The following is a 288,358-nucleotide window of genomic DNA, read 5'->3' as shown; positions in this document are numbered from 1 at the left end:
ACCATCAAAGAAAATGTAATTAAATAAGAGCAGTGGACATGGTGGGAAAGGATGCCAAGGGATATAAGCAAGATCCAGACTGAACAAGGCATTTTTGTCCTTCAGTATTTGACTCTTATTCTTAGAAACAAAATAGAAAGAGGCGGGGCATGACTGCATTTACACTTTATGAAGCTCAGTCTTTCCACAGCGGTGCTGTCTGACAGGGATAGAACTATCAAGAGTCATAAATATGAGCAACAAATTTAATTGTAAATATTCTAGTAGCCACATTAAAAAAGTGAAAAGAATCAGGTAATTTAATTTTAATACTATAGTTAATACAACTCAATATATTGAGAATCTTTTATTTTAACATGTAATCAATGTAAATAATTATTTATTCAATTGATTGTTCATCAACTTCAACTCTACCACACTAATCCAGAAAATTAAGGTGAAATATTAAAAACTACAATGCAAAATAAAAGGTTTAATTATTTTTTTACAATTTTATGAAAAACAACTTGAGAAGTTTTATTTTCTTCTAAAAAGTTTCTGATTCTAAACATTTTTAATTTCTATTAATATATTTTCTTACTGATCAACTCCTGGATAACTAGGAGATAATGTATACTTCATGTGGAGAAGAGATATTCTAATCATTACTTATCGAATCATCTTCACTGAACAACAACAAAAACAACAACTGAATTCAATAATACAATATTTTACCTATTAGTTCGTACCCTCCCCACAAAAAGCAAAGCACAATGGAACCTTCTTTTTAAACACCTTAACTGATCAAAGCTAGAACTAGACTTTATTTAAGGTGCCTTATTTCTTATAAAAGTGTTTTTTTTAATGTGAACGGCCAAAAGACTGAAATAGTTGAATTCCTCCAAATTCAAACACAATTCCCTGCTTTTGTTGATTCAACCAGTGTCTGAAAACATATCCTGTAGCTACTATTCAGTGGACTTCTCCCTGGTCACCCTTACAGTGGAGAACTTAGATATCCAAGAAGAAGCAAAGGACAGAGAAGCAATTGTATTAAAAGTACCTTCCTTACGGCCGTGGCCTGTGTCTCAATGCTTCTGATGCCTCAGAAAGTGGCCTGGCACCTGTTAGGTGCCAAATAAATTTTTATTGACAATAATCATAGCTAACATGTATATATCACTTAAGATGTAACAATTTTCTGAGTGCTTTACATATTTTAAAACATTCCATCTTAAAACCAATCTTATGAGTACATACTATAATTAGCCCATTTTATAGATGAGGGAACTGGATGAAAAATATACTTTTAGTAAGACTCTAATATTATCTTGAATATGGAGTTGACCCTTGAACAACACAAGTTTGAACAGCACAGGTCCACTTATATGTGAATTTTTTTCCCAATAAATATACAGCCCACCCTCCTTACACCTGGGTTTCCCATGCATGGATTCAACAAACAGTAGTTCTGACCCACAGGAGAGAAACTGAGGGTGTGGAAAGCCAACTGTGCACACCGTCTGTGCTGTATCACATAAGGGACTTGAGCATCAGCAGATTTCAGAAGGGGGCCCTGGAACCAATCCCCAGCAGATACAAAGGCTGACTTCAGGTTTTGGTGAGTCAAAAGTTATATGTAGAATTTTGACTGCATGAGATCAGTGCCCCTAACTCCCCAGATGTTTCAAGGTCAACTGTACTTACAAACTGAATCCTTATAAAAGCTATGAGATCCCCTCTATGAGGTACACAAAATAAAAATTCACACACATCCCTCTTGCTGACATATTAATAGTGCCCACACTTTAAAGCTTGACACTTCATGCACAGTCATTCAACTTTTCTTCATGTATAGACACCACGCCTTGTTGTCAATAAATAATTCCACTTTAATGGCAAAGTAATAATTTAGACAGGTACAGGGTGCACATTAGCAAAAAAATATATGCAAGCTGGCTTACGAGCTAAAGGAACAATAAACCAATAGAAAATACATCATCCAGTTAAGTCCATTGACACCAGTACTTATTGCTGGGGCTTTACAAAGACTACAAAACTTTTCAGATGATTTATTTCACTGTTTCTGCCTATTTACATGATATGTTACATCAAAAATGTACAAAATATAAAATGTATACAGACAAATGTTTCACAAACTAGTTTAAGTTGTAAACTAGGTGGACCTACTGGGATGTATTGCAGGAAGTTGTTTATGATCACGTCTGGACTGTGTTTCTCAAAATGGCAGGGAGAGATTAGCAGTTTTCTCAGGTCACATATTATACAAGGGTAACTAGTCACTCATCCAGCTACATACATTGATGTTTCACAACAGATTTGATCCACGTCTGAGGCTTCAAAGTCACGGTGACAATTCTATGCGCATAAATTCAGTTCAGATTTCCCTTAGGGCAATAGCACCATGTGGAACCTAGAGACCTAGTGATGCTCTGAAAACTGCACGGACGTTATGCGTTGTTATTGTTCTAGAGCAACTGATCCACGGTGGTCACAGAGAGTAGCACCAATTACGCGTCATGAAAGCAATGCATTTTCACATGCATAGAACAAATCCACAACATGGCCTAGCCCTTGGATTTCATAAACTTAAAACTTGTCCTCTATGTGTGGTGGTAACTTCTCTGATGACTCCTATCCATTTTCATGCACTCTCTTTAAAGTCTGCCATGACAGATGCACTTTGGGACATTTTTAATTTTCCAAAAATGTCCTGGCTTCATGTACAGTTTTGAAGCATGCTCACTCTAGCACTGACAGCTCCTGCATCGTCATAACAACTGGAAATACAGGACAAACATACCAGGTAATAACAGCTTTGACGGTTTGCATTCTGTATTTGTTTGCAACGTACAGGAAATCTCAGCAAGTGAAACACTTCTTAACACCAACAGGATAACATACAACTTTTTTGTGTTTGTTTTGATTTGTGCAAGTTTTTTAAATTATTATTTACAATACCTACCCAGTAGACTGTGCAAATCTAACCTTCTTTTACAGTATAAATGCTTCCTCTTCCACAGCGGCGTCACTGCTTCCGTGTTCGATAATGCTGAATTTCTCATGTACAGCAATAGCAATCAAAACAACATGCTCAAAACTAATTAAAAAAAATAAAAGAATAGGGGAGGAAAGCCAAATCGTTGTGCTCATGCTGCATCTAGTGCTTCCAGCTATGATGAATAAGAATTAAAAATCTCCCGCCTTCTGAAACTCTTTCACCTGGACCTGAGTGGAATTTAGCCACATGTCTTAGCTTTTTAAGTGACGGTCAAAGAGGTTTTCTGGGTCACATGGAGATTTTGGAGGATAGGCAAAGCAAACTATTCACAAGGCAAAAATACTGATCTTTCTCCTATCCATTTCCTAAAAAAAAAAAAAAAAATCTAGAGAGATGAGGCTGCTGTGTTAACTCGTGTTGCATGGTTGTAAAGGAAAAGGCAGTGGAAATTACCAATGGTTTAGGACTTCAACTGACTACTAACCTGTTGTAGAAATTTAAGGCAGTGAGACAGCACCAGAGGAAGTGCTCCTTCTTTCACTGAAAAGGCTCAAACAAATAAAGCCCTGAAAAAGCCTTTTGTCAGTATTGACTAATAACTGGTATAAAACTCTTGTTAAGGGAGTGGGCAGGCCTCTTAAAAAGACCATGGTGGTAAAAACAACCTTATAAAACCTGTGATTCAGATACTAGACAGTTGGTGGAGCACATCATGTGAACATGGCAGTTGAGAACTACGTTGGCACTTCTCCAGCTCGCCACAGTAGCGTGTTCTGGCGGTTGCACAATTCCACTTGTGCTTATGGAGGGCTGGCCGCTTGGCGGCATTTTGGAATGGGGGGAACGCACAACACAAACACTACTGGAGCCCTGTGACCAGCACCATGTGGCACAACGGAGGTTGGACGGATCAGAAGAATGGACCCTGCCCTGGGAGAACAGCTTGTCAGAGGAAACGAAATGAAGGGACAAAAAAGGGTCTCTATTGTAAACTTTTAAAGAGGAAAAAAATAAAGTCCAGTTTGGCTATCCCATGTGCAATCTCTTCAGTTGCCTATCGTTAGGGTCCTTTCCAGTGGAGGAATGGGGCCTTCTATCACTCCACAGATATAAAAATGCCTAGAACTAAAATAAAGTTAAGCTTCTATTTCAATGTAGCACTTGGCGGTTCAGACTTAGTTCTGCTGCCTCCTTGGAGACCACGACTCTGGGTCTGGACCCTTGATAGGTGCTTTCATACTGGCAGTGGTTTCGTGAAAATACCTTACATTTAAACATTTTTTTTTAACTTTATTTTTTGTTATTCAATTACAGTTGTCCCATTTTTCCCCCATTGCTCCCCCCTCCCAGCCCATCCCTTCTCCCACAATCATATCCCTCCCCGTTGTCCATGTCTATGAGTCATTCATATACGTTCCTTGACCTGACCCTTCCCTTACTTATCCCCCTTCTCTCGCTCCCCCCTCCCCCCTACTGTCTACTATTCTAGTCTTTGCCTATTTAGTTCATTTGTATGTGTTGCTCTTTAGTTTCCTGTATTGGGTGATATCATATGGTATTTTGCTTTCTTTGCCTGGCTTATTTCACTAAGCATAATTCTCTCTAATTCCATCCATGTTGTCGCAAATGGCAGGAGTTCCTTCTTTCTTTCTGCTACATAGCATTCCATTGTGTAAATGTACCACTGTTTTTTGATCCACTCATCCACAGATGGGCACCTAGGCTGTTTCCAGCACTTAGCTATTGAAAACAGTGCTGCTATGAACATAGGGGTGCATAAGTTCTCTTGAATTAGGGTTTCAGGATTTTTCGGGTATAATCCTAGCAGTGGAATCACTGGTTCAAATGGCAGTTCCATTTTTAGTTTTTTGAGGTAATTCCATACTGTTTTCCATAGTGGCTGCACCAGTCTGCATTCCCACCAACAGTGCAGTAGGGTTCCCGTTTCTCCACATCCTCGCCAGCACTTGTTGTTTGTTGATTTGTTGATGATGGCAATTCTGACAGGTGTAAGGTGGTAGGTATCTCATTGTTGTTTTTAGTTGCATCTCTCTGATGGCCAATGATGTTGAGCATTTTTTCATGTGTCTATGGACCTTCTGTATGTCCTCTTCGGAGAAGTGTTTGTTCAGGTCCTTTGCCCATTTTTCAATTGGGTTGTTTGTTTTCTTGATGTTGAGTCGTACAAGCTCTATATATATTTTGGAGATCAGTCCCCTGTCTGTGATATCATGGGCAAATATGTTTTCCCATATGGTTGGTTTCCTTTTCATCTTGCTGATGTTTTCTTTTGATGAGCAGAAACTTTTTAGTTTGATGTAGTCCCATTTGTTTATTTTTTCCTTTATTTCTCTTGCCTTGGGAGATGTATCCGTGAAGATATTGTTACGTGTGATATCTGAAATTTTCCTGCCTATGTTTTCCTCTAGGACTTTCATGGTATCACGGCTTACATTTAAGTCTTTAATCCATCTTGAGTTTATTCTCGTGTGTGGTGTAAGCTGGTGGTCTAGTTTCATTTTTGTGCACGTCCCTGTCCAGTTCTCCCAGCACCATTTGTTAAAGAGGCTCTTCTCACTCCATTTTATGTTCTTTCCTCCTTTATCAAAGATTAGTTGACCATAGAGGCCCGGGTTTATTTCTGGGCTTTCAATTCTGTTCCACTGATCTGTATGTCTGTTCTTATGCCAGTACCAGACTGTTTTGATCACAGTGGCTTTGTAGTCTTGTTTGATGTCTGGTATCGTGATTCCTCCTGCTGTGTTCTTCTGTTTCAAGATTGCTTTTGCTATTCGAGGTCTTTTTTGGTTCCATATGAATTTTTGGAGGATTTGTTCTAGGTCAGTGAAATACGTCATTAGTATTTTAATAGAGATTGCATTGAATTGGTAAAATGCTTTGGGTAGTATGGCCATTTTGATGATGTTGATTCTTCCCATCCAAGAACATGGTATTTGCCTCCATTTATTTGTATCTTCCTTAATTTCTTTCTTCAATGTTGCCTAATTTTCAGTGTACAGGTCTTTTATCTCTTTGGTTAAGTTTATTCCTAGGTACTTTATTTTTCTTGTTGCTATAGTAAATGGTATTTTCTTTTTTGCTTCTGTCTCTGAGACTTTATTGTTGGTGTACAGAAATGCCTTAGATTTCTGTATATTTATTTTGTACCCTGCTATTTTGCCAAATTCACTTATTATATCAAGTAGTCTTTTAGTGGAGTTTATAGGGTTTTCTAGGTATACTATCATGTCGTCTGCAAATAGTGATAGTTTTACTTCTTCTTTCCCAATTTGGATGCCTTTTATTTCTTTGTCTTGTCTGATTGCTGTGGCTAGGACTTCCAACACTATGTTGAATAGAAGTGGGGAGAGTGGACACCCTTGCCTAGTTCCTGATTTCAGGGGGAATGCTTTCAGTTTTTGTCCATTGAGTATGATGTTGGCTTCAGGCTTCTCATATATAGCCTTAATGATGTTAAGATATGCTCCCTCTATTCCCATTTTGCTGAGTGTTTTCAACATAAATGAGTCTTGTACTTTATCAAATGCTTTTTCTGCATCTATAGATATGATCATGTGATTTTTGTCTTTCATTTTGTTTAGGTGATGTATTATATTTATTGATTTGCGAATATTAAACCATCCTTGCATCCCTGGGATGAATCCCACTTGATCATGGTGTATGATCTTTTTGATGTATTGTTGGATCCTGTTTACCAAAATTTTATTGAGGATTTTTGCATCTATGTTCATCAGTGATATTGGCCTGTAGTTTTCTTTCTTTGCTGTGTCCTGACCTGGTTTTGGGATGAGGGTAATACTGGCTTCATAGGAAGAGTTTGGGATTTTTCCTTCTTCTTGGATTTTCTGGAATAGTTTGAGAAGGGTAGGAGTTAGTTCTTCCCTAAATGTTTTGTAAAATTCACCTGTGAAGCCATCCGGTCCAGGGCTTTTGTGTGCAGGGAGATTTTGGATTACTGTTTCAATTTCCTTCTTTGTTATTGGTCTGTTGAGACTTTCTACTTGTTCTTGATTCAGTTTGGGAAGGTTATATGTTTCTAGAAATCTGTCCATTTCTACTAGGTTGTCAAATTTCTTGCCATATTGTTGTTTGTAGTAATTTCTTATAATTGTTTGTATTTCTGAGGTATCAGTCGTGATTTCTCCTCTTTCATTTCTGATTTTGTTTATTTGGGTCTTCTCTCTTTTTTTCTTAATGAGCCTGGCTAGAGGCTTGTCAATTTTGTTTATTTTTTCAAAGAACCAGCTCCTAGTTTTGTTGATTTTTTGGATTGTTCGTTTCGTTTCTATGTCGTTTAATTCTGCTTTGATCTTGATGATTTCCTTTCTTCTTTTTGCCCTAGGCTTTGTTTGTTGTTGCTGTTCTAGTTCTTGTAGCTTTATGGTTAGGTTTTTTATTGGAGATTCTTCTAGCCTTTTCAGATATGCCTGTATTGCTACGAACTTCTCTCTTAGGACTACTTTTGCTGTGTCCCATAGGTTTTGGGCTCTTGTGTGTTCATTGTCATTAGTTTCTAGAAATTTCTTGATTTACTCTTTGATGTCATTGTTAACCCATTCATTATTTAAGAGCATGTTATTCATTCTCCATGAGTTTGGGTGTCTTTGGTTTATTTCCCTGAGGTTGATTTTTAGTTTCAAGGCATTGTGGTCTGAAAAGATGCTTGATATGATTTCAATTTTCTTGAATTTGTTGAGGCTTGTTTTGTGTCCTATCATGTGGTCTATCTTTGAAAATGTCCCATGTGCCTTTGAAAAGAATGTATATTTTGCTTCTTTGGGGTGAAAAGTTCTATATATATCAGTTAAGTCCATGTGGTTTAGTGTGTTGTTCAATGCCTGTATATCCTTGGTGTTTCTTTGCTTGGATGATCTGTCTATTGTTGATAATGGAGTGTTGAAGTCCCCTACTATGAGTGTGTTGTAGTTAATATCCTTCTTGTGGTCTTTTAGTATTTGCTTTATGTATTTGGGTGCTCCTATGTGGGTGCATATATGTTTATCAGTGTTATATCTTTTTGATGAATCGTTCCTTTAAGTACTATGAAATGTGCTTCTTTGTCTCTTTTTATTGCCCTTGCTTTGAAATCCATTTTGTCTGATATGAGGACTGCTACCCCAGCTTTTTTTTCAGGTCCATTTGCTTGGAATATTTTTTTATATCCCTTTACTTTCAGTCTATGTAAATCTTTTGTTTTGAGGTGTGTTTCTTGTAGACAGCAAATATGTGGGTCCTGTTTTCTTACCCATTCCGTTACCCTATGTCTTTTAATGGGAGCATTTAATCCATTTACATTTAACGTTATTATTGACATGTATTTATTCATTTCCCTTTTGTATCTCTGTTCCTCTACTCTTTTTTTATTTTTTCTTTTCCTTTTTTCTTAGAATATCCCCTTTAGCGTCTCTTGCAATGCTGGTTTTGTGGAGATGTATTCTTTTAGTCTTCCTTTGTCTGAGAAACTCCTTATTTCACCTTCTATTTTGAATGAGAGCCTTGCTGGGTAGAGTGTTCTTGGTTGTAGGCCTTTGTTTTTCATTGCTTGAAATATTTTTGACCATTCCCTTCTGGCTTGTAATGTTTCTGTTGAGAAATTGGTCGATAGCCTTATGGGAGCTCCCTTGTTATTTGCTGTTTTTCTCTTGCTGCTTTTAGGATTCTCTCTTTGTCTTGAAATGTGGCCATTTGAACTATGATGTGCCTTGGAGTGGGTTTTGGGGGGTTCCTCTTGATTGGAACTCTCAGTGCTTCTTGGACTTGCATAGCTTTTTCTCTCATCAGGTTTGGAAAATTTTCTGTCACTATTTCTCCTATCAGATTTTCAATTCCATGCTCCTTTTCTACTCCCTCTCGTATTCCGATGATCCTTAAATTAGTTTTTTTCATGCTATCCTCTAATTCCCTTACATCTTGTTCATATTTTTTCAATCTCTTTTCATTTTGCTGTATCATTTGAGAATTATTACCTACATTATCCTCTAACTCACTAATCCGATCCTCTGCTTCGTTTAGTCTGCTTTTGACTGATTGTACTGTGTTTTTCAGTTCAGAGATTGCATTCTTCATTTCTTCCTGGTTCTTGTTGATAGTTTCTATGTCTTTTTTTATGCTGGTGTAGTTCTCTGCAAGTTCCCTGTAATTTTCTTGGAGCTGTTGGTAACTTCCTTGGAGGTTGTCATAGTTGTTTTTGAGGTTTTCGAGCATATTGAGCTTCTTCACCACCATAGTTTTGAATTCCATGTCTGACACTTGGGCTATGTCTATTCCATCTACCTCTCTTTCTGGGGATTCCTCTTTTCTTTTCATTGAGAGGGTGTTTCTGCGTATTACCATGCTGGATTCTTCTTGTTTGTTTTTGTTATTTGGATTTGTCTGCTTTGCCTTCCCACCTTTGTGGTATGAGATTTTTTATGGTAGATCTGGGGGGATTCAGTGGTGCAGTCTCTTTGATCTCCTGAGCCTGATGTTCTTGGGGTACCTTTTATATCGTTTGTTTATGCTGCTTGGTTATATTTCAGTTTTTTTTTTGTTGTTGTTAAGATATTCCTTCTGGCTTGCTGATTGGGAGTCACTCTATCCACTTTATCTCGAATTCTTTTGTGGAGATGTCAGTTCAGCCTTCTTGTGTCGTCTTCTTTTTCTGCGTCCTATTCCTTGCAGCAGTGGTGTGCGCGAGGTGGCCGGCAAGGCGCAATGCAAGGCAGCCAAGAGCCACCTCAGGTCTGCCACGCCGCTCTCCAGGAAAGCAGGCCACGCCGCATTTTGGGGAAGCTGGCAAGGTGTTTTTTTTTTTTTTTTCACTCAAGCATCAGTGCGTGTCCAAGGCAGCTGGGGAACTAAGCTCAGGCCTGCCTCGCCGCGCTCCCAGAAAGCAGGCCGCGCCAAGCTCCAGGAAAGTCCTCCAGGTGTTTTTTTGGCTCGAACACCGGTTTAGGGCCCAAGGCGGCTGGGGAACTAAGCTCAGGCCTGCCCTGCCGTGCTCCTAGAAAGCTGGCTGCGGCTGCGCTCCCAGAAAGCCGGCCGAGCTGCGCTCCGGGAAAGCCCTTGAGGTGTTTTTTGGCTCGAGTGCAGGTGTGCACCCAAGCGGCTAGGGAGCTAGCGTCAGGCCTGCAGCGCCGTGTTCTGGGCGTCGGTCTTTCACCTCTTAGGGCAGGGTTGCAGACACTTGTGCTCAGTAGAAGTGAGTGTCTGTGAGTCCTGCTGCCCACCGTTCCCGCGCCTCCTGAGCGGGCACGCGCAGAGCCTGGGCAAGTGCTCTGCGCTCCGGATTCCGGCCTGGTACTTCGGCCTGGCGCCCACTGGGCTGGGCAGGGGCGATTGCGCACAGTCTTCTGCATGTCCAGTGGGCCCTCCCTGCGCCCGTTGGGTCACTGATTTTATGTCTGTTGGCGTGTGTCCGAGGGGCACCTGGACGCACAGCCCTGCGCACCTGGGCCAGTGAATAAGGGCACTTCCCTATGCGCGCCCCCGCGACCCAAGGGGAGGGTTGCGGGGTGGATGAGCGCACCACTGCGCCTGCGCTCCTCATGAATGGCCTACCACCCCCAAACTTTCCTCCCCTCTCCACCATCCACTAGAGAAAAATATAAAGGATAATTATGTTCTCACTTGCCCGGCAGCACGCTGTCTCCTGTCCTTCAGCGCCAATGCCACTTGGTCGAGTTCGGTCTCTGCCAACGGGCAGAGATCCGCTCTCCTCCCAGCTCCTCTCCCGGGGCAGCCTGTGGTCCCCAAAAATCCTTTGTGTCCTTCCAGCCGCAGCTCCGGCAGCCGCCCCAGTCAGGAATCCTGTTTCGTCCCCTTTTTCTCCGCTATCCTCCCTAAACAGGTTGTTCCCAGATGGATTTTCTCTAATCCAGCAGCGCCTTGGCTCGCCTCCTGCCAGTGTCCAGCTGCTCACTAAGATGTTCTGTCTGCAGTTAGCCCAAACTGCAGAAGGGTCCTAAACATTTTTAAAAAGCATAGTCTTTCCCCCAAACTGTTTTTCACCCTCTAGAGAGTAGATTCAAGAGATGAATCCAAAATGTCTTCATGGTGACTAGTGCTATCACTGTTGCAGCTCTGTGTGCCCGAGTAATTGGCTGCTTCTTGGAGCTTCATTAGCATATTCATCTGAAGAAAGAAAGAGAGACATCGGATGCAGGCAGTGATGCACGAAGGACGCCAGCCCATCAATTAGGAGGCCCTGAGCCATCCTGAGGAACCGTCTCCCTCCAGCCAAGTGAAATGGGAGAACAATTTCAGATTTGTACTAGTTGCCCCTGGTTCCTACATTATTTCTCCCAAATATGACTACAACACCACACCATAAGGACAAAATAAAGCCTCTAGGTCATGCTTTTATTGGGGGCCATAAATGAATACTGCTCTGGCAGGGAGATGAGAAGGTAACTATATCACGGCTGGACATCTGGGCTCGTGGCTGCAGAGGATGCCAAGCTTTCCAGCTTTCTGGCTGGAGAAGCAGAAAGCACTGAATGGCAACTGAGAGTCGTGAGCGTTCACACACCCAGGCGCACACCCAGGCTCCCACACACAGTCCCCGGGGGAAGAGGGAGGAGGGAGTGTAACGGAGCCAGCTGCTGCACACAAGGACACCATCTGCTGCTTAGGGCCCGACCTCCAGGGGAGGTGACTGAAGGAAGCAGACCCTGAGTGTTTGAAGAGGGAGAGAGAAACAATCGCTGTCAAGTTTCTGTTGAATTTCTGGCGAAAATATGATTGATATATCACTGACAATAAAAACCACCACCTGGAACAACAGTGGCTGTGTCAGCTTTCCCAGCATTATAGGACAATTGGCAGTATTTGTTTCAGTGAAAGGACATATGCATCAAAGCGCCTGGGGAGAGGGACAGCTAGCATTTCCATGTATTACAAAATAAAAGACAGCCGCCTTGCTTGGATTTCAATAGATCTGCAGATCCTCCGTAGGAGAGGGAAGTAAAAACAAAGATTGTTTAAAAGTGAATTGTAGACAAGTGGTTCAACAAAGCGCAGGATAATCAGCATATTTTTTCACGAGATAGTGGGCCTGTTTTCTTATCAAGAGTGTCAATAAACTGTACTAATCTTTATATTTTTCAATGCTTACTAATTTTATCAATTTATAAAATAATCAAAGTTTTTTTTTTATTTTTACATAGAGAAATAAGTAATCTGATCCCATAGAAAGGGCAAATCTGAAAAGGAACTTTTCATTTATACATCAGGTTACGCATGTCTGTGTATTCAGTGTAAAATGTGTGTTCAAACAATGCTTGTGACATAATTGATAAAACGGTTGTCATCAATTTCAGGAACAATGCCTTTCTGACAAAGAGGCTACAATTATAGCATATTTTAATATTCTTCAGGAAAATAGTTTTCAATACAATATTTGGTCTCACTCTCTGAATTTTTTTAAATCAGCTACATAAGAATGTGAAATAAACGTAGTTGATGATAACCTCTTAAACTCAGTAAGCCATAAAGCCAAAACGTCTCCATCAACAAAGTTTTCCACTCTTCCTCTCTCTCTGTCTCCTTCCCTGTCTCTTGCTCACACTCACCGTGACCTTCATGTGCAATCATACTCCCTTCCCTGATTTCTTTTGTCAATGCCTCCCTCCTTAGTTGTTGGCCTCCTATATGGTCAAGCATCTGGGTGAACATCATTTATAAAACAGATCTCTGTTTCAAAGATCCACCCGATTTACTAAGAACAGAAACAGTGAATGGAGTCTGTTTAAAGGGTTATGATTCTATCTTAGTCACAAATGTTTGAAATTACTTGAATGCTGAATGTTGTAAAAGTTTTATGTTGTAATAACTGTGTTGTTAAAGTCTTAATTTTTGAAAATGGTGCCATATTGTAAATACGTTCCATTAGAATAAGTTCCAAGTTTCAGATTCATTGTAAATGTATAGAAGAGATTCACTTTGCCTTCTCATAGTGCTGCTCTGTGCATTGAAGTCAAAGGGATTATAAGACAAAAGTACGGTTACATATGATTCAATACTCACTGGAATAAATAATTATACTCTACAAAAGTATTTTCCTTCTCCTCCCCTTCTTCTTCCCCATACCAAGAGTCATAAATATAATGCCTATCATTTGTAGTATCTTGGTCATGTCCTTATCATCCATGGTATTTGAAAATCTGCTAGTCCCCCAGCATCCATCTCCTTTCCTTTAACATTTCCTCTATTCTATCACCAAAGCGATCCTTATAAACTGCAAAAATCTCGGTATGCCCCCTGCTCAGAAACTTTTGGTGTCTCCCCATTCCCTGTATGATCAAGTTTGAACTTTCTACAAAGCTAAACATCTAGCAATTGTGGACTTCTATAACTTTACTTCCTTCTGCCCCCTTTGTTCTAATCCCACTAATCTGTATATATATAGTTCTCTAAACTCATCATTTTTATTATAGCGTCCAAAAATGTTTCACCTGCTATGTCCTTAATTTTGAATGTCCTTTGTCCAACCACATGAAGAACATCTATTCATTAGACCCAGCTCAAGCATCTCCTCTGTGAAACCTACAACTTCCTCAGTGGACTTCATTTAGCATGCACCTCTATCATTATTTTACTGTAATTTAGATAGGTAGATGTCTCTGTCCACTACGGGACTGTCAGCTTTTTGAGATAAAAAATTATATCTAATTCATTTCCTGATCACGGAGTCTTAGCCCTGAGTACATACTTACGCCATATTAACAATTGTAGAATGAATTACTGAATCTGTTGATCACCAATATACATTTTAAAAATACTGTGAGATATACTGAAAACCTGCATCTTTGCTTGTGTTAAAAAACATATTTCTGACATTAAATAGTGGATTTTCCCTATTAGTTTATTTAGATTGGACTACAAGTATATTTTTACTGTACATTAGTAATTGCAGAAATACAGAGAAATAAAAATATAGAGAATATTTACTTTCCTACCAGAATGTGACTGATCCAGAGTTATTTTTGGATGACAAGTCTTTTAGCATATCATATACCATAACCCCTTGTTTCTTCAGATGTTTAGCAGATTAAGAATTAGGGACTTTTAAAGAAGATTTTATTTACTTATATTTAGAGAGAGGGGATGGGAGGGAGAAAGAAAGGGAGAGAAATATCAATGTGTGGTTGCTGCCCACTCGCCTCAACTGGGGACTTGGTCTGCAACCCAGGCATGTGCCCTGACTGGGAATTGAACAAGCAGCCCTTTGGTTCTCAGGCTGGCACTCAATCCGCTGAGCCACACCAGCCAGGGTTCAGAATTAGAGATTTTTTTATCCCAATTTTCACTCAGAATGGGAGACTCTGATCTTTTTTCCATACTAGAAGATAAGAGCATTCAGAGCCAGCGAGAGGAGTATTTACTGGGGTTAGCCAACCAAGACTGTGGAAACTGGGGAAGCTGAGGGCACTCTAGTATCTGAGTGGTGAGAACATCCTCATAGTATCTGTCATGTTTGTTAAGTTTCAGGGCTGGGGGGTGGGTGGTCAGTGGAGGTAGAGAAGGCCAGCAGGCAAATGCTGAACCAGATGGTTTACTGAGTATGTGACGTGGCAGGCTGGGGTCTTGGACTCAGATGCCAGCCACTAGGGTCCGGACGAGTGACTTTTTAAGAAGTCCTGAGGCTTGGAATATGTAAGCAGTGCAAGAAATGCTAAGCTGCGCCTTTTACAGCCAGCAGGTTGGAGATTGGACAGTTGCTATCTCCTGATAAGGGTGGGGGGGGGAAGGCGTGCTGCCTCGTGGTGGGCTTTTAGTTTGGAATGGCGGGCTGTTGGATGGCTTTTGTTTGGAATGGCTGGCTTCTACCTCACAATGTTCATCAGAGCCACCATGAGAGTTGTAAATACAGCCCTGCCATGCTTGTTTGGGGAGCAGAACATGGTGATAAAAAAGGAAGCAAAAGGGAAGAAAAACAGATAACCAAATCTTTGGATAGTAAAATAAAGACAACACAGTATTGGAGATGACAAAATACGAAAAGCTAAGTCATAATTCTAGTAGCAGTTGTAATTACAAGAAATAATTATTCCTACACAAAAACTGCCTAAACCTTGGCTGAGTTATTGAAAAGATTGGATTCTTCTATAAGTCAGGTAATTATATGACACAAACTTTAACATTTCAACCTTGAGTTTTATAATTTACAATTTTATGAAATTTCTACTCCAGTGAAAAAGGGATAATATGTTTTGTTGAAGAAACATCGTTTTCTTATTAGTAACATGTTTTGACTTTTTAGTTAAGAGTAAAGAGAAGGGCTAATTGTAGAGCCTTGGGAAAAAGATAGCAGAGATGCTGCTAAACCAACCTGTCATAGAACAGCCTACGACTTGAGAGCGCTCTCTCAAAAATAGTAAAAAACCTTGCAAGTGATGTTAAAGGTCTTCAAACAATAAAACATACTGAAAATAAGGAACCAATAAACAAAAACTACTTGTTGCCATGATTGAAGAAATGATCAAAGCTCAGGTAAACACTATTGTCTTACAAGATGTGGAGCTCTGCTTTTAATGGGTTACTTAATAAGAACAGTCTGTGTAAACATCCATGGCAATGAATTTGGCCATAAATGTGTAGTTATTGAAATAACCAGCCTTTCTCTTTTTCCTAAATATTTATTCTCAAAACAGGAAAAAGTGTTGAATACTAATTGTTCTTTAAAAGTTTGCCATTATATTTACATAGCTCATACCTTTAGTTTTCTGCATCAATACCCAGAGAAATGAATGTTTTTGCTTTTAATTATGTTTTTAAAACAGTAAATAAAATTGAGTACTATACCTGAAGACCTTCTCTTACTGCCTCCAGAATGTAAGGGACCAAAGAATAGTTCCAGAGATCCATGAACCACACTCTAGAACCTTCTACATCCATGGGGCAAGGAAGGAAAAGTTGGGGACCTGAGAAGAAACAAATAACAAAATATTTTTGAGAACAGTTATATTTAACAATCTAAACACTTTTAGACATGATATGGGGGAAAGTAATATATTTCTTGCAAAATTCTTAGAAAACTTCTCCTTTGGGTCTCCTCTCTTTTCACAATGAAATCTTAATAAAAAACATAACATATTATAGTTAGGAGAAACCATAAAGGTCATAATCTAGTCAACCTGTCCCATTTTACAAATGTTAAAATTTGTGCTGAAATGAATTGCCAAATATAAAGTATGTCATTTATCTTTCTAACCTACACTGTGTCCTTAGCAAGTATGCCTTTATGATTCATACAATGGGAAAAAGGCTTTTATACATTCAACTTAAGAAGTATTTTTTAAAAACCTCTTTTATGCCAAGTAAAGAGAAATAATTTAATTCTGTCTTCATGACAAATATAAAATGTATTAATCACCTATAAAACACCTAAATTATCTCTAAAATCTTCCTTCATAGCTATATTTGATAAGAGCCATTAGCTAAAACTTGTTTTCAGCACAAAAAGTTAGTCTAAACAGATACAATTTATTTCAAATAATTATCTGATTTTTAGATATCTGTCTATATTAAACCCGTTTGATCTCAGTAATCTCAGTAAGCCATAATTGTCAGACAAATTGGAGCTCGAAAGCTTAGAAGAAGGCAAGATCTCGGAAGGGAAAATCAAAAGAAGAAAGAAAACAAATCTTTGGAAGCTTGAGAAACATAAGCTTCACTTGTTCTTTTCTACCATCCAATCTGGCCATCTTTACCATGTACTCTTAGTTCCTGCAAAATGGCATACTGCAATTTTGGAACTCATCAATGGTCACATCAGAAGAACTGTGTGTTTCCAAAAAAATGTTGAAGATACCTGCCTAAAAAACTTTTCACTGGTTCTGTGTGGTTTGAACATAGTACTCTCCTACAAAAAGAAAAGAAAAAAAATCAGAAGTCTTTACATAATTAAATTTTAAGTCCATAATAATTCTCTTTCCAATATGAAGTTCCTATTCAATTTGTGGCCACATTTTAATGATCAAAGGGGTGAAGAGGTCTCCTAGCATTAGAGCTATTATGTAACTAACTTATCTTTTTGAGTGAAAGAGAAGCACGTGTGCATCAGAAGTGAGTGGGAGTATACACGCTGAGCACTCCTCTGCAGGAGAATAACAAATCCTGAAATGGGAACTCTCGTCACATGCCTCACACTTAGAAGAAAAGTGCTCTACTTTAGCTAGTGACATAGTGAGCAGGAAAAAATTTCTTTTCTTAAAGAAACACTTCTGATTACAGGTTGAGGATCACAAAATATCTATCTGCTTGAGAAAGTGTCCTAAGAAGTGAGAATTATTTTCCCACCACAGGTCACTACAGGAGAGATTTGTCAATGGACAAAATGGAAAACAATCAAAAGCAAACAGAAAAATACAGTGCACAAAAATCCTCCAAAAAACAAAAAACAAAGCATTTGCTTTATCTTTACCTGAAATTGTGATGCAGCTCTACATTTGGTGATGAAGAAACCCCCTGATTCATTGTTCCAATAATATATGGACTGGAAAAAAAAAAACATTAACATATTAAATTCTCTTAGAAAACAATTTAGATAAATATGATATTCCATTTTATAATTAGGCTTTAAAAGGGTAATTTGGTAATGTAAGTTTGCAAAGTGATAAATATCATTGAACTAGAAACTAGGATTTGGTGTTTTAATTTCAGCTTTCAAATTCTAGGGGAATCATTTTCCCTCTAGGAGCCTATGTTTACTCATCCATAAAATAAAAAGATTAGACAGAATAATCACAGTGGTCTCATTCCACTGTAACATCTTATGATCCTCATGCTTATAATCAAATTCATTAATTTTTCATTTTTATTATTTCATAGTTATTTTAAAGATTCCTAATAGCATAAAAGAATGTGTGTTCTTATTTCAATGTTTACTTTATGCTGATCTATATTAAAAGCATTTAAAAATCTCTAGCAGTGACTAATTAATTGGAATACTTGCACCATTAGAACTAATGTTTATGTTATTGCACTTATATGTCTTTTTTAGAGGCCATGCTACAGTGAGTCTGTAAGTGGGCTTTCAGGTTTTTTATACCCTATTTTAACCTTTTAAACAAAACCTTAATAGTTAAACATTTAGAGTCACTAATGGAGAGAGGTATATCTGAATCTATTAAATTTGTCTCTATAGGAAGGTTAAATTTAAACTTTGATATGGGCTAAGAATGAAACCAAAGCTCTAAAGTCTCATTCTAGTTTTTAATTTTCCTGATTCAAACATTCTATCATCAATATGGGCCAGACCTCCTGCAGCATCTATTGAAGTTAAGTCACCCAGTAAATCATGTTTCCATAAACATGCCTGGGACATAGTTGTTGAAGAAATGAATAGAGTTTCTAAGAAATATATAGAGATTCTTTGGAAATAATGATATCTGTCACAGGCCTTAGAAGTTATAAAGGCATAAGAAGGCACGTTTGATCAAAATTTTTTTGTTTCATCACTCAAAATATTTTATAAGCATACCATTTGTTGTATTTACAGTTGAGGAAACCATTGAAGATATCACTCAAAGAGCCCACATGATGAAGATTGTCAGGAATTATGACAGCCGGGAGCTCGGCACCATTATTGTCCGCACTGCACTGTTCAGCCAGGCTAGCTAGACACTGTTGCAATTCCTTTACAAAAGTACAGAAAACAAACACATCAATGATAAGTTTATATCATTGGCGAGAAATTTGTATTTCAAGAGTAGCATACATTGTCTTCCATCCAGTATTTTTGATTCAAAGTCACAGATTCTTCTACTGATTTCAAACCTTATTCTACAAAGCCAGAGCAGAACACCCACAACAAATACACAACTGTGAACACCAAGGCATATTCCTCCGTTGTCTTCTCCCCTGATGCAAAGTAAAAACGAGAGCTCCAGATATGAGTATGATAAACTACAAATACTGAGACTTCCTTCTTGTTTTTGAAATTTCAGTGATAAAAGTGGATGTCAGCAAACCTTATGATTTTACAAGTATAGAGTTAATCCAAAATGGCACCCTTAAATTCCCACGTATATTTTAAACATTTTAATTCCAATTCATTTCAATGGGGTGCATCTGAAAGTGCAGCTCTGAGACTCAGATAAAAATGTGGTTATTCATTCATTCATTCATTCATTCATTTCTAATCCGCATGCAACTACTATAATTTTAAATAAAGAAAAACTTGTTATAGTTTACTGGGTCAATGGACATTAGCATTTAGCATTTCTTGAGTTTCTCGGTTCTTTTACATGCATTATTCTTTTCTAATAGCTTATAATCTAAGTAGGATAACAAGTTCATTTATTGACTTCTCTCGCAGCTGGGTAGGCCAAGAACACAATTAGGTTTCTTAGAATTATCCTAATCAGTAAGAACATTTCCATAATATTTGCATACTCACAATGATATTTGCAATTTGCAAGTCCTATCCAGGGTTAAAAACAATTCCATGATCCCTATTTCTGGCAGCCAGGTAAATATGTGAACTGCTCGACCTAGGTGAACCTTCCTTTCTCTGTAATACCAATTTTAAAACTAAAAGTAGCAAAGGATAAAAGACAATGACCATAGTTTTGAGGTATTTAGTAATATACTAAAGTTCAAATACACAATTTATTAAAGAACTAATACACTAATTATCTTACATTGAGCCAATCACATAGAATAAATACTGGCTAAATCAGAGATTACAGAAAAAGACATTTAAACTGGTGAAGAGTTTGAAGAATTTCATATACTTTATTTATATCAATAATTAGCTATATTGAGTCATTCACTCAATTATAAAATATTCATTGTCTATTATGTTCAAACCTTGGGGTGTACAAAAATAATGAAGCATTGTGCAAGGAAGTTTAACATTTATTATGAACTGAATGAAGTACTGTTCTAGACCCAGAGGTTAAAAAAAGTAATCAGGCGCTCTTCTCACATAGACTTTAAGAATTGTCACATTAGGGACTGAAATTTAAATATGATAAATCTCTTGATGTCACAGTGTATTAGGAGCTATGAGAGATCGGGGGAGGAGATTTTGCCTAGTTGGTGGGTGTCAAGGAAAGCTTTCCGGAGGAGGTAATGCCAGAGGTTGGGAGAGTGGTAGAAACAAACTAACTAATGAGCTTGCAAATGCAACATGAGACATTCCGTGTAGAGGTTAAAGAAGAATTAATTTCAACTAAGTGGTCTTGATGGACTTCACTGAGAGGTGAACTTTTACATGGATCTTGAGTAATCAGTAGAATTCCCAATGACAAGTATGCAGCTATTCATCCCTTCAACACACCTTTAGCAAGTATTTACTATGTACCAAGTACTCTGGCACCAAGGATTCAGAGGATGTTTCTCTATTTGATTAACTTAAGAGTTGATAAACAGAAAGGCAGGCCCACAAATAAATCATGATACAGTGGGATAAGTGAATTGTACAGAATGCTATAGGGAAATTTAATAGGAGCATCTAACTCAATAGGCTTAAGGTTTAGAGAACAACAGGGTAAAGTGGGAAAAACTGTTAAAGTTTAAAGAATAAAAAGAGTGAACGCTGGTAGGTATGAGTATGTTGATATGTTTGGGGCAATAAGTGCTGTGTTGTTGCAAAAGAAATGATACAAGGTAGTGGCGGTCACTTGAAAGAGAAAATAGAAAAGGCTTTGAATTCATTCAGAGAACTTCGGGTTTTACTATATAAACAACTGTAAACTTGATTTGTTTCAATAGGAAAAAGCAATTTATTTATCAAACGAAACATAAATGTGAATAATCTGATGATTGCGTATAAATGGAAAGGCATTCAAGAAGAATATTGCCCAGAAAAGTAGGATAGGCTTGTGTATATGTATATAACTATAACTCACAGTAAAATGCAATACATTACCTCTAAAAAGTATAAACCAAAGATTTTGTTCAGAGCAGGTAAAAATCACATGTAGCTGTTGAGAAAGACTTCCTGGTGGCAATTAACCCTTTACTTTTAAGATTGGACTATGTTTTGGTGCTTAAAAATAAAAGAGCTTTCCAAATAGAGGGAGAACAATCAAAGACAGAAACACAGAACTATGATCCCATATTGGAAAGAACTAGTTGCATATGTATTGTGAATATAAATAGTAGTAATTAACTGGAAAGAAAAGCGGGCAACCTTGAATGATTAGTAAGGTTACTGGAAGTTTCCTATTGGCAAAGACAAGACACTGAATGCTGTGGGAACCTGGGTAATGTAGTCAAAGTCATAATTTTAAAGTTAAAAGAATACTGAATTTGTTGAACCCAAAACACACTATGGGGCTCAATACAGATAAAAGCATGGGAAGATTTTTGATCTAGTGCAGAAAGCAATAGGGAAAATGCAGAATTTTAATGTGGCTAGATTTTAATTATGAAAAGATACTCTATTTTGCATGAGGTGAAAAGACAAACACATAAGTTTCAATCAAATAGTTAGAAAACAGTTACAGTAATCCAAATGATAAAGAGTATTAATTTGTGTGGGACATGGATGGAAGATGAATTTATGATATTTTTTCAGCTGAGATTGGCATTTCTAAATATGTATATTGAGTATGCAAATATAAACCTATTTGTAAGTTAATAGAAAGGCCTACTATTTGGGAGAGAGAGGATGGCTGAGAGTGGAGTCAACACAACTGAAACCAAGGCAGTCATCCAGATGAGAACAGATGTGGGAGAGAACAGGATGTGTAGGAATAGTTCTACTCACTGGTAGGTGAAAGAAGAGTAATCAGTAAAAGAGACTAAGAAGGAGATTTCTATACAGTAGGAAGGAAACAAGAAAAAAATGAAAATCAGAAGAATTTCTAGAAAGGAGAGGTGAACTAGAGCAATTTGCTATACCTAAACAGAGAGAGATAGGAAGAAGAAAGAGGAGGAGGAGAAGGAGAAAAAAAGAGGAAGAGGAAGAGGAGAAGGAGAGGAGAAAAGAAGAGAAAGAGGAAGAGGAGAAGGAGAAGGAGCAGCAGCAAAGGGCATTGCATTTGGTAATTAAGAAATCACTGGGTGACTTTGGGAAAAGTGGGATCATTAGATTCTGTTACAATTCTCTCTCATTTGGACAAGGGTAGTCGTCGTCGTCGTCGGCAGCCGTCCGTCTCGAGAGACGATGGTGTAGCTTCCCAAGAGTCCATCTGCACCGCCGAGAATGGCTGTGCAGTCCGACCCGGGAGTGACACGGTATCTGTCTCCTCCCGTGTTGAAGCTACAGAGCCTGGGCAGGGTGATATGGAGGGTCCGCTGTTGCCCATGCAGCAGACCCCCCCTCTCTTCGCAGCTGAAGGGTCCAAGGGAAAGACGGAGTCAATACAGCTTGGCTTCAGGTGCGCCGCAGGAGTTGCCGGTGTTGACTACAACGTCAAACCGCCTTAGGGACTCCGGCTCCGGATTTTCTGTCGGGGTTTACTCCCTTAGCCTTTCCCCTGAAGAGGTATGCCGCAAGGCAGCGGAGGTTTTTTGGAGTCAGAGTTTTCCTTCTCTGATGTGCCCTGACTGGAAGATCGAACCAGCGACACTTAGCTCGCAGGCCGACGCTCAATCCACTGAGCTAAACCAGCCAGGGCCATGTATCTATTACATGTTGTATATCTAAACATACATAACACATATATCATACGTGCGTGTTTGTGTTCTTGGACCTCTAATCTACAGAAAGAGCCGTGTACAGCAGGAGGCGGGGACAAAGCTGCACACTTCCCAGTAACAGTGGGCGGGACAAGGGAGCACGGAGAGGACACCAGGTGGCAATTTGAATTCACAGAAAGAAAGAAAACAAAATTCTTAAATAAAGGGATTAATACAACAAACTCCATAAAAGTACTCGCTCTTCTCTATTCTCTCAGCTTCACTAAAATACACAGAACTATAAAAAGTCATAATTATAACAATGTACTGATGGGCATGGGCATGCAGCATAAACATTATACATCTACATATACATGTAACAACAGCACAAAACACAGTGAGTAGGGACTAGAATTGTACAGGTGCAACATTTCTACATTTTGCTGGAACTGAGATACTATAAATCTGAAGTAGAGTCTGGTAAAATCTATAATGGAGACCTAGAGAAGCTACTAAGAAGCTGTCTCAAAAAATATCCTCTGTTAGGTTCATTATATATTTATAATGGTTATATCTTCTTGTTGGATTGACCTTTTCATTATAATAAGTTCCATTATAATGTGTAGCACTTTGCTTTAAAGTATGTTTGTTATTAGTACAGCCGTTGCCGTGCTCTTGTGGTTGCTCTTTGCGCGGTATCTTTACAAGGGTAGTAGATTAGTAGATACCCCTGGGGAGCTAATAAAAGCTATGGATCAGTTGAAAGTAGAAATCAGCATACACAAAAAACTTTGTCATATAACTTGAGTTTTTCAGACCTTTCAGAAATCACTTCATGATTTCCACCCTAGCTTAATTGGGACAAAATCTTAGATTGAAGTATTGACGCCTTAGCATTAAATGTCTCTTGTCCAAGAGCAAATCAGGCAGCATAAAATGCATATATCTACCAGATGGACATCAATATGAGATTAACTGAATCCCATGCTTTGAAAATATACACAGAAATCAGCAGTTACATGAAAACTGTTTGTCATTGTTTTTCTGGTTTTGGTTCTAGGCACACTAAAAATCAACCTGCCAAGACCAGTTTTCTGATCTTTCTCTACCTAACTTTCCAAGTGGCTTCCGATGGCCACATATTCTTTATTAAATCCATCTCTAGTCTTCTGGGCCCACTATCAAATGTCACTAAGTATAATTATTTACGTGTACCACTCTCAATCAAAATATCCCAGCTGGCAGGCTGAAGGAGGGCGTGAAGAGTGGGAAGAGGGACAGAATGTAAACTGCAGACATAACAAAAGCAAGAAAAGATTTTTCTTTTCTTTTGATGGTCTACTGTTCCATATTTTTGAATAATTGTGTTTTGGTTTCATCTCTTCAGTGCTAGCTACTGCACAGTGTAAAGCACATCAATTACAAAGCTCCATTTTTCAAGGGAAGGATTTATTGTTTTATGTCTTACTCACACTTGACTTAATAAATCTACCCTGTTAGCAGCTCTCTCTCACAATGCCACTTTGTCATCTCTATTCCTTTATTACTACTCTAACTTACCACCCCCACAAAAACAAAACAAAACAAAAAACAAAACACCAGTGTAGATTCTCTAACAATTTGTCAACAATTGTCCAAATTCTCTGGCAACAATTCTGTATCCAGCATACTGATAGCTCATTCATGTCTTACAAACACAGAGGAAAAATAAACATTCATTAGTTGTATTTTGAGCTTTCTTGGTGCTGAATGCCACAGGATTTGTCCACATATTTTTCCTATTACTGCTTCCCAGCATTGTTAGTCATATTCAAACATTCTTTGCAAAGCATTATTTTTCACTATTGATAGAACAAAAATTAAACTGACCTAAAAATGGTACAAATTATTCTATTATGGAATAGTAGAAAATAAGTGTTGGAAATACTAAATTAAAAAATATTAAAGGACACATATAATACCAATAAGAACAGCCCAAACACTAAACATTTTTTAAATTGAAATTAAAAGAATTTACATATAACAGTGAATTTGACTGTAAGGCAAATTTTATACTTAATGTAAATTAACCTGCTTTGTTTTAGCAAAATAGAACTACATGCAAATGAAGCCCAAATAAATCTGATTTAAAACTTGATTTTAAGTGATATCCAACTTTATCAAAATGCTTTGGTTTCTTGTAATAAATGTATTTTTCTACTTCCTAACCATTTGTTTTCTCGTAAAGGAACTTTTAAAGAGTTCTATCACATCAACATTCAGGGAATAACAAAAATCACAATGAGGTTGACTAAGAAATGTCGATCTCTTTATCATTTTGGCTGAAAAGAACAAAAATCTTTTAAAAGACTTTTAAATAGAGATACAAGGAGACCCAGGATTCACAGTTGACATTAAACAATGTTGGCTGAAGACAAAAAACAATTTTGCTCTTTCTAGTCCTTAGTAAAGACTCAGCTATTCTGCCTCAGGTTCATTCCTTTCCTTAGTTGTAATGAGTATGGGTGATTCAACCACAATTTGAACAGTGCTGATCCCCAAGGAAATATTTGGAACACATGTCGTATATTTATTCAACTTTAAGAGATCCCATCGTGCTTTGCGACATCATTGTTCTTCTTGAGAAATACATATCCGACAATTTTGAACAAAAGGCTGTGTACGTGTTGTGGGGGGTGGTGTCTGTATGGATCTGTGCGTATTTACAAAAACCTTCATTGGGAGGCAAGGGCAATAACTAATAACTACAGGCAATACTTACACTGCACTTGGTACTTGCACTGTTCTCTCTCTCTCTCACACACACCGTATATATATATGTAAAACAATTTCTTGATTCCTTCATCTATCAATGGACACAGGTTATTGCCATGTCTTGGCTACTGTAAATAATGCTGCTATGAACACAGGGGTGCAGATATCTTTTGGAGTGTTTTTCTTTCCTTTGAATATATTCTCAGAAATGAAATTTCTGGAACAGATGGTAGTTCTTTTTTGAATTTTTTGAGGATCCTCTCTACTGTCTTCCATATCAGTTGTACCAATTTACAGTCCCACCAGCACTGCACAAAAGGGTTCCCTTTTCTCCACCTCCAAGCCTGCATTTGCTATCTCTTATCTTTTTGACGATGGCCAGTCTAACAGTCATGAGGTGATATTGCACTGTGGCTCTGATTTGCATTTCCTTAATGACTAGTTACGTTGAGCATCTTCATGTACCTGTTGGCCTTTCTTATATCTTCTTTGGAGAAATGCCCATTCAAAGCCTTTGCCTATTTTATAAATTTATTTGTTTTTTTTTGCTTTTTTTGCTATTGAGTTCTATGAGTTCTTGATATATTTTGAATATTAACCCCTCATCAAATATATAGTTTGCAAACTTTTTTTTTCCATTTCATAGGTTTTTTATTAATTTTTTTGTTGTTGTTGGGTTTTTTTTTTTTTTTTGCTGTTCACAATGCAGAAGCTTTTTAATTTGATGTAGTCAAACTTGTTTATTTTTTATTTCATTGCTTGTGCTTTAAGTACCACATCCAAAAAAATCATTGCCAAGACCCATGGCAAGAACCTTTAGTCCTGTGTTTCTTCTAAGAGTTTCATGGTTTTGGGTCTTACATTTAAGTCTTTAATCCATTTCAAGTTAATTTTTGTCAGTACTATAGGATATGGGTCCAGTTTCATTTTATGACATGTGACTATCCAGTTATCCCAGTACCATTTATTGAAGGGGCTGTCTTTAATATATTCAATATTAGCTAACTTTATTTTCTTGGGTTTATTTAGCTTTGTAGTATAGCTTGAAATCAGGAAGTGTGATGCCTCTTGCTTTATTCTTCTTTCTCAGAATTTCTTTGGCTATTTGAGATCTTTCAAGGTTCCATATAAATTTTAGGTATGTTTCTTATACTTCTATAAAAAATACCTTTGGAATCTTGGCAGGGATTGCATTGACTCATGATGGCTTTTGGTAATATTGACACTTTAACAATATTAATTCTTCCAGTCCATAAACACTTATTTGTATCTTCTTTGATTTCTTTTATCATTGTCTTGTAGTTTGCAGAGTAGAAATCCTTCATCTTCTTATGTGAATGTATTTCTAAGTATTTTATTGGTTTCCTTTTCTTTTCTTTTTTCTGGGGGTGGTGGTGGTGGTAGTGGTTATAACAACAGAAATGTATTGGTTCATAGTTCTGGAAGCTACCATGCTCCCTCTGAAACATGTAAAAGAGTCTTTCTCGACCCCTTTCTAACCTCTGAAAATACTTCCTAGTGTTTTGCCCAGAATCTTCAGCATTGCTTGGCTTGCAGCTGGATAATTCCAGTCCTGGCCCCGATCTTCACATTGCATTCTTCCTTTGCATCTCTGTTCTTTAAATGGCCGCATTCTTTTTAAATTAAAAAAAATTTTAATTACAATTTCCTTTAAATATTGTTTTATATTGATTGCAGGTGTACAGAATAGAGTATTTTATGGTTTTTGATGCTGTTATAAATGGGATTGATGTCTTTATTTCCTTTTTAGAAAACCTCATTGTTAGTGTATCACAGTGCTACAATTTTCTGCATGATAATTTTGTATCCTGCAAATTACTAAATTTATTGATTAGATCTAACAGTATTTTTGGTTGAGTCTTTAAGATTCTCTCTTTAAAATATCATCATCTGTAAATAGAGGAAAGTTTACTACTTCATTTATAATACTAATACATTTTATTTCTTTTTCTTGCCTGATTTCTCTAGCTACCATGTCCAGTACCATGTTGAATAGCAGTGGTGAGAGTGGACGCCCTTGTCTTATTCTTGATTTTAGAGGGAAAACTCAACCTTTCATCACTACGTATGACGTTAGCTGTGGCCTTTATTTTGTTGAGGTATGTTCCTTAGATGCCTGACATATGAAAAACTTTTATCATGTCTATGTATTTTCTGCTTCTACTGAAATGATCATATTTTTCTTTTGTTTTATTCTGTTAGTGTGTTGTACCACATGATTTATTTTCATATGTCGAACTATTCTTGAATCCCAGGGATAAATAAACTCCACTTCATCATGTATAAGATCTGGTTAATGTGCTGCCGAATTCAGTTTGTTTTCTAGTAGTGTCTTTTTCTGGTTTTGGTATCAGAATAATGTTGGGTTCATAAAATGATTTGGGGGATGTTTCTTCTTTTTCATTTTTAAAGAGTTTGAGAAGGATTGTTGTTAATATGTCTTTAAATGTTTGGTATAACTCATCAGTAAAGTCATCTGAAGATCCTAGGCTTTTCTTCATTTGGAGACTTTTGATTACTTATTCAATCTTACTAGTAGTTGATCTACTCAGATTTTATAATTTGTCCTGATTCATTCTTGGCAAGTTGTATGTTTCTAAGATTTTTGCCATTTCTTCTAAGTTGTCGGATTTTTTAGCATATAAGCTGTCCATACAATTAAGAACTTTCGGTCTACTAAGCTACATGTACGGTTTTTTTCAAAAATCCAATGGGTTCTAGATGCCTTGGAGATCATGTTTATTTCTGAAAATGTTCAGGCCTGAGGTTTCTGAGAAATTGAGTCAGTTTAGATCAGCTAACCAGGTTACCTTTAGAAAAATAACATGACCCAGGTTCATGTTCCTAACACATGCAGTTTCCTAAGAGAAACTGAGGTTCAATTAATTGAGAATGCAATGAATAACTATAGGTAAAATCTACTTTTAGGCATAAGCAATTTCCTTTTTAGGATTTCTTATTTTACTCAGAATATATGAAAGAACTAGCTAGTTTTTACAACCTCCCATGCCTATTTAAAATCTGGGAGTGTTCAAGCTGACTATTACAGTACATGAAATTTTAGTTGGTATTAAAAGGGATACTATTTAATATCCAAAGGGTCCTAAGCACAAATCCTATAGAAATATGATGTAAGCAATTGCTGTTTCCAGAATATCTGCCTGAAATATTCTAATTATACCCAAATCCCCCTTACTACCAATATCAGTTAATTCCCACGACTTATTTATTAGGGTCAGATCAAGTATTGACTTTTTATAAAGCTATAATTCCTCCAGGAATTGTTGTTTTCCCCTCTTGCATCTATAGCACTTTGCATGGACCTCTTTCTACTCTAATACTTCCTAACAGAAACCGGGTAAGGACTCTGTCATTTCCTTCCCAATGCTTGTGATAACTGAATGGTATTGAATAGCAATCTTGTTCAAATTCATGAAGCAGGCTTTAGTCATGTATCAGATAATAGTTTAAGTCAAAAAGATGGATACATTTCCATGTACAATATAGTAAAGTTTTACACAATCTTCATGCTTAATCACTTAAGACACTTGGATAAATAGCAGCAGTCCTCACAGGAATCTGTGACTTGCCTTACTGGACTTGTGGTCCACGTTGAAAGTGGCAATTGCATCCTCTGTTTTTTTCCTCCCAGATTTGGTTATTACATACTCAGCAAGTTTGTTTGCTAAATAGGTCTTTCCAGTACCACTAGGTCCTGAGAGTAGAATTCTGTGATGCTCCAACAACAAGTTAAAGTACCTTTGGATAATTGGTTTAGGAATCAGCGTATCAAAAACACAACTGTCCAAACTGTTTTATTCTAACCCTGAAATAAGAAACAGAGGGAACAGCAGGCCTTGTTATTCTACACAAGCCAGAATTTAAAATATAGCATCAACTGACAACAAAGCTTTGTTATTCATAGGAATGCGTCCTTGCAAAATACTCTCTTTGATAATTCTATCCCATACACATAAGCTTCTTCTCCTTTTTATTGAATTTATTGCCATTTTGAAGACAGAACACCAGTAGTAAGGTAGGGTAAACATCACACAAAAGCAAGCCATTTCCTTTGTTCAGGCTTCCTTCCACTGTCCACTTCATGTTTACCTCTTAAATGTCCAAAGATAAATGGAAGCATCATTATACAATCTTATTCCCTTTGAAGGTGGTAGTTTTGTTAACCACATGATCTCACTAATATGTGGGGTCTAAGGAATAAAATAAACTGATGAACAAAACAGAAACAGAGGCACGGATACATGGAAGAACAGACTGACAGTGTCAGAAGGGAGGGGGCTGGAGGACTGGATGAAAGAAGGGGAAGGAATTAGCCAAAGCACATACATGTGAGACCCATAGACACAGACACAGTGTACCAGAGAGAAGGGGGGCAGGGGCTGGGTGGAGGCAGGCAAAGGGGGGAAATGAGGACAGCTGTCATAGTGTACACATTAAAAATACAGTTAAGAACTAATAAATGTAAAGAATTAACATCAAACACATATGTGTGTGCTTATAGTCTTGCCTTTTTCTTCTGGTTTCTCCTCTGTATTTCCATTTAGCTCTCATTACACATCCCAGCTGTATGACCACTTAAGCTTTTGAAGAATACAAACTGTGATATTTGGTAAGAAATTAGAAAGGAGAGAAACAGTATCTCCTTTTACTTACTCAATTAGCTTAATCATAAAATCAAATATTGACACAGTCCTCTATTAATTCATAGTTTATATAACTGTGTTCTGATTCTTTAACATGTGTGAACAAGGAATTATGGAGACAGTTATAATTTAGATATTCTATTTGCCTACAACTAATCACATCACCCAAAACAAAGAAAATAGAATTTTTCACTCTTGATTCTGAATTTCAATTCTCTCTCCACAGTGGATATTTAATGGGTATACATATTTTTAAATAAAAATTATGGTGATGAATACATTACTTTGGAATATACAATAAATTTTTTGAATCCTCCCTACATGAAAGATGATAGTGCAAGAGACTTTAGAAACTTGAAATTCCCTAAATCACATCCTTTTTTAGTAAGTCCTAGAGAATTTTCAAAATTACATTCTGAGTTTCACATCCTCAAATCCAAAGAATTTCATTTACTTGGGTTTTAGTGTCTTAAGTAGGATTTCTCTGTTTAAAATATAAAGATGGATCATTTCATACCCAAACTATCAAAGTAGTTAACATCATTTTCAAATGTCAAATACAGAGAAAAACTGCAAAAAAATAATTTTTTGGGGTTAAAAAACACAATATGCTGACCTTTTCATTTTTGTTTTTACCTCTCAGGTTCACAGTGATGATGTTATTATCTCCAACAAGGTAGCCACAAGGCAGCAGCTCAGGCACTTCTAGGCTATGGGCTCTAATTAAACCTCTTACGCAGTAGCTAGCAATGCAGTCGGCGCTCAGACCAAGGCTAGAGGATGTATCAATGCAATACACATATTCCTAAAGGGAACACATGAAAAAAGAAAGTCAAAACAGGTTCAACTCATCTACAAAAAAATACAAAACTCATGGGGATATGAAGCTAGCTGTCAAGAATTTTAGAAATGGGTAATATAAGGATTATTAATATCAAACAGCATAAAGATAGAAAGCTTTTCTTGATATCTGGAATGAGGGAGAGCAAAAGCAATTATGTCTATGCTATTAAAGCTAAGAGAAATATCCAAAATGAAACATATCTGAACATTAATATCTGGATATCTTGCTCAACTTACCTTAAGGAGACGTCTAATTACACCATCTAAGACATCCCACTTGGTTTTCCCACTAACACCGATGGATCCTATCAAATATGCCTGAGGCTTCTGATCCTAAATAAGAACAAAATAAAACAAGGTAAAAACCCAACTGTGTGCCTTGTCTCATTACTACATTTTCTACTAAAATGTATTAATGTAGTGATGAGTAAGACTAAAATATTTATTAAGCCTATAGGTTTTATAGTAACAGATACACACAGTGGATTATATAAAATAAAATACACCCCAACAAACTAACCAACCAACCAACCAACCAAAGAAAAATAGAGCAATGGCAACAAAACAAGAAAGAAGGAGATTGGATGAAATGGTATGGTCAAGGAAAACTGATTCATGACCTATTCAGTAGAAGGGTAAGGGCCGGGAGAGACCAGTCTTCCATTTTAATGCAGTGGGTCCATTCCTGAAGACAAGCACCTGGTAGGAAGGAAATGGTGACAGAGATGGAATAGAACTATATCATATGAGTCCTAGATCTTCATCTTACGATTTATGTGATGTTATCTTTTTTAAGTCTTTTTTTCATTTATTAACTTAGAATCTCTCTCAAATCTTATCCAGCTTTAAAAATAAGTTATCCATGGGAGTATGACATTCATGTTTATAAAACAGGTCCCATTTTGAGTTTACCAAAAAAATGCACAATTTAAAAGGACTTGCTAGGTAATGTATGGGACTCATTTTAGCAAGCAAAGAATCTCTTTACAATACAAACACCGGTCCCAAATTTATCTTTTTTGTGGGATTATCACCATTACTTAGATATAGCCTGCTAAGTAGCCAGTACATTTAACATAAAAAGTGGAGAAGTTGACAGCAAAACCATTGTGATTTTTTTTACTACTATTATAGAATAAATGTGGGTGTCCCCTCCCCAACACAAAAAAATCATGTTCAAGCCATAACCCCCAATGTGATGGTATTTGGAAACAGAAACAGTAGGAGTTCATTAGAATTAGACTAGGCCATTGAAGTGGGCCTTTCATAATGGGATTAGTGGCCTCACACATAGGGACAGAGAAAGGTCCCTCTCCTCTAACACACACATTGAGGAAAGGCCTTGCCAGGACGTGGTGAGGAGGTGGAGGTCTGCAACTCCAGGAGATAGCCCACCCACATCAGCAATCAGATCGCTGGCACCTTGGTTTGGGACTGCAGTACTGTGAGGACATAAATAAATGTCTGCTGTTGACGCCACCTAGTCTGTGGTATTTTGTTATGGCAGCCCAAGAAGACCAAGACAACTACTTTCAATGTTCAAAGACACTGCCTTTTAGAATAATTCTTTTAGAATTATTTTGAGAATAAAGAAAACTTGTTTTCCAGTGTTATTGTAACAAATTCAAAATGAACACTCACACAATGCTTTACAAGCAGCTACTTTTAAATTAGGGACAGTTTTCAGCTTCACTGAGACCATAATGTCTTTCACATAAAGACCCACTTCAGGAATTCAAGTACAGATCTGAAGCTAAAGCAGAAAGTTTATGGCATGGGGATTCTTGGAATATTTGCTAGTGTAAAAATTCCTAAGTGCCTTCTCACTTTTTTTCAAACTTAAGTACTTCAATTATTTTAAAATTCTGAAGCATTTTTTTTCTGTTTTAAAAAAAGAAAACTTATAAATTTGTATTCCTGGCCACTAAATTACAGATTCAGCTTGAAATGTTATTTTTAGTTTTAAGAAAGAGCTAGAATCAGAATGACATTGTCAATTTGAAGGCAATATTTGATTCCAGAAAAAACAAAATCCTTGCCTATTCAGCTCATACCTTGCTTAAAAATGATACATACAAGTAGCATCAACGGAATTTATCATAATGAGTTCAGTAGAATGTCTTTCCAGTGTCTAGAATATTTATTTATATAGCTTATAGTGTTTTCTTTGTACGAAGACATAATTGACAGCTGTAGAAACATGTTACTGCACATCATAAATACCACCTGTATTCTACAAGTGAAACACAAAGAATATTTTAGAAAAGATATTTATGTCAAAGACAGCACTGTGTTTTCCTTAAGTTCTAGAAATTAGGGTGGCTGGCAATCAACATCGTATTCAGTGAATGAACACAATGTACCGAGACACAGTTCTAACTACTTGACGATGTCATTTCTTTCTGGCCCCTTTTGTGCCTCTATGATATATTAAGGTAAAGCCAAGACACACACTTCTGATACTATGTTTATCAGGACAAATATTCAAATATAAAATACATTTGATTCATGGTCATACTCAGCCTTTAGTAATAAAGAACTTAAGGCTAAAGAAGTACCTTCGCTCGACCGTAGCCCTTGCATATGGAGACTATAATCTTCACACTGCGTCCATCTTTGTGTCCATCTGCAACACCAGCATCATCTAGCAAAATAGCTACCAATTTAAAAAGAAAAACACACATAGCAGAGTCACGGGAGCTCAGGTTTGTTCACTGTCATGGATTTCTCCCTCAGAGTTAGTTTTATAACTGTCAATAGAAATATTCAGCCTTTCTACTTCCCATTCCAGCCTAATTGGGTTAAAAATCCTTAGCCTTCAAGATGAATTACTGTGGTTGGGTTAAAGTTTTCAGTCCAAGATTTTATTTCCGCTTCCAAAGATCTTCCCCCAAGTTCCAGGCCACTGTCTTCAGATGAAGAAGTAAGGGGTGCCCTTTTCTATTACACACCGGTCTGAGCAATACCTGAGTAATATTCGGCTACAAGATGAAAAGCAATCTGATTTTTCAGTCCTATCTAAAATATCCACGTTCAACTCTCAGGTGCCGAAATTGACTGTCAACTGAAATTATTTTCAAGCATTTGGCATCCATCCAGGTATATCACTGCTTACCTTATATTTATAAGTACTATAGTGTTATTGAATTTCAGCCGTAGCATAGAAATACTTTTTTCCAGAAATATATTGACATCACTCTCCTGTACTCTTTATGCTTATAGTTTCAAAACTGGAATTGTATTACCAGTAATCAGCTAAGAGTTACAGAAGCATGATAAAGCTAGCTAACCTTGAAAGTACCAGTCTTTAAATGTGATAAACGATAAATTTCAAAATGTATTATATGAGACTACTGTCCAAATTGGAGAATTATTAAGGCAAACTATCCCAAATATATGTTTTCCTTTGACAATGGTATTTTTATTGAGCCATATTTAATATGAAGATAGTTTTGTGGACAAAGGAAACTGGGCTATGTGCTGAAGAGCACGTGTGCCTGGTGACAGGAAGACAGAGCTGCTCTACCTGTAATTTTATAGAAACAAGGGCTGTGATTGTAACATCAAAGAAACAACAATTTAATCAAATGGCTTCTAAAAATGAAATTGTGCTGTTATCTTAATAAGTAGGAATATGCACTGTCACAAAGGAAGGAGTAAAACAACATTTAGAATTTGAGGAATATGAAGATTTTTGCTGGAAATTTTTTAATCATCAAAGACAATCTCCCTTACTGGAATTTATTTTACCACATTAACATCCTCACAGTCTCTCACCTTTTAGCCTATGCAACTAAAAAATAAAGTACTTCCTTCAGTGCCATCTTAATTCTCTTTCTTCTTTTCTCAGAAGTTTATAGTGGATTACTGGTAGCAGTTCACACCCAAATTTCTAACAGTTCATGACCAAATTAACTTTTTACTACTTTGCTAAATTATTCATAAATGTTGATAAGTACTCAAAAGTATTTATTACACACAAAACATATTTGAAACTATTCTGGGGATTGGAAATAAATACTAAGGTGAAAAGGAAAGCGAGTTTTCTACTCTTTTGTAATATACATTCTCAACAAGATAATTTCATAATGTGTTAAGTGCAAGAAATAAAGGGCATGGGTCAGTGAAATAGAATAAGTGAAGAAAGCCTGCTCTCGACAGGTAGGTTATCTTGGAGGGCTGCCTGGAGGACGTGGTGTTTGAAAGACAAGGAGGTTCAGAAGTGCTATGCAAATGAAGACCTACAAAAAGATGTCCAGTCAACACAAACAAGTACAAAAGTCATGATGAAAGAGCTGGGTGTGTTCATGGAACAGACAGATGTTTACAACGGCAGTAGCATGGAGATTAAGGGGAGAATGGGGAGTATGAAATGATGTTGAAGTAAGGTCCAGATCATACATGACCTAGTAGTCCATAATAAGGAATTTAACTTCATTTCCGATCCACTTGTCTGCTCAAGTTTGCCTTAGAAGATGTTATTCATTTTATGCTTAAAAACTATGCTTAAAATATGACATGCATCTTGACAGCAATATGATAAATATTTACCAACAAAGACTGACTGTCTTTGGCTCTCACGTATGTGACTACTTAAAGCAAGATGAATATAGGAGTTAAAAGTTCAGGCGCTTGATCCATCCAGACGTGGGTTCAGATATTAGCTCTGCCACTTACTAATTGCATGGTCTTCAACAAATTATTGTAATCACTTTCCTAAGTCTTGATTTCCTCATCTGTACAATAGGGCTCAAGTAGTATCTGCTCCATAGGGTTACTGAGAGCATAAATAGGGTTCTGACAGGGGTCTCCCCTGCCCCCGCCCCTTGCAGACCAGTAACTGTCCAGTCTGTGGCCTGTTAGGAACTGGGCTGCACAACAGGAGGTGAGTGGCAGCAGACCTTCCCTGGCATTACCTCCTGCCTGAGCTCTGCCTCCTCTCCTCCCCACAAACCCCTACTCTGTCGGTGGAAAAACTGTCTTCCATGACACCGGTCCTTGGTGCCTAAAATGTTGGTGTCCACTGGAAGAGATAATGCTTTGAAAGCACTTTCTTCCGGTGTTTGGTGTTTAAGAAATATAGCTGTTCTAACTATTATTCCTTTTCTCCACTTGTTTCTTCCATTTCCATTCACAGTGGGAGGTGCACATCGTGACTCACCCTGGGTCTTCCCCTGTTCGCAGTATATGACAGGCTGATCACCCCAAGAAATAACTCAAGGGAAAATAGAAACAGCAATTTTGAGTTAAGGGTCCTCTGAGGTTTGTTATGAAAAATTAGTTACCACTTTCAAGGGAAGAACAAAGAGACCTCTCATTTTGGTTACAATATAATTTTGACAAAAATAAACCCGACTTTTCAAACTTATACCTTTACTGGATGTATGGAGCCTGCAGTTATGTTTCAGCAACTGGACATTTGTAAATTATCCTCTCTCCAACCTACCTCTTTCTTAAAAAAAAAAAAAAAAAAAAAGTAATCATGAACCTAAGAAAGTGTTTCTATTAAAATTCCCTAGTATGGATGCCTCTCTGATTTTCAATTTTGAACTCACTAAGCAAGAACGAAGGCAATACCAAAGTACGCAAAAACTGTGAATTTGATTAATTTTATATTTAATCTTTATGGGTTCTAGTCTTTCCTAGACATGCATTTTAGTTTCATTTTTACATGGCTGTTCTTTCTCAATTACCTTCAATACTAACCTTGCCTTGTTCAACCTCACTGGATTTCCCTAGGAGAAAACAAAATCACGAAGCGGGCAGTGGAGTCCTGCCATTACACCACCCGTAAGGCACCAGCCGTCGTCGCTCCTCAGGAGGGAAGCCCAGGCCGCAGACAGGCACTTGCTGCCTGTGGTGTGGATCCTACTGCACTTGCCTGTCAGGTTCCTCACCAAGTCAACATAAGGCCATTTCTCAGGAACCTCTTATTCTATGTATTGGAAGCTTTTGTTCTTTCTTTTTAAGCACCTTTCAAAGAGTGTGGATGGACCTTAGAGATAATTCATACATTCAAGTTCTTACCATATTTCCATAGTTTTATTTTCCTACTGATTTGTGAGTTCATTTACTAAGGCTTCTCTCTGTGTTTGTCTTGGCTGCTAGTATTTGTTTTACATGGTGCTTAGTCTCAGGATTAGTTTCTCTCCCCTGTCCCCACCAAATGCTATAAATGTTTTCCTGATTTTTCAGGGAGTTTCTAATTGCCTTTTATAAGAAGAGAGCAAGTATACATTTAGACCATTCATTTTACATTATGAAGGGCAGATCTAATAGTAGAATTTTTAAAAAGCAAGAGATGTGATTGATTTAAAATGTCACCTATATTATTAGCATGCTGTGTCTCTGGTTCTCTTCTTTATTTTCATCACCATCTTCTATATTTTAGTGTAATTTAAGGCAACCCGTCGTGTCTCAGTTCTATAATGGAATCCTAAGTTACCCAGGAACATGCAGATTACTGATTGTCAAGCGTCATCTGGTGGCTGTGCTTTGTAATTACCACAGATACACATGTAACTCTCCTACACTAAATCTTATGTGCATAAAATGGCTCAAAGTCATAGGAGCAGTTATACTTTTAATTGACTTGTTCATCAGATATCGACAACATCATGTCATATGATTCAGTCTGCAATTGAATCAGCCTGAACCCTTGTTCCATCATCAATACCACTGGATACAATAGCAGAATACAGTGTGTTCTTTTTGTTTGTTTGTTGAAAAGTTAATAAATCTTCAGACTAAGTGATTAGCATCATTATGTTCTCTCTCAGCAACATTATGCAGCTTCATCTAATCAAATTTCTGAATTAGTCCTCATACACTTGCCACTGGGCTCTGTACACTTAAAACACCACCAAACTGCATGGGCTTATTAGTATTGTATTCATGAGTACCAATGATCATCAAGTTTCTTTATCCTATTGTAATCATGGAGAAAATATTTCTCAAAAAGTGATATAAAAACCATACCTCTAAGTCTTTCACTCTTCCCCAGGAATGTGCTTTAAAAATTACAATGATGTAGAATAAATTTACAAAATAGAAACAGGACTATTTCTGAGAATTAGAGTGTTTACATTTTAAGAGGGTATGAGTGAGAAGAGTTGTGGGTAACGTTCTCCAAATTCCAGTATCTGCACCCACACCCTTCCCACACCCCGTTAAGTCATAGGCATGCTTTCATTCAGGCAGCTGTGTTACCTGAGGTAACAGACTCTGTGATGTTCAGATTGTTCAGGAAAGTCCCAGTGATTGCCGTGAGGACGAGGAGGAAGTGCTACTTGAGGACTGTGAGGGTGGCCGAGCGGGCTTAGCTGTGTTACCAGTTTCTGCCTTCAACCGGTCATTTCCAGCCTTCAGTATTTCAATTTCATTCTTTCGTGAAGATGGGAAACATGAAAAAAATTGAACAGGTTTGATTGAGAAAATGGCGTCACTTCTTTTATCAGAGTTAGTTTGTTTACTAAGTAAAGCATATGGTGATATGATAAATAAATAAATATAAATTATACAGATTTCCTCCCAAAGAAGGAAAAGTAATATTTTATCTCTCTCTCCCATACATATATTCATGTATTCACAAATACAGACACACTGAGCATTAGGATTTTAATATTATTTCTTGAATATATCATATATTTGAGGAGTCTTCCAGGATATGGTTTCATTCGAATTAAGAATACTATAATTGAAGGCTTCAGAACATTTCTCATTTTAAAAGTATTGTTAAAATCTCACAGCAAATAATGACATTTTTAATACTCTAAATATAAGGAGAGTTGAAACTCAGGGCAGAACAATGCAAATAAAGCAATTTCAAATTGCTTCAGAATCCTAGCTAACATCTGAAAAAGTTTTTGTTCCTTCAAAATGGGGCACTAGGCTCTTTAATACAACAAAAGCCTTTTGATGAATATAAACAATGGCAGATGAATCTGCTCAGCAATGAGCTTTTTCTTACTTCAGTCATCTGCAGCACCAAGTGATTACTGGTTTACAATAATAAAATGAAAACTTAGCCTGAGAACAGACTGGTTCTGAATTTAGCCTTCAGATGCTTCAAAAAAGAAAAAAAAGCTTTACTTTTACATATGGCATTCTATATTACTTTTACTTTCATTTGGGAAGGCTTGAGTTATATTTCCATAGCTTTCTCATTACTTTGGTTTTTCAGTAGAAAATAGGTAAAGGTATTTGAAAGTCAGATTTCAAAACAACAACAACAACAAACCAACATAAAGGTAAATCATGGAAAAGTGAAGAAGCAAGGATCGTAGTGGCCTCGCTAAGAACAGCTGTCAGAGGAATCCAACTGCAAGTACAAGTGTCTTGAACGGTCTGTGTGCAATTGGCCAGCTTGCACTCCGACTTCCAACACCTGAGATTTCTCTGTCTGGTGTTAAGAAACAAGTTGCAAAGACAGAATAAAGAGAGTACATTTCCAAAAAAGGCTGACAGTGAGATTTATTTTTTGTAATAACTAAATGAATAAAATGAGCAGTGTTTTAATCTCTCCAGGTGCTCCTAGAGGGTGCGTGAGCCCTGACCTGCATGCGGTTCATGGCTCCCCTGGTCTGATTCAGGTGATGAGCTGAGCTGAGGGCCTCCAGCCGCATATCCGTTAATTTTCATTCCTTTTCTCTGAGCTCACCCTTCGGCTGCAGAATTATCTCTGCCTCAGCCTCCGTGCATTTGCAGATCCTAAAAAACGGGAACAAGCACAACTTCAGTGGTTGGGGGAAGCCAGAGCTTTAGGAAAAGTAATGCTTCTTTGAAAGGCTGAACAGTAATATTACCTAGCAGGTACAGAAATTGTTCACTGCTGGCAAAATCCAGAGTAAAGAAGAAAGAGTTGTTTTTTGTTTGTTTTTTTTTCTCATTAAACTTTGTTTTAATGGGTCTCAAAAGTTCTGTGACAGATTTTGGTCAAGTTGTTTCCATTAAAAAGTACTGATTTTAAAAACTAATAACTTAACTGCCACACACACACAAAAAAACCAAATGGTCCACAAAATTCTCCTTTCCTTCTGAAGGTTTTATGATGCATTATAATCATTAACCAGTCCTTTACTATTAAACTTAAATGGCCAATTGAGACAAACAGTTCTGAGACCGTTCTTCCACCACTGATGAAGACTGGGGTGGCAGGTGTTGGGGATAATATTCATTTAGCCTTCTGAGCTTTCTGGGCAGACTTAGTGACTTTGCCAGCTCCAGCTGCCTTCTTGTCCACTGCTTTGATGACACCCACAGCAACTGTCTGTCTCATGTCACGAACAGCAAAATGGCCCAGAGGAGGAGAGTCAGAGAAGCTCTCAACACACATGGCCTTGCCAGGAACCATATCAACGATGGCAGCATCACCAGATTGCAAAAACTTTGGGCCATCTTCCAGCTTTTTCCCAGAACGACGATCAATCTTCTCCTTCAGCTCAGCAAATTTGCAAGCAATATGGGCTGTGTGACAATCCAGAGCAGGAGCATATCCAGCACTGATTTGGCCTGGATGGTTCAGCATAATCACCTGAGCTGTGAAGCCAGCTGCTTCCATTGGTGGGTCATTTTTGCTGTCACCAGCCACATTGCCACGACGAACATCTTCGACAGACACGTTCTTGACATTGAAGTCCACATTGTCCCCAGGAAGAGCTTCACTCAAAGCTTCATGGTGCATTTCAACAGACTTTACTTCAGTTGTAACATTGACTGGAGCAAAGGTGACCACCATGCCGGGTTTGAGAACACCAGTCTCCACTCGACCCACAGGGACAGTACCAATACCACCAATTTTATAGACATCCTGGAGGGGCAGACGCAGACGCTTGTCAGTTGGACGAGTTGGTGGCAGGATGCAATCCAGAGCTTCAAGCAGTGTGGTTCCACTGGCGTTGCCATCTTTACGGGTGACTTTCCATCCCTTGAACCAAGGCATGTTAGCACTTGGCTCCAGCATGTTGTCGCCATTCCAACCAGAAATTGGCACGAATGCTACTGTGTCAGGGTTGTAGCCAATTTTCTTACTGTAGGTGCTGACTTCTTTAATAATTTCCTCATATCTCTTCTGGCTGTAGGGTGGCTCAGTGGAATGCATTTTGTTAACACCGACAAATAGCTGTTTCACACCCAGTGTGTAAGCCAGAAGGGCATGCTCACGGGTCTGCCCATTCTTGGAGATGCCTGCTGCAAATTCACCAACACCAGCAGCAACAGTCAGGACAGCACAGTCAGCCTGAGATGTGCCTGTAGTCACGTGTTTGATAAAGTCTCTGTGTCCTGGGGCATCGATGATGGTCACATAGTACTTGCTGGTCTCAAATTTCCACAGGGAGATATCAATGGTGATACCACGCTCACGTTCAGCTTTAAGTTTATCCAAGACCCAGGCATACTTGAAGGAGCCCTTGCCCATCTCAGCGGCCTCCTTCTCAAATTTTTCAATGGTTCTTTTGTCGATCCCACCACATTTATAGATCAGATGACCAGTAGTGGTAGACTTGCCGGAATCTACGTGTCCAATGACCACAATGTTGATGTGAGTCTTTTCCTTTCCCGTTTTGGCTTTGATTTAGTACTGGTGGTTTTCGCGACACCTGTGTTCTGGCGGCAAACCCGCTGCGAAAAAAACAAAAGCAAGAAAGAGTTTTACCAGCAGTAATACATTCACAGGCTCAAAACTGGAAATAGTAACTATCATTTCCTTTAATCTTTTCTTCCTATTTCCTGAAGTATGAAACAGGCTGTTATTACTCTATATAGTGATCCTCAAAATTCCCTTGTCACTGATACTTATGGGGCTGAAGAGTCATAGTGATGTTACATTTAATGCTACCATTTTCCAAGGGACTTAAATCTCTATTTGCAGCATCTGAAATATTCTTTTTCAAAGCAAATTTATTATCTCCTTAAAACTTTGTTTCCTGTTTTATAAAACTATGCAAAGAATAACTTTATTTGCCACGATACCAGCTTCAAGTTACCATGAAAATTCAATAAAAATATTGTAGAAAATAAATCAGAGATTAGTTTTGAACATTTAAATAATGGATGAGTGTTATATAATTTTCCTGCTAGGCTCAGCTGATTAAAGGGATCACAGTTAATGAAGCTAAATCACAGATTTCAATCCATAAAAGCAGCCTAAGTGAGGGCTGCTTGAAGGTCAGATATACTACAGCCTTCCTGCTTTGTTTGTGGTGGTTGTTGTTCTGTGGACAGCTGTGTTAGGAAATAGGTCAAAAGAATATGTTTTATGACTAATGTCATTTCCATTTAAAATGTGAGGACTAGGTTGCTGGTCACAAGACGTTAGAGCTATGTTCTTCCTTCCTGTGTAAGTTATGAAATTTCACAGGATGTCCAAGCATCTTAAATGGTCTTTAGTGGCCCTGTTCAATATGACAGTTCTAGGCTCGTCACTGTCATAGGCATACAAGGAAATCTGATTTAAATAGTATATAACACAAAGAGACTCATCAGAGCACATGTTTCTACATTCTCAATGTTGTATTCTTTCTTATAACCTCAAAGAGAGGGCGGTGGTAAAAATGCTATGCTGCAATATCTCACACAGTTAACGAAAATGGATTGTGGTTTGGCTTTAGGAAACTAAGTTTTGCTTCAAAAACAGAAGGAGAGAGGAGGTGTTTATGGCTGAAATGCATGCGAGTGATTTTAGAAAAAGCAAAAGCGAACACTGCCTGGGTTAGAACCTGGATCTTTGCAGCTTTCATGCATCACACTCCATTTTACCGGGATCTATGCTTGTAGATCACAGGGCCATTGTGCCGTTTCTTTGGTGGCTAGACAAGTGGTGACCTGCATTTAATGTACGGTTAGACGGATACATAGACAAGTGCAAGTGAAAAGAAGTGAGGGTAATAACATAGAAAAGTGGAGAATGAGATCAAGAAACACTCAAATTCTAATATATGAAAAAAGGAACACAAATGGTGACATTCTAAGAAGATCTGCCAATGACTGGCGTGGAGACCCTTTGGCAGTACGACCTGATGACATTTAGAACACAAGGACAGGCTTGGCCTGAGGCTGTCTTTTAAAAACGCATCAGCGTTCTGCAGAGGGAGCGACTTACACTGAGGCCGACTGTGAGGGCTTCAGGGACGCTGACCCACAGTGGCCAGCGTTATGGGGCAACTTGGGGGAGGCTGGAAGGGATGAGTCCATGAGTTCTTCAATGTCCGAATGCGAGGAAGGAGGCTTGGTGGACTTCTTCCCAAAGGCTTGTTTGAATGAGCTTCTCAGCTGAGAAAAGGACAGAAATTACCTGTCCCATCTATTTGCACTTGGTGGATTTTGCTTTGGGGCGTTAGTTTGCAGGTGCCATCCTAGCCACTGCCTGGGGTCAGTATGTTTAATCGGAGTATTAACAGTGGCAGCACAGTATCTCTAAAAAAATGATACCGTGTTTTGTGTTTTTGTTTTATTCTTGTATCAATCCAGTGCAGCACACATACAAATAGGGAGGCTTTTAAATAGTGCAGGGTGAAGGGCATGGCTGTCAGTGCACTCATTTAAACTTAGTACCTTGAAGGGATTTTATTTCCAATGCTTCTATCTTCAAGGTAATTTGTTTTAAATGGCCACTATAGCACTACAATCAAGTCATGTCCTGCTGACAGTATCAACTTAAAAAGCAAAATTAAATCAAATTCACCTAACACTTCATTAACTGTGGTTTTCTATTCAAAATTTCAATCCCCATATGATTCAAAAAGCAGACTTAGTAACCCCTACAGCTTTGTTCAGAAAACGGTTTTACTTCTTTTTAAAATTTGAGATTAAAATGAAAAGACACAAAGAAAAGACATACAAGGTAATCTTCTTTTAAAAAGGTATGAAAGCCTACTTCCAAAATAAATAGCATTCATGCCAAGGTAGGGTGTTTTCTATAGATGCATGCCAAATTGTCCACGGTTTATATTCACCTCACTTCCTCTAGAGTTCACCTTGCAGAAACATGAAAGAGTGCAATTACAAATCAAGGGAATGAAGGCTGGTCAGTATTTTAAAATATTACCTGCATAAACATTTTTTTAAATAAAAAAGATATTTCTTTCATTTTTTAGAGAAGGCACTCCAGTAAAATCTTCTGATAGTTATGCTTTGGATTTTATTAGCAGTTGTATTTACTTAAAATCTACCTTTGTTTCACAGTATTAAAGGAAATTCTTCATTGTTTTTAAACATTTTTGCATCTTCCCTTCAGTTTTTTAGCAATTGCATATCATCATAAATAATATTTCTAGCAAACAAAGTATAGTTCTGTTAAAGTGTATTTCTATAGTCTTGATATATTCTCTTAGTAAAGAAAAATAAAGCAGACATTAATGTAGTTGATTTCTTTTGAGGTGAAGCTTTATTCACACAATAAGCCCTGTTGATGTCAGGGGTGGGGAGAGTCAAGGTCTCTTTTTTCCCTTTTACCAACTCCATTTCTTTTTTTCCTCTTTCATCATCATAATCATCACTATCACCTCCTCACCCATCATCAACAACATGTCATCATCTTCACCAGCATTATCAACATCACCATCATCATCATTAGGATCAGTCATCATCTTTCATCAGCAAAATATAATCCCTACTCTAAGTCATCTACTTAACAGATGTTATTTTCCTTTACAACAACTCTATAAAGTTAGTATTGATTATCTTCTTTTCACAGATGAAGAAATTTAGGTTTTGCAAAAGTTGAAGTAATCAACCCAAATCCAAGTCCTAAGTGGCAGATCAGGGATTCAAACCCAAGTTTAGCCCCAATGCTAAAGCATACTCTTCAGCACCAAGCCTCCCTGATCTGGGCGAGGAACACAGCATCTGTGGTTTAGTCCCTTGACTGAGACTCTTTGCAAACTGCTGCACATCTCTGAAGCCCCGCAGGAAAAAGCCTGACTCACTGTGCAGTGATGAGCTCCAGAAGCACATGAATGAGGATGGCTTACCCAGTTTTTCTTTTCCTTTACTTGGAGTCAGCATCATTACCACTGCCAATGCTGGAATGGCTGGTGGCACTGTTGATACTAGAAACGCTTTCTGAAGAATGCTGCCTTCTGATGAGGAGATCTAGCAACAGATTGAGAGGATCACATTTGCTCATAAAGGCTGTAATTCTGAACAAATAAAAACATAGCTATTCTGAGAGGCAGCCTAATAAAAGTCAACATGACTTTTAATTAAGATCATCTCAATGTAGTTTGGTTTTGTAACTTTAATAGAGGACAACCAGATTAGTGTTACTTAACTGGGTTATCTGCATTAAGAGTCAATGGGGGACACCATCTGGGGACTTCGGGCCAAGATGGAAGCTTAGACAGACACGTTGCGTCTTCCTCCACAACTAAGAAGGAGTAGAACAACTATCTCAAAACTAGAAACAACCACAAGTTCCAGAAAATCGACTGCATGGAAGTCCAGCAAACAAAGGTATAAAGAAGAAATACTCATCCAGACAGCTAGAAGGGGTGGAGCTGGGGCGGAGAAGATGAGGTGTGGTGGTGGCATCAGCGGCAGCAGGTCACACATTTTAAAAAGTCAGGAGGGACACCTGGGGAGCATTCCAAGCTCCTCGGGGGACCTCACAGCTCACGGTCCCAGCAAAAGGGAAAATCAAGCCTCATTGCTTCTGAGTGTGCAGACCAGTGGGGGATGGGGTGGAGGCAGAAACTGCCAGTCTCTCAGAAGAGTCCACTTGTTTAAAGGGCCCCCACGATCCTAGAATATTCGCAGACCCACCCACTCTTGGAACACGGCCAGGGCAGCAGCTAGAGGGGTGCCAGTCTGGTGCAGAAGTGGGAGAGGTGCCTGGAAAAGGGGAGAGTGCTGGGCAGGGGGCATTGTTCCCTCTCAGGCCCCTCTCCCACATATAGCGCCACAACGTGGTGAAATGGGTCACCCTGTACTGACGAATCCCTAAGGCTCTGCCCCTTACAAGGTAACAGGTGTGACAGCTCTACCTGAGACACAGAGGCAAACAAACCCAAGAGCCGGTCAGAATGATAAGAGAGAGAAGTATGGCCCAAAAGGGGGAACAGATCAAGGTTTCAGTGGGAAAACTAAGCAATGAGGAGATAGCCAACCTAACAGATAAGGAGATAGACAACCTAACAGATGCAGAATTCAAAACAGTGATGATAAAGATGCTCACAGGCTCAACAGATATGCTTGAGTACAGCAAACACATAAGAGAAGAAGTGAAGGCGATGCTAAGTGAAACGATGGAAAATCTACACAAAACCAATGGTGAAGGGAAGAAAACCGGGGTTCAGATCAATGATTTGGAACATAAGGAAGAAAAAAACAGTCAACCAGTGCAGAACGAGGAAGCAGGAATTGAAAAAAATGAGGAAAACTTCCCAAATTTTGTGAAGGAGATGGACATACAGGTCCAGGAAGCACAGAGGGTCCCAGGCGAGCTGGACCCAGAGGGGGACCACACAATGACACACCACGATTGAGATGCCAAAGGTGAAAGATAAAGACAGAGTCCTGGGGGCAGCAAGAGAGAGGCAGAGAGTTGCCTACAGGGGGGTGCCTATAGGACTATCAGCTGATTTCTCAGAGGACACTTTGCAGGCAGGAAGGGACTGGCAAGATGTATTCAATCTGATGAAAAGCAACCTACAACCAAGATTACTCTATCCAGCAACGCTATCATTTGGGATGGAAGAGCAGATGAAGTGCTTCCCAGACAAGGTGAACTAAAGGAGTTCATCATCACCAAGCCATTATTATATGAAATGTCAAAGGGACTTACTTAAGAAAAAGATCAAAACTATGAACACTAAAATGACAACAAACTCACAACTATCAACAACTAAATCTAAAAAACAAAAATTAAATCCAACTAAGCAAACCAGAATAGGAATAGAGTCCTGGGTATGGGGATCACTTGGATGGTTATCAGCTGGGAGGGAGGAGGGGAAGAAATGGGGAAATGGTTCAGGGACTAAGAAGCATAATTGCTTGGTACAAATAGACAGGGGTGTGTTAAGGATAGTATAGGAAAGGGTGAAGCCAAAGAACTTGTATGCATGACCCATGGACATGAACTAAGGGGGGGGGGGTGAGACTGCTGGAGGGAAGGGGGATACTGGGCAGAGGGGAGCAAAGGGCAAAAATGGAACTACTGTGACAACATAATCAATCAAATATACTTAAAAAAAAAGATTCAATGGGAATCTCATATAAGACTGCAGCACTGGTGATTTAATGAGTTCTGAGTTTTGTCCAAAAATAAAATGCTATGTTACTAATTCTACTGACTGCCTGGATTAAACTGTACTTCCAAAATGATTTATTTAAAAAATGATTAGTTCCATGGAGGAAATGGAAATTCATAATAGCATGGGAATTAATTGTCTTTTTAATATTTTTGATTTAAATAAAGTTATTGAAGCCAAATATATTAACTTTCCATTTCATAGAATCATACGACGTTAGAGCCAAAAGAAGCACTTCATCTCACAGATGAGGAACTGAAGTGCAGAGAGGTTAACTAACTTTATCAAGGTCGAAGAAGCAAGAGGGGAAGAGCCTTAAGAGAGAGAGACTATGGGAAGACTGCGTTTGTGAATTAAACAGAAAACAGTCCATCATACCCCTAATTCCTGTCGATGACTTGAAACAGTAATAACAGTGAGAATAACAACAGGCAATAATAAAGCTATTTTTACTCTATGCTTACTCTACCCTGGAACATATCATTTTAATATTTAAGTAAACCGCTGAAATGAATTTAATCACTAAATATGATTTTCCCACAGTCCCTTAGCTGAAAACCAGTGACACCAACCAGGGACTGGACTGATTCCAACGTCCGCTACACTGACAGCCATGTACACACCTCTCTCTGTTTCTAAAAAGCATGTGGTGCTTCTCTAGTTACATATTTTGAAGAGGAGAGCATTTTATATTTAATCACCTTTTGAAGACACTTACTTACCTCATATGATCAGCCTATACATTTTATTTATAGTTATTAAAAATAAAACTGAAATTAAAATTTTATTACAGTGAACTGATTAAGTGTTAGTGGAGACGCTAAGAGTTTACAAAATTATTTTTTAGGTCAAATCTGCTTTTAGGCTATTTCTATTACTATATTTAATTGGCATTAATGAACACTAGTTAAGCAAAAATCACATTGGAACTTGAAAATTAATATATGGCTTTCAAAATGCCTCCATAGAAATAATGGGATAAAATCAAAGCTTTTCAGCTGACTGATTTATTCACCAGTAAAATAACCTATGTCAAGGAACTCTAACTGGTTATTTTTAAAACATACTGTATTCCCTCACTTATCACAGGTATTACATTCTAGAACCCCCGCGATAGGTGAAAATCTGCGAAGTAGGAACCTTACATTTATTTTAGTATTTATATATATTTTGAGGCTTTATAAACCCTTTCCACACACTTATAAACCATTCCCAGTCCCTTATTAACCTTTCTCACTCCCTTATTAACGTTTCCACACTTTTATAAACACTACTTATGTTCCTAAACCTATTCTACACTCTTAAACCTACATAACGTTAACAACATACATATACAGTACCGCAAAATCCTGCGATATAGCGAAAAATCTGCGATAAATAATTAAATATAATATTTTTTTATATCCCACAATACAGTGAAACCGCGATAAGTGAACCGCGATGTAGAGAGGGACTACTGCATAATAAATGAGTTTCCATGAAGGTATAAAATATATGTATACATCTTTCTATCATTACACTATCATTACACTATCATTGTTGGTATATATGTATATACCAATAAGTATTTTAATTTTTCCATTAAGATAGTAACATGCTGACAAATTTTAAAGGAGGGGAAAACTAGAGCTATTTTTCGGAATCCTTGAGAGTTTGGTTTCTTAAAACTATTATTAAAAATAGTGATAACAGCCCTGGCCAGTGCAGCTCAGTTGGCTGGGCATCATCGTGCAAACTGAAAGGTCACCTGTTCGATTCCTGGTCAGGGCACATGTCTGGGTTGAGGGTTTGGTATCCAGTTGGAATATGTGCAAAAGACAACTGATCAATGTTTCTCTCTCACATTAATGTTTTTCTCCCTCTCTTTTTCCCTTCCTTCCCCCTCTCTAATATCAATAAAAGAAAAAAATGATAACATTCATTGTTGTTACATTGCAAAAATATTATCAATGCAAAAGGCTAAATCAAAGTATATATGTGTGCTATTTTGATTCAACAATATGAACATAGTATCTCTTAATCAACTAATATGGAGGTTATATTAATAATCAATAGAAAAATGTGTGTAGGTATTTATTTGTGTTGTAAATTTATGCTATGGCTGGTGATAAGCTTTTCTGAACAAGATGTAGTTTTGCTAGTTTTTCCCTAATAACTGACTTTCACAAATAGAGCAGATGTATTAAACATTAACGTAGTCCAGATTTTTTTATTGCATCCAGATAATAAATTGTATCTGAATTGGATTAATCCCCAATTTTTAAAAAATAGGTAAAATCTTGTAATCGTAGGTCAAAAGTAGTCTTTGGAGGTATTATGTTCAACTATGACTCTGTTTCCAATAAAGATTGGCAAAGGCATAATCTCAACAATATCAAGAATGAAGGCAATGCATTTTACTCTTCTCTAACATTCCTTTCTTGTGCTTTAAGTATTTGATTCAGTACATGGAACATCACAGAGCCAGGTAAAGGATGGTTGACCAAACAAAGACAAGAATCTGAGTAAGTGGATATTTCAGTTGTAAGTTTATTCCTGAATTCATTTTCCACTTCCCATTCTTGGTACCACCACTGTCCCAGTTCAAACTACCCCCTCACTCACCTGCTCTACAGCCACGAGAGGTGTCCAACGTACTCACCTCAAACCGTTCTACCAACAGTAGCTAGAAAACCTTTTTAAAAGAAAAACTTCATAATCCCTCTCTTGCTGAAGACTTTTCAATAAATTTCCATTTTAATAGAAACAAAAACCAGTTCAACTCCTAAATATACCTTAAGTGCCCCCTCAGTAATCTAATCTGGTCAGTACTTATCTCTCCCACCTGGTTCTATTTATTTTACCTCCGCTCATTACCTTCCTCGTGTAAGTTTCACAAAGTTGCTAATCTATTTTCTGTCTCAAGACCCTCTCAATATTTATTGTACAATATCACTTGGTTCAATTCTCACTCCTTGGATCTCCCCTTAAGGGTTGCTATCCTGGAAAGGCCTTCCTGACAATGCCACCTCTAGCGGGTTCCTTGACTCTTATTCTAGTCTATTTTAGAACTTGTAACTATTTGGGTTTGTACATTCACCTACACCAATGATCATGACAATTGTTTATGTTTTGGTCTCCTAGAGACTAAAAATTGATGGAGACAAAGACTGTGTTTATTTTGTTTATCATTTTATAATGAGTGTATCGCATGTGGTAGGTGATCAATAAGTATTTGTTGAATAAATTTATTTTTATTAGTCATTCAACACAACTATGTTTGCCAAACACTCCTAAAAAGTATTTATTATTGCCCATGATTTAATACATGTTTTGTCAAATTGTACTTGATATATCTTAAGAAAAAACTATTCCATGTTTATGCACAGAAGCAGTAATTTAAAAAGCAAGTTAATTTCAAAAATATATAAATAAAAATTGTCATTGTCTTAACCTTTCAGCCTTATAGCAATTATTATTTTTTAAAGTCATAATTCTTAGATGTACAGTATTCCCTCACTTATCGTGGGTATTACATTCTAGATCTCCCTGCGATAAGTGAAAATCCACGAAGTAGGAACCTTACATTTATTTTAGTATTTATACATATTTTAAGGCTTTATAAACCCTTCCCACACACTTACAAATCGTTCCCACTCCCTTATTAACCTTTTCCACACTTTTATAAACACTACTTATGTTCTTAAACATATTCTACACTCTTAAACCTATGTAACTTTAACAACATATGTATACAGTACCACGAAATCCCGGGATATAGCGAAAAATCCGCGATAAATAATTAAATATAATATTTTTAAAAATCCTGTGATACAGTGAGGCTGTGATAAGTGAACCATGATACAGAGAGGGACTACTGTAATATACATACATTATCTTTGATAAAGTGGATTGTGAGCCCTCTAGTATACAGACTCTCTTTTTTTGTATATTTGTATCCCAAGATCAAATAGGGTGCTTAATACATAGCATATGCTCAAATAATGTTTGTGAATAAATAAATTTATTCTATTATAGAATTTTTATCAGGGTTTGTAAATAAATGTGATGCACAAATACAGAGAAAATATAAAGTTAACATAACTTTATAATTGCTATGTAATTTTGCCATAGTTTGATCTGTCTGTAAAAGTACTGCCTCATTCCAAATACTTATCTTAAGACTCTAGGTTAAAAATGTACCTGACATAAAGTTTTAAAGGTCTCAAAATCCTAATTTCAACATTGCTTAAAAATACAATTTATAGCTTATATAATCACCTTCATAACCCAAGGAAAGACATAATAAATCTAATTGATTGTTAGTTTCTCAATGCTATCTCAGTGCTCAATAGAGTAAGCAATAGTTTGTGTTCATTGACTTAAATATTGACTTTTAATAGTACAGAAACACAATCAACCCTTTATAGTTATTTGTTTTTGTTAGTTTTACATCCTAAAACTTATTTTTTAATCTTTCTTGTTCAATTTGTAAATTAACTGTTATCATTTTGTTTACTTTAGGCACCCCTCCCACATTTTTGAACAAAAAAATTTCTATTTTTTAATTCCAGTAGATACATCAAGCTACCTGTTGCCTGAGATAAAAGGAAATCTCCCAGAAAGTTTTACTGGCACTGTGTTAAAGAAAGGACGAAGCCTTTTTAAATCCCTTCTGGACCTATTTATGGCAGAAAGATTTAGAACATACGCTGCTTTACTACAGCTCTAAGATAAGCTTTCAATATGCAGTAATTTTCCATGCAGCAGATAAGTCAACTCCCCCACATGGAAACTTGCTAAATTCTTAACAGAAGTAGCCCCTAGAGAACTAGTTTGTCTTTCAATTTAAGTATGTCTCACTTTATATAACTGTTTTCCTAAAACTTAAAATATTTTAAATCATATCATTGTTTTCTATGAACTTTGAATAAGCCCCTTTTATAGGCAACACATTGTCATAGCCACTAGGATTATCAAACAAAGCACCCTCCCATAGCTCAGCAAAGGCAGAATATTAAATAAATTAAGACACAGAGGTATAATGCAAATTTTGATAAGGAAGTGCAGTTATTTCCAGAAAGATGTCACAAGAATATCTCATCCAGTTAAGGGTCAAGGAGGCATATTTAGGCTGATTCTTGCAAGGCCTCAAAAAGTTTTTATGCTGAACAAACAGGATAGAAAGTTCCAAGCAGAATAAACAGGATATATAAAAAATTTTCAATGAATTGGAAGCCGTTCAGGGTAGCCGAAATGTAAAATATGCAATGTGAAAAAATAAGATATAAGGTGTAGTAGAATGTCTAGCACATAACTAGTAAGCAATATATATTTGTTGAATAAATGAAGCCCACGTAGAGATTATGTTAGGTTAAGGAGTCTGTATTCATCCTAGAGGCAACATGGGATAGCTGTATATATGAGTTGTTGGATGATTGTTCTATTCTCAGTGTGAAGAAGGAAGTAAAGTGGTGTAAGATGAGGAGCAGGATGGCTTTAGGGGTTTCTGGTCACGGCTCAGGGAAGACGAGAGATGTTTACAGTAGGATCAAAGAAAAGGGAACAGATCCAACTGATATTTAAGGGATAGAATCAACGGAACTTGGCAATTTATTGCGTGAGGAGAGAGGATTTATAAACGACATATAGATTTCTGGCTATAAGAAAGGTGCCATTTACTGAGGCAAGGGACACTGAAGGCTCAGCAGATCTGAAGAGGTAGATCGACAGTTGTCAACACACAGAAGATACCTAAAGCTAGAAGAGTAGATGAGTTTGTATAAAATGTTAAATAACATGAAGAGAATCATAACGTAAAATATCTTAATGGAAGAGAGCCTAGGACTGAGTCCTGAGAAATATCAACACTTAACAAATGAATACAAATGACTGAGTCTACAAAAGAAACTTTGAAAGAGATTTAAAGAAGCAGAAGAAAAACTAACAATGTGGGTGTCATGATCATTAGGGAAAAATGAGTGTTTCAAGTAGAAAGGAATGGGCATTAGTATCAAATGATGTTAACAAGTGAAACACAATAAGAATTTGAAATGTTTTACTGGATTTAATGTTGTATAAGTCATTATTGATCCTGAAGGAAACAGTTATGGTGGAGTGGTGGGAAGAAAAGCAACGCTCCAGTGGTCTGGAGTGTGATTGGCTGCTGAAGACATTGAAAAACTCCGTAAAAACTTCCCAGAAGTCATCTGGAAATGGGAAGAGAGGTGACAGTCATTCAGAATTTAGGAAAGCATGTTTAAAGTGGTAAAGAAGTAAGCATATTGAATGTTAGTGAAATGAGTTAGAACGTGAATAAGTAGAACTTATGTAAAGAAAAAAACCAAGACATTAATATAAAGCATTTTCTTCAGTGGAAAACTAAGCGGGGGGGGGGGGGCAGCAAAATTGTTTTATCATTGTTTAGAATTGTTAAGGCATAGTAATGATGAAGAGCAGACCAACTTTTGGTCCATTTCTCACTGTTTTAAAAATCCTGTACAAGAAGTGCACCTTTTTACTGCTGTCACCCCCAGGATGAATTGCTCCTCGTACCCCTTACTTTGTATTTTGATTTCTGACTATATTTTTTATATAGACCTAGATTTTTATGCTCCTTACTGAGTTTGTTTTTTGCTTGATATCAGATATGAATGTATTAACCAACCACTCATCCCACCTTCACCAAATTAAGTGAAGAGAAATGTGTATATAATTATAGAAGCAAATTCCCTAAGGGCAATTTAAAAATTATTTGATAATGAAAGCAACTGTTCTTAAATTCTGAGATTCTAACTACATTAATACAAATTACTCATCACTAAGTAAAAGCATCTCTTCTCCAATTAGTAAATAAAATAGATGACTACTATATTGGATGCAAAATGACAATATTTCTAAATATACCTTTGGGAGGGTGATCGGGACCATTCAGCGCTCCCTGAATGGCCGCCTGTGCAGCCGAGTTCTGGGCCTTCACCATTTCAATGGTTTCTTTTAGTTCTATGAGTTCAGAATCCTGTGAAACAAACAAGTTAGAAGCTTTAATACCTAGAGAGAAAAGTAAACCATCCCTGTTGTTCAAAACTCACTATCAAATGGGTTTGATTTTATGTAGTGCTAACATCCTGGGAGATTTGGAGATTTGGCTGACCTTGTCCAATTGTATCTAACAACTTCTTACTTAGTCAAATGTAAAGGAGAATTAAACAATTTGTTTTCTTGGTTATTTTCATATATGATGTGAATAATTCTTATTCTTTTCAAAGGGTGACACCCAGAGCTGACCAGTACAATATAAAGCATGATATCACATTGCTTATTTTATACTAAACTTACTAATACTACCTGTGGTCCCATCACATAATTTGATATCAGTAAGCACTGTGCACCATATTGCATTTACCGTCAACTGGAGACCCTGAGTTTATGTCAAATAAGTGATTTCAGATTTTGTCTCATGTATTTTGCACTTGGGGAATGGACTGTTTACATTCGAGTATAAAATCTGGAACTCATCCATAACTCACTCCTATTAAATGTCACTTTATTAAATTCTGCTGGCATATCAAGGTAATCTTAGATTCTGATATTTTTCATTCAATAAAATTTCCAGTATAGAGACCCAGTTTCACCAGGCCAAAGCCACACAGGATTTTTTTTTAAGTGAATAGAAATAGATGTGATATATAGTCCTTAATAGTTAAATTACAAAAAAGGTTTAAAAATCAAATTTTTATAAACCATCTCATTTCTGAATTTAGGTAATTTTAAGATATGTTCCAAGGAAAATCTCTGTACCAGAAATGACTCACCATGAGAAAGATAACAAAGCAGAAAAGAACAAGAGTGTTTTTTCAGCAGAGGCAGTATTTCCACCAGGGGTTCAAGAACAAGAAGTGATGGCAATTCTAAATATTAGAAGCCCTCTAAGCCTCTTAGAGGGAGAATTCCTTGGTAATGTATTTGTCATTCATAACTTTTTCTCTCATCTCTGGAAGAAAGCAAAAGTTTCAGGCTTGGGTTCTTCATTCCATGGTAAATAGTTTAACCCTACTCCAGGCCTCCCAGACTATACAAAAAAAAGTAGGACTATAACTACTGCCTTTGTAGGAAATTGCTACATACATGGGAAACCTACATGCTTAAAAAAAAAAAAAGGACAATGCTAACTGAAATTATATTCAGGTTTAGAATAGATACCTGGTGCATCTATATCTATTTTTATTATATAGTTGATGTATTTCTAACAGGTGATTTTTTTTTAAAGTAAAACCTTTTATAGACCTCTAATAGCTGAAAAGTCAAAGACTGTCATAATGAAAAATCAATACAACTTCCTGGATTTATAGATAGATCTTCAAATAATTGACTGTAATTTCATTTGCATGTATTTATTAAAAAGAAATAGATCATATTTGTGGAAAGTTTCCAATGTTTTATATATATATAATTCAGATCTAATTCATCATAATTTCCCAGTCTCTCCAAGTTCTATTTATAATCTGTCTCTACCCGACAAGTCACAGAATGTTTATCAAAATTTAATTTACTTTTCACTTAAAATATATCTACCAAGAGAGATAACATTTACTGAAAATTCATTCTGCTTTTACGAGAAATTTATTCACGAAAAGATATCTATGGTGTATAGTTAATGAATCACATAATTTAGTAATTTTACAATCTATAGACTGGGATACATGTTAAGTATTAATAAAAATTAGATTTTCATCTTTGAATTTAAAACCAATAGTGCTTGTACTGTAAATTAAAAATCTGCTAAAACGGTGGCTTTAGGTTTAAAGAGGAAAAATAGAAATGGGATCTTATGCAAATGTCTGAAAATTTTTGCTTAATTTTATGAGTTAGCTGACTTATTTCAGTGTCAAAACTTTAACCTTTTCTAGATAAATCTCTTCTAGAAACATTTTAAAAAGATTAGAGGTATAATGTTCAGGGAATGTTGCCTTTTTTAGAAAGTTGTGTTTAATATGAGATGAATAATGATCACTTTCTACTATTAAGAATCATTTTTAAAACAGCAGGTATTAGCAGGCTAAGTTGCTATGGGTGTCACACAATAAACCCAAAGGAAGATTAACTAAGGTGAGAAATATAGTCATTATATAACTTGGGAAAATCACCTCTATGACTATATTAGTTTAACCAAATTAGAATAGTAATTTTTAGGACAGCTTTTTAAGCAGAAGCAAGCACCTATAAAATATTTCATTCTCTTTAATTAAAAAATATAGTTAAGTTCTACACTGAAAATCTGTCCAAGCCTGAACTAGTGATCTTTCCATATATGCAAAAGTTACTTCCTTCTTCTTCATTTCAGTTGAGACCCACTTTCACCATCACTCCAACTAGAAACACCTTTCCCTGTGTCTTTCTGTAAGATTTTCCCCTTTGCTTTAAATATCCTTCCTCACTCTTAAAGGCCAAGTGGTATTTTAATACCTGAGTACCAAAAATAAAATTTCATGTATGTACAATGAGCTATCCAAGATTATGATGCCCCCAAAACCCGCTGACTATGTAAGATTACAGTTTTCCACTGGAGTTTCTTGTGTAGATGAAGCTGGATGGAGTCAGATCTCTTCCGTTTTGTGCACATCTCTGAGGCTAAACCAGGTATGAAGGCCAGATCAAACACTGTTATCATCCTAGCCTTCCTTAATTTTCTTCCCAACCTCATTTCCTAACTAGATCCAACCTCGTTGCAAATCTCTCCTGAACACAGGCTTTGCTGAAAATCCCACAAGTTGGGCAGCAATTCTCATGAACCAACTTGATCTTCTAAGCTGGGCTCTTAAAAATTTCTACTAAACCTGTTTTTGTTTCTGTCTGTTTCCTCACATTGACACTCTGTTAACATCACACATCTAGCTGTAGTTTCTTTGAACACATCCCACTCCCCACCCCGTTGTATGTGCCTTGAAATCTTATGAATGCTTCTACTGAAAGAACCTGGCTAGCCTTGGTTCTAACTAAATACACAAAATTCAAAAATCTCAGTAGTGTAAGTAACTATGCCACATAAAATGCTAAAGAACGTATTTTATGACTCTATAATGTATTTTATGACTCTAATAAAAAAATTTTTAAACACTTCTAGATAAAATATATTTTAACCTGAACTTGGAGGAGTTAATGTCAAGACCCTACCGAGGGAGACCAGTATGTAGCCACTGTGCCCCACATACCATACTGCTGGTCCCATACTTCAGGGGGTGTTTAGAAGTAGAATAGGAATGCAATGCACTCTTCAAAGCTAATGAAGCCTGTTTGCTCTGTGTAGCCCCACATTCTTATCAGTAGGATGTGAAAATAAAATGTTTAAGTAAAAAGAGGCATCTGGATTTCTATGATATACCTTGGCACCTCACAGTCTCGCTACCTATCTCCCTATGTTGATTTATGCTTCCCTTTGTTCTTACTCCCAACCATTTGGTGGAGGTCTGCATGCTTACCCCGTGTATTTCTGCATGTAGCACACTCAATAAAAGCCCTGACTGAGAAAGGAGTGATCGGTGATCTCCTATGAGAGACACTCACCTTTCTCTCTCCTCAGACATTTCGTTTCTGAGTCAGTTCTTTCATCTGCACCAAGGAAGCTGCAGGACAGGGAACCTCTCACCCAATATCACTACTAAATTTTTAGCTTCTATATTAGATATTTCCAAAGACTTGGCTTTGAATTTTCTTTTTTTTAGGTTTGTTTCTATTTATCTAGTCACCAAAAAAAGTGGTTTCACAGAGGTGAGAAAGAGCAAACCCTAGTTAGTGTAAGGATCGATATCTGAGCTCCAACACTTACACAAAAAGATAATCCTCTGTTGGCCTCTGACCTGCAAACAAGCCTAACCTGGCCCACCTTAATATATGTTCTAATTATCTGTGGCACTACAGCTATAGGGAGCTGATCTGAAAGTATTCTAATTGTCAGTGAAAATAGCTTTAGTAATTTTGCAAGAATTTAGCAGTAGTTGAGTAATAATGTAGTTTTGCAGAATTCTTGCCATTTTGATTACTTGTATTGCAGCCTTTGTCATCTGGCATTCTATAGGAAAATAAAGCTCCAAACAATAGTTTGAGTGGCATTTTTCAATTCTAACAAAAATGGTACATAGTTAGTACCGTTCTAGACACAGAGAAAAGAAGTTATTTTCTCACATGTCATAGACACCTCAGGACATTCAGTCTTAATTTTGTCAAGGAATCTTGGTGGAGAAGTGCTGGCAAAAGGACAATAATTTGAAATCCAGGTCGAATTATTATTCAAACTATGTCACTATCACAATATGTTGAGCCTTACCTGAAGTATAGGGCAATTCCTAGAGATAGTTTCACCATCCAGCCAGCATTATTGACAAATATCCTACTTCTGGACTTACTATTACATTAATAGGTGGTCTTCCAGTGGCTATTGGGAATGCTGTTAAACAACTGGGAAATGCTGCTAGGCTGGTTGTTGTTAACTAATTTTTATCATGTTAGTCTACTATTAAAAGCTCCTTGCTTTCAAAAGGCCAGATTATTTAGACATCTTTAAAATGTTTTTCAAATTTAATTATTTTTATTGAATTTATTGTAATGACATTGGTTAATAAAACCATATAGGTCTCACGTGTACAACTCAATAAACTGTCATCTGCATACAGCATTATGGGCTCAACACCCAAAGCCAAGTCTCTTTCTGTCCCCATTTATCCCCCCCTTTGCCCACTTCTACCTCCCCCACCACCTCCCTTTCCCTCTGGTGATCCCCACACTGTTGTACTAGCCTTAGTTCCACATTTCCCACCAGACTCCTGCTTTTCCCCTTAATGTCTCCAGTAATTTCCCTCCTGGCTTCTCGTGCTGATGCTGCTCCTTCCTCCGTGTCTCCTGAATTGATCTTCATTCTCCCAGAACGTGAGGAGGCTTCTCTGTGCCACATCTGCTCTGAAACCAGTGTGAAGGTAACAATGATCCCCTGTGAGAGCACTCAGGTCACGGTGCTGTTGTATTGTAATTGCACCCAATATGCTCTGCTTCCTGAATTATTCAGACATGTGTTTTTCTCTCTTACCAGGCTATAAGCATATAAAAGCAGTGCTCTGGCACATAAATTTGGCAAGAAATACAGTGTGAGTTGACTTCTGGAAACGGGACAATTTTAGGATTCTAGTCAAGGGAGTAATTTGGTCTATAAACAAAACTAAATTTCTGATGTATTTTTCTGACTGTTATTGCCATCTGAATGTGAAAATCACACTTTGAAGCCATAACAAGCCAGAAGACTTGGACTTGAGTCCTGGTTTAATTTCTCCATTAAGTATGTAACCAAGAGCATGTAACCACCTTGGCCTTTGTTTCCTTACGTGTTAGCATCCTGCCTCGCTTCCCGATGTATTCATTCTCAGCTTTAAATTTCTCAGTGGTGCTTATCTTCACCTGAAATTGCGTATGTTTGAACTATATTTTTATTTAGTCTATCACCTATTACAATATAAACTCTATTTTACATTATAACCAGTTATAAAACAGGGTAAAAAGTGTGTGCATGGGTATGAAAATATATATATATATATCTCCATCCTGAATCTCAGCAGCTAGAACAGTATCTTGCATGGAGTAGAAATCCAGTATAACTTTGGTGAATGACTAAATGGACAGTGGACAAACCTGGGAACACCACGAATACAGTTTCAAAACCTCTGCTCTAAATCCTCTAATCTTTTCCTCGGGATTGTTGGATCACCAGAGAGCAATATGGCCTTTTATCTCAGCTCCCTGAAGAAATGGCTTTACTGAAATGTGATTAAATGTCATGCCCTCAGCTTTTAGAGAGATGTCTATTTGAACAGTGATTCTGTCTTTTGTTATTCTGCGGCCTCAATTTGAGAAACTTTGCAAAATACTTGTTCTTGAATTCAGTGCAAAAAGTTTGTCTTGTCCATCTAAATTGTTCTTTCTGGTAGGAGACTTGAGAGCTACACATGCCAAGAAGTCCTCCTTTATGCCTCCGTATCCTTGACATTAAACGCAGTTCAGTGCTTTGCGTTAGTAACTGCACAGGCTAGGGCATCTTGTTATAGACATTCCTCCGCTGGATTTCACTAGTCTGTCACTGTGCTTGAATATATTGCAATTAATTTTATAAAAATCCCGGAACCACTTAGAAATAGGCAAATTATTCATCTCAGATTAATAAAATTAATTAGTTACTAACGTGCTGTATGTACAGCTTACAATTAGAAGAGTAATCAGTTAAAAAATGGCAAGGGTAATTTCAGACATTATGATATCTCCCAGGAAAATTTAATAGATTTGGCAATATTTAAGGATAATGTACACATAATTGTAAAATTCCTTGTATTATGGGGATGTATTCTAAATTTTCAGGCATTATTCATAGGCATTACAAATTAACAAACATGCATATTTTTCCAATTTCTATGAGGTTTTTACTTACAAATAAACAAAGAATTGAAAGAAATATGGAGAGGATATATTAATTTTAACATCTTAAACATTTCCAGCAATGTGCCTGGCATATGACCATTAATGAATTTGTTTATCTTAGGAGAAAAAAAAGTAGAGAAATATAAGAGAAGGTTGAATATCCATCGCATGTGACATTATAGCATCTCATTTATTCCTCATAAAGATTCTAAGTAACTGTTTAATTCCCAATTTAAAATGATGAATTTGAGGGTCAGAAAAGGAAGATTCCACAGCTTAATCTTAAGAGACCCCACTGAGATTCACACTCAAGCCTACTGGAGTGTAACATTTACATTCTTTTCCATTTAGCTGTCGTAAAAGGTCTCATATTTATATTTGCTGATACTTACGTTACATAGGCGAAGGGGTAAAAGGTAACCCCCAACCCAAAAAAGATTAAGATAAAATTTGGGTGCTCAAAATGAGTTTGCTATCTTCCCTTGCAGAATGGGTTTGGCAGGGATGGATAGTGTCCTCTTCCATGGGTAGGAGATATCTTTGAAATAGGAGAATGGAAGACAGGCAAATGGAATACAGTCTGCCTATTATGCCAGGCAACTAAAGGATTACTTGATTTTCTCTTTTGGTTTAATTGGGTTCTTCATTCTGGTTTCTCTTGTTGTTGTTGTTATTTGTTTGTTTTACTTAAAAAAATGGTAAACTGACAGAGCTTGATAATACATGGTAGTTCTTTAAATCTAATGACATACTTTGCAGAACTAAAGACAAAATTGATGTCATCCCTATAGAAAGTTATAGGTATTGATTCTGAAAATATCCAAAACCTTTTAGATTATGGATTTCTTTGAGAATTAGATGAAAACTGTAGACATCTACTTATATTATACACATATGAAGCTTAAATTTTTTCATGCAATTTTAGAGACTTTATGTGTCTCTGACACCCATCCAGGTTAGGCTCACCAAGTTAATGAGAGAGAGGTAAGTGATTGATAATCAAATGGAAAGTGTCCATGTTGTTTCCAGGAAGCATGAAATTTTTGATACTTCTGCCTTTGTGAACTAAATTTTTTGTTTCTTTCTTTTTTATTATAGTATTCCTTACTCTATTTCATAAAATCCTTCACATTTATTTTAAAGCTTTTGGTATCATTTAACTTCATTTAAAAGACAACATCCCCAGATGCCAACTAGTCCCTTTTTTAATGCAAAATTACATAGGATTGTCCCTTGTCCCATTGAAGCTGTCACTCAAAGCCCTCACTTTTTAGAGTCCTAACATCCGTTCCAGGTCTTCTTCATGGCTTTCTGCATGGTATTTGTGAAAATTCTTGTCAGAGTGCAATTCTTGTTAACCACATATTGTTCCTAAAACATTCTAACTCTCCTCCTCTACAATTATTTCTCTTCCTTAATATCTGGTATTCTGTTAATAGTTATAGTCAGAAGTAAAATAATAGATTGCCTAGAAAGACCTGAATGTGTGTGCATATGTGTGTGTGTTCCAATGTGAATCATAAGTCCTTAAATTAAAATCTGAAAAGGTATTAACTTGTCATTGTTCCTATTCAGTATAGGATGGATGCTCTGCAGTATTATTTTTAAGGAGCCGCATCTCATGTAGTGTTTCAACACCCTATGTAACTTGCTGTCTTATTTCAAGCCCCAGTGGTGATTCCTCGACATACCTTTAGTTCCGCTGTCATGGTTAGACTTTGCAGTCGGCCAGTCATATTCCCTAAGCTCTTTTCAAAAGCTGCAACAAGGTGAGCCTGTGAAGAAAATGGAAGGGACACATTTTCAATATTAGAACCATATATGGATAAATGAAAATGCTTCACTTCACAAAATGCTTCATTTCAGGCGTTCTGTCTCTGTAAACACAACAACCATCATAGCTTTCAATGGCGAATCTCTATTAACACAAAGTTTATTTATTTTTAAACTTCAGCTTACAATCAGTGTTTCAGTCTTGACATTTAATGTGAGCTCACCTTCTGAAATGGGATGGTATTTTGCAAATAATGACACCTTCTAACTTGCACATCATGGAGGATTTGACACATAAAATACCGAATAAAGTTCTGAGTTGCCAAGCTTTTAGACTTAAAACCCAAGCAGAAGTCAGTGCAGTAGTCAATGGACAAATGTTGCTCATTTTTACACCTGCATGACCTTTGAAGATAGTGTTAGCTCCTTGATTATAATGATACTCTCCTTCAAGTGTCAGAGGTCTGCTGACAACTATAACATTATCTTTCCTTTTTCTACTCACAAAGAACTGAGCCAAAGAGAGTTGTCTTCACTTCCCAAACTCTTTTCAATAAAAGAGCTTTTATTTCTACTTTATTCCTTTCAAATAAGACATGTAAGTAGGCCACCTAGAAATAATAATTAGTCATATCTCATTTAACATTAAGTTTTTATGGCTTTGTGGTTTTATTTTAAATCTCAGAGAATTATTACACCTATCGAAGTAGATAACCATAAGTCGTCTGATTAAGTATGTGACAATCTTATTACAGCTCTGAAACAGGCCAGTTTTTATCAACATGCCATTTTGCAACAGCTTGACCCACAAAACATTAAGCAGGAGGAAGTGCTACAGCCTTACACTGTGGCTGAGGCAGAACTCCAGGTATGTTATCTCAGACTGATCAATTTGATCAGACACTTTAAAGGATACAAGCTACATCTTTCATAAACTAAGTGTGGGGAAAAATTTGGTAATCCTTGGCCAAAGATCATCTTCTCAAGGGAAGGGAGAGAGAGAACTCAAAACACATCACCTTGTAACTCTAGCAGAGCTGAAAGGCTGAGGTACCGATTACCAAATGGAGCACTGGCGTTCTAAGAATTAGGGCACTACATGTTTATTCCAGTATTAGTAACAGCTAGGAGCTTATTCCTTTTTTGGTGACAGCTAGAACGTACAAGTGCCTTCCATTAGCAACATGATACAAAGGTGTCTTTGTTCCAAGCTCTAAATTTATCCTGGGCTGCCTTTTTTTTCCCCCTGTCACTGTAATAGAGAGAAAGATAATTTGTAGAGAATAAGTCTATTAATCTTGAGTCTATCAGTCCAACTCTTTATTCTTTTCCACTCCCTAATGGCAGAGAGGTAAGTAATTGGTCACCAAATGGAAAGTGTCCAGGTTGTTTCTAGGAAGCATGAAACAGTGATACTTCTGCCTTTGTGAACTGAATCCTTTGTTTCTTTCTTTTTAGCATTCCTTTTTCTACTTCATAAAATCCTTCATGGCAGAATTTTTGGTGACTGCTTTCTTTTAAAAAGTTGTGAATTTTTAGGAGGGCTGCTAATCATAGTTTACTTGGTTCTGGCTTTTCCTTTACCAGTTGAATAATTTTCAAGCCAGGGTAAAATCCACCCACTAACACACACATACACACACACACACACACACACACACACACACACACACATCCTGAGAATTACACTTGAAGGTTTGTTAGCAGATTCAATGGGATAAATAAGACTTTTAAAAGAGAAGTATTATTTTATAGATTAAAATGCTTCCAATGACATGGAAAGTCATTAATCAGACTTAGTACCCAGAAACTAACATAAGGTCATGTCCCACTTTCTTCTATACTTAACACTTTTTCACTGTAAAAAATTTTTTATGTAAAAGTGAACAAAATGAAAATGTATAGCTCACTGGTTTATAACATTGTAAACATTCATGCACTACCAGCCCAGTGAAGAAACAGGACTTTTGAAGACCCTAGAAGTCCTCCCTTGCTCATCCCCCAATCCTGTCCCCTTTCCTTTCCCCAAAGATAGTCACTGTTGTAACATCTGTAGTGATTATTTCTTGCTTCTCTTTATAGTTTTACCACATAAACTCGTAATCCCTAAAAACTATGTTTTAGCTTTGCCTATTTTGAAAATATTCAAGTGCAATCTAGTGGCAGAATTTCTGTGTGACTTTTCTTTACCTTAACATTGTGTTTCTTATATTCATCCGTGTGGTGTGTAGCAGGAGTTAGATTTTGCTGTAAAGCACTGCTCTATGTAATTTATAATGTATTTGCCCATGATAACCATTTGTGCTGATTTCAGTTTAAACTATTAGAAGTAATCACACTATCACCCTATAATGGGTTACTAAATCGTCGGCAGCCGTCCGTCTCGAGAGACGATGGTGTAGCTTCTCAAGAGTCCATCTGCACCGCCGAGAATGGCTGCGCAGTCCGACTCGGGAGTGACATGGTATCTGTCTCCTCCCATGTTGAATCGACATCTTGTGATGACGCTGAAGCTACAGAGCCTGGGCAGGGTAATATGGAGGGTCTGCTGTTGCCCATGCAGCAGACCCCCCCTCTCTTCGCAGCTGAAGGGTCCAAGGGAAAGACGAAGTCGATACAGCTTGGCTTCAGGTGCGCCGCAGGAGTTGCCGGTGTTGACTACAACGTCAAACCGCCTTAGGGACTCCGGCTCCGGATTTTCTGTCGGGGTTTACTCCCTTAGCCTTTCCCCTGAAGAGGTATGCCGCAAGGCAGCGGAGGTTTTTTGGAGTCAGAGTTTTCCTTCTCTGATGTACCCTGACTGGAAGATCGAACCAGCGACACTTGGCTCGCAGGCCGACGCTCAATCCACTGAGCTAAACCAGCCAGGGCAGATGTGTGTAAATAGGTTTTAAAAAAGAAGGCAGTAAGAGACGAGGAGAGTGAAAGATTGCTGACAGTGAGCAAGGGATTGTCAGCAAGAGACAGAGGATAGAAGCTGAGAGAAGCAGCTAGGACAGACAGAGGACGCTTCCCCTATTCATCTCCTGCCAGTCACACTCCATAGGCTGCAGTCACCACCCTGGGGCCCCCGAGCTGGGCTGAGCACCAACATCTGCGTATGCACTGGGTCCACATGAGCCTTGTGGAGCTGAACTAACAGGCTCATTAGTTGTACCTACCCATGGAGAATAATAAAAGGCATGAAACTGTCTGTTGACTGACCAGTAGAGATTCTTTCAAGAAAAATAAATTCCTGTGAGTCTGAAATGTCAATCTCACTTTTTCTTAATATTTTATATTGATATATAGCTCACAACATATTAGAAATGGGTTATAAAAATATAAATAACTGAATGCTTCATATACACATTAAACAAAGACCCTTACAAGTTGATAGGTTTTTGTCATAAAGAAAAAACAATAAAATTCTGCTTCTCTATTTCTTGCCTTATGGTCTTCCCTCTTCCTACCCATTAGCTTGTCATGTAGATATATCTCTAAAATGCACCAGGCTCCATTTACAATGACTAAATTGCCTGAGGTTGACAGGATTTTGAATTAGCCGACTTGTTATTATCTTGAGCATGTGTTCAGCTAAATAAAGTCGTAAGACAAACAAGTTCGAAACTTAATTAGATGGTGCTGATTGTACCTGCAGTATGCACCTGACTTTCATGATTAATTCTGCAGAGAAGACTACACATACTGTTGTATTCTGCAAAATGGAGAGCGTTGCAGCAGAAATAAAGCCCAGGCTCCTTAGTGAACACCAGTGTCAAGTTGAACACTATCACCTTACCATGAATCCAATATCTTGGAAAAAGTCCAAAGTGGCTGGCGATGGAGAGTTATAATCAATTTTAGGTAGATATTAAACTCTAATGAGAAAAAATAGAATCTAAAAGTCATAATCAATATTGACACCCACTGAGTTAATGAGTTGCTGTAATTATAGTTAACAATGGAATCAGAAGGTTAAGAAAAATCTCTCTTTAAAGTGTGATGATTAAACATTTAATCCAAAGGGAACATTTTTGCAGGTAAAAATTTATTTTAAATGCATATTTCAAAATAAAAAAAAAACATTTAAAAGTTAATTTAAGGCTCACCCTCTATATCACACAAGATACCTTAATTTTACAAAAGCGTTCCTATTGCTCTTTAGGAAATGAGAGCAGGCAGCCTGCTCTCCTGCTGCCTATTTGCTAAGGGAATGTGACCTTCCTCTTTCCTACTTTCTACTGGCCTTTGCACTTTTAAACCTCACCCCACACCATGGGATTACCTACTATGGAACAGATACTGTACTTTAAAGTTAGAAACATCTTAACTGCACCCTATCTCTAAACTACTCCAGTCTGAAATGTCAGTCAAGAAAGCCCATGTGGATACAATTAGAGATTTTATTGTCAACAAAATTGGGAAGCGGGGGCAGGGACATATTCATAAGATATTAAAATACAAACAAAACACATTTAGTAACATTTTGGTGAAATATATTTAGGTAAACATGTTCACTCTCCATGCTTCAGTTGCCTCCTGTGCAAAATTCAGAATACAGTGCCTTTGATTATGAATATAAAGAACTTGGTACAGCATCTCTAATATAGTTAAACAAATGTAGGCCTCCTTCCCTTTTTCAACTCCATATGTTAGAAAGGGAGCAACGATCACTTACCCTGTATGGGACTGACAGAAACTCCATTTGGAGGACAGGCCTAATCATTTCTCCCATGTTCGCGTGAATGATGGTTTCGTTCTAGAGGTATGATCAGAGCAGCACAGTATCTAGCCATTCTCTAACTAAGTAAAGAAGTCTCATGTTCGTTTCCTTATTTGTAAAGAAGTGAGTGTTTTTAAAGATTAACTCAACACTTTCTTCTGTGTAGAGAAGGAAAAAAGGGAATTGTGGTTGGTGCCATAGAAGATCATTTTTATATGTTTTCTTATGTATCCTTTACAATCGTCCTATTAAAGTAGATTTGGGGTGATGAAGGAGATAAGAAATGCCAAATATCAAGCAACAAATACCAAAATGTACTGCCTCCTTTGGCTGACAAAAATGCCATCACGCATGAAAATAATGCATGGATCAATGGCAGGCTAACAAGATTTCAGAGACAGAATAGCATGCTCTGTTTTAAAGCACATATCTTTCAAAATTGATGACTAGGGATGAATTTTTTCCAAGGGCAGTTTTAGGCACATAAGCTACAAAATTCAATCTCTATATCTAAGAACGTCACACAGTATTTTCATTTAAAAAATAAATGTTTCAAAATCCTCTTCAGAGCTCCTGTGCGAGCCCGTCCTCGCCCTGGTTGTGAGACTCAGGGGAACCTAGGCTCTGTGCCTGTGACAGCTCCAGCTACAAAGGTGAGGAACTCCTAACAATGAGGCCCATTCACAGCTGGGGGTTTCAAATGACAGCTCCATTTTAGAGTCAAATTGCTCTGCTGCTTGGACACAGGAGGATGTGGCTTGTGTAAATCTTTTTTTGATATATTTAGGAAATCACAGTTAAACATCTCAACCAGCAGAGTATTTGTTAAAGATATGATAGAAATTAATAACTTTCCTTATAACTTGTTTTTTTCTAAATATTGCTACCCACTTACTAAAATGTTAATTATTCAGATGATTGATAATATTCCACATTTTCTTCTGGGTGTTTTAGGGTTGAAGTAGCCAAGTCTTACTGGGTCATCTTTCTCTTTCCTCATTTCAGTTCTACTTGTCTACGATTTTGCTGGAGGGTTGTTGAAAAAACATGGCTTTAAATGTAGGAGAGAAGGAAGGATACAGAGTTCTCATATTTGTTACTTTATCTCCTGATAGCAGCAGAGTTACATGTAGTACAGAGAGAATAAGAGTGCTATAGTTGAAATGTATGCTAGCTACTCCTCTTCCCCAGCCAAAATTCATATGTTAGAATCCTAACCCCCAGTATCTCAAAATGGGACCTTATTTGGAGATGGGGTCTATACACAGGTGATCAAGTCAAAGTGAAGTCATTAGGGTATGCGCTGATCCAGTCTGACTGGTGACCTTATAAAAGGGGGAACTTTGGACACAGACACACACAAAGAAAGACAACGTGAAGAGAGAGAAAAGAGCCATCTACAAACCACAGAGAGAGGCCTAGAATAGGTAGGCTCTCCTTCATTGCCTTCAGGAGTCAAATCTGCCCATACCTGGATTTCCTACTTGTATTCTCCAGAACTGAGACAATACATTTCTGTTGTTTAATCCCCACAATTTGTGGTAGTTTGTTATAGCAGATCTAGCAAACTGATACACAGAAAAAATGTCAGGCCTAAGAATGGCCTAGAACAGAGGCAGAAAACTATAGCCATAAACCAAATCTAAACTGTAGATCCTCTAAGTTAGGAATTTTTTTTTACATTTTTACATAGTTGAAAAAAATTGTGGCAATTCTTTCTCTCCTTATCTAAGCATGTTCATAATTTTTTGATTTTGTCTCTTACCCTGAGAAGCCTAAAACTTTTACTGACTGAGCCTTTCTGGAAAAAGCTTGCTTATCCTTGGCCTAGATAAGAAACTAGATTTCTCAGGGTGATCATTTTGTTAAGGTATATGAATGTCTAATCGTTATGCAGTACGCCTGAAACTAATATAATATTGCATGCCAACTAAATTGAAAACTTGAAAAATAAAATTTTAAAAAGTTCCAATGTCACCATTTCATTATTGGATGTTCAACTAACTTCATTGAGCTTTTATAGTTTTATTTGTATAATAAGATTTTTAAACAACATTCCTGATCTCATAAAATTAGTATCAAGAAGTAAATAAAAATGTGAAAAAAAATTAAGAAACGTGGAAAGGTCTATCCATATATAATTGTAGTTTTTACCAGAAATATTAATATAAATTATATATACTACACCAAATTTTAGAAGACTATAGCTTTACTCTATGAGTTTTCTACACCCAGAGATGAGTTCTTTGTTGTTTTAGATTCAATCAAAACATACTTCAGGCAGAATTTCTGAAGTACATTTCCAATGGCTACCCTAGTATTATACTACGCTATTTAAATTTCTGGTTCGAGTGTCTTGGTCAAATACATTTTAAAAGATCACCAGCTAGAGTCAAATCAACATATTGCAAATCTTAAACTTACACAAAGCTATATGTCAATTATGCGTTCATCTTAATTTTAAAACAAGAAGCAAATGGCAATATTTGAAATGGTATGGTTTTGAAAGACAGTGACACATAGTACATCCTCTTCCACAATACCCTCAATTGTTAACACTTCATCTACTTGTTTCTTCTTCTCCCCTCCCTTTTTTTTTTCCCCAAAAAAGCTCTTCAGAAGATAAACTTAAAGATTCAATTGAGTACCAACAGCATATCAAGCTCTGTGCAAGATGCTAAGAATATAAAGTCAAATAAGACATACACCAAAAAAGTAGTTTCAATACAACATGGAGCGCACAGTATAATACAAGGATGCACATGATGAAATGGAATTTCAGGACAATAGATGTGTATTTTGTGACAAGAACTGCTCTTGAAACTGGGGGTACAGAATTAAATAGAATATAGTCCCTATCCTTGAATATACCATAGGCTTCTGGGAGAAAGACACATAAAAAGAGTCTTCAAAATACTATGTTAAATTATAACACTGAAGTTCACCTAGTGCACAGAGAATGGACACAGTCTATTAAGGTTTTGAGAAAAGTTCACAGAGTATACAACACCTGAAATGATAATTATGAAGGAAGACCGAAGAGGTATTCCAGGTTGAGTATGGGATTCCAGGTCCAAGCAAAGGCATGAAATATCAGATTTGATGGGGAGAGGGGACAATAGTTTCAAAGCATCAACTGTAAAGTCAGGCAAGGCAAGAGACGAGATCAAGCTGGGAGCCAGAAGCCAGTATGCCAAGGTCTGGAATAGAAGAAGGGGGCAAGTAGGAAAAGGGTGCATAAATAATTGTAGAGAGTATGTGCACTTAGATGTAAGTAAGAACTTAGGCAATTAGATCCTTCTTTGGCCATGGCAAATGGTTCAAGAATGTGCATTCAGTAACCCATCCAATCCTGTGACTCTTAGGAACTTTGCAGAAGCTTGCTACTCCTGCACTGGACTTGAACCTTGAATTATGTAGGATTGAGTGAGTTGCAGTAATGAGAGAAGTATCAAGCTATGCATGCAAAATACTGCAGCCAAGCCAAGACATAAAGGGGACATAATACTGTTACATGTAGCCACACCTGAATCAGAGTGTGGCAGAGGGAGATGCTCCGTCTCTCTGACTCCAACCTGTTCAAGCCTGATTTGTTCCCATGACCTTCAGGCTTATAGCTTCTGCTTAACCTTGCAAATAGACACACTAATCATTACAGAAATTCTGCTCTCAGTTTGAGAAGATAAAGTATGAACAAAAAATAATGACTGTTTATAAAATATTTGCAGGAACCTCATAACTAAACTCATCAACTATCATAATTTTCCTCAGACCCCTGCTGGTGCACAGACATCTGCAGAAGTCAATCACCTCTTGCCGCACCGATTTCTCCTTCCCATGACATAAAAGAAACCTGAACTCTCTACTTTGGGGAGACGGATTTGAGGATTAGGTCTCCCATCTTCTTGCTTGGTGCCTTCATGATCAAGAAACCTTTCCTTACTCCAAACTCTTATGGTTTGAGTTTTGGCCTTTGAAAGCTTTGGGCACACAGATTTTGGACCTATAAAACAATTTCTACCTATGGACTTCTCAATGAAAGCCTTTTTTCTAAATCCACTTTAATATGATTTTCTGTCATTTACAAACAACAGAGGCCTAATAGTCTAACTACTTCATTCATTTTAATAAGAATAAAAATGAGCCTAAGAAAGTTATCTAGCCATCCAGAGTCACACAAACAGCCATTGTTTAGTTGGTATCAGATCCCAGGAATCCAAACTCCAAAACTCTTTTTAATTATGCTAAATTCTCCCTGATAATACTATATTTCTTCCCAAATGTATTTAAGTACATGGAAGACATATGGGGAAAATAGGGTAAGTAATGGTCCCCATTAGATGGACTCACACCTGATCGCCATGGTTCTAGAATCTAAATGGGGGAAAAGTTGGTAATCTCCATGTTCATTATGAAAACTTCTAATTACTCTGTTGTCAGTCCACTGTTGTACCCTGTTCGCATACAGATTCCATTTCTTTTTCTCTCCCCAGAGAATAACCTCCAGTCTTTTGTTAAGATAGAAAAGAGGGAAATGCCCAGTTATTCATGGGTTGGGTTGGGGAATCTTGGGGTCTGACTGCTTTTTAAAAACTGTTTTCTTGGCCCTGGCTGCTGTGGCTCAGTGGATTGAGCATCGGCCTGTGATCCAAGTGTCGCTGGTTCGATTCCCAGTCAGGGCACATGACTAGGTTGCACGTCAGGTCCCCAGTTGGGGCCGCGGATGAGAGGCAACCACACAGTGATGTTTCTTTCCCTCTCTTTCTCCTTTCCCCTCTCTCTACAAATAAGTAAATAAATAAATAAACAAACAAAAAAATAAATTATTAAAAAAATAAAAACTGTTTTCTTAAAAATCCAATTACTCCTATTTTTACTTCACATTCATCCCTGCATCTCAAGGTAACTGACCCTAAAATCCCCTAGCCTCTGGGGATCTCTGTGGCGTGACTGCACATCTTCTTCACGTCACCCACAGAGCGCTCAGTGCTTTCCGGGGGCTGCTAAGTTACCTTTCTATCTGTCTCACCTGGCGTTTTCCTGCTATTGTTGCCTTCTGTACTCACACCACTGTGGTTTTGCACATTAAAAACAAACAACCTCTTCAGTAATACATTGGGAAAGCTTCAGTAGCACTCAAGCTGGTATGATATATGAAAATTAAAATAGTTCTGCTATTAGTATAGGCCTGGAGTACCAAGCACCCACTTAGTGATTAGAGGAAGATAATTCATGAAGATATTCTTTAAAATAGGAAAACAATGGAAGGAAGAATAGGAGAAGGTTGGAAAGGACAAAAATGCAAGGAAAGGAAGGAATGCAAGAAAATTACTATATTACTTTTTCAGTGAGAGAGCTGAACAAGTCTGTTCTGGCAGTGAGTAGTAATATGCTTCGATGTGTACAGGTCTAAAAGTCCAGGAGTCAAGAGAAAACACTCTTGCTTTACATCCAAGATATGAATGATGAAACAGATTCTCAAAGGCATAACAGAACTTGGCTCCTCCACTTTTTCCTGAAGGAGTTGGCTCTCTCCTCTCATCAATACTCCTTTTGTGGCATCTACGAGTATTTCAGAAAGTATATATCATTCCCTTGGAAAAATAATTGAAAATTTGTATATCAAGGACTTTTTTGTTTATCACCCACCACCACCACCACCATCACAATTTCAAAGCAGAGCAGTTTTGGTTAATTAGGAGTAGGTTAGCTTTTTGTTGAAATGTCACTTCCTTGCATTATTAAACTCAGATGTATCTCAAGGTCATTGCTTGGCTTTTTAAATTTAAATTATAATTTAATAAAAGCACTAAAAATGGATGTGTTTCTTGTAACATCATGTTGTTATCTAAGATTTTAACAAAAATTTCGTAAAGTGACAGAAAAATTATAAGCACTTTTAGGCAGATGATGGTCGGGTTTATATATTGCTATATTTTTATAAAAAACATGTGGTCTTGGATTTGGGATACTGGTGACAATAGGATGGTGATGTTTTATCTATAGAAGAGATCCTGGTACTCTAGAAAAAAGGCTCAATAGTTCACACTTTCTTCATTTCTCAAATCTGATGAAAATGCCACAGATTAGGCAGAAAGCCAGTCTGTAAACTAGAACCTGGCACATATGCCAAGTTGGAAAGAGAGTCAATGTTTTGCTACATTGTCTTTTTCCTGAGAAGTTGTGTCAACTTTTCTTCTTAATAAGCTTGCTAAATCAAAGCGTGATTGCTAGAAAAGCTCAGCTAGGCCTTAGTAACCTGTAATACCACTGTCCTGGTTTCAAAGGCCATTGAATTATTTGTCTAAAAAAAAAAAGAAAAACTGTTAATGATTTTATCCTCTTAAATCAACAATTTCCATATTTAATAGGTGGTGAACAAGGACCTATACACTGGTTATACTGCATAGAACACTGAGGTGCAGGACATCATGAAGATAAAATACACTCAATTAGCTCTTTCTCCTTCTCTAGAAAGAGAAAATAATTCTAAATTGACATTTTAGCACATGCAGCCTGCTGCTGTGATGCTGCATTGTTCTTTATACATACAGTAACTCTCACGTAAAGTTATGTTTGAAAACATTGTTAGTAATCCATCCTAAAAGCAACCTTACGTGATGCTGCACGATGATATCCAGAGATTCCATACAAAACCAAACCAGTTCTCAATGACCTGTGATGCTGAGGATGAGGGATGTGAGTGTTTAAGGGTCTTCATAACAAGACACGGGTAGACTTGGGAAGATACTTAAGCCAATCCAAGGATTTGAAATTCTCTTTAATGATTATTTCAGTTTTATCCACTGCTGTAAATTAGTTTAAAAAAAGCAAAAATGTTATACTGATTCATGGCTGAACTGTCAAAAGTTTTCTTGGCTCATTTGTGAGTAATCAAAAAATTTTTCATGGAGGTAAAGTTATTTCAACAATTAATTATCCTGAAACGTGTGTAAGATTCAACATCCCATTTTGTAAGAATTAGGACTAAGTTTGGTGTAGTTGCATACATTTTGTCTGACTATTTTCAGGTGCTTTTTGCCTTCTTGAAGATGAAAATATGCCAATGACTCTCAATTGCAGCAATTAGGAAACCCAATTACCTGCTTCCAAGCTGGAGTGAGGCCTAGGGTGATAAGCAAGGACGCTGGCCCAAAAAGGAAATGGGCCTCAAGCTAAACAGAAGGCTGCCCCGTGGAGGCCACACCCAGGCAACTCTCAACAGAGGCGTGAGGTGGGTCTTCCTTAATTTCCCTCTGTTGCCATGTGACTGAAAAGATGGTTGAAATCTGGGAGTGAGAAGAGAACAAGAGATAATATGTCTCATTTAAGCAACTGCAGTATAAGAATGCCTCACGTTCAAATAACCCTCTGATTCTATTTGTGTTCTCTGTGCATTTTATCTTCATCTTTGAATTACTTAGAAAAAAGGGGAAAAAATACATTTATCTATTACAGAAAACAACACATAACTCCTTTTACTTTAATATAATACCCTTTGGCAAAAAATAATAATTATATGAACTCTAAGCACATTAAAATTGTAAGCAAAGTTACATTTCACAAATAGAAAAGCAGATTCACTGGGATAAGGTAACACCAAATTTCAGTAGCATACCTAGATTTGATTAACTGGATATTTCAACCAAAAATTAATTCCTGAGGGAGACACTTAGCTGTCTTAGGCACAATATTTGGGGTTCTGCAGCAGGGTTGTATGTATGATGAAATATTGTTTGACAGGCTGTTAGGAAATTTAGGAAGTTATATCTTAACCAAAGAGTTGTACCAGATTTTTATACTAGCTGAAAAAAGCCATTCTTATTCTACATGAAAATTTTCCAGCTCTCATTCTGTACAAATAACTAAGAAATAGAAGTGTTTATTATCTTCATCTGCTTTACAATTTTCCAGAACTCCTCTTTAACAAAATGACTCCTTATGTTCATCATACTATATGTGAGATGGATATAGAAATTTTACCAGATATTTTCTTTGTATCTCCACAATGGCAGTAACCAGAAAACATGAACTTTGGCCTCTCCTCATCTGTATAACTGGCAAATAATGGAAACCAATATGCCACATCCCTTCCAAGCATTGAGTGTACTTGTAGAGGTGAAACAAACTCAGAGAGACTCAGAACTAGTTGTAAACTATTAGACCTTGTGGTTAACTAAATATTAAAATTATAAAAATTACAGAAAATTTAGAAAACTCTGCTTCGTTTTTTTCAAAGACATGGCAGGAAATGATTTCTAACACTATCAGAAATGTGTTCTTTATTCTAAATTAGGTTTTAATTTTTTTAAACTCTCTTAAATATTGTTTATAATTTGAGGAAACATACTTTAAAAGAATATTTCTTTGCAATAGGACTTCTAAAATGATATCTAATACAACAGAAATAGCATCTCTGGTTGCTAACTCTTTTCACAACATAGCAGTATTCTTCACTGTACACTTTAAATGTTTTAGCTTTAAATAATACAGAAAAGGTTATATTTTTATTCAAACATACAAGAAAGCAAACACATGTCTTACTTGCAATAGATAGCATGAATATATTGACAATATATTTTAAAATAAATTTATTTTTCTATTACTATCACATATGACTAGAATGATGTTCATATACCCTGCTACCTCAGTTTGTCTTAGAGTCAATATAAAAGTAGCTTTCAAGAACTCTCTTGAAATAACAGAGAAGTTGAAAGAAAACTTGTTTTCTTCAAGTTGGAAGGATTAAATTTCTGCTTTTACAAAATGGCCACACTTAATGAAGGAGTTTCAAGAAAGTTTACCAAAATATTATGAAAAAATATAATCATTCCTAGAGGAATTATTAAAGACACCAATCTATACCTTCTTATCCGAAAAAACAATGATAATCATATCATTCAATTATGTAAAAGATTAAGAAGTTTGCCCTTGTGAAAACACTGAAACTAACACCTGATAAAAGCTTTAGAGAGACAGAAACTTTATGTCTCTATTATGTCCAAATCATGTAAAAACATGATTTCATCTTATTTGTTACTTCTATATAAAAGTGCATCTTCTGTTACCGAGAGGTTTTTTTCATACACGATTCAAATAAAAATTACTTCTTCCTAAAGCCATAGAAGGGCTCTTTAAAGGGAAAGAACTAGACACTCATTAATTTTGCCTCTGGTTATCCCTAGCCTTTCAACCAAAAACTATTAAAATTAACCCCAAGACACAATCATCTTTCTTTTACATTTTTTAATAGAAGTACCCCTTAGTTTCAGCAGACTACTGTCCAGGAGTCTAGAATCCTTTTAGAAAAATTTCAGAATTTTAACATATTATATATATATACATATATTCCCACATATGTATAGTTCCTTAAATCTTAGTTGAAAAATAATTTATTCATTTAGACTGCCACATACTTAATCCCTGTTTAAACAGCTTTGGTGAATTTCTATGGATAATAAATTCAGCTAGAAAGTAATACAAAACATCTTCAACTTTAGACACAGATCTATTTATGACATGCAAATCATTAATTTTTTTCTCAATCACAGGTGGATTAGATATTTAGTTTTAAAAAGCATTATTTGTTTAGCAAAATGTTTGCAAGGCCCACACCAACATTACTGAATGGCAGAGAGTCTAACTTTGGTCTTGTTTTATTGTAACATTGGACAAAAGTTGCTCCACTATGTAATCAAACTACTTTCCCACCCCCAAATGATTTAATCACTACTGTTAGGAAAAGAAATATTATGTTTTAATTTGGAATTAATGATATCTCTTTCTGGCTGGTCCACAAACTGGAACTCATAAGAACTACCAGTATTACAGGCTCATAGAAATGTCCATTCTTAAATGTGCACTCTTGAAAATCAGATGGCTCTAAAATCCTGTTTGGATAATTCACTCTAAACTCATTTAATATACTGACCTAAAAAGAGATGAGTTGATATTATGTCCATGGTGTCATCAGGCTAATGGGAAGTTTAAATTACATCTCTAACACATTCTGCATCTATTAATCTCCAGTTCATTTTGCAAATGTAATTAAGACAAGCTACTATATACTGTTAGCACCATCTCATATGCATATCTTATCATACAGACACCATGTTATTCATCTTCATATTTCTTGATTAGAGCTATCTGATAAGTTGACCTGAGAGAATAACAAATATTCTTCATTATGAAATGAAATTCAAAACTAGTCTCGAACAATTCTTCATTGGATAGTATTTTCTGGAATTCGTATTTTAGGATATCTCCTGTATATTAGTAATATTTTTGATAAATGTATCTTAAAATCTAATTATCAAATTTGCTCTGAAATGGTAATAAGATTTTAAAAATATTATTTAAAACAGAGAAAAGATGGAGATTGTATGAAATTGTTATAGCAGAACATTTTGTGGCATGATAAGTAATAATTTAAAGTCTCTCCTCAATCCACTCACTACATATTGGAATTAGTTCTGACTTCCAGTATCTATAAAGACTTAATTTTTCCGAAGTGTGTTAAAAACTAAATACTCAGATGCATCCCTTTGACATGTTATTGCTATAATTAATATTTGTAAAGAGTCATAAAAATAAATGTCACAAACCCAGAAACCTAAACTTGTACCTTTCCTAAAGTGGAGAAGTAAGCAAACAAAATCTTCTTTCGCTCACATAGAAAAGTTTCTTTTTTATACCTCTCTTCATGTCTAAACTTTTTAATTCAGTCGTATACTCATGAGGCAACGAAGTGATTGTCCTTTTGTCCTTGTAACCAAAAGGTGGCACCTCTAATAATTAGTTAGCTTGCAACAGAAATACTACATTAAAAAGGAAAAAGAGGCATTTGTCAAAGCCCTAGAAAGAATATTGTTTTTGTGACTCTAGGAAATTCTACTTAGAAGAGATAAGCATCTCAAATGAAAAATTGTTTAGAAAATAATATTCATTACATTGACGGCAAGTGAAGTAAGTTGGTGTATAAACTTATATACTAAGATAGGTGGTGAAAATAAACACCTTCTCAGATGCACAGATTAGTGTGGAAGATCAGGCAGAGCTGAGAAAGAAGTTTCCTTTTTCTTATCCCAAGTGGAAGTGTAGGAAAAAAATGTAAGACTTGACATTTCCCCTGATAAATCAAAGGAAAGGATTTATCTGGACACTAGCATCTGCTGCCTTCTCTGCACTCATGTAGGACCCACTTGGAAAACTTTCCTATTACATTCAACTAGGCATTTCTACCTCCTCTCATCTGACAGAAATCACTTAGCTGTCTCTGATCCATGACAGGAAAGGAAAGCTTATATCATTGATGATGGAATTAGAAGCTGCCACCAACGTCCGTTCAACAAGTCACCTTTTAATTGACCTATTATGCAGGCAGTCAAGGCACACAGTTATTTTGATATCTTTTTTTCTTGAGACTAAAACATTTCCCTTTTAAAATTTTTTAAATTGAGGCTATCTTCCTACCATTACTTTCTAAACTTTGTTCCAGTACAAGAGGATTCTTGGCCAACTGAGCTTCCATATGCCTTTTAACTGGAACACTGAAATTTTATAAACATCATGTTTACATCTATTAAATATTATTATTATTATAAGGAAATAAGGCATGCATGAATTTGATATTCAGACAATAAAATGCAAACAGATAGTAGAAAGGTAGAATGAAATGGCAGTTCATACAGAAATGTAGCTTTAACAGAAAACTTAAATGGTTGCTTGATTTCAAAACGGGTTAATATTCGAAAAAGTGAAAATCAGCATTTATGCAAAATTAACTAGATTAGCTTTCTCAAAGCAGAAACCCAAGCCTCCAGATCACTTACAAGTGTTAGAAACTACATTTTTTGCCCCCCCCCAATATAAAGGCCATACCAGAGAATCTCAGGAAAGTAATAATCTGTTTTTAATTATCTTTTTTTAACCAAGAAACACCTCAAAGTTCAGGCATTACTACAGATGGGCAAATACCAGCTAGCCCTACCGGACAGATAGTAACAGGAAAAGTCAGATAGTTAGCACTTAAAAACAACAGCAATTAAGCAGCTGAATGTGCATTGGATCACTGCTCTATTTTGTTCCATTGGAACGAATCAAGTGAGAGACACAGCCTCCTGCAAAGGGGAGGCCGAGTCAAACTTGATGCTTCCTCCCTCTGACTGCCAGGGCTGCAGGGCTGGTCTACTCGTTTTATTCAGTTTAATTGCTTCGTGTACTTGAATTTTCACAAAGACTGTATTCTATCTTGCCCCCTCTGCCCCCGCAAAAAGAAATCTCTCTCCTACCTTCACTACCCACTTCTTTCCTCTGAGAACAGGCAGTCCTCTCCAGGAGGAGAAAGAAACCCTGTGCGTGCTTAGGATGGCAGGAGGGTGAAGATGAAAAAGAGACTGAGAGAGGGGCGGTGGAGGTGAGAGATTGAGATTGGGATGGGGGATGGAGGAGAGAGAATGAGATAAGGAAAGAGGGAGCAAGAAGATAGGGGATGCCCAACACCAACTCCACGCTCTAAGTCACGGGCGCTGTGTGAAGTGCTTTGCTAGGAGATACACATGTGGTCTCATTGTATTTCTCACAAGAGGACCCCAGGGCTCCCTCCCTAGGTCGCACTGTCCACCATCAACACCCAAAGGTACCAAGAACAAAATCTTGGAGGGGGGGGTTCAAGCAAATAGGCACGACCAAGGTGGCCGCACAGCCAGTCCCACTGCCCTACCTGCAGGGAAGATCAGAAGGTGGTGCCGGTTTCCGTCTGGAGTGCTCTCCCTGTGTGGACCCATTCGAAGGCTCAAACGTCCTCTCGCTGCCTCTGTTCTTGGAGGGGCAGCCTGCAACACAAAATGGGTGTGTGGGTGTCGGCGTGTGGGAGGTTTTCCAGGGCCACCAGCTGGTCCCAGCTGGCCGCGCCCACCCTACACACACCCCTTCGGGGAGCTGAGCCCCCTTCTCGGCTAAGCACCGCCCTGGGAGCCTTGCCGGGCTGCAGCCTCAAGTTGCCACTAAGTACTGCTGGCTGCAGCCGCTGCAGGAGAAGGATGTGGAAAGACACGAGGGGGGGGGGCGGTATGGTCGGTCTAGAGCATCCCCAACACTGCAGCTTCTCCAGGAATCCCTCCAGTGAGGAGGCGGCCGCCCATCATCTCCCAGCCCCAGCCACCTGATTGGTTCCACCTCGGGTACACTGTGCCAGGGAGCCAATCCGGGCGCACTAATAATAGGTGGATCCGCTCAGCCAACATCGCCCATCCCAGTTTTGTTAGTGTCTCTCCATCCCCTTAGCGGACGGGGACCTGAAGAGGCGGGTTGAGGAGGGTTGGGGGAGGGGCTACCTAGGAGGGGGACAGATCCCAAGGAGACGCAATCAAGGGCATCCCATAAGCCCTTTGGGTACGCGCAGGGATGCCCGCAACCTGTTCAGCAAGCCCTCTGCACGGGAGGAGACAACATAATACAAAGCTATTTTTTTTCTTTTTTTTCTTTACTTTCAATCAAAACCTGCCCTGAAACTGAGCATGCCCAGACTGCAACAGCGCCCTAGGAGTTCTGACGTGTGTCGGTTTTCAGACTGTGTTTCTGAAAAGGTGAGATTAGGGAAGAAGAGGCAGAAGTTTGTCTTTGGCCGTTTGACCCAACGTTGTTGTGAAAGCAGAGCAGGGCGGGATGTGAAAGGATTCCATACGAGTGTCCACAAATAAAGCCACAGGGAGTTGGCCCTCTGGGCTACTGGAGGTTAATAACATCATTCTATCGGGGTTCGGGGCTGGGGGCGAGGGTAAATGAACCTGAGCCTTGCTAGATGCCTGGAGACTTTTCGTGAAGGGTGCTGTGGACCAGAGATGCAGAGGGGACTGCGTCCCATAGGTGGTGCCGGAGAGCACGACTCCTCCCAGCAGCGGAGGCTGCCAGGCAGCAGGGAGCTCGCTGGGAGTTTGCACTGCAGCGACTAATAAGTTTGTAGACGTGGGTCAAACGCCACGTTGTTTGGGATGCAGTTTCTGACAGCCTCCCCTTCTCCTCTCCCCCGACCTCAGCCCCTGCTCCATCTCCAAGCACTTGCCAGCACAGCGACAACTAAGCGTGGGGTCCCTCCTCCTTCCCCTCTTTCCCCAGAACGATTCTGCTGGGAAGAAGCTTTTCCCTTGTGAGAGCGGTGCTGACCTGATTGTCTCTAAGCTCTAGGGCAATTTATAGCTTGCTAATAGGGAGAGGTACCAAACTGCGAGGTTCAACGGGTGGGTGCAGGGACAGCAAGCTAGGCAGGGTGGAGCAGAACCTCGCTTCCGGAGAAGCAAGTCCATTCTCTGCTTCACAGGTGAAAGGTTGTCAAAATGCAAAGAAGTACAGTATTTCCCTTGATGCTGGAAATCAAGACTTCTGATTTGAGGTATGTTTACATGCCTCTCGGTCCAGGTGTTTAATGATCCGAGTAGAGAGCTGAACTCTCTGGTGCCCACAGTCTCTGACTGCTCAGGGCTCAGGATCTTAAAGACATCCTGTGACTTACAAAGAATCTTGCTGAGTACTCCATCTTCCCTGATATTGATAAGGAAGTCAAACAAGACTAAGCACAAATGGTGTTTAACCTTGATTGCTTTCTGAACAGTGGATCCGTTCCTTAGCCTTAAAAGGATAAGTGATTGGATTTCTGTTTTTCTGTCTATGAATGCTATATAGACTTGTTTGTCAGGAAGTGTTCTCTTCAGTTGACCTTTTGAACTTCCTCTGTTGTAAATTTCAAGTACACTGTTATCATTCCCAGGATGTGCCTGTGAGCTCATTCCTGGACCCTCCCTGTTAATTAGCATATCTGCAAAACCCAATAAAAGGAAGGTGCTTGCACTACTCAGTGCTGATCCTGCCTGAGCCAGCCGCAGCCCTCAGACCCTCTTTCATTCTATCTGCTGGAATTACTTCCGCGCCCTCCAACCCAAAGTACTACAACATTCCCTTTCTCACTCACTGGCCTTGATTAAAGGCCTTTGAACCTCTGATTTATTTTGCTTAGAAATCCCAGCAGTTTGTGTAAACTTGGCCAATAGCTACAAATGAGAACTCTCTTAATTGGGTTCTTTATTTTATTGAGATTATCATGGCATCTCAGGTAAGAAAATAAATAGCTATCTTAATTCCCCAAACCCATCCATTTTGAACTGGAGCTTCATTAACACTGGTTTGCATAGGTAACTGTGGCAAGAATTCAATTACCAGTAACACATTTCTTCAAGTTTTAGTTAAATCTCTATGTAATGTTTAAGATTAAGATCCTATTCTAAGTATAAGGGAAAAGACAACAACCTTAACTATAAATTAATCCTTTTAATGACAAATAATTGTGTATTCACCAAAACTGTAGCTTTATGTACATATTTCTTTCATTTCCTAAAATATTCCTCAAACTTTATTTTATAATAGTTTCATAGTTGAAGAAAGGAGATAATAGATGTTAGCTTAAAATTAGTTTTAAGTATTCGATGAAGAAAAAGGAAGAGAGGAGGTGAAGGAAGAGAATCAATTACTTCTCTAATATTGTCTTCCAATAAATGTTTTTGTGTGAGAGGAATATAATATCCACCTAACAGACATCTTTATTCTAAATATACTTCTAGAACACTAGAAGTACTAAATTCCAATACTTAAAAACTGCACGTTTTTAATAGCTACATCCAGTGGCTGCATGTAGAAAAAAGTAAACTTATTCTGGAAGAAATAAGTAGAATATGAATCCAGATTAGTTATCTTTGTTCCAGACTGTGATCCTATCGTTAATAGTTCAGCTAATTTCTTTTCCTGTCTACCTCACCTCCTACCAAACAAGCATTCTCTCTTCATGGTCAGAATCCTAGACAACATAAATGGTGTATATGTTCATATCCCAAAGTTACTTGAGAGAGACGTCTGGCTAACATAAGAAATGGGTTTTACATTTCAGTTCATGAATGTTAAGACTCTACGTATATACTGGATGTAGATATACTCTAGGTTTTGCAGGAATAAGACTGTTATTTTCTCTCCTATGTTGTGTGCTCCTCAGGTTCGAGGAATGGGCTGAATGTCTCCACCTAGTCCTACTGGGTTGATATATCACACTTTCAGGTTTTAGACAGTGTATATTACCTTGGTAGCAGACTCAACTGGATTAAAAGAAAGATCAGGTCAATTGTCCTTTTTCTCCCTTTATCTCATTTCCCAAACACTTTTAATCTAGCATCTCTATGTCTCATGCTACAAAGATTTAACTCATTCCTTGGTTGTGTGGTACCTTTAAAAGATGACTTGGCACCCATTGTCCTTTATAAGATTCTAAAGAGTCTTAAGCCTGAGAGGGGGGCATTGTTATTTTTCATTGTTATAAAAAGTTAATTTTTTTAAAAAGATTAATATGGGAATGGGTGAAGCCAGAGAATTTGTATGTACGACGAACGGGCATGAACTTGGGGGTTGGGATTGCTAGGGAAGGAGGGGCGTGCTGGGCAGAGGGGAGCAAAAGGGAAAAAATTGGAACTATTCTAACAATATAATCAGTAAAATATACTTTAAAAAAGATGACTTGGTATTTCAGAACTATTTTCATCTTTTTTTGTTTAATGTTTGGCTTCATTTTGTTTTTTGCTTCAAAAAACACATTTGTTATTTTTTCAGTCACATTTTTTTGCTCTGATTGAGACCACATTATCATAATTTCCTTTATTCCTTTCCCAATGGATTTATCTATTTACAATTTTAATGTTCCCTGTGCCATCTATTTTAGGCTACATGATCACAACAGAAACTAAATAGGATTGGGACACTGAGGAGTAAAGTGTGTCTTATGGCAAGAATGGGAATTAGAGACTTCGGAAACAAGAAATTCATTAAGTGCAAATTTAGCCATAATTTTCTGTGCACCACAGAAAGAATACATGAGCGAGGTACCAAGAAAATTCTCTGTCTTGGTGTAAAAGCATGCATATTCTGGTTGACCAATGTTAGTAAAGAGTGCCATTTAATCAAGACTCTCATACTTCATTAAATTTTACGTCTTTAATAACCTCTCTACTTGCCTGGTAATATCTCTTCATAATTAGCCTTGACATGGTAGTGGAAAAATAAAAACAACAATGAAATTTTCTAAAATTTGCTTACTGTTTGTATAGATTCATGTCTTTTTAAAAATGTATTTATTGTTTTTCTATTACAGTTGTTCCATTTTTCCCACATTGCTCTGCCCACAGCCCACCCTTTCTCCCATGTCAGTTCCCACCCTGTTGTCCATGTACATGGGTCATTTATACTAGTTTTTTGACTCTACCCTTCCCCGACTTACCCCCCCTTCACTCTCTCTGCCCCGGCCCCAGCCCCCCTAGTCATTGTTAGTCTACTCCTTGTTGATATGCCTCTGTTTTAATTTTTCTCATTTGTTTGTGTTGTTCATTAGTTTCCTGTGTTAGGTGATAGCATAAGCTATTTTTCTTTCATTGCCTGGCTTATTTCACTAAGCATAATTCTCTCTAGTTCCATCCATGTTGTCGCAAATGGCAGGAGTTCCTTCTTTCTTTCTGCTGCAAAACATTCCATTGTGAAAACGTACCACAGTTTTTTTTTTAGGTATATTTTATTGATTATGTTGTAACAGTTATCCCAATTTTTTTCCCTTTGCTCCCCTCTGCCCAGTATCCTTCTTCCCTCCAGCAATCCCACCCCCCCCTAAGTTCATGGCCATGGGTCATGCATATATGTCTTTTGGCTTCACCCGTTCCTATATTATTCTTAACAACCCCCTGTCTATTTTGTACCAACCAGTTATGCTTCTTAGTCCCTGCACCATTTCCCCATTTCTCTCCCTCCCCACTCCCAGCTGATAACATTCCAAATGATCCCAATACCTATGATTCTGTTCCAATTCTGATTTGCTTAGTTGGATTTTGTTTTTATTTTTTAGATTCAGTTGTTGATAGTTGTGAGTTTGTTGTCATTTTAGTGTTCATAGTTTTGATCTTCATTTTCTTAAGTCACTTTGACTTTTCATATAATAATGGCTTGGTGATGATGAGCTCCTTTAGCTTCACCTTGTCTGGGAAGCACTTCATCTCCCCTTGCATTTCAAATGATAGCTTTACTGGACAGGGTAATCCTGGTTGCGGGTTGCCTTTCAACACATCGAATACTGCTTACTAGTCCCTTCCTACCTGCAAAGTGTATTCTGAGAAATCAGCTGATAGTCCTATAGACAGCCCCCTGTAGGCAACTCTCCACCTCTCTCTTGCTGCCCCCAGGACTCTGTCTTTACCGTTCACCTTAGGCATCTCAGTTGTGATGTGTCCCGGTGTGGTCCCCTCTGGGTCCAGCTCGCCTGGTACCCTCTGTACTTCCCGAACCTGTATGTCCATCTCCTTCGCAAAATTTGGGAAGTTTTCCTCATTTTTTAAAAATTCTTGCTTCTTCATTAGGCACCGGTTGACAGTTTTTTTTCTTCCTTCTGTTCCAAGTCATTGATTTGAACCCCAGTTTTCTTCCTTTCACCATTGGTTTTGTGTGGATTTTCCTTCGTTTCACTTAGCATAGCCTTCATTTCTCTTATGCGTTTGCCGTACTCAAGCATATTTGTCAAACCTGTGAGCATCTTTATTACCAGTGTTTTGAATTCTACATCTGTTAGGTTGTCTATCTCCTCATCTGTTAGGTTGGCTATGTCCTTGTCGCTTAGTTCTCCCACTGGAACCTTGATCCGTTTCCCCTTTTGGGCCATACTTCTCTGTCTCCACATTCTGGCAGGCTCCTATGTTTGTTCGCCTCTGCATCTCAGCTGGAGCTGTTGCTCCTCTTATGCTGTAAGGGGCGGAGCCTTAGGGGTTCTTCAGTCCAGGTCAACCTGTTTCACCACGTTGTGGCGCTGTATGTGGGTGAGGGGTCCGAGAGGGAACAATGCTGCCAGCCCAGCACTTGCCCCTTTTCCAGGCACCTCTCCCATTTCTGCACCTCACTGGCGCCCCTCTCGCTACTGCCCTGGCTGTCATTCCCAGGGTGGGTGGGTCTGCGGATGTTCTAGGACTGTGGGGGCCCTTTAAACAAGTGGACACTGCTGAGAAACTGACAGTTTCTGCCTCCACCCCAACCCCCACTGGTCTGCACAGTCAGAAGCAATGAGGCTTGATTTCCCCCGGTGCTGGGACCATGAGCTTCGAGATCCAATGAGGAGCTGGGAACACTCCCCAGGTGTGCCTCCTGACTTTTTAAAAGGTGTGACTGCACTTTCTGCTGACCTGCTGATGCCACCGCTGCTGTTGCCACCACACTGTATCCTCTCTGTCCTGGCTCCACCCCTTCTACCTGTCTGGATAAGTATTTCTTCTCTATATCTTTGTTTGTTGGACTTCCATGGAGTTTGATTTTTTGGAACTTCTGGTTGTTTCTAGTTTTGAGGTAATTGTATTCCTTCTTAGTTGTGGAGGGAGATGCAGCGCATCTGTCTATGCCTCCATCTTGGCCGGAAGTCCCTGTACCACAGTTTCTTGACCCACTCATCTACAGATGGGCACTTAGCCTGTTTCCAACACTTGGCTATTGTAAATAGCATTGCTATGAACATAGGGATGCCTAGGGTTTTTTTGAATTGCTGTTTCAAGATTCTTTGGGTATAATCCTAGGATAGAATTAGTGGATCAAAAGGCAGTTCCATTTTTAGCTTTTCAGGAAATCCCATGCTGTTTTCCACAGCGACCACAGCAGTCTCCATTCCTACCAGAAGTGCACTTGGGTTCCCTTTTCTCTGCATCGTTGCCAGCACTTGTTGTTCATTGATTTGTTGGTGGCCATTCTGACTTGTGTAAAGTGGTATCTCATTGTGGTTTTCATTTCATCTCTCTTATGAGTGGTGATGTTGAAGATCCTTTCATATGCCTATGGAACCTCTGTATGTCCTCCTTGGAAAAGTGTTGGTTCAGGTCCTTTGCCCATTTTTTTAATTGGGTTGTCTGTCTTCTTGGTGTTGAGACATGTAAGTTCTTTATATATTTTGGAGATCAAGCCCTTGTCTGAGGTATCATTGGCAAATATGTTTTCCCATATGATTGGTTCCCTTGTCATCTTGCTAATGTTTTCTTTTGCTGAGCAAAAACATTTTAGTTTGATGTAATCCCATTTGTTTATTCTTTCCTTTATTTCCCTTGACTTAGGTGATATCAGCAAAAATATTGTACATGTGATATCTGAAATTGTCCTGCCTATGTTTTCTCGAGGTCTTTTATGGTGTCACGGCCTACATTTAAGCCTTTTATCCATCTTAAATTTATTATGGTGTATGGTGTAAGTTGGTGGTCATTTCATTTTTTGCATATCTCTCTCCAGTTCTCTCAGCACCATTTGTTGAACAGACTCTTTTCATTTCATGTTCCTTTCCCTTTTGTCAAATATTACTTCACCATATAGACCTGGGTTTATTTCTGGGCTCTCTCTTCTGTTCCATTGATCTATATGTCTGGTCTTATGCCAGTACCAGACTGTTTTGATTACAGTGGCTTTGTAGTATAGTTTGAAATCAGGTATTGTGATTCCTCTCACTGTGTTCTTCTGTCTCAAGATTGCTATGGCTATTTGGGTTTCTTGCTTGTTTATTTCCATTTAAATTTTTGAAGTATTTGTTCTAGGTCTGTGAAATATGTCACTGATATTTTAATAGGGATTGTGTGGAATCTATAAATTGCTATGGGTAGTATGGACATTTTAATGATGTTGATTCTTCCCATCCATTAACATGGTATATGCTTCCATTTATTTGTATCTTCCTTAATTTCTTTCTTCAGTGTCATATAGTTTTCCAAGTACAAGTCTGTTACCTCCTTGGTTTATTCCTAGATACTTAATTTTTCTTGTTGCTATAGTAAATGGAATTTTTTCTAGTTTCTATCTCTGAGATCTTATTGTTCGTGTACAGAAATGCCTCTGATCTATGAATATTGACTTTGTACTCTATTTTGCAGAACTCACTTATGTCAAGAAGTTTTTCTGTGGAGTCTATAGGGTTTTCTATGTACACTATCATGTCATCTACAAATAATGGCAGTTTTACTTCCTCTTTTCCAATTTGGATGCCTTTTATTTCTCTTTCTTGTCTAATTGCTGTGGTTAGAACTTCCAAGACTATGTTGAATAGGAGTGGAGAGAGTGGACATTCTTTTATTGTTCCTGATCTTAGGGGGAATGCTCAGTTTTTGCCCATTGAGTATGATGTTGACTTCAGGTTTTTTGTATATGGCCTTTATTATGTGGAGGTATGCTCCCTCTATTCCCATTTTGCTGAGTGTTTTCACCATAAATGTGTGCTGTACTTTATCAGATGCTTTTTCGGCATCTCTGGATATGATCATGTGATTTTTGTCTTTCATTCTGTTTATGTGGTGTATTACACTTATTGATTTGTGAATATTAAACCATCCTTGAATCCCTGGGATAAGTCCCACTTGATCGTGATATAGGACTTTGTAATGTGTTCAGTATTTTAGCATCTATGTTCATTAGCAATATCGGCCTGTAGTTTTCTTTCTTGTTGTCCCTTTACCTGGTTTCGGAATTAGGGCAATACTGGCTTCATAGAAAGAGTTTGGGAATCTTCCTTCTTCCTGGATTTTTTGGAATGTTTAAGGATAGGCATTAGTTCTTCCGTAAATGTTTTGTAAAATTTGCCTGTAGGAGATCCAAGATGGCGGAGGAGTAAGTGGAAGCGACAATAACCTCCTCCCAGGACCAGTCTGGATTTACAACTTAATTTTGGAGAAATCATCTGGAATAACCAACGGAACACTAGCTGGAAAGAAGTCTTATAACCACGGAGAGACAGAAAAGGCCGCTACATCACAACGTGACCGGTAGGGAGTGCGGAGACGCGGAAGGGCTGGCTGGGCTCACACGGGTGGCTGCTGAAGGGACTGAGAAACAGCTCAGCAGCCGGGGATTCCCCCTGAGAAGGGCAGGGTCTAAACCCCCAGCTGGGCTTCCCAGCCTACAGTGACAGAGTGGAAAGTAAAATAGTATCAGCTGTGAAAAGCGAAAAGCCACAGGCTTTCTTGCTAGCCGGAGAGAAACAGCAGGAGAAAAAGAGCTCTTAAGTGGATCACATACGAAAATATTTTGGCCACCACTTACCCTGGGCTCAAGCAGAGGGAAGGCAGAGAGGACTGGAGACACTTGGGGAGAATTTGGCACGGTGGCTTTGAGGGGAGAACTGGAGGAGCAGCTGACTGGGTCCCAGTGCTGACTCATCCCCAGTACTGCGGGTAGACCATTCCCCTCCAAGTGGCGTCAGCCTGAGGGGAAGCAAAAGCCCTGCCTACAGGAATTAAGCTGCCACACCCACAGTTCTTAAGCCTGACAGCTAATCACAGATTGAATAGATTAACAATCAAAGAAGACAGACAACAGCAGTAGATCCCTGGAAGTCTCCAACAGGCTGCCTAGGGCCAGACTGGTACATGATCTGACGCCACCAGAGGCAGATCCAGGAAGTGCAGATCATTCCAAGAAGCACCAACAAACAATAGGAGTCAAAAAAATGGGGAGACAGAGAAACAACCTCCCATCAAAAGGAAAGGTAGAATCCCCAGAAAGAGTGCTAAATGAAATAGAGGGGAGCGAACTATCAGATATGGAATTCAAAACATGGATTATGGAGAAGCTGAATGAGCTCAGCGGAAACTTCAAAGAACTCCAGAAAAACTACAAGGAACTCACAGAAAATTACGTGAGCATGAAAAAGGACATAGAAGCTATCAATAAGAGCCAGGAGGAAATGAAAAATACGATCTCTGAATTGAAGAACACAGTAGAAGGAATTAAAAGCAGGCTAGAGGAAGCAGAAGATCGGATCAGCGAGCTGGAGGACAACCTACACAAAAACTCCCAGACAATGCAACAAAATGAAAAAAGACTGAACAAGACTGAAGAGGTTCTAAGACAGCTGCAGGACAACATGAAACGTAATAATATCCGTATCATAGGAATTCCAGAAGGAGAAGAAGAAGAGCAAGGGATAGAAAACCTCTTTGAAAAACTAATGACAGAAAACTTTCCTAACATGACGAGAGAAAGAGTCATGCAAGTCCAGGAAGCACAGAGGGTCCCAATGAAGATGAACCCCAACAGGCCCACCTCAAGACACATCATAATTAAAATGGCAACATTCAAAGACAAAGAGAGGATCCTAAAAGCAGCAAGAGAAAAACAACTAATAACATACAAGGGTACTCCAATAAGGCTATCATCAGATTTCTCAGCAGAAACACTACAAGCCAGAAGGGAATGGCAAAAAGTATTCCAAGCAATGAAAAACAAAGGCCTACAACCTAGAATACTATACCCAGCAAAGCTCTCATTCAAAATGGAGGGTGAAATAAGGAGCTTCCAAGACAAAAGAAGGCTAAAAGAATACATCTCCACCAAACCAGCAATGCAAGAGATGCTAAAAGGTCTGCTCTAAGAAGATAAAGAAACAGAGAGAGACAGAGAAGAACACGAGTACAAAGGGGAAAAATGACAATGAATAAGAACTTATCGGTAATAACCTTAAATGTAAATGGATTAAATGCTCCAATTAAAAGACATAGGGTAGCTGAATGGATTAGAAAGAATGACCCACATATATGCTGTCTACAAGAGACCCACCTTAGAACAAAAGATCTACACAGACTGAAAGTAAAGGGATGGAAAAATGTATTCCAAGCAAATGGACATGAAAAAATTTGCCTGTAAAGCCATCCGGTCCAGGGCTTTTGTGTGCCAGGGGTTTTTTGATTACTGCTTCAATTTCATTAGTTGTTATTGGTCTATTCAGGCTTTCTGCTTCTTTCTGATTCAGCTTTGGAAGATTGTATGTTTCCAGAAATTGATCCATTTCATCAAGGTTGTCAAATTTCTTGCCATACAGTTGTTTCTAGTAATTTCTTACAATGCTTTGCAGTTCTATGGTTGTGATTTCTCCTCTTTCATTTCTGGTTTTGTTTATTTGGGTCCTCTTTTTTTCTGGATGAGCCTGGCTAAACGCTTGTCAATTTTATTTTTTCAAAGAACCAACTCCTGGTTTTATTGGTCTTTTGAATTGTTTGTTTGCGCTCTATGTCGTTTAATTCTGCTCTGATCTTGATTTCCTTCCTTCTACTCACTCTGAGCTTTGTTTGTTGTTTTATTCTAGTTCTTGTAGCTGTAGGGTTAGGTTTTTTATTTGAGATTCCTCTATCCTTTTTAGGTAGGTCTGTATTGCTATGAACTTTCCTCTCAGGACTGCTTTTGCTGTGTCCCATAGGTTCTGGGCTGTTGGTATTCATTATCATTTGTTTCCAGAAACTTTTTGACTCATTCCTTAAAGGCATTGTTAACCCATTTATTATTCAATAGCATGTTATTCATTCTCTATGAGTTTGAATGTGTTTGAGTTTTCTCCTTGATGTTGATTTCCATTTTCAAGTCATTGTGATCTAAGAAGATCCTTAATATAATTTCACTTTTCTTGAATTTGTTGAGGCTTTTTTTGTGTCCTGCCATGTGGTCTATCTTAAAAAATGTTCTATGTGCACTTGAACAGAATGTATATTTTGCTTCTTGGGGGAGAAAAGTTCTATATCTACCAATTAAGTCCATTTGATCTAGAGTGTTGTTCATTGCCTCAATATCCTTTGTGTCTTTGCTTTGAAGATCTGTCCATTGTTGACAATGGTATGTTAAAGTCCCCTAATATAAGTGTGTTGCTGTTGATATCCTTCTTGTAGCCTTTCAATATTTTCCTTATATATTTGGATGCACCTATGTTGCGTGCATATATGTTTACAAGAGTTGTATCTTCTTGATGGATTGTTCCCTTAAGTATTATGAAATGTCCTTGTTTGTCTCTTTTTATAGCTTTTGCTGTGAAATCTGTTTTGGCTGTTGTAAGTATTGCTACATCACCTTTTTTTCATATACATTTGCTTGGAATAGTTTTTTCCATCCCTTCCCTTTAAGTCTGTGTAGATTTTTTTGTTTTGAGGTGGGTCTCTTGTAGACAGCATATACATGGATTATGTTTTCGTATCCATTCCACTACCCTATGATCTTTTGATTGGAGCTTTTAATCCATTTATATTTAAGGTTATTACTGACAGAGATATTTATTCATTTCCCTTTGTAGCTGTGTTCCTCTCCCTTTCTCTTCTTCTTCTTTTTCTTAAAGCATTCTTTTTAGCTTCTCTTGCAGTGTTGGTTTGGTGATGATATATCCTTTTAGCCTTCCTTTGTCTTGGAAACTCCCTTTTCACCTTCCATTCTGAAAAAATAGTCTTGCTGGGTAGAGTAGTCTTGGTTGTAGGCCTTTGTTTATCATCGCTCAAATATTTTTTGCCATTCCTTTCTGGCTTGTAGTGTTTCTGTTGAGAAATCAGCTGATAGGCTTATCGGAGCTCCCTTGTACGTCATTTGCTGTTTTTCTCTTATCGCCTTTAGGATTCTCTCTTTGTCTTTCAATGTTTCCATTTTAATTATGATGTGCCTTAAAATGGGCCTCCTTGGCTTCATCTTCACTGGGACCCTCTGTGATTCCTGTACTTGTGAGACTTTTTCTCTCCTCATGTTCGGGAAGTTTTCTGTCATTACTTTTTCAATCAGGCTTTCTATCCCTTGCTCCTCTTCTTCTCCTTCTGGTATCCCTATGCTATGGATATTGTTATGTTTCATGTTGCTCTGCAGCTCTCTTAAACCCTCTTCATTCTTTTTCTGTCTTTTTTTATTTTGTTACACTATCTGGGAATTTTTTTCTACATTGTCCTCTAACTCACTGATCCCATGCTCTGCTTCATTTAGCCTGCTTTTGATTCCTTCTACTGTGTTCTTCAATTCAGAAATTATATTCTGCATTTCTTTCTGGCTCTTATGGATAGTTTCTATGTCCTTCTTCATGCTGGTGTAGTTCTCAGTAAGTTACTTGAAGCTTCCCAAGAGTTCTTTGTAGTTCTCCTGGAATTATTTACAGCTTTTGTGGAGTTCTTTGTAGCTCCCTAGGAGTTCTTTGTAAGTTTTCTCTGAGTTTGTTGAGTTCATTGAGGTTCCTTATTATCTTTGTTTTGAATTCCATGTCTAATGATTTGCTTGTCTCTATTTCATCTATCCCTCCTTCTGCGAATTCCTCCTTTCCTTTGGATGGGCTGTTGTTTCTCCATTGGCCCATTTTAAGTGGCTCTTCTGTTTGTTTCTGCTTCTTAGATTGACCTGCTTTTATTTCCTGCCTTTGTGGTGTGACCTTCTCGTATACAGTTGTTGAGCTGCTGCTTCCAGCTGACACCACTTGCAGGGGAATAGTCTGCTTAAGAGATTTCTCCCATAGCACTGGGGATGATTCTGCACTGGGATATCGTCCGCTGCTCCCCCAGCTCTTTCTCCAGAGCCTGCGCACAAAACTTTTTCGAAGCACCTCTAGTTCACTTCACCCTCATTTGGCCACAGCCAGGGGCGAGTGTGCTCCGTCGCACAGGCTGGGGCAGGCGGGCATGCCATGGGTGGGCCGGTTGCTTGCCAGGGAAGGCAGACCTAGGTGCTCCCAAGTGTCACCCGGGTCTGGATGAGAGTTAGGGTGGGAAGTGGGCGAGTGCTCTCCTGTGCGTGCATTTCTCAAGAATCTTGCCTCGCTCCTAGCCTTTCCTCCCCGTCTGCAAAAAGCAATCAAAAGGGAAACAAAAGCATACACACTCACCCCCACAAAAAGTAATAATAATACACTGTTCCTTGCCTCTCAGAGCCAGACACCACCTGGCCCATACTGGGTCTGCCAGTGGGCAGAGCCTTGCAGTCCAGCCCTGACTCCTCTCAAGGAAAACCTAGAAGCACTAAAAAATCTTTGCGAACTGCCAGCCACAGCACGAAGAATGAAGCCAGCCAGAACTTGTCTCACCCCTTTCTCCTCCATGATCCTCACCAGACAGGTCTCTCCGAGATGGTCTCCTCTGCTGCAAGCAGTGCCAAGGTTCAACTCCTGCCAGTATCGAGATGTTAACTGAGATGCTCTGTCCACAATTAGCCTAAACTACAAACAGGTCTTGGGAGCAAGCAAACACAGCTTCCCCTCACTCCTCCGCCATCATTTTTTCTCTAGATTCATGCTTTTAAAAAATATCTATATATTTTCTGCCATTTATTTTCAAAGATACAGCCTTTGGACAGACAGAAGATTAAATGTTTGTTTTCTGGGGCAAGACTTTGGATGAAACTCCAGCTTCACTGCTAACTGTCTATGTGATCTTGAAAAGTACAGTACTCCTCTAGTTTTCTCCATCTGTACTAAATATATAAGGACATAACATATAGCCTTGGGTGTGTGTGTGTGTGTGTGTGTGTGTTTGGTGAGGATTCAGTAAAGCTATGCAGAGGTGCTAGTTCTAAGCACATAGCAAGGAATATTAACCATTATTATTTTGTCATTATAACTGCTGTGCTACTGCTAATACTTTTTTCAAATTTTCAGAAGATTGGATATTTTCCCTATCATCTAAACTAATATTGAGGTATACTCGGCGCGGCCAGCTTTCTAGGAGCGGGGCGTGGCAGGCCAGAGCTTAGTTCCCCGGACACCTTGGGCGCCCACCGGTGCTCGAGCCAAAAAAAACACCTTGAGGGCTTTCCTGGAGCACAGCGCGGCCAGCTTTCTCAGAGCGTGGCGCGGCCAGCTTTCTAGGAGCGCGGCGCAGCAGGTCGGAGCTTAGTTCCCTGGACCCTTTGGGTGCGCACCGGTGCTCGAGCCAAAAAAACACCTGCAGGGCTTTCCTGGAGCTTGGCGCGGCCTGCTTTCCTGGAGCGCGGCGTGGCAGACCTGAGGTGGGCTCTTGGCTGCCTTGCATTGCGCCCTGCCGGCCACCTTGCGCACACCACTGCTGCAAGGAATAGGAATCTCTGACCCATCAGATTAGACCAGCTGTGGACGCAGAAAAAGAAGACGACACAAGAAGGCTGAACTGAGTAAAAACATTCCTTTTTTTGTTTTTTCTTTTTCCCTTTTTCCTTTTTCTTTTCTTCCTGAAAGAGGAGGGGAGGAGGGAGGAGGGGAAGGAAAGAGGAAAAAACAAACTATATCTCTAATCTGTTCTATATAATCTTTCCTTCTTACCCCTGTTTTTCAATTGTTGTCTATTTGTTTGTGGGCCTAGTTTAGCCTCCCTTTCACTCTAAATAAATAGACTATCACTACTATATAAATCCAATATTATATAATTCCACTTTCCTACTATATTCTGCACTCTTCCCCCTTTTTTTTCTATAGTTTTTAACATACAACGTAAATATTACCTACTGTCTTGCACAGTCTCAACTATTATTAACCTATTATCCCCTCTCTCAAAAACCATATTTTTCCTTCACTAAAACAACTCTTATCTATTCTTCCTATAGTGCAAAAGCTCTAATCTCTCTACATCTATATTAATACTGGCTCGTTGGCTGATGATAGCAGGATAGAGGGTGGGGGATATTTTTGAGGGTGTGGGTCTTCTGCCGGGACTGTGTGTTTATGTTTTTAACAGCATCTCCACAAAAGAATTCGAGATAAAGTGGATAGAGGGACTCTCAATCAACAAGCCAGAAGGAATATCCTAACAAAAAATAAAATCTGAACTATAACCAGACAGCATAAACAAACGAAATAAAAGGTACCTCAAGAACATCAGGCTCAGGAGATCAAAGAGACTGCACCACTGAAACCCCCAGATCTACCATAAAAAATCTCATACCACAAAGGTGGGAAGGCAAAGCAGACAAATCCAAATAACAAAAACAAACAAGAAGAATCCAACATGGTAAGACGCAGAAACAACCTGTCAATGAAAAGAAAAGAGGAATCCCCAGAAAGAGAGGTAGATGGACTAGACATAGCCCAAATGTCAGACATGGAATTCAAAACTATGGTGGTGAAGAAGCTCAATATGCTCGAAAACCTCAAAAACAACTATGACAACCTCCAAGGAAGTTACCAACAGCTCCAAGAAAATTACAGGGAACTTGCAGAGAACTACACCAGCATAAACAAAGACATAGAAACGATCAACAAGAACCAGGAAGAAATGAAGAATGCAGTCTCTGAACTGAAAAACACAGTAGAATCAGTCAAAAGCAGACTAAACGAAGTAGAGGATCGGATTAGTGAGTTAGAGGATAATGTAGGTAATAATTCTCAAATGATACAGCAAGAAGAAAAAAGATTGAAAAAATATGAACAAGATGTAAGGGAATTACAGGATAGCATCAGAAAAAATAATTTAAGGATCATCGGAATAAGAGAGGAAGAAGAAAAGGAGCATGGAATTGAAAATCTGATAAGAGAAATAGTGACAGAAAATTTTCCGAACCTGATGAGAGAAAAAGTTATGCAAGTCCAAGAAGCACTGAGAGTTCCAATCAAGAGGAACCCCCAAAAACCCACTCCAAGGCACATCATAGTTCAAATGGCAACATTTCAAGACAAAGAGAGAATCCTAAAAGCAGCAAGAGAAAAACAGCAAATAACTTACAAGGGAGCTCCAATAAGGCTATCGACCGATTTCTCAACAGAAACATTACAAGCCAGAAGGGAATGGTCAAAAATATTTCAAGCAATGAAAAACAAAGGCCTACAACCAAGAATACTCTACCCAGCAAGGCTCTCATTCAAAATAGAAGGTGAAATAAGGAGTTTCTCAGACAAAGGAAGACTAAAAGAATACATCTCCACAAAACCAGCATTGCAAGAGATGTTAAAGGGAATATTCTAAGAAAAAGGAAGAGAAAAAACAAAAAAAAATAATAGAGGAACAGAGATACAAAAGGGAAATGAATAAATACAAGTCAATAATAACGTTAAATGTAAATGGATTAAATGCTCCCATTAAAAGACATAGGGTAACGGAATGGATAAGAAAACAGGACCCACATATTTGCTGTCTACAAGAAACACACCTCAAAACAAAAGATTTACATAGACTGAAAGTAAAGGGATATAAAAAAATATTCCTAGCAAATGGACCTGAAAAAAAAGCTGGGGTAGCAGTCCTCATATCAGACAAAACGCATTTCAAAGCAAGGGCAATAAAAAGAGACAAAGAAGGACATTTCATAATACTTAAAGGAACAATTCATCAAGAAGATATAACACTGATAAACATATATGCACCCAACATAGGAGCACCCAAATACATAAAGCAAATACTAGAAGACAACAAGAAGGATATCAACAACAATACACTCATAGTAGGGGACTTCAACACTCCATTATCAACAATAGACAGATCATCCAAGCAAAGAATCACCAAGGATATACAGGCATTGAACAACACACTAAACCACATGAACTTAACTGATATATATAGAACTTTTTACCCCAAAGAAGCAAAATGTACATTCTTTTCAAAGGCACAAGGGACATTTTCAAAGATAGACCACATAATAGGACACAAAACAAGCCTCAACAAATTCAAGAAAATTGAAATCATATCAAGCATCTTTTCAGACCACAATGCCTTGAAAATAAAAATCAACCTCAGAGAAAAAAATCAAAGACACACAAACTCATGGAGAATGAATAACACGCTCTTAAATAACAAATGGGTTAACAATGACATCAAAGAGGAAATCAAGAAATTTCTAGAAACTAATGGCAATGAACACACAACAGCCCAAAACCTATGGGACACAGCAAAAGCAGTCCTAAGAGGGAAGTTCATAGCAATACAGGCATATCTGAAAAGGCTAGAAGAATCTCAAATAAAAAACTTAACCATAAAGCTACAAGAACTAGAACAGCAACAACAAACAAAGCCTAGGGCAAAAACAAGAAAGGAAATCATCAAGATCAAAGCAGAATTAAACGACATAGAAACCAAACAAACAATCCAAAAATATCAACAAAACTAGGAGCTGGTTCTTCGAAAAAATAAACAAAATTGACAAGCCTCTAGCCAGGCTCATTAAGAAAAAAAGAGAGAAGACCCAAACAAACAAAATCAGAAATGAAAGAGGAGAAATCACAACTGATACCACAGAAATACAAACAATTATAAGAAATTACTACAAACAACTATATGGCAAGAAATTTGACAACCTAGTAGAAATGGACAGATTTCTAGAAACATATAACCTTCCCAAACTGAATCAAGAAGAAGTAGAAAGTCTCAACAGACCAATAACAAAGAAGGAAATTGAAACAGTAATCCAAAATCTCCCTGCACACAAAAGCCCTGACCCGGATGGCTTCACAGGCGAATTTTACAAAACATTTAGGGAAGAACTAACTCCTACCCTCCTCAAACTATTCCAGAAAATCCCAGAAGAGGGAAAAATCCCAAACTCTTTCTATGAAGCCAGTATTACCCTCATCCCAAAACCAGGTCAAGACACAGCAAAGAAAGAAAACTACAGGCCAATATCACTGATGAACATAGACGCTAAAATCCTCAATAAAATTTTGGCAAACAGGATCCAACAATACATCAAAAAGATCATACACCATGATCAAGTGGGATTCATCCCAGGGATGCAAGGATGGTTTAATATTCGCAAATCAATAAATATAATACATCACCTAAACAAAATGAAAGACAAAAATCACATGATCATATCTATAGATGCAGAAAAAGCATTTGAGAAAATACAACACCCATTTATGTTGAAAACACTCAGCAAAATGGGAATAGAGGGAGCATACCTTAACATCATTAAGGCTATATATGAGAAGCCTGAAGCCAACATCATACTCAATGGACAAAAACTGAAAGCATTCCCCCTGAAATCAGGAACTAGACAAGGCTGTCCACTCTCCCCACTTCTATTCAACATAGTGTTGGAAGTCCTAGCCACAGCAATCAGACAAGACAAAGAAATAAAAGCCATCCAAATTGGGAAAGAAGAAGTAAAATTATCTGCAGACGAAATGATAGTATACCTAGAAAACCCTATAAAATCCACTGAAAGACTACTCGATATAATAAGTGAATTTGGCAAAATAGCAGGGTACAAAATAAATATACAGAAATCTAAGGCATTTCTGTACACCAACAATAAAATCTCAGAGACAGAAGCAAAAAAGAAAATACCATTTACTATAGCAACAAGAAAAATAAAGTACCTAGGAATAAACTTAACCAAAGAGATAAAAGACCTGTACATTGAAAATTAGGCAACATTGAAGAAAGAAATTAAGGAAGATACAAATAAATGGAGGCAAATACCATGTTCTTGGATGGGAAGAATCAACATCATCAAAATGGCCATACTACCCAAAGCATTTTACAGATTCAATGCAATCCCTATTCAAATATCAATGACATATTTCACTGACCTAGAACAAATCCTCCAAAAATTCATATGGAACCAAAAAAGACCCCGAATAGCAAAAGCAATCTTGAAACAGAAGAACACAGCAGGGGGAATCATGATACCAGACATCAAACAATACTACAAAGCCACTGTGATCAAAACAGTCTGGTACTGGCATAAGAACAGACATACAGATCAGTGGAACAGAATTGAAAGCCCAGAAATAAAGCCGGGCCTCTATGGTCAACTAATCTTTGATAAAGGAGGAAGGAACATAAAATGGAGTGAGAGGAGCCTCTTTAACAAACCTTGCTGGGAGAACTGGACAGGGACGTGCACAAAAATGAAACTAGACCACGAACTTACACCACACACGAGAATAAACTCAAGATGGATTACAGACTTTAATGTAAGCCGTGATACCATAAAAGTCCTAGAGGAAAACATAGGCAAGAAAATTTCAGATATCACACGTAATAATATCTTCACGGATACATCTCCTAAGGCAAGAGAAATAAAGGAAAAAATAAACAAATGGGACTACATCAAACTAAAAAGTTTCTGCTCATCAAAAGAAAACATCAGCAAGATGAAAAGGAAACCAACCATATGGGAAAACATATTTGCCCATGATATCAGAGACATCTGATATCATGGCCAAAATATATAAAGAGCTTATACAACTCAACATCAAGAAAACAAACAACCCAATTAAAAAATGGGCAAACGACCTGAACAAACACTTCTCCGAAGAGGACATACAGAAGGTCCATAGGCACATGAAAAAATGCTCAACATCATTGGCCATCAGAGAGATGCAAGTAAAAACCACAATGAGATACCAACTTACGCCTGTCAGAATGGCCATCATCAACAAATCAACAAACAACAAGTGCTGGCGAGGATGTGGAGAAACGGGAACCCTACTGCACTGTTGGTGGGAATGCAGACTGGTGCAGCCACTATGGAAAACAGTATGGAATTACCTCAAAAAACTAAAAATGGAACTGCCTTTTGAACCAGTGATTCCACTGCTAGGATTATACCCGAAAAATCCCAAAACCCTAATTCAAAAGAATTTATGCACCCCTATGTTCCTAGCAGCCCTGTTTACAATAGCTAAGTGCTGGAAACAGCCTAAGTGCCCATCTGTAGATGAGTGGATCAGAAAACTGTGGTACAACTACACAATGGAATACTATGTAGCAGAAAGAAAGAAGGAACTCCTGCCATTTGCGACAACATGGATGGAACTAGAGAGAATTATGCTTAGTGAAATAAGCCAGGCAAAGAAAGCAAAATACCATATGATATCACCCAATACAGGAAACTAAAGAGCAACACAAACAAACGAACTAAATAGGCAAAGACTAGAATAGTTGTCAGTAGGGGGGAGGGGGGGTGGGAGAGAAGGGGGATAAGTAAGGGAAGGGACTAGTCAAGGAACGTATATGAATGACTCATGGACATGGACAACGGGGAGGGATATAATTGTGGGAGAAGGGATGGGTTGGGAGGGGGGAGCAATGGGGGAAAAATGGGACAACTGTAATTGAATAACCAAAAAAATAAAAATTAAAAACAAAAAAAAAGGAGGAATACAACTACCTCAGAACTAGAAACAACCAGAAGTTCCAAAAAATCAAACTACAGGAAAGTCCAGCAAACAAAGATATAAAGAAGAATTAAACACTCACCCAGACACGCAGGAGAAGCAGAGCCCGGGTGGAGAGGACTCGCTGTGGTGGTAGCAATGGTGGCAGCAGAGGCGGTTCGGCGGAAAAGGCACACTCACGTTTTAAAATGCAAGGAGGGACACCTGCGGAGCGTTCCCAGCTCCTCACCAGACCTCACAGATCAAAGGTCCCAGCACCATGGAAAATCAGGCCTCATTGTTTCTGACTGTGTAGAGCAGCGGGATTGGGGTGGAGGCAGAAACTGCCAGTCTCTCAGCAGAGTCTGCTTGTTTCAAGGGCCCGCGCGGTCCTAGAATGTCCTCAGATGCACCCGCTCTGGGAATGATGGCCAGGGCAGCAGCTAGAGGGGCGCCAGTCTGGTGCGGGTGTGGGAGAGGTGCCTGGAAAAGGGACAAGTGCTGGGCTGGCAGCATTGTTCCCCCTCGGACCCCTCCCCCACATACAGCGCCACAACGTGGTGAAACAGGTTGACCTGGACTGAAGAACCCCTAAGGCTCCGCCCATTACAACATAACAGGAGCAACAGCTCTAGCCGGGATGTAGAGGCAAACAAACACAGGAGCCTGTCAGAATGAGGAGACAGAGAAGTATGGCCCAAAAAAGGAAACGGATCAAGGTTCCAGTGGGAGAACTAAGCGACGAGGACATAGCCAACCTAACAGATGAGGAGATAGACAACCTAACAGATGTAGAGTTCAAAACACTGGTGATAAAGATGCTCACAGGCTTGACAGATATGCTTGGGTACAACAAACACATAACAAGTGAAGGCTATGCTCAGTGAAACGAAGGAAAATCCACACAGAACCAATGGTGAAGGGAAGGAAACCCGGGTTCTAATCAATGATTTGGAATATAAGGCAGAAAAAAGCAGTCAACCGGTGCAGAATGAGGAAGCAAGAATTGAAAAAAATGAGGAAAACTCATTTTGCGAAGGAGATGCACATCTGGGTCCGGGAAGCACAGAGGGTCCTGGGCGAGCTGGACCCCGACGGGACCCCACCAGGACGCATCATGATTGAGATGCCAAAGGTGGAAGATAAAGACAGAGTCCTGGGGGTAGCAAGAGAGAGACAGAGAGTTGCCTACAGGGGACTGCCTGTAAGACTATCAGCTGATTTCTCACAGGACACTTTGCAGGCAGGAAGGGACTGGCAAACGGTAATCGATGTGATGACAGGCAACCTGCAACCAGGATTACTCTATCGAGTAAAGCTATCATTTGAAATGCAAGGGAAGATGAAGTGCTTCCCAGACAAGGTGAAGCTAAAGGAGCTCGTCATCACCAAGCCATTATTATATGAAATCTCAAAGGGATTTCTTAAGGAAAAGAAGATCAAAACTATGAACACTAAAATGACAACAAACTCACAACTATCAACAACTGAATCTAAAAAATAAAAACAAAATCCAAATGAGCAAACCAGAATAGGAACAGAATCATAGGTATGGGGATCATTTGGAGGGATATCAGCTGGGAGCGGCTAGCTGGAGAAATGGGGAAATGATTCAGGGACTAAGAAGCATAATCAAAATCGGTCAGTACAAAATAAGACAGGGGGGATGTTGAGAATAATATAGGAAAGGGTGAAGCCAAAGAACTTCTATGCACGACCCGTGGACATGAACTAAGAGGGCTGGGACGGCTGGGGGAAGCGGGGGACTGGGCAGAGGGGAGCAAAGGGGGAAAAATTGGAACTATTGTAACAACAAAATCAATAAAATGTACTTTAAAATAATAATTAGTAAATAAATTCACACACACCAGAACTATTGGGAAACAGATACTTCTCCAAGGAGGACATACAGAGGGACCATAGGCATATGAAAGGATGTGCAGCATCGCTAGCCATCAGATAAATGCAAATTAAAATCACAATGAGAAAGTGCCTCACACATGTCAGAATGGCCACCATTAATAAATCAACAAACAAGTGCTGGCGAGAATGTGGACAAAAGGGAACCCTAGTGCACGGTTGGCAGGAATGCAGACTGGTGCAACCACTGTCAAAAATAGCGTGGAATTTCCTCGAAAAACAAAAAATGGAACTGCCTTTTGACCCAGACATTCCACTACTGGGATTATACCCAAAGAATCCTGAAACACCAATTCAAAAGAACTTATGCACCCCTATGTCCAGAGCAGCATTATTGACAATAGCCAAATGCTGGAAACAGCCTGAGGGGCCATCAGTAAATGAGTGGATCAAAAAACTGTGGTACATTTACACAGTGGAACACTATGCAGCAGAAAGAAAGAACTCCTAACTTTTGCAACAGCATGTATGTGACTGGAGAGTATACGCTACGTGAAATAAGCGATTCAATGAAAGACAAATACCATCTCACCCATCAGAGGAACCTAATTAGCAAAAACAAACGAATGAGCACAGCAGAACCAGAGACATGAAAACGTGGAACAGTCAGAGGGGAGAGGGGAGGGGGATAATGGTGGAAAGAAGGGGAGGGGACTTGTCAAAGAACACATGTGAATGACGCACGGACAGGGACAACAGGGTGGGGATTGACTGTGGAGCAGAGGTGGGCTCCGCACAGGAGGGCAAAGGGGGGAAAATTGGGACAACTGTAATAGGATAACAGAACATTTTTTGAAAGGGAAAAAAAATCCCACTAAGAGGAATTCAGATAACATGTTAAAGGAGTAACAAAATAGAGAAAATGCAAAGAAAAGTACATCTTTGTTTACTCATAAACATTAAGCCAGCTCCTAAAGTTTAACTTCTAGGTAAACAACACTCCCCCGGTTTTATGATGCACTACTACTAAACAAAATCTTCATTGGAATAACAAGTTCTTCTCTATGAAATTTCCCATGTAAGTGAAACTAAATTTCTCCCTAGAGACAGTTCCTTTCCCAGAATGGCCTAAGCTCTATAACCTACTGCCTAGAATACAAAGAGACTAATCAAACCTTATCAGCTTACAATACTCAAAATTTGACTTTCATGAGAAAAGTTCATAAATTTATATTTGCAAATGTAATTAATATCACTAAAATCAGAGGTTATGGCTTATGTTCACTAAAACTTAGATTACTTAACGGTCTTATTGAAACTATTTTCTTATAGGACATTTGCCATAAAACTATATATTCCAAGAAAGATATCATCCAAAGAAGCAACACATTCCATTGTACAATTTTATGGGTTTTAAAAATGTTGTTGGTAGCAACTTGAAATGCTTTTGTCTAAAAAAATAAACAGACAAATAGGTATTCAAAGATGATTCTGTGTGACAGAACTTCTCAGTAATTGAATAAATAAAAGATCAAACTATCTCATCAATAATTTCTAAACCGAAAGCAGGACCCAGAGATTGAACTCATGACCAAAGCATCACGACCTTCCTCTAAACAAACTTTGGACAAATCAAAAGAATTAGAAGCTACTGATTATACCACAAATTATTACTCTATTGACTTTGTCATTTAAAAAAATCAGCCACCATGGCCAGGTGGGCCCCCGTTGTACTAATGCAAAGTGGGAAGAACACGCCCTCCCATCACGGGAGGGAAGTTGTAACCTGCCATAGCATCACCTAGATTCAGCACAGGTAGGTTCCAGGTTTGAAATACAGTGCAGCTAGAAGTGTGTCTAAACACAGGGATGATGCTAAGACTTGCAACGATAATGGCTGTGACGCAGCCAGAAATGCCCCCAGTGGTCTGACAGAAGGTGGAAAGAGACATGTCTCATGACATACCTGTATTCTCCATGGTGGTGGCTGTTGCAAGTGTCGGAGATCTTGTACGCCAGGTGGACTGCAGGTGCACTGGTGGCAAGTGTGAACACTCGTGCCTGTGATCATGGGGAAGGTGTTATACTCTGCAATGAGGTTGTGGATGTTCCTCCTCCTGCAGCAGCCATGCTGTGGCCAGATGGATCCCCCAGTTAAGAAAAGAGGTGGTGACTTTAGCCAAGGGAATGTTGCCACTGGGTGGTATGTGGTCAGAATTAGGAAGGGCAAGGACAGGGGGCAGTGGTTTTCCTATGGAGCAGGAGTGGTGTCCATAGGCTCCTCGGGGTCCATGGCAGGGATTTGGTGAACTGCCATGGATCTTACACTGCCACCTGGAGATGATACGACTGTGGTGGCATAGTACGGAGGAGTCGTGTCCATTTCGGTGTCATCATCCTGTAAAGCGGGCCGAGAGGTCAAACGTGTAGATGCTCTGGCAGTGATGTTAACAGGGGCCTGCCCCATTTGAGTGGCCAGGGGAAGGGTTCCTGCAGGCACCGAGGCAGGTGGAGGCAGAGAAGCAGCAGGCTGAGTGACCTGGGTCTTGTCCCCCGCAGTCTTTTTCCTTGGACCCTCAGATCTTTCCATGGTGTGCAGCTTTGGGTCCATGGCAAGGCAAGGAAGTTTAGCAGGCGGGGGCAGCTCACCTCGATCCCACCGCAGTGGTGGCAGTGGAAGCAAGAGCGGCCCAGACTGCTTTCTTTTGCGGGGCCTCCTGCTGGCAGAGGCCGGGGGAGAATTGCTGCTGGATTGCTTCTCCTTCCCTACACATACTGAATCTGGAGTGCTGGGCAGATGCCCACTGCTGTGGGGGCTGTCCCCATGATCCTGCCCTTTTTCCTCTACCTGGCTGGTCTTGTGTGCCGTGTCTTTTGGGGACTCTTCCGGGACCTTCCCCACCACCTCCTTTGGGAAAGGAAGTGGGACGATTATAGAGGGTCCCGGCTCCTCAGCCTTGACTGCCTGCTCAGGTGGTGAGCGCAGGCCAGAAGATCTGTGACCTGAATGACGAATAGGGCCCGGTCTCAAGCTTCCAGACCTCCCGGATGTACAAGCAGGAAGCACAGGCTTCTGCGGGGGGTCCTTCCATTTCACCAACCGGTGCACTTCCCGAGGGAAGCGCACAGTCTGTGCGAGAGGACACCGCCCTCTCGGGACAAGGCCGAAGGGCGATGGACCGGGAGCATGACAGAAATGAAATAGTGGGTGGAAATGTCTGACAGCAGGGTGGTCCCAGCCAGGTGGGCCATAATCACGGGTGTCACGGTGATGGCCACCAGGCAAGGGATGGTGGCCGCGGCGGAGGCGGCAGAAGAACAAGCGAATCCGAGAAAGGAAATTGCCCATGTAGGGGCAGTTGTGCGCCAAACGAACTCAAATAAGAGTGGAAACAGGGAGAGTCTCTCCTTTGCTTCCTCCTCCTCTGGGGTTCTAGCAGGCACTGAACTGACTTCAGCCAGGACCTTCTGATGTCTCCATGGAAACATCAATGGACCTTGAGAGGTCACAGAGGAAGGGGCGGGGCCTCCCTGAATGGCCAATCCCATCATGACCTTCTAGCACCTGGGACCTGCATCTCTGTGTAGCAAGTGTTTGGCACCTGCCTTGCCCTCCATGAGGCCTTTGTCCCATACCACTGAGGCCCGACCTGCCTGACATCACCGTGTCTGGCCACTGGCTCTGTGGGAGCTTTGGCGCCTGCCCCACTGTTGTCCCAGGGGCCAGGTCCTGCTCAAAGTCAGTACGGGAGCCACCCGGCTCCTTCCTGGACATGGCCCACCTCCTCAGGGGACCTTTTCAGCTTCTCTTAGAAGCCCGAGGCAGGTGCACTTTCTCCATGTCTGCCCTGGCCACCAGCCTCACCAGTCAGCTGTGAAACACTGTGAGGTGGAGTGGACACAAAGCCCTAACCAACAGGCTGCTGCACCTGGAGACACCCCAGAAAAGAGCTGGCAGCTAGCAGGGGTGTAAACCCAATGTGCTGAATTACTAATGAATAAAAAGGGAAGGAACTAATGGAAATCAAAGCATACCGAATTGCTCAGAAGGAACATACATATATATTAACTTTAGAATTTGTTAAACATGTGAAATGTTTAAAAACGACTATTAAGATGAAAACAGAAGCCTGGCTGGTGTGTTTCAGAGGAATGGGCGCCACCCTGTGAAGCAAAAGGTCACCGGTTCAATTCCCAGTCCGGACACATGCCTGCGTTACAGGACAGGTCCCCGTTTGGGGGCATGCGAGAGGTAAAATCGGTCAAGGTATCTCTTACACACTGATGTTTCTCTCCATCTTTTTCTCCCTCCTTTTCCCTCTCTCTAAAAGGAAATAAATAAAATCTTTAAAGAAAGAAAACAATAGAATTAGCTATAACTTCCAAGTCAGTAGAGAAAACACAAAGTAAAAATATTTCAATCATTCCCAAATAAGTCACTCTAATATTAGAAAAGAAGAAAAAGCAGGATAAATTGAAAGCGAAAAGTAACTATTAGGAAAAAGTACAACTCCATGAGAAATATAAGTAATTGATCAGTTCAAGGCAGATATATTCAGATTGTGTTAAAATATCCTAGCTGTATTGTTTAAAGAGACTTGTAACACATAAGAACCCAGAAATATGTTTAAAAATCAGTTTGTTAAACATAGGTATAGCTATATTATTATCAAACAAAATATACTTAAAGGTTTAAAAAAAGAGAAAGACATTGCTAAAGTGGAGCCTGTAACATAATTTAATACTCTCATTCCCTAAGAATACATAACACGATAATTCTAAATTACTTTGTGCCTAAAAACAAGCCAAAATGGACATAAAGCAAAAAGGGAAATAATTACAAAAGAAATTGACAAAGTGAGTCAAGGCAATTGAATGTACTTGGATGCAGAATATATTAAAACAACTTTTTTAGGAACTGAGAAATAAGTAGGCAAAACAAGTATGTGAGCTTATAATAGATAAAAGCATTGAAAATTGGAGAACAGCATTGAAAAATTGGAGAATAGACACGTTTCAGGAACAAAGGGGACATTTATGATAACTGACCACATATTAGGCCATAATTAAGCCTTAATAATGGAAAGACTCCCAAATCAGCAAGTATGAGTTTGCCAGTCACCCCAAGTTTGTTTTTCAATCATGGTTTCCTTGAAAGCATTAACATAACTCGCAAACACAAGATGAAGGTGGGAGAAAAAAGAGTTCAGAGGGACATATGCAGTACCATACCATTCACACAAAAGACTCACAAAGTCAAAGATTGGCATTAGAAATTTCAAAATTCAAGAGATGCTAACTCTTACATTCAGTGCATGAGGAATAAAAGAAGACCAGGAACACTCAGATTTATTGTGCTATTTAATTTCTTAAAGCTAGTGCTTCCACAAGGATTCAGAATATCATCTTTAGACCTTCTTACATGCCTGGACATTTTATAATAAAAAAATAAACTAACAAATAAACAAATGCTCTGTACATCTCTTATTGGGAAAGAATAAAGATAACATATTGCTTGTAAAAGGGATATATTGTTTCGATCCCTCGAAAACAAAAAGAAAACAATGGAAGCTAATTTTATGTTGGAGGATATAAATTTCAAAAGGTGAACCAAAACAATGTAAAACAAAATGAGCAAAATCCAGCAGTTGCAGAGTATTATGTCCTTCAAAGAAATAGCAGAAACCTTCCATTATATGTTTTCCAAGACTGTATTATGCCACATGTTAATGGCAATTTTGGGTGAAAGATCAGGAAACATTTCACACTGTATCACACCTTGGAGAGACACAAGGCACATTACTACATGAAATGGTTCCGCGAAACCAGCTGTGAAATAAATGTTTACTTTCATTTAATTTCAAGTTTCCCAAACTCATTTGATCATAGACCCTTCTAAGAAATGACTACTAGCATACTTCCAGGAGATTAATGCGTCATTGAACAGAATTCAGGAAATATCCCCACAAAATTTTATTTCCTAGAGTCATAACTAAGTGAGGAGTAGTTTACTTTAGCTATTTCTAGTTCATGTATATGAAAAGTAACGTGTACTCAATAATTCTTCAGGTAAAAACACCCAAATAATATTTTTCCTCCCTATGCTTGTCTATTGTCATTTTTGTTGCTAAAATTAAAAGAGAGAGTGTTCTAAATACATAACAAGACGTGTTAACCATCAGGCCATTATTAACTATTTACTATCAGATATTTTTTTATTCAAAATATTTTTATTCCATTTTACTTTTCACTAACTGCAGAAGCAAACCATAGAACACTAATCAAATCCAAAACAAAAAGATATAGAGTAAACCTATTTGAAATTCAGCTATGACCAATATTATGGTCATAAAGGTCAGATAGACCTCATTAGATAGACTTTTTCTTAATATACATTTTCCAAAGGCCTTTGCTCAAGTGAAACATCCCCTCCCTCTTAGTAATCACCTGATTTCTATTCTTGAGATCATTTCATCTTCTCTGAAAGCCAGTTTCTGTGATTCAACATCTTAGATTCAATTAATTTAAGTTCATCATGTAAGTCGAGTGAGCTTTATATCAAAGCAGAGTCCAAGGAAAACATCTTAAGTCAGGCTTCCAGCATTAAGGTTACAATCCTCCCACAACCAAAAGAGCAACTCAGATCTCCTTGGTCAGTACTTTAGTCCTTTGGTTGACTGCCATCAAATGGTATCCAGCAATATATATGTCTGTCATTATTGGGTAACCTTCACCTCATTCGTGCATTTCATGCATTTATGCACCGATTGATTCATCCACTTAACTAAAAGTAAAGATATATGCTCACTCTTCAAACTAAACAGGATTATACAGGCTTGGATATAGCACGGCAAATATGTAGAAAAAAGAAAAGGAGGGCGAAAGGGAGGAAGAAAGAATTCACTATCTCATTTTGGTATTGGCTCTCAAGTCAAGCTTATAGCAACGAGAGCCAATGTGATTTCATTAATGCTCTGTTTAGTCCAGGGAACTGTTATTTTCTTCAAACAGAATATGGTTGAAAGTGATAGTAAATATCCAGAGTCCAGGAGCAGTCCTGTTTTCACAGGAACCTGGCAGGAGATATTCCCATCAGGGCCACTAGAGAACTGGAAATGGGCCTAGACTCTGCTCCAGTCTCACTCCCAGTCCCAGTTCTTGAACAGTCTTGCTCACCCAGGTCTTGCTGAGATGCATGCCTGCCAGTGCTCCAGGAGACCAGCGAGCCCACCCAAGGCCAACAGCAGATCCTACATGGACCTGTGTCATCTTCAGTCCCTCTCAACTCTATAGTTCACAAGCAGTTAGGCCCACCCAGAGACCCACCAGAAGACGTGCCCACCTACACCCTTAGAGGTTAGCCTGCCAACCTCGGTCTGACTGCATATCCTGGAATGGCCCTCTAAATCAGCTGCAACCCCTGCCAGCCTTGGTCAGGAAACACTCCTGTTCGTACAAATGGCCTGGCAAGAGACAAGTGCATCTTGCTTGCCTCAAGAGCAATGTGTGCAGAACTCAACCCTGACTGTGGACCCCAAAAGAGCCTGGGACTCAGCTTCTGCCCCTCTCAGCCATAGTATGGATCTAGTCCTGCCCACCCAGGGACACAGGCATGGACCTGACAAGGAACCACACATGTATATACACCTAGTAAAGGCTAGCTGTCTGAAGACCTAACTGCAGACCCTGAAGTGGAACCTTCTCCCCGCACCACCCTATTGAATAAGATCCTGGGAGTGGTCCCTTGTTCCTAGGACCAGGCATGATACATGAAAGCCTGAGAACTCTGGAACAAGCCTGCCAACTGCACACTCCACTGCAGACACAACAGAAGCTTCATTGAATGCAAATATTTACCAAAGGGAGAACCGAGGGAACAAATAAACACCAATACAATAATAATAGGGGATTTCATTATCCCACTTTTAACACTGGGTAGACTATCCAGACAGAAAATCAATAAGGAAACAGTCAACCTGAATAACACCATAGATCAAATCAACTAACAGACATATACATAACATTCCACTCAACAGCACCAGAATAAAAATTCCTCTTGGCACATGGAACATTCTGAGATAGAACATATGTTGGGTCACAAAGAAAGTCTTAACTCATTTAAAATGACTTCATATCAAGTATCTTTTCTAAGCACAATTATATGAAAGTAGAATCCAGAACAGGAGGAGAACTGTAGAATTCACAATACATGGAAATTAAGCAATATACTCCTAAACAGTCAATGAGTCCGAAAAGAAATTAAAAATACAGTAATGCAACAGAACCCCTGGGCTGCCCCGATTGAAACAGAACCCACGGGCTGTTTAGTTAGGGGCCCGATGGCCCGCCGCCAGAATCATAACTCTCGATATCAGAGTTTGGTGAAAAGGAAAAAGAATTGTTTATTTACACATAGTCCTACCTCCCCCTCCCAGACCTGGCCAGTCTTAGGAAAGTCAGAAACACCGTTCCCCTACCTCCTAGGCACAGTTCAGCTTTACCAGTAGCTGCCAATCACTCAGTTCTGATTGGGGAGGTCCTTTCTGTGCTGTGGTGCCCTCCAGCTCTCAATGCAGGACCGCCTGGATTCTCAGCCTCCTTGCAAACTGCCTTCTTCCTGTAAACTGCATGAATCTCCTCAAAACTGCATGGCGAGAGCTTCTTCCTAAAGCAGCCTAGAGACCCCTTCTCCTCCAAGCCACATGGAGGGAGCCCACGAGAGCCAGAGCCAGCCTCTTAAAGCAGCCTGGAGACCCCTGCTCCTCCAAGTCACATGGAGGGAGCCCACGAGAGCCAGGGCCAGAGAGCCAGCGAGAGAGAGCCAGTTCCGGAGTGCTACAGAGCAAGAGAGCCAGCCAGCCAAATGTCCACAGCTGCTTTTCTCTTCCTGACTGCCTCCTCTCCCTCACTGCGTCCTCTCACGCAGTGGGTGTTGCAAACAGTTCTGACCATTCACAGAACCCCGTGTAGGCTCTGTAGGCTTCTTCCGTACCAGCCCACAGTCCAAGACCCCTTCCATCTTCCTGACCCTTGGAAGTAAAGCGGATCTTTGCAACAATGTTGCCAGCCACTAGCCACAGGCATGCAAGGCATCCTGAAAGCTGCTTCCTTTTCCCTATCTCCCAGCCGCCAACTCTGGGGTTTGTTTTTGGACTCCCCTGTTTCTATAACAGTAAGACATACAAAAATTAAATAAAAACATAGCAAAACTTATGGAATGCAGCAAAAGCAGTTTTAAAAAGGTAGGCTATAGTGTTTTTTAGAAGAGCTAAACAAAATGGACAAAAAGATAGGCTAGAATAACCAGGAAAGAGAGGACACAGATAAATAAAATTAAAAATGAAAAAAGAGACATTACATTTACACTACATAAATCTTTTCTAATCTTATATCTGATAAGGGGTTAATATTCAAAATATATAAACAAATCCTACAATTCAATAGGAAAAAAACTCAAATAATTTAATTAGAAAATGGGAAAAGGATATCAATAGATAGTTTTCCTAAGAAGACATACAAGTGACCAACAGGTACATGGAAAGAGGCTCAATGTCACTTATCATCTGGAAAATGCTTATCAAAACCACACTGACATATACGTCACACCTGTTGGAATGGCTATTAAAGACACAAGCTATAACAAACATTAGCAAGGATGTGGAGAAAAGAAAACAGTGTGTACTATAGATGGGAATTAAATTGATATAACCATAATGGAAAAAAGGTATTGACATTTCTCATAAAATTATAAACGCAACTACCATGTGACACAGCAACTCTACAGCTGGGATGTATCCAAAGGAAATGAAATCACTGACTGAAGAAATACCTGCACCCCCATGTTCCCTGCAGCATTCCTCACAACAGCCAGGAGATCAATAGATGAATGGATAAAGAAAATGTGGTATTCAGATATATCCATATATAAATATATATATATTTAGTTATTCAGTTATTTATTTACTATGTTATAACAAGGAAGAAAATCTTGCAGTTTGCAACCACATAGGAACAGACTAGACTGGTGGTTGCCAGGAGCTAAGGGGAAAGGAAAATGAGAAAATGTTGGTCACAGAGTATAGACTTGCAGTTATAGATGAATGAAACCTAAGGGTCTAGCATACGGCATGGTGACTATAGCTACCAACCTGTATTGTATAGTTGGATTTTGCTGACAGAATAAATCCAAAATATTCTTATCATACACACAAAAAGTAACTATGTGAAATGATACATATAGCTAAATTGCAGGGAGTTATATAAAGCAATTAGGATTTGGGGTAAGAGTTAAAATTGGCTTCATCTGCAGTTTAGAGGTTTTCTTACTACTAAAATATATATCATAAATCAATAATTCTAGCTTCTGAAGTATTATGCATGACCTTGTAAGATTGTTTTAAAAAGGTTAGAGTAGTTGAAAACTAATTATTGAGTTTTCCTTAAAGTTATAAATCTGACTTTATGCAAGTTATCATATCTTTAGAAAAAGAGATAGTAGATAAATGGACATAAGAACTCCAAGATTTTAACTGCTTTAATCTATTTCATATTCAGGAGGAAGCAGAAAAATAAATCACACAACTTCAAAAATAGTAAGAAAAAAAAAACACCTGAGGTCTGCTTCAAAAACCTATTCAATGTCTTGCTTCTCATTTTTTCGTCACTCATACATGTATATATTAAGACAAATAATTGGTAATAGGAAAAAATAGGACATCGTAGGTCTCAGTTTCCAGTTTAGTTATTATATTTTTTTTAATTTGCAGATGTCTTTCCTCTTAATTCAGTATTAATACCATCACAAAGTGCCTTTTCTATGTCACATTCTCTCCATAAACTTCATCTGTATGCATCTTTAAAGACAAAGCTAACTTACAAAACCAATTTGCTTCACTGGAGGGAATAATACAGTGCGTATTGATGTGGAAATTTTCCATCTCTAAGGGGTTAACAATTGCAAAGAAAGCAATAATAGAGTCTCTCTCTCTCTCTCTCTCTCTCTCTCTCTCTCTCTCTCTCTCTCTCGCTCTCGCTCTCTCTCGCATCTCTACCTCCATCTCTATCTTGCACCACCCCTACCATTCTCCCCTGGTCTCTCCTGCTCACCCTTTAGGGTTCCTGCTCCCCTGATTCAACATGAGATCTCAGCTGTTGGCGCTGTGCTGTGATGTGAAGGATGTCAAGGACATTCTCCTAAGCAGTGAACAGGACCATTGATCATTATTTTTTTTTCACTGTTTGCAGAGAATCTCTGGGCAAGAGAAGTGTCTTTCCCATGCAGAAAGAATTGACAGTGTTGTGAGATTTTGGCTTTTTGGAGCAACACATTAAGCTTATTAAGTTCATAATACTCAGCAGGTTAAAAGAGCCATTTGCTTTTCATCTTATTGCCTCAGCAAAAGAATATATATATATATATATATATATATATATATATATATATATATAAACTATTCTTATCCAAATATCCAAAAACCTCAATCCACAGTTTTTGTATATCAAATACAGGGAGAAAGATCTTTACCCCTACAGTTCTATATTGAATGGCAAAACAAAAATGCTAAGGCATAACCATTTTAGTCCGGTGATGCCTCACCTTGGAGACAAAAAGAACAAAAGTAAAGAGCACTCCAATTACCATTGGCAAAATAGCTGAGAATTTTTAGTATACACCGTGAACCATGAAAGCAATACAAATTCTGCTTTAAAAGCTTTGAATAAGCTTTTAAAGTTATAGATCTACAACACAAACACATTCAAACCTAAGAAGACATCCTGTTGCCATGACAATATGACACTCTAGCTCCCTGTCATGATGGATCGTGGGTAGCTCCCTGTCATGATGGATCGTGGGCTTTGGAACATGATCATACCGTCGAACTTCAGGGCTCTCTGACAACAACGTGCTACCTTCGAATCTTATTAATTTATTGCTCCGATGTTTGATTTTAGTCTTAAATAATATAAGGTCACAGGTAAATAACCTAGCGTAAATGAAAAAGTATTACATATACATTTTTAAAAATACGTTCTTATCTAATGTTGGTAACATCTATAAATTTACCCACAAGGTCTTAAATTAGAGATACAAAGGAAATCTATTGTTCGAAAGATAAGTATTGTTTATCAGAATCACTACTTTTTAATGCTCCCATAAAAAGAAAGCCATTTACTAATCTGAAACCTCGGAAAAACTTATGGTGATATATTTTTCATTACACAGTGATAGCTACATATATCCTTCAGAAAACAAAACAGAGAAACAGAGGGTAGGCCCTAACTTGTCCCAAACAACATGAAAAGAATCTCTTTTGAGACACAAAACAAACAGGGAAAGAGGTTTCTTTCTGATATAAGGTTGTTGGCAGCTTATCACTAATCCCTCGCAGAATTCCCATTTTCTGAGATTTTCCTTGTCTCCTCCTTTTCTTATTATTTCGAAGCTGATAAGAAACAAAAGACTAAACTGCATTATCATTAATTCATTCTCTCAGTAAACATTTAACAAGCATTTTTATTCTTCGGTAGAAAAAGAATAAGCTCACCTAGCGAGGAAGAAAAATATAAAACAAACGAAACAAATAAAACTTTAATAGGATCTTCTTAGAGGCTGCAGTCCTGGAATGTAAAGGGTTCTGTGAAACCACAAAGGATGCAGTTCTCACGGAGCCTGTTGGCGCAGGTGCAGGTCCAGAGAGGAAGCTGGGACTGAGCTGAGCGTCTTCTCCGACGACGAGGGCGAAGGAAGGACCGCTTCCGAGAACCAGCACATACAAAGGTACAGTGTTTGGGAATTCACACTCTATTCTGATAAATCCCAACAGGTCTGTCTGCCTGGAGGGAAGTGCATAGGCTGAAACAGTAGGAAGAAGGTTTGCCATCATATGAAGTTTGTACTTTGTACCGCAGAATACAGGATCCAGTCAAAAAATTAACCAGCCAAGGCAAAATGAAGTCCAAGAGGCATTTTAGAAATAAATAAAGTTATTCTTTAAACTGAAAAATGTGTCTTTCATTTTACGTAAAAATCTAAATGGACTTTTTGACCAACCCAGTACAAGAATTATTGTCATTACCATCATCACCAGTTTTAGATAGCTGATTAGATAGCAATATTGAGCATCAGGATCTTAAAGAGTTTCACTTGTGGTTAACTGACAAATATTTTATAATACACCAGGATGGACATTGGTTTAAAAATGAAATGTGCAAATTCCATATCAGATTATGGATTTCTAAAAAAGCCACCTCTTTGACACTATCTAGAATATTAGCCCAGAACAAATAGCACTGAATTTAATGTAATTAGATGGAAATTCATAAATACTGTCACTATTTGGCATTCCTATAAATGCTTGGAGGCCTCTCTGCTTTGTTGCACATGCTACTCATGCTCATGGGTTCTGAAAAGTGTTATGTGACATAATAGCATCATGGCTCCTGCTATATAGTACACATGGGCCAGTGTATGCCTAAATCCCCAGTATATATCATGCAAGTTTTACGGGATAGAATAATATTTTTGAGATAGTAAAGCATTTCTTCCTTATTAATGTCCTCCTTTGCCCTCTGCTCAGCTCCTGCTTTTGACTAACACACACTGCCTTCCCCGGACCTTCTATTCATGTGTTTGGGCTGCTCAGGGCTCAGTGAGGGAGTGGAAAGCAAAGCCAAAAAGGAGGCAGTTAGCTTCGGTTTGTAAAAGCTTAGTAGTCACATTGGGGAAAGGAAGAGCATCTGAAACATAAACAAAATAGTAGAGAAAGGTAGGCTGAAGAAAACAGGGATGTCCCAGAATTGGGAGTAACAAATCTCATTAGAAAACAGAGAACTGCAGGCCCAAACCCGCCATGGCCGGGCAGATAGGAGTAAACCATGTTTAACGCAGACCTCTGTGGGCCGGACGAGACGACGGCCAACTAAGCGGATGCCTGCACACTCAGGCCCTCTCTCTAAAGGGACCGTCTTCACTCCTTGGGGATGCTGTAACAAAAATACCACACACTGTGTGACCTAAAAGCGAAAGAAAATTCTTTCTTACATTTCCAGAGACTCGGAAATCCAAGACGAAGGTGCAGGCAGATTCAGTGTCTCGGGAGGGTCAGCTTTGTGGTTCCAGAACCGCCATCTGACTGTGTTCTCATATGGCGGAAAGCAAAACCGAGCTCTGCAGGTTCTCACTCCTTCTCCTTTCCTTGTCTTTCGCTTCTCCTTTTTAAAAAATGTATGGACCCTGGCAACTTTGTGTGGACCCCATAGGCCCCTACCTTTGGCCACCCTGTTCTTGCACCACCCAGGCCTCTAACGGACTCAGGCGCCTCAACGCTGAGGAAGCAGGATGGAGCATGCGCAGTTCACACCCACACACCTGCCCTCAGTAATCGGGCCCTCCTGGCGGGTTAGACTGGGCCTGCAATAGCCCACCAGGCCATGTTCTTGGGGCCAGTGGTTTCCAGATCTGCGCCATTGATGAGGAGGTTTAGAATGGTGATCATCATCAGACCTCTCACAGCCCTTGGGGCCTTTCTGGCATTCATGATTCGCAGGTGTTTCCAATGGAGTCTCTGGTAAGTGCTCTGATTCTATTCATGAGAGCTCTGCCCTCGTGATCTAATCCCATCACCTCCAAATACCATCACATGGGAATGGTTTCAACATAGGAATTTTGGGAAGACACATCAAGTCTATAGTAGAGATAGTAGATAAACTTCCAGAATTTAGCCACAATCCTACTGAAGGGGAGTAGGGTCAAACTTACTACATTTCTGTCATGTGAGTACAATGAAGGTTCAGTTTGAACCTGAATTTTTATATAAAATACAATGTTGTTTTTTTTTCCAAACCCGTATTCATGGACCCAAGTTTATACCCACTCTATACATCCTAGTCTGTGTGATACTATAATATGTGTGTGTACTTAAACACATATAGACAATATCAATATGGCTATAAATTATGCATCTAATTCCTAGCAAAATCAATATAGTAAGTACTGCATAAAGTTTTTACCTAGGAAACTGTCGATGTCTCAAAGTCTGTTTTATTCATTTTCATATCAGCAGGTCCGGTCACCGAGTTGTGCTACCACATCATTAGTTAATTCTTAAACTTTGACCAAGCTTCTTGTATTCTCTCCAACATAATTCCTGGCAAAAGCAGGCTGAAATCCTGAAGAAGAGGTAGGAATTCCAGGGTGAGCTAAGTCTGCCGGCAGAAATCAGATAAGGAACCCAAAGACCATCACCACGAAACTGGTTTGCACCAGAAAATTCCACAATGGCACATGGAACCCCTTCCGAAGAGATCTTTTGATGAATTTTTCTTTATTAGCATACTACAATCAGAACCAGGGGTGGAGATTTAACATTAAAGTGAGACATGTGATATATGGCTAAGCATGTTCAAGCATGTTTGAGAACAACATATGCTTCCTTGGAAATCTGAAAACTCTCCCCTCTTCCTCGAGAATTCCCACCCCTGCAGCGACCTACCTCCCCCTTGAGATCCTTTAACAGTTTCTTAATTCCCCAGGATTGTGGAGAAGGAATCACTAGCACATTTGATTTTCCTTCTTCATTTCTTAACCAAGGAATAAAGCTCCTGACTAGCTTTACCCAATACTGTTTTGTCTTATTGCTTTGAGTGACATTAGGCAGAAGGACCATGATTTGTGGTCTCTGACTCACTGGGGTTGGTAACAGGCCCATCAAATTCCTGAACTTAGTAAGTACTTAAAATATCTGTAAGACTATTAGTAGTCACTGAATTAAATGAAGTGACTTGACTTACAGATTTCTACATGTGTAAGTAAGTGGCATGATCAGAAAATGTGCTTTGAAGAACATGAATTTGGAAGCCCTGAGTAAAACAGCTTGGAGAGTTCAGCTAGGCGGGTTCTGAAACGCCAAGGCTAAAGGGCACAGGACCTGAACGAGGGTGGAGGCATTGGAAATGGAGAGCAGGGCATGGATGAGACAGCCAAGTGGGAACAGATAAAACTTGGCGATAGTTTTCTATTTTAGGACTAGAGCTTTTGTGGGGTTGAACCCAGAAAGGTTTCTGTCCCTTGGCCAAGTGCTAGAGAATACAAAGTAAATATGAGCTGTCAGAGATAATAAGAAACGGCTAGAAAGAGCTTGAGGAAGAACACCATTTTAGGAAGAATAGGATCCAAGCAGCTCATCTATTTAAATTGTCTATCTATGTATTCTATCTAATTAAAACACAAAACACATCCATTAAGACTTTGAAAATACCCTATGTTTAATATGAGATAATTAATAGGGGTCCAAGTACTCAACTTTAAAATAACAATAAGAGAAATTACTATTTGTTTTCATTTAGAAAATCACCTGACCAAACTCATATGTGATGCAGCCTGCTTAATGAAATAGGTAAGTGCTGCAATGCCCGAGGTCTTTAGTATCTTTGAACTGTGGTGAAACAGAATATATCTTAAAGGACAAATGAAGAGATTCATGTCTCCATAGTCAGATCAATGTGAAAAGCAAAAATTTATCACCATAAAAAAAATTTTACCAGAATAACTTTAAATTTAAAAATATGGAAATACATCTTTAGCATTAGAATTTTAACTGTGAAAAATAAGAAAAGCTAGTCCAAAATACCTTGACTATATAGAGAATCTTACAGTATCACATTTTTATTTAAATTTTGTACATTAGTTTAGAGAATATAATTTAGATGAAATTGGTAGAAACATGGTCTTTCTTTTGTGAGTTCCTTTTAAATTGCAGATTGATTTTGGTGTTCTTTGATATAAATTGTGAAGGAAACCATTCTCCATTACAGGGAACTTCTTCTCTAGAAGGCATATCTGTCCAACACAGTTTAATACAATCCCAGTATTTCCAATAGGTAACGATAGTGTGGAAATTGTTTTATTTTTGTATGTTTAATTAAAACATCAACAAAAATTCTAGTGCATGTCAGTGTTGCTCACAATGCAGAGAGAGGGACTCAAAGTCACACAGAAAGGTAGTCTAATAATTCTTGAAATTGAATGATAAAAATAAGCCACAGTGCTATGTTTAGAAGCCGTCATGACTTGCCAGGGAACTACCTCAAAGTTAAGGGAGACCTGGAACCAAATTACCAGTGACACAAAAAATGTGAATGAAAGATATGTGACTAAACAACAGGGGCGGGGAAATCCAAGTTAAAAAGAAGAGAGAAAAACTCTTACTGAGTACCTCTCCCAAGTTCTACCTTCCTCACATGCCCAGAGGACCCTTGGGCCACATTACTTAACATTTCCGAGAAATATGTGGTTACCAAGCTTCTGTGTACACCTAGCACGTAATCCTTCTGTAAGCATAGTTGGGTCTTCACTCTTAAACTTTATAAGTATTTCATTACTGTATTATTGAATTATTTCTAGTCTGGGCAGGAACGGCTAAGGGTAGGAGACAAAAAACCAACCAACCAACAAATGCCTGCTATGCCCACACGACATTTAGACATGAACGCCCATGGCTACTGCTGTCTTGTGCTGAGGGCAGTGGCCTAGATGAGTGACATCCAGGAATACAGAGGGCTGCGTGCTCCCCTTAACCAAAATTGACTGCCCCTAAAAGACTTCTTCATGTTCTGACCCACAGCGTATCTCTAAGTATTCCCTGAGGTGCTAGGAGTCAATCTGAAATTTCTTCATCTGAATTATTTTGCATGAAGAGCCCACACTGTCCAGTTTTGAGAATCATGCTGACTGTACTCATTGACTTTTCCAAATTATAAAATGGCCACTGGTCTGCTAGGCGAAAAGTCCTGCCCAGCAGCCAATCCTTGAACCAGATGGTGAAGTTCCGGATCAACCAGATTCTCCTTTCACTCTGAGGCATGCCAAGAAATTCTGCTGATAGTTGCAAAAGCTTTGAGAAAGCAGATGCTATGAAAAACATGGGGTAGAGTATTGAGTAGTGAAAAGTAATTATAGATCCCAGAACCTTAGAGGCAGGGAGATCAAGAGAAGGAAAAAGTCATCCAAGCCGAAGAGCACTAGAGCACCATGCCAAAATGCCCGCTTCTGAGTAGTCAAGGAGCTCCCTGAACAACCTTCCAGCTTCCAAATGTCAGTCCAGTCTCCGCAAGGCCTGCTTGGAAGGCAGTTGCTGGCTTTCACGAGTCTTAGCTGCCCTTTTCTCTTTTATATCCTCACAATAAGCCTCCATCGTGTATCCCTTTTTCTTCGCAACCTAAAAGAATCAAACACACAAGGGACACTGGGTCTCAGTGAAAGAGAGGAAACTCCATAAATTACATAAAACTTAAGCATCTATAATTCTTTCCCCAGCTGCCACCTACAAGCCAAGTGCAGCTGCCAACCTTGGAAGCAGGAGTGCTGGCTCAGCCCCGTGAGGCACTGGAGGCAGCTTGCCTGGAGCGCCCAGGGAGTCTGTGTCCTTGGGTGTACAGACGGCTTTGGGTAAGTGCTGGGTTCTTTCTATTTCACTCACTTTTATTATCAGGGTAATAAATACTTGCTGCCATTTAAACAATCAAGGACCCCCTTGAAATATTAATAAAAGACAATAAAGTATTATTTAATGTGTTCCATCAGAGAAGGAAAACTCTGACTCCAAAAAACCTCCGCTGCCTTGCGGCATACCTCTTCAGGGGAAAGGCTAAGGGTGTAAACCCCGACAGAAAATCCGGAGCTGGAGTCCCTAAGGCGGTTTGACGTTGTAGTCAACACCGGCAACTCCTGCGGCGCACCTGAAGCCAAGCTGTATTGACTCCGTCTTTCCCTTGGACCCTTCAGCTGCGAAGAGAGGGGGGGTCTGCTGCATGGGCAACAGCAGACCCTCCATATCACCCTGCCCAGGCTCTGTAGCTTCAGCTTCACTGGAGAGGACACTAGCGTCATCGCAAGATGTCGATTCAACACGGGAGGAGACAGATACCGTGTCACTCCCGAGTCGGACTGCACAGCCATTCTCGGCGGTGCAGATAGACTCTTAAGAAGCTACACCATCGTCTCTCGAGACGGACGGCTGCCGACGAATGTGTTCCAAATTTTTTATCCTGAAAGAAAATGTGAATTGTCTGGGAGGCTTTTTTTTTTTTTTTCTCCTGACCCACCAAGTGTCTCTAAGCATCCTTGGAGGGACAGAAATTAACCTTACAGTGTCTTTAGTTACATGACTTTAAGAAGAGGTACACCATATGGATCCAGAAATGACAACCAGCAGCCTCTGATGTTGATATGTCAACAGGTGAGGGTGGGCAGGGTTACCACTTCACAGGTAATTACTGCCGTTCCTGAACTGAAAACACATGCGTGAGCGCACACACACAAACACACATAGAGCTACGATGAAGTTTCTTTTTTTTTTTCTTTCTTTTTTTCACTCAAGGAGGTATGCAATTTACCAAAGCTCTAGAGACTGTTATCCTGGGGCTATTTGGATGTGTTTCTTTTTCTGTGTCTGCTCTTTACTTCTAAAAGTTATTTCCAACCCCCTCTTTTCTCCTTAGGTCTTATGCATTATTAGAGAAAAACATCAGGTTCCAATCACTATTGCCTTAAAATGTTCAATTGAGAAGTGTTTGGTAACTTCCATATATAATTTCTGCTGGCTCTGAAGATAGATACAGATGTTCACAGTCTTTCCTTGTTCTGCCATAGAAAGTAGTGAATTTCAGTCCAGCTCGTAGGGCTGAGAATGGGGGACCTGTACTACTAGGCTCACTAGTTTTCTTCTTAAGTTATGCCTCACCTTACCCCCCAAGGAATAATTTTGTTGTGAAGTACCCTATTAAACCTACATGAGGAAGATAAAACTTTTAATAATTTTTTATTTTAGCAGAGTTTTGGATTACAGAAAAATTGCAAAGATGGTACAGAATTCCACAGATACCTCACTCTCAGTTTCTATTATTAACACTATTGTGCTACATTTCTTAAAGCAAATGGATAATGGTACATTATTATTAACTAAGACTCTATTCACATTTCCTTCATTTTACCCTAATGGCTGTTTTCTGTTCCAGCATCCCCTCCAGGATGCTGCATTACAGGCCTGCCTCTGAGATACTGTGGGCTCACAACAAAGCCAGGAGTACTCCTTTTGCTGGAGCAGGGTCTTGCCATCAATTTGTAAAACAAGCAACATCTGGGCAGCACTGGAATACAAGGTGCAATAAAAAGAGGTCTGCCTGTAGTTAGCATGTCTCCTCAGGTTCTCCTTGATTGTGATAGTTTCCCAGAATTTCATTATTTTTGATGATCTTGATCATTTTGTAAAATGTCCCTCAAGTGGTATTTGTCTGACTACAGTTATTGATTTGGGGAAGAAGACCAGAAGGGTAAAGTTTTTGAAAAAGATTATTGTCATCACATTTTATCAAGAGTAGAGACTATCAACAGGACTCACTGTTGACGCTGACCTTGTTCACCTGGCTGAGGTAGTGTCTGCCAGGCTTCTCCACTGTAGTTACTCTTTTCCCCCTCTTTTCATACAAACTCTTTGGAAGGATGTGACTATGTAGAGTTTACACTTATGGAGTGGGGAGTTATACTCTAACTCCTTGAGGACAAATTATCTCCATAAATTATTTAGAATTGAAGTTTTTCTACATGGAAGATTTGTCTATTCTACCCCACTTTATTTATTTATTTAGTTAGTTAGTTATATAAAGTAAGGACTCATAGTCATTAATTAATACTTTGTGTACCAATCCAGTACTACTAGCTGATCAAATTGTTCCAGCTTTGGCTGCTGGGAGCTCTTTCAGTTGGCTCCTTTATCATAACCACTGTCCCATGTGTGTGGTAGTACTACCTTACTTTCTGGAACTACAAGATACTTCAGGTTCATACTGTATATACTGACCCAGCCCTAGAATGAGCATTTCTCCAAGGAGCCCTGGTAACCCAGATCTATGTTTGTGCTCCTCGATACTGAGATGATGCAATTTTTACCATAATTATCAAGAACTAACAAATCTGACCTTATCATGTAAAAAGACAGTTTACTACTCTTGCTACTCCACTGAAACCTAGTTCATCCATTAAACTTTAACCCATTACAACTAATTTATCCCGTAGAACTTACTTTATTCACTGTAAAGACTAAATATGTGTTGCAAAGCATTTCCTTGACTCAGAATAAAAGGCTGAAAATACTTCATAAAAATCTTCTGAGGAAAAAAAAGTACCATCCCCATTTACCAATGAAGAGAAAACACAGAGAATTCTAATAATTGTTCGAGTCACACAGATTAGACATACCTGGGTTGGTGTCCTCTTAATCACCACAGCAAACTGCCTTGTTTTCAACCTAAAATAAGAATTTTCACTACTTTAATCCTTAAGAATTTCTCTTATAACATAGCCAAACATGCCTGGTTTGGGTAACTTTCCAGAATGTAGCGTGTCAGTTGGCACCTTTAGCAGAGGACAAATGTAGGGTGTTTTTGCAGTTGGCAGATACCACTGATGGATTTTAGCACTCTGCCAATGAGCTGGTCCTCCAAGTCTATGTCATCACAGCCACCATTAATGTCAATGTCACCAACCCTATGTAGAAAATGCTGGCAACATCATGTTATTTAAAAAGATGATTGTATGTATATTTAAAATTCAATGGCTCTGATCAAAACAAGTAATGATTGCTGGTTCCCATTTAAAGCACACATAATGAGTGAAAACCTGTCCTCAAAACAAATCCTTTAGGCCAAGTCAAAATATGAAACAGGTGTCACTCCCTGGATTAGGAAGTGGCAATTTAGAGCACACATTTATTTCTCCTCAATGTTACCACGACTCTTCTAAACATAGAAATTAAAGAGCTTTACTGACCAGAGTCCTGAGGTTGGGAGCTCAGTTATGACTTCCCTAATTTTATTTACATTCCTGTCCTTTTCAGTCCCTGACATTGATATAGCGCCAATCTTTGGTGATATATTTTACCGTGCCAGTAAGAGAGTGTGTTCATTTACATCAAGAATGGCACAGCCTCTACCTTTCACAGTCTAAACACAATACATGAGAATTTGCAGGAGTTTCTGCTAAGCAGAAGTGTAGAACTTCTTTCCCAAACTCAAAGATTTCCAAAGGGAGAATAAAAGCTTCAGGAAATCTCAATTATTTGAATCAAGGCATTAAACAGATTTCCTTCTTTGCTCCATTTATTGCAGACAAAGCAAAATTGGCATTTTTATTGTGTAAATTAAGATCGGGCTTCAGAAAGTGGGAAAATGTATGCTCTTAGATGGAGTTTAGGAAGAATAAAGTAATTGCTTTTCTGTGAAAAAATTCAACCTGAGAACAAATAAGAATTAAACGCTGAATCAGAATTCTTCATAAAGGTTTTAGGACAGTTTTGTTGTGGTTTAAAAAAGAAGCTGCCTTTTTTATTTCATGTAGAGAATTCTGACAGAAACTAACCATAAGAAGGGACTATAATGTGGTCTATGGAATAACCAAGTTCAAATAAAAGAATGATACCAATATAAGCTTCTCAAATATCAAGCATATGCTATAACTTGATAGACTCCAAACAAAGCAATCTACATAACAGAATAATCTGACAAATGGAAGAAGGCAATGCACGCAAAAAGCCCTACATATCCAAATCATAAACATATGTTTCCAAATTTTCCTAACAATGCATTTCATTACAAGACTGTATGCTATTAAAATAATTGATCCCTTTAATAAAATATTTTAAATAAATGGTATTATTTTATAACTATAAAATACAACATGTTCTTCCTCTCTTAAATGGGATAATACACAAAGGGAGATGGGATTTTCCACAGGACTGTTATAGAGAACAAATGAGTTAAAACATGTTAAAGAACATTGAACAATACCTAGCACTTATTAAACCCTTGATAAATGTTAGCTCTTATAATGAAACCAAAGACGATGATGATGACACAGTTTTTGGCAATATTTTTCTTTGAACAAAAGCCTGTTGCTCCTTGAGTGAAATTCCATTATCTATAGATCTTGGAAAACACCAGCATATCTCATTGTATTCATGACCATCTTTTGCTACACTTCCTAAATCGTCCCAATAAACCTGCCTAGTAAAGTCTCAATCCCTTGACATGGTTACAACACTTAAGCTGGCTTGTGATTGTACCTCTAATGCTATTTTTACCAGCATGCTTTCTTTGTCATTTTATCTTTTATGGTATGACTTTTGAAATGACATCATTACATCTGTATTCTCCTGTTATTATTTGTTACATACCTTGATGGCAAAAACCATGCATTGCTTAACCATCAGCACCAGGTAGTATAACAAGAATTGTAATTTCAGTGTTCATTATATTACTTGGTACAGTGGTGATAAAGACTTGTTGAATTAATGAAAATCAGAAACTAAAGTTAATATATATGCTTACCATGCTCTCCCTCTGACTCATTCAGGCAAATTTTCACTTATCAGGGTGTATAATAATCTTTAACAAGCCACAATTAAAGGATCGCTACATTAAAGAATTACTAAAAGGAAGCAAAATTTACCCATAACTCAAAATCAGTCATTCTTAAACCCTTCACAAAACTAAAAACTTTGGTGTGTCATGTTTAAAAATTTGTGTATGCTATTATAATATGTGTATGTTTATTTTAAAACAAGGCCCTGGCTGGTGTCGCTCAGTAGATTGAGCACCAGCCTGTGAACCAAAGGGTCACCGGTTTGATTCCCAGTCAGGGTACATGCCTGGGTTGTGGGCCAGGTCCCTATTGGGGGAACAGGAGAGGCAACCCCATATTGATTTTTCTCTTCCTTTCCTCCCCTCTCTCTGAAAATAAATAAATTTAAAAAATAAAATGAGGACTTTATATTATTGTAAAATAAGTGTTTTAAATTCTTAGCTATGTTAATTATGTTTTATATTATATCTGTTAACTCCAAAATTATGGTTAATTGAGAAAAATCCACATTATGTATCAGATTTTTAAGATAGAAAATTTTTTCTTCATTTTTCAATATTTTGAAATTCCAAGTTTAATTTTAAAATTGTTCTTTTTTAAAAAGTATATTTTATTGATTATGTTGATACAGTACTCCCAGTTTTTATCCCTTTGCTCCCTTCTGCCCAGTAACCCCCTTCCTTCCAGCAATCCCACCCCCCTTAGTTCATGTCCATGGGTCATGCATATAAGTTCTTTGGCTTTACCCTTTCCTATATTATTCTTAACTTCCCCCTCTCTATTTTGTACCAAGCAATTATGCTTCTTAATCCCTGCACAATTTCCCCATTTCTCCCACTTCCCCCTCCCAGGTGATAACCGTGCAAATGACCCCCATACCTGTGATTCTTTTCCTATTCTGGTTTGCTTCGTTGGATTTCGTTCTTATTTTTTAGATTCAGTTGTTGATAGTTGTGAGTTTGTTGTCATTTTAATGTTCATAATTTCGATCTTCTTTTTCTTAAGTAAGTTCCTTTGACATTTCATATCATAATAGCTTGGTGATGATGAACTCCTTTAGCTTTACCTTGTCTTGTAATCATTTTATCTGCCTTCCATTCTAAATGATAGCTTTGCTGGATAGAGGAATCTTGGTAGTAAGTCCTTGCTTTTCACCACCTTGAACACTTCTTGCCAGTCCCTTTTTGCCTGCAAAGTGTCTTTTGAGAAATCAGCTGATAGTCTTATAGGCCCCCCTTTGTAGGCAACTCTCTGCTCCTCTCTTGCTGCTTTTAAGATTCTCTCTTTATCTTGAATTTTTTCGCATTTTAATTGTGATGTGTTTTGGTGTCGTCATTTTTGGGTATAGCTTGTTTGGGACACTTTGTGCTTCCTGGCCTTGTATGTCTATTTCCTTTGGCAGACTTGGAGAGTTTTCCTTATTTTTTCACATAAGTTTTCAATTTCTTGCCCTTCCTCTACTCCTTCTGGCACCCCTATGGTTTTCATGTCGGCATGTTTAAAGTTGTTCCAGAGGTTCCTAAGCTTCTCCTTATTTTTTTCAATTCTTGTTTCCTCGTTCTGTACTGGTTGACTGTTGTTTTCTTCCTTATGTTCCAAATCATTGATTTGAACCCGTTTCCTTCCCTTCACCATTGGTTTTGTGTGGATTTTCCTTCATTTCATTTAGCATAGCCCTCACTTCTTCCCTTATGTGTTTGCAATACTCAAGCATAACTACCAAGCCTATGAGCATCTTTATCACCAGTGTTTTGAACTCTGTGTCTGTTAGGTTGGCTATCTTCTCACCTGTTATGTTGGCTATCTCCTCATCGCTTAGTTCTCCCACTGAAATCTTGATCCATTCCCTCTTTTGGGCCATACTTCTCTGTCTCCTCATCTTGACAGGTTCCTGTGTTTGTTTGCCTCTGTGTCTTAGGTAGAGCTGTCACTGCGGTTACATTTTAAGGGGCGCAGCCTTAGGTATCCATCAGTAGAGGGCAACCCGTTTCACCATGTTGTGGCACTATTTGTGGGGGAAGCGTCTGAGATGCAACAATGTTACTTGCTCAGCACTCACCCCTTTTCCAGGTACTCCTCTCACTTTGTATGGGACTGGTGCCTCTCTGGCTGTTTCCCTGGCTGTCATTCCAGAGTGGGCGGGTCTGAGAATGTCCTAGGACTGTTGGGCCCCTTTAAACAAGTGGACTCTGCTGAGAGACTGGCAGTTTCTGCCTCCACCCCAACCCCACTGGTTTGCACAGTCAAAAGCAATGGGGCTTTATTTTCCCTGGTGCTGGGAGTGCTACCCAGTTGTCCCTCACAACTTTTTAAAACATTTGACTGTGCTTTCCACCAGCCTGCCATTGCCGCCACTCCTGCTGTCACCACACCGTGTCCTCTCTGCCTGGGGCTCCATCCCTCCTACCTGTCTGGATGAGTATTTCTTCTTTATATCTTTGTTTGCTGGACTTCTATGCAGCTCAATTTTTCTGGACCTTCTGGTTATCTTTAGTTTGGAGGTACTTGTATTCGTTCTTAGTTGTGGAGGGAGACGCAGCATGTCTATCTAGGCCTCCATCTTGGCCGGAATTCTGTAACTTTCTTTGGGCCTGACTGTAACTCATTAAAACTAGGGAGCTGTTGGTGGCCAAGTTCCACTGTGTGGTTCTTCTCCTCAGTCACCAGCACATCCGCTCTAACAGCAAGCACAGCATCCTGCACCAAATGCGGGAAAAACTAATTTTAAAAACTTCCTTTTTGTGTGAAACCATGCTTTATAATTCATAGAGTTATATTATTAACATAATGGCATTTTAAAAATAATAGCATATTTCTTTAAATTGTGATATATAACATTATTTCTTAAATCAATGTTATCTTTAACACAACCAAAAATAGCACATGAAAAGTTAACCATAAAATGGTTTTACCATTTGATGAGCCAGTTAATGTGATCACAATGAAAAAATACTTAGAGTACTATCAAAAATATTGTGTAACACAGAACATTTTATGTGCATCTTCTTGTTAGGGGATTACGTTGCTAAGAATGTTTAGGATCCATTGGTTAGTGATGTTGACAATTTCATAGGAACACTCTGAAGTTTTTGTTTGTTTGCTTTTCAAATAAAGGTGTAAGAGTGTCCCCTTTTAATTCTGGCAATAATGCATTAGCTGACATTAAACCAATCCTTTCACTTATAACAACATGAAAAGCTGGCTAACATATATTAAAAACATCAGTTTAAAGAGAGGGGGAGCTACCAAGGTATTTAAACTTGTAGACATGTTCCTGAGAGAAGTGCAAAGGGTCAGTCTGGCATTTAGTACATCTTTTGTCCTGGAAGCATTTAACAGTTTCTTAGTGATGGACAAGCTACTGAATAGTATTTAGCAGTTTCAAGAGTCTAGAAAGAAAAAAGAAATGTAGTCAGAGTCTATCAATTAGGAAAGATCTTGGCCAAATTCTTAAATTTTTAGTTGAGAAGGTTGAAAATCAAGAGCAAAGAATTAATGGAAAATTGGAAGCAGTCTTCACAATGACAGAAATTCAGTTTAACCTGTGATTGGTTTAAATGATCTCCTCCTAGTCAAACTCCTGCCAGAGGCGAAAGGATATCTTCAATGAAGACAAATAACATTTTCAAAGATTCAAATTATATTAATAATTTTTCATATACAATATTCAGCAGGCACAAAAATTATCTAACACAGCAATAGCCTACAGCACATTTGACACACTGGGTTACTACAATTAGGAGTAAAAGAGAACACTGAAAGAAATTCTAATATTAGAAATATCAGGTATGGACACTGAAGGAATTAAGATTACTATAGTAAAGAAAATTGGGGTTAATATAGGCATGTAATCAGGATCTATAGAGAAGAATTATTCTGAAAACCATGGAAATCTAGAACTAAAGAATACATTAAATATAATAAATAAGAAATTCACTGGATTTGACAGCAGATTAGACATAGCTAAAGACAGTACTAGTTGGAAAATAGGTAAGTTAATAGAATATATTTAGATCAAGAATGGAGAATAAAAAGAGAGGAAAATATAGAAAATAAGTCTACATACGAAACTACAAAATATTATTGAGAGATGGTAAAAAAATGTAAAAAGAATAGGAGGTATTTCCCTAGATTGGAAGGCTCAATAATGTAAAGATAGAAATTTCTCCTAAACTTATATATAATTTTAATGAAATATCACTTAAAAGTCCATTTTTCATGGCACTTAAAAATGATTTTTAAAATATGAAGATTCAGAAAGACAAGGATAGCCAGGTAATTTTGAAGAAAAATAAAGGTCTTGTTGTGGTTTACCATTCCAATCTTTTTTAAAGTCTGACTTCACTTTTTCTCATAAAATAAGCTTTTTAAAAAATCAGTATATCATCTTTATTTATTGTTTTTTTCACCAAGTAATTTGGCACCCATCATTCTTTAAATTTTCATGATTCACAAACATTATCACAGAAACACGGATATATTGAAGGCAAATAAAATGAATGACTAATTCATATTAATAGGTGATCCAACTATCAAATAAAGTTTCAGATTCACCATAGTCTCTCAACCATTTGAAACCACAGGCCTTTATCATATTTACATTGTAATTAGCCAGCCTTTTTTAATAAAAACTTTTTATTTCAGTTTTGCTGCCTATTTGTGACCCAAATATATTTTCTCATATCTACAACAGGTTAAATATAATTACAATAATTATTACCTAAGAAGATAAGCTTACATAGTAGTCTAGCATTTACCCTTGTTATGTAGTTCTAAAGCTGGTCTTGAAATCAGTTTTAAGCAATTTTTATGTTGTTTTAAGTTATTTTAGTTTGTCTTACAAAATACATACTTCTGTTTTTATCTATAAAATCTTCTGGTGATTTTTATTTAACCTGTCAATAATTATCAAGTAGGCACTACAAAAAGACATGAATTTATATAATTTTTGCTCAGGTGGACAACTTATTTTCTCTTTGGCATTCATATTGTAATCAAATACATAAACAGATCTTATTCTTTCTTGTCTGTATATTGCCACCTACCATCAAGTCGCAGGTTATGATTGGAATGTTGATAGCATCTTCTTTGCTATGTTCTTAATAATTTAATATTCCTTTGGACTTTTTGTATTGTTACATATTTTAGATTCACTTTCATACCCATAATGTTTCTTGATTTTTTAATTTCTGAAGTATTGTTTCAAGTTAACATACGCTCTTTAAATAATGTGTTTTAAAATGGTAAATTATGGGTGCAGCTAAATCACAAATCTTGAATTGTTTGGTAGTCTTACTAAGAGAGAGGAACTAAGCAATACAACATGTAGCCAAAAGATCTGATACAATAATATTGCAGGAAGATTAATGGATTTTTGAGCCATGTGTTTTTAGTAATTAAAGTAAAAACAAGAATTAAAATGTTTCATCGAGTGATAAATAAAATTTTCAAAAGATATCTTTAGTGTAATCTTGCATAACAAAAAATCATTACAGCTCATCCATGCTATAAATTGGTAAACTATGCTTACTCTAGATTAGGGCACCCTGTTCACCTCAATAAACTATAACGTGGAATTTCCTAGTATCACCAAAGATCTCACTTTCAAAAATATCTATTAGATTGGCTGAAACAATAAACTGGGATTCTACTGGTTTTACATATGATCATACATTAGCATACTTCTTCAAAGTACACATATTCAAATCCATTTTCTCCCAGATATTTAGGAAGAATTGGCATCTAGCTGAATTTTGATTATCGTACAACTGTAAAAACTTATTGGAAAATTTCCATGAGCTGTTATCTGGACAGTACTCTAATTTGAGAAGCATAACTCTAGGTGCTCTGAAATCTGCCCCTATACTAAGGGAGGCCACTGGAGAACTGGCTGCGTACAACACATTCATTCCCTTGGTCTGCTTTGGTCTTTTTAAAATTGTGCAGTGATATAATGCTTTCCCTCAATAGACAGGGAAGATGTGAGTATATTTTCTGAATGTGTTCTAACTGTTACTGCTATTAAATAGAAAACTCATACTACTTTAAGAAAGTTCATTGCAAAATATACCTGGAACATAAGAGATGAAATAGCAGGAAAATCTAAGAATAGTAACTGGGAGGTGTTTGGTGATCAATATAGTGTCTTCATTTCTGTAGCCTCACTCTCTACCTCACCTTACAACAACCTTGGTACATAGGATATTAAATAAATCAATCAGATGGTTACATATAAAATTAATACATAATAAATAATTTATGTGTCAGTAGCATGACTTCAAAAACTGTGATTATAATAAGACACATATATATCAATGAAAAATATTTAAAATTCAGGAAGATGTTTTATTATCTGTGGAAATTATGGTCATAACAGATATGAAAGAAAATGTAAACAGAATTCAGAGTTGAATTACTTAGGAAACACAATAGTTATATCTAGTCAATGACACAGTCACATCATTGAGGGTAACAGACTCTTATCTGACTTGTAAATCAGATAATGATACAGCTCAAGTCCTCTTTTTCTGCTACCTGACCAATGTTCTATTTAAATCTTGAAGCCTGTGATGAATGTCTATAAGAAGAAGTTTCATCAGAGCAGTCAGAAGAATGCAAAAAAAAAAAAAAAATCACCCTGGTTCTGATCATTTTCAGGGTGCATCTCTGAATTCAATCTCTGGTTGATAAGCAATATTAGTTTCCGAAGAAGGTAACCCTAAAAAATTCCCTGCGGAGACTCCTAACTTAATTGCAATGAGTTAGAAAAATGATGTCATAGGTAATTGGAAAACATAAATAAAAAATTTAATATTTTAGAGTTTACCTTTACAATTTAAAGGCATTTAAATTTCCAGATTTATGAAAAGGGCCACATATTAATCAAAAGTCCTCCTAAATGTTATTGTTCACACTTGTTTTACTTACAAACAAAATAACAGTATCTGTAAACTAAGCTTAAATTCCTACAGAACTCTAGCTTCATTAATAAATAAAATATAAATTTTAAGAACCAAAGGTGACCTCTGAAAAATATGTTGTGTCTGCAAAAGCCACTTTGAAGCCATAAATGTTCACTTACAAATACAAAACTTAACAGTTGCAGAAATTATTTTTTCATAATCATAACATAACAGATATTATCAATTATAGTATGGGTCTCGTCGTGCCTCTGTAGGGAAACAAGTTTTCACATGCAATTGATCAGTCAATAATCTTCACTGGATGCGGCATGACCTGTGAAATCTGTCATCATGACACTAACCATAAAAAAACACATATTCATTGAATTGAGTTAACCTATCTACCATACAACTGGAGATCAGATATTTTCAATGATATCTTTGGTACCCTAGTTAAATTTCAAATGTTATGTAACACTTATTAAAACTTTTAATTTTCCTTTTGCTGAGATTGAAATTTGAACCCACTGCTTAAGACCAAATGTCTGTGAGCATAAGCCCAGGGAATATTTTTTTCATATTACAGTTTATATAACAGTGTCATCTAAGAGAGGCAGCTTGGCCACTGACTGTCCGTACTCATAGTAACTTTTCCAAAAATGGTACATTTTTCAAGAAAAATTTCACAAATCTACTGAATTAGGTGTTCTTTACTTTGCATGGTTCATCTGTTCATTAGCCCACCTAGCACATTTTAAGATCCAAGCACAATATATTAATTTTGATCTCCCAATAGCATGTTGTTGTAACTAGGCAGACTTTCTTTCACAACAAAGTAAATTTAAGATTACCTAATATTGCTCAGTAATGTTATGGAAGGAATTACAGTAATGCACATTACTTCCACATCTTTCATTTCACTGTGCAGTCAGCCAAGTTATATATTTACTAATTTTGTAAAGCTGGCCTCACGCGTCCATAGATTCAATAGAGTCCCTGTTAATTAAGTTTGTTGATGAAATGACTAGAAGCTTGGAGAACAACTTTGGAATTAAAAAATGAGTTTAACCAGATTGGGGGGATTTATGTATTGGATAGGATTGGACCTGATGACCTCTGTGTTCTTTTTCAACTCTGGGAGTCTATAAAAGACTGAGAAATTAATATAACAAGAACTTGCATAAAATGAACTTAATATAACAAAATGTTAGATGGAATAAATTCATTAATATATATTAATATATAATCAAAATAAGAAATGAATGGTAAGCATAGACATTGTTTTGGATTCTAATAGGGACAATCTAAGCATTTATTACCAAGTTAGATTGACTGAATTAAGACACTGATGGGGGGGAGCAATGGGGGAAAAATGGGACAAATGTAAGAGAAAAACAATAAAAAATAAAGAAATAAAAGAAAAAGAAAAAAAAGACACTGAGGTGCCTTGCTTGCTAAAAGCTTTTCTGTAGAATACTTTTTATTATGTACAAGAGACTAAGCAAGTTCAAATAAATTTATAGTCTCTGCATCATGGCTAATGAATAGGATTACATGTATCTGTAGCCAAATTTAATCTTGACCAATAGAATCTGTGTAGAAGTGATGTACAACTCTTTAGGCCTCCCCCATAAATGCAACTTCACACAATCCTACATTCACTTTTCACTTCTCTTTTCTTCTTTTTCTTTAGATTGGCTCTAATGAAATAATCTCCAAGGCAAACTTGCACGCCCTGTAGCAAAGACAGACTCAGACCTAAAAAGTTACACAGGCACACTGCACATGCACATATATACATATGCAATTTTCTTAATTCAAAATTAAAACAGCAGAAGTCATGAATAGGTATTTTTAAAGGATATGAAAGGGTACTCAACATGATTAGACATCAAGAAAGTGCAAATTAGAACCTCAGCGTGATATCATTACACATTACCAGAATGATTACAATTTAACTGTCTTACAGTTCCAAGTAGTGCAAATATTATGAAAGAACAGAAACTGAGTATGAATTTGGTGATACTGACGAAGGCAATCATACACATACTCTATGATCTAGATTCATAGGTATTTCCCCAACATAAATGCATATATCCTTTTACCAAAATACCTATACAGGAATGCTCAAAAAGACTTTATTCATAATAGACAAAATGGGAAAGAAAACAAATATTCATGAACAGTGGATTGGATAAATTGTGCTATATTCATACAATGAAATATCATAGAACAACAAAAACCAAATTTCTTTATTCAAGGCTGAATTATATAATATTGAACAACAACAACAAAAAAAGCCAAGAAACAAAAACAAACATATATAATTACATATATATGCAGTTCAGAAACAGGAAAACTAATTAATAGGCATAGAAATAAGAACTGTAGTTAATCAGTGTGTCTGGGGAGGGATTGACTTTTAGGGGATTGCTGAGAACATATATTCAGATCTGAGATATAATCTCACTAGTACATTTATTTGTACAAATTCATGAAGCTTTAAACTTAAAATTTGTGCACTCCACTGCAATTTTTAAAAAGACAAAAAAAAAGTTTAGTCTTTTGAGTTTAGCTTAAGTCTTCCAAATGCATATATGAAATAGTAAAACAGTAGAACTCCTGTACCATTTCCTTTCTCAAAGGATATTCAGTAGTTCAAATGCAATCATGCTCAGAGGCAGGCTGGGAGATTAAATGACCTTTCTGGGTTCCTTTCAGCCCTATGAACCGGTGATATTTTCTATCATATGTTGTTTTACTCAAAACCCCCTTCAGTCTTTCTAGTTCTTTAGTATTGAGTTGGCCAGGACTGACTTTAATACTTTAGGGCTTTTCTCACAAGGGTGATCTAAGTAGAAAGTCTGTCATCTCCCTAGTAGGTAAGAGGATGGAGTTGCATCCAGTGGGAAATCTCAATGGCATTTTGTTCAGCCTTGCTACAAATGGATGGATAATTCAAGGTCACATACAATTTTCTCTCTGTTCTCACCTCTGGATATTTTAACGTTATTTCTTCACGTTTTCCTTCACATTGCATGCTTTTCACTGGATTTATTTCCCCCTCGGAGGTATTAAATTCACTTCCTTTTTGTCATCTTCAGAACAGTTTTTTAGGCACTCTCAGTCTGTGAATATATGCGATGGAGAACGCTGCTGATTTCCAGAACCTTTTTTTAAAAAAAATCGTGGATTCTTTATCATTATGTAAGCAAGGAGATTAGTTGATCAAATAAATGTTAGTGAAATGTGGATGCAACCAAAGAGAAACAGTCTTGAAAAAAGATGAATAAAAAACATAAAATATTTTATCATAACTACAGAGATTTGAGATTTTGCTTATTAAATATTCTTTTATGATAATTATAAATGCAACTATTAATCCTACTAGTAAAACCCTTGATTGACTCAGCTTCAAGAACTTTTTTTTTGGTGTGACTCTGAATTTTATCTTTTTAATTTAATCTTTATAGTATTTTTTCCCATTATCATTTAGTCCCCTTATACTCCCCTCTCCCCAGCAATCACCATACTGTTGTCCATGTCCCTGAATCCATTTTCCTTTTTGCTCCGTACCTCCAATCCCCTAACCTTCCCCCACGCTTAGTTGTCATCTGCTCTCCGTCTGAGTCTGTCCCCATTTTCCTTGTTAGTTCAGTTTGTTCATTAGATTCCACATGAGTGAAATTATTTGGTATTTGTCTTCCTCTGTCTGGCTTATTTCACTTAGCATAATATTATCCAGGTCCATCTGTACTGTCCCTAAGGGTAAAATTTTCATATTTTCTTTTATGGTCAAGTAGTATTCCATTGTGTAAATGTCCTATAGCTGTTTTACCCACTTATCTACTGATGGACACTTGGATTGCTTCCATATCTTGGTGATTGTAAATAATGCTGGAATGAACTTCAAGTAATTTTTAAATGAACTAATTCACACTAAAGAATATGGCTTTACAAATAAAATTATTAGTGCTAAAATATTACAACTTTCATATAAAAATTAATGCTAATTTAATTTTAGTTTATGAAATGTGATACATATACATTTTGCTTTGATATCGTCAAATATCCAGGAAACAATAAAGAATTACTTAGTTTCATCTCAACATAGACACACTTTGGGAACAATTATTTTTCTATTTTAAAGTGTATTTTACTGATGATGCTGTTACAGTTGTCCCAATTTTTCCCTTTGTCCCCCTCCACCTGGGACTCCCCTTCCCTCCAATAATACACTCACTTTACTTCATGTCCATGTGTTGTGCATGTAAGTTCTTTGGCTTCACACACTTTGGGAACATTTTAAGTTGGAAAATGCATTGAGTACTTGAAGCTTATTATTTCTGGAAGCTTCCCAAATAAAATATTTATTCTGGAGTAATAAGCTTGCAGATTTGAAGACATCTGCATTACTTGACACTACGACATTGTTCCCAGTTGGTTAAGCCTCTCCAAAGACTATAATTTTAGGACACACTCAAACTTTATGCCACTGAATGGTTTGTGGAAACTACAGAAAAACAACATTACACAGGTACTGTGCCCATGTTTCTATAATAGTCTCTAAATTGATTTTTCACTGGAAAGTAAAATTTTAACTTCACAATATCATCAATCACTGGGAAAACATAACTGGGGTCTAAATATAAAACTTACCCATTCATAATTCTTAGATATTCTTCATGCTGTTCAAATGCAACCAAAATCTCAATATCATTTGAAAGGGAACTTACAAGAATACAAATAGAGTATTAGTGTATATATTAGGAAAAAGAGTTTTCTAAATGCAAAGTCAATTACTAGATATTTCAATGCATGGAAAATATGTAAGAGAGTGCATAGCAACAGAATTTATTTTTATTCAAGAACCACCTCCTTTTTCAGATAACTAATGTCAGCTAAGAATCATAAATGATTCCCATCATATCAGCATGCACAACAGGCAAACAAGTAAGTTTCATTCACTTATTCATTCTTTTAACAAATAGTTTTAGATTAACATGTTTAAGAGGCCTACAAAAGAATAGATATTATAAACTATGATATTAGCTACATGTTTCTAAAAGCAGAGAATCCTGAAAATATTTCTTAACATCCAAGTATTTCATGGACCCCTGGTTGAAAAACACTAGTACAGTTGATTTAAGATCTATGATATCTTCATAAAGATCTTGTGAATGTGGATTCCACAACCAGCCCTTCTGAAACCTGTTAAACATACAGTTGTTATGTAAGTGGGAGAAAAATGTTCATTGATGCCTATTTCCTGTATTCACAGAACTGGTGTCTTAGGTATCTACAGCTTTAAGGTTATACCAAACCTGTGAGAGGCAGCCTCCAAGATGGCTGCCAACATCCTGCTGCCTGGTATCCATAACCACATGTCCCTTGAGTGAGGGCTAGACTTATTGACTTATTTCTAACAAACAGAATAAATACAGCAAAAGTAATGATACTGTCATTTCTAATATTAGATTGTAGAAAAGGCTATGGCCTCCACCTTGGATACTTGTTTTCTTTTTTTCTCTCACTCATTTGTTCTAAAGGAAGCCAATGGCCACACTGTGAGCTGTCTTATGGATAGGGCCGGATGGCAAGAAAATAAAGGTCTCTATTTTGTTCCTTAGGTTCCACATATAAGTGAATTTATATGGTACTTGTCTTTCTCTGTCTGACTTATTTCACTCAGCAAAAAATCTTCTAGGTTCACCCATGCTATTGTAAATGGTAAGAGTAAAATTTCTCCTCAAAAAAAAAAAAAAATATATATATATATATATATATATATATCTGGCCCATAAACATTAAAGAACTAAATCCTGTCAACTGAAATGAGGAGTCTTCTGCTAACAAACCATCATGCTATTGAATCCTGTGAGAAACTGAATCCAACCAACAAGCAGTTCACTGAGGTTAGCAGTAAATCTTCCCCAACTTGAGCCTTCAGATGAGATCACAACTGACAGGCACCTGAAATTTTAGGAGAGACCTTAGACAGGGGTCACCCAGCTAAGCTGTGCTCAGATTTTAAGCACAGACAAATTGTGAGATAATAAATGTTTGGTGTTTTATGTCACAAAGGTTTGAAGCAATTTATTACATATCAATAGGTAACTAAATTCCTTTTTTATACAACTAAGTGGAATTAACTTGGCTTATCACATCTTGCTATTGGCGTCTAGATTTTAAAATATGTTGACCTGGCTGGTGTGGCTCAGTGGATTGAGTGCCAGCCTGTGAACCAAAGGGTCAACAGTTTGATTCCCAGTCAGGGCACATGCCTGTGTTGCTGACCAGGTCCCTAGTTGGGGGTGCACAAGAGGTAACCACACATTGATCTTTCTCTCCCTTTTTTTTCTACCTCCCTTCCCCTCTCTCTAAAAAATAAATAAATAAAATCCTTAAAAAAGGAAAAGGAAAATGCATTGAAAATATTGATAATTGTTAAAGTTGGGTTATGAGCATACTGGTGTTTATGATACTCTTCACCTTTAAATGTTTAAAAAAGATACATTTCTTTAAAGTTTTTTATATAATCAGAAAAAGATCTACATTTTTCTTTTCCTTCTTTCTCCCCAAATTAAACATTATTTCCTTTTACATTTTCTCATAGGAATTATTTCTTATCACTTAAAAACTTTTCAACGTATTTTAGACCTATTAATATAATTGCTTACTTTGGTCCAAAAGCAATCTGACATTTTTAAAAAGTCTTTAAATGTAGGATCTATAGAGGAAAAATAATTCTAACTCACAAGTCTGTTTCATATGTATAAATTTTATAAGTAAACTTGAGTTTAAAACGACTCAAGAATAGTTAATATAGACTTCTGGTCAAGATGGTAGCATAGGTAAACATGAGCAGCCCCTCCCTCAACCACATCAAAATTACAACTAAACTATAGAACAACCATCATTCAGAGCTGCCAGGAATAAGCTGAATGGAAGTTCTTCAAGAAAGGAATTAAAAAAGAAACTACATTGAGACCGGTAGGAGCAGTGGAGATGTGGAACAGGTTGGTCCCACATATACACGTGAGGGATAAAAATTGGGAGGGATATCTCTGGAGCAAAAGGTACCAGTCCCACACTAGGCCCTCAAGTCTAGGGTTCCAATGCCAGCAGGAGAAGTCTCCATAACTCCTAGTTGTAAAAAACAGCACAGATTGAGGCTGTGAAAGATAGAAACTGCTGGAATCCCTGGTAGTTCCTCTTAAAGGGCCCATGCACAGATTTACTTATACCCACTCACTCTGCAATCCAGCACAGGGGCTGTGGATTGAAAGGCATAAAGACATACAGGTAGGCACTGAATTTTCCACAGTCAGGGAGAGTTCAGAGGTGGTTTTCTCTCAGACAGAAGTGCTGGCAGAGGCCATTGTTCCTTTTCTGAGCCCTACCCCCCAAAATCCACAATGCCAGCAGGTGGGCCACCATATCTGAGACTCCTCCAACCTGCCTTATACTGTTTGCCCCACCCTGGTGATTCCATGAGGTCCAACCCCACCCAAGCTCATTCCAGTAACTTTTCCATATAAATGTCTTGTCTGGGCTCATGCTTCAGATTGCCCTAAATTCTCTCAAACATGTAGCATCTGGCTTCAGTGAGCCCATACCTCTTTTTAAGTTGCCTCATACCCAGTGCTAACAGCAGCACTGGTTCATATCTTGGCCTCTCCTGAACACCTCCAAGCCCAGCACAAGTAGCAGCCATCTGCAGAGTACTTGCTTATGCTGTGTGACCCTGAACAGAACACAGGTAGTGGCTGGCCTAGGATGTGCCAACAGCAATCAAGGCTCAACTACAGTAGGAGGGTGTACACAGCCCACACAGTGGGCACACCTTGAGTACCCAGCTTTGGTAATAGAGACGGATGTGCCACTGGAGCCTACAGCACAACCACTACGTTAGGACATGATACCAAGCCTGGGAGACATACCACCTCTACCTACTATATAGAAACAAACACAGGGAAGCTGCCAAAATGAGGAAACAAAGAAAGATGGCCCAAATCAAAGAACAGAACAAAACTTCAGAAAAAGAATTAAACAAGATGTAGACAAATAATCTTTCGGGTGCAGAGTTCAAAATACTGAATAAGGGTGCTGAATAAACTCAGGTGAAGAGCAGATGAACTCAGAGAGAACGTCAGCAGCATAAAAGGACACGGAAACCATAAAAAAGAACTAATCAGTAAAGAAGAATACATTAATTAAAGTGAAGAACAATTCACAGGTAATCAACAGTACAATGGATGAAGACGAGATCAAATCAGCAATTTTGAACATAAGGAAGCAAAAACAATGAATCAGAACAACACGAAGAAGAAAGAATCCAAAAAAATGAGGGTAGTGTAGGAGCCTCTAGCACAACTTCAATTGTTCTAACATTTGCATAATGTGGATGCCAAAAGGGGAAGAGAGAAAGCAAGAAATTGTAAACCTTTTTGAAAAGAAAATGACAGAAAAATTCTCTATCTTGGTGAAGGAAATAGACATACAAGCCCAGAAAGCTCAGAGTCCCAAACAAGATGAACCCAAAGAAGCCCTCTCCAAGACACCTGATAATGAAAATGCCAAGGTTAAACAGAGAGAGATTCTTAAAAGCAGCAAGAGAAAAACAAAAGCGGTTAGTTACCTACAAGGGAGCCCTCATAAGGTTATCAGCTGATTCCTCAAAACAAACTTTACAGGCAAGAAGGGGTTGGCAAGAAATATTCAAAGTGATGAAAAGCAAAGACCTACCACCAAGATTACTCTACCCAGCAAAGCTATCATTTAGAATGGAAGGACAGATAAAGAGCTTCTCAGACATGAAAGAACTAAAGGGGTACATTGCCACCAAATCAGCATTATATGAAATGTTAAAGAGTCTTCTTTAAGAAGAAGAAGAATATGAAAACTATGAACAATATAATGCATATAAGGCAACAAGTACATATCTATCAATAACTGAATCTTAAAAGCAAAATAAACAAGCAGAATAAGAACAGAATCACTACTACAGAGAACATTTTGACACTTGCCAGAAGGGAGGGAGGTGAGGGGGGTGAAAGGTTGAAGAGGTTAAGAAGCACAAATTGGTAGTTACAGAATAGTCTGGGAATGTAAAGTACAGCATAGGGAATAGAGTAGCCAAAGAACACATATGCATGACACATGAACATGGACAATGGGGTGGGGGTTGCCTGAGGGAGTAGGGTGCTGGGTGGTGGGGGAAAAGGGGAAAATTTGGGGCAACTGTAATAGCATTATCAATAACATATAATTAAAAATAAAATAAAACAAATGGGGAGAATAAAAACAGAATTGTTGCAGGAAGACAGATCTCTGGGTAGGGGTATTCTCATGCCCCTCTGCCCACGTAGCATCCCATGACTCAGGAGATGATGAGCAACTCTTGTCTCCGCCTTCAGCTTTAGGCTGTCGAGGCCACTGAGTCGTGGAATCCTGGGAAAAACAGGTTCTGTCGTGTACTCCATCTGCCTCCTTGTTAATAAAGTCTTAAAATGGAGCTGGCATTGAGGATTAGTGTGTCTACCTTGCTTCCTTGACAGGTGCTAGCTAAACCAGGAGTTACACTGGCTGTATTTTACATATTAATGACACTTTGTAAGAATTCTTTCACTTGTAAAATTCTCCTGTTGTTGGCTGGAATGTCACATCCCCTGTTCTAGTAGCTTTTAAAATCCTAATAAAAAGAGGATGAGGCTTCCAGCTCTCCACTGTTGGTCTGAGCGAGCCACAGTGTCTGTTCGTTACTGGCCAATAATCCTGCTTGCCGGGTTTATTTCAGTGTCCGAGATCATAATTAACACTTCACAGAATAGTTAATATAATCCTGTCTTTTTTCATCTTCAAGTTTATATAATAAAACTTGCCTTATTGATCTATGATAAAGAATATTAATATAATTCTAGCTAATACCTGGTGAGTACTTATGTATCTGGCAATTCTTTTTTCTTGTTCTGCTTCTTTTAAATCTTATATATACTGTAAAAGAATCAACTAGATAGGGTGTTATTTTTTCCTATTTATGAACAGGGAAGCTAGGTACTGATATATTAAGTAACTTTCCCAAGAAAACACAGGTATTAAGTGATGAAGCTGGGAATTGAAGTGAGATTTGAATCGCTAAGCTATATTATAAACATAATTGTGTTACATATCTAAAGCAGCATGGAGTACTGAGAAAGCACATTATATTTCTTTTCTTTTTCTTTGTCATCCTCATGCAAAGACAGATTTGAGAGGCAGTGAAATAACTCTGTCTTTGTCATGTTTCTTTTGACATATGCTATATAACTACCACAAGAGTAATTCTTTAAATCTCCATGGCTTTAAACAACAAGCATTTATTTCATGCTTACAGGTCTATAGATTGGCTCAGAAAGCTCTGCTTCACACTGAAGAGTACCTTCAAAACTATGTTTCTCATTTTAGTCTATCAAATACCCAAGGCAAGTGCTTCTCATTTCAGAAGTAAAAGTCTCTAGGAAGAATGAGCAGAAGTATTTAATGACTCTTGAGATTTCATCTCAGAGCTGGTACATTCTCCTTGTATCCCCATTCCATTGCCAAACGAACTCACATGTCCAAGCCCAAAGTCAGTGGTGCAGGGAAGTATACTAGACCCCAAATGAATCATGATAGAGTAGGGGAAGAAAGAAGAATTACAGGTAAATAATACAGTCCACAACAACACTCATGGAAATACAAAATAAACTTTGACTAAATAGTTGCAATATTTTCTACTTAAGTTCTGTATACCCTAAAATCTGTATTTTCAGAATAATTTAAAAAGTCATTCTCAGGAAATTACTTTTTTCATAATGCCCCACAATTAATTCCTAATGGCTCTAAAGTAATATCTATAATTACTCTATTACCTTTAAAATTGTATCCTTAGTCACAGTGAATTTAAATTTACTGTATTTTCTGCATATCACTAAGTAAAAACTTTCACAATTATAGTCTGATTTCCACAGGTAGAGTACAAACTCATATTGTTTTAAACAGTTCTCCACATGTGACATCTTTTGCACTAGAGAACTGGAAGAACATCAAAAGACTTAGTGTTTCAATTAAACTCTAATTTGTTATCCCTCCTTGACTGTCAAGGGCACAGAATAGCCACTGTCACCTTCACCCAGGGATACCCCTCCTCAGTGCTTCTATTTGCTCATTGTTTTGTTTGGTTGTTTTTTAGATTGAATGGTTTACACGTATGTCTCCCTTGGTACACTGTAAAGGCCTTTAAAGATTGGACTGAATTTTATGTATCTTGGTATCATTTTTGTCTATTCCAGAGTCTAAACCTAAAAGACAAACTCAATACATGCATAAGAAAGGTTGACTGAATGATGTAATTTTTCACTATACACTGCCTGCCTCTCAAAGTTATACCATAATTAATTCATTTTCTATAGAAAGTGTAAAACTTAAATTAACACAAAGTAAGATGGAAAAAAGGCCATCATTCATAAATCTCTTACGCAAGCCGTATTAGGATCAATATGATAAAATTAAGGGAATCTACACAATTAGCCTGAGCCTCCACCAAGAAGCAGCTCTAATTTCAGAGAACAAAGACTATCACGCTATATGAATATCAAGCACCCCATTATACCCTGGAATTCACACTCTGGGCTCTGTCTAGATGAAAAATGAAATTTTACGAGGTATTACTGGGATAAAATTCTTATTGTATAAAAAGAGCAGCCAGTATCAAAGGCTACCAAAATTCCTACCCCAAGTTGACCTTCAGTACATCAGAACCCAGGTCTTATTGGCAACAAATATTAAACTCTACCTTAGAAAGGTGACAAAGGAAGGGTGAAAAATAACATTAATATCAAAATGTTTTCCAGGAATTTCACTGAATGCTTGGACACACATCATTTTTTATTCAAAGTATATTTATTGAGTGCCTACTTGTGCCAAGCATTATTTCATGTGTGGGGCAGAAATAGAGGAGAGTATAAAGTTTAGTACAGGAGATGTAGAATTCTAAAATATTAAAAAGACATTATAGGTACAGTTTGTTCTATGAGAACATAGACATAAAGGATAAGAGAAAGCTTCCAGTGGATGAAGCATATTCTAAGTGAGAACTGGAGGATGAATAAAAGTTAGCCAGAAGAACATTCCCAAAGAAAGTAAAACATGAGAAGCTTAGTATGTTTATTTTAGAAGCCAAGTTGTAGAATTTAAACTAGAGAGCTTGAGGACCACTGTCAACTTTTACTTGCCGTTTTGACAATGTATCACATGAACATCCTTTTCTCTGGTAAAGGATTCTCAAAAGGCAGGAAGACAGGTATTTACTATCAAAAACCCTGGAGAACGAGGGCCTTATGGCGGAGTCAAGTTCAGTCCCTTAGAATAAAGTATTCCAGTGACATAGTCCTGGCTGTACCTTTGTTTTGTTCTGCCCATCTGCTGGGCATTGATTGCGTGAACAATAACAAATTAGAAAATGCTATACAAAACAAACATTCACAGTAGCAATAAAAATTATATTTACCTTTAGTACCTATTAGGAATAAATCTAATAAAATTTGTTTGAGATGTTCAAAGAAAAAATTATAAGATATTTAAGATATAACATATAAAAGATATATGAGGAGATCATCAGATTCAAATTTATATAGAAAACAAAACATTTACCATGTTAATATTGACCAATTCTTCCCTGACCGGTGTGGCTCAGTGGATTGAGTGTCAGCCTATGAACCAAAGGGTTGCAGATTCAATTCCTAGTCAGAGCACATGCCTGGGTTTTGGGACAGGTTCCCCATTGGGGGTGTGCAAGAGGCAACTACACTTTGATGTTTCTCTCCCTCTCTTTCCCTCCCCCTTCCCTTCTCTCTAAAAATAAATAGATGAATTAAAAAATAGATATTGGCCAATTCTCTGTTGGACACACTAGTGCTTTTCATATTTATTGTAACTTGCTGTATTTTTTTAACTTTTCAAAACAAAAACAAAGCAGTAAAAGGAGTTTCATATTTTTTTCAGAGAAAAATATATTTTATACATGAATCAATGACACAAATTTCCTACTAGTGCCTTTTATATGTTTGATACAAATATTTTATTCCTTGAACCAAGGCAGAAGTATTTCATATAGTGTGCCTGCCTAAAAATATTTGCTGTGTGAAACTGGGAAATGAAGTCTACTTAAAAGTACATGGAGAAAATTGTACAGCACATAAAGAAAATCATAAATATAAACTACCAAAATGACTTCCTGCTTCTTTTTTTAATACAAATTATGATGTCTATATATATAAGTTTTTTCACTCATTCAGAAAGTAATCAAATAAGTTAGCATGAGTGAAAAGTGTTTCTGGAGCATAGTGAAGTGCTTTAAAGAAAAATGAATTTTTCAAATTTTTTCAATGCATTTTACTTAACACCTGTTTTATACATAAGTATTGCATTCATTTCTGCTAAGACTATAATACATAATCCTATATTTTCTGTCTGGAAGTTGTATTAACACCTTTCAGTGTACTCATAAAACAGGATACTTTTTTCCATGAGAACTAGTAAAGGCTTTTTTCTCACCCTATTTCCAAATATGATTAGATATTTGAAACATCTGGATGATTTAAATTATTTTCAATGAGCTCAAAATACAAATTTATCATATTGCTTTCTTAAGTCAAGAAGAGAGAAAATTGCATATTAGTTTTATTTTCTTGCCAAGACTAGAATAAACTAAAATGTGAATAACTTTTTTATCAAAGAAGGTGTCTTTTGGTGTGAAATACCAACAAGTATGGGAACCTTGAATTTAGTTATTATCCTCATAAAAGCTGGGAGCTTGGGAAATCCTTGGTGATTAAATACAGACTCCAGACATCTTTATGCCAATGAGTTGCAAACACTGAATAGATATTTTCCTGACTAAATATGTACTGCTATTACTTAAGCTCCCAAATTCCACCCATGATTAAAGTTCAGTTTAAAGTCTGTTGTCTCTAAATGTTTTCCCAATTGATTAAAATTAGATATGATGGTTGCTTGATAGGTGATTTGGGGATTTGTGTAAACCACACTACAAATCACACTGCTAGATTTGAGGAGGAACATTCAGATCATCTAGGTCAAGTTTCTTTCCAATGAATAAATGATTTCCTTACATCAATGCTGGCAAGTAGGCCAGCTTCTGCTAAAACACTGCTAAGTACTTAGAAACTTCAGCAGACACTCCACATGGCCTACCTAATATCCAGTACCAGTACTCCCCTTTCTTCCTTATTCCCCCAACCAGAAATCAAAGTGTCATAAACATGAGTCCAGGCATAGATAAGGAGAGGCTCCACTTAGAAGAAAGACTATTGCAATAGGGAGAATGCTCCAATCTCAGAAATATACATGTATCTAAAAAAAAAAAAAAAAAAAAAAGGCTTTTACATTTACAGGGAGGGGTAAGCAATAAATACGGAAGTTGACAAAAGGGGGGAGAGTAAGCAGAGGGTATATTTTGTGAGGTTTTACAGGGAATGTGTCTTGGATGGTCAGCTACCTCCCAGCCTAAGCTCATAGGGCCTGTTCTACATTTTAGTGCTTGCTTAGACTTGGAGGCAAGCTGATGCCCCGGGGCCCCCTGTAGAAGAGACACCCCTGACTAAAGTGTGGTAAGACATAGGAGAGGTTTAAAAATGGGAAACTGTAACAACACAGCACTCATTCCCTTACATAGTGTCCATGGCACTTTCACACTAACATGGAGTAGTTGTGACAAAAACAGTATGTGGCATCGTGATCTACAAAACCCCAAATATTGTCTACCAGGCCTTCTATACAGAAAATTTATTAACCTCTGATGACTAGAGAATGAGTTTCATCCAAACAAACAATGATGACATAAACTTTAGCCAAAGGACTGAAGGTAAGCCCTTTAAAATACAGGAATGTACATAGAAGACTAACACGTTGGAGCTGCGAATGGAAGACTAATGTGCAACTGTTGTAATTGTGATAAAGTAGAAAGACTGAAACTGAAGATGGGAAGATAAAAGAAGGAAAAAAAAATATATAAAGCTTTTTGGTGTAGACACAATGTATGGGTGCTATAGGGTTCTTACAAATTAAAACACAATTTGGTACACTAGGTAATAAAGAGTTAAATAAGGGGCATTCAAAAGGGCTAACTTCATGATTAGTACTAGACAAAGATACAGACCTTCCTATGTCCTCCCGCAACTTTTTAAAATAGAAGAGCAAACTACATGCAACTCATATAGAAAGAAAGACTCTCATAAAGCAACACATGTAATGAGCAAAATATATACATCTCAGAGACTTGAGTCTAAATATATGTCACAAAGATTATTGTGAATGAATATAATCTGCTGCATTAACTCGTTAGGGCTACCATAACAATATACCACAGACTAGGTGACTTAACAAACATTTTACTTTCTTACACTCCTGGAAGCTAGAAATCCAAGATCAAGTAGATGATTTTCATCATCTTTCCAAGTATATGAGTCAGAATTCTCTAGAAAAGCAGCACACAAAGAGGATATACAGACAACATGTATAAGGAGACATTGGATTTTTTTGAGTAAAACACAATGTTTAAGGTTGAGACAATTAGTGGAGGATGAATTTGGATTAGTTAGAAGCAATTAACTATAAAATGCTTTATCAGAACTTCATGCTAGATAATGGTGAGACATTGAAATATTGGGGACTGACAAAGTCTTATTTTCATTTGTAAATCATAAACTGCAATTTAGATTGTGTATCAGAGAGGGGGTAGGAAAAGAAGTTGGTTCTAAAATGATCTTGCCTACAGTAAGATAACATTCAGTGTTACTGTAACTTCTTAAGGAGAGAGACAAAAGACCGACAACATTATTAGATAGGAATCCATCTCTACATTAAATACAAACAAAAATTACTAGGAGAAATGTGGTGTGATTATAGATGCTGAAATAAGTCATTCTCAAGTAATAAATATTGGAACAATGATTTGGGTACATATGGGCACTGAAGAGTGAATTATTTCACCCTCTAAAGTGCCTACTGCTATTTATCAAGTTTGCAAGATAAATGCTTTAATTCATTACATTTGCATAAATCCCCTTGCTGCACCTTATCAGTGCCCTTACAGAATGAATTGCTTTTCTAACACTTCCTAACATTTTTTCAATTAGCATACTTTTATTGGCACTGCATTATTTCAGATTTTCTTCAGGTAATGTATCTTATAAACTTATCACCAAAAATAGTGTGACCTGCAAAATGAATCAAAATTTGAACATTTAATTTCCTTTCTAATGAATAGAGTCCACCTCTTCTCACCTTCTGTATAATACCTACTGCTTTCATTATATCAAAACTAGTGAGTTTTCCCTCAGTAAATTTAAGTGCCTTAAAAAAAGCTAACAATTAAATTACAAGTTGGTACAAAAGCTGGGTATATCATGGATAAGACAGCTGAATACTCCCCACCACCACCACAAATAAGTGCAGCAGGCATGAATTTTTCTTCATGTGAATTGTTTTCCTCTTCTTTAGAACACAGAAGTTAGTAATATTACATTTTGTAATATTACAATTTGTAATATTACATTACAATCAAGAAGCAAAATTCCACTTTTTTGAAACTCAATATGTCAGAATAATATGTATCAATATACATTTGTTTTAATTATCTTTTTAAAGTACTTTCTAGAAGATGAAATAATATCCGAGAGATGGTAGAAACAAAAGATGTAATTATTACTTTAAGCACATTAAAGAATATGAGGTCTATCTGGAAAAACTCCAGCCATTGGTAATGTGGGGAACTAAAAAGTTCCTCGGCTAAAGTCTTGCTGACCGGCATCCTAAAGTTCTGCTTGGCGTGGCCTCATTATCCCATAATAGTTGTCTGCTCCTAATTAAGGGCAACTTCCCTCTTTCTCTTCTTGGGAGTTGCTGTCCTTCATCTTAACTCTTATCCGTTAGATAACGCCTCAGCTGCGGCTGCGCTCCTCCCTAATGAAAACTTCCTCTTCTCCTGAGCTACAAAAATGCTGTTGTGACGAAGAATAAACGAGACTTGATCAGAGCACTGTCTTGTCTCCATTCTTTGTGCCTCTTGCCCCTTTCTCATCCTCACTCCCCCTCTAGGGTCCTCGTTGCTCGACCTGCGGGACGGGTCAAGTGGCGCCCAACGTGGGGCCCGAGAACGGGGGACTCAGTGAAGGACGTCGTTCGAGGAGCCGGCCAAGTAGAGAAGAGGAAAAGGCTACGCGGGAACCTGCCGCGCTGACCTCACCTCGGTAAGTGAACGGCGATCATGGGGCAAGAAATGAGCCGACATGAGCTTTTTGTTGAACAGCTCGGACAGGCATTAAAGGCACGAGGAGTAAAGGTTAAAGTAAAACAGTTGCTGAAATATTTTGATTATATCAAAGACTTATGTCCCTGGTTTCCCACTGAAGGGAACATTGATCCGCAACGGTGGAAAAGAGTAGGGGATGCCTTAAAAGACTTTTATGATACGTTTGGTCCGGAGAAGGTTCCTGTAAACCGCCTTCTCTTATTGGAATCTAATAGATGAACTCTTATCTCAAAGACATAGTGATCTGGTAGTAGCTAATGTAGTAAAAAAGGGTCAATATATCTTAAAGACAAATCATAAGGAGGAAAGTAGAAAAAATAAAGGAAATGACAGCCGAGAGGAGGATAATTTAATATCTCTTGAAAATGACGGTGAGGACGAAGTAGTTAAACCGAAAGAAAAACAGGACAGTCCGAAGTGTAAGCCGTCAGAGTTTCAGATTACAGAAGGGGGAGCTGCGGCACCTAAAGAAGTGTCGGTGAAATCAAAAAAGAAGTTATATCCAGACCTATCAGAATATACTGCAAATCATTTTGACGAGGGAGAGGTTAATTGGGATCGCTTGGCAGAAGAGGCAGCCAAATACCATAACCCTGAACGGCCGCCTCTGAAAACAAGGCCACCGCCCTATATCTCACCCTCCGCTCCCCCTTCTGCATACCCTGTTATTAATCCTCGAGAAGAACTGAGGAATAAAATTGAATATTTAAAAGAACAAATACAATTAGAAAAGGAGCATCAGGAATTAATAAGACAATTAGAGGGGCTAAAAATAGGAAAGCAAAGAAAAGAACTTGAACCCTCTGTAGAGGGCCCCCAAAGCCAGAGGCCCCCAGTCAGAGGAGCGGCCCCCAAACTTCCCCTTCAGTCAGGACTAATACCAGGCTTGGAGGAAATAGAGGCATTTCCAGTGTCGGAAACAGTAGATGCCCAGGGACAGGCCTGGCAACACCACACTGGATTTGATTTCAAAGTCATAAAGGAATTAAAAACTGCAGTAGCTCAATACGGAGCCACGGCTCCTTACACTATGGCCATTTTAGAATCGGTCACAGATCAGTGGCTCACTCCAAGTGATTGGCAAGCATTGGCTCGAGCGACTCTAGCTGGAGGGGACTATCTCCTATGGAAATCAGAATATGTAGAAATCTGTAAGGATACTGCTAGACGCAATATGCAGGCAAATAATGGGTGGAATTTTGATATGTTAATTGGAGAAGGCAACTATGGAATTAGTGACAATCAAATGCAATATGATCCAGGACTTTTTGCTCAAATTCAAGCAGCAGGTACAAGAGCATGGAGGAAGCTCCCCACTAAGGGTGATATGAGCTCCTCTCTCACTAACATTAAACAAGGACCAGATGAGCCTTTTGCAGATTTTATCCATAGACTCATTACTGCAGCTGGTAGGATTTTTGGTAGCACCGATGCTGGCACAGACTTTGTTAAACAATTAGCTTTCGAAAATGCGAATGCTGCCTGCCAGGCAGCTATTAGGCCATACAAAAAGAAAACTGATTTAAGCGGATATATACGCTTGTGCTCTGACATCGGAGCAGCCTACCAACAAGGCCTCGCCATGGCTGCAGCAATGCAGGGTTTTACTGTTAAGCAGTTTCTAGCTCAACAAGGGAAGAAAAAATGCTTTAGTTGTGGAGAAACTGGTCATTTTGCAAGAAATTGCAAAGGGAAAAAGGAATCTAATAATAAAACTCCAGCTCCAGGGTTATGTCCCAGATGCAAAAGGGGAAATCATTGGGCAAATGAATGCAAATCTAAAATGGATGCCCAGGGCAACAGTTTGCCACCTATACAGGGAAACGGGAAAAGGGGCCAGCCCCAGGCCCCCAAACCCAAACAAATCTATGGGGCAGTAAGCTTTGTTCCGTCAACCAGCAATCCGTTTCAAGCCTCCTCAGAGCCACAGCAGGAAGCGCAGGATTGGACCTCAGTTCCTCCACCCATACAGTATTAACCCCAGAAATGGGGGTTCAGGCTCTTCCCACGGGAATATTTGGCCCTCTCCCCGATAATACCTTTGGTTTAATAATAGGCCGCAGTAGTTCGACCATGAACGGTCTGCAGGTCCTCCCAGGAGTCATAGATAATGATTTTGCCGGAGAAATCAAGGTCATGGTTTCCTCCCCTAAACATATTAACACCATTGCTTCAGGCCAAAGATTTGCACAATTACTGCTCCTGCCTTTACTCTCTACTGCCAATACTGCCGTCTCGCAGTACAGAGGTGGTATTGTGTAAATAAGCCTCCTGTCATACCCGCTACCAATGACAAACCAGGAGCATGTCCCAAGGAATGCACCACCATCTATAATCAGATGCATTCTACCTGTTATGAGTCAGTACAGGAATGTACCTCCTCTAATGTCATTTATTTTACTGCCATACTGCAAAAAGTGCAAAATGCTATTGACCAAGGAGATTGGGGGTCCAACCCTTCACCAATTGGGTCTACTAAGTATCTGCAGGCCTCTTGCCAAGGCACTGTTGGAAAGCCAGTATGCTGGCATAAGAAGGCCCCTGTACATGTTTCTGATGGTGGTGGTCCTCAAGATAGAATAAGAGAAATTGAAGTGCAAAAACAAATAGAACACCTCATAACAAACCTGCATCCAAAAATCAATTACCACCCTCTGGCATTACCTAAACCACGGGGAATAGATTTAGATACCCAAACCACTGACATCTTGACGGCCACCCACCGAGCCCTTATCATCTCCAACCCCCAACTAGCTGCAGACTGCTGGCTATGCATGACTTTAGGCACGCCTATGCCTCTAGCCATTCCTGCGGATATCATCACCTTTAATAAGTCTCATCAAAATTGTAGCCCCAGCTTGCCCTTTAGAGTACAGCCCATGTATTTTCTTGCTTCCCTCTGCCTCCAAGGTAAGTCTCAAAATAATAGCTTTGATATTCATGTTGGATTTGTTGAATTTGCTAACTGTAGTAGCATAGTGAACCATAGCAACTCCCTCTGCCCAGGCAAAGGGCAGGTGTTTGTTTGTGGAGGAAATTTAGCATTTTCATCCTTGCCCAACAATTGGACAGGAATATGTGTCCTAGCTACCTTATTGCCAGACATAGATATAGTTTCCGGAGATGACCCTGTTCCCATTCCCAGTTTTGACTACATTGCAGGTCGCCACAAAAGAGCCGTATCTTTCATCCCCCTATTAGTAGGGTTAGGTGTTTCAGGGGCATTGGCCACAGGGACAACGGGGTTAGGAATTGCAGTTCATTCCTACACAAAGCTCTCTAATCAGCTAATTGACGATGTTCAAGCTTTGTCCAGCACCATTAATGACATCCAAGATCAATTAGACTCCCTAGCTGAAGTAGTTCTCCAAAATAGGCGGGGACTAGACCTACTTACAGCAGAACAGGGAGGAATATGCTTGGCTTTGAAGGAACGTTGCTGCTTCTACGCCAACAAATCAGGCATCGTCCGAGACAAAATAAAGAAGCTACAGGAAGACCTAGTGAGAAGAAGAAAAGAACTCTTCGAAAATCCCCTGTGGAGCGGACTTAATGGAGTCCTTCCCTATCTCCTTCCACTGTTAGGACCTTTCATAGGGCTACTCCTGCTTCTATCCTTAGGACCTTTCCTTTTCAATAAGGTGATGGCCTTTATCAAGCAACAAATAGATGCCATAAAAATGCAGCCAATACAGGTCCATTATCATAAATTGGAACAGGCTGAGACTGCAACTTACTATGATGCTCATACACGTAACTAATGCCTTGGTGAGCTGGACTGGACAGTCAATGACGGGCAACCGGAGACCACACGCATTGCCAGCCGCCGCCTAAGACAGGTATCTGGCCAAAAAAGGAAGCTGCCCTAGATAACCAATGACGGGTAGGGCAAGGTTAGCTCCGTGTGGCGATCTCCCGACCTAAGACAGGTGCAGTCCCCGCAAGGCTCTCAGCTTAAATAAAATAAAAAAGGGGGACCTGTGGGGAACTAAAAAGTTCCTCGGCTAAAGTCTTGCTGACCGGCATCCTAAAGTTCTGCTTGGCGTGGCCTCATTATCCCATAATAGTTGTCTGCTCCTAATTAAGGGCAACTTCCCTCTTTCTCTTCTTGGGAGTTGCTGTCCTTCATCTTAACTCTTATCCGTTAGATAACGCCTCAGCTGCGGCTGCGCTCCTCCCTAATGAAAACTTCCTCTTCTCCTGAGCTACAAAAATGCTGTTGTGACGAAGAATAAACGAGACTTGATCAGAGCACTGTCTTGTCTCCATTCTTTGTGCCTCTTGCCCCTTTCTCATCCTCACTCCCCCTCTAGGGTCCTCGTTGCTCGACCTGCGGGACGGGTCAGGTAATATAAGGGGAATGGTTTTTACAACATCAATGTAACCTGGCAGCCAGGAAGAGTGGGCTGGAATGTGTATGCATGAACAATGATGACTTCACTAGTTAGCGGGAGCAGTAGAGGTCACGAGTGAGCATGTGTACTGTGTGGCCATTGCATTCAAAATGACTGAGTGAGTAGAGCAACAAATCTGCATCAACGTTTGTGTTAAGCTTGAACATTTCTCTTGGAAAGTGTTCAAATGACTCAGAAGGCCGCAGCTATGGGCAACTGGTGATTGGCAGCTTCATCACGACAACACTCCCGCTCACACATTGTGTCTCATGCAGAGCTTTTTGGCAAAACATCAAATCACCCAGAGGACCCGGTCCCCCTACAGCCTAGATTTAGCTTTTCCCCAAACTAAAATCACCTTTGAAAGGGAAGAGATTTCAGACTGTCAGTGAGATTCAGGAAAATAGGATGAGGTAGCTAATGGCAATTGGGAGAACTGTGTGAGGTCCAGAGATTCCTACTTTGAAAGTGGCTGAGGCACCATTGTCCTATGTACAATGTTTCTTGTATATTCTTGAATAAATGTCTATTTTTAATAGTACGTGGCTGGATACTTCTGGACAGACCTTGTAAATTAAATCTAAGGTGAGCTGTTATAGAAATAGCTCTTAAGGAACTCTAAAGATTAGCCTTGACAAGAGAATAGCTGCCTCTTTCTCATTCTTCACCATTGGATACAGAGTGACTTAGATTTGATTAATTGAACTACTTTTTGAAATCTATTTCAATCTATGAGTCTTCTGGTGCAAAACTGACACCGCCCACCTGAGGTCTGACCTCTCAGCTCAACTAAGATTTAGACAGGTTTCTTTTTAACTATAGATTCCCAAAATCCCTTTTCTTAGAGCATTTACTTTACTCTTTCTCTGACCCCTTGAGACTTAATCTTCTATGCCCTAGCAGTGTCTTTCTCAGGGACCCATGAGCCATCCCTTTGAAGTGCAATCATTAAGAAAGATAGAGCCTCAATATCTCAGTCTCTGTGGGAGGGTAGGAGCCTAACTTCATGACAGGCACCAAGTAGGAAACTCAGATGGCCTAATCACATTGACCAACCTCATCCAATGTCCTCAGCACTTTTTCCTTAACTCGACCTAGCATTTAAAAACTCTCCAGTCTTCTGTTTCAGTAAGTTTTCATTTATTCTCTCCCCTATTACCACAGTCTTGACTACTGTTGAAATAATTTTGAATGAAGGCTTCTTTGCCTCTATAACTGCAACAGGTACACTTTTTTGACATGTCTCAGGCTGATGTCCTCCACTGATGGAAACAGTCACAGCCTTGTTTGAGCACAGTTTTAATGGTTAAGCTGAAAGAGTATCAGGAATATAAAACTGGAGGTTTAAAATTGTGTGTGTGTGTGTGTGTGTGTGTGTGTGTGTGTGTGTGTGTGTTGGTGGGGTGCATGAGGGGAACATCTTTTTCATGGTTTCATCTTCTCATCTATAGAAGTTCCAGTAGATAATTTCCTCATCCCACTGGTAACAATAGGCAGATAGTTAGTTATTAACAAATAAAGAGAGCAAATGGAATCAGACATTATGCCAGATTAACTAGGAAGAAGCAGCTTCACAGTCATTATGGCCATCTGAGTGGGCAGGAAAGACGGGCATTCCAATATCCCCAGGGAACGACCAGCCTTCCCACAGATTACCCAGGGGAGGGATGAACAGTGACAGGGAAATTCCTTTGCTAGGCACATGGGCAGTAGAAACCAAGGTGGTGAGCATAAAGGGGAGAAGTCTAGCCTGGGAAAATCTGGGGAAAGGACTGGACAGGATAAGGGCACAAAACCCCAGAAGATCCCAAAAAGGGGTTGGGTAGAGACAAGCACCAACAGAGCCCTGGGAAGACCCAGGAAAGAGATGAATAATTTGAAAGGAAGCTTACCCCTTCCCAAACCCAAGGAAATATAATCAAAGCTTAACAAAGGCCCAAGTCTGATGCTTTCTCTCTTCAGCAGGCAATAGGTTGAATGGGAACAGAAATGGTGCTGGACCATGGGAGCCTTGGATTTGTGGCTAATGGCCTGGGAGCTCTGGGTCCTGGCCTTTCTCCTGGGCTTGGTGAGGACAAGTGCAGGCCTGCGGCCCTAGAAGCTGGGCTTCTTCGGCAGCGGAACAGAGCTGAGCCACTTGGTCATGGATGAGACATCGGGTATGGTGTACCTGGGGGCAGTCCTTTGTCTTCGCTCCAATTAATCGTGCCACTTTATCTCATATTCTCCTAAGCGTGTATCCCTGACATGCGTTTCCTGCAATATCGAAGAGGATCCTACTTCCTCTGGCAACACCATCTCCTCCTTTCCGGGGGAAGAGGAGAAAATTGTTTACCTCATAACCCTGGGAATAAGAGATCTGCTTGACTATGTAGCCAACTTAGCAGGGCAGTCTGAAAGCGAGTAAGCACTATACAAGTGTTTGTTAAATTAATTAACTGAAAAATTAGTATGTTTTAAACTCAGACCAGAAGCAGGTAGAACATTTTTGACATCTTGAAATGCTAAGAGTTTGTCTGGTTAGTGCTTAAAAACTGAATATACTAAACTTACAAATCCTGTTTAATTTACTAGTTGCTCAAGGAATTAAGAGAGTTTAACCATTAGACGAGCTAATCAAATGATAATTGTAGAATAAGTGAAACGAGTAAATGTTACTGTTCTTTCTCAAATAAAACTTATTAGATTTATAAATGACATGATAAACTTTTTGAAAAATGGCTGAAAGTCCTAAGGAAAAATTGGATTTTGAATTTTAACCCTAATAAATTGACTGTCAGGATAACTACAAAATGTAAAAGTACATTTATTGCCAAAGGACATTCTGAAAAATCACATTAATTATGAAATAAATAAACACAGCAACTATTAAAATACTTTACTGATATATTCAGTCTTTTAGAGATTCTTTTGAAAGTCATGACCACAGATGTGAATGCCACTAAAAGGTCAAAAAAGAACTTTGAACACTGACTAAGGGGAAATTATTTGTACAAATTCATTTGGATAGTTTTAAAGAAAAACCCAACCATCAAAAGATATGTCCCTTTAAAATAAATGTACTGTATTCTAAAATGTCAAGATAAATATTATTTGCTGTTTTTAATTGATGTTTATTTTAGAAAGCGTATTGTTAAAAACAAGACAACAGGGCCCAGAACGGAGCTGCTTTGCTAAGCCCTAGCCACCAAACCGAGACTTCATTACAGTTTCACCTTTTCCCAGGGATGGAATCTTAAACCACTCAGTCAGGAACTACCTGAATAGCACTGGTCAGGTCATCTGCCTGATAAGACTGTTGGTGGAAATCAAGTCTCTGGGTAGGGGCATTTCATGCCCCCCTGTCCAGGTGTCCTGTGACTCAGTTAAGCAAGCTGGACTTGCTAACGCCGGCAGCTGCAAGCTATTTCAGGCCACTGAGCTATGGTATCCTGAGGACAAAGAGACTTTGCTGAGTACTCCATTACTCCCTTGTCCTATCATCTTGTTTGGAACTTAGCCTTAAGGACTTACACTTCTGTTTTGTACCTAAGCAGTTAATGTTTGAACGCCAGTATCCTGTTCTCCCTGTAAGCAATAGGACGTGTATCCTGTAATTGCCCCCTGAGATTTCAATAAAAGGAAGGTGTTTGCTCTGCTCAGTGCTGATTCTGCCTGAGCGAGCGGCAGCCCTCCGACTGTCCCACATTCTGTCTGCTGGAATTACTTCCGCGTCCTCGACCACTAAATACTGCAACAGAAGACACCTACCGCTTCCGAAGGAAGCTGACTGCAATAACCAATCCACTTTGTTTGCCCAGTATAATGTCCTTGCTCCTGTTCCCTTCTGCCTTTAAGTCACTCGTTTTATACAGCTCCTTGCAGCTCCTTTCTATCTGCTAGACTGGATGTTACCCAATTTGTGAATCATTGAGTAAAACCAACCAGTTCTTTAAAATGTACTCAGTGGAATTTTGTTTAAAAGATGAAATCTCAATAGGACCTTTATTACCCAATGACCCAATTCTGTCAATACATATGAGTAGAATTTTATTTTTTAACATTGTAGAACCAAAATAAAGTCACTTAAGTCAGAGACAAAATGGAGTTGACCAATGTAGGCACTCAAAGAAAATGAAATGGAACCTTACCTAATGTAAGTTGCAGGAGTTTACTGCTCTTCTCAGAAATTAGCAGCAGACGACACCAGCCAAGCCCCAAATGCCAAATCTGTTTATACCATCTCTGGACACCCTGTTCCCCTCACTCAACACCTGGGATCCAAATAAGGGAGAAGACCACTGGACAACCAATCAGCTGAAACAGCCAAAAAATTCTGATTCCCGATTCACCCCATAAAACTCCTTAGTCTGTGAGCAACTTGGAACTCATTGCTCCCATAGGCTTGAGTTCCCCACCTTGCCAAGTTGAAACCTTTGAAATAAACATATATTTTTCCTTGTTTTACTCATGGTAGAGCTTGGTTTTTGACACCTTTTAAGGAATATAAGACACCTTTGTACCAGAAACAAGCATTATACCCGTTTAGCTCATTGTCACCTAATTTTATTATTTTAAATTATAGAGGTAGAAGGCATTATGCCATATACCTTAACTTAATCCATTGAGTGCTTCTATGCTTTCTATGCTGGTTCTGAGTATTGAGACACATGTACAAAACAATATAAACACAAAAATGAGGTAGCTAGTATATAAAGCACAATAAGATTTCATCCCTTACTAGGGTTCCCACAGAATCAGCTGTATTTCCCTACCTCTTATGGAATAGGTAAGAACTTGAAAGCGGATGTAACGTAACCCTACTTTATTTAACTAAATGTCCACTGTCACATATATGACTTTCCCAGTCTTGAAATTGTCCCTGTGGGAAATATGATACATTTTATAAGACCTAATTTATTCTGTGATCTTCAGGAAATAACTTAGTTAGAAAATGGGAACTTCCTCTCTTCAGGCTCATAAAGGCAGGCCCTACTTCCTTTGTGAATAAACATATCAACAAGGCAACATTACCAGTTAAATACTGTCATCACTGGGAAGTCAGTAGCAGTTAATGCATTCAAGAGGAAAAACCTGGAGAGACATCTCTGAATTCCATATGAAAAGTAGTTTTAAGTGTAACTAAAGACAGAAAAAATTCAAGCCATGGTGAAGAATGCAGGAATGTGGGGAGGTGACAAGACAGAGGGAAAGAGGACAGGAGACTTTTGCATATGAATTTGAGGGAGAAGAGGAGGAAAAGAGTAAGCAAAAGCAGTGAAATTCAGAATGGCATTGACTAAAGGCAGGTTGGTTGTTCCCATCAATAGCACAGAGAAGCATTTCTCAGGGCCACTCCATGGCATAGGAAGAGAGGACACTGGAGAAAACAGCATGTCCCAAGGTCAACCTATTTACCTAGCAGGGAATGACCTAGAGCTTCGCAAGCTGTTGAAAAAAACAAAACAAACAAAGAAACAAAAAACTGCATGTGCATAGCTGAGGGAGGAATTCAGATGTCTCCATTTTTCATTCAGTTCAAATAAAAACTAGGACACAGTCAACAAAACAAAAGGTGTGTCAATCACTTAATATATTCTACTGCATTCACCAAGAGCCTTGTTCTCTTTAGAAGCCTGTTCTCCACAAGCAGTCAGGTGTCTCACAGAGCTAATGAAACACATCAAGAAGCACATAGACTCACACGCAGTGGCACAAGCGTAGGCAGGGCCACCTATTGGACATGTTGTGAAGTACAAGGAGAGGTTCCCCATTTAAAACGACCTTCTTTAAGGGCTTGTTACTGTGCAAAAAAATTAAAAATGAAATGTGATCCCCCAGCAGGCTGAGGCATTGTTTTCTTTGAAGACCTGAGTTAAAATGTAAGTCTGTTAACTGTAAAGAAATCTAGGGTTCCTTTCTAGACAATAGCCTCACCTCTAATGGTTGATAACATGGCAGATGGCAACTTCGAGGTATTTGCCCAGGTTTCTTCTTTGTAAAGTGCCCCAGTTAATATGAGATGGCCAGAGAGAAATGTTTTATTAATGTGAACCTGCTATCCTGGTCATAGGACAAGTGGGGCCCATGATTCAAATTGAGCCAATCAGGATCTTTTGCAGAACTTAAACTGAGATACACAGAAATGAGGGACTGCAAACTGAGATGACCAAAATAGCTCAGCCTTTCCCCCCAAAATCTTAATTGTGTAGGCACCACTTTTAAAGAGGAAAATATCATGAAATTCTAAAATGATCTTGCTAATTTCAGACAATGTCACTTGGACATAGATAAGCATAACTCTGTATTTGCATTTGTAATCACTATAAGATCAAGGGCAATTATAAAATAAAAACATATATAATAAATAATAGTCAAATCAAGAGCATAAATCTCCTATGAAGAGAATGCTGCTTGCTTAAAGTAAATCACTGAATACTCACGAGGTTATGTGGAGGAACCAGCTTTCCCCTGACTGAACTCTCCACTCAGCATGTTTGACACCATGGGTTGATATCACAGAGCCCTGAAGAGCCCATAGTTTATGCAGTGGCTTTGACTCTATTCTTTTATCAACAACTCCCAACATTTAGAGCAGCGCTGCCTTGTTGGAACTCTGCGGTAAACATTCAAATTTAAAGCCTTCCATCAAGCACAGAAATCAATGAGCAGTATTTGGTTTTAAAAGGATTGACCAAATAAACCAGAATGTGTTTATTAAAATAAAATCATTATGCCAAACATCTCAAATAGTTAAATCTAAATAAAATTTACAAAATACATCCATGTTTTCTTAAGCTTCTGCGGCTTCCAATTTGAGCCTGATTGCTCCCGAGCAACACTGTCTAACAACTCTCTGCGATACTGAAATGTTCATATCTGCACTACCCAAAACAATACACACTAGTCACATGTGGCTATGGCATTACTTGAAGTGTAGATAATGTGACAGGTAAGTTGAATATTAAATTTTATTCAGTTTTAACTAACATAAATTTAAGTAGCCATATGTAGCTAGCAGCTACTGTCATGGCCAACACAGCTGTCGTCGTCGTCGTCGGCAGCCGTCCGTCTCGAGAGACGATGGTGTAGCTTCTTAAGAGTCTATCTGCACCGCCGAGAATGGCTGTGCAGTCCGACTCGGGAGTGACACGGTATCTGTCTCCTCCCATGTTGAATCGACATCTTGCGATGACGCTGGAGTGTCCTCTCCAGTGGAGCTGAAGCTACAGAGCCTGGGCAGGGTGATATGGAGGGTCTGCTGTTGCCCATGCAGCAGACCCCCCCTCTCTTCGCAGCTGAAGGGTCCAAGGGAAAGACGGAGTCAATACAGCTTGGGTTCAGGTGCGCCGCAGGAGTTGCCGGTGTTGACTACAACGTCAAACCGCCTTAGGGACTCCGGCTCCGGATTTTCTGTCGGGGTTTACTCCCTTAGCCTTTCCCCTGAAGAGGTATGCCGCAAGGCAGCGGAGGTTTTTTGGAGTCAGAGTTTTCCTTCTCTGATGTGCCCTGACTGGAAGATCGAACCAGCGACACTTAGCTCGCAGGCCGACGCTCAATCCACTATCTTGATAACACACTCAGTTACTATCTAATACTATAATGAAATGTTTTATCTGCTTCCCCAATTATCTGGTAAACTTCTTGAGGACGAGGATCACACAATACAGTATTCAGTTTTATACTGAAATATAAAACATAAGTAATGTTTATAAAAGTATGGAAAAGAAAAAAAAAAGTATGGAAAAGGTTAATAAGGGAGTGGGAAAGGTTAATAAGGGACTGGGAACAGTTTGTAAGTGTGTGGAAAGGGTTTATAAATCCTTAAAATATATATAAATACTAAAATAAATGTAAGGTTCCTACTTCGCGGATTTTCACCTATCGCGGGGGGGTATAGAACGTAATACCCGCGATAAGTGAGGGAATACTGTAAAAGTATAACACAGCTGTACTCTTATCTAAAATGCCACCAAATGCTGGCTTTCTAGGGAGGCTCCAAGATGGAGGGAAGGAGAAAGGGAGGGAGGGAAGGGAAAAGAGGGGAGAGCAGAAATCAAAAGAGACCCAAAGAGATAAAGCCTGAGAGAGGCAATAATGAGAGATGGGAGGAAGGGAGGGAAGGAGACAGGGAGGGAGAGGAAAGGGACTATGAGGAAAGAGAGGGTTTTAAAATGGAGGGAAGCAAGCTTGTGTGCGTGTGTTTAGATGTGGGTGTGCATGAGGGGAGCAGGCATAGGTGGTCATGGGTGAGGCTCCATTCTCAGCTAGGGGACCCCAGCTGTAGGAGCATAAGCCAGCATGTTGAGACTCCTTGTTGATGTAGTTTTATGATTTTTTTCTTTTATTAATTTCAGAGGGAGAGGAAAGGAGGGAGAAAGAGAGGGAGAAAAACACTGATATGAGAGAGGAACATGGATCAGTGTCTCCTGCACATGCCTCAACTGGGGACCACACCTGCAACTCAGGCGTGTGCCTTGACCAGGAATCAAACCCACAACCTTTTGGGCTAGCCTTTTTTTCCCCAACATCACAAACAAACATTTTGCTTATAAGTCATTATAATTTTATGGGACCACAGCTGTATATATGGCCCACCGTTGAATGAAATGCCCTCAGACTGCAGGCTCAGGGCTGTAGGAGTGTTTTCTCAGCCACCCAGGCACAGCCGACGGGGCCAGGAATTGATGTTCGACACAAAGGCAGCTGTCTACAGCTTGGACAAGGGCCTGAGAAGTGGCTTGGCAGAACTGCTCAGACTGAGAAATCCACACTTCATGGTGACTGGGAAAACCACTCACCTTCTTTTAGAAGATGTAAATATGTAACATTTAGCAAGAAAATAAGTTTAGAGAAGAGAGGCAAAGAGATGAAGAGCTATAAGGCAGTAAGCCTTGCATAAACATTTGACCTGAGGCAGAAGGACGGAAAATGGGTTTAAAATAACATCTAATTAACTGAGACAATTCAGGTGTCCCTCTTCCTTGTGACCCAAAGGAACCTAATAGACCTACTTTAAAGGAAAGAAGTTGTGTTTGCTACCTTGTAACAACTTTTATTTGGGGCTTATCAGTTACGTAACAAAACACTCAATGTCTGCCCCAATATGCATTGTTAGAGTAATAGTGCTAACATCTACTAGATCATTACGATGTATAAGACATTTTTGTAAATACTGTATATATATCAACACATCTTATTATTCCTATTTTACATGAAGATATTAAGACACAGAGTATCAAAATGATTTTTCCCAAGTCATACAGCTAATAAGTGGCAGAGGTAGTATTTGAACCCATACCATCTGAGTCCACACACTGTGCTCCTAACTGCTATGTTCTGCTGCTCTAAATGAGACTGCCTGTGTGTCACAGGATAATTTTCAAACCCATTACCTTGCCATGTACGGCCTCTGCTATCTTGCCCACAAGAATCTTCAGTCAATTCCAGCCTCCCTAAGCAGGCAGCCTGCAGGCTTTGTGCCACCTTGCTCTGCCCCTTTCTGACTTCTGAAACTGGAAACCCTGACTGAACAAGGGTGTGACCACAGAGAAACCTGGGACATGAAAAGCAGAAGGCCTCCCAACTGCCAGGGTTTCATACATCTGCATTCTGAGGCTATAGAATCCAACTTTGATGAACAATGTGAGTTTTCAGTCCATGTTATACATGTTTATTTAGCCTCTCAGCTGAAGAAAAAGGAAAATGAAATTTAGTGCTGAGTTGTGTGAACATGGTATGACTCTTGGATAATTTACTTTTCATGACAGATTCTATTTTCTGCTGGCATGATTACACGGGAATACATTTGTCCACCGGGAGTACATTTGTGTTTTTTGCATGGGCTAACTCAGTGGTAGCATTTAATTTGTGCCATATTATTCACTTATCAGTCCCAAAGACAGCACGTGCTCAGAATTACTAAGTTTATTGAAATGTGATTACAAGAATCAGTCTTGAGAGGCAGAAAGAACATCAGTGCTTAGCTTGAGATTGTCTCATTGAGATGATTAGTTTCCTGGATAAATTTAGGTTTGAAGAGGTGTGACCATGTGCTCTGTCAGAAGTGTTGCGTTGCAGTATTGTCTATTGTGTAGGGCTGTTGAAAGCAGAGATACGTGCTGAGTGAAACGGGGCAGATGTACATTCATAGGGAATGGCGCATTCCACTGGAGAGCGCTCTGAAAGGGCCTGCCACTTAGCAGGTCTAGCCAACTGTTGTAATGGTAGAATGTGGCCCACTGTTGCTGCAAATTCTGATTTTCAGAGGAATTGATTTCTGGGTATCTATATGAAGTACCCTGATGCTTAAATGTCAGTAGTGTGGTAGTCAGAATTATTAGAATGACTCCCAATGGCCTTCCTCTGTGTATAATCCTTTGCCTTTTGAATGTGAATGAAATCTATTAATATTATGAGACATTATACCCACGGCTGTTGTGTTCAGTGGCAAAGAGTTGATCATCTAAAAGGGCCCAGTCGAGTCACATAGGATCATAAGGAGAAAGCGTGAGAAGGATACCTCAGACCTTTGTTGTCTGTGAAGTGACAGAAGGCCATGTCCAAGGACTGAACAGCCTGTAGGAGCTGAGAGTAGTCGCAGGCTGACAGCCAGCAAGAAAACGGGGACTTCAGTCACACAACCACAAGGAACTGAATTCTGCCAACCAAGTGAATGAGCTGGGAAGTGAATTCTTCCCCGGAGCCCTCAAGCAAGAGTTCATCCTATGCAACACTTGCATTTTGGTCTTGCGAGAACCTGATTTATGACATATAGACTGAGATCGTTAATAGGTGCTATTTTCGGCCACTGTGTGGTAATTTGTTACCAAGCAACAGAAAACTAATACAGTGAGCAACTGCAATTATTTAAAAATCACTAGTAGGCCAATTAGCACCCATCAGTTACTGAGCCTCAGTTTGCAACCTGTGGTATAACTAAGGGGATGTGAGTGAGTTCAGGTGAAAGGGAGTCAGAGAGGCATTTCAACTTCTAAGGTAACGACCAGTACAATGATCATGGTCATCACATGAAGGCACTCTTAAAGGAAATAACCTTTTGATGTAACTGAAACTAAAAATTATCCACAAGTGAAAATGGGTGGAAAGCATAAGAGAGTGAAATGCATAAGAGCGTTAATAGAGACAACATACTGGCTTCATGAGTGTTTGCAATCAGCAATTTGAGTCACTCAAGTAACTCAAGAAGAACATTTTCTTTACATTTTTTCCTAAAAATGAAATAAGTGTTTCCTTAAAACTACTGATTGTATGCACCATAAATCCGCTTCCTTTACTCTTGATTGAGGATGTATCTTTAAAATGATGGCAAATATTTGCATTTCTAGAGGTTCCCTAGCTTGAAAGCATGCAGTTTACAACAGGCAAGTTAAGACACTTCAAAAGAGGTAGTTTCCCTTTGGTAAACAAATGTTGGACTTTTATTCCAAGTGGTTCTGGGAATAAATTTATTCTCATTGCATTGCCCCAATAATGAAGTTTATTGGCTAATGTGGTACTTAAATATAAAAATGATTAATCAGTATCTTCTCTGGTAGCCCTTACAAGTCTCCCTTTATTCAGCACCATTAAGTGAACACATAGTATGTTCCAGATAAAAATAAAGATGATAAAAAAATGATAGCTAGCTAGTTTCTAGTACCTTACTATGTCCTCCTGTAACAATTTTTTTCTATTAGAGTTAGAAGTGGGCATATACGGGCTCTATTAAAGACACTACCAGAATTCCTCATTATCCACATTCACACCACAAACACTGATTTGAAGACAAAAGACACTTGGATCCACTCAGCTGCAGGCAGAGAAGCCAGGAAATCACAGGCTCCCCAGCATCTCCCACTGCTTGCAGAGCCCCTGCCCAGGTGCTCACTGCCTAAGAATTGATAAACTGGATCTGAGTGCAGGAAGACCTAAGAGAACATCTTGACCTCTTAGGCGCATAAATGTGACCAGCTGCATGTCTCACCAGCCACTCAAGTCACTCCTGCGCTAGGAGAGTTAGAGTAAATGGTAGGAGTTTCAGGAGCAGAGTAGTGCCCAGGAAAATCCGGAGGAAGACTGGCTTATAATTTTTACGTGAGACTTTTACAAATGTAACATATTTGACACCCCGGATGCTGTGGCTCAGTGGATTGAGCGTTGGTCTGTGAGCCAAGTGTCACTGGTTCGATTCCCAGTCAGGGCACATGACTAGGTTGCATATCAGGTCCCCAGTTGGGGGCGCAAGTGAGAGGCAACCACACAGTGATGTTTCTCTCCCTCTCTTTCTCCTTTCCCCTCTCTCTAAGAAATAAATAAATAAACAAATTAATAAATAATTTAAAAAATATATATAACATACTTGGACTCTGGCTTAACTCCCTCACTTCACCCCTCCTTTCTAGAATACCAGGTAGTTAATTATTTGTCCAAGCCCTTCCCCTACATGGCAGAGATGCCAAGATCTTTTCATAACTCTTGCTGGGTGAAATTTCTATTCCCTGTAGCCCAAGGCCAAAGTGTGAGGACATGAGAAAATGTCCTCTTTCATTAGCATTTATTTGGTCTTTAAACTCAGACATTTGTTTACTCAATGAGGTAATAAAATAATGGGTGCTCAATAAATAAAATAAATGTCTTATGTTTAGAGGGCAAGATGACTCTTTTTTATTTATTTTTCTTTTTATCCTCATGCGAGGACTTTTTTTTTTCTTCATTGCTTTTAGATAGAGAGGAAGGCAGAGAGGAAGGGAGAGAGAAGCACCGACTGGTCGCCTCCTGCACACACCCTCACCAGAGATTGACTGTATGTGTCCAGACCAGGGACCTAACCTGGTTACAGGATAACTGCAGGTCCAACCAACTGAGCCACAACTGCCAAGGCCCAAGATGATTCTCAATATCTATTTGGAAATCTAGACCTTACATGAAACATAACTATCACACTACAACTTATGTTTCTTTTGGAACTTTCCAATTAGTGTCCCATACATATTAAATAAATCATGCATTTAACTAACTTGTTAACCTGCGGATAAACAGTAGTGTTTCTCTGGGATTCCTGTTTTTTCCCGATAAGGTGCAATGTTCTATATGAAGAGTAATATAGTTATTTCATAGATCTTTTTCATACCGTCTAAAAATTGGTTACACTGCTTTTTAGATATATCTCTATGATAGTAACACATTACAACATACTAGAAGTTACAATTATTTAGCCACAAAGACTTTTTCTTTAACACTTGAAAAAATTTTTCAATAAGAGGTAATGATGCCAATTGCTTTTAGCATTTTCCATAGTTTGTTCAAACCTATGCTATGTTCCATTTTTGCCTTATTGATGTTGAGGTCTGCAGCTTGACCTTACTTTGACATAAGTGATCACACAGGAACTATAAGTCAGATTCTAGCAGTTTCAATATTTGCTTGGCTAGAGAAATGTTTTCATCTGTTTGCACATGATCTATTTTCTAGTTCTCTGGAGGTCTTGTATATCTTTTGCAATTCATTCTGTGAGAAGGAAATTTCCAGAGCAGACTGCAAATCCATGGTGTCCGGCAGGACTATGCTGGAATCGCTCTCATGTAGTTATCACACCAGATGGCCACCCCCAAACACCCCTCTCCGATTGTACTATGCTAATTGCCTACATAAATTTTATTTTCAAATTGACAATTAAGATAACATCTGTATCAACTACATTTTTTAAATAAAATAATTCATTTTACTTAAACACTGGTGTGTGTTTCAGGTATTAATAATTTCAAATTTGAGTGTGGCCCCAGCATGACACATTTTTTTTCAAGCTAGTTAATGAAACTCTTGGCTGATGCTGAAAATAGCAAACAGTTAAAAGCCACACTATAAGGTAAGGGTCCCCAACCTCCGGGCAGCAGACTGGTACCAGTTTGGGCCTGTTAGGAATCAGGCCGCACAGCAGGAGGTGAGCTGGAATGTAATGCACTTGAATAATTCCGAAACCATCCACTCCCCACTGACACACAGACACACACACACACACACACACACACACACGTCTGTGGAAAAACTCTTCCACGAAATGGGTTCCTGAGCCAAAAAGATTAGAGACCACTGCTATGGTTGGAAAGAGGGCTAATGACTGCATTACACTCACCAGGGGACTATTTACAGCCTGTTCTCCATACTCAGGCCTGTGGCTTCAGCAGGTGAACTAAATTTCATGTAACAGATCTTCAAAAACACTTATGTAGGCAAGGAAATATGGTGTTTCAGATCGTGAAATAATAATCACTTAACTTTAATATATAAAAAAAGGAAAGAAAAAAACCATTTGATAAATACCTTTATAGGTTTTGTTGGTGGCAGCAAGACTGCCACAGGCGTTAGGCTGGTGCGGTCAGATGAGAGGTTGATTCAGCAACCTTGTCTCTTGAGCTCTGGCTAGGAAGGAATTCTGAGCCAACACTCAAACCATAAAAGAAAACTTATTTAGAAAGTCACAGAGGTAGAAGAAATGAGCTGTAGAAGAAATGGGCTCAGTAAATAAGAGGCAAAAGACGGGCCTTTGGAGCTTAGCAGAGAGACGGAGGCGAGGACAGGCACCTGGGGGAGGGGTGGGGACAGGCAGAGCGGGCTGGGTTCTCTGTGCTGAGGTCTTTCTGGGGGAAGATTTTAGGGGTCGTTCCAGGGGGAGGTTCCAATAAAACATCCACAAGCTTTTCAAGTGTGTCCTTTCAGGGTCATGGTCTCCCCTGATTGGACACCACCAGAGCAGGCGTCATTAGTCCATGCACCTGGCCCTGAGGTCAGCCATGGCATTGCTTGTCTGGTTTTGCTGCTTTTCTGGTCCTGGAGCTGAAATCACACCAGAGGCCCAGTTGCATTTGGTGTGGGTCAGAACCTTATTGTCCTGGGGGTTTAATGCTTAAGGGCTTTTCTCCAGCCCCTCTGTTTGCTCCCCTTCAAAGGGACGGGTCTAACCCGTATGACTAGGAACATGCCAGGGGAGCAGAGGTCAGGGGAGAGCCTGAACCACAAGACCAGCAATATGAAGGGTCTGGGTCTAAACTGCAGGACCAGAGAGATGCTAGGGAGGAAATGTTACCCTGCGGGCGAGGTCCTTGTTTTCCCAGTTTTGCCCGTAGCGAGGCACCCCGGGCTTTCCACCCTGGTGACCTTCAGTGCCTGGCCCATTGTCCTTGCTCTGCTCCTGTCTGTCTAATGGCCTACCACACTAAGGGGTTTCCTGATAGCCAAATTAACAGTCAGATTGTTGTTTGGTGAACAGTGAAAGTGGATAGCCCTGAGGGACATATAATTAGATCAGGAAACACTTCTTAATTCTCTTTCAAATTTAGTCTACATGAGCATTTTTAATGTACTTGTAGATACTTCTTTTTTATTCTGCTGTCTCTAATCTATTAAAATCCTTTCTCTTTATATGTATATATGTTAATATTGTTGATAATTCTGCAGTGAAGTTTTAATCTTTTGTGGAAGTTATTCTGCTATTTAAAATGTCTTTGGATGTTATACCTTTTATCTTGTTTTTCTTCTCCTTTTTTTTTAAATCTAGAGAAGCGAATTATTTCCTGTTAGGCAAAAGGACAATTTGAATAGAGGCCTTTAAAAAAAATTCGATGTATTTATTTTTAGAGAGAGGAGAAGCGAGGGAGGAAGAGACAGAGATAAACATCAATGTGAGAGGAACATCAACATTGATCAGTTGCCTTTCATATGCACCCTGACTGTGGACCAAACCCACAATGCAGACTTCTGACCTGGCTGGGAATCGGACTGGTGACAGTTTTTTGTGTTTTTTTTTTTTTTTTTTTTTTTTGCAGAACAGCGCCCAACTGAGCCACACAGTTCAGGCATAGTAGAGGTTGATTTTTATTCAAATGTAGCATGAGCAAGCAAACTCTTCCCTGGGATTACAGAGTAAAATATCTATCTGTCTATCATCTCCCAATCTATTTACCTATGATCTATAGATATACATAGATAAGAGACTGAGATATATAGAAAGGGATATGTGTACAAATTGAGCTTCTCCAGGCAAAGAATGGGCACATTTATTAAAGAGTCCATGGTCTTTTGCTCAGTGGTTGACATTAAGGAAAAATGTTTAAAAAGACAGACCAGGGTAATCTTTATTAAAGCTTGAGAAGGAAGAAACTAACAGATTCACTGCACTAGTTATAATTAGCTACTGTAACCCAGCACTACCTGTGAAGGGTCTCTGAATCAAGTAAGTTGGGAAAGTTCCAAATCAAAGCCCCAGTTTGGTGTTTGCACCGGGAAGAATGTCCAGGTGTGACGTGAGAAAGCCGGCGGCCACAGAGCTGTGCTGTCTGACTCAGCACAGCCACTGCCAACCTGTGGCTGCTCAGCGCTTGATGGATACAGCAGTTGAGGAAGTCAATGTTTAATTTTAAAGGTAATTATGTATAATTTAAATTTAACACCAGTATTCATTTTGTATTAGCTATGTTTAGAACAACTTAATGAACTACTTTTTTAACTGTAAATTTTTGAATTCTGAAAAATGAAGTTGATGAAAATTTAGTGTCTAAATTGAGATGTGTTGTAAGTTTAAAATACATGCTAGATTTCAAAGACTTTGTAAAAAAAAAATATAAAGTATCTTATTAAAAAGTATTTTAGCTTGATTACATATTGAAATTATAATATTTTGATATGTTGGCCTAATAAAATACAGTATTATAATTGATTTCACCTGTTTCTTTTTTTTACTTTTATTAATACGGCTACTGAGAAATTTAAAATTGCACATATAGCTCTCACTGGAAGTGCGGCAATAGCCTAAAGGATGAGAAGCTTCACAAGTGAGATAGGCCAGATGCATTTCCATACCCTGTAAACTACTGATACCAGAGAAGAGTCTCCTCTAGCTTCTACACAGTGGGCTCATGGGGGGATTGATCTCAAACCACCATCAGCCTGGCACTGCCTCTTCACTACGCTGGCTTTAATCTCAGATGTTCAATTAATATGAGATTTCTAGGCAGCACTGTCTAACTCTGTCGCACTAGCAACCAGCTGAAGAGCTGGCCTAATCTCTGCTAATGCTATAGTCCAGTCACCCAGGGAAGGGCTGGACAAGGGAATGTACCTGAAAAGCCATTTTCTTGGAGCGAGGCAGCCCACCTTCAGAGGGGCTAATGTTAAGCAAATAAACCTTCCACCACAACCAAAGGGTCTATAGGGAATTTAATCCAGCATCTACATTTTGAATACTTTCCTCTAAAACCAGTTCATATTCAACAGTCACTATTCAGCACACCAAATTAGGACCAAACTGGGCTGGCAGCAACTACCAAAGATACTCAAAAGCTTTCAAATGTTCTTGGATGGGTTTTGACTGGACTTCTGGACTTGGTACTATTCCCTGGAAGTATGGATCTCTGGGAACTGATAGATACACATTATTTGTATCACAAATGATGTTTAGAACCACTTCAGTTACATTAGGTGCACTTTATTAAATATCACCATTTTTCAGACGATGGATTAGTTGATTCTTCCTGGAGAAATCACAAAATATTACTAGGATAGATATTCTGACTGAAGTCAATGGTTTTCCCTTACACCATGCTCCTTCTTTGTAAGCGTCATGTTAATGGGCACAAAACTTCTTTCCAGTTCCATTCTCAGTCCTCTCTAACTAATCAAGACCTTTCTTGTAGGGAAATATGCCAAAGTGAAAGTCACATCTCACTTCTTATTTCTATGCTAGGAACTCCTGTTCTGGTCTTTCACACACACTCCACCTCACTTCTAGGCTCTAACGTTACATTTCTAACTGCGTGCTGTCTTTTATCTGTCCCCCCAAAACCCCACACATTGAAATTACACTGTATCTAACTAAGGCATTTCCAAAGGACTTGAAAAGCAGGAAGAAAAATTGGTAGGAAGTTATTACATCTAAAGCGGAAAGAAGTCCCAGCTGTGAGGTAGCACCTGTACCGGATGACACCGGCCCTGTGTGTGGCCGCCCCCTTTCCCTGGTAACGGACTGCATTCCAATCACTCACCTGGCTGCCCAGGGAGCTCAACCCTCTTCTCAAACGTAACATTTTTGTTTAGCAAAACCTAAAGTTGAGCTGCGGTCTCCATGTTCAGAACTATTTTCATTCCATACTTACTTCATTTTGCATTATATTTTAGGCCCTGAAACTGCAAAACTGCAACACAATAAGTGGGGCATATTTTTTGGTGAGTGGTACGTGTGTGTATTTGCTCTAGAAAGTAAATAATTCGGATTTTTGACCTCTTCTAGAGATGAGAAAGGCTTGTTTAAGGTAGTGCCATTTGAGACTGTGTAAAGGCCTTAGGGTAAAAAGAAGTAAATTCCTGTAAAATAAATATTGTTACAAACCTGAACTGGGACAATCATTATTGTCAGATATAGTTATTTATCTCCTTTTTTTTTGTTGTGAGGAAATCAGAACTCTGATAAAATGTTTAGGAATTTTCAATAACTGGTGAATTCTTTATGGGATTTATTTTGCTTTGGAAAACCAATTACTTATGCCAGAGGCTGGGGAATCGAAATAAAAAAAATTTTTTTTGTGTGTGTCTGTAATCTACATTTCCTATAAATATCTTTCCTAGGTGAGAAAACTTTACATGGACATAACAGAGGTTTTTCCACACAGTAAGATTATAATAAAACTTTGTCACATGCTTGTAACTAAATTGTCTGGGAAGTTATAATTGTTTCAACAATTAATTCTAGGTTCTAAAATTAGCCTAACATCAAAGAAAATGGAATTAAATAAGAGCAGTGGACATGATGGAAAGGATGCCAAGGGATATAAGCAAGATCCAGACTGAACAAGGCATTTTTGTCCTTCAGTATTTGACTCTTATTCTTAGAAACAAAATAAAAAAAGGCGGGCATGACTGCATTTACACTTTATGAAGCTCGGTCTTTCCACAGCAGTGCTGTCTGACAGGAATAGAACTATCAAGAGTCATAAATATGAGCAACAAATTTAATTGTAAATATTCTAGTAGCCACATTAAAAAAGTGAAAAGAATCAGGTAATTTAATTTTAATACTATAGTTAATACAACTCAATATATTGAGAATCTTTTATTTTAACATGTAATCAATGTAAATAATTATTTATTCAATTGATTGTTCATCAACTTCAACTCTACCACACCAATCCAGCAAATTAAGGTGAAATATTAAAAACTACAATGCAAAATAAAAAGTTTAATTTTTTTTTACAATTTTATGAAAAACAAACAACTTGAGAAGTTTTATTTTCTTCTAAAAGGTTTCTGATTCTAAACATTTTTAATTTCTATTAATATATTTTCTTACTGATGAACTCCTGGATAACTAGGAGATAATGTATACTTCATGTGGAGAAGAGAGTCTAATCATTACTTATCAAATCATCTTCACTGAACAACAACAAAAACAACTGAATTCAATAATATAATATTTTACCTATTAGTTCGTACCCTCCCCACAAAAAGCAAAGCACAATGGAACCTTCTTTTTAAACACCTTAACTGATCAAAGCTAGAACTAGACTTTATTTAAGGTGGCTTATTTCTTATAAAAGTGGTTTTTTTTAATGTGAACGGCCAAAAGTCTGAAATAGTTGAATTCCTTCAAATTCAAACACAGTTCCCTGATACTGTTGATTCAACCAGTGTCTGAAAACATATCCTGTAGCTACTACTCAGTGGACTTCTCCCTGGTCACCCTTACAGTGGAGAACTTAGATATCCAAGAAGAAGCAAAGGACAGAGAAGCAATTTTATTAAAAGGACCTTCCTTACGGCCGTGGCCTGTGTCTCAATGCTTCTGATGCCTCAGAAAGTGGCCTGGCACCTGTTAGGTGCCAAATAAATTTTTATTGACAATAATCATAGCTAACATGTATATATCACTTAAGATGTAACAATTTTCTCAGTGCTTTACATATTTTAAAACATTCCATCTTAAAGCCAATCTTATGAGTACATACTATAATTAGCCCATTTTAGAGAGGAGGGAACTGGATGAAAGATATACTTTTAGTAAGACTCTAATATTATCTTGAATATAGAGTTAACCCTTGAACAACGCAAGTTTGAATAGCACAGGTCCACTTATATGTGAATTTTTTTCCCAATAAATATACAGCCCACGCTCCTTACACCTGGGTTTCCCATGCATGGATTCAACAAACAGTAGTTCTGACCCACAGGAGAGAAACTGAGGGTGTGGAAAGCCAACTGTGCACACCGTCTGTGCTGTATCACATAAGGGACTTGAGCATCAGCAGATTTCAGAAGGGGGCCCTGGAACCAATCCCCAGCAGATACAAAGGGTGACTTCAGGTTTTGGTGAGTCAAAAGCTATATGCAGAATTTTGACTGCATGGGATCAGTGCCCCTACTCCCCAGATGTTTCAAGGTCAACTGTACTTACAAACTGAATCCTTATAAAAGCTATGAGATCCCCTCTATGAGGTACACAAAATAAAAATTCACACACATCCCTCTTGCTGACATATTAACAGTGCCCACATTTTGAAGCTTGACACTTCATGCACACTCATTCAACTTTTCTTCATGTATAGACACCACGCCTTGTTGTCAATAAATAATTCCACTTTAATGGCAAAGTAATAATCTAGACAGGTACAGGGTGCACATTAGCAAAAAAATATATGCAAGCTGGTTTATGAGCTAAAGGAACAATAAACCAATAGAAAATACATCATCCAGTTAAGTCCATTGACACCAGTACTTATTGCTGGGGCTTTACAAAGACTACAAAACTTTTCAGATGATTTATTTCACTGTTTCTGCCTATTTACATGATATGTTACATCAAAAATGTACAAAATATAAAACGTATACAGACAAATGTTTCACAAACTAGTTTAAGTTGTAAACTAGGTGGACCTACTGGGACGTATTGCAGGAAGTTGTTTATGATCATGTCTGCACTGTTTCTCAAAATGGCAGGGAAAGATTAGCAGTTTTCTCAGGTCACATATTATACAAGGGTAACTAGTCACTCATCCAGCTACATACATCGATGTTTCACAACAGATTTGATCCACGTCTGAGGCTTCAAAGTCACGGTGACAATTCTATGCGCATAAATTCAGTTCAGATTTCCCTTAGGGCAATAGCACCGTGTGAAACCTAGAGACCTAGTGACACTCTGAAAACTGCACGGATGTTATGCGTTGTTATTGTTCTAGAGCAACTGATCCATGGTGGTCACAGAGAGTAGCACCAATTACGTGTCATGAAAGCAATGCATTTTCACATGCATAGAACAAATCCACAACATGGCCTAGCCCTTGGGTTTCATAAACTTAAAACTTGTCCTCTATGTGTGGTGGTAACTTCTCTGATGACTCCTATCCATTTTCATGCACTCTCTTTAAAGCCTGCCATGACAGATGCACTTTGAGACATTTTTCCAAAAATGTACTGGCTTCATGTACAGTTTTGAAGCATGCTCACTCTAGCACTGACAGCTCCTGCATCGTCATAACAACTGGAAATACAGGACAAACACACCAGGTAATAACAGCTTTGACGGTTTGCATTCTGTATTTGTTTGCAACGTACAGGAAATCTCAGCAAGTGAAACACTTCTTAACACCAACAGGATAACATACAACTTTTTTGTGTTTGTTTTGATTTGTGCAAGCTTTTTAAATTATTATTTACAATACCTACCCAGTAGACTGTGCAAATCTAACCTTCTTTTACGGTATAAATGCTTCCTCTTCCACAGCGGCATCACTGCTTCCGTGTTCGATAATACTGAATTTCTCATGTACAGCAATAGCAATCAAAACAACATGCTCAAAACTAATTAAAAAAAAAAAAAAAAGAATAGGGGAGGAAAGCCAAATCGTTGTGCTCATGCTGCATCTAGTGCTTCCAGCTATGCTGGATAAGAATTAAAAATCTCCCGCCTTCTGAAACTCTTTCACCTGGACCTGAGTGGAATTTAGCCACATGTCTTAGCTTTTTAAGTGACGGTCAAAGAGGGTTTCTGGGTCACATGGATATTTTGGAGGATAGGCAAAGCAAACTATTCACAAGGCAAAAATACTGATCTTTCTCCTATCTATTTCCTAAAAAAAAAAAAAAAAAAAAAAAAATCTAGAAAGATGAGGCTGCTGTGTTAACTGGTGTTGCGTGGTTGTAATGGAAAAGGCAGTGCAAATTACCAATGGTTTAGGACTTCAACTGACTATTAAATTGTTGTAGAAATTTAAGGCAGTGAGACAGCACCATAGGAAATGCTCCTTCTTTCACTGAAAAGGCTCAAACAAATAAAGCCCTGAAAAAGCCTTTTGTCAGTATTGACTAATAACTGGTATAAAACTCTTGTTAAGGGAGTGGGCAGGCCTCTTAAAAAGACCATGGTGGTAAAAACAACCTTATAAAACCTGTGATTCAGATACTAGACAGTTGGTGGAGCACATCATGTGAACATGGCAGTTGAGAACTACGTTGGCACTTCTCCAGCTCGCCACAGTAGCGTGTTCTGGCGGTTGCACAATTCCACTTGTGCTTATGGAGGGCTGGCCGCTTGGCTGCATTTTGGAATGGGGGAACGCACAACACAAACACTACTGGAGCCCTGTGACCAGCACCATGTGGCACAACGGACCCTGCCCTGGGAGAACAGCTTGTCAGAGGAAACAAAATGAAGGGACAAAAAAGGGTCTCTATTGTAAACTTTTAAAGAGGAAAAGAATAAAGTCCAGTTTGGCTATCCCATGTGCAATCTCTTCAGTTGCCTATCGTTAGGGTCCTTTCCAGTGGAGGAATGGGGCCTTCTATCACTCCACAGATATAAAAATGCCTAGAAGTAAAATAAAGGTAAGCTTCTATTTCAATGTAGCATTTGGCGGTTCAGACTTAGTTCTGCTGCCTCCTTAGAGACCACGACTCTGGGTCTGGACCCTTGATAGGTGCTTTCATACTGGCAGTGGTTTAGTGAAAATACCTTACATTTAAACATTTTTTTTTAATTTTATTTTTTGTTATTCAATTACAGTTGTCCCATTTTTCCCCCATTGCTCCCCCCTCCCAGCCCATCCCTTCTCCCACAATCATATCCCTCCCCGTTGTCCATGTCCATGAGTCATTCATATACGTTCCTTGACCTGACCCTTCCTTTACTTATCCCCCTTCTCTCCCTCCCTCCTCCCCCCTACTGTCTACTATTCTAGTCTTTGCCTATTTAGTTCGTTTGTTTGTGTTGCTCTTTAGTTTCCTGTATTGGGTGATATCATATGGTATTTTGCTTTCTTTGCCTGGCTTATTTCACTAAGCATAATTCTCTCTAATTCCATCCATGTTGTCGCAAATGGCAGGAGTTCCTTCTTTCTTTCTGCTGCATAGTATTCCATTGTGTAGATGTACCAAAGTTTTCTGATCCACTCATCCACAGATGGGCACCTAGGCTGTTTCTAGCACTTAGCTATTGAAAACAGTGCTGCAATGAACATAGGGCTGCATAAGTTCTCTTGAATTAGGGTTTCAGGATTTTTCGGGTATAATCCTAGCAGTGGAATCACTGGTTCAAATGGCAGTTCCATTTTTAGTTTTTTGAGGTAATTCCATACTGTTTTCCATAGTGGCTGGGGGGCTGCACCAGTCTGCATTCCCACCAACAGTGCAGTAGGGTTCCCGTTTCTCCACATCCTCGCCAGCACTTGTTGTTTGTTGATTTGTTGATGATGGCCATTGTGACAGGTGTAAGGTGGTATCTCATTGTGGTTTTTAGTTGCATCTCTCTGATGGCCAATGATGTTGAGCATTTTTTCATGTGCCTATGGACCTTCTGTATGTCCTCTTCAGAGAAGTGTTTGTCCAGGTCCTTTGCCCATTTTTTAATTGGGTTGTTTGTTTTCTTGATGTTGAGTCGTACAAGCTCTTTATATATTTTGGAGATCAGTCCCCTGTCTGTGATATCATGGGCAAATATGTTTTCCCATATGGTTGGTTTCCTTTTCATCTTGCTGATGTTTTCTTTTGCTGAGCAGAAACTTTTTAGTTTGATGTAGTCCCATTTGTTTATTTTTTCCTTTATTTCTCTTGCCTTGGGAGATGTATCCGTGAAGATATTGTTACGTGTGATATCTGAAATTTTCCTGCCTATGTTTTCCTCTAGGACTTTCATGGTATCACGGCTTACATTTAAGTCTTTAATCCATCTTGAGTTTATTCTCGTGTGTGGTGTAAGTTGGTGGTCTAGTTTCATTTTTGTGCACATCCCTGTCCAGTTCTCCCAGCACCATTTGTTAAAGAGGCTCTTCTCACTCCATTTTATGTTCTTTCCTCCTTTATCAAAGATTAGTTGACCATAGAGGCCCGGGTTTATTTCTGGGCTTTCAATTCTGTTCCACTGATCTATATGTCTGTTCTTATGCCAGTACCAGACTGTTTTGATCACAGTGGCTTTGTAGTCTTGTTTGATGTCTGGTATCGTGATTCCTCCTGCTGTGTTCTTCTGTTTCAAGATTGCTTTTGCTATTCGAGGTCTTTTTTGGTTCCATATGAATTTTTTGAGGATTTGTTCTAGGTCAGTGAAATATGTCATTGGTATTGTAATAGGGATTGCATTGAATTTGTAAAATGCTTTGGGTAGTATGGCCATTTTGATGATGTTGATTCTTCCCATCCAAGAACATGGTATTTGCCTCCATTTATTTGTATCTTCCTTAATTTCTTTCTTCAATGTTGCCTAATTTTCAGTGTACAGGTCTTTTATCTCTTTGGTTAAGTTTATTCCTAGGTACTTTATTTTTCTTGTTGCTATAGTAAATGGTATTTTCTTTTTTGCTTCTGTCTCTGAGATTTTATTGTTGGTGTACAGAAATGCCTTAGACTTCTGTATATTTATTTTGTACCCTGCTATTTTGCCAAATTCACTTATTATATCGAGTAGTCTTTTAGTGGATTTTGTAGGGTTTTCTAGGTATACTATCATGTCGTCTGCAAATAGTGATAGTTTTACTTCTTCTTTCCCAATTTGGATGCCTTTTATTTCTTTGTCTTGTCTGATTGCTGTGGCTAGGACTTCCAACACTATGTTGAATAGAAGTGGGGAGAATGGACAGCTTTGTCTAGTTCCTGATTTCAGGGGGAATGCTTTCAGTTTTTGTCCATTGAGTATGATGTTGGCTTCAGGCTTCTCATATATAGCCTTAATGATGTTAAGGTATGCTCCCTCTATTCCCATTTTGCTGAGTGTTTTCAACATAAATGGGTGTTGTACTTTATCAAATGCTTTTTCTGCATCTATAGATATGATCAGGTGATTTTTGTCTTTCATTTTGTTTAGGTGATGTATTATATTTATTGATTTGCGAATATTAAACCATCCTTGCATCCCTGGGATGAATCCCACTTGATCATGGTGTATGATCTTTTTGATGTATTGTTGGATCCTGTTTGCCAAAATTTTATTCAGGATTTTAGCATCTATGTTCATCAGTGATATTGGCCTGTAGTTTTCTTTCTTTGCTGTGTCTTGACCTGGTTTTGGGATGAGGGTAATACTGGCTTCATCGAAAGAGTTTGGGATTTTTCCCTCTTCTTGGATTTTCTGGAATAGTTTGAGGAGGGTAGGAGTTAGTTCTTCCCTAAATGTTTTGTAAAATTTGGCTGTGAAGCCATCCGGTCCAGGGCTTTTGTGTGCCGGGAGATTTTGGATTACTGTTTCAATTTCCTTCTTTGTTATTGGTCTGTTGAGACTTTCTACTTCTTCTTGATTCAGTTTGGGAAGGTTATATGTTTCTAGAAATCTGTCCATTTCTACTAGGTTGTCAAATTTCTTGCCATATTGTTGTTTGTAGTAATTTCTTATAATTGTTTGTATTTCTGAGGTATCAGTCGTGATTTCTCCTCTTTCATTTCTGATTTTGTTTATTTGGGTCTTCTCTCTTTTTTCCTTAATGAGCCTGGCTAGAGGCTTGTCAATTTTGTTTATTTTTTCAAAGAACCAGCTCCTAGTTTTGTTGATTTTTTGGATTGTTCGTTTCGTTTCTATGTCGTTTAATTCTGCTTTGATCTTGATGATTTCCTTTCTTCTTTTTGCCCTAGGCTTTGTTTGTTGTTGCTGTTCTAGTTCTTGTAGCTTTATGGTTAGGTGTTTTATTTGAGATTCTTCTAGCCTTTTCAGATATGCCTGTATTGCTATGAACTTCCCTCTTAGGACTGCTTTTGCTGTGTCCCGTAGGTTTGGGGCTGTTGTGTGTTCATTGTCATTAGTTTCTAGAAATTTCTTGATATCCTCTTTGATGTCATTGTTAACCCATTTGTTATTTAAGAGCGTGTTATTCATTCTCCATGAGTTTGGGTGTCTTTGGTTTTTTTTCCCTGAGGTTGATTTTTAGTTTCAAGGCACTGTGGTCTGAAAAGATGCTTGATATGATTTCAATTTTCTTGAATTTGTTGAGGCTTGTTTTGTGTCCTATCATGTGGTCTATCTTTGAAAATGTCCCATGTGCCTTTGAAAAGAATGTATATTTTGCTTCTTTGGGGTGAAAAGTTCTATATATATCAGTTAAGTCCATGTGGTTTAGTGTGTTGTTCAATGCCTGTATATCCTTGGTGTTTCTTTGCTTGGATGATCTGTCTATTGTTGATAATGGAGTGTTGAAGTCCCCTACTATGAGTGTGTTGTTGTTAATATCCTTCTTGTGGTCTTCTAGTATTTGCTTTATGTATTTGGGTGCTCCTATGTTGCGTGCATATATGTTTATCAGTGTTATATCTTCTTGATGAATTGTTCCTTTAAGTATTATGAAATGTCCTTCTTTGTCTCTTTTTATTGCCCTTGCTTTGAAATCCGTTTTGTCTGATATGAGGACTGCTACCCCAGCTTTTTTTTCAGGTCCATTTGCTTGGAATATTTTTTTATATCCCTTTACTTTCAGTCTATGTAAACCTTTTGTTTTGAGGTGTGTTTCTTGTAGACAGCAAATATGTGGGTCCTGTTTTCTTATCCATTCCGTTACCGTATGTCTTTTAATGGGAGCATTTAACCCATTTACATTTAACTTTATTATTGACATGTATTTATTCATTTCCCTTTTGTATCTCTGTTCCTCTACTCTTTTTTTGTTTTTTCTCTTCCTTTTTTCTTAGAATATTCCCTTTAGCATCTCTTGCAATGCTGGTTTTGTGGAGATGTATTCTTTTAGTCTTCCTTTGTCTGAGAAACTCCTTATTTTACCTTCTATTTTGAATGAGAGCCTTGCTGGGTAGAGTATTCTTGGTTGTAGGCCTTTGTTTTTCATTGCTTGAAATATTTTTGACCATTCCCTTCTGGCTTGTAATGTTTCTGTTGAGAAATCGGTCGATAGCCTTATTGGAGCTCCCTTGTTAAGTTATTTGCTGTTTTTCTCTTGCTGCTTTTAGGATTCTTTGTCTTGAAATGTGGCCATTTGAACTATGATGTGCCTTGGAGTGGGTTTTTGGGGGTTCCTCTTTATTGGAACTCTCAGTGCTTCTTGGACTTGCACAGCTTTTTCTTTCATCAGGTTCGGAAAATTTTCTGTCACTATTTCTCCTATCAGATTTTCAATTCCATGCTCCTTTTCTTCTTCCTCTCGTATTCCGATGATCCTTAAATTATTTATTCTAATGCTATCCTGTAATTCCCTTACATCTTGTTCATATTTTTTCAATCGTTTTTCATTTTGCTGTATCATTTGAGAATTATTACCTACATTATCCTCTAACTCACTAATCCGGTCCTCTGCTTCGTTTAGTCTGCTTTTGACTGATTGTACTGTGTTTTTCAGTTCAGAGATTGCATTCTTCATTTCTTCCTGGTTCTTGTTGATCGTTTCTATGTCTTTTTTTATGCTGGTGTAGTTCTCTGCAAGTTCCCTGTAATTTTCTTGGAGCTGTTGGTAACTTCCTTGGAGGTTGTCATAGTTGTTTTTGAGGTTTTCGAGCATATTGAGCTTCTTCACCACCATAGTTTTGAATTCCATGTCTGACATTTGGGCTATGTCTATTCCATGTACCTCTCTTTCTGGGGATTCCTCTTTTCTTTTCATTGAGAGGTTGTTTCTGCATCTTACCATGTTGGATTCTTCTTGTTTGTTTTTGTTATTTGGATTTGTCTGCTTTGCCTTCCCACCTTTGTGGTATGAGATTTTTTATGGTAGATCTGGGGGGATTCAGTGGTGCAGTCTCTTTGATCTTCTGAGCCTGATGTTCTTGGGGTACCTTTTATATCGTTTGTTTATGCTGTCTGGTTATATTTCAGATTTTTTTGTTGTTGTTGTTAGGATATTCCTTCTGGCTTGTTGATTGGGAGTCACTCTATCCACTTTATCTCGAATTCTTTTGTGGAGATGTCAGTTCAGCCTTCTTGTGTCGTCTTCTTTTTCTGCATCCACAGCTGGTCTAATGTGATGGGTCAGAGATTCCTATTCCTTGCAGCAGTGGTGTGCGTGAGGTGGCCGGCAAGGCGCAATGCAAGGCAGCCAAGAGCCACCTCAGGTCTGCCACGCCGCTCTCCAGGAAAGCAGGCCACGCCGCACTTTGGGGAAGCTGGCAAGGTTTTTGTATTTTTTTTTCACTCAAGCATCAGTGCGTGCCCAAGGCAGCTGGGGAACTAAGCTCAGGCCTGCCGCGCCGCGCTCCCAGAAAGCAGGCCCCGCCAAGCTCCAAGAAAGTCTTCCAGGTGTTTTTTTGGCTCGAACACCGGTTTAGCACCCAAGGCGGCTGGGGAACTAAGCTCAGGCCTGCAGCGCTGCGCTCCCAGAAAGCTGGCTGCGGCCCCGCGCTCCGAGAAAGCCGGCCGCGCTGCGCTCCGGGAAAGCCCTTGAGGTGTTTTTTGGCTCGAGTGCAGGTGTGCACCCAAGCGGCTGGGGAGCTAGCCTCAGGCCTGCAGCGCCGTGTTCTGGGCGTTGGTCTTTCACCTCTTAGGGCAGGGTTGCAGACACTTGTGCTCAGTAGAAGTGAGTGTCTGTGAATCCTGCTGCCCACTGTTCCCGCACCTCCTGAGCGGGCACGCGCAGAGCCTGGGCAAGTGCTCTGCGCTCCGGATTCCGGCCTGGTACTTCGGCCTGGCGCCCACTGGGCTGGCCAGGGGCGATTGCGCACAGTCTTCTGCGTGTCCAGGGGGCCCTCCCTGCGCCCGTTGGGTCACTGATTTTATGTCTGTTGGCGTGTGTCCGAGGGGCACCTGGACGCACAGCCCTGCGCACCTGGGCCAGTGAATGAGGGCACTTCCCTATGCACGCCCCCGCGACCCAAGGGGAGGGTTGGGGGGTGGATGAGCGCACCACTGCGCCTGCGCTCCTCAAGAATGGCCTACCACCCCCAAACTTTCCTCCCCTCTCCACCATCCACTAGAGAAAAATATAAAGGAGAATTATGTTCTCTCTTGCCCGGCAGCACGCTGTCTCCTGTCCTTCAGCGCCAATGCCACTTGGTCGAGTCCGGTCTCTGCCAGCGGGCAGAGATCCACTCTCCTCCCAGCTCCTCTCCCGGGGCAGCCTGTGGTCCCCAAAAATCCTTTGTGTCCTTCCAGCCGCAGCTCCGGCAGCCGCCCCAGTCAGGGATCCCGTTTCGTCCCCTTTTTCTCTGCTATCCTCCCTAAACAGGTTGTTCCCAGATGGATTTTCTCTAATCCAGCAGCGCCTTGGCTCGCCTCCTGCCAGTGCCCAGCTGCTCACTGAGAAGTTCTGTCTGCAGTTAGCCCAAACTGCAGAAGGGTCCTAAACATTTTTAAAAAGCATAGTCTTTCCCCCAAACTGTTTTTCACCCTCTAGAGGGTAGATTCAAGAGATGAATCCAAAATGTCTTCATGGTGACTGGTGCTATCACTGTCGCAGCTCTGTGTGCCCGAGTAATTGGCTGCTTCTTGGAGCTTCATTAGCATATTCATCTGAAGAAAGAAAGAGAGACATCGGATGCAGGCAGTGATGCACGGAGGACACCAGCCCATCAATTAGGAGGCCCTGAGCCATCCTGAGGAACCGTCTCCCTCCAGCCAAGTGAAATGGGAGAACAATTTCAGATTTGTACTAGTTGCCCCTGGTTCCTACATTATTTCTCCCAAATATGACTACAACACCACACCATAAGGACAAAATAAAGCCTCTAGGTCATGCTTTTATTGGGGGCCATAAATGAATACTGCTCTGGCAGGGAGATGAGAAGGTAACTATATCACGGCTGGACATCTGGGCTCGTGGCTGCAGAGGATGCCAAGCTTTCCAGCTTTCTGGCTGGAGAAGCAGAAAGCACTGAATGGCAACTGAGAGTCGTGAGCGTTCACACACCCAGGCGCACACCCAGGCTCCCACACACAGTCCCCGGGGGAAGAGGGAGGAGGAAGTGTAACGGAGCCAGCTGCTGCACACAAGCACACCATCTGCTGCTTAGGGCCCGACCTCCAGGGGAGGTGACTGAAGGAAGCAGTCCCTGAGTGTTTGAAGAGGGAGAAAGAAACAATCGCTGTCAAGTTTCTGTTGAATTTCTGGAGAAAATATGATTGATATATCACTGACAATAAAAACCACCACCTGGAACAACAGTGGCTGTGTCAGCTTTCCCAGCATTATAGGACAATTGGCAGTATTTGTTTCAGTGAAAGGACATATGCATCAAAGCGCCTGGGGAGAGGGACAGCTAGCATTTCCATGTATTACAGAATAAAAGACAGCCGCCTTGCTTGGATTTCAATAGATCTGCAGATCCTCCGTAGGAGAGGGAAGTAAAAACAAAGATTTTTAAAAGTGAATTGTAGACAAGTGGTTCAACAAAGCGCAGGATAATCAGCATATTTTTTCACGAGATAGTGGACCTGTTTTCTTATCAAGAGTGTCAATAAACTGTACTAATCTTTATATTTTTCAATGCTTACTAATTTTATCAATTTATAAAATAATCAAAGTTTTTTTTTTTATTTTTACATAGAGAAATAGGTAATCTGATCCCACAGAAAGGGGAAATCTAAAAAGGAACTTTTTAGTTATACATCAGGTTGCGCATGTCTGTGTATTCAGTGTAAAATGTGTGTTCAAACAATGCTTGTGACATAATTGATAAAACGGTTGTCATCAATTTCAGGAACAATGCCTTTCTGACAAAGAGGCTACAATTAGAGCATATTTTAATATTCTTCAGGAAAATAGTTTTCAATACAATATTTGGTCTCACTCTCTGAATTTTTTTAAATCAGCTACATAAGAATGTGAAATAAAAGTAGTTGATGATAACCTCTTAAACTCAGTAAGCCACAAAGCCAAAACATCTCCATCAACAAAGTTTTCCACTCTTCCTCTCTCTCTGTCTCCTTCTCTGTCTCTTGCTCACACTCACCGTGACCTTCATGTGCAATCATACTCCCTCCTTGATTTCTTTTGTCAATGCCTCCCTCCTTAGTTGTTGGCCTCCTATATGGTCAAGCATCTGGGTGAAGATCATTTATAAAACAGATGTCTGTTTCAAAGACCCACCTGATTTACTAAGAACAGAAACAGTGAATGGAGTCTGTTTAAAGGGTTATGATTCTATCTTAGTCACAAATGTTTGAAATTACTTGAATGCTGAATGTTGTAAAAGTTTTATGTTGTAATAACTGTGTTGTTAAAGTCTTAATTTTTGAAAATGGTGCCATATTGTAAATACGTTCCATTAGAATAAGTTCCAAGTTTCAGATTCATTGTAAATGTATAGAAGAGATTCACTTTGCCTTCTCATAGTGCTGCTCTGTGCATTGAAGTCAAAGGGATTATAAGACAAAAGTACGGTTACATATGATTCAATACTCACTGGAATAAATAATTATACTCTACAAAAGTATTTTCCTTCTCCTCCCCTTCTCCTTCCCCATACCAAGAGTCATAAATATAATGCCTATCATTTGTAGTATCTTGGTCATGTCCTTATCATCCATGGTATTTGAAAATCTGCTAGTCTCCCAGCATCCATCTCCTTTCCTTTAACATTTCCTCTATTCTATCACCAAAGCGATCCTTATAAACCGCAAAAATATAGGTATGCCCCCTGCTCAGAAACTTTTGGTGTCTCCCCATTCCCTGTATGATCAAGTTTGAACTTTCTACAAAGCTAAACATCTAGCAGTTGTGGACCTCTATAACTTTACTTCCTTCTGCCCTCTTTGTTCTAATCCCACTAATCTGTATATATATAGTTCTCTAAACTCATTTTTATTATAGCGTCCAAAAATGTTTCACCTGCTATGTCCTTAATTTTGAATGTCCTTTGTCCAACCACATGAAGAACATCTATTCATTAGACCCAGCTCAAGCATCTCCTCTGTGAAACCTACAACTTCCTCAGTGGACTTCATTTAGCATGCACCTCTATCAGTATTTTACTGTAATTTAGATAGGTAGATGTCTCTGTCCACTACGGGACTGTCAGCTTTTTGAGATAAAAAATTATATTTAATTCATTTCCTGATCACCGAGTCTTAGCCCTGAGCACATACTTAGGCCATATTAACAATTTTAGAATGAATTACTGAGTCTGTTGATCATAAATATACATTATATTTTAAAAATACTGTGAGATATACTGAAAACCTGCATCTTTGCTTGTGTTAAAAAACATATTTCTGACACTAAATAGTGGATTTTCCCTATTAGTTTATTTAGATTGGACTATAAGTATATTTTTACTGTACATTAGTAATTGCAGAAATATAGAGAAATAAAAATATAGAGAATATTTACTTTCCTACCAGAATGTGACTGATCCAGAATTATTTTTAGATGACAAGTCTTTTAGCATATCATATACCATAACCTCTTGTTTCTTCAGATGTTTAGCAGATTAAGAATAAGGGACTTTTAAAGAAGATTTTATTTACTTATTTTTAGAGAGAGGGGATAGGAGGGAGAAAGAAAGGGAGAGAAATATCAATGTGTGGTTTCTGCCCACTCGCCTCAACTGGGGACTTGGTCTGCAACCCAGGCATGTGCCCTGACTGGGATTTGAACAAGCAGCCCTTTGGTTCTCAGGCTGGCACTCAACCCGCTGAGCCACACCAGCCAGGGCTCAGAATTAGAGATTTTTTTTTATCCCAATTTTCACTCAGAATGGGAGACTATGGATCTTTTTTCCATACTAGAAGATAAGAGCATTCAGAGCCAGCGAGAGGAGTATTTACTGGGGTTAGCCAACCAAGACTGTGGAAACTGGGGAAGCTGAGGGCACTCTAGTATCTGAGTGGTGAGAACATCCTCATAGTATCTGTCATGTTTGTTAAGTTTCAGGGCTGGGGGGTGGGTGGTCAGTGGAGGTAGAGAAGGCCAGCAGGCAAATGCTGAACCAGATGGTTTACTGAGTATGTGACGTGGCAGGCTGGGGTCTTGGACTCAGATGCCAGCCACTAGGGTCTGGACGAGTGACTTTTTAAGAAGTCCTGAGGCTTGGAATATGTAAGCAGTGCAAGAAATGCTAAGCTGCGCCTTTTACAGCCAGCAGGTTGGAGATTGGACAGTTGCTATCTCCTGATAAGGGTGGGGGGGGGAAGGCGTGCTGCCTCGTGGTGGGCTTTTAGTTTGGAATGGCGGGCTGTTGGATGGCTTTTGTTTGGAATGGCTGGCTTCTACCTCACAATGTTCATCATGGCCACCATGAGAGTTGTAAATACAGCCCTGCCATGCTTGTTTGGGGAGCAGAACATGGTGATAAAAGGGAAGTAAAAGGGAAGAAAAACAGATAACCAAATCTTTGGATACTAAAATAAAGACAACGCTGTATTGGAGATGACAAAATACGAAAAGCTAAGTCATAATTCTAGTAGCAGTTGTAATTACAAGAAATAATCATTCCTACACAAAAACTGCCTAAACCTTGGCTGAGTTATTGAAAAGACTGGATTCTTCTATAAGTCAGGTAATTATATGACACAAACTTTAACATTTCAACCTTGAGTTTTATAATTTACAATTTTATGAAATTTCTACTCCAATAAAAAAGGGATAATATGTTTTGTTGAAGAAACATGGTTTTCTTATTAGTAACATGTTTTGACTTTTTAGTTAAGAGTAAAGAGAAGGGCTAATTGTAGAGCCTTGGGAAAAAGATAGCAGAGATGCTGCCAAACCAACTTGTCATAGAACAGCCTACGACTTGAGAGCGCTCTCTCAAAAATAGTAAAAAACCTTGCAAGTGATGTTAAAGGCCTTCAAACAGTAAAACATACTGAAAATAAGGAACCAATAAACAAAAACTACTTGTTGCAATTATAGAAGAAATGATCAAAGCTCATGTAAACACTCCTGTCTTACAAGATGTGGAGCTCTGCTTTTAATGGGTTATTTAATAAGAACAGTTTGTGTAAACATCCATGGCAATGAATTTGGCCATAAATATGTAGTTATTGAAATAACCAGCCTTTCTCTTTTTCCTAAATATTTATTCTCAAAACAGGAAAAAGTGTTGAATACTAATTGTTCTTTAAAAGTTTGCCATTATATTTACATAGCTCATACCTTTAGTTTTCTGCATCAATACCCAGAGAAATGAATGTTTTTGCTTTTAATTATGTTTTTAAAACAGTAAATAAAATTGAGTACTATACCTGAAGACCTTCTCTTACTGCCTCCAGAATGTAAGGGACCAAAGAACAGTTCCAGAGATCCATGAACCACACTCTAGAACCTTCTACATCCATGGGGCAAGGAAGGAAAAGTTGGGGACCTGAGAAGAAACAAATAACAAAACATTTTTGAGAACAGTTATATTTAACAATCTAAACACTTTTAGACATGATATGGGGGAAAGTAATATATTTCTTGCAAAATTCTTAGAAAACTTCTCCTTTGGGTCTCCTCTCTTTTCACAATGAAATCTTAATAAAAAACATAACATATTATAGTTAGGAGAAACCATAAAGGTCATAATCTAGTCAACCTGTCCCATTTTACAAATGTTAAAATTTGTGCTGAAATGAATTGCCAAATATAAAGTATGTCATTTATCTTTCTAACCTACACTGTGTCCTTAGCAAGTATGCCTTTATGATTCATACAATGGGAAAAAGGCTTTTATACATTCAACTTAAGAAGTATTTTTTAAAAACCTCTTTTATGCCAAGTAAAGAGAAATAATTTAATTCTGTCTTCATGACAAATATAAAATGTATTAATCACCTATAAAACACCTAAATTATCTCTAAAATCTTCCTTCATAACTATATTTGATATGAGCCATTAGCTAAAACTTGTTTTCAGCACAAAAAGTTAGTCTAAACAGATACAATTTATTTCAAATAATTATCTGATTTTTAGATATCTGTCTATATTAAACCCGTTTGATCTCAGTAATCTCAGTAAGCCATAATTGTCAGACAAATTGGAGCTCGAAAGCTTAGAAGAAGGCAAGATCTCGGAAGGGAAAATCAAAAGAAGAAAGAAAACAAATCTTTGGAAGCTTGAGAAACATAAGCTTCACTTGTTCTTTTCTACCATCCAATCTGGCCATCTTTACCATGTACTCTTAGTTCCTGCAAAATGGCATACTGCAATTTTGGAACTCATCAATGGTCACATCAGAAGAACTGTGTGTTTCCAAAAAAATGTTGAAGATACCTGCCTAAAAAACTTTTCACTGGTTCTGTGTGGTTTGAACATAGTACTCTCCTACAAAAAGAAAAGAAAAAAATCAGAAGTCTTTACATAATTAAATTTTAAGTCCATAATAATTCTCTTTCCAATATGAAGTTCCTATTCAATTTGTGGCCACATTTTAATGATCAAAGGGGTGAAGAGGTCTACTAGCATTAGAGCTATTATGTAACTAACTTATCTTTTTGAGTGAAAGAGAAGCACGTGTGCATCAGAAGTGAGTGGGAGTATACACGCTGAGCACTCCTCTGCAGGAGAATCACAAATCCTGAAATAGGAACGCTCATCACATGCCTCACACTTAGAAGAAAAGTGCTCTACTTTAGCTAGTAACATAGTGAGCAGGAAAAAAATTTCTTTTTCTAAAGAAACACTTCTGATTACAGGTTGAGGATCACAAAATATCTATTTGCTTGAGAAAGTGTCCTAAGAAGTGAGAATTATTTTCCCACCACAGGTCACTACAGGAGAGATTTGTCAATGGACAAAATGGAAAACAATCAAAAGCAAACAGAAAAAGACAATGCACACAAATCCTCCAAAAAACAAAAAACAAAGCATCTGCTTCATCTTTACCTGAAATTGTGATGTAGTTCTAGATTTGGTAATGAAGAAACCCCCTGATTCATTGTTCCAATAATATATGGACTGGAAAAAAAAAAACATTAACATATTAAACTCTCTTAGAAAACAATTTAGATAAATATGATATTCCATTTTATAATTAGGCTTTAAAAGGGTAATTTGGTAATGTAAGTTTGCAAAGTGACAAATATCATTGAACTAGAAACTGGGATTTGGTGTTTTAATTTCAGCTTTCAAATTCTAGGGGAATCATTTTCCCTCTAGGAGCCTATGTTTACTCATCCATAAAATAAAAAGATTAGACAGAATAATCACAGTGGTCTCATTCCACTGTAACATCTTATGATCCTCATGCTTATAATCAAATTCATTAATTTTTCATTTTTATTATTTCACAGTTATTTTAAAGATTCCTAATAGCATAAAAGAATGTGTGTTCTTATTTCAATGTTTACTTTATGCTGATCTATATTAAAAACATTTAAAAATCTCTAGCAGTGACTAATTAATTGGAATACTTGCACCATTAAAACTAATGTTTATGTTAGTGCACTTATATGTCTTTTTTAGAGGCCATGCTACAGTGAGTCTGTAAGTGGGCTTTCAGGTTTTTTATACCCTATTTTAACCTTTTAAACAAAACCTTAATAGTTAAAAATTTAGAGTCACTAATGGAGAGAGGTATATCTGAATCTATTAAATTTGTCTCTATAGGAAGGTTAAATTTAAACTTTGATATGGGCTAAGAATGAAACCAAAGCTCTAAAGTCTCATTCTAGTTTTTAATTTTCCTGATTCAAACATTCTATCATCAATATGGGCCAGACCTCCTGCAGCATCTATTGAAGTTAAGTCACCCAGTAAATCATGTTTCCATAAACATGCCTGGGACATAGTTGTTGAAGAAATGAATAGAGTTTCTAAGAAATATATAGAGATTCTTTGGAAATAATGATATCTGTCACAGGCCTTAGAAGTTATAAAGGCATAAGAAGGCACGTTTGATCAAAATTTTTTTGTTTCATCACTCAAAATATTTTATAAGCATACCATTTGTTGTATTTACAGTTGAGGAAACCATTAAAGATATCACTCAAAGAGCCCACATGACGAAGATTGTCAGGAATTATGACAGCCGGGAGCTCGGCACCATTATTGTCCGCACTGCACTGTTCAGCCAGGCTAGCTAGACACTGTTGCAATTCCTTTACAAAAGTACAGAAAACAAACACATCAATGATAAGTTTATATCATTGGCGAGAAATTTGTATTTCAAGAGTAGCATACATTGTCTTCCATCCAGTATTTTTGATTCAAAGTCACAGATTCTTCTACTGATTTCAAACCTTATTCTACAAAGCCAGAGCAGAACACCCACAACAAATACACAACTGTGAACACCAAGGCATATTCCTCCGTTGTCTTCTCCCCTGATGCAAAGCAAAAACGAGAGCTCCAGATATGAGTATGATAAACTACAAATACTGAGACTTCCTTCTTGTTTTTGAAATTTCAGCGATAAAAGTGGATGTCAGCAAACCTTATGATTTTACAAGTATAGAGTTAATCCAAAATGGCACCCTTAAATTCCCACGTATATTTTAAACATTTTAATTCCAATTCATTTCAATGGGGTGCATCTGAAAGTGCAGCTCTGAGACTCAGATAAAAATGTGGTTATTCATTCATTCATTCATTCATTCATTTCTAATCCGCATGCAACTACTATAATTTTAAATAAAGAAAAACTTGTTATAGTTTACTGGGTCAATGGACATTAGCATTTAGCATTTCTTGAGTTTCTTGGTTCTTTTACATGCATTATTCTTTTCTAATAGCTTATAATCTAAGTAGGATAACACGTTCATTTATTGACTTCTCTCACAGCTGGGTAGGCCAAGAACATAATTAGGTTTCTTAGAATTATCCTAATCAGTAAGAACATTTCCATAATATTTGCATACTCACAATGATATTTGCAATTTGCCAGTCTTGTCCAGGGTTAAAAACAATTCCATGATCCCTATTTCTGGCAGCCAGGTAAATATGTGAACTGCTCGACCTAGGTGAACCTTCCTTTCTCTGTAATACCAATTTTAAAACTAAAAGTAGCAAAGGATAAAAGACAATGACCATAGCTTTGAGGTATTTAGTAATACACTAAAGTTCAAATACACAATTTATTAAAGAACTAATACACTAATTATCTTACATTGAGCCAATCACATAGAATAAATACTGGCTAAATCGGAGATTACAGAAAAAGACATTTAAACTGGTGAAGAGTCTGAAGAATTTCATATACTTTATTTATATCAATAATTAGCTATATTGAGTCATTCACTCAATTATAAAATATTCATTGTCTATTATGTTCAAACCTTGGGGTGTACAAAAATAATGAAGCATTGTGCAAGGAAGTTTAACATTTATTATGAACTGAATGAAGTACTGTTCTAGACCCAGGGGTTAAAAAAAGTAATCAGGCGCTCTTCTCACATAGACTTTAAGAATTGTCACATTAGGGACTGAAATTTAAATATGATAAATCTCTTGATGTCACAGTGTATTAGGAGCTATGAGAGATCGGGGGAGGAGATTTTGCCTAGTTGGTGGGTGTCAAGAAAAGCTTTCCGGAGGAGGTAATGCCAGAGGTTGGGAGAGTGGTAGAAACAAACTAACTAATGAGCTTGCAAATGCAACATGAGACATTCCGTGTAGAGGTTAAAGAAGAATTAATTTCAACTAAGTGGTCTTGATGGACTTCACTGAGAGGTGAACTTTTACATGGATCTTGAGTAATCAGTAGAATTCCCAATGACAAGTATGCAGCTATTCATCCCTTCAACACACCTTTAGCAAGTATTTACTATGTACCAAGTACTCTGGCACCAAGGATTCAGAGGATGTTTCTCTATTTGATTAACTTAAGAGTTGATAAACAGAAAGGCAGGCCCACAAATAAATCATGATACAGTGGGATAAGTGAATTGTACAGAATGCTATAGAGAAACTTAATAGGAGCATCTAACTCAATAGGCTTAAGGTTTAGAGAACAACAGGGTAAAGTGGGAAAAACTGTTAAAGTTTAAAGAATAAAAAGAGTGAACGCTGGTAGGTATGAGTATGTTGATACGTTTGGGGCAATAAGTGCTGTGTTGTTGCAAAAGAAATGATACAGGGTAGTGGCGGTCACTTGAAAGAGAAAACAGAAAAGGCTTTGAATTCATTCAGAGAACTTCGGGTTTTACTATATAAACAACTGTAAACTTGATTTGTTTCAATAGGAAAAAGCAATTTATTTATCAAACGAAACATAAATGTGAATAATCTGATGATTGCGTATAAATGGAAAGGCAGTCAAGAAGAATATTGCCCAGAAAAGTAGGATAGGCTTGTGTATATGTATATAACTATAACTCACAGTAAAATGTAATACATTACCTCTAAAAAGTATAAACCAAAGATTTTGTTCAGAGCAGGTAAAAATCACATGTAGCTGTTGAGAAAGACTTCCTGGTGGCAATTAACCCTTTACTTTTAAGATTGGACTATGTTTTGGTGCTTAAAAATAAAAGAGCTTTCCAAATAGAGGGAGAACAATCAAAGACAGAAACACAGAACTATGATACCCATATTGGAAAGAACTAGTTGCATATGTATTGTGAATATAAATAGTAGTAATTAACTGGAAAGAAAAGCGGGCAACCTTGAATGATTAGTAAGGTTACTGGAAGTTTCCTATTGGCAAGGACAAGACATTGAATGCTGTGGGAACCTGGGTAATGGAGTCAAAGTCATAATTTGAAAGTCAAAAGAATACTGAATTTCTTGAAGCCAAAACACACTACGGGGCTCAATACAGATAAAAGCATGGGAAGATTTCTGATCTAGTGCAGAAAGCAATAGGGAAAATGCAGAATTTTAATGTGGCTAGATTTTAATTATGAAAAGATACTCTGTTTCCCATGAGGTGAAAAGACAAACACATAAGTTTCAATCAAATAGTTAGAAAACAGTTACAGTAATCCAAATGATAAAGAGTATTAACTTGTGTGGGACATGGATGGAAGATGAATTTATGGTATTTTTTCAGCTGAGATTGGCATTTCTAAATATGTATATTGAGTATGCAAATATAAACCTATTTGTAAGTTAATAGAAAGGCCTACTATTTGGGAGAGAGAGGATGGCTGAGAGTGGAGTCAACACAACTGAAACCAAGGCAGTCATCCAGATGAGAACAGATGTGGGAGAGAACAGGATGTGTAGGAATAGTTCTACTCACTGGTAGGTGAAAGAAGAGTAATCAGTAAAAGAGACTAAGGAGGAGATTTCTATACAGTAGGAAGGAAACAAGAAAAAAATGAAAATCAGAAGAATTTCTAGAAAGGAGAGGTGAACTAGAGCAATTTGCTATACTTAAACAGAGAGAGATAGGAAGAAGAAAGAGGAGGAGGAGAAGGAGAAAAGAGGAGGAAGAGGCAGAGGAGAAGGAGAAGGAGAAAAGAAGAGGAAGAGGAAGAGGAGAAGGAGAAGGAGCAGCAGCAAAGGGCATTGCATTTGGTAATTAAGAAATCACTGGGTGACTTTTGGAAAAGTGGGATCATTAGATTCTGTTACAATTCTCTCTCATTTGGACAAGGGTAGTAGATTAGTAGATACCCCTGGGGAGCTAATAAAAGCTATGGATCAGTTGAAAGTAGAAATCAGCATACACAAAAAACTTTGTCATATAACTTGAGTTTTTCAGACCTTTCAGAAATCACTTCATGATTTCCACCCTAGCTTAATTGGGGGCAAAATCTTAGATTGAAGTATTGATGCCTTAGCATTAAATGTCTCTTGTCCAAGAGCAAATCAGGCAGCATAAAATGCATATCTCTACCAGATGGACATCAATATGAGATTAACTGAATCCCAAGCTTTGAAAATATACACAGAAATCAGCAGTTACATGAAAACTGTTTGTCATTGTTTTTCTGGTTTTGGTTCTAGGCACACTAAAAATCAACCTGCCAAGTCCAGTTTTCTGATCTTTCTCTACCTAACTTTCCAAGTGGCTTCCGATGGCCACATATTCTTTATTAAATCCATCTCTAGTCTTCTGGGCCCACTATCAAATGTCACTAAGTATAATTATTTACGTGTACCATTCTCAATCAAAATATCCCAGCTGGAAGGCTGAAGGAGGGCGTGAAGAGTGGGAAGAGGGACAGAATATGTAAACTGCAGACATAACAAAAGCATGAAAAGATTGTTCTTTTCTTTTGATGGTCTACTGTTCCATATTTTTGAATAATTGTGTTTTGGTTTCATCTCTTCAGTGCTAGCTACTGCACAGTGTAAAGCACATCAATTACAAAGCTCCATTTTTCAAGGGAAGGATTTATTGTTTTATGTCTTACTCACACTTGACTTAATAAATCTACCCTGTTAGCAGCTCTCTCTCACAATGCCATTTTGTCATCTCTATTCCTTTATTACTACTCTTACTTACCACCCCCAGAAAAACAAAACAAAACAAAAAACAAAACACCAGTGTAGATTCTCTAACAATTTGTCAACAATTGTCCAAATTCTCTGGCAACAATTCTGTATCCAGCATACTGATAGCTCATTCATGTCTTACAAACACAGAGGAAAAATAAACATTCATTAGTTGTATTTTGAGCTTTCTTGGTGCTGAATGCCACAGGATTTGTCCACATATTTTTTCCTATTACTGCTTCCCAGCATTGTTAGTCATATTCAAACATTCTTTGAAAAGCATTATTTTTCACGATTGATAGAGCAAAAATTAAACTGACTTAATAATGGTACAAATTATTCTATTATGAAATAGTAGAAAATAAGTGTTGGAAATACTAAATTAAAAAATATTAAAGGACACATATAATACCAATAAGAACAGCCCAAACACTACACGTTTTTTAAACTGAAATTAAAAGAATTTACATATAACAGTGAATTTGACTGTAAGGCAAATTTTATACTTAATGTAAATTAACCTGCTTTGTTTTAGCATAATAGAACTACATGCAAATGAAGCCCAAATAAATCTGATTTAAAACTTGATTTTAAGTGATATCCAACTTTATCAAAATGCGTTGGTTTCTTGTAATAAATGTATTTTTCTATTTCCTAACCATTTGTTTTCTCGTAAAGGAACTTTTACAGAGTTCTATCACATCAACATTGAGGGAATAACAAAAATCACAATGAGGTTGACTAAGAAATGTCGATCTCTTTATCATTTTGGCTGAAAAGAACAAAAATCTTTTAAAAGACTTTTAAATAAAGATACAAGGAGACCCAGGATTCACAGTTGACATTAAACAATGTTGGCTGAAGCCAAAAAACAATTTTACTCTTTCTAGTCCTTAGTAAAGACTCAGCTATTCTGCCTCAGGTTCATTCCTTTCCTTAATGGTAATGAGTATGGGTGATTCAACCACAATTTGAACAGTGCTGATCCCCAAGGAAATATTTGGAACACATGTAGTATATTTATTCAACTTTAAGAGATCCCATCGTGCTTTGCGACATCATTGTTCTTCTTGAGAAATACATATCCGACAATTTTGAACAAAAGGCTGTGTACGTGTTGTGGGGGGTGGTGTCTGTATGGATCTGTGCGTATTTACAAAAACCTTCATTGGGAGGCAAGGGCAATAACTAATAACTACAGGCAATACTTACACTGCACTTGGTACTTGCACTGTTCTCTCTCTCTCTCACACACACCATATATATATGTAAAACAACTTCTTGATCCCTTCATCTATCAATGGACACAGGTTATTGCCATGTCTTGGCTACTGTAAATAATGCTGCTATGAACACAGGGGTGCAGATATCTTTTGGAGTGTTTTTCTTTCCTTTGAATATATTCTCAGAAATGAAATTTCTGGAACAGATGGTAGTTCTTTTTTGAATTTTTTGAGGATCCTCTCTACTGTCTTCCATATCAGTTGTACCAATTTACAGTCCCACCAGCACTGCACAGAAGGGTTCCCTTTTCTCCACCTCCAACCCTGCATTTGCTATCTCTTATCTTTTTGACGATGGCCAGTCTAACAGTCATGAGGTGATATTGCACTGTGGCTCTGATTTGCATTTCCCTAATGGCTAGCTACGTTGAGCATCTTCATGTACCTGTTGGCCTTTCTTATATCTTCTTTGGAGAAATGCCCATTCAAAGCCTTTGCCTATTTTATAAATTTATTTGTTTTTTTGCTTTTTTTGCTATTGAGTTCTATGAGTTCTTGATATATTTTGAATATTAACCCCTCATCAAATATATAGTTTGCAAACTTTTTTTTCCATTCCATAGGTTGTTTATTCATTTTTTTTTTGTTGTTGGGTTTTTTTTTTTGCTGTTCACAATGCAGAAGCTTTTTAATTTGACGTAGTCAAACTTGTTTATTTTTTATTTCATTGCTTGTGCTTTAAGTACCACATCCAAAAAAATCATTGCCAAGACCCATGGCAAGAACCTTTAGTCCTGTGTTTCTTCTAAGAGTTTCATGGTTTTGGGTCTTACATTTAAGTCTTTAATCCATTTCAAGTTAATTTTTGTCAGTACTATAGGATATGGGTCCAGTTTCATTTTATGACATGTGACTATCCAGTTATCCCAGTACCATTTATTGAAGGGGCTATCTTTAATATATTCAATATTAGCTGACAGTATTTTCTTGGGTTTATTTAGCTTTGTAGTATAGCTTGAAATCAGGAAGTGTGATGCCTCTTGCTTTATTCTTCTTTCTCAGAATTTCTTTGGCTATTTGAGATCTTTCAAGGTTCCATATAAATTTTAGGTATGTTTCTTATACTTCTATAAAAAATACCTTTGGAATCTTGGCAGGGATAGCATTGACTCATGATGGCTTTTGGTAATATTGACACTTTAACAATATTAATTCTTCCAGTCCATAAACACTTACTTGTATCTTCTTTGATTTCTTTTATCATTGTCTTGTAGTTTGCAGAGTAGAAATCCTTCATCTTCTTATCTGAATGTATTTCTAAGTATTTTATTGGTTTCCTTTCCTTTTCTTTTTTCTGGGGGTGGTGGTGGTGGTAGTGGTTATAACAACAGAAATGTATTGGTTCATAGTTCTGGAAGCTACCATGCTCCCTCTGAAACATGTAAAAGAGTCTTTCTTGACCCCTTTCTAACCTCTGAAAATACTTCCTAGTGTTTTGCCCAGAATCTTCAGCATTGCTTGGCTTGCAGCTGGATAACTCCAGTCTTGGCCCCGATCTTCACATTGCATTCTTCCTTTGCATCTCTGTTCTTTAAATGGCCACATTCTTTTTAAATTAAAAAAAAATTTAATTACAATTTCCTTTAAATATTGTTTTATATTGATTGCAGGTGTACAGAATAGAGTATTTTATTGTTTTTGATGCTGTTATAAATGGGATTGATGTCTTTATTTCCTTTTTAGAAAACCTCATTGTTAGTGTATCACAGTGCTACAATTTTCTGCATGATAATTTTGTATCCTGCAAATTACTAAATTTATTGATTAGATCCAACAGTATTTTTGGTTGCGTCTTTAAGATTCTCTCTTTAAAATATCATCATCTGTAAATAGAGGAAAGTTTACTACTTCATTTATAATACTAATACATTTTATTTCTTTTTCTTGCCTGATTTCTCTAGCTACCATGTCCAGTACCATGTTGAATAGCAGTGGTGAGAGTGGACGCCCTTGTCTTATTCTTGATTTTAGAGGGAAAACTCAACCTTTCATCACTACGTATGACGTTAGCTGTGGCCTTTATTTTGTTGAGGTATGTTCCTTAGATGCCTGATATATGAAAAACTTTTATCATGTCTATGTATTTTCTGCTTCTACTGAAATGATCATATTTTTCTTTTGTTTTATTCTGTTAGTGTGTTGTACCACATGATTTATTTTCATATGTTGAAGTATTCTTGAATCCCAGGGATAAATAAACTCCACTTCATCATGTATAAGATCTGGTTAATGTGCTGCCGAATTCAGTTTGTTTCCTAGTAGTGTCTTTTTCTGGTTTTGGTTTCAGGATAATGTTGGGTTCATAAAATGATTTGGGGGATGTTTCTTCTTTTTCATTTTTAAAGAGTTTGAGAAGGATTGTTGTTAATATGTCTTTAAATGTTTGGTATAACTCACCAGTAAAGTCATCTGAAGATCCTAGGCTTTTCTTCATTTGGAGACTTTTGATTACTTATTCAATCTTACTAGTAGTTGATCTACTCAGATTTTATAACTTGTCCTGATTGATTCTTGGTAAGTTGTATGTTTCTAAGAATTTTGCCATTTCTTCTAGGTTGTCGGATTTTTTAGCATATAAGCTGTCCATACAATTAAGAACTTTCTGTCTACTAAGCTACATGTACGGTTTTTTTCAAAAATCCAATGGGTTCTAGATGCCTTGGAGATCATGTTTATTTCTGAAAATGTTCAGGCCTGAGGTTTCTGAGAAATTGAGTCAGTTTAGATCAGCTAACCAGGTTACCTTTAGAAAAATAACATGACCCAGGATCATGCTCCTAACACATGCAGTTTCCTAAGAGAAACTTAGGTTGAATTAATTGAGAATGCAATGACTAACTATAGGTAAAATCTACTTTTAGGCATAAGCAATTTCCTTTTTAGGATTTCTTATTTTACTCAGAATATATGAAAGAACTAGCTAGTTTTTACAACCTCCCGTGCCTATTTAAAATCTGGGAGTGTTCAAGCTGACTATTACAGTACATGAAATTTTAGTTGGTATTAAAAGGGATACTATTTAATATCCAAAGGGTCCTAAGCACAAATCCTATAGAAATATGATGTAAGCAATTGCTCTTTCCAGAACGTCTGCCTGAAATATTCTAATTATACCCAAATCCCCCTTACTACCAATATCAGTTAATTCCCACCACTTATTTATTAGGGTCAGATCAAGTATTGACTTTTTATAAAGCTGTAATTCCTCCAGGAATTGTTGTTTTCCCCTCTTGCATCTATAGCACTTTGCATGGACCTCTTTCTACTCTAATACTTCCTAACAGAAACCGGGTAAATAAAGACTCTGTCATTTCCTTCCCAATGCTTGTGATAACTGAATGGTATTGAATAGCAATCTTGTTCAAATTCATGAAGCAGGCTTTAGTCATGTATCAGATAATAGTTTAAGTCAAAAAGATGGATACATTTCCATGTACAATATAGTAAAGTTTTACACACTCTTCATGCTTAATCACTTAAGACACTTGGATAAATAGCAGCAGTCCTCACAGGAATCTGTGACTTACCTTACTGGACTTGTGGTCCACGTTGAAAGTGGCAATTGCATCCTCTGTTTTTTTCCTCCCAGATTTGGTTATTACATACTCAGCAAGTTTGTTTGCTAAATAGGTCTTTCCAGTACCACTAGGTCCTGAGAGTAGAATTCTGTGATGCTCCATCAACAAGTTAAAGTACCTTTGGATAATTGGTTTAGGAATCAGCGTATCAAAAACACAACTGTCCAAACTGTTTTATTCTAACCCTGAAATAAGAAACAAAGGGAACAGCATGCTTTGTTATTCTACACAAGCCAGAATTTAAAATATAGCATCAACTGACAACAAAGCTTTGTTATTCATAGGAATGCGTCCTTGCAAAATACTCTCTTTGATAATTCTATCCCATACACATAAGCTTCTTCTCCTTTTTATTGAATTTATTGCCATTTTGAAGACAGAACACCAGTAGTAAGGTAGGGTAAACATCACACAAAAGCAAGCCATTTCCTTTGTTCAGGCTTCCTTCCACTGTCCACTTCATGTTTACCTCTTAAATGTCCAAAGATAAATGGAAGCATCATTATACAATCTTATTCCCTTTGAAGGTGGTAGTTTTGTTAACCACATGATCTCACTAATATGTGGGGTCTAATGAATAAAATAAACTGATGAACAAAACAGAAACAGAGGCACGGATACATGGAAGAACAGACTGACAGTGTCAGAAGGGAGGGGGCTGGAGGACTGGATGAAAGAAGGGGAAGGAATTAGCCAAAGCACATACATGTGAGACCCATAGACACAGACACAGTGTACCAGAGAGAAGGGGGGCAGGGGCTGGGTGGAGGCAGGCAAAGGGGGGAAATGAGGACAGCTGTCATAGTGTACACATTAAAAATACAGTTAAGAACTAATAAATGTAAAGAATTAACATCAAACACATATGTGTGTGCTTATAGTCTTGCCTTTTTCTTCTGGTTTCTCCTCTGTATTTCCATTTAGCTCTCATTACACATCCCAGCTGTATGACCACTTAAGCTTTTGAAGAATACAAACTGTGATATTTGGTAAGAAATTAGAAAGGAGAGAAACAGTATCTCCTTTTACTTACTCAATTAGCTTAATCATAAAATCAAATATTGACACAGTCCTCTATTAATTCATAGTTTATATAACTGTGTTCTGATTCTTTAACATGTGTGAACAAGGAATTATGGAGACAGTTATAATTTAGATATTCTATTTGCCTACAACTAATCACATCACCCCAAACAAAGAAAATAGAATTTTTCACTCTTGATTCTGAATTTCAATTCTCTCTCCACAGTGGATATTTAATGGGTATACATATTTTTAAATAAAAATTATGGTGATGAATACATTACTTTGGAATATACAATAAATTTTTTGAATCCTCCCTACATGAAAGATGATAGTGCAAGAGACTTTAGAAACTTGAAATTCCCTAAATCACATCCTTTTTTAGTAAGTCCTAGAGAATTTTCAAAATTACATTCTGAGTTTCACATCCTCAAATCCAAAGAATTTCATTTACTTGGATTTTAGTGTCTTAAGTAGGATTTCTCTGTTTAAAATATAAAGATGGATCATTTCATACCAAAACTATCAAAGTAGTTAACATCATTTTCAAATGTCAAATACAGAGAAAAACTACAAAAAAATAATTTTGGGGGGTTAAAAAACACAATATGCTGACCTTTTCATTTTTGTTTTTACCTCTCAGGTTCACAGTGATGATGTTATTATCTCCAACAAGGTAGCCACAAGGCAGCAGCTCAGGCACTTCTAGGCTATGGGCTCTAATTAAACCTCTTACGCAGTAGCTAGCAATGCAGTCGGCGCTCAGACCAAGGCTAGAGGATGTATCAATGCAATACACATATTCCTAAAGGGAACACATGAAAAAAGAAAGTCAAAACAGGTTCAACTCATCTACAAAAAAATACAAAACTCATGGGGATATGAAGCTAGCTGTCAAGAATTTTAGAAATGGGTAATATAAGGATTATTAATATCAAACAGCATAAAGATAGAAAGCTTTTCTTGATATCTGGAATGAGGGAGAGCAAAAGCAATTATGTCTATGCTATTAAAGCTAAGAGAAATATCCAAAATGAAACATATCTGAACATTAATATCTGGATATCTTGCTCAACTTACCTTAAGGAGACGTCTAATTACACCATCTAAGACATCCCACTTGGTTTTCCCACTAACACCGATGGATCCTATCAAATATGCCTGAGGCTTCTGATCCTAAATAAGAACAAAATAAAACAAGGTAAAAACCCAACTGTGTGCCTTGTCTCATTACTACATTTTCTACTAAAATGTATTAATGTAGTGATGAGTAAGACTAAAATATTTATTAAGCCTATAGGTTTTATAGTAACACATACACACAGTGGATTATATAAAATAAAATACACCCCAACAAACTAACCAACCAACCAACCAACCAACCAACCAACCAACCAAAGAAAAATAGAGCAATGGCAACAAAACAAGAAAGAAGGAGATTGGATGAAATGGTATGGTTAAGGAAAGCTGATTCATGACCTATTCAGTGGAAGGGTAAGGGCCGGGAGAGACCAGTCTTCCATTTTAATGCAGTGGGTCCATTCCTGAAGACAAGCACCTGGTGGGAAGGAAATGGTGACAGAGATGGAATAGAACTATATCATATGAGTCCTAGATCTTCATCTTACCATTTATGTGATGTTATCTTTTTTAAGTCTTTTTTTCATTTATTAACTTAGAATCTCTCTCAAATCTTATCCAGCTTTAAAAATAAGTTATCCATGGGAGTATGACATTCATGTTTATAAAACAGGTCCCATTTTGAGTTTACCAAAAAATGCACAATTTAAAAGGACTTGCTAGGTAATGTATGGGACTCATTTTAGCAAGCAAAGAATCTCTTTACAATACAAACACCGGTCCCAAATTTATCTTTTTTGTGGGATTATCACCATTACTTAGATATAGCCTGCTAAGTAGCCAATACATTTAACATAAAAAGTGGAGAAGTTGACAGCAAAACCATTGTGATTTTTTTACTACTATTATAGAATAAATGTGGGTGTCCCCCCCCAACACAAAAAAATCATGTTCAAGCCATAACCCCCAATGTGATGGTATTTGGAAACAGAAACAGTAGGAGTTAATTAGAATTAGACTAGGCCGTTGAAGTGGGCCTTTCATAATGGGATTAGTGGCCTCACACATAGGGACAGAGAAAGGTCTCTGTCCTCTAACACACGCATTGAGGAAAGGCCTTGCCAGGACGTGGTGAGGAGGTGGAGGTCTGCAACTCCAGGAGAGAGCCCACCCACATCAGCAATCAGATCGCTGGCACCTTGGTTTGGGACTGCAGTACTGTGAGGACATAAATGTCTGCTGTTGACGCCACCTAGTCTGTGGTATTTTGTTATGGCAGCCCAAGAAGACCAAGACAACTGCTTTCAATGTTCAAAGACACTGCCTTTTAGAATAATTCTTTTAGAATTATTTTGAGAATAAAGAAAACTTGTTTTCCAGTGTTATTGTAACAAATTCAAAATGAACACTCACACAATGCTTTACAAGCAGCTACTTTTAAATTAGGGACAGTTTTCAGCTTCACTGAGACCATAATGTCTTTCACATAAAGATCCACTTCCGGAATTCAAGTACAGATCTGAAGCTAAAGCAGAAAGTTTATGGCATGGGGATTCTTGGAATATTTGCTAGTGTAAAAATTCCTAAGTGCCTTCTCACTTTTTTTCAAACTTAAGTACTTCAATTATTTTAAAATTCTGAAGCATTTTTTTTCTGTTTTAAAAAAAGAAAACTTATAAATTTGTATTCCTGGCCACTAAATTACAGATTCAGCTTGAAATGTTATTTTTAGTTTTAAGAAAGAGCTAGAATCAGAATGACGTTGTCAATTTGAAGGCAATATTTGATTCCAGAAAAAACAAAATCCTTGCCTATTCAGCTCATACCTTGCTTAAAAATGATACATACAAGTAGCATCAATGGAATTTATCATAATGAGTTCAGTAGAATGTCTTTCCAGTGTCTAGAATATTTATTTATATAGCTTATAGTCTCTTCTTTGTACGAAGACATAATTGACAGCTGTAGAAACATGTTACTGCACATCATAAATACCACCTGTATTCTACAAGTGAAACACAAAGAATATTTTAGAAAAGATGTTGATGTCAAAGACAGCACTGTGTTTTCCTTAAGTTCTAGAAATTAGGGTGGCTGGCAATCAACATCGTATTCAGTGAATGAACACAATGTACCGAGACACAGTTCTAACTACTTGACGATGTCATTTCTTTCTGGCCCCTTTTATGCCTCAATGATATATTAAGGTAAAGCCAAGACACACACTTCTGATACTATGTTTATCAGGACAAATATTCAAATATAAAATACATTTGATTCACGGTCATACTCAGCCTTTAGTAATAAAGAACTTAGGACTAAAGAAGTACCTTTGCTTGACCGTAGCCCTTGCATATGGAGACTATAATCTTCACACTGCGTCCATCTTTGTGTCCATCTGCAACACCAGCATCATCTAGCAAAATAGCTACCAATTTAAAAAGAAAAAACACACATAGCAGAGTCACAGAAGCTCAGGTTTGTTCACTGTCATGGATTTCTCCCTCAGAGTTAGTTTTATAACTTTCAATAGAAATATTCAGCCTTTCTGCTTCCCATTCCAGCCTAATTGGGTTAAAAATCCTTAGCCTTCAAGATGAATTACTGTGGTTGGGTTAAAGTTTTCAGTCCAAGATTTTATTTCCGCTTCCAAAGATCTTTCCCCAAGTTCCAGGCCACTGTCTTTAGATGAAGAAGTAAGGGGTGCCCTTTTCTATTACACACCGGTCTGAGCAATACCTGAGTAATATTCAGCTACAAGCTGAAAAGCAATCTGATTTTTCAGTCCTATCTAAAATATCCAAGTTCAACTCCCAGGTGCTGAAATTGACTGTCAACTGAAATTATTTTCAAGCATTTGGCATCCATCCAGGTATATCACTGCTTACCTTATATTTATAAGTACTATAGTGTTATTGAATTTCAGCCATAGCATAGAAATACTTTTTTCCAGGAGTATATTGACATCACTCTCCTGTACTCTTTATGCTTATAGTTTCAAAACTGGAATAGTATTACTAGTAATCAGCTAAGAGTTACAGAAGCATGATAAAGCTAGCTAACCTTGAAAGTACCAGTCTTTAAATGTGATAAACGATAAATTTCAAAATGTACTATATGAGACTACTGTCCAAATTGGAGAATTATTAAGGCAAACTATCCCAAATATATGTTTTCCTTTGACAATGGTATTTTTATTGAGCCATATTTAATATGAAGATAGTTTTGCGGACAAAGGAAACTTGGCTATGTGCTGAAGAGCACGTGTGCCTGGTGACAGGAAGACAGAGCTGCTCTACCTGTAATTTTATAGAAACAAGGGCTGTGATTGTAACATCAAAGAAACAACAATTTAATCAAATGACTTCTAAAACTGAAATGGTGCAGTTATCTTAATAAGTAGCAATATGCACTGTCACAAAGGAAGGAGTAAAACAACATTTAGAATTTGAGGAATATGAACATTTTTGCTAGAAATTTTTTAATCATCAAAGACAATCTCCCTTACTGGAATTTAATTATTTTACCACATTAACATCCTCACAGTCTCTCACTTTTTAGCCTATGCAACTAAAAAGTAAAGTACTTTCTTCAGTGTCATCTTAATTCTCTTTCTCCTTTTCTCAGAAGTTTATAGTGGATTACTGGTAGCAGTTCCCACCCAAATTTCTAACAGTTCATGACCAAATTAACTTTTTACTACTTTGCTAAATTGTTCATAAATGTTGGTAAGTACTCAAAAGTATTTATTACACACAAAATATATTTGAAACTGTTCTGGGGATTGGAAATAAATACTAAGGTGAAAAGGAAAGCGAGTTTTCTACTCTTTTGTCATATACATTCTCAACAAGGTAATTTCATAATGTGTTAAGTGCAAGAAATAAAGGGCATGGGTCAGTGAAGTAGAATAAGTGAAGAAAGCCTGCTCTCGACAGGTAGGTTATCTTGGAGGGCTGCCCGGAGGACGTGGTGTTTGAAAGACAAGGAGGTTGAGAAGTGCTATGCAAATGAAGATCTACAAAAAGATGTCCAGTCAACACAAACAAGTACAAAATCATGATGAAAGAGCTGGGTGTGTTCATGGAACAGACAGATGTTTACAACGGCAGTAGCATGGAGATTAAGGGGAGAATGGGGAGTATGAAATGATTGTTGAAGTAAGGTCCAGATCATACATGACCTAGTAGTCCATAATAAGGAATTTAACTTCATTTCCGATCCACTTGTCTGCTCAAGTTTGCCTTAGAAGACGTTATTCATTTTATGCTTAACAACTATGCTTAAAATATGACATGCATCTTGACAGCAGTATGATAAATATTTACCAACAAAGACTGACTGTCTTTGGCTCTCACGTATGTCACTACTTAAAGCAAAATGAATATAGGAGTTAAAAGTTCAGGCGCTGGATCCATCCAGACGTGGGTTCAGATATTAGCTCTGCCACTTACTAGTTGCATGATCTTTAACAAATTATTATAATCACTTTCCTAAATCTTGATTTCCTCATCTGTACAATAGGGCTCAAGTAGTATCTGCTCCATAGGGTTACTGAGAGCATAAATAGCGTTCTGACAGGGGTCTCCCCTGCCCCCGCCCCTCGCAGACCAGTACCTGTCCAGTCTGTGGCCTGTTAGGAACTGGGCTGCACAACAGGAGGTGAGTGGCAGCAGACCTTCCCTGGCATTACCTCCTGCCTGAGCTCTGCCTCCTCTCCTCCCCACAACCCCCTACTCTGTCGGTGGAAAAACTGTCTTCCACGACACCGGTCCTTGGTGCCTAAAATGTTGGGGTCCACTGGAAGAAATCATGCTTTGAAAGCACTTTCTTCCAGTGTTTGGTGTTTAAGAAATATAGCTGTTCTAACTATTATTCCTTTTCTCCACTTGTTTCTTCTATTTCCATTCACAGTGGGAGGTGCACATCGTGACTCACCCTGGGTCTTCCCCTGTTCGCAGTATATGACAGGCTGATCACCCCAAGAAATAACTCAAGGGAAAATAGAAACAGCAATTTTGAGTTAAGGGTCCTCTGAGGTTTGTTATGAAAAATTAGTTACCACTTTCAAGGGAAGAACAAAGAGACCTCTCTCGTTTTGGTTACAATAAAGTTTTGACAAAAATAAACCCGACTTTTCAAACTTATACCTTTACTGGATGTATGGAGCCTGCAGTTATGTTTCAGCAACTGGACATTTGTAAATTATCCTCTCTCCAACCTACCTCTTAAAAAAAAAAAAAAAAAGTAATCATGAACCTAAGAAAGTGTTTCTATTAAAATTCCCTAGTACGGATGCCTCTCTGATTTTCAATTTTGAACTCACTAAGCAAGAACGAAGGCAATACCAAAGTACGCAAAAACTGTGAATTTGATTAATTTTATATTTAATCTTTATGGGTTCTAGTCTTTCCTAGACATGCATTTTAGTTTCACTTTTACATGGCTGTTCTTTCTAAATTATCTTCAATACTAACCTTGCCTTGTTCAACCTCACTGGATTTCCCTAGGAGAAAACAAAATCACGAAGCGGGCAGTGGAGTCCTGCCATTACACCATCAGTAAGGCACCAGCTGTCGTCGCTCCTCAGGAGGGAAGCCCAGGCCGCAGACAGGCACTTGCTGCCTGTGGTGTGGATCCTACTGCACTTGCCTGTCAGGTTCCTCACCAAGTCAACATACAGGCCATTTCTCAGGAACCTCTTATTCTATGTATTGGAAGCTTTTGTTCTTTCTTTTTAAGCACCTTTCAAAGAGTGTGGATGGACCTCAGAGATAATTCATACATTCAAGTTCTTACCATATTTCCATAGTTTTATTTTCCTACTGATTTGTGTGTTCATTTACTAAGGCTTCTCTCTGTGTTTGTCTTGGCTGCTAGTATTTGTTTTACATGGTGCTTATTCTCAGGATTAGTTTCTCTCCCCTGTCCCCACCAAATGCTATAAATGTTGTTTTCCTGATTTTTCAGGGAGTTTCTAATTGCCTTTTATAAGAAGAGAGCAAGTATACATTTAGACCATTCATTTTACATTATGAAGGGCAGATCTAATAGTAGAAGTTTTAAAAAGCAAGAGATGTGATTGATTAAAAATGTCACCTATATTATTAGCATGCTGTGTCTCTGGTTCTCTTCTTTATTTTCATCACCATCTTCTATATTTTAGTGTAATTTAAGGCAACCCGTCGTGTCTCAGTTCTATAATGGAATCCTAAGTTACCGAGGAACATGCAGGTTACTGATTGTCAAGCGTCATCTGGTGGCTGTGCTTTGTAATTACTACAGATACACATGTAACTCTCCTACACTAAATCTTATGTGCATAAAATGGCTCAAAGTCATAGGAGCAGTTATACTTTTAATTGAATTGTTCATCAGATATCGACACCATCCTGTCATATGATTCGGTCTGCAATTGAATCAACCTGCACCCTTGTGCTATCATCAGTACCACTGGATACAATAGCAGAATCCAGTCTGTTCTTTTTGTTTGTTTGTTGAAAAGTTAATAAATCTTCAGACTAAGTGATTAGCATCATTATGTTCTCTCTCAGCAACATTATGCAGCTTCATCTAATCAAATTTCTGAATTAGTCCTCATACACTTGCCACTGGGCTCTGTACACTTAAAACACCACCAAATTGCATGGGCTTATTAGTATTGTATTCATGAGTACCAATGATCATCAAGTTTCTTTATCCTATTGTAATTATGGAGAAAATATTTCTCAAAAAGTGATATAAAAACCATACCTCTAAGTCTTTCACTCTTCCCCAGGAATGTGCTTTAAAAATTACAATGATGTAGAATAAATTTACAAAATAGAAACAGGACTATTTCTGAGAATTAGTGTTTACATTTTAAGAGGGTATGAGTGAGAAGAGTTGTGGGTAACGTTCTCCAAATTCCAGTATCTGCACCCACACCCTTCCCCCACCCCGTTAAGTCATAGGCATGCTTTCATTCAGGCAGCTGTGTTACCTGAGGTAACAGACTCTGTGATGTTCAGATTGTTCAGGAAAGTCCCAGTGATTGCCGTGAGGACGAGGAGGAAGTGCTACTTGAGGACTCTGAGGGTCGCCGAGCAGGCTTAGCTGTGTTACCAGTTTCTGCCTTCAACCGGTCATTTCCAGCCTTCAGTATTTCAATTTCATTCTTTCGTGAAGATGGGAAATATGAAAAAAATTGAACAGGTTTGATTGAGAAAATGGCGTCACTTCTTTTATCAGAGTTAGTTTGTTTACTAAGTAAAGCATATGGTGATATTTTAAATAAATAAATATAAATTATACAAATTTCCTCCCAAAGAAGGAAAAGTAATATTTTCTCTCTCTCTCCCATACATATATTCATGTATTCACAAATACAGACACACTGAGCATTAGGATTTTAATATTATTTCTTGAATATATCATATATTTGAGGAGTCTTCCAGGATATGGTTTCATTCGAATTAAGAATACTATAATTGAAGGCTTCAGAACATTTCTCATTTTAAAAGTATTGTTAAAATCTCACAGCAAATAATGACATTTTTAATACTCTAAATATAAGGAGAGTTGAAACTCAGGGCAGAACAATGCAAATAAAGCAATTTCAAATTGCTTCAGAATCCTAGCTAACATCTGAAAAAGTTTTTGTTCCTTCAAAATGGGGCACTAGGCTCTTTAATACAACAAAAGCCTTTTGATGAATATATACAATGGCAGATGAATCTTCTCAGCAATGAGCTTTTTCTTACTTCAGTCATCTGCGGCACCAAGTGATCACTGGTTTACAATAATAAAATGAAAACTTAGTCTGAGAACAGACTGGTTCTGAATTTAGCCTTCAGATGCTTCAAAAAAAAAAAGAGCTTTACTTTTACATATGGCATTCTATATTACTTTTACTTTCATTTAGGAGGGCTTGAGTTATATTTCCATAGCTTTCTCATTACTTTGGTTTTTCAGTAGAAAATAGGTAAAGGTATTTGAAAGTCAGATTTCAAAACAACAACAACAACAACAACAAACCAACATAAAGGTAAATCATGGAAAAGTGAAGAAGCAAGGATCGTAGTGGCCTTGCTAAGAACAGCTGTCAGAGGAATCCAATTGCAAGTACAAGTGTCTTGAACGGTCTGTGTGCAATTGGCCAGCTTGCACTCCGACTTCCAACACCTGAGATTTCTCTGTCTGGTGTTAAGAAACAAGTTGCAAAGACAGAATAAAGAGAGTACATTTCCAAAAAAGGCTGACAGTGAGATTTATTTTTTGTAATAACTAAATGAATAAAATGAGCAGTGTTTTAATCTCTCCAGGTGCTCCTAGAGGGTGCGTGAGCCCTGACCTGCATGCGGTTCATGGCTCCCCTGGTCTGATTCAGGTGATGAGCTGAGCTGAGGGCCTCCAGCCGCATATCCGTTAATTTTCATTCCTTTTCTCTGAGCTCACCCTTCGGCTGCAGAATTATCTCTGCTTCATCCTCCGTGCATTCGCAGATCCTAAAAAACGGGAACAAGCACAACTTCAGTGGTTGGGGGAAGCCAGAGCTTTAGGAAAAGTAATGCTTCTTTTAAAGGCTGAACAGTAATATTACCTAGCAGGTACAGAAATTGTTCACTGCTGGCAAAATCCAGAGTAAAGAAGAAAGAGTTTTGTTTGTTTTTTTTTTTTCTCATTAAACTTTGTTTTAATGGGTCTCAAAAATTCTGTGACAGATTTTGGTCAAGTTGTTTCCATTAAAAAGTACTGATTTTAAAAACTAATAACTTAACTGCCACACACACAAAAAAAAACCAAATGGTCCACAAAATTCTCCTTTCCTTCTGAAGGTTTTATGATGCATTATAATCATTAACCAGTCCTTTACTATTAAACTTAAATGGCCAATTGAGACAAACAGTTCTGAGACCGTTCTTCCACCACTGATTAAGACTGGGGTGGCAGGTGTTGGGGATAATATTCATTTAGCCTTCTGAGCTTTCTGGGCAGACTTAGTGACTTTGCCAGCTCCAGCTGCCTTCTTGTCCACTGCTTTGATGACACCCACAGCAACTGTCTGTCTCATGTCACGAACAGCAAAACGGCCCAGAGGAGGAGAGTCAGAGAAGCTCTCAACACACATGGCCTTGCCAGGAACCATATCAACGATGGCAGCATCACCAGATTGCAAAAACTTTGGGCCATCTTCCAGCTTTTTCCCAGAACGACGATCAATCTTCTCCTTCAGCTCAGCAAATTTGCAAGCAATATGGGCTGTGTGACAATCCAGAGCAGGAGCATATCCAGCACTGATTTGGCCTGGATGGTTCAGCATAATCACCTGAGCTGTGAAGCCAGCTGCTTCCATTGGTGGGTCATTTTTGCTGTCACCAGCCACATTGCCACGACGAACATCTTCGACAGACACGTTCTTGACATTGAAGCCCACATTGTCCCCAGGAAGAGCTTCACTCAAAGCTTCATGGTGCATTTCAACAGACTTTACTTCAGTTGTAACATTGACTGGAGCAAAGGTGACCACCATGCCGGGTTTGAGAACACCAGTCTCCACTCGACCCACAGGGACAGTACCAATACCACCAATTTTATAGACATCCTGGAGGGGCAGACGCAGATGCTTGTCAGTTGGACGAGTTGGTGGCAGGATGCAATCCAGAGCTCCAAGCAGTGTGGTTCCACTGGCGTTGCCATCTTTACGGGTGACTTTCCATCCCTTGAACCAAGGCATGTTAGCACTTGGCTCCAGCATGTTGTCGCCATTCCAACCAGAAATTGGCACGAATGCTACTGTGTCAGGGTTGTAGCCAATTTTCTTACTGTAGGTGCTGACTTCTTTAATAATTTCCTCATATCTCTTCTGGCTGTAGGGTGGCTCAGTGGAATGCATTTTGTTAACACCGACAAATAGCTGTTTCATACCCAGTGTGTAAGCCAGAAGGGCATGCTCACGGGTCTGCCCATTCTTGGAGATGCCTGCTGCAAATTCACCAACACCAGCAGCAACAGTCAGGACAGCACAGTCAGCCCAGGATGTGCCTATAGTCACGTGTTTGATAAAGTCTCTGTGTCCTGGGGCATCGATGATGGTCACATAGTACTTGCTGGTCTCAAATTTCCACAGGGAGATATCAATGGTGATACCACGCTCACGTTCAGCTTTAAGTTTATCCAAGACCCAGGCATACTTGAAGGAGCCCTTGCCCATCTCAGCGGCCTCCTTCTCAAATTTTTCAATGGTTCTTTTGTCGATCCCACCACATTTGTAGATCAGATGACCAGTAGTGGTAGACTTGCCGGAATCTACGTGTCCAATGACCACAATGTTGATGTGAGTCTTTTCCTTTCCCGTTTTGGCTTTGATTTAGTACTGGTGGTTTTCGCGACACCTGTGTTCTGGCGGCAAACCCGCTGCGAAAAAAAAAAAAGCAAGAAAGAGTTTTACCAGCAGTAATACATTCACAGGCTCAAAACTGGAAATAGTAACTATCATTTCCTTTCATCTTTTCTTCCTATTTCCTGAAGTATGAAACAGTCTGTTATTACTCTATATAGTGATCCTCAAAATTCCCTTGTCACTGATACTTATGGGGCTGAAGAGTCATAGTGATGTTACATTTAATGCTACCATTTTCCAAGGGACTTAAATTTCTATTTGCAGCATCTGAAATATTCTTTTTCAAAGCAAATTCATTATCTCCTTAAAACTTTGATTTCCTGTTTTATAAAACTATGCAAAGAATAACTTTATTTGCCACGATACCAGCTTCAAGTTACCATGAAAATTCAACAAAAATATTGTAGAAAATAAATCAGAGATTAGTTTTGAACATTTAAATAATGGATGAGTGTTATATAATCCTCCTGCTAGGATCAGCTGATTAAAGGGATCACAGTTAATGAAGCTAAATCACAGATTTCAATCCATAAAAGCAGCCTAAGTGAGGGCTGCTTGAAGGTCAGATATACTACAGCCTTCCTGCTTTGTTTGTGGTGGTTGTTGTTCTGTGGACAGCTGTGTTAGGAAATAGGTCAAAAGAATATGTTTTATGACTAATGTCATTTCCATTTAAAATGTGAGGACTAGGTTGCTGGTCACAAGACGTTAGAGCTATGTTCTTCCTTCCTGTGTAAGTTATGAAATTTCACAGGATGTCCAAGCATCTTAAATGGTCTTTAGTGGCCCTGTTCAATATGACAGTTCTAGGCTTGTCACTGTCATAGGCATACAAGGAAATCTGATTTAAATAGTATATAACACAAAGAGACTCAGCAGAGCACATGTTTCTACATTCTCAATGTTGTATTCTTTCTTGTAACCTCAAAGAGAGAGCGGTGGTAAAAATGCTATGCTGCAATATCTCACACAGTTAACGAAAATGGATTGTGGTTTGGCTTTTAGGAAACTAAGTTTTGCTTCAAAAACAGAAGGAGAGAGGAGGTGTTTATGGCTGGAATGCATGAGAGTGATTTTAGAAAAAGCAAAAGCGAACACTGCCTGGGTTAGAACCTGGATCTTTGCAGCTTTCATGCATCACACTCCATTTTACCGGGATCTATGCTTGTAGATCACAGGGCCATTGTGCCGTTTCTTTGGTGGCCAGACAAGGGGTGACCTGCATTTAATGTACGGTTAGACGGATACATAGACAAGTGCAAGTGAAAAGAAGTGAGGGTAATAACATAGAAAAGTGGAGAATGAGATCAAGAAACACTCAAATTCTAATATATGAAAAAAGGAACACAAATGGTGACATTCTAAGAAGATCTGCCAATGACTGGCGTGGAGACCCTTTGGCAGTACGACCTGATGACATTTAGAACACAAGGACAGGCTTGGCCTGAGGCTGTCTTTTAAAAACGCATCAGCGTTCTGCAGAGGGAGCGACTTACACTGAGGCCGACTGTGAGGGCTTCAGGGACGCTGACCCACAGTCGCCAGCGTTATGGGGCAACTTGGTGGAGGCTGGAAGGGATGAGTCCATGAGTTCTTCAATGTCCGAATGCGATGAAGGAGGCTTGGTGGACTTCTTCCCAAAGGCTTGTTTGAATGAGCTTCTCAGCTGAGAAAAGGACAGAAATTACCTGTCCCATCTATTTGCACTTGGTGGATTTTGCTTTGGGGCATTAGTTTGCAGGTGCCATCCTAGCCACTGCCTGGGGTCAGTATGTTTCAGCAGAGTATTAACAGTGGCAGCACAGTATCTCTAAAAAAATGATACCGTGTTTTGTGTTTTTGTTTTATTCTTGTATTAATCCAGTGCAGCACACATACAAATAGGGAGGCTTTTAAATAGTGCAGGGTCAAGGGCATGGCTGTCAGTGCACTCATTTAAACTTAGTACCTTGAAGGGATTTTATTTCCAATGCTTCTATCTTCAAGGTAATTTGTTTTAAATGGCCACTTTAGCACTACAATCAAGTCATGTCCTGCTGACAGTATCAACTTAAAAAGCAAAATTAAATCAAATTCACCTAACACTTCATTAACTGTGGTTTTCTATTCAAAATTTCAATCCCCATATGATTCAAAAAGCAGACTTAGTAACCCCTACAGCTTTGTTCAGAAAACGGTTTTACTTCTTTTTAAAATTTGAGATTAAAATGAAAAGACACAAAGAAAAGACATACAAGGTAATCTTCTTTTAAAAACGTATGAAAGCCTACTTCCAAAATAAATAGCATTCATGCCAAGGTAGGGTGTTTTCTATAGATGCATGCCAAATTGTCCACGGTTTATATTCACCTCACTTCCTCTAGAGTTCACCTTGCAGAAACATGAAAGAGTGCAATTACAAATCAAGGGAATGAAGGCTGGTCAGTATTTTAAAATATTACCTGCATAAACATTTTTTTAAATAAAAAAGATATTTCTTTCATTTTTTAGAGAAGGCACTCCAGTAAAATCTTCTGATAGTTATGCTTTGGATTTTATTAGCAGTTGTATTTACTTAAAATCTACCTTTGTTTCACAGTATTAAAGGAAATTCTTCATTGTTTTTAAACATTTTTGCATCTTCCCTTCAGTTTTTTAGCAATTGCATATCATCATAAATAATATTTCTAGCAAACAAAGTATAGTTCTGTTAAAGTGTATTTCTATAGTCTTGGTATATTCTCTTAGTAAAGAAAAATAAAGCAGACATTAATGTAGTTGATTTCTTTTGAGGTGAAGCTTTATTCACACAATAAGCCCTGTTGATGTCAGGGGTGGGGAGAGTCAAGGTCTCTTTTTTCCCTTTTACCAACTCCATTTCTTTTTTTCCTCTTTCATCATCATAATCATCACTATCACCTCCTCACCCATCATCAACAACATGTCATCATCTTCACCAGCATTATCAACATCACCATCATCATCATTAGGATCAGTCATCATCTTTCATCAGCAAAATATAATCCCTACTCTAAGTCATCTACTTAACAGATGTTATTTTCCTTTACAACAACTCTATAAAGTTAGTATTGATTATCTTCTTTTCACAGATGAAGAAATTTAGGTTTTGCAAAAGTTGAAGTAATCAACCCAAATCCAAGTCCTAAGTGGCAGATCAGGGATTCAAACCCAAGTTTAGCCCCAATGCTAAAGCATACTCTTCAGCACCAAGCCTCCCTGATCTGGGCGAGGAACACAGCATCTGTGGTTTAGTCCCTTGACTGAGACTCTTTGCAAACTGCTGCACATCTCTGAAGCCCCGCAGGAAAAAGCCTGACTCACTGTGCAGTGATGAGCTCCGGAAGCACATGAATGAGGATGGCTTACCCAGTTTTTCTTTTCCTTTACTTGGAGTCAGCATCATTACCACTGCCAATGCTGGAATGGCTGGTGGCACTGTTGATACTAGAAATGCTTTCTGAAGAATGCTGCCTTCTGATGAGGAGATCTAGCAACAGATTGAGAGGATCACATTTGCTCATAAAGGCTGTAATTCTGAACAAATAAAAACATAGCTATTCTGAGAGGCAGCCTAATAAAAGTCAACATGACTTTTAATTAAGATCATCTCAATGTAGTTTGGTTTTGTAACTTTAATAGAGGACAACCAGATTAGTGTTACTTAACTGGGTTATCTGCATTAAGAGTCAATGGGGGACACCATCTGGGGACTTCGGGCCAAGATGGAAGCTTAGACAGACACGTTGCGTCTTCCTCCACAACTAAGAAGGAGTAGAACAACTATCTCAAAACTAGAAACAACCACAAGTTCCAGAAAATCGACTGCATGGAAGTCCAGCAAACAAAGGTATAAAGAAGAAATACTCATCCAGACAGCTAGAAGGGGTGGAGCTGGGGAGGAGAAGATGAGGTGTGGTGGTGGCATCAGCGGCAGCAGGTCACACATTTTAAAAAGTCAGGAAGGACACCTGGGGAGCATTCCAAGCTCCTCAGCGGACCTCACAGCTCACGGTCCCAGCAAAAGGGAAAATCAAGCCTCATTGCTTCTGAGTGTGCAGACCAGTGGGGGATGGGGTGGAGGCAGAAACTGCCAGTCTCTCAGAAAAGTCCACTTGTTTAAAGGGCCCCCACGATCCTAGAATATTCGCAGACCCACCCACTCTTGGAACACGGCCAGGGCAGCAGCTAGAGGGGTGCCAGTCTGGTGCAGAAGTGGGAGAGGTGCCTGGAAAAGGGGAGAGTGCTGGGCAGGGGGCATTGTTCCCTCTCAGGCCCCTCTCCCATATATAGCGCCACAACGCGGTGAAACGGGTCACCCTGTACTGACGAATCCCTAAGGCTCTGCCCCTTACAAGGTAACAGGTGTTACAGCTCTACCTGAGACACAGAGGCAAACAAACCCAAGAGCCGGTTAGAATGAGAAGAGAGAGAAGTATGGCCCAAAAGGGGGAACAGATCAAGGTTTCAGTGGGAAAACTAAGCAATGAGGAGATAGCCAACCTAACAGATAAGGAGATAGACAACCTAACAGATGCAGAATTCAAAACAGTGATGATAAAGATGCTCACAGGCTCAACAGATATGCTTGAGTACAGCAAACACATAAGAGAAGAAGTGAAGGCGATGCTAAGTGAAACGATGGAAAATCTACACAAAACCAATGGTGAAGGGAAGAAAACCGGGGTTCAGATCAATGATTTGGAACATAAGGAAGAAAAAAACAGTCAACCAGTGCAGAACGAGGAAGCAGGAATTGAAAAAAATGAGGAAAACTTCCCAAATTTTGTGAAGGAGATGGACATACAGGTCCAGGAAGCACAGAGGGTCCCAGGCGAGCTGGACCCAGAGGGGGACCACACAATGACACACCACGATTGAGATGCCAAAAGTGAAAGATAAAGACAGAGTCCTGGGGGCAGCAAGAGAGAGGCAGAGAGTTGCCTACAGGGGGGTGCCTATAGGACTATCAGCTGATTTCTCAGAGGACACTTTGCAGGCAGGAAGGGACTGGCAAGATGTATTCAATCTGATGAAAAGCAACCTACAACCAAGATTACTCTATCCAGCAACGCTATCATTTGGGATGGAAAAGCAGATGAAGTGCTTCCCAGACAAGGTGAACTAAAGGAGTTCATCATCACCAAGCCATTATTATATGAAATGTCAAAGGGACTTACTTAAGAAAAAGATCAAAACTATGAACACTAAAATGACAACAAACTCACAACTATCAACAACTAAATCTAAAAAACAAAAATTAAATCCAACTAAGCAAACCAGAATAGGAATAGAGTCCTGGGTATGGGGATCACTTGGATGGTTATCAGCTGGGAGGGAGGAGGGGAAGAAATGGGGAAATGGTTCAGGGACTAAGAAACATAATCGCTTGGTACAAATAGACAGGGGTGTGTTAAGGATAGTATAGGAAAGGGTGAAGCCAAAGAACTTGTATGCATGACCCATGGACATGAACTAAGGGGGGGGGGGTGAGACTGCTGGAGGGAAGGGGGATACTGGGCAGAGGGGAGCAAAGGGCAAAAATGGAACTACTGTGACAACATAATCAATCAAATATACTTAAAAAAAAAGATTCAATGGGAATCTCATATAAGACTGCAGCACTGGTGATTTAATGAGTTCTGAGTTTTGTCCAAAAATAAAATGCTATGTTACTAATTCTACTGACTGCCTGGATTAAACTGTACTTCCAAAATGATTTATTTAAAAAATGATTAGTTCCATGGAGGAAATGGAAATTCATAATAGCATGGGAATTAATTGTCTTTTTAATATTTTTGATTTAAATAAAGTTATTGAAGCCAAATATATTAACTTTCCATTTCATAGAATCATACGACGTTAGAGCCAAAAGAAGCACTTCATCTCACAGATGAGGAACTGAAGTGCAGAGAGGTTAACTAACTTTATCAAGGTCGAAGAAGCAAGAGGGGGAGAGCCTTAAGAGAGAGAGACTATGGGAAGACTGCGTTTGTGAATTAAACAGAAAACAGTCCATCATACCCCTAATTCCTGTCGATGACTTGAAACAGTAATAACAGTGAGAATAACAACAGGCAATAATAAAGCTATTTTTACTCTATGCTTACTCTACCCTGGAACATATCATTTTAATATTTAAGTAAACCGCTGAAATGAATTTAATCACTAAATATGATTTTCCCACAGTCCCTTAGCTGAAAACCAGTGACACCAACCAGGGACTGGACTGATTCCAACGTCCGCTACGCTGACAGCCATGTACACACCTCTCTCTGTTTCTAAAAAGCATGTGGTGCTTCTCTAGTTACATATTTTGAAGAGGAGAGCATTTTATATTTAATCACCTTTTGAAGACACTTACTTACCTCATATGATCAGCCTATACATTTTATTTATAGTTATTAAAAATAAAACTGAAATTAAAATTTTATTACAGTGAACTGATTAAGTGTTAGTGGAGACGCTAAGAGTTTACAAAATTATTTTTAAGGTCAAATCTGCTTTTAGGCTATTTCTATTACTATATTTAATTGGCATTAATGAACACTAGTTAAGCAAAAATCACATTGGAACTTGAAAATTAATATATGGCTTTCAAAATGCCTCCATAGAAATAATGGGATAAAATCAAAGCTTTTCAGCTGACTGATTTATTCACCAGTAAAATAACCTATGTCAAGGAACTCTAACTGGTTATTTTTAAAACATACTGTATTCCCTCACTTATCACAGGTATTACATTCTAGAACCCCCGCGATAGGTGAAAATCTGCGAAGTAGGAACCTTACATTTATTTTAGTATTTATATATATTTTGAGGCTTTATAAACCCTTTCCACACACTTATAAACCATTCCCAGTCCCTTATTAACCTTTCTCACTCCCTTATTAACATTTCCACACTTTTATAAACACTACTTATGTTCCTAAACCTATTCTACACTCTTAAACCTACATAACGTTAACAACATACATATACAGTACCGCAAAATCCTGCGATATAGCGAAAAATCTGCGATAAATAATTAAATATAATATTTTTTTATATCCCACAATACAGTGAAACCGCGATAAGTGAACCGCGATGTAGAGAGGGACTACTGCATAATAAATGAGTTTCCATGAAGGTATAAAATGTATGTATACATCTTTCTATCATTACACTATCATTACACTACCATTGTTGGTATATATGTATATACCAATAAGTATTTTAATTTTTCCATTAAGATAGTAACATGCTGACAAATTTTAAAGGAGGGGAAAACTAGAGCTATTTTTCGGAATCCTTAAGAGTTTGGTTTCTTAAAACTATTATTAAAAATAGTGATAACAGCCCTGGCCAGTGCGGCTCAGTTGGCTGGGCATCATCGTGCAAACTGAAAGGTCACTTGTTCGATTCCTGGTCAGGGCACATGTCTGTGTTGAGGGTTTGGTATCCAGTTGGAATATGTGCAAAAGACAACTGATCAATGTTTCTCTCTCACATTAATGTTTTTCTCCCTCTCTTTTTCCCTTCCTTCCCCCTCTCTAATATCAATAAAAGAAAAAAATGATAACATTCATTGTTGTTACATTGCAAAAATATTATCAATGCAAAAGGCTAAATCAAAGTATATATGTGTGCTATTTTGATTCAACAATATGAACATAGTATCTCTTAATCAACTAATATGGAGGTTATATTAATAATCAATAGAAAAATGTGTGTAGGTATTTATTTGTGTTGTAAATTTATGCTATGGCTGGTGATAAGCTTTTCTGAACAAGATGTAGTTTTGCTAGTTTTTCCCTAATAACTGACTTTCACAAATAGAGCAGATGTATTAAACATTAACGTAGTCCAGATTTTTTTATTGCATCCAGATAATAAATTGTATCTGAATTGGATTAATCCCCAATTTTTAAAAAATAGGTAAAATCTTGTAATCGTAGGTCAAAAGTAGTCTTTGGAGGTATTATGTTCAACTATGACTCTGTTTCCAATAAAGATTGGCAAAGGCATAATCTCAACAATATCAAGAATGAAGGCAATGCATTTTACTCTTCTCTAACATTCCTTTCTTGTGCTTTAAGTATTTGATTCAGTACATGGAACATCACAGAGCCAGGTAAAGGATGGTTGACCAAACAAAGACAAGAATCTGAGTAAGTGGATATTTCAGTTGTAAGTTTATTCCTGAATTCATTTTCCATTTCCCATCCTTGGTACCACCACTGTCCCAGTTCAAACTACCCCCTCACTCACCTGCTCTACAGCCACGAGAGGTGTCCAACATACTCACCTCAAACCGTTCTACCAACAGTAGCTAGAAAACCTTTTTAAAAGAAAAACTTCATAATCCCTCTCTTGCTGAAGACTTTTCAATAAATTTCCATTTTAATAGAAACAAAAACCAGTTCAACTCCTAAATATACCTTAAGTGCCCCCTCAGTAATCTAATCTGGTCAGTACTTATCTCTCCCACCTGGTTCTATTTATTTTACCTCCGCTCATTACCTTCCTCGTGTAAGTTTCACAAAGTTGCTAATCTATTTTCTGTCTCAAGACCCTCTCAATATTTATTGTACAATATCACTTGGTTCAATTCTCACTCCTTGGATCTCCCCTTAAGGGTTGCTATCCTGGAAAGGCCTTCCTGACAATGCCACCTCTAGCGGGTTCCTTGACTCTTATTCTAGTCTATTTTAGAACTTGTAACTATTTGGGTTTGTACATTCACCTACACCAATGATCATGACAATTGTTTATGTTTTGGTCTCCTAGAGACTAAAAATTGATGGAGACAAAGACTGTGTTTATTTTGTTTATCATTTTATAATGAGTGTATCGCATGTGGTAGGTGATCAATAAGTATTTGTTGAATAAATTTATTTTTATTAGTCATTCAACACAACTATGTTTGCCAAACACTCCTAAAAAGTATTTATTATTGCCCATGATTTAATACATGTTTTGTCAAATTGTACTTGATATATCTTAAGAAAAAACTATTCCATGTTTATGCACAGAAGCAGTAATTTAAAAAGCAAGTTAATTTCAAAAATATATAAATAAAAATTGTCATTGTCTTAACCTTTCAGCCTTATAGCAATTATTATTTTTTAAAGTCATAATTCTTAGATGTACAGTATTCCCTCACTTATCGTGGGTATTACATTCTAGATCTCCCTGCGATAAGTGAAAATCCACGAAGTAGGAACCTTACATTTATTTTAGTATTTATACATATTTTAAGGCTTTATAAACCCTTCCCACACACTTACAAATCGTTCCCACTCCCTTATTAACCTTTTCCACACTTTTATAAACACTACTTATGTTCTTAAACATATTCTACACTCTTAAACCTATGTAACTTTAACAACATATGTATACAGTACCACGAAATCCCGGGATATAGCGAAAAATCCGCGATAAATAATTAAATATAATATTTTTAAAAATCCTGTGATACAGTGAGGCTGTGATAAGTGAACCATGATACAGAGAGGGACTACTGTAATATACATACATTATCTTTGATAAAGTGGATTGTGAGCCCTCCAGTATACAGACTCTCTTTTTTTGTATATTTGTATCCCAAGATCAAATAGGGTGCTTAATACATAGCATATGCTCAAATAATGTTTGTGAATAAATAAATAAATTTATTCTATTATAGAATTTTTATCAGGGTTTGTAAATAAATGTGATGCACAAATACAGAGAAAATATAAAGTTAACATAACTTTATAATTGCTATGTAATTTTGCCATAGTTTGATCTGTCTGTAAAAGTACTGCCTCATTCCAAATACTTATCTTAAGACTCTAGGTTAAAAATGTACCTGACATAAAGTTTTAAAGGTCTCAAAATCCTAATTTCAACATTGCTTAAGAATACAATTTATAGCTTATATAATCACCTTCATAACCCAAGGAAAGACATAATAAATCTAATTGATTGTTAGTTTCTCAATGCTATCTCAGTGCTCAATAGAGTAAGCAATAGTTTGTGTTCATTGACTTAAATATTGACTTTTAATAGTACAGAAACACAATCAACCCTTTATAGTTATTTGTTTTTGTTAGTTTTACATCCTAAAACTTATTTTTTAATCTTTCTTGTTCAATTTGTAAATTAACTGTTATCATTTTGTTTACTTTAGGCACCCCTCCCACATTTTTGAACAAAAAAATTTCTATTTTTTAATTCCAGTAGATACATCAAGCTACCTGTTGCCTGAGATAAAAGGAAATCTCCCAGAAAGTTTTACTGGCACTGTGTTAAAGAAAGGACGAAGCCTTTTTAAATCCCTTCTGGACCTATTTATGGCAGAAAGATTTAGAACATACGCTGCTTTACTACAGCTCTAAGATAAGCTTTAAATATGCAGTAATTTTCCATGCAGCAGATAAGTCAACTCCCCCACATGGAAACTTGCTAAATTCTTAACAGAAGTAGCCCCTAGAGAACTAGTTTGTCTTTCAATTTAAGTATGTCTCCCTTTATATAACTGTTTTCCTAAAACTTAAAATATTTTAAATCATATCATTGTTTTCTATGAACTTTGAATAAGCCCCTTTTATAGGCAACACATTGTCATAGCCACTAGGATTATCAAACAAAGCACCCTCCCATAGCTCAGCAAAGGCAGAATATTAAATAAATTAAGACACAGAGGTATAATGCAAATTTTGATAAGGAAGTGCAGTTATTTCCAGAAAGATGTCACAAGAATATCTCATCCAGTTAAGGGTCAAGGAGGCATATTTAGGCTGATTCTTGCAAGGCCTCAAAAAGTTTTTATGCTGAACAAACAGGATAGAAAGTTCCAAGCAGAATAAACAGGATATATAAAAAATTTTCAATGAATTGGAAGCCGTTCAGGGTAGCCGAAATGTAAAATATGCAATGTGAAAAAATAAGATATAAGGTGTAGTAGAATGTCTAGCACATAACTAGTAAGCAATATATATTTGTTGAATAAATGAAGCCCACGTAGAGATTATGTTAGGTTAAGGAGTCTGTATTCATCCTAGAGGCAACATGGGATAGCTGTATATATGAGTTGTTGGATGATTGTTCTATTCTCAGTGTGAAGAAGGAGGTAAAGTGGTGTAAGATGAGGAGCAGGATGGCTTTAGGTGTTTCTGGTCACGGCTCAGGGAAGACGAGAGATGTTTACAGTAGGATCAAAGAAAAGGGAACAGATCCAACTGATATTTAAGGGATACAATCAACGGAACTTGGCAATTTATTGCGTGAGGAGAGAGGATTTATAAACGACATATAGATTTCTGGCTATAAGAAAGGTGCCATTTACTGAGGCAAGGGACACTGAAGGCTCAGCAGATCTGAAGAGGTAGATCGACAGTTGTCAACACACAGAAGATACCTAAAGCTAGAAGAGTAGATGAGTTTGTATAAAATGTTAAATAACATGAAGAGAATCATAACGTAAAATATCTTAATGGAAGAGAGCCTAGGACTGAGTCCTGAGAAATATCAACACTTAACAAATGAATACAAATGACTGAGTCTACAAAAGAAACTTTGAAAGAGATTTAAAGAAGCAGAAGAAAAACTAACAATGTGGGTGTCATGATCATTAGGGAAAAATGAGTGTTTCAAGTAGAAAGGAATGGGCATTAGTATCAAATGATGTTAACAAGTGAAACACAATAAGAATTTGAAATGTTTTACTGGATTTAATGTTGTATAAGTCATTATTGATCCTGAAGGAAACAGTTATGGTGGAGTGGTGGGAAGAAAAGCAACGCTCCAGTGGTCTGGAGTGTGATTGGCTGCTGAAGACATTGAAAAACTCCGTAAAAACTTCCCAGAAGTCATCTGGAAATGGGAAGAGAGGTGACAGTCATTCAGAATTTAGGAAAGCATGTTTAAAGTGGTAAAGAAGTAAGCATATTGAATGTTAGTGAAATGAGTTAGAACGTGAATAAGTAGAACTTATGTAAAGAAAAAAACCAAGACATTAATATAAAGCATTTTCTTCAGTGGAAAACTAAGCGGGGTGGGGGGGGCAGCAAAATTGTTTTATCATTGTTTAGAATTGTTAAGGCATAGTAATGATGAAGAGCAGACCAACTTTTGGTCCATTTCTCACTGTTTTAAAAATCCTGTACAAGAAGTGCACCTTTTTACTGCTGTCACCCCCAGGATGAATTGCTCCTCGTACCCCTTACTTTGTATTTTGATTTCTGACTATATTTTTTATATAGACCTAGATTTTTATGCTCCTTACTGAGTTTGTTTTTTGCTTGATATCAGATATGAATGTATTAACCAACCACTCATCCCACCTTCACCAAATTAAGTGAAGAGAAATGTGTATATAATTATAGAAGCAAATTCCCTAAGGGCAATTTAAAAATTATTTGATAATGAAAGCAACTGTTCTTAAATTCTGAGATTCTAACTACATTAATACAAATTACTCATCACTAAGTAAAAGCATCTCTTCTCCAATTAGTAAATAAAATAGATGACTAATATATTGGATGCAAAATGACAATATTTCTAAATATACCTTTGGGAGGGTGATCGGGACCATTCAGCGCTCCCTGAATGGCCGCCTGTGCAGCCGAGTTCTGGGCCTTCACCATTTCAATGGTTTCTTTTAGTTCTATGAGTTCAGAATCCTGTGAAACAAACAAGTTAGAAGCTTTAATACCTAGAGAGAAAAGTAAACCATCCCTGTTGTTCAAAACTCACTATCAAATGGGTTTGATTTTATGTAGTGCTAACATCCTGGGAGATTTGGAGATTTGACTGACCTTGTCCAATTGTATCTAACAACTTCTTACTTAGTCAAATGTAAAGGAGAATTAAACAATTTGTTTTCTTGGTTATTTTCATATATGATGTGAATAGTTCTTATTCTTTTCAAAGGGTGACACCCAGAGCTGACCAGTACAATATAAAGCATGATATCACATTGCTTATTTTATACTAAACTTACTAATACTACCTGTGGTCCCATCACATAATTTGATATCAGTAAGCACTGTGCACCATATTGCATTTACCGTCAACTGGAGACCCTGAGTTTATGTCAAATAAGTGATTTCAGATTTTGTCTCATGTATTTTGCACTTGGGGAATGGACTGTTTACATTCGAGTATAAAATCTGGAACTCATCCATAACTCACTCCTATTAAATGTCACTTTATTAAATTCTGCTGGCATATCAAGGTAATCTTAGATTCTGATATTTTTCATTCAATAAAATTTCCAGTATAGAGACCCAGTTTCACCAGGCCAAAGCCACACAGGATTTTTTTTTAAGTGAATAGAAATAGATGTGATATATAGTCCTTAATAGTTAAATTACAAAAAAGGTTTAAAAATCAAATTTTTATAAACCATCTCATTTCTGAATTTAGGTAATTTTAAGATATGTTCCAAGGAAAATCTCTGTACCAGAAATGACTCACCATGAGAAAGATAACAAAGCAGAAAAGAACAAGAGTGTTTTTTCAGCAGAGGCAGTATTTCCACCAGGGGTTCAAGAACAAGAAGTGATGGCAATCCTAAATATTAGAAGCCCTCTAAGCCTCTTAGAGGGAGAATTCCTTGGTAATGTATTTGTCATTCATAACTTTCTCTCTCATCTCTGGAAGAAAGCAAAAGTTTCAGGCTTGGGTTCTTCATTCCATGGTAAATAGTTTAACCCTACTCCAGGCCTCCCAGACTATACAAAAAAAAGTAGGACTATAACTACTGCCTTTGTAGGAAATTGCTACATACATGGGAAACCTACATGCTTAAAAAAAAAAAAGGACAATGCTAACTGAAATTATATTCAGGTTTAGAATAGATACCTGGTGCATCTATATCTATTTTTATTATATAGTTGATGTATTTCTAACAGGTGATTTTTTTTTTAAAGTAAAACCTTTTATAGACCTCTAATAGCTGAAAAGTCAAAGACTGTCATAATGAAAAATCAATACAACTTCCTGGATTTATAGATAGATCTTCAAATAATTGACTGTAATTTCATTTGCATGTATTTATTAAAAAGAAATAGATCATATTTGTGGAAAGTTTCCAATGTTTTATATATATATAATTCAGATCTAATTCATCATAATTTCCCAGTCTCTCCAAGTTCTATTTATAATCTGTCTCTACCCGACAAGTCACAGAATGTTTATCAAAATTTAATTTACTTTTCACTTAAAATATATCTACCAAGAGAGATAACATTTACTGAAAATTCATTCTGCTTTTACGAGAAATTTATTCACGAAAAGATATCTATGGTGTATAGTTAATGAATCACATAATTTAGTAATTTTACAATCTATAGACTGGGATACACGTTAAGTATTAATAAAAATTAGATTTTCATCTTTGAATTTAAAACCAATAGTGCTTGTACTGTAAATTAAAAATCTGCTAAAACGGTGGCTTTAGGTTTAAAGAGGAAAAATAGAAATGGGATCTTATGCAAATGTCTGAAAATTTTTGCTTAATTTTATGAGTTAGCTGACTTATTTCAGTGTCAAAACTTTAACCTTTTCTAGATAAATCTCTTCTAGAAACATTTTAAAAAGATTAGAGGTAGAATGTTCAGGGAATGTTGCCTTTTTTAGAAAGTTGTGTTTAATATGAGATGAATAATGATCACTTTCTACTATTAAGAATCATTTTTAAAACAGCAGGTATTAGCAGGCTAAGTTGCTATGGGTGTCACACAATAAACCCAAAGGAAGATTAACTAAGGTGAGAAATATAGTCATTATATAACTTGGGAAAATCACCTCTATGACTATATTAGTTTAACCAAATTAGAATAGTAATTTTTAGGACAGCTTTTTAAGCAGAAGCAAGCACCTATAAAATATTTCATTCTCTTTAATTAAAAAATATAGTTAAGTTCTACACTGAAAATCTGTCCAAGCCTGAACTAGTGATCTTTCCATATATGCAAAAGTTACTTCCTTCTTCTTCATTTCAGTTGAGACCCACTTTCACCATCACTCCAACTAGAAACACCTTTCCCTGTGTCTTTCTGTAAGATTTTCCCCTTTGCTTTAAATATCCTTCCTCACTCTTAAAGGCCAAGTGGTATTTTAATACCTGAGTACCAAAAATAAAATTTCATGTATGTACAATGAGCTATCCAAGATTATGATGCCCCCAAAACCCGCTGACTATGTAAGATTACAGTTTTCCACTGGAGTTTCTTGTGTAGATGAAGCTGGATGGAGTCAGATCTCTTCCGTTTTGTGCACATCTCTGAGGCTAAACCAGGTATGAAGGCCAGATCAAACACTGTTATCATCCTAGCCTTCCTTAATTTTCTTCCCAACCTCATTTCCTAACTAGATCCAACCTCGTTGCAAATCTCTCCTGAACACAGGCTTTGCTGAAAATCCCACAAGTTGGGCAGCAATTCTCATGAACCAACTTGATCTTCTAAGCTGGGCTCTTAAAAATTTCTACTAAACCTGTTTTTGTTTCTGTCTGTTTCCTCACATTGACACTCTGTTAACATCACACATCTAGCTGTAGTTTCTTTGAACACATCCCACTCCCCACCCCGTTGTATGTGCCTTGAAATCTTATGAATGCTTCTACTGAAAGAACCTGGCTAGCCTTGGTTCTAACTAAATACACAAAATTCAAAAATCTCAGTAGTGTAAGTAACTATGCCACATAAAATGCTAAAGAACGTATTTTATGACTCTATAATGTATTTTATGACTCTAATAAAAAAATTTTTAAACACTTCTAGATAAAATATATTTTAACCTGAACTTGGAGGAGTTAATGTCAAGACCCTACCGAGGGAGACCAGTATGTAGCCACTGTGCCCCACATACCATACTGCTGGTCCCATACTTCAGGGGGTGTTTAGAAGTAGAATAGGAATGCAATGCACTCTTCAAAGCTAATGAAGCCTGTTTGCTCTGTGTAGCCCCACATTCTTATCAGTAGGATGTGAAAATAAAATGTTTAAGTAAAAAGAGGCATCTGGATTTCTATGATATACCTTGGCACCTCACAGTCTCGCTACCTATCTCCCTATGTTGATTTATGCTTCCCTTTGTTCTTACTCCCAACCATTTGGTGGAGGTCTGCATGCTTACCCCGTGTATTTCTGCATGTAGCACACTCAATAAAAGCCCTGACTGAGAAAGGAGTGATCGGTGATCTCCTATGAGAGACACTCACCTTTCTCTCTCCTCAGACATTTCGTTTCTGAGTCAGTTCTTTCATCTGCACCAAGGAAGCTGCAGGACAGGGAACCTCTCACCCAATATCACTACTAAATTTTTAGCTTCTATATTAGATATTTCCAAAGACTTGGCTTTGAATTTTCTTTTTTTTAGGTTTGTTTCTATTTATCTAGTCACCAAAAAAAGTGGTTTCACAGAGGTGAGAAAGAGCAAACCCTAGTTAGTGTAAGGATCGATATCTGAGCTCCAACACTTACACAAAAAGATAATCCTCTGTTGGCCTCTGACCTGCAAACAAGCCTAACCTGGCCCACCTTAATATATGTTCTAATTATCTGTGGCACTACAGCTATAGGGAGCTGATCTGAAAGTATTCTAATTGTCAGTGAAAATAGCTTTAGTAATTTTGCAAGAATTTAGCAGTAGTTGAGTAATAATGTAGTTTTGCAGAATTCTTGCCATTTTGATTACTTGTATTGCAGCCTTTGTCATCTGGCATTCTATAGGAAAATAAAGCTCCAAACAATAGTTTGAGTGGCATTTTTCAATTCTAACAAAAATGGTACATAGTTAGTACCGTTCTAGACACAGAGAAAAGAAGTTATTTTCTCACATGTCATAGACACCTCAGGACATTCAGTCTTAATTTTGTCAAGGAATCTTGGTGGAGAAGTGCTGGCAAAAGGACAATAATTTGAAATCCAGGTCGAATTATTATTCAAACTATGTCACTATCACAATATGTTGAGCCTTACCTGAAGTATAGGGCAATTCCTAGAGATAGTTTCACCATCCAGCCAGCATTATTGACAAATATCCTACTTCTGGACTTACTATTACATTAATAGGTGGTCTTCCAGTGGCTATTGGGAATGCTGTTAAACAACTGGGAAATGCTGCTAGGCTGGTTGTTGTTAACTAATTTTTATCATGTTAGTCTACTATTAAAAGCTCCTTGCTTTCAAAAGGCCAGATTATTTAGACATCTTTAAAATGTTTTTCAAATTTAATTATTTTTATTGAATTTATTGTAATGACATTGGTTAATAAAACCATATAGGTCTCACGTGTACAACTCAATAAACTGTCATCTGCATACAGCATTATGGGCTCAACACCCAAAGCCAAGTCTCTTTCTGTCCCCATTTATCCCCCCCTTTGCCCACTTCTACCTCCCCCACCACCTCCCTTTCCCTCTGGTGATCCCCACACTGTTGTACTAGCCTTAGTTCCACATTTCCCACCAGACTCCTGCTTTTCCCCTTAATGTCTCCAGTAATTTCCCTCCTGGCTTCTCGTGCTGATGCTGCTCCTTCCTCCGTGTCTCCTGAATTGATCTTCATTCTCCCAGAACGTGAGGAGGCTTCTCTGTGCCACATCTGCTCTGAAACCAGTGTGAAGGTAACAATGATCCCCTGTGAGAGCACTCAGGTCACGGTGCTGTTGTATTGTAATTGCACCCAATATGCTCTGCTTCCTGAATTATTCAGACATGTGTTTTTCTCTCTTACCAGGCTATAAGCATATAAAAGCAGTGCTCTGGCACATAAATTTGGCAAGAAATACAGTGTGAGTTGACTTCTGGAAACGGGACAATTTTAGGATTCTAGTCAAGGGAGTAATTTGGTCTATAAACAAAACTAAATTTCTGATGTATTTTTCTGACTGTTATTGCCATCTGAATGTGAAAATCACACTTTGAAGCCATAACAAGCCAGAAGACTTGGACTTGAGTCCTGGTTTAATTTCTCCATTAAGTATGTAACCAAGAGCATGTAACCACCTTGGCCTTTGTTTCCTTACGTGTTAGCATCCTGCCTCGCTTCCCGATGTATTCATTCTCAGCTTTAAATTTCTCAGTGGTGCTTATCTTCACCTGAAATTGCGTATGTTTGAACTATATTTTTATTTAGTCTATCACCTATTACAATATAAACTCTATTTTACATTATAACCAGTTATAAAACAGGGTAAAAAGTGTGTGCATGGGTATGAATATATATATATATATATCTCCATCCTGAATCTCAGCAGCTAGAACAGTATCTTGCATGGAGTAGAAATCCAGTATAACTTTGGTGAATGACTAAATGGACAGTGGACAAACCTGGGAACACCACGAATACAGTTTCAAAACCTCTGCTCTAAATCCTCTAATCTTTTCCTCGGGATTGTTGGATCACCAGAGAGCAATATGGCCTTTTATCTCAGCTCCCTGAAGAAATGGCTTTACTGAAATGTGATTAAATGTCATGCCCTCAGCTTTTAGAGAGATGTCTATTTGAACAGTGATTCTGTCTTTTGTTATTCTGCGGCCTCAATTTGAGAAACTTTGCAAAATACTTGTTCTTGAATTCAGTGCAAAAAGTTTGTCTTGTCCATCTAAATTATGTTCTTTCTGGTAGGAGACTTGAGAGCTACACATGCCAAGAAGTCCTCCTTTATGCCTCCGTATCCTTGACATTAAACGCAGTTCAGTGCTTTGCGTTAGTAACTGCACAGGCTAGGGCATCTTGTTATAGACATTCCTCTGCTGGATTTCACTAGTCTGTCACTGTGCTTGAATATATTGCAATTAATTTTATAAAAATCCCGGAACCACTTAGAAATAGGCAAATTATTCATCTCAGATTAATAAAATTAATTAGTTACTAACGTGCTGTATGTACAGCTTACAATTAGAAGAGTAATCAGTTAAAAAATGACAAGGGTAATTTCAGACATTATGATATCTCCCAGGAAAATTTAATAGATTTGGCAATATTTAAGGATAATGTACACATAATTGTAAAATTCCTTGTATTATGGGGATGTATTCTAAATTTTCAGGCATTATTCATAGGCATTACAAATTAACAAACATGCATATTTTTCCAATTTCTATGAGGTTTTTACTTACAAATAAACAAAGAATTGAAAGAAATATGGAGAGGATATATTAATTTTAACATCTTAAACATTTCCAGCAATGTGCCTGGCATATGACCATTAATGAATTTGTTTATCTTAGGAGAAAAAAAAGTAGAGAAATATAAAAGAAGGTTGAATATCCATCGCATGTGACATTATAGCATCTCATTTATTCCTCATAAAGATTCTAAGTAACTGTTTAATTCCCAATTTAAAATGATGAATTTGAGGGTCAGAAAAGGAAGATTCCACAGCTTAATCTTAAGAGACCCCACTGAGATTCACACTCAAGCCTACTGGAGTGTAACATTTACATTCTTTTCCATTTAGCTGTCGTAAAAGGTCTCATATTTATATTTGCTGATACTTACGTTACATAGGCAAAGGGGTAAAAGGTAACCCCCCAACCCAAAAAAGATTAAGATAAAATTTGGGTGCTCAAAATGAGTTTGCTATCTTCCCTTGCAGAATGGGTTTGGCAGGGATGGATAGTGTCCTCTTCCATGGGTAGGAGATATCTTTGAAATAGGAGAATGGAAGACAGGCAAATGGAATACAGTCTGCCTATTATACCAGGCAACTAAAGGATTACTTGATTTTCTCTTTTGGTTTAATTGGGTTCTTCATTCTGGTTTCTCTTGTTGTTGTTGTTATTTGTTTGTTTTACTTAAAAAAATGGTAAACTGACAGAGCTTGATAATACATGGTAGTTCTTTAAATCTAATGACATACTTTGCAGAACTAAAGACAAAATTGATGTCATCCCTATAGAAAGTTATAGGTATTGATTCTGAAAATATCCAAAACCTTTTAGATTATGGATTTCTTTGAGAATTAGATGAAAACTGTAGACATCTACTTATATTATACACAAATGAAGCTTAAATTTTTTCATGCAATTTTAGAGACTTTATGTGTCTCTGACACCCATCCAGGTTAGGCTCACCAAGTTAATGATAGAGAGGTAAGTGATTGATAATCAAATGGAAAGTGTCCATGTTGTTTCCAGGAAGCATGAAATTTTTGATACTTGTGCCTTTGTGAACTAAATTTTTTGTTTCTTTCTTTTTTATTATAGTATTCCTTACTCTATTTCATAAAATCCTTCACATTTATTTTAAAGCTTTTGGTATCATTTAACTTCATTTAAAAGACAACATCCCCAGATGCCAACTAGTCCCTTTTTTAATGCAAAATTACATAGGATTGTCCCTTGTCCCATTGAAGCTGTCACTCAAAGCCCTCACTTTTTAGAGTCCTAACATCCGTTCCAGGTCTTCTTCATGGCTTTCTGCATGGTATTTGTGAAAATTCTTGTCAGAGTGCACTTCTTGTTAACCACATATTGTTCCTAAAACATTCTAACTCTCCTCCTCTACAATTATTTCTCTTCCTTAATATCTGGTATTCTGTTAATAGTTATAGTCAGAAGTAAAATAATAGATTGCCTAGAAAGACCTGAATGTGTGTGCATATGTGTGTGTGTTCCAATGTGAATCATAAGTCCTTAAATTAAAATCTGAAAAGGTATTAACTTGTCATTGTTCCTATTCAGTATAGGATGGATGCTCTGCAGTATTATTTTTAAGGAGCCGCATCTCATGTAGTGTTTCAACACCCTATGTAACTTGCTGTCTTATTTCAAGCCCCAGTGGTGATTCCTCAACATACCTTTAGTTCCGCTGTCATGGTTAGACTTTGCAGTCGGCCAGCCATATTCCCTAAGCTCTTTTCAAAAGCTGCAACAAGGTGAGCCTGTGAAGAAAATGGAAGGGACACATTTTTAATATTAGAACCATATATGGATAAATGAAAATGCTTCACTTCACAAAATGCTTCATTTCAGGCGTTCTGTCTCTGTAAACACAACAACCATCATAGCTTTCAATGGCGAATCTCTTTAACACAAAGTTTATTTATTTTTAAACTTCAGCTTACAATCAGTGTTTCAGTCTTGACATTTAATGTGAGCTCACCTTCTGAAATGGAATGGTATTTTGCAAATAATGACACCTTCTAACTTGCACATCATGGAGGATTTGACACATAAAATACCGAATAAAGTTCTGAGTTGCCAAGCTTTTAGACTTAAAACCCAAGCAGAAGTCAGTGCAGTAGTCAATGGACAAATGTTGCTCATTTTTACATCTGCATGATGACCTTTGAAGATAGTGTTAGCTTCTTGATTATAATGATACTCTCCTTCAAGTGTCAGAGGTCTGCTGACAACTATAACATTATCTTTCCTTTTTCTACTCACAAAGAACTGAGCCAAAGAGAGTTGTCTTCACTTCCCAAACTCTTTTCAATAAAAGAGCTTTTATTTCTACTTTATTCCTTTCAAATAAGACATGTAAGTAGGCCACCTAGAAATAATAATTAGTCATATCTTATTTAACATTAAGTTTTTATGGCTTTGTGGTTTTATTTTAAATCTCAGAGAATTATTACACCTATCGAAGTAGATAACCATAAGTCGTCTGATTAAGTATGTGACAATCTTATTACAGCTCTGAAACAGGCCAATTTTTATCAACATGCCATTTTGCAACAGCTTGACCCACAAAACATTAAGCAGGAGGAAGTGCTACAGCCTTACACTGTGGCTGAGGCAGAACTCCAGGTATGTTTATCTCAGACTGATCAATTTGATCAGACACTTTAAAGGATACAAGCTACATCTTTCATAAACTAAGTGTGGGGAAAAATTTGGTAATTCTTGGCCAAAGATCATCTTAAGGGAAGGGAGAGAGAGAACTCAAAACACATCACCTTGTAACTCTAGCAGAGCTGAAAGGCTGAGGTACCGATTACCAAATGGAGCACTGGCGTTCTAAGAATTAGGGCACTACATGTTTATTCCAGTATTAGTAACAGCTAGGAGCTTATTCCTTTTTTGGTGACAGCTAGAACGTACAAGTGCCTTCCATTAGCAACATGATACAAAGGTGTCTTTGTTCCAAGCTCTAAATTTATCCTGGGCTGCCTTTTTTTTTCCCCTGTCACTGTAATAGAGAGAAAGATAATTTGTAGAGAATAAGTCTATTAATCTTGAGTCTATCAGTCCAACTCTTTATTCTTTTCCACTCCCTAATGGCAGAGAGGTAAGTAATTGGTCACCAAATGGAAAGTGTCCAGGTTGTTTCTAGGAAGCATGAAACAGTGATACTTCTGCCTTTGTGAACTGAATCCTTTGTTTCTTTCTTTTTAGCATTCCTTTTTCTACTTCATAAAATCCTTCATGGCAGAATTTTTGGTGACTGCTTTCTTTTAAAAAGTTGTGAATTTTTAGGAGGGCTGCTAATCATAGTTTACTTGGTTCTGGCTTTTCCTTTACCAGTTGAATAATTTTCAAGCCAGGGTAAAATCCACCCACTAACACACATACACACACACACACACACACACACACACACATCCTGAGAATTACACTTGAAGGTTTGTTAGCAGATTCAATGGGATAAATAAGACTTTTAAAAGAGAAGTATTATTTTATAGATTAAAATGCTTCCAATGACATGGAAAGTCATTAATCAGACTTAGTACCCAGAAACTAACATAAGGTCATGTCCCACTTTCTTCTATACTTAACACTTTTTCACTGTAAAAAATTTTTTATGTAAAAGTGAACAAAATGAAAATGTATAGCTCACTGGTTTATAACATTGTAAACATTCATGCACTACCAGCCCAGTGAAGAAACAGGACTTTTGAAGACCCTAGAAGTCCTCCCTTGCTCATCCCCCAATCCTGTCCCCTTTCCTTTCCCCAAAGATAGTCACTGTTGTAACATCTGTAGTGATTATTTCTTGCTTCTCTTTATAGTTTTACCACATAAACTCGTAATCCCTAAAAACTATGTTTTAGCTTTGCCTATTTTGAAAATATTCAAGTGCAATCTAGTGGCAGAATTTCTGTGTGACTTTTCTTTACCTTAACATTGTGTTTCTTATATTCATCCGTGTGGTGTGTAGCAGGAGTTAGATTTTGCTGTAAAGCACTGCTCTATGTAATTTATAATGTATTTGCCCATGATAACCATTTGTGCTGATTTCAGTTTAAACTATTAGAAGTAATCACACTATCACCCTATAATGGGTTACTAAATCCTAAAACTAAAATTGCTTGTTTTATTTTAAATACTAAAATTTTTGGCAGAATATTTTTGTTAACATTTACTAAAAGAAATGCAAGATTCTACTTAATATTGCAAAGTTTTAATTCTCCCAAAGAATTGCGAGTTTTAGTTGTTGCGCTGTGAGTCCTTGTATATATAATCTCAAAGAAAATTCATTTACCTTTGTGCAAATTTTACCAGTTCAATAGGAGCTAAAAATATGACAAAGAAAACAAGACTGTGAAGAATATGCTGTACAAATACATTGCTTATATTTTGTGGCTGTAAGTACAAAATATTCACCATTAGTACATCAGTTTGCAGGTTTTAAAAATTGTTCTTTGTTAATTATTCACAAGAAAACTGGTTACAAAAGAACATTTTAATTTGAGTCACATTGTTCTCAATGAAATATATGTTAAAAGTATGTTAGTGGAATATTGCTTTAAATTTAAGTTGTTTTGGTTTAGTTTATCAGATCAACTTTGTTACTCTGAAGGTAATAAAACGTTAAATTTCTCACCAATTGGATTAATAGAAAGGGAGTACAAGAAGCAAATAAGGGAAACTATTTTTACCAAGGATGATTTTTTTCACCTTAATGGAAAGAATATGGAAAATAAAACTGATTAAACTTTAGGACAATCTATCTTATCTGAAAAAAACTTTATAAAATGATGACTTTTTAAAAAGTTGTGGATTGTTAGGAAGGTAATTAATCATAGTTTACTTGGTTCTGGCTTTTCTTTTGTCAGCTGTCTAATTTTCAAGCCAAGGTAAAATGCTATCAGTACAATGATGAACAGTCCCAGCTTGTGTTTGGTGGAGTATGTCAAAAGTAACAAATTAGACAAGACCGAATATTGGTTAAGGGAAGGTATTAACACATACTATATCTAGTTTTGAAATCACACAACATAATCTGAGTAGACATGTAAAGAGAATTATTATACTACTAAATAATGAGATCAAATATCATTATGAAACACACCTGCACTGCATTTGTTCATTTAGAATTCAGTGACAGCCTGTCAATCAAATAAAAAAATACTTTATACATAGATTAATATAAGGATGAATGGACAGACAGATAATGGCTTTACTTTTGAAAGTCAATAGATGAACTGAAAATGACTCTGAAACTATCATAAATAAGGTTTCACATTTCTTTTACTGTATAGAATTGGCCCCCCACTGTCTGTTATAGTTACTATGTGCAAAATAGGAGATGCAGAAAAGCAGGAGTAACTGTCAGAATATATAAAATATTAAATAGAGCAAAAAATAAAATAGTATATAATCCGAAAACAAAATAATACCTAGGAGATTTTTGTATAAAAGACATGCTGAAAGGCAAAAAATAAGTACATTCAGTGATGTCTTTGAAAAATGGTAGCGATAACTAGCCTTATGCTTATTTCCAAATTATCTAAGGGCTGAGATGTATAAAGAAAATGCATGACAACACAAACAAATGCATCCCACCTGACTTGGCTGCCCGAAGGTGTCGGCGACAGGTGAGAGGCCACCGGGCTGACTGCATGAAGTGACCTCACATTTGCAGGTGCCTTTCCTTCTGGGGCTCCTGTTTTCTTTCCGTTCTTTGGTGGGGTATTGATTCAGGGAAGACCAGGCGATAGCATATGCCAACATACTGTCTTTCCTTTCTAAAGACATCCTAGTGGAAACAGCTTTACAAAGAGCCTTCCCAGAGCTTTTTGCAGCTCTGTTCAGAGACCCTCTGGAGTGGGCGGGAAGGCTGAGTGCACATTCTACTGAGTGTTAGACTCTGCCAGTCAAATGAGAGGCGAGCTCACTGGATACTTTTCTGCCTTACCACTGCCCTTTTTAACAAAGGGGTAAAAAAGCATTTTAGTAGGGAAGTATGTAAGTTTCAAATTTAAATGCTAAAACATGGCTTATCATGTGGATACCATATAAATATAATCAAGCCAGGACCAAACACGTGATATAATACATCAACTAGAAAACATACCACAAATTAAGGAAAATCATTTAAGTCCTGATAGAATTATTCTCATATATTGAGTAAAAATGAATAGCTCTATACTTCAAATGACTATGAAATAAAAAATAATAACAGTTGATAGTTCCTGCAGAAACAGACTAGTTATTGTTCATTGCAGTGATCATATATAACCAAAGAGTAAAAATGTACCTGTAGCCTGAATAAACTAATAAATAAAAGGAGTACCTCTACCTCCAAATAGGAATTACACAAGATTTATAGTTTTTTTGACTTATGTTGAAGAAATTCTATAGAGAAATAATTATATTCAGTTTTATGATTTAATTTCTGTGCATGTATGTTAAAAGTATGTGTACATGTTATTTACATCAACGGATATTAACTCGGGGCAATGAAGTAAAACACACTCTGAATAAAATTTAAATGTAGTAGTTTTTAGAATTCAGAAGAAGCCAAGTATTAACTACTTGACTCATTATGGTCTATGCAATCTAGTTATAAACCAAATTCTAAAATTCAACATGATTTGTAGTTAATGGGTAACATGAATAATTCAAATATCTGAATGTATAAAGGAGATTATATCTTTAAAAACACAAATGGACATAAATATGCAAGTCTCCATTCTTTGTAATTATAATACTATTAAAATATTCAAAATAGGATTTACATTAAAATTACTTTATAAACATTTATATATGCATCCATTCATACAAGTTCTCAGCTACTAAAATATTTAGTTTTAAAGTGAATTTTAATAACCTTCTTCATACAAGAGTAGAAGATAAAGTGTATGTATCTTCATTACCTGAATTTTTTTTATTTTCCTCTTTTGTCATTTTCAGCCTTTGCAAATGTGTATTGTATACATATGTTCATGGGTATATAAAATAAAAATGTTGAAAGAAAATGTAGGAAACTGAGAACCATGAACAAGAATGAAGTCTCAGAGGGAAAACAAAAAAAATGCCTTTTTTATAAAACACTTTTTAGTTTCAGTTTTTCTTTTTAATATAATAAGCATATATTATTTTTAAATGGAAATAGTTTAAAAATTACTGTGTAAAAGCCCAAATTCCACTATGTATGGCAGCCCCTTATTATTGCAATATCTAAATATATAAGTCCACATAAGAGACATTTACAAACTGAAATAAAACCCTGAGCAATCATTCAAGACATCTGTAAGAATCTTGACTATCCAATGCATAGGGTCTATCATGGAGACTTCTTCACTGCAGATAAACACAACCCAGAGTGTTTTGACATTTGCATTGTGATATATCCTCTAGGTATAAATTCAGGAACCTAGGCAGGAGTGTTTTATACTACTATACAGCTAGCCTATTGTATAAAATTCACAGTTGCTTTTGAACTATTTAGGAGTTACACTTAGACAAAAAATATAGGTTAAATTGTACTGTTCTCTTCCAATGTTGCCTAAACAATTCCCTAAACTTATTATCTTTAAGAATCCCCTAACAATGTCTATAAAAAATAGTCAACTCAAAATTAATTAGATTCTCCCAAAGCTGAAAAGATGAAACCAATTCAAATACAGTGCTGAAATGAATATATTGTGAGTGAAATGACTTACTTATACACTGGGAAAGTTTTATTACACCATAATTTTTTATCTTAAAATCTCACTTAGTCATGTCATACCCACGGGGCCTACACCAGCTCAGAGTTGCTGTGTCAAGTTTTGTCTGGGAGACAGAAAAACTCAATGGAGAGCATAGAAAGATGAGACAGGCAACAGGCCCAGAGCTACACAGAGGAGCTGAGCAGATGAGTGCGGAGTGAGGGTGGCAGGACATATGGCGAATAGCAGGAGCTTGCTTACTTCTCACTGCAGTTTCTAACGCTGTTGTTCCTTAGGACTAGGCACACTGCCACATGTTCTTTATTATACTACATCTATGTACTCCCTGGCACATTGAAAGAACTTCGGTAGATGTTAATATAAGTGATGGTCTTCATTGTCATCATTTTTGCTGTTCTCAGCTGCTTAAACTAAGAGAAGGCTGCCAAGGTTGTTGAAAGAACTCTATCTCATTTACAATATAGCGAAGATACCTACATTTAGATCTAAGTTAATGTTTTTAATTAATGAATTGTCTGCTTAACTAATACGTTGCACTGAAGGAGGCAGGGTACGTTAATTTTTTTTTTAATCTTCCAAAGTTAATTACTATCAATCCTAATAGCACTGTGGTTGAAAAAGTCTTATGTATGGGGAGTGATAAAAATAAGGAATAAGAAAAGAAATAACCCTTGCAGATGTCACTGGTAAGAAGAGGGGTAAGTGCTTATGTTCAAAGCTGGGACTCAAATCTGCCATGAGGCATTCTTCCTTGTTCCATTTGCCATCACTGCCTGACTCAATACTCAGTTTACTTTTTATTTATTTCTTACAGAAATATGCAGTAATAAAACTCAGGTAGTAAAACCTTTCCTTTTTAGAAATTAAATATACATATTTTTTCTGGGTCTTTTGAGTGAAAAGTACTCCATGCTACTTTTCTATCACTGTGTTTGCATGTCAATTTTAATTTTCTGTAAGCTAGAGCTCTAAAATATCCTGCAGTCACTGAAAGCTGGCTCTAACTCAACATTTAATGATTCCATATTTGCAAATAATTTTATTGGCTGGAGTTTTAATGACTAAAACTATGAGAATCCGTCCCAAATATTGATTATAATGCCCTTTATTCAGTGAGTTACTATCTGCATTGAGAGCTGGAGGGCACCACAGCACAGAAAGGACCTCCCCAATCAGAATTGAGTGATTGGCAGCTACTGGTAAAGCTGAACTGTGCCTAGGAAGTAGGGAAACAGTGTTTCTGACTTTTCTAAGACTGGCCAGGTCTGGGAGGGGGAGACAGAACTATGTGCAAATAAACAATTCTTTTTCTTTTCACTAAATATAATTATAATTCTGGCAGCGGGCAGTCGGGCCCCTAACTAAACAGCCCGTGGGTTCTGTTTCAATCGGAGCAGCCCAGGGGTTCTGTTACATGTTGGGCACCTGGAAAGGCCTAAATCTAGATATTTCAAGGAGCTTGAACGTAATAGTCAAGGAAGCAGAATTAAAGTGAAAAAGTACTCATCTTAAAAACAAAGTAGGATTTATCAAACTTATAAATCTACTCCACACTTTCCAGGAAGTCATTGTCATTCATTGTTTCTGTTTTGTCTGAATTGTTTTATTATTTCAAAAAAATGCTGGTTGATGCAATGATGTGAATATTTTGTTTGAAATGACTTTATAAAAATAAGTGGAAAGCAGAAAAATAAAATGCTAATACTTATGATTATTCAAGTATGCCAAAGATGAAAATTATTAGGCATGCTAAAAGCAGGAAATATTTGGCCTTAATTAAATTCTCATGGATTTAAGCTGGTCAACTGTTTAATTATAAATGCAAAAAACAAATCTTAAGTATTTGTTCAAAATGCAGAGATATTGTGATAGATAAAATACATGTATAAAATTATGAATTGGAAATCAGCATCAAGAAGATTCCAGGAATCCAAATGCAAAGAGAAACATTAATTCCACACTTCATTTAACAGGAATATGGCTTGTGGCTTGTAAGGGGGAAAAGAGGACTGATGCTTAACATTTTCTTGAGAAAGTGTGATTCCCTACAAAGTTCCCTGAAAAATTACCCTTAGCAAGCCCTTCCCAACATTTAGATGTAATTCTTCTGACTATTAAATGTGTTTTTCAATAAGCTGAGAGAGCTAGAATTTGAAATAAGACATTACTTTAGGAAATTCATTTTTGCATATATTGGTGTTTAATCTATCCATAGAATATTTGATGTGGTATTTAGAGCTCCTTACCCCTGGCTGGTTTGGCTCAGTGGATTGAGCGTCGGCCTGCGAGCTAAGTGTCGCTGGTTCGATCTTCCAGTCAGGGCACATCAGAGAAGGAAAACTCTGACTCCAAAAAACCTTCGCTGCCTTGCGGCATACCTCTTCAGGGGAAAGGCTAAGGGAGTAAACCCCGACAGAAAATCCGGAGCCGGAGTCCCTAAGGCGGTTCGACGTTGTAGTCAACACCGGCAACTCCTGCGGCGCACCTGAAGCCAAGCTGTATTGACTCCGTCTTTCCCTTGGACCCTTCAGCTGCGAAGAGAGGGGGGGGTCTGCTGCATGGGCAACAGCAGACCCTCCATATCACCCTGCCCAGGCTCTGTAGCTTCAGCTTCACTGGAGAGGACACTCCAGCGTCATCGCAAGATGTCGATTCAACACGGGAGGAGACAGATACCGTGTCACTCCCGAGTTGGACTGCACAGCCATTCTCGGCGGTGCAGATAGACTCTTAAGAAGCTATACCATCATCTCTCGAGACGGACGGCTGCCGACGACGACGACGACGACGACGACGACTATTAGCTAGGAACAGAAATGTTTTATAGATTATCCATAGTTTAAAAATAAGGGGCCAAATCAGTAACATTGTGCATCGTCGTCGTCGTCGGCAGCCGTCCGTCTCGAGAGACGATGGTGTAGCTTCTCAAGAGTCCATCTGCACCGCCGAGAATGGCTGTGCAGTCCGACTCGGGAGTGACATGGTATCTGTCTCCTCCCATGTTGAATCGACATCTTGTGATGACGCTGAAGCTACAGAGCCTGGGCAGGGTAATATGGAGGGTCTGCTGTTGCCCATGCAGCAGACCCCCCCTCTCTTCGCAGCTGAAGGGTCCAAGGGAAAGACGAAGTCGATACAGCTTGGCTTCAGGTGCGCCGCAGGAGTTGCCGGTGTTGACTACAACGTCAAACCGCCTTAGGGACTCCGGCTCCGGATTTTCTGTCGGGGTTTACTCCCTTAGCCTTTCCCCTGAAGAGGTATGCCGCAAGGCAGCGGAGGTTTTTTGGAGTCAGAGTTTTCCTTCTCTGATGTACCCTGACTGGAAGATCGAACCAGCGACACTTGGCTCGCAGGCCGACGCTCAATCCACTGAGCTAAACCAGCCAGGGCAGATGTGTGTAAATAGGTTTTAAAAAAGAAGGCAGTAAGAGACGAGGAGAGTGAAAGATTGCTGACAGTGAGCAAGGGATTGTCAGCAAGAGACAGAGGATAGAAGCTGAGAGAAGCAGCTAGGACAGACAGAGGACGCTTCCCCTATTCATCTCCTGCCAGTCACACTCCATAGGCTGCAGTCACCACCCTGGGGCCCCCGAGCTGGGCTGAGCACCAACATCTGCGTATGCACTGGGTCCACATGAGCCTTGCGGAGCTGAACTAACAGGCTCATTAGTTGTACCTACCCATGGAGAATAATAAAAGGCATGAAACTGTCTGTTGACTGACCAGTAGAGATTCTTTCAAGAAAAATAAATTCCTGTGAGTCTGAAATGTCAATCTCACTTTTTCTTAATATTTTATAATAATATATAGCTCACAACATATTAGAAATGGGTTATAAAAATATAAATAACTGAATGCTTCATATACACATTAAACAAAGACCCTTACAAGTTGATAGGTTTTTGTCATAAAGAAAAAACAATAAAATTCTGCTTCTCTATTTCTTGCCTTATGGTCTTCCCTCTTCCTACCCATTAGCTTGTCATGTAGATATATCTCTAAAATGCACCAGGCTCCATTTACAATGACTAAATTGCCTGAGGTTGACAGGATTTTGAATTAGCCGACTTGTTATTATCTTGAGCATGTGTTCAGCTAAATAAAGTCGTAAGACAAACAAGTTCGAAACTTAATTAGATGGTACTGATTGTACCTGCAGTATGCACCTGACTTTCATGATTAATTCTGCAGAGAAGACTACACATACTGTTGTATTCTGCAAAATGGAGAGCGTTGCAGCAGAAATAAAGCCCAGGCTCCTTAGTGAACACCAGTGTCAAGTTGAACACTATCACCTTACCATGAATCCAATATCTTGGAAAAAGTCCAAAGTGGCTGGCGATGGAGAGTTATAATCAATTTTAGGTAGATATTAAACTCTAATGAGAAAAAATAGAATCTAAAAGTCATAATCAATATTGACACCCACTGAGTTAATGAGTTGCTGTAATTATAGTTAACAATGGAATCAGAAGGTTAAGAAAAATCTCTCTTTAAAGTGTGATGATTAAACATTTAATCCAAAGGGAACATTTTTGCAGGTAAAAATTTATTTTAAATGCATATTTCAAAATAAAAAAAAACATTTAAAAGTTAATTTAAGGCTCACCCTCTATATCACACAAGATACCTTAATTTTACAAAAGCGTTCCTATTGCTCTTTAGGAAATGAGAGCAGGCAGCCTGCTCTCCTGCTGCCTATTTGCTAAGGGAATGTGACCTTCCTCTTTCCTACTTTCTACTGGCCTTTGCACTTTTAAACCTCACCCCACACCATGGGATTACCTACTATGGAACAGATACTGTACTTTAAAGTTAGAAACATCTTAACTGCACCCTATCTCTAAACTACTCCAGTCTGAAATGTCAGTCAAGAAAGCCCATGTGGATACAATTAGAGATTTTATTGTCAACAAAATTGGGAAGCGGGGGCAGGGACATATTCATAAGATATTAAAATACAAACAAAACACATTTAGTAACATTTTGGTGAAATATATTTAGGTAAACATGTTCACTCTCCATGCTTCAGTTGCCTCCTGTGCAAAATTCAGAATACAGTGCCTTTGATTATGAATATAAAGAACTTGGTACAGCATCTCTAATATAGTTAAACAAATGTAGGCCTCCTTCCCTTTTTCAACTCCATATGTTAGAAAGGGAGCAACGATCACTTACCCTGTATGGGACTGACAGAAACTCCATTTGGAGGACAGGCCTAATCATTTCTCCCATGTTCGCGTGAATGATGGTTTCGTTCTAGAGGTATGATCAGAGCAGCACAGTATCTAGCCATTCTCTAACTAAGTAAAGAAGTCTCATGTTTGTTTCCTTATTTGTAAAGAAGTGAGTGTTTTTAAAGATTAACTCAACACTTTCTTCTGTGTAGAGAAGGAAAAAAGGGAATTGTGGTTGGTGCCATAGAAGATCATTTTTATATGTTTTCTTATGTATCCTTTACAATCGTCCTATTAAAGTAGATTTGGGGTGATGAAGGAGATAAGAAATGCCAAATATCAAGCAACAAATACCAAAATGTACTGCCTCCTTTGGCTGACAAAAATGCCATCACGCATGAAAATAATGCATGGATCAATGGCAGGCTAACAAGATTTCAGAGACAGAATAGCATGCTCTGTTTTAAAGCACATATCTTTCAAAATTGATGACTAGGGATGAATTTTTTCCAAGGGCAGTTTTAGGCACATAAGCTACAAAATTCAATCTCTATATCTAAGAACGTCACACAGTATTTTCATTTAAAAATAAATGTTTAAAAATCCTCTTCAGAGCTCCTGTGCGAGCCGGTCCTCGCCCTGGCTGTGAGACTCAGGGGCACCTAGGCTCTGTGCCTGTGACAGCTCCAGCTACAAAGGTGAGGAGCTCCTAACAATGAGGCCCATTCACAGCTGGGGGTTTCAAATGACAGCTCCATTTTAGAGTCAAATTGCTCTGCTGCTTGGACACAGGAGGATGTGGCTTGTGTAAATCTTATTTTTGATATATTTAGGAAATCACAGTTAAACATCTCAACCAGCAGAGTATTTGTTAAAGATATGATAGAAATTAATAACTTTCCTTATAACTTGTTTTTTTCTAAATATTGCTACCCACTTACTAAAATGTTAATTATTCAGATGATTGATAATATTCCACATTTTCTTCTGGGTGTTTTAGGGTTGAAGTAGCCAAGTCTTACTGGGTCATCTTTCTCTTTCCTCATTTCAGTTCTACTTGTCTACGATTTTGCTGGAGGGTTGTTGAAAAAACATGGCTTTAAATGTAGGAGAGAAGGAAGGATACAGAGTTCTCATATTTGTTACTTTATCTCCTGATAGCAGTAGAGTTACATGTAGTACAGAGAGAATAAGAGTGCTATAGTTGAAATGTATGCTAGCTACTCCTCTTCCCCAGCCAAAATTCATATGTTAGAATCCTAACCCCCAGTATCTCAAAATGGGACCTTATTTGGAGATGGGGTCTATACACAGGTGATCAAGTCAAAGTGAAGTCATTAGGGTATGCGCTGATCCAGTCTGACTGGTGACCTTATAAAAGGGGGAACTTTGGACACAGACACACACAAAGAAAGACAACGTGAAGAGAGAGAAAAGAGCCATCTACAAACCACAGAGAGAGGCCTAGAATAGGTAGGCTCTCCTTCATTGCCTTCAGGAGTCAAATCTGCCCATACCTGGATTTCCTACTTGTATTCTCCAGAACTGAGACAATACATTTCTGTTGTTTAATCCCCACAATTTGTGGTAGTTTGTTATAGCAGATCTAGCAAACTGATACACAGAAAAAATGTCAGGCCTAAGAATGGCCTAGAACAGAGGCAGAAAACTATAGCCATAAACCAAATCTAAACTGTAGATCCTCTAAGTTAGGAAATTTTTTTTACATTTTTACATAGTTGAAAAAAATTGTGGCAATTCTTTCTCTCCTTATCTAAGCATGTTCATAATTTTTTGATTTTGTCTCTTACCCTGAGAAGCCTAAAACTTTTACTGACTTACCCTTTCTGGAAAAAGCTTGCTTATCCTTGGCCTAGATAAGAAACTAGATTTCTCAGGGTGATCATTTTGTTAAGGTATATGAATGTCTAATCGTTATGCAGTACGCCTGAAACTAATATAATATTGCATGCCAACTAAATTGAAAACTTGAAAAATAAAATTTTAAAAAGTTCCAATGTCACCATTTCATATATTGGATGTTCAACTAACTTCATTGAGCTTTTATAGTTTTATTTGTATAATAAGATTTTTAAACAACATTCCTGATCTCATAAAATTAGTATCAAGAAGTAAATAAAAATGTGAAAAAAAATTAAGAAACGTGGAAAGGTCTATCCATATATAATTGTAGTTTTTACCAGAAATATTAATATAAATTATATATACTACACCAAATTTTAGAAGACTATAGCTTTACTCTATGAGTTTTCTACACCCAGAGATGAGTTCTTTGTTGTTTTAGATTCAATCAAAACATACTTCAGGCAGAATTTCTGAAGTACATTTCCAATGGCTACCCTAGTATTATACTACGCTATTTAAATTTCTGGTTCGAGTGTCTTGGTCAAATACATTTTAAAAGATCACCAGCTAGAGTCAAATCAACATATTGCAAATCTTAAACTTACACAAAGCTATATGTCAATTATGCGTGCATCTTAATTTTAAAACAAGAAGCAAATGGCAATATTTGAAATGGTATGGTTTTGAAAGACAGTGACACATAGTACATCCTCTTCCACAATACCCTCAATTGTTAACACTTCATCTACTTGTTTCTTCTTCTCCCCTCCCTTTTTTTTTCCCCAAAAAAGCTCTTCAGAAGATAAACTTAAAGATTCAATTGAGTACCAACAGCATATCAAGCTCTGTGCAAGATGCTAAGAATATAAAGTCAAATAAGACATACACCAAAAAAGTAGTTTCAATACAACATGGAGCGCACAGTATAATACAAGGATGCACATGATGAAATGGAATTTCAGGACAACAGATGTGTATTTTGTGACAAGAACTGCTCTTGAAACTGGGGGTACAGAATTAAATAGAATATAGTCCCTATCCTTGAATATACCATAGGCTTCTGGGAGAAAGACACATAAAAAGAGTCTTCAAAATACTATGTTAAATTATAACACTGAAGTTCACCTAGTGCACAGAGAATGGACACAGTCTATTAAGGTTTTGAGAAAAGTTCACAGAGTATACAACACCTGAAATGATAATTATGAAGGAAGACCGAAGAGGTATTCCAGGTTGAGTATGGGATTCCAGGTCCAAGCAAAGGCATGAAATATCAGATTTGATGGGGAGAGGGGACAATAGTTTCAAAGCATCAACTGTAAAGTCAGGCAAGGCAAGAGACGAGATCAAGCTGGGAGCCAGAAGCCAGTATGCCAAGGTCTGGAATAGAAGAAGGGGGCAAGTAGGAAAAGGGTGCATAAATAATTGTAGAGAGTATGTGCACTTAGATGTAAGTAAGAACTTAGGCAATTAGATCCTTCTTTGGCCATGGCAAATGGTTCAAGAATGTGCATTCAGTAACCCATCCAATCCTGTGACTCTTAGGAACTTTGCAGAAGCTTGCTACTCCTGCACTGGACTTGAACCTTGAATTATGTAGGATTGAGTGAGTTGCAGTAATGAGAGAAGTATCAAGCTATGCATGCAAAATACTGCAGCCAAGCCAAGACATAAAGGGGACATAATACTGTTACATGTAGCCACACCTGAATCAGAGTGTGGCAGAGGGAGATGCTCCGTCTCTCTGACTCCAACCTGTTCAAGCCTGATTTGTTCCCGTGACCTTCAGGCTTATAGCTTCTGCTTAACCTTGCAAATAGACACACTAATCATTACAGAAATTCTGCTCTCAGTTTGAGAAGATAAAGTATGAACAAAAAATAATGACTGTTTATAAAATATTTGCAGGAACCTCATAACTAAACTCATCAACTATCATAATTTTCCTCAGACCCCTGCTGGTGCACAGACATCTGCAGAAGTCAATCACCTCTTGCCGCACCGATTTCTCCTTCCCATGATATAAAAGAAACCTGAACTCTCTACTTTGGGGAGACGGATTTGAGGATTAGGTCTCCCATCTTCTTGCTTGGTGCCTTCATGATCAAGAAACCTTTCCTTACTCCAAACTCTTATGGTTTGAGTTTTGGCCTTTGAAAGCTTTGGGCACACAGATTTTGGACCTATAAAACAATTTCTACCTATGGACTTCTCAATGAAAGCCTTTTTTCTAAATCCACTTTAATATGATTTTCTGTCATTTACAAACAACAGAGGCCTAATAGTCTAACTACTTCATTCATTTTAATAAGAATAAAAATGAGCCTAAGAAAGTTATCTAGCCATCCAGAGTCACACAAACAGCCATTGTTTAGTTGGTATCAGATCCCAGGAATCCAAACTCCAAAACTCTTTTTAATTATGCTAAATTCTCCCTGATAATACTATATTTCTTCCCAAATGTATTTAAGTACATGGAAGACATATGGGGAAAATAGGGTAAGTAATGGTCCCCATTAGATGGACTCACACCTGATCGCCATGGTTCTAGAATCTAAATGGGGGAAAAGTTGGTAATCTCCATGTTCATTATGAAAACTTCTAATTACTCTGTTGTCAGTCCACTGTTGTACCCTGTTCGCATACAGATTCCATTTCTTTTTCTTTCCCCAGAGAATAACCTCCAGTCTTTTGTTAAGATAGAAAAGAGGGAAATGCCCAGTTATTCATGGGTTGGGTTGGGGAATCTTGGGGTCTGACTGCTTTTTAAAAACTGTTTTCTTGGCCCTGGCTGCTGTGGCTCAGTGGATTGAGCATCGGCCTGCGATCCAAGTGTCGCTGGTTCGATTCCCAGTCAGGGCACATGACTAGGTTGCACGTCAGGTCCCCAGTTGGGGCCGCGGGTGAGAGGCAACCACACAGTGATGTTTCTTTCCCTCTCTTTCTCCTTTCCCCTCTCTCTACAAATAAATAAATAAATAAATAAACAAACAAAAAAATAAATTATTAAAAAAATAAAAAATAAAAACTGTTTTCTTAAAAATCCAATTACTCCTATTTTTACTTCACATTCATCCCTGCATCTCAAGGTAACTGACCCTAAAATCCCCTAGCCTCTGGGATCTCTGTGGCGTGACTGCACTTCTTCTTCACGTCACCCACAGAGCGCTCAGTGCTTTCCGGGGGCTGCTAAGTTACCTTTCTATCTGTCTCACCTGGCGTTTTCCTGCTATTGTTGCCTTCTGTACTCACACCACTGTGGTTTTGCACATTAAAAACAAACAACCTCTTCAGTAATACATTGGGAAAGCTTCAGTAGCACTCAAGCTGGTATGATATATGAAAATTAAAATAGTTCTGCTATTAGTATAGGCCTGGAGTACCAAGCACCCATTTAGTGATTAGAGGAAGATAATTCATGGAGATATTCTTTAAAATAGGAAAACAATGGAAGGAAGAATAGGAGAAGGTTGGAAAGGATAAAAATGCAAGGAAAGGAAGGAATGCAAGAAAATTACTATATTACTTTTTCAGTGAGAGAGCTGAACAAGTCTGTTCTGGCAGTGAGTAGTAATATGCTTCGATGTGTACAGGTCTAAAAGTCCAGGAGTCAAGAGAAAACACTCTTGCTTTACATCCAAGATATGAATGATGAAACAGATTCTCAAAGGCATAACAGAACTTGGCTCCTCCAATTTTTCCTGAAGGAGTTGGCTCTCTCCTCTCATCAATACTCCTTTTGTGGCATCTACGAGTATTTCAGAAAGTATCTATCATTCCCTTGGAAAAATAATTGAAAATTTGTATATCAAGGACTTTTTTTTTATCCCCCACCGCCACCACCATCACAATTTCAAAGCAGAGCAGTTTTGGTTAATTAGGAGTAGGTTAGCTTTTTGTTGAAATGTCACTTCCTTGCATTATTAAACTCAGATGTATCTCAAGGTCATTGCTTGGCTTTTTAAATTTAAATTATAATTTAATAAAAGCACTAAAAATGGATGTGTTTCTTGTAACATCATGTTGTTATCTAAGATTTTAACAAAAATTTCGTAAACTGACAGAAAAATTATAAGCACTTTTAGGCAGATGATGGTCGGGTTTATATATTGCTATATTTTTATAAAAAACATGTGGTCTTGGATTTGGGATACTGGTGACAAAAGGATGGTGATGTTTTATCTATAGAAGAGATCCTGGTATTCTAGAAAAAAGGCTCAATAGTTCACACTTTCTTCATTTCTCAAATCTGATGAAAATGCCACAGATTAGGCAGAAAGCCAGTCTGTAAACTAGAACCTGGCACATATGCCAAGTTGGAAAGAGAGTCAATGTTTTGCTACATTGTCTTTTTCCTGAGAAGTTGTGTCAACTTTTCTTCTTAATAAGCTTGCTAAATCAAAGCGTGATTGCTAGAAAAGCTCAGCTAGGCCTTAGTAACCTGTAATACCACTGTCCTGGTTTCAAAGGCCATTGAATTATTTGTCTAGAAAAAGAAAAGAAAAACTGTTAATGATTTTATCCTCTTAAATCAACAATTTCCATATTTAATAGGTGGTGAACAAGGACCTATACACTGGTTATACTGCATAGAACACTGAGGTGCAGGACATCATGAAGATAAAATACACTCAATTAGCTCTTTCTCCTTCTCTAGAAAGAGAAAATAATTCTAAATTGACATTTTAGCACATGCAGCCTGCTGCTGTGATGCTGCATTGTTCTTTATACATACAGTAACTCTCACGTAAAGTTATGTTTGAAAACATTGTTAGTAATCCATCCTAAAAGCAACCTTACGTGATGCTGCACGATGATATCCAGAGATTCCATACAAAACCAAACCAGTTCTCAATGACCTGTGATGCTGAGGATGAGGGATGTGAGTGTTTAAGGGTCTTCATAACAAGACACGGGTAGACTTGGGAAGATACTTAAGCCAATCCAAGGATTTGAAATTCTCTTTAATGATTATTTCAGTTTTATCCACTGCTGTAAATTAGTTTAAAAAAAGCAAAAATGTTATACTGATTCATGGCTGAACTGTCAAAAGTTTTCTTGGCTCATTTGTGAGTAATCAAAAAATTTTTCATGGAGGTAAAGTTATTTCAACAATTAATTATCCTGAAACGTGTGTAAGATTCAACATCCCATTTTGTAAGAATTAGGACTAAGTTTGGTGTAGTTGCATACATTTTGTCTGACTATTTTCAGGTGCTTTTTGCCTTCTTGAAGATGAAAATATGCCAATGACTCTCAATTGCAGCAATTAGGAAACCCAATTACCTGCTTCCAAGCTGGAGTGAGGCCTAGGGTGATAAGCAAGGACGCTGGCCCAAAAAGGAAATGGGCCTCAAGCTAAACAGAAGGCTGCCCCCTGGAGGCCACACCCAGGCAACTCTCAACAGAGGCGTGAGGTGGGTCTTCCTTAATTTCCCTCTGTTGCCATGTGACTGAAAAGATGGTTGAAATCTGGGAGTGAGAAGAGAACCAGAGATAATATGTCTCATTTAAGCAACTGCAGTATAAGAATGCCTCACGTTCAAATAACCCTCTGATTCTATTTGTGTTCTCTGTGCATTTTATCTTCATCTTTGAATTACTTAGAAAAAAGGGGAAAAAATACATTTATCTATTACAGACAACAACACATAACTCCTTTTACTTTAATATAATACCCTTTGGCAAAAAATAATAATTATATGAACTCTAAGCACATTAAAATTGTAAGCAAAGTTACATTTCACAAATAGAAAAGCAGATTCACTGGGATAAGGTAACACCAAATTTCAGTAGCATACCTAGATTTGATTAACTGGATATTTCAACCAAAAATTAATTCCTGAGGGAGACACTTAGCTGTCTTAGGCACAATATTTGGGGTTCTGCAGCAGGGTTGTATGTATGATGAAATATTGTCTGACAGGCTGTTAGGAAATTTAGGAAGTTATATCTTAACCAAAGAGTTTTACCAGATTTTTATACTAGCTGAAAAAAGCCATTCTTATTCTACATGAAAATTTTCCAGCTCTCGTTCTGTACAAATAACTAAGAAATAGAAGTGTTTATTATCTTCATCTGCTTTACAATTTTCCAGAACTCCTCTTTAACAAAATGACTCCTTATGTTCATCATACTATATGTGAGATGGATATAGAAATTTTACCAGATATTTTCTTTGTATCTCCACAATGGCAGTAACCAGAAAACATGAACTTTGGCCTCTCCTCATTTGTATTACTGGCAAATAATGGAAACCAATATGCCACATCCCTTCCAAGCATTGAGTGTACTTGTAGAGGTGAAACAAACTCAGAGAGACTCAGAACTAGTTGTAAACTATTAGACCTTGTGGTTAACTAAATATTAAAATTATAAAAATTACAGAAAATTTAGAAAACTCTGCTTCGTTTTTTTCAAAGACATGGCAGGAAATGATTTCTAACACTATCAGAAATGTGTTCTTTATTCTAAATTAGGTTTTAATTTTTTTAAACTCTCTTAAATATTGTTTATAATTTGAGGAAACATACTTTAAAAGAATATTTCTTTGCAATAGGACTTCTAAAATGATATTTAATACAACAGAAATAGCATCTCTGGTTGCTAACTCTTTTCACAACATAGCAGTATTCTTCACTGTACACTTTAAATGTTTTAGCTTTAAATAATACAGAAAAGGTTATATTTTTATTCAAATATACAAGAAAGCAAACACATGTCTTACTTGCAATAGATAGCATGAATATATTGACAATATATTTTAAAATAAATTTATTTTTCTATTACTATCACATATGACTAGAATGATGTTCATATACCCTGCTACCTCAGTTTGTCTTAGAGTCAATATAAAAGTAGCTTTCAAGAACTCTCTTGAAATAACAGAGAAGTTGAAAGAAAACTTGTTTTCTTCAAGTTGGAAGGATTAAATTTCTGCTTTTACAAAATGGCCACACTTAATGAAGGAGTTTCAAGAAAGTTTACCAAAATATTATGAAAAAATATAATCATTCCTAGAGGAATTATTAAAGACACCAATCTATACCTTCTTATCCGAAAAAACAATGATAATCATATCATTCAATTATGTAAAAGATTAAGAAGTTTGCCCTTGTGAAAACACTGAAACTAACTCCTGATAAAAGCTTTAGAGAGACAGGAACTTTATGTCTCTATTATGTCCAAATCATGTAAAAACATGATTTCATCTTATTTGTTACTTCTATATAAAAGTGCATTTTCTGTTACCGAGAGGTTTTTTTCATACACGATTCAAATAAAAATTACTTCTTCCTAAAGCCATAGAAGGGCTCTTTAAAGGGAAAGAACTAGACACTCATTAATTTTGCCTCTGGTTATTCCTAGCCTTTTAACCAAAAACTATTAAAATTAACCCCAAGACACAATCATCTTTCTTTTACATTTTTTTATAGAAGTACCCCTTAGTTTCAGCAGACTACTGTCCAGGAGTCTAGAATCCTTTTAGAAAAATTTCAGAATTTTAATATATTATATATATATACATATATTCCCACATATGTATAGTTCCTTAAATCTTAGTTGAAAAATAATTTATTCATTTAGACTGCCACATACTTAATCTCTGTTTAAACAGCTTTGGTGAATTTCTATGGATAATAAATTCAGCTAGAAAGTAATACAAAACATCTTCAACTTTAGACACAGATCTATTTATGACATGCAAATCATTAATTTTTTTCTCAATCACAGGTGGATTAGATATTTAGTTTTAAAAAGCATTATTTGTTTAGCAAAATGTTTGCAAGGCCCACACCAACATTACTGAATGGCAGAGAGTCTAACTTTGGTCTTGTTTTATTGTAACATTGGACAAAAGTTGCTCCATTATGTAATCAAACTACTTTCCCACCCCCAAATGATTTAATCACTACTGTTAGGAAAAGAAATATTATGTTTTAATTTGGAATTAATGATATCTCTTTCTGGCTGTTCCACAAACTGGAACTCATAAGAACTACCAGTATTACAGGCTCATAGAAATGTCCATTCTTAAATGTGCACTCTTGAAAATCAGATGGCTCTAAAATCCTGTTTGGATAATTCACCCTAAACTCATTTAATATACTGACCTAAAAAGAGATGAGTTGATATTATGTCCATGGTGTCATCAGGCTAATGGGAAGTTTAAATTACATCTCTAACACATTCTGCATCTATTAATCTCCAGTTCATTTTGCAAATGTAATTAAGACAAGCTACTATATACTGTTAGCACCATCTCATATGCATATCTTATCATATAGACACCATGTTATCCATTTTCATATTTCTTGATTAGAGCTATCTGATAAGTTGACCTGAGAGAATAACAAATATTCTTCATTATGAAATGAAATTCAAAACTAGTCTCGAACAATTCTTCATTGGATAGTATTTTCTGGAATTCGTATTTTAGGATATCTCCTGTATATTAGTAATATTTTTGATAAATGTATCTTAAAATCTAATTATCACATTTGCTCTGAAATGGTAATAAGATTTTAAAAATATTATTTAAAACAGAGAAAAGATGGAGATTGCATGAAATTGTTATAGCAGAACATTTTGTGGCATGATAAGTAATAATTTAAAGTCTCTCCTCAATCCACTCACTACATATTGGAATTAGTTCTGACTTCCAGTATCTATAAAGACTTAATTTTTCCGAAGTGTGTTAAAAACTAAATACTCAGATGCATCCCTTTGACATGTTATTGCTATAATTAATATTTGTAAAGAGTCATAAAAATAAATGTCACAAACCCAGAAACCTAAACTTGTACCTTTCCTAAAGTGGAGAAGTAAGCAAACAAAATCTTCTTTCGCTCACATAGAAAAGTTTCTTTTTTATACCTCTCTTCATGTCTAAACTTTTTAATTCAGTCGTATATGAGGCAACGAAGTGATTGTCCTTTCGTCCTTGTAACCAAAAGGTGGCACCTCTAATAATTAGTTAGCTTGCAACAGAAATACTACATTAAAAAGGAAAAAGAGGCATTTGTCAAAGCCCTAGAAAGAATATTGTTTTTGTGACTCTAGGAAATTCTACTTAGAAGAGATAAGCATCTCAAATGAAAAATTGTTTAGAAAATAATATTCATTACATTGACGGCAAGTGAAGTAAGTTGGTGTATAAACTTATATACTAAGATAGGTGGTGAAAATAAACACCTTCTCAGATGCACAGATTAGTGTGGAAGGTCAGGCAGAGTTGAGAAAGAAGTTTCCTTTTTCTTATCCCAAGTGGAAGTGTAGGAAAAAAATGTAAGACTTGACATTTCCCCTGATAAATCAAAGGAAAGGATTTATCTGGACACTAGCATCTGCTGCCTTCTCTGCACTCATGTAGGACCCACTTGGAAAACTTTCCTATTACATTCAACTAGGCATTTCTACCTCCTCTCATCTGACAGAAATCACTTAGCTGTCTCTGATCCATGACAGGAAAGGAAAGCTTATATCATTGATGATGGAATTAGAAGCTGCCACCAACGTCCGTTCAACAAGTCACCCTTTAATTGACCTATTATGCAGGCAGTCAAGGCACACAGTTATTTTGATATTTTTTTTCTTGAGACTAAAACATTTCCCTTTTAAAATTTTTTAAATTGAGGCTATCTTCCTACCATTACTTTCTAAACTTTGTTCCAGTACAAGAGGATTCTTGGCCAACTGAGCTTCCATATGCCTTTTAACTGGAACACTGAAATTTTATAAACATCATGTTTACATCTATTAAATATTCTTATTATAAGGAAATAAGGCATGCATGAATTTGATATTCAGACAATAAAATGCAAACAGATAGTAGAAAGGTAGAATGAAATGGCAGTTCATACAGAAATGTAGCTTTAACAGAAAACTTAAATGGTTGCTTGATTTCAAAACGGGTTAATATTCGAAAAAGTGAAAATCAGCATTTATGCAAAATTAACTAGATTAGCTTTCTCAAAGCAGGAACCCAAGCCTCCAGATCATTTACGAGTGTTAGAAACTACATTTTTTGCCCCCCCCCAATATAAAGGCCATACCAGAGAATCTCAGGAAAGTAATAATCTGTTTTTAATTATCTTTTTTTAACCAAGAAACACCTCAAAGTTCAGGCATTACTACTGATGGGTAAATACCAGCTAGCCCTACCGGACAGATAGTAACAGGAAAAGTCAGATAGTTAGCACTTAAAAACAACAGCAATTAAGCAGCTGAATGTGCATTGGATCACTGCTCTATTTTGTTCCATTGGAACGAATCAAGTGAGAGACACAGCCTCCTGCAAAGGGGAGGCCGAGTCAAACTTGATGCTTCCTCCCTCTGACTGCCAGGGCTGGAGGACTGGTCTACTCGTTTTATTCAGTTTAATTGCTTCGTGTACTTGAATTTTCACAAAGACTGTATTCTATCTTGCCCCCTCTGCCCCTGCAAAAAGAAATCTCTCTCCTACCTTCACTACCCACTTCTTTCCTCTGAGAACAGGCAGTCCTCTCCAGGAGGAGAAAGAAACCCTGTGCGTGCTTAGGATGGCAGGAGGGTGAAGATGAAAAAGAGACTGAGAGAGGGGCGGTGGAGGTGAGAGATTGAGATTGGGATGGGGGATGGAGGAGAGAGAATGAGATAAGGAAAGAGGGAGCAAGAAGATAGGGGATGCCCAACACCAACTCCACGCTCTAAGTCACGGGCGCTGTGCGAAGTGCTTTGCTAGGAGATACACATGTGGTCTCATGGTATTTCTCACAAGAGGACCCCAGGGCTCCCTCCCTAGGTCGCACTGTCCACCATCAACACCCAAAGGTACCAAGAACAAAATCTTGGAGGGGGGGGGTTCAAGCAAATAGGCACGACCAAGGTGGCCGCACAGCCAGTCCCACTGCCCTACCTGCAGGGAAGATCAGAAGGTGGTGCCGGTTTCCGTCTGGAGTGCTCTCCCTGTGTGGACCCATTCGAAGGCTCAAACGTCCTCTCGCTGCCTCTGTTCTTGGAGGGGCAGCCTGCAACACAAAATGGGTGTGTGGGTGTCGGCGTGTGGGAGGTTTTGCAGGGCCACCAGCTGGTCCCAGCTGGCCGCCCCCACCCTACACACACCCCTTCTGGGAGCTGAGCCCCCTTCTCGGCTAAGCACCACCCTGGGGGCCTTGCCGGACTGCAGCCTCAAGTTGCCACTAAGTACTGCTGGCTGCGGCCGCTGCAGGAGAAGGATGTGGAAAGACACGGGGGGGGGGGGGGGGGGGTAGTAGTCGGTCTAGAGCATCCCCAACACTGCAGCTTCTCCAGGAATCCCTCCAGTGAGGAGGCGGCCGCCCATCATCTCCCAGCCCCAGCCACCTGATTGGTTCCACCTCGGGTACGCTGTGCCAGGGAGCCAATCCGGGCGCACTAGTAATAGGTGGATCCGCTCAGCCAACATCGCCCATCCCAGTTCTGTTAGTGTTTCTCCATCCCCTTAGCGGACGGGGACCTGAAGAGACGGGTTGAGGAGGGTTGGTGGAGGGGCTACCTAGGAGGGGGACAGATCCCAAGGAGACGCAATCAAGGGCATCCCATAAGCCCTTTGGGTACGCGCAGGGATGCCCGCAACCTGTTCAGCAAGCCCTCTGCACGGGAGGAGACAACATAATACAAAGCTATTTTTTTTTTCTTTACTTTCAATCAAAACCTGCCCTGAAACTGAGCATGCCCAGACTGCAACAGCGCCCTAGGAGTTCTGAGGTGTGTGGGTTTTCAGACTGTGTTTCTGAAAAGGTGAGATTAGGGAAGAAGAGGCAGAAGTTTGTCTTTGGCCGTTTGACCCAACGTTGTTGTGAAAGCAGAGCAGGGCGGGATGTGAAAGGATTCCATACGAGTGTCCACAAATAAAGCCACAGGGAGTTGGCCCTCTGGGCTACTGGAGGTTAATAACATCATTCTGTCGGGGTTCGGGGCTGGGGGCGAGGGTAAATGAACCTGAGCCTTGCTAGATGCCTGGAGACTTTTCGTGAAGGGTGCTGTGGACCAGAGATGCAGAGGGGACTGCGTCCCATAGGTGGTGCCGGAGAGCACGACTCCTCCGAGCAGCGGAGGCTGCCAGGCAGCAGGGAGTTCGCTGGGAGTTTGCACTGCAGTGACCAATAAGTTTGTAGACGTGGGTCAAACGCCACGTTGTTCGGGATGCAGTTTCTGACAGCCTCCCCTTCTCCTCTCCCCCGACCTCAGCCCCTGCTCCATCTCCAAGCACTTGCCAGCACAGTGACAACTAAGCGTGGGGTCCCTCCTCCTTCCCCTCTTTCCCCGGAACAATTCTGCTGGGAAGAAGCTTTTCCCTTGTGAGAGCGGTGCTGACCTGATTGTCTCTAAGCTCTAGGGCAATTTATAGCTTGCTAATAGGGAGAGGTACCAAACTGCGGGTGGGTGCAGGGACAGCAAGCTAGGCAGGGTGGAGCAGAACCTCGCTTCCGGAGAAGCAAGTCCATTCTCTGCTTCACAGGTGAAAGGTTGTCAAAATGCAAAGAAGTACAGTATTTCCCTTGATGCTGGAAATCAAGACTTCTGATTTGAGGTATGTTTACATGCCTCTCGGTCCAGGTCTTTAATGATCCCAGTAGAGAGCTGAACTCTCTGGTGCCCACAGTCTCTGACTGCTCAGGCCTCAGGATCCTGTGACTTACAAAGAATCTTGCTGAGTACTCCATCTTCCCTGATATTGATAAGGAAGTCAAACAAGACTAAGCACAAATGGTGTTTAACCTTGATTGCTTTCTGAACAGTGCATCCGTTCCTTAGCCTTAAAAGGATAACTGATTGGATTTCTGTTTTTCTGTCTATGAATGCTATATAGACTTGTTTGTCAGGAAGTGTTCTCTTCAGTTGACCTTTTGAACTTCCTCTGTTGTAAATTTCAAGTACACTATTATCATTCCCAGGATGTGCCTGTGAGCTCATTCCTGGACCCTCCCTATTAATTAGCATATCTGCAAAATCCAATAAAAGGAAGGTGCTTGCACTACTCAGTGCTGATCCTGCCTGAGCCAGCCGCAGCCCTCAGACCCTCTTTCATTCTATCTGCTGGAATTACTTCCGCGCCCTCCAACCCAAAGTACTACAACATTCCCTTTCTCACTCACTGGCCTTGATTAAAGGCCTTTGAACCTCTGATTTATTTTGCTTAGAAATCCCAGCAGTTTGTGTAAACTTGGCCAATAGCTACAAATGAGAACTCTTAATTGGGTTCTTTATTTTATTGAGATTATCATGGCATCTCAGGTAAGAAAATAAATAGCTATCATAATTCCCCAAACCCATCCATTTTGAACTGGAGTTTCATTAACACTGGTTTGCATAGGTAACTGTGGCAAGAATTCAATTACCAGTAACACATTTCTTCAAGTTTTAGTTAAATCTCTATGTAATGTTTAAGATTAAGATCCTATTCTAAGTATAAGGGAAAAGACAACAACCTTAACTATAAATTAATCCTTTTAATGACAAATAATTGTGTATTCACCAAAACTGTAGCTTTATGTACATATTTCTTTCATTTCCTAAAATATTCCTCAAACTTTATTTTATAATAGTTTCATAGTTGAAGAAAGGAGATAATAGATGTTAGCTTAAAATTAGTTTTAAGTATTCGATGAAGAAAAAGGAAGAGAGGAGGTGAGGGAAGAGAATCAATTACTTCTCTAATATTGTCTTCCAATAAATGTTTTTGTGTGAGAGGAATATAATATCCACCTAATAGACATCTTTATTCTAAATATACTTCTAGAACACTAGAAGTACTAAATTCCAATACTTAAAAACTGCACGTTTTTAATAGCTACATCCAGTGGCTGCATGTAGAAAAAAGTAAACTTATTCTGGAAGAAATAAGTAGAATATGAATCCAGATTAGTTATCTTTGTTCCAGACTGTGATCCTATCGTTAATCGTTCAGCTAATTTCTTTTCCTGTCTACCTCACCTCCTACCAAACAAGCATTCTCTCTTCATGGTCAGAATCCTAGACAACATGAATGGTGTACATGTTCATATCCCAAAGTTACTTGAGAGAGACGTCTGGCTAACATAAGAAATGGGTTTAACATTTCAGTTCATGAATATTAAGACTCTACGTATATACTGGATGTAGATATACTCTAGGTTTTGCAGGAATAAGACTGTTATTTTCTCTCCTATGTTGTGTGCTCCTCAGGTTCGAGGAATGGGCTGAATGTCTCCACCTAGTCCTACTGGGTTGATATATCACACTTTCAGGTTTTAGACAGTGTATATTACCTTGGTAGCAGACTCAACTGGATTAAAAGAAAGATCAGGTCAATTGTCCTTTTTCTCCCTTTATCTCATTTCCCAAACACTTTTAATCTAGCATCTCTATGTCTCATGCTACAAAGATTTAACTCATTCCTTGGTTGTGTGGTACCTTTAAAAGATGACTTGGCACCCATTGTCCTTTATAAGATTCTAAAGAGTCTTAAGCCTGAGAGGGGGGCATTGTTATTTTTCATTGTTATAAAAAGTTAATTTTTTTAAAAAGATTAATATGGGAATGGGTGAAGCCAGAGAATTTGTATGTACGACTAACGGGCATGAACTTGGGGGTTGGGATTGCTAGGGAAGGAGGGGCGTGCTGGGCAGAGGGGAGCAAAAGGGAAAAAATTGGAACTATTCTAACAATATAATCAGTAAAATATACTTTAAAAAAGATGACTTGGTATTTCAGAACTATTTTCATCTTTTTTTGTTTAATGTTTTGCTTCATTTTGTTTTTTGCTTCAAAAAATACATTTGTTATTTTTTCAGTCACATTTTTTTGCTCTGATTGAGACCACATTATCATAATTTCCTTTATTCCTTTCCCAATGGATTTATCTATTTACAATTTTAATGTTCCCTGTGCCATCTATTTTAGGCTACATGATCACAACAGAAACTAAATAGGATTGGGACACTGAGGAGTAAAGTGTGTCTTATGGCAAGAATGGGAATTAGAGACTTCGGAAACAAGAAATTCATTAAGTGCAAATTTAGCCATAATTTTCTGTGCACCACAGAAAGAATACATGAGCGAGATACCAAGAAAATTCTCTATCTTGGTGTAAAAGCGTGCATATTCTGGTTGAGCAATGTTAGTAAAGAGTGCCATTTAATCAGGACTCTCATACTTCATTAAACTTTACATCTTTAATAACCTCTCTACTTGCCTGGTAATATCTCTTCATAATTAGCCTTGACATGGTAGTGGAAAAATAAAAACAACAATGAAATTTTCTAAAATTTGCTTACTGTTTGTATAGATTCATGTCTTTTTAAAAATGTATTTATTGTTTTTCTATTACAGTTGTTCCATTTTTCCCACATTGCTCTCCCCACAGCCCACCCTTTCTCCCATGTCAGTTCCCACCCTGTTGTCCATGTACATGGGTCATTTATACTAGTTTTTTTACTTTACCCTTCCCCGACTTACCCCCCCTTCACTCTCTCTCCCCCGGCCCCAGCCCCCCTGGTCATTGTTAGTCTACTCCTTGTTGACATGCCTCTGTTTTAATTTTTCTCATTTGTTTGTGTTGTTCATTAGTTTCCTGTGTTAGGTGATAGCATAAGCTATTTTTCTTTCGTTGCCTGGCTTATTTCACTAAGCATAATTCTCTCTAGTTCCATCCATGTTGTCGCAAATGGCAGGAGTTCCTTCTTTCTTTCTGCTGAAAAACATTCCATTGTGAAAATGTACCAGTTTTTTTTTAGGTATATTTTATTGATTATGTTGTAACAGTTATCCCAATTTTTTTCCCTTTGCTCCCCTCTGCCCAGTATCCTCCTTCCCTCCAGCAATCCTACCCCCCCCTAAGTTCATGGCCATGGGTCATGCATATATGTTTATTGGCTTCACCCGTTCCTATATTATTCTTAACACCCCCCTGTCTATTTTGTACCAACCAGTTATGCTTCTTAGTCCCTGCACCATTTCCCCATTTCTCTCCCTCCCCACTCCCAGCTGATAACATTCCAAATGATCCCAATACCTATGATTCTGTTCCAATTCTGATTTGCTTAGTTGGATTTTGTTTTTATTTTTTAGATTCAGGTGTTGATAGTTGTGAGTTTGTTGTCATTTTAGTGTTCATAGTTTTGATCTTCATTTTCTTAAGTCACTTTGACTTTTCCTATAATAATGGCTTGGTGATGATGAGCTCCTTTAGCTTCACCTTGTCTGGGAAGCACTTCATCTCCCCTTGCATTTCAAATGATAGCTTTACTGGACAGGGTAATCCTGGTTGCAGGTTGCCTTTCAACACATCGAATACTGCTTACTAGTCCCTTCCTACCTGCAAAGTGTATTCTGAGAAATCAGCTGATAGTCCTATAGACAGCCCCCTGTAGGCAACTCTCCACCTCTCTCTTGCTGCCCCCAGGACTCTGTCTTTACCGTTCACCTTAGGCATCTCAGTCGTGATGTGTCCCGGTGTGGTCCCCTCTGCGTCCAGCTCGCCTGGTACCCTCTGTACTTCCCGAACCTGTATGTCCATCTCCTTCGCAAAATTTGGGAAGTTTTCCTCATTTTTTAAAAATTCTTGCTTCTTCATTAGGCACCGGTTGACAGTTTTTTCTTCCTTATGTTCCAAATCATTGATTCGAACCCTAGTTTTCGTCCTTTCACCATTGGTTTTGTGTGGATTTTCCTTCGTTTCACTTAGCATAGCCTTCACTTCTCTTATGCGTTTGCTATACTCAAGCATATTTGTCAAGCCTGTGAGCATCTTTATTACCAGTGTTTTGAATTCTACATCTGTTAGGTTGTCTATCTCCTCATCTGTTAGGTTGGCTATGTCCTTGTCGCTTAGTTCTCCCACTGGAACCTTGATCCATTTTCCCTTTTGGGCCATACTTCTCTGTCTCCACATTCTGACAGGCTCCTGTGTTTGCTCGCCTCTGCATCTCAGCTGGAGCTGCTGCTCCTCTTATGCTGTAAGGGGCGGAGCCTTAGGGGGCCTTCAGTCCAGGTCAACCTGTTTCACCACGTTGTGGCGCTGTATGTGGCTGAGGGGTCTGAGAGGGAACAATGCTGCCACCCCAGCACTTGCCCCTTTTCCAGGCACCTCTCCCATTTCTGCACCTCACTGGTGCCCCTCTCGCTATGGCCCTGGCTGTCATTCCCAGGGTGGGTGGGTCTGCGGATGTTCTAGGACTGTGGGGGCCCTTTAAACAAGTGGACACTGCTGAGAAACTGACAGTTTCTGCCTCCACCCCAACCCCCACTGGTCTGCACAGTCAGAAGCAATGAGGCTTGATTTCCCCTGGTGCTGGGACCATGAGCTTCGAGATCCAGTGAGGAGCTGGGAACACTCCCCAGGTGTGCCTCCTGACTTTTTAAAAGGTGTGACTGCACTTTCTGCTGACCTGCCGATGCCACCGCTGCTGTTGCCACCACACTGCATCCTCTCTGTCCTGGCTCCACCCCTTCTACCTGTCTGGATAAGTATTTCTTCTCTATATCTTTGTTTGTTGGACTTCCATGGAGTTTGATTTTTTGGAACTTCTGGTTGTTTCTAGTTTTGAGGTAATTGTATTCCTTCTTAGTTGTGGAGGGAGACGCAGCGCATCTGTCTATGCCTCCATCTTGGCCGGAAGTCCCTGTACCACAGTTTCTTGACCCACTCATCTACAAATGGGCACTTAGCCTGTTTCCAACACTTGGCTATTATAAATAGCATTGCTATGAACATAGGGATGCCTAGGGTTTTTTTGAATTGCTGTTTCAAGATTCTTTGGGTATAATCCTAGAATAGAATTGGTGGATCAAAAGGCAGTTCCATTTTTAGCTTTTGAGGAAAACCCATGCTGTTTTCCACAGTGGCCACACAGGTCTCCATTCCTACCAGAAGTGCACTTGGGTTCCCTTTTCTCTGCATCATTGCCAGCACTTGTTGTTTGTTGATTTGTTGATGGCCATTCTGACTGGTGTAAAGTGGTATCTCATTGTGGTTTTCATTTCATCTCTCTTATGAGTGGTGATGTTGAAGATCCTTTCGTATGCCTATGGAACCTCTGTATGTCCTCCTTGGAAAAGTGTTGGTTCAGGTCCTTTGCCCATTTTTTTAATTGGGTTGTCTGCCTTCTTGGTGTTGAGACATGTAAGTTCTTTATATATTTTGGAGATCAATCCCTTGTCTGAGGTATCATTGGCAAATATGTTTTCCCATATGATTGGTTCCCTTGTCATCTTGCTAATGTTTTCTTTTGCTGAGCAAAAACATTTTAGTTTGATGTAATCCCATTTGTTTATTCTTTCCTTTATTTCCCTTGACTTAGGTGATATCAGCAAAAATATTGTACATGTGATATCTGAAATTGTCCTGCCTATGTTTTCTCGAGGTCTTTTATGGTGTCACGGCTTACATTTAAGCCTTTTATCCATCTTAAATTATTATGGTGTATGGTGTAAGTTGGTGGTCATTTCATTTTTTGCATATCTCTCTCCAGTTCTCTCAGCACCATTTGTTGAACAGGCTCTTTTCATTTCATGTTCCTTTCCCTTTTGTCAAATATTACTTCACCATATAGACCTGGGTTTATTTCTGGGCTCTCTCTTCTGTTCCATTGATCTATATGTCTGGTCTTATGCCAGTACCAGACTGTTTTGATTACAGTGGCTTTGTAGTATAGTTTGAAATCAGGTATTGTGATTCCTCTCACTGTGTTCTTCTGTCTCAAGATTGCTATGGCTATTTGGGTTTCTTGCTTGTTTATTTCCATTTAAATTTTTGAAGTATTTGTTCTAGGTCTGTGAAATATGTCACTGATATTTTAATAGGGATTGTGTTGAATCTATAAATTGCTATGGGTAGTATGGACATTTTAATGATGTTGATTCTTCCCATCCATTAACATGGTATATGCTTCCATTTATTTGTATCTTCCTTAATTTCTTTCTTCAGTGTCATATAGTTTTCCAAGTACAGGTCTGTTACCTCCTTGGTTAAGTTTATTCCTAGGTACTTAATTTTTCTTGTTGCTATAGTAAGTGGGATTTTTTTCTAGTTTCTATCTCTGAGATTTTATTGTTCGTGTACAGAAATGCCTCTGATCTATGAATATTGACTTTGTACTCTATTTTGCAGAACTCACTTATGTCAAGAAGTTTTTCTGTGGAGTCTATAGGGTTTTCTATGTACACTATCATGTCATCTACAAATAATGGCAGTTTTACTTCCTCTTTTCCAATTTGGATGCCTTTTATTTCTCTTTCTTGTCTAATTGCTGCGGTTAGAACTTCCAAGACTATGTTGAATAGGAGTGGAGAGAGTGGACATTCTTTTATTGTTCCTGATCTTAGGGGGAATGCTCAGTTTTTGCCCATTGAGTATGATGTTGACTTCAGGTTTTTTGTATATGGCCTTTATTATGTTGAGGTATGCTCCCTCTATTCCCATTTTGCTGAGTGTTTTCACCATAAATATGTGCTGTACTTTATCAGATGCTTTTTCGGCATCTCTGGATATGATCATGTGACTTTTGTCTTTCATTTTGTTTATGTGGTGTATTACACTTATTGATTTGTGAATATTAAACCATCCTGGAATCCCTGGGATAAGTCCCACTTGATCGTGATATAGGACTTTGTAATGTGTTCAGGATTTTAGCATCTATGTTCATTAGCAATATTGGCCTGTAGTTTTCTTTCTTGTTGTCCCTTTACCTGGTTTCGGAATTAGGGCAATACTGGCTTCATAGAAAGAGTTTGGGAATCTTCCTTCTTCCTGGATTTTTTGGAATGTTTAAGGATAGGCATTAGTTCTTCCGTAAATGTTTTGTAAAATTTGCCTGTAAAGCCATCCGGTCCAGGGCTTTTGTGTGCCAGGGGTTTTTTGATTACTGCTTCAATTTCATTAGTTGTTATTGGTCTATTCAGGCTTTCTGCTTCTTTCTGATTCAGCTTTGGAAGATTGTATGTTTCCAGAAATTGATCCATTTCATCAAGGTTGTCAAATTTCTTGCCATACAGTTGTTTCTAGTAATTTCTTACAATGCTTTGCAGTTCTATGGTTGTGATTTCTCCTCTTTCATTTCTGGTTTTGTTTATTTGGGTCCTCTTTTTTTCTGGATGAGCCTGGCTAAACGCTTGTCAATTTTATTTTTTCAAAGAACCAACTCCTGGTTTTATTGGTCTTTTGAATTGTTTGTTTGCGCTCTATGTCGTTTAATTCTGCTCTGATCTTGATTTCCTTCCTTCTACTCACTCTGAGCTTTGTTTGTTGTTTTATTCTAGTTCTTGTAGCTGTAGGGTTAGGTTTTTTATTTGAGATTTTTCTATCCTTTTTAGGTAGGTCTGTATTGCTATGAACTTTCCTCTCAGGACTGCTTTTGCTGTGTCCCATAGGTTCTGGGCTGTTGGTATTCATTATCATTTGTTTCCAGAAACTTTTTGACTCATTCCTTAAAGGCATTGTTAACCCATTTATTATTCAATAGCATGTTATTCATTCTCTATGAGTTTGAATGTGTTTGAGTTTTCTCCTTGATGTTGATTTCCATTTTCAAGTCATTGTGATCTGAGAAGATGCTTAATATAATTTCACTTTTCTTGAATTTGTTGAGGCTTTTTTTGTGTCCTGCCATGTGGTCTATCTTAAAAAATGTTCTATGTGCACTTGAACAGAATGTATATTTTGCTTCTTGGGGGAGAAAAGTTCTATATCTACCAATTAAGTCCATTTGATCTAGAGTGTTGTTCATTGCCTCAATATCCTTTGTGTCTTTGCTTTGAAGATCTGTCCATTGTTGACAATGGTATGTTAAAGTCCCCTAATATAAGTGTGTTGCTGTTGATATCCTTCTTGTAGCCTTTCAATATTTTCCTTATATATTTGGATGCACCTATGTTGCGTGCATATATGTTTACAAGAGTTGTATCTTCTTGATGGATTGTTCCCTTAAGCATTATAAAATGTCCTTGTTTGTCTCTTTTTATAGCTTTTGCTGTGAAATCTGTTTTGGCTGTTGTAAGTATTGCTACATCACCTTTTTTTCATATACATTTGCTTGGAATAGTTTTTTCCATCCCTTCCCTTTAAGTCTGTATAGATTTTCTGTTTTGAGGTGGGTCTCTTGTAGACAGCATATACATGGATTATGTTTTCGTATCCATTCCACTACCCTATGGTCTTTTGATTGGAGCTTTTAATCCATTTATATTTAAGGTTATTACTGACAGATATTTATTCATTTCCCTTTGTAGCTGTGTTCCTCTCCCTTTCTCTTCTTCTTCTTTTTCCTAAAGCATTCTTTTTAGCTTCTCTTGCAGTGTTGGTTTGGTGATGATATATCCTTTTAGCCTTCCTTTGTCTTGGAAACTCCCTTTTCACCTTCCATTCTGAAAAAATAGTCTTGCTGGGTAGAGTAGTCTTGGTTGTAGGCCTTTGTTTATCATCGCTCAAATATTTTTTGCCATTCCTTTCTGGCTTGTAGTGTTTCTGTTGAGAAATCAGCTGATAGGCTTATCGGAGCTCCCTTGTACGTCATTTGCTGTTTTTCTCTTATCGCCTTTAGGATTCTCTCTTTGTCTTTCAATGTTTCCATTTTAATTATGATGTGCCTTAAAATGGGCCTCCTTGGCTTCATCTTCACTGGGACCCTCTGTGATTCCTGTACTTGTGAGACTTTTTCTCTCCTCATGTTCGGGAAGTTTTCTGTCATTACTTTTTCAATCAGGCTTTCTATCCCTTGCTCCTCTTCTTCTCCTTCTGGTATCCCTATGCTATGGATATTGTTATGTTTCATGTTGCTCTGCAGCTCTCTTAAACCCTCTTCATTCTTTTTCTGTCTTTTTTTATTTTGTTACACTATCTGGGAATTTTTTTCTACATTGTCCTCTAACTCACTGATCCCATGCTCTGCTTCATTTAGCCTGCTTTTGATTCCTTCTACTGTGTTCTTCAATTCAGAAATTATATTCTGCATTTCTTTCTGGCTCTTATGGATAGTTTCTATGTCCTTCTTCATGCTGGTGTAGTTCTCAGTAAGTTACTTGAAGCTTCCCAAGAGTTCTTTGTAGTTCTCCTGGAATTATTTACAGCTTTTGTGGAGTTCTTTGTAGCTCCCTAGGAGTTCTTTGTAAGTTTTCTCTGAGTTTGTTGAGTTCATTGAGGTTCCTTATTATCATTGTTTTGAATTCCATGTCTAATGATTTGCTTGTCTCTATTTCATCTATCCCTCCTTCTGCGAATTCCTCCTTTCCTTTGGATGGGCTGTTGTTTCTCCATTGGCCCATTTTAAGTGGCTCTTCTGTTTGTTTCTGCTTCTTAGATTGACCTGCTTTTATTTCCTGCCTTTGTGGTGTGACCTTCTCGTATACAGTTGTTGAGCTGCTGCTTCCAGCTGACACCACTTGCAGGGGAATAGTCTGCTTAAGAGATTTCTCCCATAGCACTGGGGATGATTCTGCACTGGGATATCGTCCGCTGCTCCCCCAGCTCTTTCTCCAGAGCCTGCGCACAAAACTTTTTCGAAACACCTCTAGTTCACTTCACCCTCATTTGGCCACAGCCAGGGGCGAGTGTGCTCCGTCGCACAGGCTGGGGCAGGCTGGCATGCCATGGGTGGGCCGGTTGCTTGCCAGGGAAGGCAGACCTAGGTGCTCCCAAGTGTCACCCGGGTCTGGATGAGAGTTAGGGTGGGAAGTGGGCGAGTGCTCTTCTGTGCGTGCATTTCTCAAGAATCTTGCCTCGCTCCTAGCCTTTCCTCCCCGTCTGCAAAAAGCAATCAAAAGGGAAACAAAAGCACACACACTCACCCCCACAAAAAGTAATAATAATACACTGTTCCTTGCCTCTCAGAGCCAGACACCACCTGGCCCATACTGGGTCTGCCAGTGGGCAGAGCCTTGCTGTCCAGCCCTGACTCCTCTCAAGGAAAACCTAGAGGCACTAAAAAATCTTTGCGAACTGCCAGCCACAGCACGAAGAATGAAGCCAGCCAGAACTTGTCTCACCCCTTTCTCCTCCATGATCCTCACCAGACAGGTCTCTCCGAGATGGTCTCCTCTGTTGCAAGCAGTGCCAAGGTTCAACTCCTGCCAGTATCGAGATGTTAACTGAGATGCTCTGTCCACAATTAGCCTAAACTACAAACAGGTCTTGGGAGCAAGCAAACACAGCTTCCCCTCACTCCTCCACCATCATTTTTTCTCTAGATTCATGCTTTTAAAAAATATCTATATATTTTCTGCCATTTATTTTCAAAGATACAGCCTTTGGACAGACAGAGGATTAAATGTTTGTTTTCTGGGGCAAGACTTTGGATGAAACTCCAGCTTCACTGCTGTCTATGTGATCTTGAAAAGTACAGTACTCCTCTAGTTTTCTCCATCTGTACTAAATATATAAGGACATAACATATAGCCTTGGGGGTGTGTGTGTGTGTGTGTGTGTGTGTGTGTGTGTGTGTGTGTGTGTGTGTGTGTGTGTGTGTGTGTGTGTGTGTGTGTGTGTGTTTGGTGAGGATTCAGTAAAGCTATGCAGAGGTGCTAGTTCTAAGCACATAGCAAGGAATATTAACCATTACTATTTTGTCATTATAACTGCTGTGCTACTGCTAATACTTTTTTCAAATTTTCAGAAGATTGGATATTTTTCCTATCATCTAAACTAATATTGAGGTATACTTGGAGCGGCCAGCTTTCTAGGAGCGCGGCGCAGCAGGCCGGAGCTTAGTTCCCTGGACCCTTTGGGCGCGCACCGGTGCTCGAGCCAAAAAAACACCTGCAGGGCTTTCCTGGAGCTTGGCGCGGCCTGCTTTCCTGGAGCGCGGCGTGGCAGACCTGAGGTGGGCTCTTGGCTGCCTTGCATTGCGCCCTGCCGGCCACCTTGCGCACACCACTGCTGCAAGGAATAGGAATCTCTGACCCATCAGATTAGACCAGCTGTGGACGCAGAAAAAGAAGACGACACAAGAAGGCTGAACTGAGTAAAAACATTCCTTTTTTTTTTTTTTCTTTTTCCCTTTTTCCTTTTTCTTTTCTTCCTGAAAGAGGAGGGGAGGAGGGAGGAGGGGAAGGAAAGAGGAAAAAACAAACTATATCTCTAATCTGTTCTATATAATCTTTCCTTCTTACCCCTGTTTTTCAATTGTTGTCTATTTGTTTGTGGGCCTAGTTTAGCCTCCCTTTCACTCTAAATAAATAGACTATCACTACTATATAAATCCAATACTATATAATTCCACTTTCCTACTATATTCTGCACTCTTCCCCCTTTTTTTTCTATAGTTTTTAACATACAATGTAAATATTACCTTCTGTCTTGCACAGTCTCAACTATTATTAACCTATTATCCCCTCTCTCAAAAACCATATTTTTCCTTCACTAAAACAACTCTTATCTATTCTTCCTATAGTGCAAAAGCTCTAATCTCTCTACATCTATATTAATACTGGCTCATTGGCTGATGATAGCAGGATAGAGGGTGGGGGATATTTTTGAGGGTGCGGGTCTCCTGCCGGGGCTGTGTGTTTATGTTTTTAACAGTATCTCCACAAAAGAATTTGAGATAAAGTGGATAGAGGGACTCTCAATCAACAAGCCAGAAGGAATATCCTAACAAAAAATAAAATCTGAACTATAACCAGACAGCATAAACAAACGAAATAAAAGGTACCTCAAGAACATCAGGCTCAGGAGATCAAAGAGACTGCACCACTGAAACCCCCAGATCTACCATAAAAAATCTCATACCACAAAGGTGGGAAGGCAAAGCAGACAAATCCAAATAACAAAAACAAACAAGAAGAATCCAACATGGTAAGACGCAGAAACAACCTGTCAATGAAAAGAAAAGAGGAATCCCCAGAAAGAGAGGTAGATGGACTAGACATAGCCCAAATGTCAGACATGGAATTCAAAACTATGGTGGTGAAGAAGCTCAATATGCTCGAAAACCTCAAAAACAACTATGACAACCTCCAAGGAAGTTACCAACAGCTCCAAGAAAATTACAGAGAACTTGCAGAGAACTACACCAGCATAAAAAAAGACATAGAAACGATCAACAAGAACCAGGAAGAAATGAAGAATGCAATCTCTGAACTGAAAAACACAGTACAATCAGTCAAAAGCAGACTAAACGAAGCAGAGGACCGGATTAGTGAGTTAGAGGATAATGTAGGTAATAATTCTCAAATGATACAGCAAAATGAAAAACGATTGAAAAAATATGAACAAGATGTAAGGGAATTACAGGATAGCATTAGAATAAATAATTTAAGGATCATCGGAATACAAGAGGAAGAAGAAAAGGAGCATGGAATTGAAAATCTGATAGGAGAAATAGTGACAGAAAATTTTCTGAACCTGATGAAAGAAAAAGCTGTGCAAGTCCAAGAAGCACTGAGAGTTCCAATCAAGAGGAACCCCCCAAAACCCACTCCAAGGCACATCATAGTTCAAATGGCCACATTTCAAGACAAAGAATCCTAAAAGCAGCAAGAGAAAAACAGCAAATAACAAGGGAGCTCCAATAAGGCTATCAACCGATTTCTCAACAGAAACATTACAAGCCAGAAGGGAATGGTCAAAAATATTTCAAGCAATGAAAAACAAAGGCCTACAACCAAGAATACTCTACCCAGCAAGGCGCTCATTCAAAATAGAAGGTGAAATAAGGATTTTCTCAGACAAAGGAAGACTAAAAGTATACATCTCCACAAAACCAGCATTGCAAGTGATGTTAAAGGGAATATTCTAAGAAAAAGGAAGAGAAAAAACAAAAAAATAGTAGAGGAACAGAGATACAAAAGGGAAATGAATAAATACATGTCAATAATAACGTTAAATGTAAATGGATTAAATGCTCCCATTAAAAGACATAGGGTAACGGAATGGATAAGAAAACAGGACCCACATATTTGCTGTCTACAAGAAACACACCTCAAAACAAAAGATTTATATAGACTGAAAGTAAAGGGATATAAAAAAATATTCCTAGCAAATGGACCTGAAAAAAAGCTGGGGTAGCAGTCCTCATATCAGACAAAACGGATTTCAAAGCAAGGGCAATAAAAAGAGACAAAGAAGGACATTTCATAATACTTAAAGGAACAATTCATCAAGAAGATATAACACTGATAAACATATATGCACCCAACATAGGAGCACCCAAATACATAAAGCAAATACTAGAAGACCACAAGAAGGATATCAACAACAACACAATCATAGTAGGGGACTTCAACACTCCATTATCAACAATAGACAGATCATCCAAGCAAAGAATCACCAAGGATATACAGGCATTGAACAACACACTAAACCACATGGACTTAACTGATATATATAGAACTTTTCACCCCAAAGAAGCAAAATATACATTCTTTTCAAAGGCACAAGGGACATTTTCAAAGATAGACCACATAATAGGACACAAAACAAGCCTCAACAAATTCAAGAAAATTGAAATCATATCAAGCATCTTTTCAGACCACAATGCCTTGAAACTAAAAATCAACCTCAGAGAAAAAAATCAAAGACAAACAAACTCATGGAGAATGAATAACATGCTCTTAAATAACAAATGGGTAACAATGACATCAAAGAGGAAATCAAGAAATTTCTAGAAACTAATGGCAATGAACACACAACAGCCCAAAACCTATGGGACACAGCAAAAGCAGTCCTAAGAGGGAAGTTCATAGCAATACAGGCATATCTGAAAAGGGTAGAAGAATCTCAAATAAAAAACTTAACCATAAAGCTACAAGAACTAGAACAGCAACAACAAACAAAGCCTAGGGCAAAAACAAGAAAGGAAATCATCAAGATCAAAGCAGAATTAAACGACATAGAAACCAAACAAACAATCCAAAAAAATCAACAAAACTAGGAGCTGGTTCTTCGAAAAAATAAACAAAATTGACAAGCCTCTAGCCAGGCTCATTAAGAAAAAAAGAGAGAAGACCCAAACAAACAAAATCAGAAATGAAAGAGGAGAAATCACAACTGATACCACAGAAATACAAACAATTATAAGAAATTACTACAAACAACTATATGGCAAGAAATTTGACAACCTAGTAGAAATGGACAGATTTCTAGAAACATATAACCTTCCCAAACTGAATCAAGAAGAAGTAGAAAGTCTCAACAGACCAATAACAAAGAAGGAAATTGAAACAGTAATCCAAAATCTCCCTGCACACAAAAGCCCTGGCCCGGATGGCTTCACAGGCGAATTTTACAAAATATTTAGGGAAGAACTAACTCCTACCCTCCTCAAACTATTCCAGAAAATCCCAGAAGAGGGAAAAATCCCAAACTCTTTCTATGAAGCCAGTATTACCCTCATCCCAAAACCAGGTCAAGACACAGCAAAGAAAGAAAACTACAGGCCAATATCACTGATGAACATAGACGCTAAAATCCTCAATAAAATTTTGTCAAACACGATCCAACAATACATCAAAAAGATCATACACCATGATCAAGTGGGATTCATCCCAGGGATGCAAGGATGGTTTAATATTCGCAAATCAATAAATATAATACATCACCTAAACAAAATGAAAGACAAAAATCACATGATCATATCTATAGATGCAGAAAAAGCATTTGATAAAGTACAACACCCATTTATGTTGAAAACACTCAGCAAAATGGGAATAGAGGGAGCATACCTTAACATCATTAAGGCTATATATGAGAAGCCTGAAGCCAACATCATACTCAATGGACAAAAACTGAAAGCATTCCCCCTGAAATCAGGAACTAGACAAGGCTGTCCACTCTCCCCGCTTCTATTCAACATAGTGTTGGAAGTCCTAGCCACAGCAATCAGACAAGACAAAGAAATAAAAGGCATCCAAATTGGGAAAGAAGAAGTAAAATTATCTGCAGACGACATGATAGTATACCTAGAAAACCCTATAAAATCCACTAAAAGACTACTCGATATAATAAGTGAATTTGGCAAAATAGCAGGGTACAAAATAAATATACAGAAATCTAAGGCATTTCTGTACACCAACAATAAAATCTCAGAGACAGAAGCAAAAAAGAAAATACCATTTACTATAGCAACAAGAAAAATAAAGTACCTAGGAATAAACTTAACCAAAGAGATAAAAGACCTGTACATTGAAAATTAGGCAACATTGAAGAAAGAAATTAAGGAAGATACAAATAAATGGAGGCAAATACCATGTTCTTGGATGGGAAGAATCAACATCATCAAAATGGCCATACTACCCAAAGCATTTTACAAATTCAATGCAATCCCTATTCAAATATCAATGACATATTTCACTGACCTAGAACAAATCCTCCAAAAATTCATATGGAACCAAAAAAGACCCCGAATAGCAAAAGCAATCTTGAAACAGAAGAACACAGCAGGGGGAATCATGATACCAGACATCAAACAATAGTACAAAGCCACTGTGATCAAAACAGTCTGGTACTGGCATAAGAACAGACATACAGATCAGTGGAACAGAATCGAAAGCCCAGAAATAAAGCCAGGCCTCTATGGTCAACTAATCTTTGATAAAGGAGGAAGGAACATAAAATGGAGTGAGAGGAGCCTCTTTAACAAATGGTGCTGGGAGAACTGGACAGGGACGTGCAAAAAAATGAAACTAGACCACCAACTTACACCACACACGAGAATAAACTCAAGATGGGTTAAAGACTTAAATGTAAGCCGTGATACCATAAAAGTCCTAGAGGAAAACATAGGCAAGAAAATTTCAGATATCACACGTAACAATATCTTCACGGATACATCTCCTAAGGCAAGAGAAATAAAGAAAAAAATAAACAAATGGCACTACATCAAACTAAAAAGTTTCTGCTCATCAAAAGAAAACATCAGCAAGATGAAAAGGAAACCAACCATATGGGAAAACATATTTGCCAATGATATCACAGACAGGGGACTGATCTCCAAAATATATAAAGAGCTTATACAACTCAACATCAAGAAAACAAACAACCCAATTAAAAAATGGGCAAAGGACCTGAACAAACACTTCTCTGAAGAGGACATACAGAAGGTCCATAGGCACATGAAAAAATGCTCAACATCATTGGCCATCAGAGAGATGCAACTAAAAACCACAATGAGATACCACCTTACGCCTGTCAGAATGGCCATCATCAACAAATCAACAAACAACAAGTGCTGGCGAGGATGTGGAGAAACGGGAACCCTACTGCACTGTTGGTGGGAATGCAGACTGGTACAGCCACTATGAAAAACAGTATGGAATTACCTCAAAAAACTAAAAATGGAACTGCCTTTTGAACCAGTGATTCCACTGCTAGGATTATACCCGAAAAATTCCAAAACCCTAATTCAAAAGAATTTATGCACCCCTATGTTCATAGCAGCCCTGTTTACAATAGCTAAGTGCTGGAAATAGCCTAAGTACCCATCTGTAGATGAGTGGATCAGAAAACTGTGGTACAACTACACAATGGAATACTATGTAGCAGAAAGAAAGAAGGAACTCCTGCCATTTGCGACAACATGGATGGAACTAGAGAGAATTATGCTTAGTGAAATAAGCCAGGCAAAGAAAGCAAAATACCATATGATATCACCCAATACAGGAAACTAAAGAGCAACACAAACAAACGAACTAAATAGGCAAAGACTAGAATAGTTGTCAGTAGGGGGGAGGGGGGGAGGGAGAGAAGGGGGATAAGTAAGGGAAGGGACTAGTCAAGGAACGTATATGAATGACTCATGGACATGGACAACGGGGAGGGATATAATTGTGGGAGAAGGGATGGGCTGGGAGGGGGGAGCAATGAGGGAAAAATGGGACAACTGTAATTGAATAACCAAAAAAAAAAAAAATTAAAAACAAAAAAAAAGGAGGAATACAACTACCTCAGAACTAGAAACAACCAGAAGTTCCAAAAAATCAAACTACAGGAAAGTCCAGCAAACAAAGATATAAAGAAGAATTAAACACTCACCCAGACACGCAGGAGAAGCAGAGCCCGGGTGGAGAGGACTCGCTGTGGTGGTAGCAATGGTGGCAGCAGAGGCGGGTCGGCGGAAAGGGCACACTCACGTTTTAAAATGCAAGGAGGGACACCTGCGGAGCGTTCCCAGCTCCTCACCAGACCTCACAGATCAAGGTCCCAGCATCATGGAAAATCAAGCCTCATTGTTTCTGACTGTGTAGAGCAGCGGGATTGGGGTGGAGGCAGAAACTGCCAGTCTCTCAGCAGAGTCTGCTTGTTTCAAGGGCCCGCGCGGTCCTAGAATGTCCTCAGATGCACCCGCTCTGGGAATGATGGCCAGGGCAGCAGCTAGAGGGGCGCCAGTCTGGTGTGGGTGTGGGAGAGGTGCCTGGAAAAGGGGCAAGTGCTGGGCTGGCAGCATTGTTCCCCCTCGGACCCCTCCCCCACATACAGCGCCACAACGTGGTGAAACAGGTTGACCTGGACTGAAGAACCCCTAAGGCTCCGCCCATTACAACATAACAGGAGCAACAGCTCTAGCCGGGATGTAGAGGCAAACAAACACAGGAGCCTGTCAGAATGAGGAGACAGAGAAGTATGGCCCAAAAAAGGAAACGGATCAAGGTTCCAGTGGGAGAACTAAGCGACGAGGACATAGCCAACCTAACAGATGAGGAGATAGACAACCTAACAGATGTAGAGTTCAAAACACTGGTGATAAAGATGCTCACAGGCTTGACAGATATGCTTGGGTACAACAAACACATAACAAGTGAAGGCTATGCTCAGTGAAACGAAGGAAAATCCACACAGAACCAATGGTGAAGGAAAGGAAACCCGGGTTCTAATCAATGATTTGGAATATAAGGCAGAAAAAAGCAGTCAACCGGTGCAGAATGAGGAAGCAAGAATTGAAAAAAATGAGGAAAACTCATTTTGCGAAGGAGATGCACATCTGGGTCCGGGAAGCACAGAGGGTCCTGGGCGAGCTGGACCCCGACGGGACCCCACCAGGACGCATCATGATTGAGATGCCAAAGGTGGAAGATAAAGACAGAGTCCTGGGGGTAGCAAGAGAGAGACAGAGAGTTGCCTACAGGGGACTGCCTGTAAGACTATCAGCTGATTTCTCACAGGACACTTTGCAGGCAGGAAGGGACTGGCAAACGGTAATCGATGTGATGACAGGCAACCTGCAACCAGGATTACTCTATCGAGTAAAGCTATCATTTGAAATGCAAGGGAAGATGAAGTGCTTCCCAGACAAGGTGAAGCTAAAGGAGCTCGTCATCACCAAGCCATTATTATATGAAATCTCAAAGGGATTTCTTAAGGAAAAGAAGATCAAAACTATGAACACTAAAATGACAACAAACTCACAACTATCAACAACTGAATCTAAAAAATAAAAACAAAATCCAAATGAGCAAACCAGAATAGGAACAGAATCATAGGTATGGGGATCATTTGGAGGGATATCAGCTGGGAGCGGCTAGCTGGAGAAATGGGGAAATGATTCAGGGACTAAGAAGCATAATCAAAATCGGTCAGTACAAAATAAGACAGGGGGGATGTTGAGAATAATATAGGAAAGGGTGAAGCCAAAGAACTTCTATGCACGACCCGTGGACATGAACTAAGAGGGCTGGGACGGCTGGGGGAAGCGGGGGACTGGGCAGAGGGGAGCAAAGGGGGAAAAATTGGAACTATTGTAACAACAAAATCAATAAAATGTACTTTAAAATAATAATTAGTAAATAAATTCACACACACCAGAACTATTGGGAAACAGATACTTCTCCAAGGAGGACATACAGAGGGACCATAGGCATATGAAAGGATGTGCAGCATCGCTAGCCATCAGATAAATGCAAATTAAAATCACAATGAGAAAGTGCCTCACACATGTCAGAATGGCCACCATTAATAAATCAACAAACAAGTGCTGGCGAGAATGTGGACAAAAGGGAACCCTAGTGCACGGTTGGCAGGAATGCAGACTGGTGCAACCACTGTCAAAAATAGCGTGGAATTTCCTCGAAAAACAAAAAATGGAACTGCCTTTTGACCCAGACATTCCACTACTGGGATTATACCCAAAGAATCCTGAAACACCAATTCAAAAGAACTTATGCACCCCTATGTCCAGAGCAGCATTATTGACAATAGCCAAATGCTGGAAACAGCCTGAGGGGCCATCAGTAAATGAGTGGATCAAAAAACTGTGGTACATTTACACAGTGGAACACTATGCAGCAGAAAGAAAGAACTCCTAACTTTTGCAACAGCATGTATGTGACTGGAGAGTATACGCTACGTGAAATAAGCGATTCAATGAAAGACAAATACCATCTCACCCATCAGAGGAACCTAATTAGCAAAAACAAACGAATGAGCACAGCAGAACCAGAGACATGAAAACGTGGAACAGTCAGAGGGGAGAGGGGAGGGGGATAATGGTGGAAAGAAGGGGAGGGGACTTGTCAAAGAACACATGTGAATGACGCACGGACAGGGACAACAGGGTGGGGATTGACTGTGGAGCAGAGGTGGGCTCCGCACAGGAGGGCAAAGGGGGGAAAATTGGGACAACTGTAATAGGATAACAGAACATTTTTTGAAAGGGAAAAAAAACCCACTAAGAGGAATTCAGATAACATGTTAAAGGAGTAACAAAATAGAGAAAATGCAAAGAAAAGTACATCTTTGTTTACTCATAAACATTAAGCCAGCTCCTAAAGTTTAACTTCTAGGTAAACAACACTCCCCTGGTTTTATGATGCACTACTACTAAACAAAATCTTCATTGGAATAACAAGTTCTTCTCTATGAAATTTCCCATGTAAGTGAAACTAAATTTCTCCCTAGAGACAGTTCCTTTCCCAGAATGGCCTAAGCTCCATAACCTACTGCCTAGAATACAAAGAGACTAATCAAACCTTATCAGCTTACAATACTCAAAATTTGACTTTCATGAGAAAAGTTCATAAATTTATATTTGCAAATGTAATTAATATCACTAAAATCAGAGGTTATGGCTTATGTTCACTAAAACTTAGATTACTTAACGGTCTTATTGAAACTATTTTCTTATAGGACATTTGCCATAAAACTATATATTCCAAGAAAGATATCATCCAAAGAAGCAACACATTCCATTGTACAATTTTATGGGTTTTAAAAATGTTGTTGGTAGCAACTTGAAATGCTTTTGTCTAAAAAAATAAACAGACAAATAGGTATTCAAAGATGATTCTGTGTGACAGAACTTCTCAGTAATTGAATAAATAAAAGATCAAACTATCTCATCAATAATTTCTAAACCGAAAGCAGGACCCAGAGATTGAACTCATGACCAAAGCATCACGACCTTCCTCTAAACAAACTTTGGACAAATCAAAAGAATTAGAAGCTACTGATTATACCACAAATTATTACTCTATTGACTTTGTCATTAAAAAAAATCAGCCACCATGGCCAGGTGGGCCCCCGTTGTACTAATGCAAAGTGGGAAGAACACGCCCTCCCATCACGGGAGGGAAGTTGTAACCTGCCATAGCATCACCTAGATTCAGCACAGGTAGGTTCCAGGTTTGAAATACAGTGCAGCTACAAGTGTGTCTAAACACAGGGATGATGCTAAGACTTGCAACGATAATGGCTGTGACGCAGCCAGAAATGCCCCCAGTGGTCTGACAGAAGGTGGAAAGAGACATGTCTCATGACATACCTGTATTCTCCATGGTGGTGGCTGTTGCAAGTGTCGGAGATCTTGTACGCCAGGTGGACTGCAGGTGCACTGGTGGCAAGTGTGAACACTCGTGCCTGTGATCATGGGGAAGGTGTTATACTCTGCAATGAGGTTGTGGATGTTCCTCCTCCTGCAGCAGCCATGCTGTGGCCAGATGGATCCCCCAGTTAAGAAAAGAGGTGGTGACTTTAGCCAAGGGAATGTTGCCACTGGGTGGTATGTGGTCAGAATTAGGAAGGGCAAGGACAGGGGGCAGTGGTTTTCCTATGGAGCAGGAGTGGTGTCCATAGGCTCCTCGGGGTCCATGGCAGGGATTTGGTGAACTGCCATGGATCTTACACTGCCACCTGGAGATGATACGACTGTGGTGGCATAGTACGGAGGAGTCGTGTCCATTTCGGTGTCATCATCCTGTAAAGCGGGCCGAGAGGTCAAACGTGTAGATGCTCTGGCAGTGATGTTAACAGGGGCCTGCCCCATTTGAGTGGCCAGGGGAAGGGTTCCTGCAGGCACCGAGGCAGGTGGAGGCAGAGAAGCAGCAGGCTGAGTGACCTGGGTCTTGTCCCCCGCAGTCTTTTTCCTTGGACCCTCAGATCTTTCCATGGTGTGCAGCTTTGGGTCCATGGCAAGGCAAGGAAGTTTAGCAGGCGGGGGCAGCTCACCTCGATCCCACCGCAGTGGTGGCAGTGGAAGCAAGAGCGGCCCAGACTGCTTTCTTTTGCGGGGCCTCCTGCTGGCAGAGGCCGGGGGAGAATTGCTGCTGGATTGCTTCTCCTTCCCTACACATACTGAATCTGGAGTGCTGGGCAGATGCCCACTGCTGTGGGGGCTGTCCCCATGATCCTGCCCTTTTTCCTCTACCTGGCTGGTCTTGTGTGCCGTGTCTTTTGGGGACTCTTCCGGGACCTTCCCCACCACCTCCTTTGGGAAAGGAAGTGGGACGATTATAGAGGGTCCCGGCTCCTCAGCCTTGACTGCCTGCTCAGGTGGTGAGCGCAGGCCAGAAGATCTGCGACCTGAATGACGAATAGGGCCCGGTCTCAAGCTTCCAGACCTCCCGGATGTACAAGCAGGAAGCACAGGCTTCTGCGGGGGGTCCTTCCATTTCACCAACCGGTGCACTTCCCGAGGGAAGCGCACAGTCTGTGCGAGAGGACACCGCCCTCTCGGGACAAGGCCGAAGGGCGATGGACCGGGAGCATGACAGAAATGAAATAGTGGGTGGAAATGTCTGACAGCAGGGTGGTCCCAGCCAGGTGGGCCATAATCACGGGTGTCACGGTGATGGCCACCAGGCAAGGGATGGTGGCCGCGGCGGAGGCGGCAGAAGAACAAGCGAATCCGAGAAAGGAAATTGCCCATGTAGGGGCAGTTGTGCGCCAAACGAACTCAAATAAGAGTGGAAACAGGGAGAGTCTCTCCTTTGCTTCCTCCTCCTCTGGGGTTCTAGCAGGCACTGAACTGACTTCAGCCAGGACCTTCTGATGTCTCCATGGAAACATCAATGGACCTTGAGAGGTCACAGAGGAAGGGGCGGGGCCTCCCTGAATGGCCAATCCCATCATGACCTTCTAGCACCTGGGACCTGCATCTCTGTGTAGCAAGTGTTTGGCACCTGCCTTGCCCTCCATGAGGCCTTTGTCCCATACCACTGAGGCCCGACCTGCCTGACATCACTGTGTCTGGCCACTGGCTCTGTGGGAGCTTTGGCGCCTGCCCCACTGTTGTCCCAGGGGCCAGGTCCTGCTCAAAGTCAGTACGGGAGCCACCCGGCTCCTTCCTGGACATGGCCCACCTCCTCAGGGGACCTTTTCAGCTTCTCTTAGAAGCCCGAGGCAGGTGCACTTTCTCCATGTCTGCCCTGGCCACCAGCCTCACCAGTCAGCTGTGAAACACTGTGAGGTGGAGTGGACACAAAGCCCTAACCAACAGGCTGCTGCACCTGGAGACACCCCAGAAAAGAGCTGGCAGCTAGCAGGGGTGTAAACCCAATGTGCTGAATTACTAATGAATAAAAAGGGAAGGAACTAATGGAAATCAAAGCATACCGAATTGCTCAGAAGGAACATACATATATATTAACTTTAGAATTTGTTAAACATGTGAAATGTTTAAAAACGACTATTAAGATGAAAACAGAAGCCTGGCTGGTGTGTTTCAGAGGAATGGGCGCCACCCTGTGAAGCAAAAGGTCACCGGTTCAATTCCCAGTCCGGACACATGCCTGCGTTACAGGACAGGTCCCCGTTTGGGGGCATGCGAGAGGTAAAATCGGTCAAGGTATCTCTTACACACTGATGTTTCTCTCCATCTTTTTCTCCCTCCTTTTCCCTCTCTCTAAAAGGAAATAAATAAAATCTTTAAAGAAAGAAAACAATAGAATTAGCTATAACTTCCAAGTCAGTAGAGAAAACACAAAGTAAAAATATTTCAATCATTCCCAAATAAGTCACTCTAATATTAGAAAAGAAGAAAAAGCAGGATAAATTGAAAGCGAAAAGTAACTATTAGGAAAAAGTACAACTCCATGAGAAATATAAGTAATTGATCAGTTCAAGGCAGATATATTCAGATTGTGTTAAAATATCCTAGCTGTATTGTTTAAAGAGACTTGTAACACATAAGAACCCAGAAATATGTTTAAAAATCAGTTTGTTAAACATAGGTATAGCTATATTATTATCAAACAAAATATACTTAAAGGTTTAAAAAAAGAGAAAGACATTGCTAAAGTGGAGCCTGTAACATAATTTAATACTCTCATTCCCTAAGAATACATAACACGATAATTCTAAATTACTTTGTGCCTAAAAACAAGCCAAAATGGACATAAGGCAAAAAGGGAAATAATTACAAAAGAAATTGACAAAGTGAGTCAAGGCAATTGAATGTACTTGGATGCAGAATATATTAAAACAACTTTTTTAGGAACTGAGAAATAAGTAGGCAAAACAAGTATGTGAGCTTATAATAGATAAAAGCATTGAAAATTGGAGAACAGCATTGAAAAATTGGAGAATAGACACGTTTCAGGAACAAAGGGGACATTTATGATAACTGACCACATATTAGGCCATAATTAAGCCTTAATAATGGAAAGACTCCCAAATCAGCAAGTATGAGTTTGCCAGTCACCCCAAGTTTGTTTTTCAATCATGGTTTCCTTGAAAGCATTAACATAACTCGCAAACACAAGATGAAGGTGGGAGAAAAAAGAGTTCAGAGGGACATATGCAGTACCATACCATTCACACAAAAGACTCACAAAGTCAAAGATTGGCATTAGAAATTTCAAAATTCAAGAGATGCTAACTCTTACATTCAGTGCATGAGGAATAAAAGAAGACCAGGAACACTCAGATTTATTGTGCTATTTAATTTCTTAAAGCTAGTGCTTCCACAAGGATTCAGAATATCATCTTTAGACCTTCTTACATGCCTGGACATTTTATAATAAAAAAATAAACTAACAAATAAACAAATGCTCTGTACATCTCTTATTGGGAAAGAATAAAGATAACATATTGCTTGTAAAAGGGATATATTGTTTCGATCCCTCGAAAACAAAAAGAAAACAATGGAAGCTAATTTTATGTTGGAGGATATAAATTTCAAAAGGTGAACCAAAACAATGTAAAACAAAATGAGCAAAATCCAGCAGTTGCAGAGTATTATGTCCTTCAAAGAAATAGCAGAAACCTTCCATTATATGTTTTCCAAGACTGTATTATGCCACATGTTAATGGCAATTTTGGGTGAAAGATCAGGAAACATTTCACACTGTATCACACCTTGGAGAGACACAAGGCACATTACTACATGAAATGGTTCCGCGAAACCAGCTGTGAAATAAATGTTTACTTTCATTTAATTTCAAGTTTCCCAAACTCATTTGATCATAGACCCTTCTAAGAAATGACTACTAGCATACTTCCAGGAGATTAATGCGTCATTGAACAGAATTCAGGAAATATCCCCACAAAATTTTATTTCCTAGAGTCATAACTAAGTGAGGAGTAGTTTACTTTAGCTATTTCTAGTTCATGTATATGAAAAGTAACGTGTACTCAATAATTCTTCAGGTAAAAACACCCAAATAATATTTTTCCTCCCTATGCTTGTCTATTGTCATTTTTGTTGCTAAAATTAAAAGAGAGAGTGTTCTAAATACATAACAAGACGTGTTAACCATCAGGCCATTATTAACTATTTACTATCAGATATTTTTTTATTCAAAATATTTTTATTCCATTTTACTTTTCACTAACTGCAGAAGCAAACCATAGAACACTAATCAAATCCAAAACAAAAAGATATAGAGTAAACCTATTTGAAATTCAGCTATGACCAATATTATGGTCATAAAGGTCAGATAGACCTCATTAGATAGACTTTTTCTTAATATACATTTTCCAAAGGCCTTTGCTCAAGTGAAACATCCCCTCCCTCTTAGTAATCACCTGATTTCTATTCTTGAGATCATTTCATCTTCTCTGAAAGCCAGTTTCTGTGATTCAACATCTTAGATTCAATTAATTTAAGTTCATCATGTAAGTCGAGTGAGCTTTATATCAAAGCAGAGTCCAAGGAAAACATCTTAAGTCAGGCTTCCAGCATTAAGGTTACAATCCTCCCACAACCAAAAGAGCAACTCAGATCTCCTTGGTCAGTACTTTAGTCCTTTGGTTGACTGCCATCAAATGGTATCCAGCAATATATATGTCTGTCATTATTGGGTAACCTTCACCTCATTCGTGCATTTCATGCATTTATGCACCGATTGATTCATCCACTTAACTAAAAGTAAAGATATATGCTCACTCTTCAAACTAAACAGGATTATACAGGCTTGGATATAGCACGGCAAATATGTAGAAAAAAGAAAAGGAGGGCGAAAGGGAGGAAGAAAGAATTCACTATCTCATTTTGGTATTGGCTCTCAAGTCAAGCTTATAGCAACGAGAGCCAATGTGATTTCATTAATGCTCTGTTTAGTCCAGGGAACTGTTATTTTCTTCAAACAGAATATGGTTGAAAGTGATAGTAAATATCCAGAGTCCAGGAGCAGTCCTGTTTTCACAGGAACCTGGCAGGAGATATTCCCATCAGGGCCACTAGAGAACTGGAAATGGGCCTAGACTCTGCTCCAGTCTCACTCCCAGTCCCAGTTCTTGAACAGTCTTGCTCACCCAGGTCTTGCTGAGATGCATGCCTGCCAGTGCTCCAGGAGACCAGCGAGCCCACCCAAGGCCAACAGCAGATCCTACATGGACCTGTGTCATCTTCAGTCCCTCTCAACTCTATAGTTCACAAGCAGTTAGGCCCACCCAGAGACCCACCAGAAGACGTGCCCACCTACACCCTTAGAGGTTAGCCTGCCAACCTCGGTCTGACTGCATATCCTGGAATGGCCCTCTAAATCAGCTGCAACCCCTGCCAGCCTTGGTCAGGAAACACTCCTGTTCGTACAAATGGCCTGGCAAGAGACAAGTGCATCTTGTTTGCCTCAAGAGCAATGTGTGCAGAACTCAACCCTGACTGTGGACCCCAAAAGAGCCTGGGACTCAGCTTCTGCCCCTCTCAGCCATAGTATGGATCTAGTCCTGCCCACCCAGGGACACAGGCATGGACCTGACAAGGAACCACACATGTATATACACCTAGTAAAGGCTAGCTGTCTGAAGACCTAACTGCAGACCCTGAAGTGGAACCTTCTCCCCGCACCACCCTATTGAATAAGATCCTGGGAGTGGTCCCTTGTTCCTAGGACCAGGCATGATACATGAAAGCCTGAGAACTCTGGAACAAGCCTGCCAACTGCACACTCCACTGCAGACACAACAGAAGCTTCATTGAATGCAAATATTTACCAAAGGGAGAACCGAGGGAACAAATAAACACCAATACAATAATAATAGGGGATTTCATTATCCCACTTTTAACACTGGGTAGACTATCCAGACAGAAAATCAATAAGGAAACAGTCAACCTGAATAACACCATAGATCAAATCAACTAACAGACATATACATAACATTCCACTCAACAGCACCAGAATAAAAATTCCTCTTGGCACATGGAACATTCTGAGATAGAGCATATGTTGGGTCACAAAGAAAGTCTTAACTCATTTAAAATGACTTCATATCAAGTATCTTTTCTAAGCACAATTATATGAAAGTAGAATCCAGAACAGGAGGAGAACTGTAGAATTCACAATACATGGAAATTAAGCAATATACTCCTAAACAGTCAATGAGTCCGAAAAGAAATTAAAAATACAGTAATGCAACAGAACCCCTGGGCTGCCCCGATTGAAACAGAACCCACGGGCTGTTTAGTTAGGGGCCCGATGGCCCGCCGCCAGAATCATAACTCTCGATATCAGAGTTTGGTGAAAAGGAAAAAGAATTGTTTATTTACACATAGTCCTACCTCCCCCTCCCAGACCTGGCCAGTCTTAGGAAAGTCAGAAACACCGTTCCCCTACCTCCTAGGCACAGTTCAGCTTTACCAGTAGCTGCCAATCACTCAGTTCTGATTGGGGAGGTCCTTTCTGTGCTGTGGTGCCCTCCAGCTCTCAATGCAGGACCGCCTGGATTCTCAGCCTCCTTGCAAACTGCCTTCTTCCTGTAAACTGCATGAATCTCCTCAAAACTGCATGGCGAGAGCTTCTTCCTAAAGCATCCTAGAGACCCCTTCTCCTCCAAGCCACATGGAGGGAGCCCACGAGAGCCAGAGCCAGCCTCTTAAAGCAGCCTGGAGACCCCTGCTCCTCCAAGTCACATGGAGGGAGCCCACGAGAGCCAGGGCCAGAGAGCCAGCGAGAGAGAGCCAGTTCCGGAGTGCTACAGAGCAAGAGAGCCAGCCAGCCAAATGTCCACAGCTGCTTTTCTCTTCCTGACTGCCTCCTCTCCCTCACTGTGTCCTCTCACGCAGTGGGTGTTGCAAACAGTTCTGACCA

General features: G+C 38.4%; 2 protein-coding genes, 4 long non-coding RNA genes and 1 pseudogene across 9 annotated transcripts; 1 reads left to right on the top strand and 6 right to left on the bottom strand.

The window, feature by feature from the left end:
• Nucleotides 1-29,107: 29,107 nt before the first annotated feature.
• LOC150012240 (neuron navigator 3-like) lies at nucleotides 29,108-39,482 on the bottom strand. Its single transcript, XM_090275154.1, has 6 exons — nucleotides 39,414-39,482; nucleotides 38,068-38,143; nucleotides 33,417-33,514; nucleotides 31,096-31,191; nucleotides 30,652-30,820; nucleotides 29,108-29,177 (listed from the first exon to the last, which is right to left on the bottom strand). The coding sequence occupies exons 1-6, from the start codon at nucleotides 39,480-39,482 to the stop codon at nucleotides 29,167-29,169; spliced, it is 519 nt and encodes a 172-aa protein (XP_090131280.1). The 3' UTR covers nucleotides 29,108-29,166.
• A 430-nt stretch (nucleotides 39,483-39,912) lies between these two features.
• On the bottom strand, nucleotides 39,913-44,444 carry LOC150012239 (elongation factor 1-alpha 1 pseudogene; annotated as a pseudogene).
• A 29,801-nt stretch (nucleotides 44,445-74,245) lies between these two features.
• On the bottom strand, nucleotides 74,246-111,564 carry LOC150012238 (uncharacterized). Its single transcript, XR_016510730.1, has 3 exons — nucleotides 111,220-111,564; nucleotides 79,739-79,850; nucleotides 74,246-74,306 (listed from the first exon to the last, which is right to left on the bottom strand). It is a non-coding gene; the product is annotated as an uncharacterized LOC150012238 (long non-coding RNA).
• Nucleotides 111,565-119,452: 7,888 nt separating this feature from the next.
• LOC150012234 (uncharacterized) lies at nucleotides 119,453-288,064 on the bottom strand. Its single transcript, XR_016510729.1, has 3 exons — nucleotides 287,909-288,064; nucleotides 123,996-124,044; nucleotides 119,453-120,957 (listed from the first exon to the last, which is right to left on the bottom strand). It is a non-coding gene; the product is annotated as an uncharacterized LOC150012234 (long non-coding RNA).
• On the top strand, nucleotides 150,051-154,661 carry LOC150012237 (uncharacterized). The gene is made up of 2 exons (XR_016510728.1): nucleotides 150,051-150,348; nucleotides 153,842-154,661. It is a non-coding gene; the product is annotated as an uncharacterized LOC150012237 (long non-coding RNA).
• LOC150012236 (uncharacterized) lies at nucleotides 192,052-203,648 on the bottom strand. Of its 4 annotated transcripts, none has more exons than XR_016510727.1 (5): nucleotides 203,450-203,648; nucleotides 202,986-203,174; nucleotides 201,296-201,531; nucleotides 192,964-193,097; nucleotides 192,052-192,200 (listed from the first exon to the last, which is right to left on the bottom strand). It is a non-coding gene; the product is annotated as an uncharacterized LOC150012236 (long non-coding RNA). The 4 variants fall into 4 exon arrangements; XR_016510726.1 differs by having other exon boundaries at nucleotides 192,964-193,077; XR_016510724.1 differs by lacking the exon at nucleotides 192,964-193,097.
• LOC150012235 (elongation factor 1-alpha 1-like) lies at nucleotides 212,279-216,812 on the bottom strand. The gene is made up of 4 exons (XM_090276065.1): nucleotides 216,729-216,812; nucleotides 215,327-215,496; nucleotides 214,984-215,049; nucleotides 212,279-213,798 (listed from the first exon to the last, which is right to left on the bottom strand). Exons 1-4 carry the CDS (start codon nucleotides 216,810-216,812, stop codon nucleotides 212,397-212,399), a joined length of 1,722 nt encoding a protein of 573 aa, XP_090132191.1. The 3' UTR covers nucleotides 212,279-212,396.
• Nucleotides 288,065-288,358: the final 294 nt, after the last annotated feature.

Source organism: Furipterus horrens, unplaced genomic scaffold (genome assembly GCF_987537825.1).
Source record: "Furipterus horrens unplaced genomic scaffold, mFurHor1.1.pri manual_scaffold_4, whole genome shotgun sequence".
Taxonomy (NCBI): Eukaryota; Metazoa; Chordata; class Mammalia; order Chiroptera; family Furipteridae; genus Furipterus; species Furipterus horrens.
This window is presented reverse-complemented; position numbering and strand designations above follow the sequence as displayed.

What these genes read in the sequence shown, in the direction of transcription:
- LOC150012240 (XM_090275154.1), bottom strand. Translation starts at nt 39,482, where the DNA reads ATGCGGCTGGAGGCCCTCAGCTCAGCTCATCACCTGAATCAGACCAGG. An exon ending in GAGCCATGAACCGCATGCAG is followed by an intron (nt 38,144 to 39,413) that starts GTCAGGGCTCAC and finishes GTCCTCAAGTAG; the next exon opens with CACTTCCTCCTCGTCCTCAC. An exon ending in TAATTAGACGTCTCCTTAAG is followed by an intron (nt 30,821 to 31,095) that starts GTAAGTTGAGCA and finishes TGTTCCCTTTAG; the next exon opens with GAATATGTGTATTGCATTGA.
- LOC150012235 (XM_090276065.1), bottom strand. Translation starts at nt 216,812, where the DNA reads ATGATGACTGATCCTAATGATGATGATGGTGATGTTGATAATGCTGGT. An exon ending in TGTTGATGATGGGTGAGGAG is followed by an intron (nt 215,497 to 216,728) that starts GTGATAGTGATG and finishes TCCTTTTCTCAG; the next exon opens with CTGAGAAGCTCATTCAAACA. An exon ending in CCCTCACAGTCGGCCTCAGT is followed by an intron (nt 215,050 to 215,326) that starts GTAAGTCGCTCC and finishes CATTAAATGCAG; the next exon opens with GTCACCCCTTGTCTGGCCAC.